Consider the following 231,942-nt stretch of genomic DNA (forward strand, 5'->3'; position numbering starts at 1 on the left):
AGCATAGCCATTCCACCAGGCTGTTCTGGTCCCTGATTTTGTCTGTGTTTGGCCAGATTAAAGGGATAGGTCAAACTGACTACATTGTTTTGATGTAAGAGTAAATTACAGGAGTAAATGGGAAATTCCCCAAAAATGTGGTATTAATGGATAATAACTGATTTTATATATTGCATTTTACTAATATCCACTCTAGATGAGCCAAGCTGACCAGCTGCTCACTTGATGCTACGGCATTCTTCTCCTTCTAAAATACTATCAGGTAGCCTTCATGTCCTTCACTTCTCTCCATAGACTTCAGTGTCTGCTTTACTCGCCCCTTTATTCCCCATACATCTGTTGCATTGCATAATATCCAGTGGTAGAGTTACCAGAACATTAGTCCAGTGACTGACAAGAAGGTAGAACTATGTTAAAATAAAAAGACACTTCCGAGAAAAGCACACAGCTCTACCCACAGTATTCATCCATAGAAAATGCTTTAAGAACTAAAGTCTAATAGGGGTCTTCCAAGGTGATCCCCATTTAAGATGGTTATTATCTCATATCCAATTTGTGTTCTTCTGAAATAATATCTAGTTTTCTTGACATTGACCTCCACTTTGTATTGTCCACTCTCTGGAGATTAATGACGGACCCATTTGGGCCTGTTTCTACAGTGATGGCTTCATAGTTTACAAATGGTATAAGTACAGTCGGACCAGAAATCATCCTCTTCCTAAGCACAAGCTCCCTTTAGAGGGGCTGGCATCTCCACTCTTTGTTCATCCAAGCGATTTCCCTGAACGCGGAATAAGATATCGAATAGATCTGATGCAGCCTGGGAGATCGGGGGGGAACTGCGCTGGTCGTTCATTCGCTCAGACTAAAAGAAAAAAAAATATAGATTGTAAAAATAAGTTACTCGGAGGGTGCATTGTTTTCTGAATTGTTGTCTCAATGAAAAAATGTATGTTATACTAAATTTTATACTTTTTATACTTTTATACTTTTATACTTAAATTTTATACTTTTATTTTTTTTTATATACAGGCATACCCCGCTTTTAAGTACACAATGGGACCAGAGCATGTATGTAAAACGAAAATGTACTTAAAGTGAAGCAATACCTTTTTCTTTTTTTTTAGGCAAGCTGGCTGGCCACAAATAGGATATGTTGTAGTCCTGGGTCCCCTCACATTGCTCACCAAGTTTGGTATCCCTGACACTTATGGTTTGGGAGTAGTGCCATGTCAAGCTGACCAAGATTTCCCATAGACGCCAATGTTAAAAACTGGGAGTAATGCCATGCCAAGCTGACCAGGCTGTGTCCGTACTCGCGAGTGTACGTAAAGTGAGTGTACTTAAAACGGGGTATGCCTGTATTTATATACTTGCATAACAACAGATATTTTCGAATGTTTTTGTTACGAGTGGGGGAGAAGGCTTTGTGTGTAGAAAGAGGTGGCCAACACGTAGAGAATATTTAGTAACATTCTGTAATGAATATTCTGTAAATAAAGGTACATTGAACTACTATGTATGGCCACTTTTGGGACCCCCCGTAGATCTGTAAATAGGTAGCCCGTGCTCTTTGTATGTGGGTGTAGCACCCTCTGCCACTAGATTAATGCAGGCGAATTTATGTTAAGACTCATGGTTAGTTTGTCAGCCTGGAATTGGGTCTGGGTTACTGCAGGTCAGGCTGGACGACTCACAGATGCAGGCCTCTGGTACCTCCCCCTGGATCTGGAAGTTTGGAAAAACTTCTAGAAGTTAGTAGGCGGAGGCCAGGAGAGCTGATCTGCATATTTGAGGAAACTTGGCCAATCCCAAGATGGAGTGCTGAGGAGACTCTTGGTGGCCTAGGAGGGGTCCCCTGAGTCTGGGGAGGGGAATGGGCAGGAGGGGGCTCTCCCAGTAGGAGCGCTGTATAAACTGTACATATTATAAGGCTGCTTTCACTGATGTGCTATTGGTATGTTTGTACTGTGCTAAAAGGTCAAGAAAAATGCAATAAAAATATTTCTCTGTCAATCCTATAGGACTCCATATGCCTCTGCGCTGAGGGTGCGGTGCGTTTTTAATAATCCTGCATGCTGCATCTTTGGTACGGTTTTCAAAACTGAACCAAAAACACAGGTCCCTATTGAAATGAATAGAAAACACGTAAAAAATGCACCTGCGTTGTGTTTTTTGGTGTGTTTTTTGAGTCACATGTCCACATTTCACAGGTGCATGCTGGGTAATGGGCACCTAGAAAACGCATGGGAAATGCAGCAAAAATGCTTTGCATTGGAGTAGCATGAAAGCAGCAGTATACAGCATTTAGTTCCATTAGCGGGCTGGGGAATTCCCATTATCCCAACATAGTTGAGTTGGGATAAGAACTACTCAGCCATTCACAGGAAGCTTTGAATTTTCTAAATAAGTACATGCCTTCCTCTGATTGGCTGAGGTGGAGATTGTGACATCATCCGCTCTCCTCTCCACCTCAGTTAACCAGAGAAAGCCTTCTATTAATTTGGAAAATATAAGGCTGCATGCATAAGGGTGCTTGTTTTGATGAAGAAAATAGTTTGTTTGGACCAGCTTGGTTGTAGCAGAAAACTGGAGTTCAGCTTTAAATCATTTTGCTTTATTATATTTGTTCACCCCTTGACAGATTCCTTATATACTCCGGTCTGAATAAATAATATGTGATCCCAAAAGTTCACATTCCTGATATGTGGCTCCTGTACCAAGTACTTGTATGAAAAAAGTATCCTGTTTTCTTTGTATTGCTCCTCTTATGCGAAATACCTGGTGTCCCCGCGAGTCCCTCTGCTTTCCTATTTAAAAACTGACCATACTAAGCATGAGAGTACAGCATGGTCAGTTTTCTGGCAGCGCTGGGAACTCAGTCTGCTCTCCTCCGCTGATTAAACACGTGCTCCCCCCCGCACAGCCATATACTGGGAAGATCGGACTGTTGTTTCTCCTCCCCCAGCTCTCCTTATGCAACTGAGAACACAGGAAATGTGATCACTTATAATAAAGGGGGAAAAAGGTATTTATGATTCAATCCTTGCAACTCTGTCAAAACGTTTTTTTGTTTTTATTTTGTATATAGCGACCAGTAACAGCTGTCTAAGACAAGATTTCCCCTCCTTTGGAGAGATGTCAAGTGCCTCAGGGGCCGGAAGAGAAGAGAAATCTTCTCAAAGGGACAGCAATAGCAAAAAAAAAGTTCTTGCTTCGGTTAAACCTTAATAAAACCGTCCTTTGCACATGTCTGCTCTTACCTGGTGCCCTAGGATAGTGTTGTAAAGCTCCTCCTGGGCGGGTATTTTTATGGAAGGAGGTTTTTTCCTCCGACTCCGCCCTGCCCAGGATCCTCCTCTCCTCCTCTGCAGTTCTGTAACAATCCCTTTGTCATCACAGGGAAGAGAAAACTGGCGGTAGTTGGGCATTGAAAAGTGTCGCTTTGGTTGGAGAACCCGTTCAGGCAGGAAGGCTCTTTGTTCATCTAGACGCCTGGTCTGTGCAGTCGAGAGGAGATCAAAAAATTCTTCAGTGTGTAGAGAGAGCATTGAGGCTGAAAGTCCTGAGAGAATAAAAAATATAGCAATTATAGCAATACTGAAGTACCTAGTCCCTGAAATATTGTACTGAACTACAGTTTTGAGGCACCTACAGTATACAGTATATATATCACTCTCCTAGTGTAGCTAGGTAAATTTAGCTCCTCTGTAATTAGAGGAGCAAAATGTTGATTGTTTAGGGTTGCTCAGTGTTTCACAGGCTGCTGCTCTGTTGCTTTTACCTGTCTCTAAGAGGATTCTATAGCCATAGTGGGAAGAAGAACAAGGCATGCAGCCTAAATATTCATTGCACTCCAGCCAATCCCTGGGGAGGTGGGCCCAGTAGGTGGTGAGAAAGCCTATAAATAATCTTAGTCCTGTGCAGCAAGGGGTAGCTTTTCTGGGTCCAGTCCTGCACAAGGAGACCCCCTGTGTAGGGGCTCTCTCCCTGGGGTGCACAACCTTAGAAGAGGCTTTTTAGGAAGACACCGAGGTCCCAGCCTGGCTTAGCGGGGGGGGAGGGGGGGCATTCGCAAGTTAACCACTTTAATACAAGGCACTTCCCTCCCTTCCTGCCCAGGCCAATTTTCCCCTTTTATCGCTGTTGCAATTTGAATGACAATTGCTCGGTCATGCAACACTGTACCTACACCAAATTTATGTCATTTTCCCCTCACAAATAGAGCTTTCTTTTGGTGGTATTTGATCACCTGTGCGATTTTTACTTTTTGCTAAATAAATAAAAAAAGACCGAAAAGTTTGAAAAAAAAGTTTTTTCCTGCACTGATGAGCACTGATGAGACTGCACTGACAGGCACTGATGAGAAGGCACTGATGGGGTGGCACTGATGGGGTGGCACTGATAGGCGGCACTGATAGACGGCACTGATAGGCACTGATATGCGGCACTGATAGGTAACACAGATATGCAGCATTGGTGGGCACTGATAGGCGGCACTGCTGGGTACTGATAGGCGGCATTGATGGACACTGATAGGTGGCACTGATGGGCACTGATAGGTGGCACTGACGGGCACTAATGGGCACTGATAGGCGGCACTGACGGGCACTAATGGGCACTGATGGGTGGCACTGTGGTGTGGTGGCACTGTGGTGGCATAGTGGGCATCCCTGGGGTCATAGTGGGCATCCCTGGTGGATCTAGTGGCATCCCCCCCCCCCGAGGGTCTGCACTGGTAATCAATGATCTGATTACCAGTGCCGACCCCCCCCCCCTGTCAGGGGAGCCGCCGATCGGCGCTCCTTTGCTCGTGCCTGTCAGGCACGAACTAAGGAAAGCCGATCAACGGCTGTTCCTATTTACTATGTGACCAGCCGTGATTGGACACGGCTGATCACATGGTAAAGAGCCTCCGTCAGAGGCTCTTTACCGAGATCGGAGATGTGGCCGCACAGCTCGCACACCCCAAAGGCCGGCCCTGGCCAGAACACTGCTTGCATCAGGGCTATTGGCTCTGGAGAGGAATGCTGAGGCAGGGTACTATGATGTTTTCAGCTACAGTATGTACAGCACCCTGTTGACCCCTCCCACCAGCCATGATCTGCCTGCATTCCATAGAGAGGCACAAAGACCCAGTGATGATGTCACTGGGTCTAAAAAAAAGTATGTGATAAAAACAAATTGATTTTATTAAAAAATATATATATTAGCATCTTGATGAAGGGGAAGGGGGGGATCTGCAGAGGCAGAATGTAAGTAGAATAAAATTGAGCTTTTTTGAAAGTAGAGCTGTTAATGATGAAGCGTGCCTGTTGATATTATAATGAATCCCAAACCCTGTCACTGTCACATTGGCTGAATAGCTTGGTCTACATGCAAATGAAGAGAAAAATATACAGTGCTTTGAAAAAGTATTCATACCCCTTGAGTTTTCCCACATTTTGTCATGTTACAACCAAAAACGTAAATGTATTTTATTATTATTTTATGTGATAGACCGACACAAAGTCGGAAGGAAAAGGATAAATGGTTTTCAACATTTTTTTACAAATAAATATGTGAAAAGTGCGGTGTACGTTGGTATTCAGCCTTTCGGAGTCAATACTTTGTAGAACCGCCTTTTGCTGCATTTACAGCTGCAGGTCTTTTTGGGGATGTCTCTACCAGCTTTGCACATCTAGAGAGTGACATTTTTGCCCATTCTTCTTTGCAAAATAGCTCAAGCTCTGTCAGATTGGATGGAGAGCGTCTTTGAACAGCAATTTTCAAGTCCTGCCACAGATTCTCAATTGGATTTAGGTCTGGACTTTGACTGGGCCATTCTAACACATGGATATGCTTTGATGTAAATCATTTTATTGTAGCCCTGGTTATATGTTTAGGGTTGTTGTCCTGCTGGAAGGTGAACCTCCATCCCAGTCTCAAGTCTCTAAAAATTTTGCAGACTCTAACAGGTTTTCTTCTAAGATTGCCCTGTATTTGGCTCCTTCTATCTTCCCATCAACTCTGACCCGCTTTCATGTCCCTGCTGAAGAAAAGCATCCCCACAACATGATGCAGCCACCGCCATGTTTCATGGTGGGGATTATGTGTTCAGGATGATGTGCGGTGTTAGTTTATGGAAAATTTCAAGGGTTATGAATACTTTTTTTAAGGCACTGTAAATAAAAATGATAAAGAAATAAAAAAATGGGATTTTTGACTTACTGTAAAATTCATTTCTCTGATGTTCATTGACGGACACCGCTCCTGATTCTTCTTAACCATTGGGTTATACTGCCTACTACAGGAGTAAGACCATAGGCAGGAAAAAGCTTGACTACGCCTATGGGGCAGTCCCAGGGGGTATTACTCCCTCTCTCAGCTATAGGCACTCAGTTTTGTTACAAGCAGTGTCAGAAGAAAGCCAACTCCACAGAGGCGCGGGTGCTGTGTCCGTCAATGAATATCAGAGAAATGGATTTTACGGTAAGCCAAAAGTCCCATTTTCTCTTTCGTTTATTGGGGGACACAGCTCCTGATTCTTTTTAACCATTGGGACGTCCCAAAGCAGTGTTAAACATGAGGGGTGGGAAAAACATCAGAAAAAAATTCCAAAGGCTAACCATAGCCAATCAGGTAACACAGAGCTGTAAATACACCCTAAAAGAGGACCGGACAGGGAAAGGAGGAACCTGAACCTTGATGGAATAGGCCTGAACCACCATCTGTCTGGTCCATGTGGAAATGGTCACAGAGCAAGTGGAGCACTATAGAGTCTGACTTCCTAAAAGACCCTGTAGCTGCCAGGTACACCCTAATTGCCCGGACCACATCCAAGACATTCAATGCAATTTCCTTCGGATGTTTAGGCCTGGAACACAGGGAAGGCAACACAATGTCTTCAGTCAAATTAAAGTCAGAGACCACCCTAGGAAGGAATAACGGACAGAAACAAAGCCTTATCCTTATTAATCACTATACAGTGAAAGACAGGATAACGCCGCCAGTTCCGACAACCCGCGTGCAGAGGTGAAAGCCACCAAAAAAGGCCACCTTCTAGGACAGCGAAAGCAGTAAAAGCTCCCGAATATTTTCAAAGAGAGGCTTCTGTAGAGCTAAAATGTCCCAAGGCGGCAACGGAGCCCGCACTGAAGGAACCAAATGTCGGACACCCTGAAGAAAGGTACGCACCAGGGAGTGTTTGGCCAAGGGTCGTTGGAAAAAAAACGCCAAAGCCGACACCTGCCCCTTGATGGTACTCAATGCCAATTTCTGTTCAACCCTCCGTTGAAGGAAGGTTAAGTTTCCCGAGGAGCGAGGATGAACCCCAAGAGACTCACACCAATCAATGTAGTTCTTCCAGGTGCAACGGTAGATCTTCCTAGAGGTAGATTTCCTAGCTTTCAACAGCGTAGGAATCACCGACTCCGACAAACCTCCATCCTTCAGCACCTGCCGTTTAACAGCCAAGCCGTCAACATCAGCGACTGTGAAGCAGGATGGAAGATTGGTCCTTGGGACAGCAGATCCCCCCTGAGAGGAAGTCCCCAAGGAGCAGCGGTGACCAGCTGTACTAGATAGGCGTACCAAGACCGGCGAGGCCTGGAGCCACTAGAATGACCGGAATCCTTTCTGCCAAGATCCTGCACAGGAGTTGTGGCAGGAGTTCGAGAGGACTGGAACAAATCGGCAGCCCACCTTACAATGCCGGCTACTTACCGAGCCGCCAGGACACTTCTTGTGCCCCCTTGGTGATTGACATAGACCACGGCCGTGACCTTGCCCGAATGAATTTGTACCGGACATCCCTGAAGACGAATTGTCCAATGAGCCAGTCAAGTCTGAGCGCTCAAAGTTCCAGTACCGTACATTAATTGTCAGACTCCAGACCCCCTGAGCAAATCTGTGCTGAGGATGCCTCAGCATCAGACAACCGTCCTATCCGTGGCGACAACCGTCCAGTACAGAGGGAGTAGGATTTTCCCTGTCAAAGTGATGGAGAATGAAGCCTCCTCTAGAGACCGTGGATCCTTGTCCTATTTCACCAGAATCTCTTTTGCAGAGATCTTGTGTGGAACTGTGCAAACAGAACGCCCCATCAGGCCCAGCATCCGCATGTAATCCGCTCTATTTTTAAAAATTGAATGCACTGACACACACACTGCATCACCAGCACCTTTTCATGCACAGGTATAGGAGCAGAGGAATCATCCTCGCTATCTGAGCACTATCTGGATGCAGACCCAGCAGGGTGACTCGTGTCTGCGGAGGTCGAAAAAATTTCAGGACCTGATTTAACAATCAGGGGAGGGCTGCTGACTGGGATCCGGCAGGGGGACGCCCACTGAGGCCCCATCACGGGACCAACTACTGGACCCCGCAAAAAGGGGACAAGGGGAGCCCCTCCACAGAGGCCCACCTAATAGGAAATAGCCCCCTTAAAAAGGGGGCCACCCGCCGTGACGCGGACGCGCAGGCAGGGCATCCTAATGGTCCTGTAGCACTAAAAAGGGGCAGGTGCCCCGCACAATAATAGCGGCAAGGCTGTCATCAAAAATATGACCCACCCCCCACAGTGCCACCCCTTCCAAGGGATGTGCCAAGGTGACTTCATAGCCTAGCAGGCTGCAAGCTGCGGCCTACATTTTCATGGAGGCTCAGGCACAAGTTCACAGATCCTAGTACGGCAGATGCCCAAGGGAAGAGTGGGGCTTCAGCCAAACTCACTGGGGCCGCCCACCAACAGAGGCGCCCAACTCGGCCGCACAGCTAGCAAGACGCTGCATAAAATTTTGTGGGTGCCCAGCTGCCTGGATGTGAGCCTCAGTGAAGCCAACCACCCAGGGGCAGCGGAGGGGAGGGCGGATGCCCAAACAGGAGGCAGTGGCTTCAGCCACCCTCACAGGGGCAGCCCCACATTGTTTCCGACCAGTGGGCCACAAAGCCACAGCCTTAATTTTTGGCCGAATCTGGCCGCGTGAGACGCGGATCCGCGGATGCTAAACCATCCACTCCTCCAGCCCAACAACCACCACAGGGAGCCCAGAGGATATCCCTGCCCTAGTCACCAACTCCCAGGGTGGCAGGGAACCCTGCTCAACCCCCCTGTTGCGCACCAGGAAAAACACAATCAGCAGCAACAAGCCCCCCTTTAGAGCATGTGGCAAAAGCCAACTCATAACCTCACCCAGGGAGGAGGGCCGAAAGACCCACAGTTACCACTGAAAGTTAAGAGGGGCTGGGGGGAAAGAGGGGAACCCGAGGGTCCCACCATCCCAGGAAGGGGCCCACGTCCACCCCAAAACCCTTAAGGAGTAGAGGGGGACAGCTACTTTCCATACCAGGAACAGAGTGGGCACCTCTCTGGACAGACCAACGCTCCATCGGAATGTGGAAAGAACGCTGCGTCTCAGACCGAGGCCAGGCCGTATGCGCCCTCGCGAGACGTTTGACTCGCAGGCCTACCCCCCCGTCCAGTGGGGTTATGTCGCGGCCAACCTAGCGTGGAGTGGAGGCTGGTTGCGCTCACTGGCCAGACTGGGGGGACCCTCTGGATCTAGATTATCCATCAACCAGTCTGGCAATTGATTGTAGATTCTCACAGGAACAAAATAAGAAAGATAGGAAAAAAATCAATTTAAAAATAAAAATTCGCCAGGACCAGAGATCCCAGCAAGGAACTAGGTCCTTACTCCTGACTAGGCAGAAAAAAAACTGAGTGCCTATAGCTGAGAGTGGGTGTATACCCCCCCTGGGACTGCCCATAGGCGTAGTCAACCTTTTCCCTGCCTAGTGTCCTACTCCTGTAGCAGTATAACTCAATGGTTAGGAAGAATCAAGAGCTGTGTCCATCAATGAACGAAAGAGAAAATAATATTAATATACCAAATACAGGCGGTCCTCGGGTTACAAACATCTGACTTACAAACAACTCCTACTTACAAACGGGGGGGAGACAACAGGAAGTGAGGAGAAATCTCCCCCTAGGAAAGGAAATTCACTCCTGTAGAGTTATCATGGGAAAAAGTTGTATCCACTGAAGCTTTATCACTAATCCTTGTTTCCACAACAACCCAAAATTTTCAAAATCCAGTTGTCATAGGGACAGAAAATGAGGTGAAATCTTCTGAACAGGGGCACAGACAGCAAAACAAATGTTACAGGGGTGTTACCCCTTCCCTAAGCTATCAAAAAAAACTTAAAAATGATTCTTTTGGCTGGAGGTAAACTTAAAAAATGTACCTGTTCCGACTTACAAATTCAACTTAAGAACAAACCTACAGTCCCTATCTTGTTCGTAACCCGGGGACCACCTGTACTGTGATTACATGTATTAACCACATACAATTACAAGAACACAATATTTTTTTTTGTTAGTGGTCGCTTGAGTCCTTAAGGGTCCTTTCACACAGGCGATCCGATCAGATCCGCCTGTCAGTTTTTCCATGCATACCTATGGGGCAGCAGATGTCAGGGGAGACATCTCTGCTGACACCCGCTGCTATCTGATTCCGATCCTGTCCCTTAAATCCGGACAGATGGAAACCCTATTTTCCATCCGTCTGGAGGATGGGATCGGATGAGAACGGACAGGCGGTCCATTCTCATCCGATCTGCCCATAGAGGACAGCGGGGATCTGAAAGCTCCGTCTCTGCACAAAAAGCGAAGACAGAGCTGTCATCTGCCTGATCAGTGGGGATCGGCGGATCGATCCCGCGCTGAGGAGAGAACGGACCTCGTCGGATTGCGCACCGTGTGAAAGGACCCTAACTGGGATGGCAAGGAGTGCATTTGGACACGACTTGCATTTACAAAAAAAAACATGCATTTAATGATGTACTGTATTGCCGAATACACAGCTGCATTATTTTAATCTAATTACATTGTATTTAATATCTATCAGGAGTTTAGCTTTAATGTTTTAAGTCTTTCACGGTCAATCCACAACTAAACAAATAAAAGAAAGACAAGAAATATAAAATCTTTGGAGGAGTTTCCGTTTTTGCTCTGGGCTCATACTGGTCATGTAGAAGAATCATACTGCAGTAAACTAACTACACCACAAGATGGCGCAGCAGTGCCACTAATATAATATGCTCCCTATAGACATGTTGTAAATAAATCTAATCAGGTAGCAGCAGCATTGACTCTATAAAAAGTTTATTTTGGGCCATGTGTACATTTACAGTTTCCAGAATTGTGCTCCTGTCCTTCCCACCACAGAGAAAGCTCATTCCTTGCCCAGGTCATTCATTATATAAATTCCAGCACACAATGGGAATTGAAAATGCAGAAAAAAAATTGTATGTAAATGGGTGCATATTGGTAACATATATTTGCATGCTGATGTGTTTTTAACAACTTAAGCCCCGGAAGATTTTACCCCCTTCCTGACCAGGGTTTTTTTGCGATTTTTTACTGCGTGAATTTAACGGACAATTGAGCGGTCGTGTGATGCTGTATCTAAACGAATTTGACGTCCTTTTTTTCCCACAAACAGAGCTTTCTTTTGGTGGTATTTGATCACCTGTGCGATTTTTACTTTTTGCGCTATAAACAAAAAAGTGCGTCAATTTTGCAAAAATAACAATATTTTTCACATTTTTTTATATGAATTCCCCCCAAAAAAATGTAAAAATCAAAATTTTTTAACATTTTTGGCCAATTTGTTTTCTGCTACATATGTTTGGTTAAAAAAAATTGCAAAAAGCGTATTTTGATTGGTTTGCGCAAAAGTTATTGCGTTTACTAACTAAGGGAAAGATTTCGGTCATTTTTGGTGGGTTTTTTTTAACGCGTAATGGCGGTGATCTGCATTTTTTTTTTGCGGTACTGCGACATTGCGGCGGACATATCGGACCCTTGACTGACATTTTTGACACTTTTGGGGTTACCAGTGACATTACTACAGTAATCAGTGCTATACATATGCACTGTTACTGCAAAATGACACTGGCAGGGAAGGGGTTAACTTTATTGGGGAGGGATGGGTTAAGTGTGTCCCTAGGGGCGTGCTTCTAACTGTGATTGGCTGTGGCTACTAGTGTAGGAACAGTGATCAACGGTCCTACATAGTAGAACCGTATGATCACTGTTTCTACACAGGGGAGAATGACAGGCGGCTTGTTTACATTAGCCGCCTGCCTTTCTCCCTCTCCCCCGACGATCGCCGAGTGACCGGCGGACATCGGGTCCGCCGGTCACACGCACTGACTTCCCTGTGAACGAGCCGCGGAGGGCGCACGCCTCCGTGGGCGCGAGCTCGCCCGCTATTGGCTCACAAGGAAGTCACAGGCAAGCGACGTAGATCTACGTCACTTTGCCTGGCCGGGGCTGACCGCCGCAGTAAATAGTCGTGCGGCGATCGGCAACCGGTTAACAAACCATTCTGCAATGTAAATGGAACCTGAAAAGAGCGTACAGTCAGTGAACTGCTAATAATATTCAGCTAACCCTGCAGCTGTGCTAAAGTCAGAAATCCCATTCTATATCCTATAATCTGACTCCAATATTATGTACCATGGCCAAAATCCAGAGAGCACCATACCCGTGGAGTGCAGGGGTATTCAGTCCAATATCTGTGCTGTGTATCTTCTGTTTTCTCTGTTATATGTATAGCCAATGAGATTCCAACTTCAAAGTCATGCTTACAGTGTTACTAAACCCACTAAAGTAAAATCAGTCTGTATATACAGCAAAGTATGCTTGTTATACTCACTGTGGAATCTAAGGGGTTATCCCTCTGCATTGTGTAAAATGGGTGTTTGATTCTGTCTTTTGTGATCCTCCCCTTCTTCAAATGTCCCCTATCCATCTGCTGAATGAACAGAGCCTTGGAAGAACTCAGAGCATGCTCAGTTTGGTGTGTATTGCTAGAGAGTTTTGGTTTTTTTTTTTTGGGGGGGGGGGGGGTTAAATGGAATTAGCGCAGGTCCAATCAGCACTGTCCAGACAGAGGGTCAGGGGTTATGCAGCTTAGACAAGTGCAATTCATTTTGTTCCAAATAAATATTCGGACATATTTTTTAAAATTCAGAGATTTGGATATATCCTAATCCCCGAATTATAGTCAAATTCTCTGAATATCAAAAAGAAATTTGTCTGAATTTCCAAAATTTGAATTGAAATTTCGACTTGAATTTTACATAGAATTCTATTCGAATTCGATCTGTAAAAATATTGCTGAAATCAAAGACCCATTTGGAAATAATTCTGTATTTGTTAAGCCAAAGATGATTTAAAGAGTCATTGTATTCATTTGATGAAGATTTTTCTTTTGTTCATTGACTTTGCAAGTGTAAAATTGATCAAAAGAAACCAGTAAAATATAAATCTTTGAAATCATTTGTACCTGACATTATTTTTTCTCAGCTGGCTAAAACTTCTGCACAGTATTGTACATGTAGTAAAATGATGAAAGTAAAGGCCCGTACACACGTACCGATTGTCGGCCGAAAATGTTCGGCCGCCGAACGATCGGCCGATTTTCGGCTTGTTAGTATGATGCTTCCGACAGCCGACAGCGCACTTTCGGCCGAACAGAATCTGTCGTGCAGGCATTAAAATTTTTGTATGCCGACACCAGAACGGCCGATTGTTCGCCAGTCAGTACAGATTTCGGCCGACAGACAGCAGATTTGTAAGACTGGGCATGCTCAGAAAAGAAAAAAGACAAGGAAAGTTAACCATCTATCTATATATCTATATCTATATCTATATTTTGAATAAATGTATTATTAACCACTTGCCGACCGGTCACGTTGACTGTACTGCGGCAAAGTGGCTCGTTCCCGTCCAGCAACGTAGACCTACGTCGCCGGACTCCTCTCCTTGTGGGAGGCGCGCGCGCCGCCGGAGGCTCGCTCCCACTGTATTCAGTCACAGCGGGAGTCGGGCCAGGGGAGGAGCGGCGGTGATCCCCACCGCTCTTCCCCGATCGTCGGGGAAATCGAGTCTGGAGATCCGCCCGCCTGTGTAAACAAAGCGGGCGGATCTCCTAAGTGATAGACAGGGTCAGATTGCAGGGTTCAGCATAGCTGAACATGCGATCTGTCCCTGTGTCACCTAGTCCCCTCCCCCCACACATGTCAGTAAGCACCAGGCATACATTAACCCCCCCCGCTCCAATAAAATTAACCCCTTCCCTGCCAGTGTCATTTTTACAGTAACAGTGCATATGTATAGCACTGATTACTGTAGTAATGTCACTGGTACCCCCAAAAGTGTAAAAAATGTCAGTCAAGGGTCCGATCTGTCCGCCGCAATATCGCAGTCCCGCAAAAAAAATCGCAGACAAAAAAAAATGACAGAAATCTTTCCCTTTGTTAGTAAACGCAATAACTTTTGCGCAAACCAATCAAAATACGCTTATTGTGATTTTTTTTACCAAACATAGGTAGCAGAAGACAAATTGGCCAAAAATTTAAAAAAATTTTGATTTTTACATTTTTTTTTGGGGGGGGGGGGGAATTTCATATAAAAAAATGGGAAAAATATTGTTATTTTTTCAAAATTTACGCTCTTTTTTCATTTATAGCACAAAAAGTAAAAATCGCACAGGTGATCAAATACCACCAAAAGAAAGCTCTGTTTGTGGGGAAAAAAGGACGTAAATTTCGTTTGGGTACGGTGTCGCACGACCGCGCAATTGTCAGTTAAAGTCACACAGTGCTGAATCGCAAAAAGTGGCCTGGACGTAAGACAGCAAAATCCTCCGGTGGTAAAGTGGTTAAAGCGGAGTTCCACCCTGAAAAATTTTTTTTAGATAAAAATACCCCTGGGACAGTGAGGGCTAGTGCATTTAACCACTTGCCGACCGCCGCAAGTACATTTACTGCGGCGGTCAGCCCCTCCTGGGCAAAGTGACGTAGTACTACTTCGCTCGCCCAGGAGCCTGTAGGGAGGCGCGCTCCCGCCCCCGCTCATTCACTGAGGTCCCCGCGCGAGTGACCGGCGGCTCCGATGTCCGCCGGCCACTCGCGATCTCCCGCTGGAGAGGAAGAAAGGCAGGCGGCAGATGTAAACAAAGCGGCCTGTCATTCTCCCTGGTGTAACAGCAGAGATCATACGATCCTACTATGTAGGATCGTATGTCTCTGTGCTTACATCAAAAGCCACGCCCCTCTACAGTTAGAATCACACCCCTAGGGACACACTTAACCCCTTGATCTCTAATAAAGTTAACCCCTTCACTGCCAGTGTCATTTTTACAGTAACAGTGCATATGTATAGCACTGATCACTGTAGTAATGTCACTGGTACCCCCAAAAGTGTCAAAAATGTCAGTCAGGGGTCCGATCTGTCCGCTGCAATGTCGCAGTCCCGCAAAAAAAAATCGCAGATCGCCGCCATTACTAGTTAAAAATAAAACAATAAAAATTACATAAATCGTTCCCTTAGTTAGTAAACGCAAAAACTTTTGCGCAAACCAATCAAAATACGCCCATTGTGATTTTTTTTTTACCAAAAATATGTAGCAGAAAACAAATTGGCCTAAAATGTTAAAAAAATTTGATTTTAAATTTTTTTGGGGGAATTTCATATAAAAAAATGTGAAAAATTTTGTTATTTTTTCAAAATTGATGCTCTTTTTTTGTTTATAGCGCAAAAAGTAAAAATCGCACAGGTGATCAAATACCACCAAAAGAAAGCCCCGTTTGTGGGAAAAAAAGGACGTCAATTTCATTTGGGTACAGCGTCGCACGACCGTGCGATTGTCCGTTAAAGTCACGCAGTGCCGAATCGCAAAATAGGCCCTGGTCTTTGAGCAGCCAAATCCTCCAGGGCTTAAGTGGTTAAGCAACTTTAGCCTCTGAACTGTCCCCTGTTTCACTTACCTGTAAGAAGAAATACTTACCTTGAAAATGTCCTGTCCAGCGCTGCCATCTCAGCTGTGGGCAGCTGAAGCCGGAGCGTCCTCTTCGGTGACGTCGGAGTCCCAGAATGCCCTGCTCGTCACTTCCGGTGCAGGCCCGTCATCCCTGCACAGCTTCTGGGCATGCCTGAGAAGTACCTGAATCTGGCCTTTTATCAGCCTCTTGGAGGAGCCAATCATTTCAGGTGCTGACAAGAAGCATGCTGATAGGAGGGGGGAGTAGAGTGACAGAAAGATGAGCTGCTTCTCCTTTCACTGTCAAGTCACAAGTTGGGGGCGGATCCAGGACGACCTGGGCTGAGGAAGTGGGAAGAATGATGCTGGCCACCAGACTGAGGACATCTAGTGGCAGAATAAAGTACTGCAGGAGAAATCTATAGAATTAAGGTGAGTATTACAACAAAAGCTGGTTTTGTGCCTTGCTCTTTCTGTCTTGTTATTTTTGGCTAAGGGAATGCTTTAAGCTTTAACCACTTCAATACCAGGCACTTTCACCCCCTTCCTGCCCAGGCCAATTTTCAACTTTTAGCGCTGTTGCATTTTGAATTACAATTGCGCAGTCATGCAACGCTGTACCTACACCAAATTTATGTAATTTTTTTCCCACATATAGAGCTTTCTTTTGGTGATATTTGATCACTGCAAGGTTTTTTATATTTTGCTAATGAAATAAGAAAAAGACCAAAAAGTTTGAAAGAAAAAAAAAGATTATGTTTATTTTATAAAATTTTGTAAATACATACATTTTTTCCTGCACTGATGAGCACTGATAAGGGCCGCACTGACAGGCACTGATGAGGAGGCACTGATATGCAGCACTGATGGGCACTGATAGGTAGCACTGATATGCAGCATTGGTGGGCACTGATAAGCGGCATGATGGGCACTGATAGGTCGGCACTGATGGGCACTGATAGGCAGCACTGATGGGCACTCATAGGCAGCACTGATGGGCACTAAAAGGGGGCACTGGTGGGCGTCACTGACAGATTGCAATGATGGGCACTGGTGGGCAGCACTGATAGATGGCAATGATGGGCAGCACCGATGAGGAGGGCACTGACAGGGTCCTTGAGCACTGATTAACATCCCTGGTGGCATGGATGGGCAATCCTTGGTGGCTCTAGTGGCATCCCCCAGGGGTCTGCACTGGTAATCAGTGCTCTGATTACCAGCACAGACCCCCCCCCCCCTCGTCAGGAGAGCCGCAAATCGGCTATCCTCCACTCGCGCCAGTCAGGCACGAACTGAGGAAATTTATCAACGGCACTTCCTATTTACTATGTGGCCAGCTGTGATTGGACACAACTGGTCACATGGTAAAGAGCCTACATCATACACCGCACCACCGATCCCCGCTCTGCACGCCCCCGGTCTATCCTGCTGGACGTCATATGATGCCCAGTCAGGATAGTGCAACCACTTTGCGGCTGTCATTTTGCTATATGACGATCGGGAAATGGTTAATTTTTCATTCTGTCTTGAATAAAGCTATTGTCTCTGATATACCTGTATACACCCGCTGTCAACTGCCAATCTGCAACAGCTGGAGGAATTAAGCCAGCAAGGAACAGATTGGACCTTATCATTTCTCACCAGCTGCCTAGCTCCCATGAAACACACCAGGAAATGTACTGAAACACGCTATTCAGAATGTGTTTGCTCCTACCCATCATTTATGGGAGCAGATCGGTCACCTGGGTTATTCTGTTATCAGTCTTTTATTTTTGTGTTTGTTTCTTGATAATCATTTTATTGCTTCTTCAAAAGAAGGATGTAAATCACAGATAACGATAACGGGTGGAGGAAAAGAGGAAGTAATAATATCTGATACAAGTTTATTCCTGAAGTCATAAAATATGTTGATATTACATGGAAATTCACTTGAAATGTAACTGCGTATTAGAGACAGCCACGCTAGTTATCAGAGGAGGGTCAGGCAGGGAGGCAGAGGGTCAGGCTGGGAGGCAGAGGGTCAGAATGGGAGGCAGAGGGTCAGACTGGGAGGCAGAGGGTCAGGCTGGGAGGCAGAGGGTCAGACTGGGAGGCAGAGGGTCAGGCAGAGAGGCAGAGGGTCAGGCTGGGAGGCAGAGGGTCAGGCTGGGAGTCAGAGGGTCAGACTGGGAGGCAGAGGGTCAGACTGGGAGGCACAGGGTCAGGCTGGGCGGCAGAGGGTCAGGCAGGGAGGCAGAGGGTCAACCAGAGAGGCAGAGGGTCAGGCTGGGAGTCAGAGGGTCAGACTGGGAGGCAGAGGGTTAGGCAGAGAGGCAGAGGGTCAGGCAGAGAGGCAGAGGGTCAGGCTGGGAGTCAGAGGGTCAGACTGGGAGGCAGAGGGTCAGGCAGAGAGGCAGAGGGTCAGGCAGAGGGTCAGGCTGGGAGGCAGAGGGTCAGGCTGGGAGTCAGAGGGTCAGACTGGGAGGCAGAGGGTCAGGCAGGAAGTCAGAGGGTCAGGCAGGAAGTCAGAGGGTCAGGCTGGGAGGCAGAGGGTCAGGGAGGGAGGCAGAGGGTCAGACTGGGAGGCAGAGGGTCAGGCAGGGAGGCAGAGGGTCAGACTGGGAGGCAGAGGGTCAGACTGGGAGGCACAGGGTCAGACTGGGAGGCAGAGGGTCAGGTTGGGAGGCACAGGGTCAGACTGGGAGGCACAGGGTCAGGCTTGGAGGCAGAGGGTCAGGCAGGGAGGCAGAGGGTCAGACTGGGAGGCAGAAGGTCAGACTGGGAGGCAGAGGGTCAGACTGGGAGGCACAGGGTCAGGCTGGGCGGCAGAGGGTCAGGCAGGGAGGCAGTGAGTCAGACTGGGAGGCAGAGGGTCAGACTGGGAGGCACAGGGTCAGGCTGGGCGGCAGAGGGTCAGGCAGGGAGGCAGAGAGTCATTTGCCCCCCCAGGTCAGTATTAACCACTTGACTTACGAAAGATTTACCCCCCCCCCCCCCTTCATGACCAGGCCATTTTTTGCGATGCGGCACTGTGTTATTATAACTGACAATCACACGGTCATGAAACGCTGTACCCAAATACAATTGATGTCCTTTTTTTATTTCCCACAAATAGAACTTTCTTTTGGTGGTATTTGATCACCTCTGCGGTTTTTATTTCTTGCGCTATAAACAAAAAAAGAGCAACAATTTTGAAAAAAAAAACACAATATTTTTTACTATCTGCTATACAATATATCCAATAAAAAAAATGTAAAACATCACATTTCTTCATGAATTTAGGCCAATATGTATTCTGCTACATATTTTTGGTAAAAAAAGAAAATCGCAATAAGCGTATATTGATTGGTTTGCGCAAACATTATAGCGTCTACAAACCATGGGATTTTTTTATTTTATTTATTTATTGTTTCTACTAGTAATGGCAGCGATCAGCAACTTCTGGTGGGACATCGACATTGCGGTGGACAAATTTGACATTAAGTGACACTTTTTTGGGGACCAGTGACACTAATACAGTGATCAGTGCTAAAAATATGCACTGTCACTGTAATAATGACAGTGGTTGGGAAGGGGTTAATATCAGGGCCGATCTAAGGGTTAAATGTTCTAGATTGTAAGCTCTAAAGATCAGGGCCCTCAAATTCTTCCTGCATTGAATTGTATTGTAACTGTATTGTCTTCTCTCATATTGTAAAGCACTGCGCAAACTGTTGGTGCTAAATAAATCCTGTATTATAATTATAATAATAATAAATGTGTGCCTAAAACGTGCTTGGTTACTGTGTAGGAGGAGCTTGTACTGGGGGAAGGCAGAGATCTGTGTCCATTCTTTGCTGAAACACAGGATCACCACCTTTCCTACTGACAGAATGGCAGCCTGCCTTGTTTACATAGGCAGACCACTGTTCTGCTTCTGTCCACAATGATCAGTGGGTCCTGGCAGACATTGAGTCCGTCGGACCTGCTGATTGGCTCCCGCTGTAATTGGAGCAGGTCGCCAGCAGCACACGTGCACGCCCCAGACCTAGCCACCTATATACAGTATACGGTCAGCAAGCAGTCAATAAGAAATGTTGGCTTGGTAGCCTTAAGTGGAGTGATGTCATCATTCAGACTTCAATGAGATCCCGACCCACAGTCAGTGTCAGCATGGGTGTATTTTGGTTTTGTGCTGCCCTAGGCAAGACTTAAAATTTTGCACGTTTGTGCAACAGTGACGAAATCCGTAAATTTACGTTTGTAAATACCGTAGGCGAAGATTTAAAAGCCTTTACCGTTTTACGGACACAGAGGAGGTTTGGTGCGAGAATTACTGTCCATGATCTTACGTACGTAGTGATACCTCCCATGTGTGCGACGATCGCTGCTTGTGTGCGTGCAGGACCGACATGCGTGTTCGCCTTTGTATGCGAGCATGGGAGGACGGGGGCACTTTACATTTTTTATTTAATACATTTTTTTTTATTTTGTTTATTTTTACACTGTTGCTTTATTTTTAATTATTTTTTCTATCATTTTCTAGGCAGTGACAGGTCTTCTTTATGGAGAGATCTGTCTATAAGACCCCAAATCCTTACTTTTGACTTAAAAGCATTCAAAACACCAAGACTGTTATTTCTGAATGCTTTACATTTTCAAAAACTGGCGCCAATGGTTTCTGAATAGACCGGGAAGTGATGTCATATTAATTATTAATGGCACCACCCTGCGGATTGTCAACTATGGCGTTTTTTTCACGTGTCAAACCACACCGTGCAGTTTGGTAAAGCCCCATATTTTTTTTAAAAAAAAGGTTGCGGACTGCTTCCACCCCCCTCTCATTTTAATGGGCTTCCGTACCAGCGACATGCATGCCTAAATACACATACACAGATGTTAAGAACGGCTTAGATTTTCCCTAAGTTAAGTGTTATTGCTTGCTCCTGGCTGTTGTCATGTGAGTCATGTCCCTGGCAATGGTATAAAAGACTCAATAACCTGAGTTATGAATAATTCTGTCCAATCACTAGGAGGTTTATTGCCAGTGGTGTATACTGCAGGAGTAGGGTGACCACATGTCCCGGGACAGTCCCACATTTAGCAGGTCTGTCCTGGGTCCTGGCACCTTCATTCTGGGACAATACAGTGGAATTGCCCTCTTGGCCGATCTGATGCCCCCTAAAAAGACTACCACATCGTTGCTGTCACTCACTGCCCTGGTGGACTCCTGACCGGCCGAGACCTGCTTTACATTATTTACTACTGGCCTCTGGCTCACTGCCTAAACTGGTTGCTAGCCATGGCCCTCCCGGTGTCTACCAACCAGTGATGTCACAACAAGGAGGAGAGTGAGGCCCCAGCATTCAGAGCGGAGAAGCATTTAACTTCCTCCTCCATGCCTAGTGGTTAGCTCCACCCGTCGCCCTCCTGTATCCTCTCTGGCAGCATAGATGCAGATGAAAGATCGTGACTGCAGAGAGGATGGTCGGCAGATGAGTATGTTGGCAGAAGACTAGGGGACAGATGAGTTGACACCCTCGGAGGGATGGAAGGAGGACACATCTTTAGATATCAGAGCAGGGTTCATGCTGGAACTTGTAATCCTTCACTTTTGAGGGATGTGACCCCCCAAAAGTGAAGGACTACAGGTCCCAGGATGAACCCCTAAGAGCATCTCCCAGCATGGGAGGAGTCAGATTGGCAGCCAGCGGCGAGAGGGGCGTTCACCTTCCCGGGGCTCCGGTGTGTCAGACTGGTGGCAGGTTGCGGGCGGCACTGGCAAGTGAAAGTGAATCTGGTTACAGGCTATGGGTGGCAAGTGGCACTGCATCTGGTGGCAGGCTACAGGTGGCAAGTAGCACACTGCTTCTGGTGGCAGCCTATGGGTGGCAAGTGGCACCGCATCTGGTGGCAGGCTATAAGTTGCAAGTAGCACACTGCATCTGGTGGCAGGCTATAGGTGGCAAGTGACAATGCATCTGGTGGCAGGTTATGGGTGTCAAGTGACATGGCTGCAGGTGGCAAGTGGCACACTGCATCTAGTGGCAGGCTATGGGTGGCAAGTGACACACCTGCAGGTGACAAGTGGCACACTGCATCAGGTGGCAGGCTATGGGTGGCAAGTAACACTGCATCTGGTGGCAGGCTATATGTGGCAAGTGGCACTGCATCTTGTGGCAGGCTATATGTGGCAAGTGGCACTGCATCTGGTGGCAGGCAATGGGTGGGAGGTAGCACTGCATCTGGTGGCAGGCTATGGGTGCAAGTGGCACTGCATCTGGTGGCAGGCTATGGGTGGCAAGTGGCACTGCATCTAATGGCAGGCTAAGGGTGAAAAGTGCCACACTGCATCTGGCAGCAGGTGACGGTGGCAAGTGACACACTGCATCTGGTGGCAGGCGATGGTGGCAAGTGACACACTGCATCTGGCGGCTGGCGACGGTGGCGACACGCTGCATCTGGCGGCAGGCAGGTGTGATAAGTGACAAGCTGCATCTGGCGGCCGGGGAGTGTGGCACACTGCATCTGGTGGCAAGTGAAAAGCTCAGGGTTTCCACTGATTCTGCATTATAGTGAGTTGAACTATTCCATTATATATTTCAATGTAGTAATAGAAATAATGGGATTTGATCCCGTAGGGTGTGCTCTACGTCAGAGAGGCCCCAGCCTGTGACCTGAAGCTTCCTGCCTGGGAAGTGGAACAGGAAGGCGATTACCTGCATTGGAGCACCAGGGGTAGATTTTGTCTTCTGAAAAGTGTCTGGAAAGCTTGGTAGGAGCTGCGGACATTGCAGGATATTCTGGTAGCCCATCCAAGAAGATTGTGTGCTGCATTTAAGCTGCTCCCTATTCAGAAGAATACAGAGTGCTGGTCTGGCTTAAAGGTCTTTTTTTCCTTTCTTACACCCCTAAAAGAGTCAAGAATTCTTCCCTGAGCTGAAATGTGAGCCCACTGAGCCACCAGGGGGTTCTCTAGCCTCTTTTAGGGGGTAGGGGGTACTACATTCATCAAAATAGACCATTATTTTCAGGAACACCCACCTTTCACCGTGCCAACTAAGCAATGAGGCACCATGGCATACTTTCTGTCCCTTCTATAAAAAGGCTAGTTGATTATGTTTGAACTCCTGGTCAAAGATTACCAGTCCTAACTTGGTATGAACCTATAGGACATCCATCAATATATCAGTAGTTATTATTATTAATGAATGGGGAGGTGTAGATGACTAAATGTTGAAAGCTGTTTCAGAAAACATATCAAACAGATGTGAAAGATAGACTCTTATTCCCTTGAGACTGCTATCTACTGCATTAACTCATTATAGCCCAACTCCAATCAAAGGTTTTTATTTAATTTAACTATAGTGAGGAAGAAATGGAGAGAAGTCTAGGCCCGATATGTACTGCCTAGGCTTAGGATCCAAGCAGGCTCCACATAGACCCGTGTAAAGATTAACGTGTATTTAAAGCCAAAACCTTTTTTTTTCTTTAGTTTTGGATAGAGTGGTGAGAGGTTAGAACCTCTGTCAGGTTTTTTATTTTTAGGTAAAGGAAGGGAGTGGGTGGTACATCATCTTGTTCAGGTATACTTTATATTCCGGTTGAATATTCAATCCGGTGTTGGGAAAATCCCTTTGAGCAGTTGGACAACAGCTGAAAATTGGCCCATGTTTCAGATGAACCAACAATGTGAGGAGGAAATGCAAGATAGGTTTTAGGAAGCCCATCTTCCTGGCTACAAAAAATTGCATAAAATACAAAAAATACTGGGGTAATAGAGGTGTCAAGGCCTGGATAGCCTGCTGGCTGCACTGTGGTTCCCTGGGCAGAGGGTTGTAATCCTGGTGTCCACCAGTGGGTGTCTTCCAGCAGCTAGCAGACCCCAGTAATCAATTTCCAATTGATTCTGGCTGCTGGGAGGGTATTTAGGTCCTCCCCTAATAAGTGCCCCTCGCCCCAGTGTTTTGCTTGCTGACAGATTTCTGTTCTTGCTCCTGCCCTGTTTGCATTACCTGTATCCTGCTGCCTTGTACTTGCTCCCCCCTTGTTCCTGATCCCAGTTTTGTTTCCTTCTTTACTGCTTCTCTGCTCCATGCACCTCCAGTTTTCCCATGCTTTTCAGGGTTCCCCATTTTGTATATATTGTATATAGTTAGTTGTTAGTTAGGCTTCTAATTGTTAGTTATTAGTCAGGTATTCTGTCACTGGATTTTTGGTTCCCCTATATTTTCATGATTACTGTGTGCTGGTGTTTGGAAGAATTTTGTTTCACTTGAAGTAAATTTCACTTAGAGCCGGTTCACACTTCTGCGTGTGCCGGGTTTGCATGTCATGTCGGAGCGCACTGCTCCGACATGACATGCGATCAGCTGTGCGGTGCGAGTTTAGCCATACAGTTTGTATGGCTAAATTCGCACCGCACCCGCAGCAAAGACGCACAGGAGGCATTTTTGCTGCCGCATCAGGATCGGATCGCACAGCGGTTCACACTTGTGCGATCCGATCCTGTGCGAACTGCACGATCGCACTGCGATATGCGATCAAACTGGGGGTGTCGTTAAGATTACATTGACACCCCCAGCGGATCGCATATGGCAGTGTGAACTGCCGGGGGTGCGTGTGCGATGCGGGAACAGGCTGCGAATTCGCAGCCTTCCCGCATCGCAATAGTGTGAACCGAGCCTTAAAGCATACACAGTCTGGTCCCAGTTTCCTAAGTGTAAACATAACACTGAAGGGAGAGAGACACTTAGTAGGGGAGCACCCAAATACCCTCCCAGCAGCCAGCATCAGGTGGAAACTGATTACTGGGGTCTGCTGGCTGCTGGTAGACATCCACTGGTGAACACTGGAATTACAAACCTCCGCCCAGGGAACCAGCAGGTAATCAAGGTCCTGACCAGAGTATTCATTTTATTTTCCATTTTATATATAGCAGATACATTGGTTTGTAATCCATCCCAATACCTGTAAAATTGGTTTACACAAGTCCAGTGTCATTAAACAAGGACTGGATCATCAAAAGTACAAAATTATGTCAATTGGGATGTGAGGTTGTCTTGTACAAGTTTTCATAACGAGATAACAGTCCTGGGTCCATGTTTTGTGAACAACCGTCACACTGATTGTATAGGTGTGTGCTGGGCTTTTTGTAGAGACCTGACCAGGTCTGGGCTCCACCCCAACAGACAGAGGAGGCTTTTGCCCTGGAGTTAGAAGGGCTCCACTTAGAAGACCAGCAAGGGCCTGCTAAGCATATGGTCCAAGCGTTTGTGGGAGGAGGGTCTGTAGGAGATAGACAAGGGTCTGAAGATCGGCAGTGATGTACAGTATATGTAAGCCAGGAGGCTATTGATCCATTGCTTTGCAAACCTCTGTGAGGGAAGTTCATTGATTTTAGATAGTTACATAGTTACATGATTGTTAAGGTTGAATGAAGACATCAGTCCATCCAGTTCAACCTGTGTGGGTGTGTGGGTGTGTGGGTGTGTGTGTGTGTGTGTGTGCGCAGCATCTCACAAAAGTGAGTGCACCCCTCAAATTTTTGTAAATATTTTATTATAAATTTTCATGTGACAACACTGAAGAAATGGCACTTTGCTACAATGTAGTGAGTATACAGCTTGTAAATTTGCTGTCCCCTCAAAATAACTCAACACACAGCCAATTTGATGCAGTGGGCGGCCTATGGTCTGAGCACTGACCAGCTGACCCCCCACCCCTTCAACCTCTGCAGCAATGCTGGCAGCACTCATGTGTCTATTTCCCAAAGACAACTTCTCGATATGACGTTGAGCATGTGCACTCAACTTCTTTGGTCGACCATGGTGAGGTCTGTTCTGATTGGAACCTGTCCTGATAAACCGCTGTATGGTCTTGGCCACCGTGCTGCAGCTCAGTTTCAGGGTCTTGGCATTATTCTTATAGCCTAGGCCATCTTTATGTAGAGCAACAATTCTTTTTTTCAGATTCTCAGAGAGTTCTTTGCCATGAGGTGTCATGTTTAACTTCCAGTGAACAGTATGAGAGAGTGAGAGCGATAACACTAAATTTAACACACCTGAGACCTTGTGACACGAACGAGTCACATGACACCGGGGAGAGGAAATGGCTAATTGGGCCCAATTTGGACATTTTTACTTATGGGTGTACTCACTTTTGTTGCCAGCGGTTTAGACATTAATGGATGTGTGTTGAGTTATTTTGAGGGGACAGCAAATTTACATGGTTATACAAGCTGTACACTCATTACTTTACATTGTAGCAAAGTGTCATTTCTTCATTGTTGTTACATGAAAAGATATAATAAAATATTTACAGAAATATGAGAGGTGTACTCACTTTTGTGAGATACTGTAAGTATTATGTGCCTACCATTTCCCATATCCCTGAATATTGTGTTCAGTAAGATGTCTATCAAAGGATTTTTTTTAATTAGCTATTTTCCGCTGCAACCACCAACTGTGGAAGGAAGTATCACATCCTTACCGCTGTAACAAATAAAAAAAACCCCTATGCAGTTTAAGATATTGTTTTATGAACTTTCTGTTAATGAAAACTGGGCAGGAAATGCACTTAAAAAAGAAGAAAGCAAGTAGCTGAGTCCTTAAAGAGGAAGTAAAGCTTCCTCTGTAACTTGTACCTATAGGTAAACCTATGATAAGGCTTACCTGTAGGTACTGTAAATATCTCCTAAATATGCACTGTTTAGGAGATATTTTCTTTGCATGCAATCAGTGACATCACTAGCGGCTCGCGTGCGCATGCGCGACATCATTGCGGCTCCGGCCAATCAGATGTGCAGAGGAAGCGAACCCGGAAGGAAGACGGATTAACATGTTGGCCGTGAAGGTGTTGTGCGGGCGGTGCTGCAGGGTCTTCGTTCTAAGGTAAGTATTTCATAATGAGCTAGCATGCGATGCATACTAGCTCATTACGCCTTTGCCTTTCAGGTTTTTCATTTTTAAACATTTTTTTGGGAGGTGTACAACCTCTTTAAAGCTTCATCACTTGAAGTTCCCACAGGGCTCTTTAATAGTGATTTGAGAATCTAAATAAGTAAATGAGCGGTCAATATAGGCATCCAATACTGAAGCAATAGGAGCTGGGAGTAGATGAGGGGGAGGGAAGGGGCAGGCTAAGACAAGGAGGAAAAATGAAAGGAGGGAGGAAGAGTAAAAAAAAGGAAGGGTGGACTTGTATAGGGAAGCGGGAAACAAAAAACAAGGAGGATGAGGTCTGGAGGGGAAGGTTAATGGGGTAGGTGGAGCTGGCAGTTGTAGGTGGGGGGGGGGGGGTAAAGATGGAATAAGGGGGCTGGGGTTTAGGGATCTGAGTCTTGAAATCCAAGATCATTCAATTTCCAGAGGATCAATATAAGGGATATTATGGCGCTTTTCCACTGCATGGAACCGAACGGATCGGCTCGCTTTTGTGCTTTTCCACTGCTGGTACTGCATGGTATGGTGTAGGAACGCTTCGGTACAGCACGGTACGGCGGTGCTTTTCCACTGCATGGAACTGAACGGTACAGCTCTCAAAAACAGTACCACCTCGGTTGTGGTTCCAAGAGGTACCATACCCGGTACCATATCCCTCAATCCTTTGCATGCAGTCACTACTAGCCACTGATTGGTCAGAGAATCCCAACCACCCCGTTGTTATCCCACTACTTTAGTGGAAAAGCAAATCATACTGTACCGTACCGTACCGTTCCAACACCGTACCATGCGGTACCAGCAGTGGAAAAGCAAACCGGGCCAAGCAGGGCCAAGTAGAGCCGAGCCGGTACTTGCAGTGGAAAAGTGCCATTAGAGTGGGATTGCTTAGGATTCTCAAAGTGGGTGGTGGAACTTTATTTCATTAAGAAACAGACTGGCTGTATTGAAGTCAAGTCATCCAGGTGAGTCTGTATCAGTTAAGTTAATCAGAATCGATGTCATGCCCATGATGCCCTCCATCTAGGAAATGGAGTCCACTCTGTGTTTCTGTTCCTAAAAGGCAAGAAGGGGAAGTGGACTTCCAGTGGAGAGGAATGAGTGTTTTAGTCCCAATAATCAAGTGTAAAGAAAGAGATATTTTGAAGGAGTAGATTGACTTATTGGGGGTATGGAGAAGGCAATGGCAAGGTTCCAAAAGGTGATTTGCCCCACTATGCATGGGGTCCAATGGTGGATTGTGACCTGTATCGTTGAATAATAGGGCAAGTCCTCCCAATATAAAAAATTAAGCCAACCTCCAAGTTACAAAGCTGTGATTATGGAAAGATCTAATGTAGTCTTTAAGGGGTCCTTTAACCATCTCGACAGGAGTTTGAAAGGGTGGCTACATTCCTACATACAATGGGACAATGGAGAATAAATGTAGACACCCTCTAACAGGCAATCAGATCACAGCAGTTAAAAAAAGAAAAGAAATTTGGAGATTGGAAAGAGACTAAGAGCAAAAGAAGGGACTTTTCTGAGTTAAGCCTTAATGGTTTTGATATGAAAAGCTCCTTCTCAGATATGTCCTCTGCCCATCCCCTTTTCACACTGAACTTTCCACCAACCAGGTGGGTTCAGTCTATCATTATAAATGGGAACACATTACCTCTCCGTTCACAGGACGGGGATGGAGGTGCTGACTTCCAGGCTCTCGGCTTGTCTCCAACACTCTCTCTAGATAAACTCCTATTGTCCAGGAAGACACTCTCGAGCTCCTCAGGCTGTGGAGAATCTGGAGGAGAAATTTCCTGCCGAAGACACAATAAAAAAAAATAAAAAATTAAAATAAAATCAGAGATATGTAATAGATGAGCCGTTTAAAGGCGAGGACTCTGATGAAGGGTCCCTGACACTTGTATACAATTTTGATTGGTGGTGCGCTTCAGAAGTGGACATAAAGTAAAATAAAGTGAATGTATGTATATACATTCACTTTATTTTACTTTATGTCCACTTCTGAAGCGCACCACCAATCAAAATTGTATACATTGTATTAACTGGTTCCTGGTACCAGTACTGTGGTGCAGCAGCAAGAAGGGAAACACATACATCCTCAGATAGCACAGGAACCACCCATACATATAAGAATATAAGTCCCTGACACTTGTTGCAATAAATCTGGTTTGAATGTGCGATCGGAAGCGGATTATGGTCCTTATATTGTTACATCTGTAGCTAGGGTGAAGTACCAAGAGTCGGAGTTTGTCTTGTGGTTCCCTCCTCTATCATATTATATTCTACAATTCTCAGAGCGCAGCTTTGCGACCTCCTGTGCCCTCTCCCCTCCCCAGCCTGCTTATTGGACTATGGATGAGCATAACATACCCCAAACTCTCCATTCTTTCAAGTCAGCCTTAAAGTAGTTTATCATTCTAATTGAATTTCAAAACGAAGCACTGTTCCTAATTTTGGTGTCCATATTTGCCTCCTTATGGTGGCACACATAAACCAAATTTTACAACACAAAGTGGCACATAATTGTGAAGTGGAAGGAAAATGATAAATGGTGTGTATTTTTATTCAGTCCCCCTGAGTCAATACTTTGTAGAACCGCCTTTCACTGCAATTACAGCTGCAAGTCTTTTTGGGGATGTCTCTACCAGCTTTGCACATCTAGAGAGTGACATTTTTTGCCCATTCTTCTTTGCAAAATAGTTCAAGCTCTGTCAGATTGGATGGAGAGCATCTGTGAACAGCAATTTTCAAGTCTTGCCCCAGATTCTCAATTGGATTTAGGTCTGAACTTTGACTGGGCCATTCTAACACATGAATATGCTTTGATCTAAACCAGGGGTCCTCAAACTACGTAAAAGAATGGACATGTAGATGGTCGCATGGGGCTGCTTTGGCTAGGCTGACGCGTTTCAGGGGCGAACCCCCTTCCTCAGAGCCAGAAAAAGTGCTGAAACGCGTCAGCCTAGCCACAGCAGCCCCATGCGACCATCTACATGTCCATTCGTCACATTTGGGACCTGGCTACCTTGGAGACTGTATATGCAATGTTGATGTGTGTTGTATCACACCAGTCTTGTGAGTACTTTGTACATTTTTTAATATTTTAAATAAATGGTTTTATGGTAATGCACTAGGTCGGTGCGCCCCTCTTTTTCTTTTTTGTCTTTTCAACCAGTTGGTTCTGGATACCCTTGATCCTGAAGGGGGCAGCAAGACCAATAGCTCTTTCCATATCTGAGTTTGTAGTGCACCTCTTTTTACTCCATCAGACAGCACTCGAGCGCAGGAGATTTTGTTTTACTACTTGAATGTCCTCAAACTACGGGCCGCATCCGGCCCACCAGGGTCCTGAACCCGGCCCGCAATTGCAGAACCCAGGGGCGGACTGGGCTGATGTCATGTCATCTGACCTAAAGCAGAGGGAGCCCGAGGCCTCAGCATTTAGAGTGGAGGAGGATTTAACCTCCGTCCGAGTGGTTTAGCTCCACCCACCTCCTCCATCATCTCAGGCGGCATGGTCAGAGGGGAAAGAACTGCCAAGACTCGAGAGCTATTGTCTGGTCTGAGGTGAGGCTGACTGAGCGCTGGGGATGGATCATGTGTGTCATGGGGAGCCAGGCACTGCAGAGAGCCATACAAAGAGGAGGGGTACATGCTGGCACTTGTAGTCCTTTACTTTTGGGGGATGTGACCCCCCCATAAGTGAAGGACTACAGGTCCCAGCATGAACCCCTCAGAGCTGAGGATGCGATACCCCCCCAACTAGTTAAGGACTACAGGCCCCAGCATGGACTCATGAGATCTAAGGGGAATAGCCCTTCATCTTTGGGGGGGTCTCACAGCTTTAGATATAAAGGGGTTCATGCTGGGACTTGTAGTCCTTCATTTTTGGGGAGGGGGGTGTCACAGCTTTAGATCTAAGGGGTTCATAATGGGACTAGTAGTCCTTCACTTTTTTTGGGGGGGGGTCACATCCTTAGATCTCAGGGGTTCATGCTGGGACTACTAGTCATTCACTTTTGGGAGGTATGAACTTCCTGAAAGTGAAGGACTACTAGTCCCAGCATGAACCCCTCAGAGCTGAAGACGTGACACCCCCTCCTAACTAGTGAAGGACTACAAGTCCCAACATGAGCCCCTGAAATCTAAGAATGTGACCCCTCCCCCCCAAAAGTGAAGGGCTACTTGTCCCAGCATGAACCCCTCAGAGCTGAAGACGTGACACCCCCTCCTAACTAGTGAAGGACTACAAGTCCCAACATGAGCCCCTGAAATCTAAGAATGTGACCCCTCCCCCCCAAAAGTGAAGGACTACTTGTTCCAGCATGAACCCCTCAGAGCTGAGGACATAACAGCCCCTGAACTAGTGAAGGACTATAAGTCCCAGAATGAGCCCCTGAGATCTAAGAATGTGACCCCCCTTCGATCTCACAGGTTCATGCTGGGACTTGTAGTCATTCAATAGTTGGGGGGTCAGGTCTTCAGCTCTGAGGGGTTCATACAGGGACTTGTCGGCACTGCTTACACTTTAGTTCCTGAAGCCATGGGTGGTACAAGTCCCCCAGGGGAAATGAATTGTTTACCAGAGCAAGCAGGTATTTAATGTGCATATCTGGTGTAAATAACAGAGCGAGCAGGTATATGTGCATAGGAATTTGTTCATATCTTTTTCGAACTATAGTCTGGCCCCCAACAGTGTCCGAGGGACAGTGAACTGGCCTACTGTTTAAAAAGTTTGAGGACCCCTGATTTAAACCATTCTTTTGTAGCTCTGGCTGTATGTTTAGGGTCGTTGTTCTGCTGGAAGGTGAACCTCCAACCCAGTCTCAAGTCTTTTGCAGACTCTAACAGGTTTTCCTCTAAAATTGCCCTGTATTTGTCTCCATCCATCTTCCCATCAACTCTGACCAGCTTCCCTGTCCCTGCTGAAGAAAAGCAACATGATGCAGCCACCACCATGTTTCACGGTGGGGATGGTGTGTTCAGGGTGATTTGCAGTGTGAGTTTTCCACCACCAGCGGCATACCGTGCCGTTCCTTCAGAGCCCTGTGCCGTGACGTCATCACGGCTCGTCCAATCAGATGACCAGGGCCCGCCAACCTGGAAGGAAGACCGGGTGAAGATGAAAGCCATGTCAGCGGTGACAACGCTCCGCTGGAGGGCTTCATTTTAAGTTTCACATAATGTGCTAGTATAGGATGCATACCAGCGCATTATACCTTTACCTTTCAGGTTTAAAAAAAAAAAAGCAGACGGTTTATTACCGCTTTAAATGGGTTGTAAGTGGTGGAAACACCACCTAGCGAACGCATCCTGTGCTACAAATTTTGTTGCACCCCACCGCGACAGTGTGTACTAACTAGCGTTGGCAGTATCACGTGATCTTAGTGGGTTCAATCGCCTATTTTTACCATCCATGTAAATAAAACCTTCAGCTCTCTGAGGACAGTAGGAGAAACAATTATATTTGTCAGCTTGCTTGATTTATCTGGATATATGAAGCTTTCCATTATTTGCCGTGGATCATTTTGGCTGCCACTAAGCCTTAGCACCATGGGTCTCTTATGGCAAATAAAGGCTGGAAGAGTACCATAGAGTCCCTGCTCACCTCGGTGTGGGAGTCACTCTCTCTGTGTTGCGCTGGGTCCATCCCGGCTGTTTTGGGGTCTTCATTGTCCCCTGAAGCACTCATGATCCACTGGCGGGTTGTTATCCTCTTCTCATCCACATAGATTTGCCTTCTTCGTGGAAGGATGAGGGCGCTCCTCTGTCTGTCTGGTCTTCCTCCCCCAGACTATCTGTAGAAGGAGAAGTCACAGGATTACATTGTGTATGTTCTGTACATGGACTCTGCCCCCACATCTTTGCATTAGTCCAATGTAAATATTGGAGAGTTACAACGCGCTAAATTAAAACCGGGCCGTTGTGTAGTAACAGAAATGAACGTGCCCTCGCCTTATCTCTCTCAATTTACTAAGGCAGAGGGATGTGACGTCACAATTTGTCCACAGCACCCCTGCAACAAGTCAGAGATACTGACAAACTTAAAGGGTAACTTCACCTTTATGAAAAAAAATAGCAAATAAAAAAAAAATATATTGTATAATATACAACTGCTACACATTTTTTTTGCTAACAAAATTACTTAGAACCCACATTATATATATTTTTTTAGAAAAGACTCTGGAGAATAAAATAGCGGATGTTGCAATATTTTTTGTCATGATGTATTTGCACAGCGGTCTTTCAAACGCAATTTTTTGAGAAAAAATACACTTCACTGAATTAAAAAAAAAAACAGTAAAGTTAGCCCAATGTTTGTATATTGTGAAAGATGATGTCACGCCGAGTAAATAGATACCCAACATGTTATGTTTTAAAATTGCACACACTCGTGGAATGGCGACAAACTACGGTACTTAACCACTTGCCGACTGCCGTCAGTAGATTTACTGCGGCAGTCAGCCCCTCACAGGCAAAGTGACGTTAATTAACGTCACTAACCTGTGAGGCTCTCGGGAGCGAGCGCGCGCCGCCGCCGGCGCGCTCCCGCGCGGTCACGGTCCCCCCCCCCCGCGCGTGTGACCGGCGGACCCGATGTCCGCCGGTCACTCGGCGATCGGCGGGGGAGAGGGAGAAAGGCAGGCAGCTTGTGTAAACAAGCTGCCTGTCAGTTCTCCCTGTGTAGAAACCCTGATCATACGGTTCTACTATGTAGGACTGTTGATCAGTGTCCCTACACCTCAAGCCACAGCCAATCACAGTTAGAATCACGCCCCTAGGGACACACACAGCCCCTCCCTCATAAATAAAGTTAACCCCTTCACTGACAGTGTATTTTTACAGTAACAGTGCATATATATAGCACTGATTACTGTAGAAATGTCACTGGTAGCCCCAAAAGTGTCAAAAATGTCAGTCAAGGGTCCGATCTGTCCGCCGCAATGTCGCAGTACCGCAAAAAAAATCGCAGATCGCCGCCATTACGCGTTAAAAAAAACAACAAAAATGACAAAAATCTTTCCCTTTGTTAGTAAACACAATAACTTTTGCGCAAACCAATCAAAATACGCTTTTTGCGATTTTCTTTACCAAACATATGTAGCATAAAACAAATTGGCCGAAAATGTTAACAAAATTTAGATTTTTACATTTTTTTGGGGGGAATTTCATATAAAAAAATGTGAAAAATATTGTTATTTTTGCAAAATTGTCGCTCTTTTTTTGTTTATAGCGCGTGATCAAAAAATCGCACAGGTGATCAAATACCACCAAAAGAAAGCTCTGTTTGTGGGAAAAAAAGGACGTCAAATTCGTTTAGGTACAGCGTCGCACGACCGCGCAATTGTCCGTTAAAGTCACGCAGTGCCGAATCGCAAAATACCCCCTGGTCTTTTAGCAGCCAAATCCTCCGGGGCTTAAGTGGTTAAAAATCTCCATAGGCGACGCTTTAAAAAATTTTTTAACGGTTACCAGTTTAGAGTTACAGAGGAGGCCTTTTTCTAGAACTATTGCTCTGACTCTAACAATCGCGGCGATACCTCACATGCATGATTTAAACACTGTTTCTATTTGCGGGTGCGACTTACGTATGTGTTTTCTTTCTTTCTCACAGAGAAAATGTTTTTTTTTTTTTTCAATTTTATTTTATTTTTTTATTTTTAACACAAAAATCTGATCGCTTTTATTGTTGCCACAAGGAATGTAAACATCCCTTGTGACAGTAATGGGCAATGACAGGTACTCTTTATGGAGGTATCTGGGGTCTAAAAGACCCCTCCACTGCACTTCAAAGTATTCAAAACGCCAAAATCTGCATTTTTAAATACCAATATTTTTTAAATTGGCGCCATTGGCAGCCGAGTAAACCAGAAGTGATGTCATGACGTCACTTCCGGGTTACATGATTGGAGACCCGAATTTTTGGGACTCCAACCAGCCGTAGGACATGCTGGCTGGTTCTTCGGGTCTCCCGGTGGGATAGGAGACCCAGGCAGAGCCACGGAAGGCGGCAGGAGGGGGGGGGGGGAGCAGGGCAATCTTACCGAATGGACACGCTGGGCAGTTGCCCGGGGGCCCCACCTGCCTAGCTTCCCAGCCCCAGCCAAGCATTAGTCCCAATTTCCGTGTGCATCCCGTCGCCAAACTTAGCAGGTGGCAAGCGCCTGTTGGCCCTGAGCTGCTGTCAGGCCACTTGGACCATGGAGGGGGACCCCACAACTGCAGGAATGCCTGTCCACCTCCACGGGAACAGGAACACACAGGACAGTCTAGTCTGACTCCCGTCTGTGTTTGTGTTCACCGAACCCAGCCGCCGAACTTGGAAGCTGTCATTAGCCTGGCACTGCTGTACCAATAAATATAGCCTTATCAATAATTTGCATTTTTATTCTCGTCGGTGACTGTGTAGGCGGGGCCCCAGTGCACTGCATTGCCCGGGGGCCTTTTATGCTCTTAAGATGGCACTGGGGGGGGGGGGGCGTACCCTTCCGCTCGCTGGGATGGCAAAGTGGCTGCTGAGTCGCATCGGTTGTTATCTCCTAAAAGCCTAAAAGCCCCCTCAGACTAGGGCGTGCCCTCAAGGGCAACCGACAGCCTCCTCAGCACTCCCATTTCCATCTTCCAGCCAACTTCCCTTACTGCCATGACTCATGAGTATTTAAGAGGTGCCCGCTCCCTGCCCGACCACTTTTATGGGGATTTTCTGGGGCCCTCATCAATACTCCAAGCAGCTCCTCCACTTATGGAAGCTTCTCCAAGGTTCCAGAGAGCAGGGGGAGTTACCAGAGGTGCTGCTTGATGAGTCATCCAGCCTCCCTGAATCATTCAGCCCTGACCCAGATTCAACTCAGGCCTCAAATTTTCTTACACTAAACAACTATATACACTAGCACCTAGCTAGAGGGTGCTACAGGATGCACTGGTGAAAGTGCACCTGGTGATTATAACGGACAAGACCCTCCCATTCAGAGTCAGCATGCAAAGGACATAAAATGAACACTAAGAAAATGTCAAAACAACAAAAAGTAGGACACTACAAAGTATTAACTTTTTTTTAGTGTGTGGGGAAGTTGGATAGTATGTGGCAGGGTTGGAACGTCCCATTTTTTTTTTTTTTTTTTTTGCTGTGGTGAAATTGACCCTCTATGTTCATTTTGGTGGCCACTGTAAAAAGGACAAAGTAATGGAAATCCAAAATGCTACAATTGTAAATCTTCACATTAGGCGTTGTATCTCCTCCTCACCACCTGCTTTAGCTCCTAGAACCATGCTAAGAGGGGATTTCCCTTCACTTGGGAGAGATTTCCTCTTACTTCCTGTGGTGCCCTCAGGACAGAAAGTGAAATCTCCCCAATGGCACTGATAAATATGTATGTTATACATAATATGAAATTATGGAATCAAATGAATCCCCCTTTTGAGGATAAATCACATCCCTAAATACACAGAACTTCAAACAACTGCCTATACAGAAGTTGAGATGTTTGGACCCATTGCAGCTGGACATTCTCTTGATTTATGATAGTGTGCCACTTACTGACAATATAAATAAAGGACTTGACAAACATTTCTGTGGGCCCGATGCACAGATCCTTATGTTGAATAATCATGGCTTTTATTTCTCAAAGAACAGATCCAGGTCTCTCTCCCTTAGCTCCTCCCTCCCCGAATCACCCTTGTCTACGCTCCCTACCCACCCAAGAACCATCTGTTGTCTCCACCCCCTACCCACAGCAACAATAGATCCTCCCCAACAACAATAGACACACCCCAGCAAGAAAAGATTTCCCCCAGCAAAAATAGATCCCATCAGTAAAAATAGTTACCCTCGGCAATAATAGATCCCATCAGCAAAAATAGCTTCCGCCAGCAACAATAGATTGCCCTAACATTAGACTCTACCCTTTGAAAACAGTAGATCCTCCCTAGCAACAATAGGTCCTCTCCATCAACAATAGATCCCACCAGCAACAATAGATATTCGCCACCAATAATAGATTCATCCAACAACAATAGAGTTCCTCAGCAACAAAAAATCCCCTAGCAGCAATAGTCGCCCTCCCTAGCAACAATAGACTCCCCAGGAAAAATTGATACCCCCAGCAACAATAAATCCTATCTGGCAATAATAAATACCCCAGCAGCCAGCAACATAAGACACCTCCAATTGGCAACAGTAGATCCTCCCAAGCAACAGTAGAGTTTCTCCAGCAACAATTGATTGACAGTAGATCCTCCCTAGCAACAATAGGGTCCCCTAGCAACAATAGATCCTCTCCATCAACAATAGATCCCACCAGCAACATAAGATATTTACCACCAATAATAGATTCATCCAACAACAACAGAGTTCCTCAGCAACAATAAATCCCCTGTGGGGTATGGGTTGGTTTCTCAGGCCATGAGGTGGGACTTTTACGGGCAAGTGAGGGATACACAGTTGTATAAAATTTATAATGATAATTTATTGTGGATAAATTTGTATATACAATAAAGATATTTAAAAGACATTAGTGGTGATGTTTGGTGTTTGGGTTACAGACCCAAGGTGCATGGAAAATGCTAGTTTTGGAAAAAGAGTTTCCGTGACAATGGTGCAGTATGTGTGACTTTTATTTTTGATGAAAAAGGACTCTGTTTCTCCAGGCTGGGTTGCTTGGATGCATCACAGAGATTTCATCAAAAATGTTGACCCGACGCGTTTCGGCTAACAGGGTAGCCTTTGTCAAGGGTTTAGTGTCACCAAGTCTGTAGAGATAGTGACTAGTGTTGAGCGAACACGGACTGTATTATTCGTGTTCGTACCGAATAATTGGATTTTTTGTACCCGAACACGGACACGGACACTTTACTGTATGTTCGGGTAAAAATCCGTGTTCGGTCGTTTTATTTCCGGGTTTTGCATGCTTTGGCGCTCTTTTCATGGCGGGCTTTCAACAGCCAATCAACAATCGTTTAACTGGTGTGCCTTAAGCCATCCCAGCCATGCCTGCAAATGTCTCAGTAGCTGTGATTGGCCGTCTGAAGCATGTGACCAAGTCTTTATAAGTTCGAGGCAGCCGCAGCGGCGTCATTATGCTGCTTAGATTCAGGGACAGAGAGCACACATCAACGTGCTGGCTGCTGATTAGGGAAAGATAGGCAGGAAAAAACCATTTGTGTCCGGATAGAATTGAGGGACAGGTCGGAGTGTTTAGGCAGGGCGAGTTGTAGGCATTTTAGGGATAGAGTCTGCTGAATTATATAGGGTCAGTGTCTTCTACAAACTACAATCGATATTGCTGTGTGGGGGGTGGGGTGAATCTGCACTCAATCCTGATCTACGATCTCTTCTCAATCCTGTTAGGGACAGAGTCTGCTGAATTTTAGGGAAACTGTGTTCTACAAACTACAATCGATATTGCTGTGTGGGGGGTGGGGTGAATCTGCACTCAATCCTGATCTACGATCTCTTCTCAATCCTGTTAGGGACAGAGTCTGCTGAATTTTAGGGAAACTGTGTTCTACAAACTACAATCGATATTGCTGTGTGGGGGGTGGGGTGAATCTGCACTCAATCCTGATCTACGATCTCTTCTCAATCCTGTTAGGGACAGAGTCTGCTGAATTTTAGGGAAACTGTGTTCTACAAACTACAATCGATATTGCTGTGTGGTGTGGGATTGGAGATAGGCAGGTGTCAGTGATCCACATCCATTTTTCTGTGTGTGAGCTGCAGTGAACACAATCTTTTTGGGCTGCAGTGAACACAATCTTTTTGGGCTGCAGTGAACACAATCTTTTTGGGCTGCAGTGAACACAATCTTTTTGGGCTGCAGTGAACACAATCTTTTTGGGGTGCAGTGAACAAAATCTTTTTGGGGTGCAGTGAACACAATCCTTTTTGGTGTGCAGTGAACACAATCTTTGTGGGGTGCAGTGAACAAAATCCTTTGTGGGGTGCAGTGAACACAATCTTTTTGGGGTGCAGTGAACAAAATCCTTTTTGGGGTGCAGTGAACAACATCCTTTTTGGGGTGCAGTGAACACAATCTTTTTGGGGTGCAGTGAACAAAATCCTTTGTGGGGTGCAGTGAACACAATCTTTTTGGGGTGCAGTGAACACAATCTTTTTGGGGTGGAGTGAACAACATCCTTTTTGGGGTGCAGTGAACAAAATCCTTTTTGGGGTGCAGTGAACAAAATCATTTTTGGGGTGCAGTGAACACAATCTTTTTGGGGTGCAGTGAACACAATCTTTGTGGGGTGCAGTGAACACAATCTTTTTGGGGTGGAGTGAACAACATCCTTTTTGGGGTGCAGTGAACAACATCCTTTTTGGGGTGCAGTGAACACAATCTTTTTGGGGTGCAGTGAACACAATCTTTGTGGGGTACAGTGAACAGAATCTTTGTGGGGTGCAGTGAACACAATCTTTGGGGGGTACAGTGAACACAATCTTTGTGAGGTGCAGTGAACACAATCTTTGTGGGGTGCAGTGAACACAATCATTGTGGGGTGCAGTGAACTCAATCTTTGTGGGGTACAGTGAACACAATCTCATACTGAAGGTTTGAGGGTGCTGCCTGTTCCATACTCCCCCTACTCCTCATCTAGCCTTTTAGGGGTACAAACAATAGTAATTGGGGCCTAGTGTGGTTGTGTACGTGTGATATACATACACTTTTTTGGATCATATTTTCTATTCCGCTATTTAATCAAAAACCTTTGGGGATCAGTTAAATTGGGGGATAGTCTGTGTTGGTACGTGTGAGAGAGATCCACCTTTCCAAGTTGTTGGGGTTCATCTCATACTTCTGAAGGTTTGAGGGTGCTGCCTGTTCCATACTCCCCCCTACTCCTAGCCTTTTAGGGGTACAAACAATAGTAATTGGGGCCTAGTGTGGTTGTGTACGTGTGATATACATACACTTTTTTGGGATCATATTTTCTATTCCGCTATTTAATCAAAAACCTTTGGGGATCAGTTAAATTGGGGGATAGTCTGTGTTGGTACGTGTGAGAGAGATCCACCTTTCCAAGTTGTTGAGGTTCATCTCATACTTCTGAAGGTTTGAGGGTGCTGCCTGTTCCATACTCCCCCTACTCCTAGCCTTTTAGGGGTACAAACAATAGTAATTGGGGCCTAGTGTGGTTGTGTACGTGTGATATACATACACTTTTTTGGGATCATATTTTCTATTCCGCTATTTAATCAAAAACCTTTGGGGATCAGTTAAATTGGGGGATAGTCTGTGTTGGTACGTGTGAGAGAGATCCACCTTTCCAAGTTGTTGGGGTTCATCTCATACTTCTGAAGGTTTGAGGGTGCTGCCTGTTCCATACTCCCCCTACTCCTAGCCTTTTAGGGGTACAAACAATAGTAATTGGGGCCTAGTGTGGTTGTGTACGTGTGATATACATACACTTTTTTGGGATCATATTTTCTATTCCGCTATTTAATCAAAAACCTCTGGGGATCAGTTAAATTGGGGGATAGTCTGTGTTGGTACGTGTGAGAGAGATCCACCTTTCCAAGTTGTTGGGGTTCATCTCATACTTCTGAAGGTTTGAGGGTGCTGCCTGTTCCATACTCCCCCTACTCCTAGCCTTTTAGGGGTACAAACAATAGTAATTGGGGCCTAGTGTGGTTGTGTACGTGTGATATACATACACTTTTTTGGGATCATATTTTCTATTCCGCTATTTAATCAAAAACCTTTGGGGATCAGTTAAATTGGGGGATAGTCTGTGTTGGTACGTGTGAGAGAGATCCACCTTTCCAAGTTGTTGGGGTTCATCTCATACTTCTGAAGGTTTGAGGGTGCTGCCTGTTCCATACTCCCCCTACTCCTAGCCTTTTAGGGGTACAAACAATAGTAATTGGGGCCTAGTGTGGTTGTGTACGTGTGATATACATACACTTTTTTGGGATCATATTTTCTATTCCGCTATTTAATCAAAAACCTCTGGGGATCAGTTAAATTGGGGGATAGTCTGTGTTGGTACGTGTGAGAGAGATCCACCTTTCCAAGTTGTTGGGGTTCATCTCATACTTCTGAAGGTTTGAGGGTGCTGCCTGTTCCATACTCCCCCTACTCCTAGCCTTTTAGGGGTACAAACAATAGTAATTGGGGCCTAGTGTGGTTGTGTACGTGTGATATACATACACTTTTTTGGGATCATATTTTCTATTCCGCTATTTAATCAAAAACCTTTGGGGATCAGTTAAATTGGGGGATAGTCTGTGTTGGTACGTGTGAGAGAGATCCACCTTTCCAAGTTGTTGGGGTTCATCTCATACTTCTGAAGGTTTGAGGGTGCTGCCTGTTCCATACTCCCCCCTACTCCTAGCCTTTTAGGGGTACAAACAATAGTAATTGGGGCCTAGTGTGGTTGTGTACGTGTGATATACATACACTTTTTTGGGATCATATTTTCTATTCCGCTATTTAATCAAAAACCTCTGGGGATCAGTTAAATTGGGGGATAGTCTGTGTTGGTACGTGTGAGAGAGATCCACCTTTCCAAGTTGTTGGGGTTCATCTCATACTTCTGAAGGTTTGAGGGTGCTGCCTGTTCCATACTCCCCCTACTCCTAGCCTTTTAGGGGTACAAACAATAGTAATTGGGGCCTAGTGTGGTTGTGTACGTGTGATATACATACACTTTTTTGGGATCATATTTTCTATTCCGCTATTTAATCAAAAACCTTTGGGGATCAGTTAAATTGGGGGATAGTCTGTGTTGGTACGTGTGAGAGAGATCCACCTTTCCAAGTTGTTGGGGTTCATCTCATACTTCTGAAGGTTTGAGGGTGCTGCCTGTTCCATACTCCCCCTACTCCTAGCCTTTTAGGGGTACAAACAATAGTAATTGGGGCCTAGTGTGGTTGTGTACGTGTGATATACATACACTTTTTTGGGATCATATTTTCTATTCCGCTATTTAATCAAAAACCTCTGGGGATCAGTTAAATTGGGGGATAGTCTGTGTTGGTACGTGTGAGAGAGATCCACCTTTCCAAGTTGTTGGGGTTCATCTCATACTTCTGAAGGTTTGAGGGTGCTGCCTGTTCCATACTCCCCCTACTCCTAGCCTTTTAGGGGTACAAACAATAGTAATTGGGGCCTAGTGTGGTTGTGTACGTGTGATATACATACACTTTTTTGGGATCATATTTTCTATTCCGCTATTTAATCAAAAACCTCTGGGGATCAGTTAAATTGGGGGATAGTCTGTGTTGGTACGTGTGAGAGAGATCCACCTTTCCAAGTTGTTGGGGTTCATCTCATACTTCTGAAGGTTTGAGGGTGCTGCCTGTTCCATACTCCCCCTACTCCTAGCCTTTTAGGGGTACAAACAATAGTAATTGGGGCCTAGTGTGGTTGTGTACGTGTGATATACATACACTTTTTTGGGATCATATTTTCTATTCCGCTATTTAATCAAAAACCTCTGGGGATCAGTTAAATTGGGGGATAGTCTGTGTTGGTACGTGTGAGAGAGATCCACCTTTCCAAGTTGTTGGGGTTCATCTCATACTTCTGAAGGTTTGAGGGTGCTGCCTGTTCCATACTCCCCCTACTCCTAGCCTTTTAGGGGTACAAACAATAGTAATTGGGGCCTAGTGTGGTTGTGTACGTGTGATATACATACACTTTTTTGGGATCATATTTTCTATTCCGCTATTTAATCAAAAACCTTTGGGGATCAGTTAAATTGGGGGATAGTCTGTGTTGGTACGTGTGAGAGAGATCCACCTTTCCAAGTTGTTGGGGTTCATCTCATACTTCTGAAGGTTTGAGGGTGCTGCCTGTTCCATACTCCCCCTACTCCTAGCCTTTTAGGGGTACAAACAATAGTAATTGGGGCCTAGTGTGGTTGTGTACGTGTGATATACATACACTTTTTTGGGATCATATTTTCTATTCCGCTATTTAATCAAAAACCTCTGGGGATCAGTTAAATTGGGGGATAGTCTGTGTTGGTACGTGTGAGAGAGATCCACCTTTCCAAGTTGTTGGGGTTCATCTCATACTTCTGAAGGTTTGAGGGTGCTGCCTGTTCCATACTCCCCCTACTCCTAGCCTTTTAGGGGTACAAACAATAGTAATTGGGGCCTAGTGTGGTTGTGTACGTGTGATATACATACACTTTTTTGGGATCATATTTTCTATTCCGCTATTTAATCAAAAACCTCTGGGGATCAGTTAAATTGGGGGATAGTCTGTGTTGGTACGTGTGAGAGAGATCCACCTTTCCAAGTTGTTGGGGTTCATCTCATACTTCTGAAGGTTTGAGGGTGCTGCCTGTTCCATACTCCCCCTACTCCTAGCCTTTTAGGGGTACAAACAATAGTAATTGGGGCCTAGTGTGGTTGTGTACGTGTGATATACATACACTTTTTTGGGATCATATTTTCTATTCCGCTATTTAATCAAAAACCTCTGGGGATCAGTTAAATTGGGGGATAGTCTGTGTTGGTACGTGTGAGAGAGATCCACCTTTCCAAGTTGTTGGGGTTCATCTCATACTTCTGAAGGTTTGAGGGTGCTGCCTGTTCCATACTCCCCCTACTCCTAGCCTTTTAGGGGTACAAACAATAGTAATTGGGGCCTAGTGTGGTTGTGTACGTGTGATATACATACACTTTTTTGGGATCATATTTTCTATTCCGCTATTTAATCAAAAACCTTTGGGGATCAGTTAAATTGGGGGATAGTCTGTGTTGGTACGTGTGAGAGAGATCCACCTTTCCAAGTTGTTGGGGTTCATCTCATACTTCTGAAGGTTTGAGGGTGCTGCCTGTTCCATACTCCCCCTACTCCTAGCCTTTTAGGGGTACAAACAATAGTAATTGGGGCCTAGTGTGGTTGTGTACGTGTGATATACATACACTTTTTTGGGATCATATTTTCTATTCCGCTATTTAATCAAAAACCTCTGGGGATCAGTTAAATTGGGGGATAGTCTGTGTTGGTACGTGTGAGAGAGATCCACCTTTCCAAGTTGTTGGGGTTCATCTCATACTTCTGAAGGTTTGAGGGTGCTGCCTGTTCCATACTCCCCCCTACTCCTAGCCTTTTAGGGGTACAAACAATAGTAATTGGGGCCTAGTGTGGTTGTGTACGTGTGATATACATACACTTTTTTGGGATCATATTTTCTATTCCGCTATTTAATCAAAAACCTTTGGGGATCAGTTAAATTGGGGGATAGTCTGTGTTGGTACGTGTGAGAGAGATCCACCTTTCCAAGTTGTTGGGGTTCATCTCATACTTCTGAAGGTTTGAGGGTGCTGCCTGTTCCATACCCCCCCTACTCCTCATCTAGCCTTTTAGGGGTACAAACAATAGTAATTGGGGCCTAGTGTGGTTGTGTACGTGCGAGATACATACACTTTTTTTGATCATATTTCCTATTCCGCTATTCAATAAAAACCTTTGAGGATCAATTGAATTGCGGGATAGTCTGTGTCGGTACGTGTGAGAGAGATCCACCTTTCCAAGTTGTTGGGGTTCATCTCATACTTCTGAAGGTTTGAGGGTGCTGCCTGTTCCATACCCCCCCTACTCCTCATCTAGCCTTTTAGGGGTACAAACAATAGTAATTGGGGCCTAGTGTGGTTGTGTACGTGCGAGATACATACACTTTTTTTGATCATATTTCCTATTCCGCTATTCAATAAAAACCTTTGGGGATCAATTAAATTGCGGGATAGTCTGTGTCGGTACGTGTGAGATCCACCTTTCCAAGTTTTTGGGGTTCATCTCATACTTCTGAAGCTTTGAGGGTGCTGCCTGTTCCATACTCCTCCTCCTCCTCATCCATCCTTTTAGGTGTACAAACAATAGTAATTGGGGCCTAGTGTGCTTCTGTACGTGTGAGATACATACACATTTTTTGATCATATTTCCTATTCCGCTATTCAATAAAAACCTTTGGGGATCAATTAAATTGCGGGATAGTCTGTGTCGGTACGTGTGAGATCCACCTTTCCAAGTTTTTGGGGTTCATCTCATACTTCTGAAGCTTTGAGGGTGCTGCCTGTTCCATACTCCTCCTCCTCCTCATCCATCCTTTTAGGTGTACAAACAATAGTAATTGGGGCCTAGTGTGCTTCTGTACGTGTGAGATACATACACATTTTTTGATCATATTTCCTATTCCGCTATTCAATAAAAACCTTTGGGGATCAATTAAATTGCGGAATAGTCTGTGTCGGTACGTGTGAGATCCACCTTTCCAAGTTTTTGGGGTTCATCTCATACTTCTGAAGCTTTGAGGGTGCTGCCTGTTCCATACTCCTCCTCCTCCTCATCCATCCTTTTAGGTGTACAAACAATAGTAATTGGGGCCTAGTGTGCTTCTGTACGTGTGAGATACATACACATTTTTTGATCATATTTCCTATTCCGCTATTCAATAAAAACCTTTGGGGATCAATTAAATTGCGGAATAGTCTGTGTCGGTACGTGTGAGATCCACCTTTCCAAGTTTTTGGGGTTCATCTCATACTTCTGAAGCTTTGAGGGTGCTGCCTGTTCCATACTCCTCCTCCTCCTCATCCATCCTTTTAGGTGTACAAACAATAGTAATTGGGGCCTAGTGTGTTTCTGTACGTGTGAGATACATACACTTTTTTTGATCATATTTCCTATTCCGCTATTCAATAAAAACCTTTGGGGATCAATTGAATTGCGGGATAGTCTGTGTCGGTACGTGTGAGAGAGATCCACCTTTCCAAGTTGTTGGGGTTCATCTCATACTTCTGAAGGTTTGAGGGTGCTGCCTGTTCCATACCCCCCCTACTCCTCATCTAGCCTTTTAGGGGTACAAACAATAGTAATTGGGGCCTAGTGTGGTTGTGTACGTGCGAGATACATACACTTTTTTTGATCATATTTCCTATTCCGCTATTCAATAAAAACCTTTGAGGATCAATTGAATTGCGGGATAGTCTGTGTCGGTACGTGTGAGAGAGATCCACCTTTCCAAGTTGTTGGGGTTCATCTCATACTTCTGAAGGTTTGAGGGTGCTGCCTGTTCCATACTCCCCCTACTCCTCATCTAGCCTTTTAGGGGTACATAGTAATTGGGGCCTAGTGTGGTTGTGTACGTGTGATATACATACACTTTTTTTGGATCATATTTTCTATTCCGCTATTCAATAAAAACCTTTCTAGGGCAAGATCTTAAATTACAGAAATATGAGGAGACCGTCAAATAAGGGCCGTGGCCTGGGTCGTGGTGCTGCTGGTAGAGCTCCTGTTGCAAGGAGAGGACATGGTCGATCTGTGCCAGCTACACGCACAAGTGAAACACCTTCCTCAAGTGTGAGTAGGCGACAGAACCTGCATCAGTATTTGGTAGGGCATCAAACGCCCCTAGAAGTGATGAGGCCAGAACAAGTTGAGGCGATAGTAGATTGGTTTGCTGCTGACAGTGCCTCCAGTTCCTTCACATTGTCTCCCACCCAGTCTACTGCAGAAAGGTCAGAGTTGGCACCTGCAGCCAATGTCCAACCGTCTTTCACCTCACCCCCTTGCAAATCAGGCCAGCAGTCTGAGCCCCAAGCCATACAGCAGTCTCTTATTCTTTTTGAGGACTCTGTCAGCAGGGTTTCCCAGGGCCATCCACCTAGCCCTGCCCCAGAAGTGGAAGAGATTGAGTGCAGCGATGCCCAACCACTTATTCCTCAAGATGAGTACATGCAAGGATCATCGCAGCACGTCTCCGATGATGACGAAACGCAGGTGCCAACTGCTGCGGCGTTCAGCATTGTGGAGACCGACAAGGAGGGCAGGGGTGAAGACTGGGTGGAAGATGATGTGGAGGACGATGAGGTCCTCGACCCCACATGGAATGAACGTCATGCAGGTGAACTGAGTAGTTTGGAGGAAGAGGCGGTGGTCGCACAGAGCCACCAGCACAGCAGAAGAGGGAGCAGGGTGCAGAAGCGGAGCGGCCGTGCCCTAGACACTACGCCCGCTACTGCCCAACGCAGCAAGGGAACGAGCGCACCAAAGTCAGCTCAAAGGAGTTCTCTAGCGTGGAAGTTCTTTAGAAAATGTGCTGATGACAGGACACGAGTGGTTTGCACCCTGTGCAATCAGAGCTTGAAGCGAGGCATGAACCTTCTCAACCTGAGCACAACCTGCATGATCAGGCATCTAAGTGCAAAGCACGAGCTGCAGTGGAGTACACACCTTCAAAACCAAGAAACGTCTCTGGCTCATCCTGCTTCCTCTTCTGCTGCAGTCTCGGCCGCTCCAGCCACATCTGTAGTGATACCGGCACCTGCCACCCCGCAAACAGACGATCTGTCAGCAACACCACCACCTGGGTCACCAACAACCATCTCCACAATGTCCCGTGGAAGCGTTCAGCTTTCCATCTCCCAAACACTTGAGAGGAAGAGGAAGTACCCCCCTACCCACCCGCGATCCCTGGCCCTGAATGCCAGCATTTCAAAATTATTGGCCTTTGAAATGCTGTCATTCCGTCTGGTGGAGACGCACAGTTTTAAAAACCTTATGTCGGTGGCTGTCCCACAGTACGTCGTGCCCAGCCGCCACTACTTTTCCAGGCAAGCCATCCCTTCCCTGCACAACCAAGTGGGGGAAAAAATCAGGTGTGCACTGCGCAACGCCATCTGTGCCAAGGTCCACCTAACTACGGATACGTGGACCAGTAAGCACGGTCAGGGGCGTTATATCTCCCTAACGGCACACTGGGTAAATGCAGTGGCGGATGGGCCTGAGGCGGATAGCAATTTGGCGCATGTCCTTCCACCACCGAGGATTGCAGGGCGCTTCAGTTTGCCTCCTGTTCCTAACTCCTCCTACTCCGCTTCCTCATCCTCTACCGCCTCCTCATCCGGACAGCGTAACACCTTCACCACCAACTTCAGCACGGCCAGGGGTAAACGACAGCAGGCAGTTTTACAACTTGCCTGTTTGGGGGACAAACCACACACCGCGCAGGAGTTGTGGAGGAGCATGGAACAGCAGACAAATGAGTGGTTGCTGCCAGCGAGCCTCAAGCCCGGCCTGGTGGTGTGCGATAACGGGCGAAATCTCATAGCAGCTCTGGGCCTAGCCGGTTTGACGCACATCCCTTGCCTGGCGCATGTGCTGAATTTGGTGGTGCAGAGGTTCCTTAAAAACTACCCCGATATGTCAGAGCTGCTGCAGAAAGTGCGGGCCGTTTGTGCGCACTTTCGGCGTTCTCACCCTGCTGCTGCTCGCCTGGCAGCGCTGCAGCGTAACTTCGGCCTTCCCGCTCACCGCCTCATATGTGACGTGCCCACAAGGTGGAACTCCACCTTGCACATGCTGGAAAGACTGTGCGAGCAGCAGCAGGCCATAGTGGAGTTTCAGCTGCAGCACGCACGCGTGAGTCGCTCTGCGGAACAGCACCACTTCACCACCAATAACTGGGCCTCCATGCGAGACCTGTGTGCCTTGTTGCGCTGTTTTGAGTACTCCACCAACATGGCCAGTGGCAATGACGCCGTTCTCAGCTTAACTATCCCACTTCTATGCCTCCTTGAAAAAACAATTCGGGCGATGATGGAAGAGGATGTGGCACAGGATGAGGAGGAGGAGGAGGATGAAGAGGTAACATTTCCAAGGCTTTCAGGGCAGTCATTCGCAAGGGGCTCCGAGGGTGGGTTCCTGCACACGCAAACGCCAGGGACGCAATTGTCCAGCAGGGGCACAGTTCTGGAGGATGAGGAGGATGAGGAGGAGGAGGAGCTGGAGGAGGAGATGGAACCATGTTCACAGCAGGGTGGCACCCAGGCCAGCTCATGGCCATCACTGGTGCGTGGCTGGGGGGATACAGAGGACACGGACCATACACCTCCCACAGAGGACAGCCTTTCGTTGCCTCTGGGCAGCCTGGCACACATGAGCGATTACATGCTGCAGTGTCTCCACAACGACCGCCGAGTTGCCCACATTCTAACTTGTGCTGATTACTGGGTGGCCACGCTGCTGGATCCCCGTTACAAGGACAACGTACAGTCCTTAATTCACTCACTGGAGCGCGATCGCAAGATGCGCGAGTACAAGCGCACGCTGGTAGACGCCATGCTGCTGGCATTCCCATCTGACAGCGGGGCCACAGTGGAAGCACAAGGCAGAGGAGGAGGAGGAGGAGGTCGCCAACGCAACCAGGGCACCGCCAGCACCTCAGAAGGCAGGGTTAGCATGGCCGAAATGTGGAAAAGCTTTGTCAGCACGCCACAACAAACAGCAGCACCAGCAGCTCAGATGGAACGTCTTAGCAGGAGGCAGCATTTTACCAACATGGTGGAGCAGTATGTGTGCACACGCCTACATGTAGTGAATGACGGGTCTGCCCCCTTCAACTTCTGGGTCTCCAAATTGGGCACATGGCCTGAGCTTGCCCTTTACGCCTTGGAGGTGCTGGCGTGCCCTGCAGCCAGTGTATTATCTGAACGGGTATTTAGCACGGCTGGGGGCGTTATAACAGACAAGCGCAGCCGCCTGTCCAGAGACAATGTGGACAAGCTCACGTTCATTAAAATGAACCAGGCATGGATCCCACGGGACTTTTCCGTACCTTATGCAGAATAGCAATGGATACCGACCTTACCCACCCATTGTTCCATTTTTGCTCTTTCTCACTCTTTTGGGGTGTACCCTCATTTAAAATTTGTGAAAAGAAGCAGTGTTGGCTACCTCGTCCTCCTCCTCAGGGCCAGATTAATGTAGGGTCTATTGGAGCTGCAGCTCCAGGCCCCTACCTTTTATATAGGCCCCGGGTTGGCCATATTCACTGTTACCGCTCTTCTGTCACTTGTAAACACAGAAGTCTGGCTTCTATGCTCGCTTCCCCAGGCAGCACCCTCAGAACCTCCCCACACAGCGTGAAGGCCGGACAAGGAGGGACAGTTGGCGATGCATGGATGTGTTTATGGGCTTCAGAGACAGCATCCCATGTTGAATTAGGCATGCATGGCTGCACCCTTCCTCCTCTGGGTGCATGGCAAGGCACGGCCCTAAGGCCCTTCAAAATCCTCAGCACCAAGCCCATGATGCTGTTAATCCGGCCCTGGTCCTCCTCCACCGCCGCTTCCACCTACACCGCCCATAGGTGTGCGCAGCCTATTGCATTAAGGTGTGCACCCCAAAGTTGAAATACACATGCATGTGTTTGCCAGCAGGGAGAGTAATGTATCGGGGCCATGTACCTGTAGGCAAGGAGAAATAGAGCAGAGCAGGTCCCAGGGAGATCTTTCCCATCTCCTCACTGGCAATGCTATGTGCCCTAGGTGATTAGGGTGTGCCCAGGCACACCCAGCACACCCTGTGCGCACGCCTATGTCACCGCCACATCCACCACCACCTCAACCTCCCTCCTACTCCATATGGGCCTCGTCCTTCAGAGATGAAGAAGAACATTGTTTTATTTTTCTGTTTTTTTTTGTTGTTTTAAGTTATTTCCCTATCCACATTTGTTTGCAGAGCACTTGCCATGCTCTTAATTACGTTTTGCTGCCATTTGCAGCACTCTAGCCCTTTCCTTTGGTGTTTTAGAGCCATTTTAGTGCCTTAAAGTTCGGGTCCCCATTGACTTCAATGGGGTTCGGTGTCCGGGAAAAGTTCGGTAAAAGTCCGGGACACGGACCCGGACTTTTTTTTAAAGTTCGGCCGAACCCGTCGAACACGGACATCTAGGTGTCCGCTCAACCCTAATAGTGACATATATATCAGGATTCTCATCATTTTCATATATTTTCATATAGTGGGTTATATAATGACGGTATAGTAAATACATACATTTTGACCCGTTTTTGGTGATGCTTATTCAAAATCTTAGAAGATCCGCAACGAGAACCAATGGTGAGCAACCTGCAGGTATTGTCAGTGGTAAATATTAAAGATACTGAATACAGCTGGATAAAGGTGCTAGCATACTTGATGGTGATATCAACTTACTAGATATTGCTTAGGTGTCCGTTTTGCCTGGGTTGGTCAATGAGATTTTGCAGCAAATAGAATATATACATATACACATATATACACGCATATATGCATAAACATACAGCGAGGTACACACATGCACATATATATATATCCGCATACACTCACATGTATATCTGAAGGCTTGGCCAATCTGTGGGTATATAATATATGGAGAAATTGGTATTTAAGATGTTTAAAGAAGGGAGGTACAAGGAAAATACATTTTCCACTACTTACAAGGTGTGTTACACAAACACGGTTCAGGATAAATTGTAAGTTATTTTTTGGTGCAAAAAAATGCAGCCGTCCTCAAAGTCCATGTCTTTTATACAGGTGTTTGATACTGGAATGACATTTAACTTGTTTTAGACACAGGCGAATGGCGCCAAGTATGGTGCTTTTCTTAGTTTTGCAAGGTGGGTAACACTTACGATTGTTTGTACAGGTTGTCTGCAAGTTGCGTCCGCTCTGTCTCCTCGCTTCCCTCGGTATGAGGGTGAAGTGAGGAGACGCTGATTCCCCGGCCTTTTTAAAGCCCTTCGCGCGTGCGCACTGTGTGCCGCACGTACGGAGCTTCCTGTGTGACTGACGTCATTCCCTTGTTGTGCGCACGCGCTAGTGGAGTGCGCGCGCATCAGGGGGACTGGTCGCACATTATTGGCCGCCGACACGGGAGGGAGGAACTAAAATCCCGGGAGGGGGATTTTGCGGAAGATGGTATATTCCGAGGTTCCAAGTTTAACCCCTGGTTTGCACAGGGGCTTTCCGTGCCGGGTGCGTTCTTCATGATTGAATAGTTTTATCATCAGGGGTCAATGAGTTATATCAAGCATATAATATACATATATTTGAAAGTTTACACAATAAATAAGACTAAATAGTATATTTGTGTATAATCTAGTATCATGAGTTTTAACAGCAGAAAAAATATATACAAAAGGAAGGGGGCCTCATTGTATTCTGGAGAACAAGAGTTTGGAGGTCCTGTGGGAAAGAAGGGGGGGGGGAGGGGAAAAAAGAGGGGGGGGGGGCAAGGGGAGAGAGAGAGGGGGGGGGGAAAACAAGGGGGGAAGGGGGGAAGAAAAAAAGGGTATTTATACATTTTTTAAGTTTTTTAAGTAATTTGGACCGTGAGGTGAGTTTGGCTTATTATTTGTTTTTGGGGGTTTTAGGGAGGTTTTGGTGTTTAATCAGTTTTTCCTGATACAAAACCTTCCAGAAAGGGGCGATAGCTTGCTATTTCGTTTAGACCCGGATGTACGGTGGCTTTTAGGCGCTGTATCCATCGTAGTTCTATTTGGAGGAGACGTTTGTTCCAATCCCCCCCTCTATGGGGGATATGGATTCTGTCTAGAGCCATAAAGTTTATTCTGGGCATTTTGTAGCCATGTTGATACGCTACATGTCTTCCTAGTGGAAGGTCGGGATTGCAAAGATCCATACTGTTTACATGTTTTCCAATTCTTTTTCCCATTTCTTGTTTTGTTTTCCCAACGTAGTATGCTCCGCATTCGCATGTCATCAAGTAGATCACTCCCTTTGTTTTGCAGTTTGCAAAGTGTCTTGGTATAAATTTTTCCCCATTTGGTAATGTGGTTTCCACGCATTTCTTAAACGTTGCATTGCGCGCATGATCCACAAGGATATGTTCCTTTAGTTTTGCATGGGTCTTTTTTGATGTTTTCTTTAAATTCACTGTGTATGAGGTTTTGTTGTAGGGAGCCTGCTTTGCGATATGTTATTGATGGATTCTCGGAGACCAGGTGTTTTATTTTGGGGTCCTCTTTAAGGATTGGCCAGTGTTTTTGGAGAATGTTTTTTATGGTGGGATATTCGTTGGTGTATCTTAGTATGATCCGTGTGTTGTCTTGTTCTTGTTTTTCTTTTTCTTTATATTTTTTGCCACTTATTTGTTTAGTTGGAAATAGGAGATGTTGTCTTTCTTGTTGATTTGCTTTATTGTAGGCTTTTCTTAGTGTGGTCTTTGTGTAGCCTCTTTTGAGTAGTCTGTTTGTTAAGAGTCTTGCTTCATCCTGGAAGTCTTTATCTAGGTTGCAGTTCCGTTTTAGTCGTAGGTATTGACTATACGGGATGGCTTTCTTGAGAGGTATCGGATGGAAACTGGTGGCATGTAAGATCGTGTTTCCTGCTGTCTCTTTTCTGTATAGAGTTGTTCGTATAGCGCCTTCTTTTTCTTTTATAATCCAGGTGTCCAAGAAGGGAACTTTATGATTACTGTAGTTGAGTGTGAGGAACATATTGTAGTTGTTTGTATTCATTGCTTTCAGGCATCCCTCAATTAGCTCTTCTGGTCCGTCCCATACTATCAGGATATCGTCTATATATCGTTGCCATAGTGTGATATGGTCGGTATATAGACTGTTTTCCTCTTTTGTTAGAAAGTCTCTTTCCCATGCTCCTAGGTATATGTTGGCGTAGGATGGGGCACAACTTGTGCCCATCGCTACGCCACATGTTTGTAGATAGTAGACTCCATCAAAGGTAAAGAAGTTATGGTGGAGAATGTATTAGAGCATTTGAATAATGAAGTTATTGAACTTTAAATCGCTGTTGCTTCCTTGACTTAATGTTTTTTTGATAACTTCTATGCCTTTTTTATGGGGGATGTTGCTATATAAGGATTCCACATCCACCGTGATTAGGAAAGCGTTTTTGGGTATGATTATGCCCTCTAATGTTTGTAGGAGGTGTACGGTGTCTTTGATGTATGAAGGTAGTGTTGTAACATAGGGCCTGAGGTGTGCATCGATGACCTGACTTGTGGCTTCTGTTATGTTGCCGTTTCCTGAGATAATGGGTCTTCCAGGTGGGTTTCGTTTGTTTTTGTGCACCTTTGGGAGTGCATAGAAGGTCGGTGTTCTAGGATGCTTGGTTCTCATAAAGGTCCAGAGTGTTTGTGTAATTGCCCCTTCTTGTAGGGCTCTATCTAGTTTTTGGTAGAAGTCTTCTTTGAAGGAGTTGATCATTACAGGAGATATTTGTTTGTAGCAGACAGGGTTATTCAGGATATTTAGACACATTTGTTTGTATTTTTCATTACTCATGAGTACGATGTTGCCTCCTTTGTCGGCTGGTTTTATTGTAATGCCTTCAAGGTTCTGTAGTTCTTTGATTGCTGCTTTTTGTCTTCTGGTAAGGTTATTTGTCTTGTAATCTTTTTTGGGTTTTAGTTTTTCTATGTCTTTGGTTGTTTCGCGAACAAATAGAGCAATCGCTGGATTCAAGTTAAGTGGAGGAAATTTTTGAGATCTTTTTTTAAAATCTGGTATTGTTTTTTCTTGAGTTGTATGATCCTCCTCTTCGTCTTCATCTCCTTCTGGTTGGTTGTCTTCGTCTGGCCAGTCCTCCAGGCCTCCTTCTTCCAGTAATATATTCAGGTCTCTGATTGCTCTGAGCTCGGCTGCCGTCAAGTTGGGTGGTTTTTCTGTCGTTGGTGTTTTTTGATACATTGTTTTGAAGAGCAATTTTCGGGCGAATAAATTGATATCTTTTATGATTTCAAACGTATCAGATGTTTTGTTGGGACAGAAGGATAAGCCTAATGTCAATACTTCTGTTTGATCTTTGGTTAGTGTGTGTGGAGATAGGTTTATGATGGTTACGCCTTCCATCTCTATGGTTTTGTCTGTTTTTGTGTTTTCGTCTGAGTTTTTGGGTCTGTTTGCCCTAAAAAACCTTTCTGTTTTTTTGGAGGGTTTTGCTTGGGTTTATATGATCTTGTGAACATTTGATGATTTTTCTGGGGTGCTGACGTTTCTTCTTCATTTGTTGAGGTAGGTTCGAGGGTGTAGGGTTCTTCTTCTCTATCTTCAGTTTCGTAATTTTGTGGGGGGATCTGTACATCTCTCCTTCTTATCATTCTTTGTTCAGCTCCTGATGCGTAGGAGGAGGAATCTGATGAGTATTGTTGTCCTGCATTTCTAGGTTGTCTGTAGTTTGTTCTTCTGCTTTGTCTGGGATTAGACCATTTGTAGGCTCGGTTTTGGCTGAATGCGTTTTTGTCCCTCCAGTATTTTTGCTCCTTCTTTTTTAGTATTTCCTTGCTGTACTCCTCAAGATGTTGTTTGAGTTTCTTTTCTTGTTCGCTGTAGAGAGTAATCTTTTTTAGTGGTGTTAGTTTCTCGTAGATAAGTTTGATATCGTTTTCTAAACTTTTTATTTGGCGTAGGTATTCCTCTTGAAGTAATATCATTAGATTCTTTGAACACTCGTTCAAGACGTTTTCCCAGTCTTTTTTCATCTGGTTGGTGATGTTGTCCATCGTTGGGAATATTTGTATCCTCAAACCAGCAGGGTTGATTTCCTCCGTTATGTACCTCTCAAAAGATCTTATGTGCCAATGTAGGGCTGCTTTTCTCTCAAGATGTTTTTTGAGATTGTTGAATAGTGATGTAATGTCTGAATCTTGTTGTTCATTTCCTTGGAAATTTTTCTGGATGGCTGACATTAGATTTTCCCATTCAGTTCCCATTAGGTCTCCGTCCTGCTTGTCCTCCATGATTATCAATGAGGGGGTTTTTTCCTTGAATCGACTATTGTTGAGACAATAGACGGTTTGGCTATGGAGATGCGATTTTCCTTTTCTCCAATAGGCTCTATGCCTTGGAGGGCGGAAGTTTATGGATCTCCTAGCTTGCTTATAGTGGATATTGTTAAGGTCCTGCTGAGCGACCTTATGGGGTATAAGAAAAAGTTTTTTGAAGATTTTTTACTTTCCAGGGATCGTGAGAAAAGTGGATGTGTTATCCATCCAATGGTCTATGGAGAGGTTTTTTTGTTGATCTCTGGAGAGTTTGTAGTTGTGTTTTGCCTCCGTCCCTATTAGAGTTTGGTGTGGGGTATGGGTTGGTTTCTCAGGCCATGAGGTGGGACTTTTACGGGCAAGTGAGGGATACACAGTTGTATAAAATTTATAATGATAATTTATTGTGGATAAATTAGTATATACAATAAAGATATTTAAAAGACATTAGTGGTGATGTTTGGTGTTTGGGTTACAGACCCAAGGTGCATGGAAAATGCTAGTTTTGGAAAAAGAGTTTCCGTGACAATGGTGCAGTATGTGTGACTTTTATTTTTGATGAAAAAGGACTCTGTTTCTCCAGGCTGGGTTGCTTGGATGCATCACAGAGATTTCATCAAAAATGTTGACCCGACGTGTTTCGGCTAACAGGGTAGCCTTTGTCAAGGGTTTAGTGTCACCAAGTCTGTAGAGATAGTGACATATATATCAGGATTCTCATCATTTTCATATATTTTCATATAGTGGGTTATATAATGACGGTATAGTAAATACATACATTTTGACCCGTTTTTGGTGATGCTTATTCAAAATCTTAGAAGATCCGCAACGAGAACCAATGGTGAGCAACCTGCAGGTATTGTCAGTGGTAAATATTAAAGATACTGAATACAGCTGGATAAAGGTGCTAGCATACTTGATGGTGACATCAACTTACTAGATATTGCTTAGGTGTCCGTTTTGCCTGGGTTGGTCAATGAGATTTTGCAGCAAATAGAATATATACATATACACATATATACACGCATATATGCATAAACATACAGCGAGGTACACACATGCACATATATATATATCCGCATACACTCACATGTATATCTGAAGGCTTGGCCAATCTGTGGGTATATAATATATGGAGAAATTGGTATTTAAGATGTTTAAAGAAGGGAGGTACAAGGAAAATACATTTTCCACTACTTACAAGGTGTGTTACACAAACACGGTTCAGGATAAATTGTAAGTTATTTTTTGGTGCAAAAAAATGCAGCCGTCCTCAAAGTCCATGTCTTTTATACAGGTGTTTGATACTGGAATGACATTTAACTTGTTTTAGACACAGGCGAATGGCGCCAAGTATGGTGCTTTTCTTAGTTTTGCAAGGTGGGTAACACTTACGATTGTTTGTACAGGTTGTCTGCAAGTTGCGTCCGCTCTGTCTCCTCGCTTCCCTCGGTATGAGGGTGAAGTGAGGAGACGCTGATTCCCCGGCCTTTTTAAAGCCCTTCGCGCGTGCGCACTGTGTGCCGCACGTACGGAGCTTCCTGTGTGACTGACGTCATTCCCTTGTTGTGCGCACGCGCTAGTGGAGTGCGCGCGCATCAGGGGGACTGGTCGCACATTATTGGCCGCCGACACGGGAGGGAGGAACTAAAATCCCGGGAGGGGGATTTTGCGGAAGATGGTATATTCCGAGGTTCCAAGTTTAACCCCTGGTTTGCACAGGGGCTTTCCGTGCCGGGTGCGTTCTTCATGATTGAATAGTTTTATCATCAGGGGTCAATGAGTTATATCAAGCATATAATATACATATATTTGAAAGTTTACACAATAAATAAGACTAAATAGTATATTTGTGTATAATCTAGTATCATGAGTTTTAACAGCAGAAAAAATATATACAAAAGGAAGGGGGCCTCATTGTATTCTGGAGAACAAGAGTTTGGAGGTCCTGTGGGAAAGAAGGGGGGGGGGGGGGGGAAAAAGAGGGGGGGGGGGGGGGGACAAGGGGAGAGAGAGAGGGGGGGGGGGGAAAACAAGGGGGGAAGGGGGGAAGAAAAAAAGGGTATTTATACATTTTTTAAGTTTTTTAAGTAATTTGGACCGTGAGGTGAGTTTGGCTTATTATTTGTTTTTGGGGGTTTTAGGGAGGTTTTGGTGTTTAATCAGTTTTTCCTGATACAAAACCTTCCAGAAAGGGGCGATAGCTTGCTATTTCGTTTAGACCCGGATGTACGGTGGCTTTTAGGCGCTGTATCCATCGTAGTTCTATTTGGAGGAGACGTTTGTTCCAATCCCCCCCTCTATGGGGGATATGGATTCTGTCTAGAGCCATAAAGTTTAATAAAGTTTATTCTGTTTAAGTAATGCGTGGAAACCACATTACCAAATGGGGAAAAATTTATACCAAGACACTTTGCAAACTGCAAAACAAAGGGAGTGATCTACTTGATGACATGCGAATGCGGAGCATACTACGTTGGGAAAACAAAACAAGAAATGGGAAAAAGAATTGGAAAACATGTAAACAGTATGGATCTTTGCAATCCCGACCTTCCACTAGGAAGACATGTAGCGTATCAACATGGCTACAAAATGCCCAGAATAAACTTTATGGCTCTAGACAGAATCCATATCCCCCATAGAGGGGGGGATTGGAACAAACGTCTCCTCCAAATAGAACTACGATGGATACAGCGCCTAAAAGCCACCGTACATCCGGGTCTAAACGAAATAGCAAGCTATCGCCCCTTTCTGGAAGGTTTTGTATCAGGAAAAACTGATTAAACACCAAAACCTCCCTAAAACCCCCAAAAACAAATAATAAGCCAAACTCACCTCACGGTCCAAATTACTTAAAAAACTTAAAAAATGTATAAATACCCTTTTTTTCTTCCCCCCTTCCCCCCTTGTTTTCCCCCCCCCCCTCTCTCTCTCCCCTTGTCCCCCCCCCCTCTTTTTTCCCCTCCCCCCCCCTTCTTTCCCACAGGACCTCCAAACTCTTGTTCTCCAGAATACAATGAGGCCCCCTTCCTTTTGTATATATTTTTTCTGCTGTTAAAACTCATGATACTAGATTATACACAAATATACTATTTAGTCTTATTTATTGTGTAAACTTTCAAATATATGTATATTATATGCTTGATATAACTCATTGACCCCTGATGATAAAACTATTCAATCATGAAGAACGCACCCGGCACGGAAAGCCCCTGTGCAAACCAGGGGTTAAACTTGGAACCTCGGAATATACCATCTTCCGCAAAATCCCCCTCCCGGGATTTTAGTTCCTCCCTCCCGTGTCGGCGGCCAATAATGTGCGACCAGTCCCCCTGATGCGCGCGCACTCCACTAGCGCGTGCGCACAACAAGGGAATGACGTCAGTCACACAGGAAGCTCCGTACGTGCGGCACACAGTGCGCACGCGCGAAGGGCTTTAAAAAGGCCGGGGAATCAGCGTCTCCTCACTTCACCCTCATACCGAGGGAAGCGAGGAGACAGAGCGGACGCAACTTGCAGACAACCTGTACAAACAATCGTAAGTGTTACCCACCTTGCAAAACTAAGAAAAGCACCATACTTGGCGCCATTCGCCTGTGTCTAAAACAAGTTAAATGTCATTCCAGTATCAAACACCTGTATAAAAGACATGGACTTTGAGGACGGCTGCATTTTTTTGCACCAAAAAATAACTTACAATTTATCCTGAACCGTGTTTGTGTAACACACCTTGTAAGTAGTGGAAAATGTATTTTCCTTGTACCTCCCTTCTTTAAACATCTTAAATACCAATTTCTCCATATATTATATACCCACAGATTGGCCAAGCCTTCAGATATACATGTGAGTGTATGCGGATATATATATATGTGCATGTGTGTACCTCGCTGTATGTTTATGCATATATGCGTGTATATATGTGTATATGTATATATTCTATTTGCTGCAAAATCTCATTGACCAACCCAGGCAAAACGGACACCTAAGCAATATCTAGTAAGTTGATGTCACCATCAAGTATGCTAGCACCTTTATCCAGCTGTATTCAGTATCTTTAATATTTACCACTGACAATACCTGCAGGTTGCTCACCATTGGTTCTCGTTGCGGATCTTCTAAGATTTTGAATAAGCATCACCAAAAACGGGTCAAAATGTATGTATTTACTATACCGTCATTATATAACCCACTATATGAAAATATATGAAAATGATGAGAATCCTGATATATATGTCACTATCTCTACAGACTTGGTGACACTAAACCCTTGACAAAGGCTACCCTGTTAGCCGAAACGCGTCGGGTCAACATTTTTGATGAAATCTCTGTGATGCATCCAAGCAACCCAGCCTGGAGAAACAGAGTCCTTTTTCATCAAAAATAAAAGTCACACATACTGCACCATTGTCACGGAAACTCTTTTTCCAAAACTAGCATTTTCCATGCACCTTGGGTCTGTAACCCAAACACCAAACATCACCACTAATGTCTTTTAAATATCTTTATTGTATATACTAATTTATCCACAATAAATTATCATTATAAATTTTATACAACTGTGTATCCCTCACTTGCCCGTAAAAGTCCCACCTCATGGCCTGAGAAACCAACCCATACCCCACACCAAACTCTAATAGGGACGGAGGCAAAACACAACTACAAACTCTCCAGAGATCAACAAAAAAACCTCACAATAAATCCCCTAGCAGCAATAGTCGCCCCTCCCCAGCAGCCAGCAAAATAAGACACCTCCAATTGGCAACAGTAGATCCTCCAAAGCAACAGTAGAGTTTCTCCAGCAACAATTGATTGACACCAGCAACAGTAGACCCAACCAACAAAAATAAGCCCCCCCCCCCCATAGACCCCCGTGCAAAAATACATATTCCCAGCAGCAATAGATCACCCAGCAGCTAGCAAAATTAGACTCCTCTACCTGGTAACAGTAGCTCTCCCAGGCAAAATTAGATCCTCTGCATCAACAATAGAATCCCCTTCCCAGCACTATATGTACATCCCCCAGCAACAATACAGTAGATCCCAGAGCAGCCAGCAACATTGGACTCCTCTCCCTGGCAACAGTAGATCCTCCCAGGCAACAATAGACACCCCAGCAACAATAGATCCCCCAGACACAACATTTCCCCTAGCAGCAGCCAGCATCAATAGATCCTCCAGCCCTTTGCCAGTACATATATTCAGTGCTGGAGGTGCTGGAACTGCGAACCGCTGTGTTCCTTCAGAGAAAACCTATGTGAATAATACCATGTACTGTACTATGTATGGTAACTTTTATTCCTTTTTAACCTTTGTAACAAATAAAATTACAATTGTTTTAACAGCATTTAAATCTCCAGACGATTTATAGTATTTTAAAAGTCCCGCTTTGGTTCCTTGTTAATACCTCTGTGATTATTTATTCTCATATAGAATTTATGGTATTGCTCATAGAATAATTAGATGTCCATGTCCAGCTCTGACTCTGTTACAAACCTGCCAACAAAATATAATATTCATACCAATAATGAAACAGGCTAAAATGAAAGTAATAATATGAAGACCTAAACGGGAAATGATCATGTGCGGGTTGTGTGTTATGACGCCTACGCTCCTACCGAGTCCCGGGCACCTGGCTGCCTCATTCATGGGGGTAGAGACACAAATTACTGTAGAAAATCACACCGCGGGAATTTCCAAGAGATATAAATAACAAGCAAGGGGTCCACCCTGAACCAAACTATCTGACTTCATCAAGATCTTGATGAAGGGGACATACCCCGAAAGCTTGTCCTGAAAAATTGTATGTTAGTGCAAATAAAAAAAGTATCACGGACAGTACTCAATTGTCTCTGTCGCAAGTGCACTAATACGGCTACAATGACCTCAAGCACAACTTTCTGCTATACAACATATCCAATAAAAAAATGTAAAACATCAAATGTCTTCATAAATTTAGGCCAATATGTATTCTGCTACATTTGGTAAAAAGGAAAATCCCAATAAGCATATATTGATTGGTTTGCACAAACTATGGGATATATACAGGGCTCGAGTCCTGCAGGAACGCATGGGAACGGCATTCCTGTACTTTTTCCACAGCAGGAAATGCGTTCCCATTAGCAGCCTGCAGGACCGGCCTTTTAAGTATGTGAACTGTGGCAGGCACTAACTGCGCATGCTCCGTTCTGAAGCCTTCCCGGGCTCAGCAAAGCTCGTACAGCTCGTCCATTTTCGGCCGGGCTGGCGCATGCGCATTGATGCAATGGTGCCATCTGGTGCCATTTTTAAATGGAAGGCAGTGGAACTCGGTCTCGGTGGCAGCGCCTCACCACATCTCCGCTGACCAGGGTGTCTTTAACACAGGGCAAAAGGGGCAACTGCCCTGGGCCCAGTCATTGCCCCTTGAGCCCCCACTGCCTGCAAATAGGTAATACGTGGATTTTGGAGGGCCCAAGACAATCTTTGCCCAGGGTCCAATCAATATAAAAGACGGCCCTGGCGCTGACACTCGCTGCTGTCCGATTCTGTCCATGAAATCCAGACGGATGGAAACCCTATTTTCCATCCGTCTGGAGGATCGGATGGGATTGGATGGATAATGGACAGGAGGTCCGTTCTTATCCGATCTCTCATAGAGGGCAGCGGGGATCTGACAGCTCTGTCTCTGCACACGGAGTAGAGACAGAGCTGTCATCCGCCTGCTCAGCGGGGACCGGCGGATCGATTTCCCACTGAGCAGAACGGACTCCGTCGGGCGGTGCGCCCGTGTGAAAATGGCCTTATAGCAGAAAGTAAAAAATGTTTTGTTTTTTTTTCAAAATTGTTGCTCTTTTTTTGTTTATAGTGCAAAAAATAAAAAGCACAGAGGTGATCAAATACCACCAAAAGAAAGCTCTATTTGTGGGGAAAAAAGAATGTAAATGTTATTTGGGTACAGCGTCGCATGACCACACAATTGTCAGTTAAATTAACGCAGTGCCGTATGGCAATAAATGGCCTGGTCATGAAGGGGGGTAAATCTTCCGGAGAGCAAGTGGTTAAAGAATGTGGAAAATGAACAAACCCACTGGCAGGATCAACAGAAATACAACAATGTTATAGGGGACTGAGAAAAACAAAAGCACCAAAGAAGCTCCTTCACCTTTTTCAGGGGGTGAACATCGCACGTTTTTACCCATGCGTTTTGGCATGCAACTGATAGCCAGGTTTGGGGTGCTTTCAACAAATAATGGCACCACAAGCGAGATTCGTGTTTGTAGTGCATTTGATCGTGGAACGCACAGGTGTGAATGGGGCCTTAGTGTTATAGATAACAAAAGATAAGCGAACGTTCATGAAGAGTATACTTACCCTGTAATGTTGGCTCTCTTCCTCTTCTACACTTCCCCGTAACACAAGCACAGCTGGCAGATGGCTGGTCTAAAATGATTTGCAGCGATGTGCTAACCCCAGACAGACGTTGTACAGGAACAGGATCTGAGTCTGCATTCCGAATTAAAGAAACTGACCGCCTCCTTGCCAAATCTGTCTCTGTTTTATACATTTTTTTATATAGTGTATACAAGTGTGATGCAATAACAAATTAAAAAAAAAAATAGACATCCCCTTTCTTTATAACAGAAAATGTTTTGTGTCAAACACAAGGTCGGCGGGCCGAGTCCAGCCCTCCAGGCCATTTAATGTGGCACTCGCACCCAGGGGAAGGGGTGAAAGTGAGATGTAAACAACATGTGAAAGAGAGCTGGTCCCTGCACACCCCTAGACCTTGCACTCTGTATATAGCGCACTTCTCAATACTGCACTCTGTACACAGCACACTGTATGTAGTGCACCCCTGGACTCTGAACTCTGTATGTGGGGCACTCCTGGACTCTGCACTCTCTATACATAGTGCACCCCTGGACTCTATACATAGTGCATCCCTGGAATCTGAACTCTGTACGTAGTACACCCCTGGACCCTGTACGTAGTACACCCTGGACGCTGCACCCTATACATAGTGCATTCCTGGACTTTGCACTCTGTACGTAGTGCATTCCTGGACTTTGCACTCTGTACGTAGTACATTCCTGGACTCTGCACTCTGTACATAGTACACCCCTGGACTCTGCACTCTGTACATAGTGCATCCCAGGACTCTGCACTCTGTACGTAGTGCACCCCTGGACTCTGCACCCTATACGTAGTGCATCCCAGGACTCTGCACTCTGTATGTAGTGCACCCCTGGACTCTGCACTCTGTACGTAGTGCACCCCTGGACTCTGAACTCTGTACATAGTACATCCCTGGACTCTGCACTCTGTACGTAGTGCAACCCCTGGACTTTGACCTCTGTACACTGTGCATAGCACACCCCTAAACCTTGCACTCTGTATATAGCGCACTCCTCAATACTGCACTCTGTACACAGCACACTGTATGTAGTGCACCCCTGGACTCTGAACTCTGTACGTGGGGCACTCCTGGACTCTGCACTCTCTATAAATAGTGCACCCCTGGACTCTATACATAGTGCATCCCTGGAATCTGAACTCTGTACGTAGTACACCCCTGGACTCTGTACGTAGTACACCCTGGACGCTGCACCCTATACATAGTGCATTCCTGGACTTTGCACTCTGTACGTAGTGCATTCCTGGACTTTGCACTCTGTACGTAGTACATTCCTGGACTCTGCACTCTGTACATAGTACACCCCTGGACTCTGCACTCTGTACATAGTGCATCCCAGGACTCTGCACTCTGTACGTAGTGCACCCCTGGACTCTGCACCCTATACGTAGTGCATCCCAGGACTCTGCACTCTGTATGTAGTGCACCCCTGGACTCTGCACTCTGTACGTAGTGCACCCCTGGACTCTGAACTCTGTACATAGTACATCCCTGGACTCTGCACTCTGTACGTAGTGCAACCCCTGGACTTTGACCTCTGTACACTGTGCATAGCACACCCCTAAACCTTGCACTCTGTATATAGCGCACTCCTCAATACTGCACTCTGTACACAGCACACTGTATGTAGTGCACCCCTGGACTCTGAACTCTGTACGTGGGGCACTCCTGGACTCTGCACTCTCTATAAATAGTGCACCCCTGGACTCTATACATAGTGCATCCCTGGAATCTGAACTCTGTACGTAGTACACCCCTGGACTCTGTACGTAGTACACCCTGGACGCTGCACCCTATACATAGTGCATTCCTGGACTTTGCACTCTGTACGTAGTGCATTCCTGGACTTTGCACTCTGTACGTAGTACATTCCTGGACTCTGCACTCTGTACATAGTACACCCCTGGACTCTGCACTCTGTACATAGTGCATCCCAGGACTCTGCACTCTGTACGTAGTGCACCCCTGGACTCTGCACTCTGTACGTAGTGCACCCCTGGACTCTGCACTCTGTACGTAGTGCACCCCTGGACTCTGCACTCTGTACGTAGTGCACCCCTGGCCTCTGAACGTAGTGCATCCCTGGACTCTGTACGTAGTGCATCCCTGGACTCTGTACGTAGTGCATCCCTGGACTCTTAACTCTGTACGTGGTGCACTCCTGGACTCTGCACTCTGTACGTAGTTCACCCCTGGACTCTTAACTCTGTACATAGTACATCCCTGGACTCTGCACTCTGTACGTAGTGCACCCCCTAGACTTTGACATCTGTACACTGTGCATAGCACACCCCTAAACCTTGCACTCTGTATATAGCGCACTCCTCAATACTGCACTCTGTACACAGCACACTGTATGTAGTGCACCCCTGGACTCTGAACTCTGTACGTGGGGCACTCCTGGACTCTGCACTCTCTATAAATAGTGCACCCCTGGACTCTATACATAGTGCATCCCTGGAATCTAAACTCTGTACGTATTACACCCCTGGACTCTGTACGTAGTACACCCTGGACGCTGCACCCTATACATAGTGCATCCCTGGAATCTGCACTCTGTACGTAGTGCATCCCTGGAATTTGCACTCTGTACGTAGTGCATTCCTGGACTCTGCACTCTGTACATAGTACACCCCTGGACTCTGCACTCTGTACATAGTACACCCCCGGACGCTGCACCCTATACATAGTGCATCCCAGGACTCTGCACTCTGTACGTAGTGCACCCCAGGACTCTGCACTCTGTACGTAGTGCACCCCTGGACTCTGCACTCTGTACGTAGTGCACCCCTGGCCTCTGAACATAGTGCATCCCTGGACTCTGTACGTAGTGCATCCCTGGACTCTTAACTCTGTACGTGGTGCACTCCTGGACTCTGCACTCTGTACGTAGTTCACCCCTGGACTCTGAACTCTGTACATAGTACATCCCTGGACTCTGCACTCTGTACGTAGTGCACCCCCTAGACTTTGACCTCTGTACACTGTGCATAGCACACCCCTAAACCTTGCACTCTGTATATAGCGCACTCCTCAATACTGCACTCTGTACACAGCACACTGTATGTAGTGCACCCCTGGACGCTGCACCCTATACGTAGTGCATTCCTGGACTCTGCACTCTGTACATAGTACAGCCCTGGACTCTGCACTCTGTACATAGTACACCCCTGGACGCTGCACCCTATACGTAGTGCATCCCAGGACTCTGCACTCTGTACGTAGTGCACCCCTGGACTCTGCACTCTGTACGTAGTGCACCCCTGGCCTCTGAACTCTGTACGTAGTGCACCCCCTGGACTGTGACCTCTGTACACTGTGCATAGCACACCCCTAAACCTTGCACTCTGTATATAGCGCACTCCTCAATACTGCACTCTTTACACAGCACACTGTATGTAGTGAACCCCTGGACTCTGAACTTTGTACGTGGGGCACTCCTGGACTCTGCACTCTCTATACATAGTGCACCCCTGGACTCTATACATAGTGCATCCCTGGAATCTGAACTCTGTACGTAGTACACCCCTGGACCCTGTACGTAGTACACCCCTGGACTCTGCACCCTATACATAGTGCATCCCTGGAATCTGCACTCTGTACGTAGTGCATCCTTGGACTTTGCACTCTGTACGTAGTGCATTCCTGGACTCTGCACTCTGTACGTAGTACACCCCTGGACTCTGCACTCTGTACATAGTACACCCCTGGACTCTGCACCCTATACGTAGTGCATGCCAGGACTCTGCACTCTGTACGTAGTGCACCCCAGGACTCTGCACTCTGTACGTAGTGCACCCCAGGACTCTGCACTCTGTACGTAGTGCACCCCTGGACTCTGCACTCTGAACGTAGTGCATCCCTGGACTCTGTACGTAGTGCATCCCTGGACTCTTAACTCTGTACGTGGTGCACTCCTGGACTCTGCACTCTGTACGTAATTCACCCCTGGACTCTGAACTCTGTACATAGAACATCCCTGGACTCTGCACTCTGTACGTAGTACACCCCTGGACTCTGCACTCTGTACATAGTACACCCCTGGACTCTGCACCCTATACGTAGTGCATCCCAGGACTCTGCACTCTGTACGTAGTGCACCCCAGGACTCTGCACTCTGTACGTAGTGCACCCCTGGACTCTGCACTCTGAACGTAGTGCACCCCTGGACTCTGCGCTCTGAACGTAGTGCATCCCTGGACTCTGTACGTAGTGCATCCCTGGACTCTTAACTCTGTATGTGGTGCACTCCTGGACTCTGCACTCTGTACGTAATTCACCCCTGGACTCTGAACTCTGTACATAGTGCATTCCTGGACTCTGCACTCTGTACGTAGTACACCCCTGGACTCTGCACTCTGTACATAGTACACCCCTGGACTCTGCACCCTATACGTAGTGCACCCCAGGACTCTGCACTCTGTACGTAGTGCACCCCAGGACTCTGCACTCTGTACGTAGTGCACCCCAGGACTCTGCACTCTGTACGTAGTGCACCCCTGGACTCTGCACTCTGAACGTAGTGCATCCCTGGACTCTGTACGTAGTGCATCCCTGGACTCTTAACTCTGTACGTGGTGCACTCCTGGACTCTGCACTCTGTACGTAATTTACCCCTGGACTCTGAACTCTGTACATAGAACATCCCTGGACTCTGCACTCTGTACGTAGTACACCCCTGGACTCTGCACCCTATACGTAGTGCATCCCAGGACTCTGCACTCTGTACGTAGTGCACCCCAGGACTCTGCACTCTGTACGTAGTGCACCCCTGGACTCTGCACTCTGAACGTAGTGCACCCCTGGACTCTGCGCTCTGAACGTAGTGCATCCCTGGACTCTGTACGTAGTGCATCCCTGGACTCTTAACTCTGTATGTGGTGCACTCCTGGACTCTGCACTCTGTACGTAATTCACCCCTGGACTCTGAACTCTGTACATAGTACATCCCTGGACTCTGCACTCTGTACATAGTGCACCCCCTGGACTTTGACCTCTGTATGTAGTGCACCCCTGGAATCTGAACTCTGTACGTAGTGCATCCCTGGACTTTGAACTCTGTACGTAGTGCATCCCTGGACTCTGCACTCTATAAGTAGTGCATCCCTGGAGTCTGCACTCTGTACATAGTGCACCCCTGGACTCTGAACCCTGTACGTAGTGCACTCCTGGACTCTGTACGTAGTGCATTCCTGGTATTTATAGCCTCTTTAAAGGGTTTGTAAAGTCAGAAGGTTTTTTTTATCTTAATGCATTCTATTCAGCCCCTAACACTTACCTGAGGTCCCTCTCTGTCCAGCGATGTCCATGACTGTCTCAGCTGTCCGAGATTCTTCCTCCTGATTGGCTGAGAAACAGCAGCAGCGCCATTGGCTCCAGCTGCTGTCAATCAAGGTCAGTTAGCCAATCAGGGGATAAAGGGGGCTTGGCCGGGTCGGGCTTCATTTCTGAATGGACATAAGGTGCCGTGACTCGGCTCGGATCCCCCATCGCAAGCTGCTCGCTGTGGGGGCACTTGACAGGGGGGAGGGGCCAGGAGCAGAAAAGAGGGACCCGAGAAGAGGAGAATCCGGGCTGCTCTGTGCAAAGCCAACTGCACAGAGAAGGTAAGTATAACATGTTTGTTATTTTTATCGGGGGAAAAAACTAGACTTTAAAATCGCTTTAAGATTCTCCCTCTGTTAGTGCATAACCCATAGTTCAATGCGGTTCAGTGGGGACGAAGTTGAGTTCCTGCACTTAAAAGCCCTGCATAAATGTATATAGTCTTACAGATACAACCAACCTTTTGAGTACAACCATAATGCTTGTTCGGCCAACAATGAAATTGAGAATTTGACACCCCTGCACTAGATCATGGGGACCCATAGCAAAACTTTGTTCCCTTCCCCGCCCCCAGGAAGCAATACAAAGAGAACAGGATACTTTTTCATACAAGTACATGGAACAGCAGACACATATCAGGAATATGAAACTTTGGGGTAACAAACGCTTTAACATAGACATCTGCTGCAGATCCCAACTGCAGTGCATTTTGAATGCGGTACGAGAAACGCGCACTAAACGCGGGTTTCCGAAATTTTCGTTCTGGTGTGAATGGGGCCTAAATCAAGGACAGGTAACAGCATAGCCATAGTCAGTACTAGTTATCAGAGCTGTGGACTGAGGTTGTCAGGGGAAGGGCGGGGGTATCAGTGCAAGAAAATAAATGTTAATATTAAGTATCCAGCCATCCTCAGTAGTTCACCGGCCTTTTTTCAGCACTTCAGATCTTAGGGCCCCAGTATAAATTTGAAGCCCTCCAATTTAATGGAGATTTAATCTCCAAATACAGAAAGGCTTCTGGCCAGCTCTGTAGATTGTTTTAAAAAGGGCCTGGATTATTTCCTAAATGTACATAATATAACTGGATACTAAAATGTATAGAAATGCAGAGGAATAGTGCTCTGTTATTTGTTTCAGTGGGAGGAATAGTGCCCCATTGTTGGTGCCAGTGGAAGAAATAATGCCCCATTATTGGTATCAATAGGAGCAATAGTGGCCCATCATTGGTATCAGTTGGAGGAATAGTGCCCCATCATTGGTATCAGTTGGAGGAATAGTGCCCCATCATTGGGGTCAATAGGAGGAATAGTGCCCCATCATTGGTATCAGTGTGAGGAATTGTGCCCTATCATTGGTGTCAGTAGGAGGTATAGTGCCCCATCATTGGTGCCAGGAGGAGGAATAGTGCCCCATCATTGGTATCAGTTGGAGGAATAGTGCCCCATCATTGGGGTCAATAGGAGGAATAGTGCCCCATCATTGGCATCAGTGGGAGGAATAGTGCCCCAACATTGGTGCCAGGAGGAGGAATAGTGCCCCATCATTGGTATCAGTTGGAGGAATGGTGCCCTATCATTGGTGTCAGTAGGAGGAATAGTACCCCATCATTGGCGCCAGGAGGAGGAATAGTGCCCCATCATTGGGGTCAGTAGGAGGAATAGTGCCCCATTATTGGTATCAGTGAGAGGAATAGTGCCCTATCATTGGTGTCGGTAGGAGGAATACTGCCCTATCATTGGTACCAGAAGGAGGAATAGTGCCCCATCATTGGTGTCAGTGGGAGGAATAGTGCCCCATCATTGGTGTCAGTGGGAGGAATAGTGTCCAATCATTGGTGTCAGTGGGAGGAATAGTGCCCCATCACTGGTATCAGTTGGAGGAATAGTGTCCAATCATTGGGATTGGTGGGAGGAATAGTGTCGCATTATTGGTGTCAGTAAGAGGAATAGTGCCCTATCATTGGTGTCAGTGGGAGGAATAATGTCCCATCACTGGTGTCAGTTGGAGGAATAGTGTCCCATCATTGGGATTAGTGGGAGGAATAGTGTCCCATTATTGGTGTCAGTAAGAGGAATAGTGCCCTAACATTGATGTCAGTGGGAGGAATAATGCCCCATCACTGGTGTCAGTTGGAGGAATAGTGTCCCATCATTGGGATTAGTGGGAGGAATAGTGTCCCATTATTGGTGTCAGTAAGAGGAATAGTGCCCTATCATTGGTGTCAGTTGGAGGAATAGTGCCCCATCATTGGTGTCAGTGGGAGGAATAGTGCCCCATCACTGGTGTCAGTTGGAGCAATAGTGTCCCATCATTGGGATTAGTGGGAGGAATAGTGTCCCATTATTAGTGTCAGCAAGAGGAATAGTGCCCTATCATTGATGTTAGTTAAAGAAATAGTGCCCCATCAATGGTGTCAGAGGAAGAATGTATGCTACATCATTGGTGTCAGAGGGAGGAATGGTGCTCCAAGGGCCGGATAGAGGGCTGCAGTTGGGAGACCACTGCTCTGGATCAACTGTGTATATAGGATTGTATGATATTATTATTATTTTTTTTTTCCCTTTTATTGGTTGAGCTGGATGGACTTGTGTGTTTTTTCAACCGAATGAACTATGCAACTAATCTGTGACTAATGAAGTTTCTTGTACACGACCAAGCTCAGCTGTTCTTCACTGGAAATAGCACAGGGTCAGGACTACAACTTCTGCATTCCAACTTCAGGCCCCATTGCCCATATGGACTACTATGGCTATTGTTTGCCAACTAGCATGGGCTCTTTCATTATAATGCCTTGAATCGCCTCAAGAGCCCGCCTGATAGGCAGAAAGACAAAAAACAAGCTCTATCGCAATTAACTGGTGCTCTGGCTCAAGTGCCTTTAAAGGGGAACTCAACTTTTAATGGGTAAAAAATATCAAACAAAAAAAAAATAAACAATATATCGTATATACAATTGCGACACAAGTCACATTGTAATTCAACGTTATTAAAATTGGATGACCAAATGAATGATAGAGCCTGCAACTCTGAAAATCCTTGCAAATGATTTATTAATTACATGAAACGAAGTAAAAACAGGAACTAATGCGTTTTGGCAGTTAGCCTTGGTCACAGCTTTGGTGCTGTGACCAAGGCTTCCTGTTGAAACGCGTTAGCCCTGTTTTTACTCACTGTCATGCAATTATTAAAGCATTTGCAAGGATTTTTAGAGTTGTCAGCTCTATGATTTATTTGGTTATCTGCCAAATGGTGGACGAGAGGACAGCTGAGCCTGAGCACCCGTTTGTGGATTCCATCACCCACACACTCAATGGCTCCACTGTTCTGAGCGGTGCATCTGTCTTACTTCCTGGTTATTAAAAATTACTTGTCCTTTTCAATCTGCAGCTCTGTCATTTTATGTAAAATGCAATGCAATATGGCCACCTGGAGGAGTGTGTACAGAGCGCCCCCTAGAAACATAATTTCCTGCTTGTTTCATTGGCTTACTGATTTTCCCAGAAGTCTGTACTAAGATACATGTCAGATTTCTGGCATCCCCTGCAACACAAATGTCATTTTTGGTGAGATACTCCCAATAGGAACACGTCTACTATGGCTATTGTTACACCAATGACGTGAGTTCTTTCATTTCAGAGTACTAAACTGCCTCAAGAGCCCCCCTAATGCGGCCCCTTTCACCTCCAGGCCCCATAGCAGCCAAGTGGGCCACTATGGCTATTGATTCGCCACTGGTGTGGGCAATTTACTGCTAGTGTCCTAAATTATCTCAACAGCCCTCCTAATGGGGCCCCTTTAACCTCCAGACCTCATAGCAGCCTGGAGGGCCGCTACGACTATTGTTAAGCCATTGGTGTGGGTGCTTTTATACCAGTGTCTTAAGCTGTCCCAAGAGCCCACATAATTGGGGCTTCTTTTACCTCCAGGCCCCAGAGCAGTCAGGTGGGCCGCCATGGGTATTGTTATACCACTGGTGTGGATGATTTCACGCCAAAGTCTTAAATGTCAAAGTGCTTTTGCAAGATCTGCAAATTAATTCAGCTTGCACATGAGGTTTGTTAAAAGCTTCTGTTGCTCATTTAAAGGTCAGATGTTTCGTGCCAAGCCCTGAAACCCAGCAAACAAGAAGTGTTCCAAATCAGGTTCTTAAATGAGAACTAGTCAAGACAAACAAATAGCCTTATAAGTATACAGCCGGTTAAAAAAACAAAAACAAAAGAAAAAAGACATATACTCATCCTTAGAATGTAGGAAAAGGCATTTTCCTCTAATTTAGTATAGGTTAGAGAAGGGTTAGACCCAGGAAGAGAATATTTGATTGCACTAGGGTTTCTAAGTTAATTCAAACAAACAGACACAGGAAGTTTTTATATAAGCTTGATATGTTATTGGTTAGACAGCTCCAAAAAAAACAAAAAAAAAAACTTAAAACCAGTACCAGAAAGTGTATTGGATGTACTGTAAGCATCCAAGAATATGTATTTATATATATTATGTATATATATATATATATATATATATATATATATATATATATATAAATATTTTATAATAATTCAATCATAAAAACACCCATAGCATTCCAGGCACAACAACTCCCTTCATCAGGGCTTGGGACAAGAGAATGGAGGCTCGAAAGGACTTCAAATTAAAGCGGTATTAGACCCAAAACCAACAATGTAATATATTGCAGCTTATGAATCATTAGCCTTCTTTTTTCACCTGGTGATCTTGCCAGCCAGTAACACACAGGTATTAGTGAGACACAACTCTGGAGGAATGAGCACAGTAGGCACAGCAGACAGCAGCATTGTCAGCCTTGGGAGGAGGGGAGTGTTGTATTAGCAGATTTAAATACACTAAATAATTGAAGCAAAAACTCCAGCTAATACTTTATAAGCAGTTACAGCAGTTGTTTTTCTTTTTGGGATAAAGGTTTTGCATGAAGAAATAAAAGCACCCCTGCCAGTGCTAAATGGTTTGTCTGATCCATGTAAACTGATACATTCAGCTGGAGAGCTTGAGCTTTTGAAAAACAACAGACTTGCTGGCTGGGTCACCAGATGAAAATAGAAGAAAGCAAGCCTAAAAAATAAAACTAATGCAGCCATCACATCTAAGAATTAGTAAACTGCAATTAAAATAAATGTTTGCTTTTGGCTTTAAAACCGCTTTCAGACCAGAAAGAACTGTTTTGTGAATCTGTATTTTAAAACTTTAGACATACACTGTGGACAGCAGAAGAAAGATCTCTCTGGTTTAAATTTAAAGTACTTACAAGTTTCCATTCTCTTGTCCTAAGCCCTGATGAAGGGGTTGTTGCCTCCGAAACGCGCTGTACCTTTTTTTAAGATCTAATTGTGAATTAATATTATTAATAATAAAAACAAATAAAAAAATGTTTCTGGATTGTTTTACCTCTTGGGTTAGTGCCCATTTGTGTAGACAAATTTAATTTTCTATTGCCACCTGTGTCCCCACTGGGACGATTTACTCCCTTTTCGTGCTGGTGATCATTGTCATTGAGATAGAATGTAAGCAGAAATCCTAACATTAAAGGTAGCAAATGTGGGGTAATCTTTCAAAAGGGACACCGGTTTTGGTGACAACTGTAAGAGGGGATCCCCCTCAGATTGGGAAGATTTCCTTTCACTTCCTGCTATGTTTTCAGGACAGGAAGTGAAGGGAAACCTCCCCAGCAAGACACAGATAAACTACTCTATCCAAAATTTAAAAAAGGAGGCATTATATACTATAATGATTTGCAGGGACAAGATGAAAGGTTTCCAGTGCGCTGCACAGTGTATTGCAAGTCCTGATTGGTTAAAACAATGAAGGCTTTACCCAATAAGGGCAAATAGCACTGTCAGAGTCACAGTAATGAGCCCAATCCTGGCTCATTGCTCTTAAACTCACCCCACACTATAAAAGGTTCCTTCCCAGAGCAGCCATTTGCAAGGTGATATTGGAGTGGAGATAGACAGAACAGGGTGCTACTAATGAGTTAGTGTGCTATAGTGTGCTATAGTGTGCTATTGTGATTCTATTGTGTAAAGTGTAGTGTAAAGTAACAGTGTGACTATAGTGATAGTGCAGCGTGAGTGTAGTGCTACCGTTAATTTTTACTGAAGTGTCAGTTTAGTGTTTCAGGGCAGGTTTTCTGCAGTGTATTGAAGTGTGTCAGGGCACTTTTACTGCATTATATTGAGGTCCGTCAGGGCACTTTTACTGCAGTATATTGAAGTGTGTTAGTGAAGTTTTACTTCAGTATATTGAAGTGTATTAGTGCAATTTTACTGCAGTATATTGAGGTGCATCAGGGCACTTTTACTGCAGTATATTGTAGTGCGTTAGTGCACTTTTACTGCAGTATATTGAACTGTGTCAGGTCACTTTTACTGCAGTATATTAAGGTGCGTGCACTTTTACTGCAGTATATTGAAGTGTGTCAGTGAAGTTTTACTGCAGTATATTGAAGTGCGTTAGTGCACTTTTACTGCGGTATATTAAAGTGCATTAGTGCACTTTTACTGCGCTCAGGGCTGTCAGCTTCCACATCCCATCAACAGTGACTGCATCATATGGTGGGAGATTATCTAGGGGTGAAACCAGTCATGGAGAGCTTTCCAGTTGACAATCCACTGGGTTACTGGGTCATGAGAATAGACCACTGGCCAGAACTTGCCCAGTATGCAATTGAGTTGCTGGGCCGCCCTGTATCCAGCGTGCTTTTCAAATGAGCATTCAGTGCTGCCGGAGGTTTTGTGACAGATAAAAGAGCATGTCTGTCCACAGACTCCGTTGACCGACTGACATTTATTAAAATTAATCATTCCTGGATTAGCATCAGCTATCAAGCCACTGATGCCAATGTCGCCAAATAAGTGTTTTCAGGATCTGGAATCTCTACAAGACTGTCTAGGCTGCCTAGCTTTGTGGGTGTTAAATTTTATCTGGGAGAAATCTTTTGGTGTAGGTTTCATAGGCACAATTAACACCAAGGACCAATTCATCTGCACCTTTTTGACAGGTGCATATAATTTAATTTTTTGACAGCAATGCCAATACTTTGGCCTTTCATCAAGAGCACCTCTATAGGGTTACGGTGTGAAGACACCACCAACACCCAAAGACCCATTTGTCCGCACCTGTTACTTTTATCCAAAGTCTGTGAAAGAGACACCAGAATTTATTCAATAAATCTCTAATGTTATCCTAAGTGCTCTAAATTGTGGCCTGTATGCAGACTGGCTCCCCAAGCCATTAAAAAATAAAGAAAGCTTGCAGGGAAAATTTCATTTTCTTTTTGTCAGTTATGCTGCAGCAGGTTAAAAACAGGGTACAGATGGGCCACTTTACAGGCAGACTAAGGGGACCCCCCGGGCACTATATTTAAAGGAATTTTTCATTGTTTCACTTTAAGCATCACTAAATCACTGCTCATTTAAAAATGATCTTTTTTACAAACTTTTTTTCAGTGATACATGTCCCCCAGGGCAGTACCCGGACCCCCATACCCTTTGTATGCTGAATAACTTGCATATGAGCTTTCAAAATGGGCACTTTAATGTTTTTCCAGTTCGGGTCCCATAAACTTCAATGGGGTTTGTTGCTCTGCTCCAAGTTTGTGCAATGCTCGAAAGTTCTGTCACAAACCGAACCGGGGGGGGGGGAGGAGGGGTGTTCAGCCCATCTCTAATCCTAAACAATTGAAGCATAAACGGTCCAGTAATGCAGGCATCCAAGATAAATATCACTATACAGATACAGCACTTAGGAAATAGAAGGGTCATCTAATAGTGAAATTTTATTATATTACAATATATTTTTAACATGTATGCTTGAATTGTTCAGGAAGATTGGATGTGATGTCAGCAGACTCAGAACTGTCACTCAAGTGCCGCTCTATAGCATTGCCCTTTGCTCCTCCCCCGGCAGCCACATAAAAGGTTATGCAGGGAGGTGTAGAGGAGGGAAAGAGGAGCTGGACCAGCACAGACAGTAATTAGACACTCCCAGAAGATGAGACATAATATGCAAAGAGGGAGGGGGGCTCTTCCTGGAGTAGTCACATATTCAAAGGCACATTGCAATTGCATAAAAATAGTTATGCAGAGAAATAAAACTGCAGACAATACAAATTTTAAAATAATAGACGTTTTATCAGTGCATGGAAAACTAACATCTAACTTTTTTTTTTTAAGTTCAGATTTCATTTTTATAACACATAAACGACAACAAAAAAAAAAAAAAAGAAAAAGTAGCACATACAAATCAAGGTCAAATTTCCTCGACAAACAGTTTTAGCACCCATACATTTGATAAATTGTCATCTAATTTCACAGGAATAGGAACTTTCAGGAAATTAAAAAAAAAATTCAAAAATTTTCCAGAGCACATTATGTATATGAAAACTTCCCTGTGACACGCCAACCCTCTCCACTAAGAGAACAACTAACTTATAGTATGTTCTGCATCCATTATGGAGACCCTGTTATCCACAGAAAAAAAAAACTGCAGGTAAATCAAATTTTCCTGTGATTTAGATTTTCAAGTCTATCTCCCATTGCAGAAAATAGCAGTTGTTTGAGAAAATAATGATCATTAAAGCTTAGTGAAATGAGTCATTTCTCTGTTCATCGCATCCTTTTTCCTGTCCTTTCATTTGCATCCAGTACGTTGATTACGCTTATGGAAATAAAAGAAATGTATGCATAGCATACATATGCATGCATAGAGGAGGAAAACAAAACAAAAAATTGTTGTTTTCAACTTTTTTTTTTTTTAACTTAGTTATATCTCAGTGTTGCTGCTCACCTGCAACCTCTTTGCAGTCACTTGCAGTCACTTGCAGTCACTTGCTGCAATCCAACAATGTTTGCATGGCATGTCTCAAGGCTAATTTTCTGTGGTAACAACAGTGGTTCATGCCTGTATACTGTGTGTTGAAACAATGACATGTAGTCTCCACCAGAAAGGTGACAACAGAGAAGAACATTTGGTATACAGGAAGAGAGTGTTGTCACCCTTTAAAGGGAAGTGCCTCAAAAAAGGTCTTCAGGCAGGATCAACAAGTATTATTTTAACCGCTTGCAGACCGCCCTATAGCAAATTTACTGCTACAGGGCGGCCTGTATATAGGTACTTCTGCATAGCTGGTGTGCCATTTCTGCTGTGATTAGTCACAGCCAGAACCACTGATAAGGCAGTACAACTGGTCCTCTAGTACTGGGGACAGGTCCCATCAGCTAAACAGGAGGGCCTGTTCATTTCTGCCTAAACAAATAAATAGATTTTACTAGACCACATCCCCTGCTCCTAACTGCTTGCCAGTGCCTAAACTACGTTACACTGGGCCCCATTGGGTCAACAGAGGAGGTGGATGCAAATGAGGGATTTTTTTTTCTTTCATTTTGGGAGCATAGGCGGATAAAGTCAGTGACGCTGTTTACTGCACCTTAGGGGGTGGTTAGCGTTTAGGCGGATATGGGGGGCCCCATCAGGAAGTCTGTATGGGGCCCCATGATTTCTAACAGCAGCCCTGGTCACAGCAGAAGCCGATAAATAGGGGCTGGCCAATGGATGTCCTCCGGCACCCGCTGATCGGCGAGGAGAGACACAGGACAGAGCTCTGCCTATGTAAACAATGCAGAGCTGCACCCCGTCAGTGGGGATGTGCTGGATTTTGTTGCCCTGCATAGCAAAGAATAAAATCCATCACTTCCCTGGGTAAAAGCAGCATACTGTGTACACATAAACACTGGTTAGGCACATTTAACGCTTTGATCACCCTAGATGTTTAACGCCTTCCCAGCCAGTGTCATTAGTACAGTGACAGTGCATATTTTTAGCACTGATCACTGTATTAGTGTCACTGGTTCCCACAAAGTATCAAAAGTGTCTGTTAGTGTCAGATTATCTGCCACAATATTGCAGTCCCACTATAATTCGCTCATCACTGCCATTACTAGTATAAAAAAAAAAAATCAATACAAATTCCAGTATATATCCTATAGTTTTATAGACGTTATAATTTTTGTTCAAATCAATTAATATACGCTTATTGGGATTGTTTTACCAAAAAAGTAGCAGAATACATATTGGCCTAAATGTATAAAGAAATTTTAATTTTTTTAATTTTTTCTATTGGATATGTTTTATAGCAAAAAGTAAAAAATATTATTTTCATTTTCAAAATTGTTGGTCTTTTTTTTTTTGTTTATAGCGCAAAAACATGTTGCCCCCTCCAGCTTGGTGCTAGTGTACATTGATGTTAGTGTAGGAAAATTTGGCCTGGCTAAGAGCCAGGCCTGGGTTGAATCTGGGTCAGGGCTGAGAGACTCAGGGAGGCTGGATGACTAAGCAAGCAGCATCTCTGGTGACACCCCCTGCTTTCTGCAACCTTGGAGAAGCTTCCAGATGCAGTAGGGTGGAGTCTATGAGGAGTTGCTTGGAGTATGGACGAGGGCCCCAGCCAATCCTAAGCAAAGTGGGCTAGAAGGGGGTAGGCACCTCATAAATACTCATGGGTCATGCCAGCAAGGGGCAGTCAGGTGGAAGATGGAGGACTGCTGAGGAGGAGATGGGTTCAGGCGTGTTAGGGATCGTAGTCCCAACCCACATGCCCGATCCTGCCAGGAAGCGGACACTGCACACCGCTAAACACAGGCAGTCAGATATTTCCCGGTCTGTGCAGCTGTGAACCAAGAAATGTCTCACTGCCTGTGATTAGCAGTGTGCAGTGTCGGCTTCCTGGGGGATTGGGAAAGTATTTGGGACTAGGATCCCAAACACGCCTGGGCCCATCTCTATGAGGAGGCTGTCTGTGGCCCTCGCAGGGCGCCCCCTAGTCTAGGGGGGGGGGTGACCTCGGGCCTGGGCTTGGGTGCTGGAGGGATCCTCTAAAACACATGGATAAAATCCTTCCTGGAGGTACGGGAGCAAGGAGAGGACAGCGGGAGCAGATCAGCACTTCCAGGAGTCTCCAGAGGAGTCCGCCAGGTGAGTGATCAGTCTGGGAGGACTGTGGGGTCAGCCTGAGAGGACTGTGGAGGGGTAGCCAGGAGGGCTGGAAAAGGGGGAATTTGCATCCAGGTGGGCTGGCAGTGCCTGATTAGGTGGTGCTGGGATCAGTAGCCACAGGGAAGTATGCTGGACACTGGACGTTTCTACACAACCAAAGGAGCCCGGGGTCCCTGCCTGTAAAGGGCTTTTGCTTTGGTCTAGTTGCCAGATTCACTAAAAGTCGCCCAGCTGAGTCTGCTTTTGCAAACAAATGTGCTGGATAGGGGTGCCACCTTTCCAGGATTCACCCAGACTGTCTGGGTTTTGAATCATGTGTCCGGGTTTCAGTCTGCCTTAAACCCGGACACAATATTCAGACAGGCATGTGGCTCGGAACTATGCCTGAAAGGAGGGTGAGGGAGCACTAAGCGCAGGGCTGTCTTTAACGCAGGGCAAAAGGGGCAGCTGCCCCGGGCCCAGTCAATGTTGTGGGGCCCAAAGCAACTGCGCTTTCAGCCTTTGCTGCCTAAAAATAGTTGATAAGTGTATTCCGGGGGGGCCCCAAGAAAATGTTTGCCCAGGGTCCAATCAACAATAATGACGGCCCTGACTATGCGTACCGCATTACTATTTTCTTTGGAGCGCCCAAAGGTGTTTCAGGTCTGTTACAATCCTATAGTGTTCGTTTTAGCACCACTAAAGTTTTTTTTTGGTTTGGCTTGAAGAGAAAGTGGCAACCATAGTGCTGGAGAAAGAAGAGGAGTGTACATAGAGACTGTAAATAGCTCTATATAGGAAGATACCCCTATCCCCATTCCAAGTTTTATCCCCTCAATAAAACAAATAAAACATCTTGGACTGTTTTCTGACTCTGGAAGACTGTGGAAATTTGTGTGCCTGGCTGTGCAGTGTGGGGGATCACATTTCTACTTGCGGCTCTTTAGGGGGTGCGCTATAAACGCAGTGGTGATCAAATACCACCAAAAGAAAGCTCTATTTGTGGGAAAAAAGTACATACATTTTATTGGGGTACAGCATTGCATGACCGCATTAAAGTAACGCAGTGCCCTATAGCAAAAAGTGGCCTGGTCAAGAAGGGGGGTAAATCTTCCGGAGGGCAAGTGGTTAACTACTTCATGCCCGCGCATGATAGTGCACTGAAGACGGCTACAGCGTGGATCTAAAATGCCGGGAGGACGTACCTGGATGTCCTCCTGTTCTCGCGTTTCCTAGTGCGCTCTGTGATCACCGAGTCCTTGGGCCCATAAGTGCCACCTATCAGAGCAGCCTCATCAGTGCCTCCTTATCAGTGCCCATCAGTGCCACCTATCAGTGCCCATCAATGCCACCTCTTAGTGCCAATAAGTGCCGCCTTATCAGTGCCCATCAGTGTAGCCTATCTGTACCCATCAGTGCAGCCTATCTGTGCCCATCAGTGCAGCCTCATCAGCGCACATCAGTGAAGGAGAAAAATTACCTGTTTGGAAAATTTTATAAAAATTTAAAAATAAAAACCCCAGTAGTAAATAAATAAGAAATGATAAAAATTTCATATGGGTATAGTGTTGCATGACCGCGCAATCGTCATTCAAAGAGTGACAGCTCTAAAAGGTGACAATTGGCCTGGGCAGGAAAGGGGATTAAGTGCCCAGTAAGCAAGCGGTTAAATAACTTTTACGGTATAAAAGAAAAATATTAAAAATGCCACGATCCACAGAATGCACTTATTTATGTATTAACACTGAGCACTCATGCCTTTCAGTCATTCACTTTATTTTCTGCATTCGATTATCTGCATGGAGTTTGTATGTCTTTCCTGTTTTTTGTTTGGGATTCCTCCAGATGTTTCGGTTTCCCCCCAGAGTCCAGTGACATACTGGAGGGTTGACTGTAGTCTGTCAGAACTGACCTTAGCGTATGTGTCTTTATTGTGGTGAGGACACGAGAACTCTACAAAGTGCCAAAGAAAACATCACATATCCTTCCTGATGATAGCTAGTGGCACTAAACCATATCCTATTCTCCAAAAAGAATTCATAGGCATCCCCTAATTCACCACTTGCTGACCCTGACTTTTTCTGACTTTGGTTTCTTACAAGTTGAAATCAGTATTTTTTTCTAGACAATTACTTAGAACTCCCAAACATTATATATATATATATATATATATATATATATACACAGTATTTTACAAAAGTGAGTACACCCCTCACATTTTTGTAAATATTTTATTATATCTTTTCATGTGACAACACTGAAGAAATGACACTTTGCTACAATGTAAAGTAGTGAGTGTACAGCTTGTATAAGTCCCCGTTCACACTAAGGCGACCTGTGAGGCGACCTGGTCGCCTCACAGGTCGCCATAGGTCGCCTTCCATAGGGAAGCTGCGGACCCGTTCTAATAGGAGCGACACAAGTCGCTCCGACTTAGAAAAAGGGTCCGGAGCTTCTTTGGGGCGACCCGGAGGCGACCACCATAGACTTCAATGTTATGAAGTCTGTGGCGGCCGCTCCGAGGTCGCGGCGCGCTGCTCGCACCGCGACCTCGGAGGTCGCCCCCCCAAGTCGGATCGCCCCTATGTGAACGGGGCCTCACAGTGTAAATTTGCTGTCCCCTCAAAATAACTCAACACACAGCCATTAACCACTTTGCCACTGCTCACTAGAGCTCTACTGCGGCAAAGTGGTTCGTTATTGTCTAGCGACGTAGACCTACGTCGCCAGACACTCCCCTGTATTCAGTCACAGCGGGAGTCAGGCCAGGGGAGGAGCGGTGGCGATCGCCGCTGCTCTTCCCCGATCGTCGGGGAATCGAGTCTGGAGATCCGCCCGCTTGTGTAAACAGAGCGGGCGGATCTCCTAAGTGACAAACAGTGACAGATTGCAGGGTTCAGCATATCTGAACCTGCGATCTGTCCCTGTGTCACTCAGTCACCTCCCCCCACACATGTCAGTAAGCACCAGGCATACATTAACCCCTCCCTCTACAATAAAATTAACCCCTTCACTGCCAGTGTCATTTTTACAGTAACAGTGCATATGTATAGCACTGATTACTGCAGTAATTTCACTGATACCCCCAAAAGTGTCAAAAATGTCAGTCAAGGGTTCGATCTGTCCGCCGCAATGTCGCAGTCCCGCAAAAAAAAAAAAGGTTCAGCTATGCTGAATCCTGTAATCTGTCACTTTTTTTCACTTAGGAGATCCGCCCGCTTTGTTTACACAAGCGGGCGGATTTCCACACTCGATCCCCGATGATCGGGGAAGAGCGGTGGTGATCACCGCCTCTCCTCCCCTGGCCTGACTTTCGCTGTGACTGAATACAGCAGGAGCGAGCCTACAAGGGGAGGAGTCCAGTGACGTAGGTCTACGTCGCTGGACGATATTGAGCCACTTTGCCGCAGTACAGTCAACGTGACCGGTCGGCAAGTGGTTAAAATTTTTACAGGTTACAAGTTTGGAGCTACAAAGAAGGTTTTGTGCTAGAATTATTTCTCTCGCTCTGAAGATCGCAGCGATACCTTGTGACCATGGGACATATTAGGACATATGAGGTATCTATTTACTCGGCGTAACATCATTTTTTACATTAACAAAAACAATTTGGCTTTTTTTTTTTTTTTAATTCATGAAAGTGTACTTTTTAAAAAAAATTGTGTTTAAAAGACCGCTGCACAAATACAGTCTGACATAAAATATTGCAACGGCCGCCATTTTTTTCTCTAGGGCCCCTGCTAAAAATCTATATATCTCATCGTTTGGGGGTTCTAAGTAATTTGCTAGCAAAAATACTGATTTGTAAGCAAAAAGTGTCAGAAAAAGGCTTAGTCATTAAGGGGTTAAAGCAAGACTTGTTTGGTATCTATTTACTCACAATAACATCATCTTTTATATTTTACCAAACAATTGGGTTTTATATTGTGTTTTTGCACATTAAAATTTATTAAATTTGCGCTTGAAAAACCGCTGTGCAAATATCGTGTGATATAAAAATATGCAACACCAACCATTTTATTTTCTAGGGCATTTTTTTGCTGAAAAAAAAAAAAAAATATATGTTTGGGCGTTCTAAGGCGTTATGTAGCAAAAAAATGTTTTTTACATGTAGGAGAGGAATGTCTGAATTGGCCTGGACTGGAAGTGGTTAAGCAGCCATGCTGTTGCACATTACACGGGTACAAGTCACCGCTGCCATCATCAGGAAATAACATGCAGCAGAGGCTGGTGTGAATGTAGACCGGAAATGGCTTCAAAGAGGCTGCAGGAAATCAGTAGCATTGAGAAGCATCAAAGAATGAAAAAGTGAAAGTAGTATTTTATTTTGTTAGAAATGATAATGGTTTATGATAAACAATGCTCTATCAAAGGAAATGGTTGTTTTCTTTTTTTTTTTTTTTTAGGATTTCCATTTACTATAACACTTGTATTATATTGGCCCTTCCATGTTTTCTTAGACCAGTTCCCTTATTCAAATATAGCCAATGAATTGACGGTCCAATATGGCAGGGCTGTTTCACATGATATAGCTTCCAGGATGGAAATGTACTGCCCCCTGCTGGACTACAAGAACACAGCCCGTCAACCAGTCTTCCTGGCCAATAACTGCTCTGGGTGACGAACTGTGGGGGGATTAAAAAAAAAAACAGCCCTACTAACCCCTATTGTTGGTATTCTTCTCCAATGTCAGCAAGAGCATACTGGTGTATTACCTCCCAAATTCCAGTGACAGCAAAGAGGAGCACTCTTCAGCACATACAGTAATCATAGGCGCTCAACCTATGGCCCTCCAGCTGTTATGGAACTACAAGTCCTATCATGCCTCTGCCTTTAGGAGTCATGCTTGTAACTGTCAGTGGCTTGCAATGCCTCATGGGACTTGACGTTCCGCAACAGCTGGAGGGCCACAGGTTGAGCACCCATACATAGCCTGTGCAGAGAGCGGAGCTATGGGAGGGATCCAGCAAGCCCCACCCACTACAGGCTGCCTGCAGAAAACTACAGAAGGGGGCGGAAACCAGACCAGTCACCCTGCACAAGGAGAGGGAGCAGCAGTGACCGGTCTTTAACCACTTAAGCCCCGGAAGATTTTACCCCCTTCCTGACCAGGGGGTTTTTTGCGATTTTTTACTGCGTGACTTTAACGGACAATTGCGCGGTCGTGCAACGCTGTACCTAAACGAATTTGGTGTCCTTTTTTTCCCACAAACAGAGCTTTCTTTTGGTGGTATTTGATCACCTGTGCGATTTTTTGATCATGCGCTATAAACAAAAAAAGAGCGTCAATTTTGCAAAAATAACAATATTTTTCACATTTTTTTATATGAAATTCCCCAAAAAAATGTAAAAATCAAAATTTTTCATTTTCGGCCAATTTGTTTTATGCTACATATGTTTGGTAAAAAAAAAATCGCAAAAAGCGTATTTTGGTGGGGTTTTTTTAACGAGTAATGGCGGCGATCTGCGATTTTTTTGCGGTACTGCGACATTGCGGTGGACAGATCGGACCCTTGACTGACATTTTTGACACTTTTGGGAGTACCAGTGACATTACTGCAGTAATCAGTGCTATACATATGCACTGTTACTGTAAAAATGACACTGGCAGGGAAGGGGTTAACTGTATTGGAGAGGGAGGGGTTAGGTGTGTCCTAGGGGCGTGCTTCTAACTGTGATTGGAAATGGCTACTACTGTAAAAACAGAGAACAACGGTTCTACATAGTAGAACCATCTGATCTCCATTTTTACACAGGGAAGAATGACAGGCGGCTTGTTTACATTAGCCGCCTGCCTTTCTCCCTTCCCGGCGAACATCGGGTCCGCCGGTCACACGCACTGACTTGTTAGTGAACGAGCCGGGACAGGCGCCCGCTATTGGCTCACAAGTCAGTGACAGGCTAGTGACGTACCGATACGTCACTTTGCCTGGCCGGGGCTGACCGCCGCAGTATATGTACTTGCGGCGGTCGGCAACCAGTTAATACAGGAAGTCAAAGTCTCACACTGGATAAGTGCACAGATCTGGAGGAAATACACAAAGTATAGTTCCCAACTGTCCCTGATTTGGAACAAAGTCCCTCTGTCCCTCTTTCCTCCTTATTTGTCCCTCATTTTGGTCTGATCTATATAGTTGTATAGTTTCAAAAAGTGTTTTCCAGAGCTAAACCTTTCATCCAATTTATAAATTGCTGAATTTTTAAATCTCAAAAGCCAATATAAAGGAATAGTAGTGGTAAAGAAAAAGCATGTGTGGGTTTAACTAATCATTTTTTTTATAATTCACCATTAATAGGGTGTTGCGTTTCAGGGGGTGTATCCTATGCCTACATACCTTTGCTAATAGGTGTCCCTCATTCTCATCTCAAAATGTTGGGAGGCATGCACAAAGCACACCAAGATTCCAGAAGAATACACATGACTCCTGCATTTAGACAAAATTTCTATATCCTGCAGTTTTAACCCCTTTAAGGCCAGGCCTTCTTCTAACAATTTTTGTTTGCAAGTTAGAATCAGTATTTTTTGCTAAAAAAAAAAAAAATTATTTAGAACCCCTAAACATATATTTTTTCTATAGCAGAGACCCTAAAGAATAAAATGGCAGTTTTTGCAATTTTTTATGTCACATGGTATTTGCACAGCGTTTTTTAAAACCCAACATTTGGGGGTAAAAAATATACTTTGGCTTCCTGCACACTAGCGTTTTTCAGAGTTGTATAAAGTACTCGAAACCCATACTTGAGTAAAAGTACAAGTGCTCGATCAAAAAGTGACTTGAGTAGAAGTGGAAGTGCTCGATCAAAAAGTGACTTGAGTAGAAGTACTAAAGTATTCAACATTTTTTGTACTTAGGTATTGCAAGTAGTTTTTTTTTTAAATTTGCTACTCAAGTACTGAAAGTAAAAGTACAAGTACTGTGTTATGTAGTTATTAAAAAAAGAAGTCAAAAGTTTGAACATCATATTGTTTTTTATTATTTCAAATGCAGCTTTTATTTATACATACAGTAGCATTTATTTTCGTATGCACTGATAATACACATGTTTTGAGCTTCATGAAACCTGCCATCTACTGTTCTGGCAGTGGTAATTTTTATAATTGTAACGAGTAACTATGCAGCACAAAAAAAAAATATCGGAGTAGAAGTATTGAAATCATCGAAAAAATGTAGTGAAGTAAAAGTGGAAGTAGGAGAAAAAAATTCTACTCTAGGAAAGTACAGATACCGCCTTTCGGTACTTAAGTACAGTAGTGAAGTAGTTCTACTTAGTTACTATACATCTCTGGCGTTTTTCATAAACTCAAAAACAGCTAGAAACAAATTCTGGATGAAAAATGCTGATAATAGCATTTTTGTGCCAGGTTCTAGCAGCATTTTAGTAGCTTTTAGAAGCATTTAGATTAGAAGCTTTTATGAGCATTTAGGAGTATTCAGCTTTTTTTTTTTTCCTGCTGGAAAAACGCTCCAAGAAGAGGAGAGGCTGAGCCGGGTGCTGGTCCAGGCATGTGGCAGATCCCAACTCTATGGTCATGATGACGTTCGAGCCTGGACAGACTCTGTGTCATCTTTGATGGGTCACAGGAGTGCAAAATGATTTGCACTCCTGTGATCTACAGGGGAAGTAGAGCCAAGCGAGCTTCTACAAACAATACCCTATAATGACAAAATGAAAGATGTTTGTTTGAAATCTTTACAAATTTATTAAAAATAAAAAAAGGAAAAAATTCCATGTACATAAGAATTCACAGCTTTTGTTATGACACTCAAAATTGAGCTCAGGTGCATTCTGTTTCCACTGATCATCCTTGAGATGTTTCTACAACTTGATTTGGGTCCACCTGTGGTAAATTCAGTTGATTGGACATGATTTGGAAAGGCACACACCTTTCTATAAAAGGTCCCACAGATAACAGTGCATGTCAGAGCAGAAACCAAGCCATGAAGTCCAAGGAATTGTCTGGAGACCTCAGAGACAGGATTGTATTGAGGCACAGTTATGGGGACGGGTACAGAAAGATTTCTGCAGCATTGAAGATCCAAATGAGCACAGTGGCCTGCCTCCATCATTCGTAATGGAAGAAGTTTGGAACTGCAAGGACTCTTCCTAGAGCGGGCCGCCTGACCAAACTGAGCGATCCGGAGAGAAGGGCCTTAGTCAGGGAGGAGACCAAGAACCTGATGGTCACTCTGACAGAGCTCCAGCTTTTCTCTGTGGAGATAGGAGAACCTTCCAAAAGAACAACCAACTCTGCAGCACTCCACCAATCAGACCTGTATGGTAGAGTGGCCAGATCGAAGCCACTGTTCAATAAAAGGAACATGACAGCCCACCCGAAGTTTGTCAAAAGGAACCTGAAGAACTCTCAGACCATGAGAAGCACAATTCTGGTCTAATGAAACAAAGATTGAACTCTTTGGCCTGAATGGCAAGCGTCATGTCTGGAGGAAACCAGGTACCGCTCATCACCTGGCCAATACCATCCCTGAAGTGAAGCATGGTGGTGGCAGCATCATGCTGTGGGGATGTTTTTTAGCGGCAGGAACTGGGAGACTAGCCAGGATCGAGGGAAAGATGCATGCAGCAATGTACAGAGACATCCTTGATGAAAACCTGCTCCAGAGCGCTCTGGACCTCAGACTGGGGCGAAGGTTCATCTTCCAACAGGACAACGACCCATAAAACACAGCCAAGACAACAAAGGAGTGGCTACAGGACAACTCTGTTAAGGTCCTTGAGTGGCCCAGTCAGAGCCCAGACTTGAACATCTCTGGAGGGATCTGAAAATGGCTGTGCACCGACACTCCCCATCCAACCTGATGGAGCTTGAGAGGTCCTGCAATGTAGAATGGGAGAAACTGCCCAAAAATAGGTGTGCCAAGCGTGTAGCATCATACTCAAAAAGACTTGAGGCTGTAATTGGTGCCAAAGGTATTGAGCAAAGGCTAAGATACTTATGTACATGAGATTTTTTCGTTTTTTATTTTTAAAAATTTTCAAAGATTTCAAACAAACGTCTTTCAGCTTGTCATTATGGGGTACTGTTTGTAGAACTTTGAAGAAAATAATGAATACAATCTATTTTGGAATAACCCAGATAGCAAGGATACCTTGCCACAAATTTGTGGCAGTGTAGAATTGTAAGTCTTGTTAACTTGATGCACATTCACTGGCATGTTGTACACTTGAGGAGCACTTGAAGCTCACGTTCTAGTTGACACTTTTCCAGGTTGTGGGAAATTTGCGTGGCAAGTCTCTAGCAAGAGCAAAGTTGCAGTGGTGAGTCTACAGCAAGAGCTGTGCAAGTCACAGTGACCCCTGTGGTGGGATGACTATTGTACAACATAACTGAACCAGAACTTGCGGCAGACTTGCAGAATGTTAGCAAAGAAAGTTGATCGGGAGTCATGAACTGTGGACTTGCTTTAACCACTTTTGGACCTGAAGGTTTTCCCTCTTAACACTGTATTATTTTAACTGACAATTGCACGGCCATGCAACGCTGTGCCCAAATAAATTTTTTTTTTTCACAAATAGAGCTTTCTTTTGGTTGCATTTAATCACCTGTGCAATTTTTATTTTTTGCGCTATAAACAAAAAAAAAAGAGCGACAATTCTGAAAAAAAAAAAAAAACAATATTTTTCACTTTCTGCTATAAAAACCTTACCAATAAAAAAAAAAATTAAAAAATCGAATTTTTTCATCATTTTAGGCCAGTATGTATTCTGCTACATATTTTTGGCAAAAAAAAATCCCAAAAAGGGTTTATTGATTGGTTTGCACAAAAGTTATCATGTCTACAAACTAGGGGAAAGATTTATGTCATTTTTTTTTACTAGTAATGGCGGCAATCAGCGATTTTTAGCAGGACTGCGACATTGCGGCGGACAGATCGGACACCTAACTGACATTTTTGACACTTTTGGGGGGACCAGTGACATTACTACAGTAATCAGTGCTAAAAAATGCACTTTTATGACAATGGCAGGGAGGGGGTTAACACAGTGGGGGATCAAGGGGTTAAATGTGTCCCTAGGGGGTGCTTTCTAACTGTGTGGAGGATGGGCTTATGGAATGAATACAGAGACCTGTGTTCATTACTGACAGAACAACGGTCTGCCATGTTTACAACAGCAGGCCACCGTTCTGTCTCCACGGGGAGCGATCGCGGGTACCCGGCGGCAATCGCGGCTCCTGGACCCCCTGATCAGCTTCCACTGTGGCGATTGAGCATGCGCCACCAGTCACGGACCCAAGAAGCGACGTACAGTTACATCGGTTCGCAGGACAGAGCCGACCTGCCGCAATATATGTACTGCTGACGGTCTGCAAGTGGTTAATTGTGCAACAAACTTGTGAAACCTGGAAAGCCTAGTAATAGTTCAGCAAGTCATTTTTAAATTTGCAGGTCAATTGCTTGCTATCTGGGAAGGCTACAAAATGTGGAAAAAGTGAAGCGCTGTGAATACTTTCCGGTTGCACTGTATGCGCATACCTCCTTAGTGTCAGACATGTCAGACGTAAATTTCAACCCATTTTTGGGCTGCCCATAAATGCCCATTACGGGCAGCAGCACCCGTAAAAATATGGCTGTGGGCTGACAATTATACTGCGCATTCGCCGTTCCGAAGCCTGCCGGGATCAGGAAAAGCTAGTACACACTCGGCCATTTTCCGCCATTTTTGAATGGATGGCACACTCAGTCTCGGCAGTACATCAGCAGGGCGGGCACGAGACCGGCCCCGGCCTGCCGCGCCATGGCTGGAGGGGCCTGTGGGGAATTGGGGACTCCGAACCACCACGGCACTGTACCTTTGCCTGCACCATTCATCCTTGGCTGCTGGAGTCTGTAGACTCCCACCACCAGACACCTGGCCTGCAATATCCATCCATCCATCTATTGCTTGGCTGGCTGCTATCTATTGTGATGTCCACAGGCAGGCACAGGCAGCAGTTACCAGACAAGAATGGCAGTAGTAAGATTGTACAGAATCACACATTTTTACAATCTCTGTCTTGCTATCTCCTGTACACATGCCCGCATCCTCGGACTACCTCCTGTACCATGTCCGCATCCTCTGACCACCTCCTGTACCATGTCCGCATCCTCTGACTACATCTTGTACCATGTCCGCATCCTCTGACCACCTCCTGTACCATGTCTGCATCCTCTGACCACCTCCTGTACCATGTCCGCATCCTCTGACCACCTCCTGTACCATGTCCGCATCCTCTGACCACCTCCTGTACCATGTCCGCATCCTCTGACTACCTCTTGTACCATGTCCGCATCCTCTGACCACCTCCTGTACCATGTCTGCATCCTCTGACCACCTCCTGTACCGTGTCCGCATCCTCTGACCACCTCCTGTACCGTGTCCACATCCTATGACCATCTCTTGTATCATGTCTGCAGCCTCTGACCACCTCCTGTGCCATGTCTGTACCCTCCAACTACCTCCTGTATCATGTCTGCAGCCTCTAACCATCTTTTGTATCATGTCTGTAATCTCTGACTATCTCTTGTCTTGTATCATGTCTGCAGTCTCTGAGGGGAAACCTGGAGAGAAATCAAGAGTAAGAGTGCCACTAGGATGGGGATCACAGGAGGAGTCAGACGTATGTGGACTGTGGAGAGGAGACTATAGGATAAAACCAGAGCCACCAACCTGAAGTCATGTGACTGAGCCCTGCACGGTGCACCTGAGAGGTGGTTAGTGACAGGCCTTTCCCAGAGGGGGGGTTACTGATGTAAGAGGGGAGTGAATACCATAATGTAAGGAGGCACCGATATAAAGGTTTCCCCTTCAATCCATAACCCCCCTTACCTTAGTGTATTCACTCTGCGGAAGGTGGTCTCTGGTCACCAGAGTCCCCCCCCCCACATCAGAGTTCCCAGGGTTCCCCCTTACATCAGAGTCTGCAGGATCGCCACCTTACAGTGCAAAGGGGAAATCTGCGGACCCTGATGTAAAGGGGAACTCTGATGTAAAGGGCAATGCTGCAGACCCTGATGTAAGTGGGAACTCTGATGTAAACAGGAATGACTGCTGATCTGTCCCTGCCTGTCTGACAGAAGATCCGCCTGCTTTGTTTACATAAGCAGGCGGGTCTTCTCTCGGTTTCCCGGACGATCGCGGGAGGGCAGCGGCGATCGCCACCGCTCCTCCTGCGGCCCGCCTCCCGCTGTGTCTAAACACAGAAACCACATGCACTCCAGTCACGTGGTACTAGTAATATTACGGCGGGCGGTCAGCAAGTGGTTAAAAAAAATAAATTTACACACATTGCAATTGAAGGTGGACATTAAAGAGGAGTTCCACTCATTTTTGTGTTTACTAAAAGTCATCAGCTACAAAAAGTGTACCAGCGATCCAGCTGTATCCAGCATTGCAGCCGCCCAAAGCCTCGCTTCTCTTCCTCTCCTCTCTGCGGCACCGGCATTACAAGTGTGGACACCCAGCTGTGACAACCGCACAGCCGGCACGCACTGCGCCTGCCATGCAGCACCTTTCCATTGGTCGAACAATCTTCTGGGACCTCTGACGTGTCCTGTCAAAATTAGGTACCTGTTCCCCCACCCCCCCCCCAAAAAAAAAATGGCATGCCAAACGTGGCATATTTGGGGGAGAGGAGTGCGTAAAGTGGAAATTCACCTTTTGGGTAGAGCTCCGCTTTAAGAACTTTTTTGTTTATTTTGATTTATGAATAATTATTATGGACATATTGTTTGTGAACTGAGCATTATCATTTTTAGGCTACGTTCACATCTAGGCGTTGCTATTTTTACAGGCATTTTACAGGCGATTTTCGGGCGTTTTACAGGCATTTTTGTGCAGGCGTATTTAGGTTGACAAGTGACCAATAAAAAAAAAATAAACACGCCTGTAATCTGCCAATAAAGAAGCTCATGTACTTTTTTGGTTGACGGGGGCCTTTGAAATGAATGGGATTTGTCTTGTTGAACGGTTTTAGAGCTGAGGTTTAGAGCAGAAAATCGCCCAAAAAAGCCTAGATGTGAACAGAGCCTTAAAAACAATATTTTTAAAAATGTATATTTTTTTAGGTACATTGTTACACAATGTCATTTATATCAGGGGACCCCAACCCCCGGGGCCATGGCCCATCAGATGCCGGGCCGCAGTGCGAATGGGAGGAGCTACATCGGCAACCAGTGGAGGGAGGGGCGTTCACCTTCCTGGGGCTCCGGTGTGTCGGACCATGTTGAGGAAAGGCAGCACGAGGCCGGCCTGCTCCAGCGCTGCTGTAAACAAAGGAAGAATAGAAGTCTCCTTGAGCAGGGACTGGGGGGGGAGCCGGAAGGAGGAGCAGGCACCTGGCCGCAAGCAAACAGCCAAGCGAGTCTATGGCAGGTTATGGCAGGCGGGTGGCAAGTGACAAGCTCAGGACTCCCACTGATTCTTTATTATGATGGGTTGAACTATTTCATTATATATTACAATGTAGTAAGGGAAATAATGTTATTCAATCATCTTGGCACCATATCAAGCATGGTTTCAGGAGGATTTAAGTGCTAACACCAACCATTCACCCGACAAATCACCCGTCGCCGAATTCCTTGTCAACCCCCCTTCCCGAAGGGAGGGGGAAAGAAAAACATCCAAGGGGAAGTGGGATTGGGTACCTGTCAAAACCATGTAACTGCTCCCCACCACAAAAAATAATTTGCTTGTTGAGGAGAGGGGGATGGAGGCCTTAAAACTTCCCCTTTTTGGTGGAGCCTCGCTTTAATATTTAAAGTGCGGTCACATGCATACTTATTTTGCCGAGTAAATAGATACCTAGCATGTCACGCTTTAAAATTGCGCATGCTTGCGGAAAAGCCACCAAATAGGATGCTTAAAAATCTCCATAGGCGCCACCTTAAACATTTTAACAGGTTACCAGTTTAGAGTTACAGAGAAAGTCTAGCACTAGAATTATTGCTCTCACTATAACCTTCGCAGCGATACATAACATTTTTTATTTATTTAAAAAAAAAAATGTTGTACACTGTCCCTTTAACTTTTTTTTTATCGTTTTTATTCCAGTAACAAGAAATATAAACATCCCTTGTGATAGAAATAAGGGATAACAGGTCCTCTTTGTGGAGACACCTGGGGTCTATGAAACCCCAGATCTCTCCTCTACCATTGAAAGCATCAAATCAAAAAAAAAACATTGATCTTATGCTTAAAAAACAATTGTTCTGCCCTAGACCGGAATGTTGATCCTGACCTCCTAGATCATAGAGGTGAGGAGAGACAATCTGTTTTTTTATGGATGTCTATACATCAGGCTACCAGATATGTACAACTGAGGATAAAAGAGAGATTTCGGTTTCAAAACAGTCCTTCCAAATCAGGAGCATTTGTGAGCTACTGTATGCATGCCAGCCTACAAGCAGGGCCGGTGCTAGACTATTTTATGCCCTAGGCAAGACCAACTACTTGTGCCCCCCCCCTTCCCCCAAAAAGGGAAGGGGTTAAAAACTCCTCTATGTCATACCCAGTGACCCTGATCTGATGGTTCCTCCATGTTATGCTGTCATACCCAGTGACCCCCATATTCCTCCATGTCACACCCTGGGACCTCAATATTACTCCATGTCATGCTGTCATACCCACTGACCCCGATGTACCTCTATGTCAGATCCTGATGTTTTTCCATGTCACACTTGGGGACCCTGATGTTCCTCCGTGTCACACCTGGGGATCCTGATGTTCCTCCGTGTCACACCTGGGGACCCCAATCCCCCATGGCACACCCAGGGACCCTAATTCCTCATGGCACACCTGGTGACCCCGAACCCCTGTTACACGCGGTGGCTCCTGGTGGAGGGAAAAGCAGCAGTCAGAGAGCTCCGCACGTCCTTCTTCACCAACCTCCACAGACCATTAAGGTGCCTCGTCGATTCTGCCCCAGTAAAGGTTCCGCCCTCCAGTGCCGAGCTCTGGCTCAGGTTCAGCTCTCCTCCGCTTCCTGCTTAATACCGACCCAGGGAAATAAACGGCTGCCCACCAGCTCAGTGTAGAGAGTCACTTCCTGCCTGGGGTTAAGGCCACTCAGCTCCAGCCGAAGAGGATCATCATGCAGGCAGCACTCTGGGGGGCTCCCTTCTTGCCTTTTGGGACCCCTCCAACAGTGGTGGAAAGCCAGGGCCTGGTAGTTCCGCCACTGCCCAAGACACCTGGCATCTTCCGCTGTCCCTTCTTTGCCCCCCCACCTCCGCCCCTCGCCTCAGCTCACAATAATCATTCATGATGGAGAATTCATGATGGAGAGAGAGTGCCGACTCCTGGCTGCGCCCCTAGGGGGCAATGCGCCCTAGGCGGCTGCCTAGTTTGCCTAGTGGAAGCACCGGCCCTGCCTACAAGGGGGCATTCCATTCACCAGTCTTCTTGCCCAACAAACACCATGGCTGAAGGACTGAAAGTCAAGGGGAACGCAAGGGGAAAGCATAATGCAACCATATAGATACTTGTGATATTCAAAACATGAACAACAACTAGTTGCATGGAACCATGTGGCCACCAAAAACGTTTGTCATGGCTAGCATAAAAATAGCCAGTGAAGTACGCAATCATTCCTATTTCTGGAATCCTTTGAAATTTCTGAGAAGTTTAAAAATGGCATTTTGCTAGCAGTTTGTGGTAACAACAGTGGCCTTTGGTTCCAAACCAGTCATTCCAAATCAGATTGACCTACAAACTGGCAGCCTGTTGACCAGTCTTCTTGCCCAATGACTGCCATGACTGAAGGACTGGTCAGAAGTACAAGACATCAAGAGAAAAGTACAGTACAGATATGCAATTACTTGTGTGCCCATGATTTAGCTTTAAATACTCTTAAAGCGCATGAAACAGGATGGCTACACAAAACTATTGTCAGTTTTGGCAACAAGAGGGAAGTACATCAACCAGACTTCTTGCTTAATGACCATCATATCTGATGGACTGATAAGCAGTATAGGCAATCAAGAGGAAAGTACTATGCAACCATACAGTTGTGTGCTCAGCTTTTCTCTTTAAATACTTAAATAACATTTGTGGTGCTTGGAACTGTGTGGCCACACAAAACTGTTGTAAGTTTTGGCCTACAAGGGGAAAATCCATTAACCAGCTTTCCTGCCTAATGACCAGAATATTGAAAGTAGATACATATTCACCAGCACACCAAGGATCTTGCAAAAGCAGTCCAAAAAAACTTTATTCAAGATAAGATCACATCAGAAAAATAAAGTGCAACGTTTCGGAGCCGCACAGAACCCCTTCGTCAGGCATGTGATATCACATGCCTGACGAAGGGGTCCTGTGCGGCTCCGAAATGTTGCACTTTATTTTTCTGATGTGATCTTATCTTGAATAAAAACATTTTGGACTGCTTTTGCAAGATCCTTGGTGTGCTGGCAAATATGTATCTACTTGTAACTAATCCAGTTGCCAACTGGTGATCGCTTCAGCACCCAGTACACACGAGCCTACAAACCAGGAAGGTGTGCGATAGGAATATGAACTATACATAATATTGAAAGGACTTATCAGCAGTAGAGGAAATCAAGAGGAAAGTACTATGCAGTTATATAGTGACTTGTGTGAACATAAATAGTTGTTACTTTTGGCCTACAACAGGGAAGTCCACTAACTTCTCTTCTTGCCCAATGACCACCAAAATGGCCATTCTAGTGGTTGGCAGTATAGGTAGTCAAAAGGAAAGTACAATGCAAGCATATAGTTACTTGTGCACACAAAATTTAGCTTAAAAACATAATTTAGGTTTGAGGTGTGTGGAACCCATGTGGCTCCCAAAAACTGTTGTCATGGGGCAGCATAATAAAATCCAGCCTTGGTAATCCCTATTACTGACATTTTCTGAAATCTTGGAGGGTTTTAATAGTGCAATTTTTCTAGTAGTTTGTGATAGAGGTAGAGGGTTTTGGTTCCAAAACCGCTACTTCAATTCAAGGACAGTTAAGAGCTATGCATGCTGGCTTACAAGTGGGCAGTTCCATGACCAGTGTTATTGACCGATGACCACCATGGCTGAAGGACTGGTCACCACTACTGGAGGTCAAAGGGAAAGTACTATGCAGCCAAATGTTGTCAGTTTTGGCCTACAAGGGGGAAATTTATTGACCTTAGCCAATGACCACCATTGTCTTCTTACCCAATGACCACCATTGTCTTCTTACCCAATGACCACCATATCTAAAGGATTGGTCAGCAGTGCAAAAAGTCAAGAGGAAAGTACTGTACAATTATATAGTTACTTGTGTGCCAAATGAATTAGCTTTAAATACTTATATAAACTTTGAAGTGCATGGAACCATGTGGCCACACAAAACTGTTGTCATTTATTGCCTACAAGGGGGGAGTTCGTTGACCAGTCTTCTTGCCCAATGACCACTAAATCTGATGGACTTACCAGCAGTAGTATAGGTAGTCAGGAGGAAAAACTAGCAACTTAAAGCGGAGTTCCAGCCTTTTCTGTGTTTATTAAAAGTCAGCAGCTACAAAAAGTGTAGCTGCTGACTTTTAATAAAACACACACTCACCTGTCCCATGGTCCAGTGGTGCGGCCGCCCAAAGCCTCGATCCTCTCCCTCTGGTATTGGCGGCGCCGCCATCACTGGTGTGGGCACCCGGCTGTGACAGTTTGCGGCTTCACAGCCGGGTACGCACTGCGCATGCACGAGTTGCGCTGCGCGTCTTGATTGGCCGGCAATCTTCTGGGACCGCTGACATGTCCCAGAAGATTGCAAGGAGGGAGGGGGAGAGGAGAACTTCCGCTCAGAGCGCCACGGCGCTCCGAGCAGAAGTGGGAGCGGGTGCCTGTCAAAACTAGGTACCCGCTCCCCTCCCACAAAAATGACATGCCAAATGCGGCATGTCAGGGGGGTTAGGGCTACCTAAAGCGGAGTTCCGCTTTTGGGTGGAACTCCGCTTTAATAAAAAATAATGTTCTTTAGCAAGGAACATACATTCCCTATTAATAATTATGCTGCCAAAATTAGTGTGCGTTGTAAATTGCCTCCAGCATTGCTTCTGTTTCATCTTGCTGGAGGTTGCCATTTTGCTGAAGCCCAAAGCCCCTGAGCAGAACTAATCATAAAGCGTAACTAAACACATTGATTTAACAGTTTCAAGAAAGTTACATTCCTTGAATGCCGGGATTGCTAACTGTCACATTTGCTTGTTTCCCCATCAAACGGCTGGTGTCATAACTGATCACATGTGCAGCACCATGGCAGTTACAGATGAAACAGAAGCAGCTTGCTTGGCTGTGAAGAATAGGAGGGTTTAATTCTGCAGATCCACCTCTAGAAATTCAGCAGTGCCTAAAAATTTGAGAGCAACTGAGAATACGCAGATGCAGAGCAGGGTGAGACAACAGTGTATTACTGGATTTTATACAGTACAGGCACATACTTTTAATGTTTTACATAGTTATCCCTGCAAAGGGGCCAGTCTGAATTGCTCTAGCAGGACTTTTCTGACTAAAGTTCCACTTTATATACTTAAATTACATAAATCAACCAGTCTTCTTGCTTAATGACCACCATATCTGATGAACTGGTAAGCAGTATAGGCAATCAAGAGGAAAGTACTGTGCAACCATACAGTTACTTGTGTGCTCAGGATTTCTCTTTAAATTCTTAACCACTTCAGCCCCGGAAGATTTGACCCCCTTCCTGACCAGGCCCTATTTTGCGATTCGGCACTGCGTGACTTTAACGGACAATTGCGCGGTCATGCGACGCTTTACCCAAATGAAATTGACGTCCTTTTTTTCCCACAAACAGAGCTTTCTTTTGATGGTATTTGATCACCTGTGCGATTTTTACTTTTTGCGCTATAAACAAAAAAAGATCGACAATTTTGAAAAAACAATATTTTTCTAATTTTTTTATATGAAATTCCCAAAAACAAAATGTAAAAAACAAAATTTTTTAACATTTTAGGCCAATTTGTTTTCTGCTACATATGTTTGGTAAAAAAATTGCAATAAGCGTATTTTGATTGGTTTGCGCAAAAGTTATAGCGTCTACTAACTAAGGGAAAGATTTTTGTCATTTTTATTTATTTATTTATTTTATTGTACGAGTAATGCGGCGATCTGCGATTTTTTTGGCGGGACTGCGACATTGCGGCGGACAGATCGGACCCTTGACTGACATTTTTGACACTCTTGGGGGTACCAGTGACATTACTACAGTAATCAGTGCTATACATATGCACTGTTACTGTAAAAATGACACTGGCTGCCCAGAATTTGTTTAGCAGGGAATGCGGCGCCGCACCGGAAGTGACGAGCGGGGCCAGTGCAGAGGCCGCAGAGGGAGGAAGTGGAAGAAAGGTGAGTATATTTTTCTTCAATAACAAGGTAAGTAAACAAAAAAAAATCGTAACTATCCATTTCTTTTTCAGGTGACCAAAAGCAAGCGGATGGCCCAAAATCGATTTTGTGGCCGGAACTCTGCTTTAAATAACATCTGAGGTGCATGGAACCATGTGATCATACAAAACAGTTGTTAGTTTTGGCCTATCGGAAGGATTGATTAGCAGTATAGGTTGGGAAGAGGAAAGTATCTGTACTATGCAACTTTATGTATAGTTATCGTGTGCTCAAGGTTTTTAATTTAAATACTTAAATAAGATTTGAGTTACTTGGAACAGGGTGGCCAAACAAAAACTGTGGTCAGTTTTGGCCTACAAGGGGGAAGTCCATCAACCAGCCTTTTTGCCCAATAACCACCACATCTGAAGGACTGGTCAGCAGTATAGCTAATCATGAGAAAAGCACTATATAAACATATAGTTACACGTGTGCCCAAGACTTAGCTTTAAATAAAATTTGAGTTCCGTGGAACCTTTTGGCCACACAAATAGGTTTGCAGTCTTGGCCTACAAGGGGGAAGTCCATTGACCAGTCTTCTTGCCCAATAACCACCACATCTGAAGGAGTGGTCAGCAGTATAGCTAATCATGAGAAAAGCACTATACAAACATATAGTTACCCGTGTGCCCATCACTAGCTTTAAATAACATTTGAGGTCCGTGGAACCTTGTGGCCACACAAATTGGTTTTCAGTCTTGGCCTACAAGTGGGAAGCTCATCGGGCAGTCTTCTGGCTCAATGACCGCCACATTGGAAGGACTGGTCAGCACAGCACACAGCAGTATAGGTAGTCATCAGAAAAGCACTATACAAACATATAGTTACCCATGTGCCCAAGACTTAGCTTTAAGCCCACGTTCACATTGGGCCGATTTGACATGCGATTTGACATGTCTAGACGCATGCCAAATGGGAGCCTATTGCTGGCAATGGCACTGTCCGAATTGGTGCGATGCCAACTTTGCGGCGCCGCACTAATTCCCAAAAGTCGTTTCTGCACTACATTTGGCGACTTCGGGGGGCAATTTCAATAGACATCTGTGCAGGAACCCGCACAGATGTCTGTCAAATTTCTCCCGAAGTTGGACTCAAATGCTGGTTTGAAACCTGCCCTCATTGTGAACCTAGGTTAAATAACATTTGAGGTCCGTGGAACCTTGTGGCCACACAAATCGGTTTGCAGTCTTGGCCTACAAGGGGGAAGTCCATTGACCAGTCTTCTTGCCCAATAACCACCACATCTGAAGGACTGGTCAGCAGTTTAGGTAATCATGAGAAAAGCACTATACAAACATATAGTTACCCGTGTGCCCAGGAATTAGCTTTAAATAACATTTAAGGTCTGTGGAACCTTGTGGCCACACAAATTGGTTTTCAGTCTTGGCCTACAAGTGGGAAGCTCATCGGGCAGTCTTCTTGCTCAATGACCGCCACAGCGGAAAAACTGGTCAGCAGTATAGGTAGTCATGAGAAAAGCTTTATACAAACATATAGTTACCCGTGTGCCCAAGACTTAACTTTAAGCCCACGTTCACATTGGGCCAATTTGACATGCGAATGACATGTCTAATTGCATGCCAAATTGGAGCCTATTGCCGGCAATGGCACTGTCCGTACTGGTGCGATGCCAACTTTGCAGCGCCACACCAATTCCCAAAAGTAGTTTCTACACTACATTTGGCGACTTTGGGGGGCAATTTCAATAGGCACGTGTGCAGGAAAAGATGTCTGTCAATTGCCCCCGAAGTTGGACTGAAATTCCAGTTTGAAATCGTGAGAGTTCAGCTGAATCCGCACAATTTCAAACCTGCCCTCAATGTGAACCTAGGCTAAATAACATTTGAGGTCCGTGGAACCTTGTGGCCACACAAATCGGTTTACAGTCTTGGCCTACACGTGGGAAGCTCATCGGTCTTCTTGCTCAATGACCCCCACATCTGAAGGACTGGTCAGCAGTATAGGTAGTCATGAGATAAGCACTATACAACCATATAGTTACCCGTGTGCCCAAGACTTAGCTTTAAATAACATTTGAGGTCCGTGGAACCTTGTGGCCACACAAATCGGTTTTCAGTCTTGGTCTACAAGTGGGAAGCTCATTGGCCAGTCTTCTTGCCCAGTGACCCCCAGATCTGATGGACTGGTCAGTAATTTAGGTAATCAAGAGGAAAGCACTATGCTATTTTATAAATACCTGTGGGACCAAAATTCAGCTTTAAAATCACAATGTTCAAGGTGTGTGACCACTAAAAACTGCTAGCACATTAAACTTTGTCCCTAGTAATCTCTATTTCTGACATCTTCTGACATCTTGGAGCGAGTAGACTTTTGCTGGCAGTTTGTGATAGAGAAAAGTTGTCTGGCAGGATCCCACTACCCTCACTGTCCATATAATTTTGGCCCTAGTTCTACAACTACAAAGAAGAAAGATTTTCCTCACTGATAAGTTGTGTATCCAGCCACGTAGCCTAGCTGCGGCTCTCATAGACGTGGCATTGTACAGACTGAGTGTACTCACCTTGTTTTGTGCATCGCTCGAGCTTACAGCCGTCTCTTTATGTTCTGTCCCTCTTGCTTACTAAGCTGTTACTTCCCTCTACGCCTCTTCTTCCGTTCACTCTCTTCCTCTTTTCTTCCTCTCTTCCTCTGTTTGCTTCTCTTTTGCCCCAGTAACCGGCAGGCGGCTGCCTCCCCCTCCCAACTTTTGTAGTCGAAACTTAAAAGTGAAGTTTTTTTTTTATCTGATGTCATTTCACGGGAGACACAAACTCTTCTCTCCTCTCTCATCTGAAAACAATCCTTCTGTTTCAGAGCTCTGAATTTGTGGCACGGTTCCAGCATTTAAAGATTTGTCATTGGAATCTCGGAAATGCCTTCAAATTCACAATTAGTCAAGATCAGAATTGTGGGCACAGAAGTGAGATGCACCGTAGGCATAACTTTTCCCGTACTGACTCTCTCATCATTTCATGCTACGACTCCATATTAGGACCCATTTATAGAGGTGCATTTCCTATGTGCATTGACATTGTTTAACCTCCTGCCTATGGGCATGAAAATATCCACATATGAAATTCAAAACAAGCTTTACTATACATCAAACAATAATATCACAAGTAAAAAGGAGAACCAGTGCGGCTACATCCCATATTGTACATAATTACATAAGAAAACCACAAAGTTCTGTCAACAATAACATGATGAAGACAGAAATACCCAGCACGTTTCGAAGTACATTCGTTTTTTGTTTTCTTCTTCAGGGGTAGGTGGTAATCAATTGAACTCATCGTCATGGGTGTAGCTCACGGCATGAGAAAGCCGCATCATTTAACCACTTTGCCACTGCTCACTAGAGCTCTACTGCGGCAAAGTGGTTCGTTATCGTCTGGCGACGTAGACCTACGTCGCCAGGCACTCCTCTTTCTCGGCGGCGCACGCGCGCCGCCAGAGGCTCGCTCCCGCGCGCCGCCAGAGGCTCGCTCCCGCTGTATTCAGTCACAGCGGGAGTCGGGCCAGGGGTGGAGCAGCGGCGATCGCCGCTGCTCTTCCCTGATCGTCGGGGAATCGAGTCTGGAGATCCACCCGCTTGTGTAAACAAAGCGGGCGAATCTCCTAAGTGACAGGCAGGGTCAGATTGCAGGGTTCAGCATAGCTGAACCTGCGATCTGTCCCTGTGTCACTCAGTCACCTCCCCCCACACATGTCAGTAAGCACCAGGCATACATTAACCCCTCCCTCTCCAATAAAATTAACCCCTTCCCTGCCAGTGTCGTTTTTACAGTAACAGTGCATATGTATAGCACTGATCACTGTAGTAATGTCACTGGTACCCCCAAAAGTGTCAAAAATGTCAGTCAAGGGTCCGATCTGTCCGCCGCAATGTGGCAGTCCCGCAAAAAAAAATCGCAGATCGCTGCCATTACTCGTTAAAAAAAAATAAAACACCAAAAATGACAAAAACCTTTCCCTTAGTTAGTAAACGCAATAACTTTTGCTTTGCGCAAACCAATCAAAATACGCTTATTGTGATTTTTTTTTTTACCAAAAATAGGTAGCAGAAAACAAATTGGCCAAAAATTTAAAAAAAAATTTTGATTTTTACATTTTTGGGGAGGGGGGGGGGGAATTCCATATAAAAAAATGTGAAAAATCTTGTTATTTTTCAAAATTTACGATCTTTTTTTGTTTATAGCGCAAAAAGTAAAAATCGCACAGGTGATCAAATACCACCAAAAGAAAATTCTGTTTGTGGGAAAAAAAGGACGTAAATTTCGTTTGGGTACAGCGTTGCATGACCGCGCAATTGTCAGTTAAAGTCGCACAGTGCCGAATCGCAAAAAGTGGCCCGGACGTAAGACAGCAAAATCCTCCGGTGGTAAAGTGGTTAAAATAAAAAAATAACTTTTGCTGCTGCATGTTACCCAGGGTCCACCAGGTAGGAATTAAGGAGGGAGTAACAGATGCCAAACAACCCCCACCACTGGGGGCGCTGAAGAGATCCACCCCAGAGCCACACCAGATCCGCAGATAGAGAAAAAGCTTTCTATGGGGCATTCAGTGGTCAGACTGTCCAGATGAGCCCAAGGATGGAAATATTGTTGCCTAAGCCCAAAGAGAAGAAACTGGTGAAGGAGAGGTTTTTAGTCGGCCTTCAAAGGGTAAGTATATGCTACTTGGAATGATGGTGGCTTTCAAAAGACTCTTAGACGTGCATCTCAAGGATCAGTAAATTAAGGGGTATGTGAGATGATTACAGCCACACACACCTACACAGGTTGAACTGGATGGACTATTGTCTTTATTCAACCTCACCTACTATGTAACTATGTAACTATGTATGGAAAATCCAAGGCTACCCACAACTAAGATAAAACAGTGGCTTGGAGGTCCCGGGGATAGCTGGAAGGGGATTTCTGTTCAACAGTCAAGACCTCCATCCAGGATATCTGTAATTTTTCAATTCAAATGTGTGGATGGTTTGGCTCCCAGCAAAGCCGACTAAGAACCCCCCACCCCCTTCACCGGTTTCTTCTCTTTGAGGCTTATACAACCATATTTACATATTTCCCTTGCGGAACCGTGCTGACCCGTGCTGTGTCCAATCAGAGTTTGGCAGCAGATTTCAGCCAATGGTGTGGGCTGAAACCTGCTGATCGGCTGTGGCTAATCATAACACAGAGTTCTGTGTTTACAAACACATAGAACTCTGTATACAGTGAACAGCGATCTGGCTGTATCTTCTCCCTGAAAAGCAGCTCACATTACACATGTTAGGGCTCTTTCACACGGAGCGGACCGCAATGCGATCCGCTCCGGCACTTTTTTTTTTTTTTCACGGAGCGGATGACACAAATCTGTTTGCGGATGATATACGGACATAATGTAAGTCTATGGGCATTGCGGATGTCAGCGGATGACACCGCTGACATCCGATTTTCCTTCCTTTCCATTTTTTGAACGGAGGAAAAATAGGGTTCTGTTCCATTCCAAAAAAGGAACAGAACTGAAAGGAAGAAAATCGGATGTCAGGGGATGGTATTCCGCTGACATCCACAATGCCATTCACTTACATTATGTCTGCAAATCATCCGCAAAAAAATAGGATGATTTGCGGACATACGGAGCGCCCGTGTGAAAGGGCCCTTACACATTGTTAGGCACAGAATTAACCCCTTGATCGTCCCTAGATGTTAACCCCTTCCCAACCAGTGTCATTGGTTTAGTGTCAATGCAGAGTATTATCACGGATCACTGTATTAGTGTCACTGGCAATGTCAGAGTCAGTGAGTGACCCTCCCAGTCAGTGTCTGTTAGCGTCAGATTTTCCGCCATCCTATCACAGTTTCGCTATAAGTCGCTGTTCACCGATATTGCAGTATAGCGACTATAGCTGCATTCCAGCATATATACAGTGCCATTATTTGTAGATGCTATAACTTTCACACAAACCAATTAATATACACTTATTAGGATTTTTTTGTTTTACAAAAGACATGTAGCAGAATATATTTTGACCAGAATGTTTTAAAAAAAAAAAATTAGATTCGATTTTTTTTTTTTTAATTGGATACGTTTTATAACAGAAAGTATAAAATACAGTTTTTTCAAAATGTTATTTTGTTTTTTATTTATGTAATAAAAAAATAAAAAACACAGTGGTGATCAAATACCACCAAAAGAAAGCTCTATTTGTGTGAATAAAAAATAATATAAATTTATGTACAGTGTTGCATGACCGTGCAATTGCCAGTTAAAATAGCACAGTGCTAAATAGCAAAAAATGCTCTGGTCATGAAGGGGGTAAAACCATCCGGAGGTCAACTGGTTCATGCAAGTTTTGATTGTTTTTTTTTATTTTATTATTAATTTTTTTGGATTAAATAGGGTTATCAGCCATTGATCAAGGCTTGTTAGGGCCTCATTCACACGGGAAATGAGGCCCATACACTATAAATGGGCCCTTTTTGCTCTGGGTGTCTAAACTCCAGGTCAAGCATGCGGAAGCCTATTGAAGTCTATTAGGACATAGAGGCTGCATGATCACAGGACATGCTGGTCTGCAAGGACGTTGTATGGATAGATCAGTCTTGTCTATTTTCCTAGCGCACACGTTCCTGGAAAACAAGGCTCATCAATGGTGGGTGCTGCAGCGATTACCAGCTGGATCCTGGAGACATCAAGAAAGTGTATATATTCGCCAGTACACCAAGGATCTACAATCACCATCCAAAGGCTTTTATTGCAGGGAGATCACATCCCAAAGACAAGTGCAATGTTTCGGAGTCGCGCAGGACCCCTTCGTCAGGCATGTGATCATCAACGTTGCACTTGTCTTTGGGATGTGATCTCTCTGCAATAAAAACCTTTGGATGGTGATTGTAGATCCTTGGTGTGCTGGTGAATATATACACTTACTTGTATGGATAGATCAGACAAGATGAGTGAGGATGTGCCAGCATTATTGGCTAGCAACATAATCACTGATCTTGTCCGATCTATCCATACAACCTCATTGCTTGTGGGCGAGGCCAGTTAGTTGGTACCCAATATGGAAAAAATGGCACACAGATACCAAGTGTAGTGGCACAATTACTAGTTGGCTGGATAAAAGCCACCAATTACACTTGGACAACAGCAGCTAAGTACTTGGCTCAACAGTTCCAACACTATGGAGTAACTAGCAAAAGCTTCAGATCCCCGCCTTGGCTTCTACAGCCATATCCGGTGAATTCCATCCAGGGTGAAGGTTGGGTAAAGAGTCTGTCTAAACTGCTTACAATGTCTGAGATCAAAAGTAGTGGAACTCCATGACCAAGACCAAGGGTGGGGGCGAAATGTGGCTGCTATCATCACTTTGATATATGGGATTGACTTGTGTGTGGTTTGTGGTTCACTATTTTTAATCTCAGGCTATGGAGTAGCATCACAGCAATACATTAAACACAGGAGCGGAAGCTTTCAGCAATGTTAGCAGCTCCCTGGAGTAATTCTAACACTCAGAGTTTTTGCTTACGTTACGAGAATATGGGTGGCCTTAGGTAGAGTAGTGGTGTAACTGCGCATGGAAGAACTAATCCAACTCTTATTACAGTTCCAAAGTCTAGGAGATATCAGAGCCGGCAGTGGTGTCCCCAGTCTATCCCTCCTCGTCAGGAACCTCTCCCTGGGGCTTAGTGATCTTTCCCCTATCCAGCGTGGATCCTGTCTCTTCTCTATCCACTTGCAACTGTGTGCCAAATGCAGTAGGACACTGCTATTTATTAGCATTGCCCACACTTAAGATGGCTGCTAAGGTCATTCAGTGTTGCAGTGTCCCATTGGACCACACCCATGGAGGCTGCAGAGGAACGTGCTTCCCCTCATCCTCCATTCTCTCTCTACAGCAGTCAGCAACACAGCGCTCCCTACAGAGGGGAGGGTAAACTGCCCCTTGCCTACAAGCTTTGAAATTTGTTATTAGGTCTTCTAAAGCTCTGACTTGATAGGAAGCCCTGATGAAGGAGGAGTAGTTTTGGCCCCTGAAACGCATTGACTCTTTTATTTGATGTCTTATGAATAATCATTAAAGTAATTTGGACTTTTCTATCATTTAGTTCTCTCTGTGTCTATGGATCTGCCCAGAACCTGCATCATGTTCTAGGTACACATTGGAGGGTTGCCTTGTTCCATGTGAGCTGCCTCATCAAAGCCAATACGCTTGCAATATGATTTTGTTCTCTTCGCTGCTCCTAAGTCCCAACGCCTCTTGGATCTTTGGATTCTTCTAATGCTCTTTTTGCATTCTCCATAATATAACACAAATGAAACCTCAATGTGGAGAGTGAGGCCCCTATGTGCTCACTGCCACAGATGTGCAGACCCGGGACCTCGAAAACCACCACAGTCCACAGGAGACAGTAGAAGCCGTTTGGTGGTTTACGCTCCAGCTACCAACTGGAAAACAGGTTTGTGTTGACAGAATCTTTCAGGGCTTGTTTACACCAGATGCAGTCAAAGATGATTTACTCTTTTACTGTCAACCCCGTATGTCTGTACAGTATGTCTGTACAGCTGCCCAATCCCTTCCATGGACCCCCCCCCCCCCCCATAACTGACAATTGCACGGTCATGCAACGCTGTACATAAATACATTTTATGTCTTTTTTTCCCCACAAATAGCGCTTTCTTTTGGTAGTATTTGATCACCACTGCGTTTTTTAGTTTTTGCATTATAAACAAAAAAAAACGACCCACAATTTAAAAAAAAAAACAATCATTTTTACTTTCTGCTAAAAAACATATTCAATAAAAAATTAAAATCAATTTGAGCCAAATAAGTGTGTAGCGGGGTTAAACATGCCTAAAGACACTGTTTGATATGTGGGAAGGAACTAGGCTCCCTCTAGTGGTAGCTGCATGGAATTTCCTGGGCTGTGACTTCATTTTCACAAGATGAAGAAACTACATCTCCCAGGCTGCTTTGCAAGATCCAGGAACTAGGCTCCCTCTAGTGGTAGCTGCATGGAATTTCCCGGGCTGTGACTTCCTTTTCACAAGATGAAGAAACTACATCTCCCAGGGTGCTTTGCAAGATCCAGGGTGCACGGCTGCACCGCACGGCACTATGGGGGAGGTTATTTAAAGGAAGAGAGAAGCGCGCGAAGGGGGGCCTTTCTGCGCTGGACTCTGAGGAACCAGCGAGCGAGAGTGAAGGACTGACACTGGATATTGGGCCAGAGCCTTTTAGCCTGGAGGGACGACGTGGAACCGTCCCATCTCAAGCACGAGGCACATTCCTGGAGGTCATACTGCTGTTTGCCGAGACCGGAAGTCATCCGCCAGAAGGACCCCGCGCGGCTGGCATATAGCCAAAGGACTGAGACCGCAGTGGAAGCGCGCGAAGGAGAAACTTCTGTTGGTGAGAGGGCACATGCCCAATAACTGACTTTATCTGCTGAAGAGACAGTTTTATCTACAGATAGCGGTAGCGCAGCAGGAGGTGATAAAACCCCGGGGTTTATCACCATACTCTCTCAGGAGACTCATAGACAAACAATAAGGTCTGTAAAGGAGTCGCCAGAGGCTTATCTCTCTCGCAGAAGTTATTGCTCAGTTACGCAGACACCCTGCGGTGACAACTAACAGCTCGTTGTTTTCTCTCTCTTGATCTTTATTCCTAATCTGGATTACAAATGAGCTCTATTCAATAACCTTGCTAGCGAAGATCAACAAGAAAGAAGAGAACTCTGGGGGAGGGACTCAGATAGGCCCACCTACCTGGTACTGTGTCTAGCCTTAATGCAGGAGGAGTGTGGGGGTATTCTTTTACCTTTTTAAAGCTGTTTTAAATAACCTTTTATGGACTTGTATTGTATTGTATTGTATCTCCCCTATTCAATTTGATATATAGTAAACTAAGTTTGGTTAATTACAATCTTGTGCGTTGTTCCATTGTGTCACCCAGAAGGACTACTATTCAAGAAGGTAACAAGGTATTGTTGCATAGTGAAGTATTGTATTCCAACCTGTGTATCTATTTGATAGTCCAGTCCTATTCTGGGTCAGTTGTGCCTGAGGAGGGATCGAGCCAATTTGATTGGGTTGTTAGGCAGGGTGTAGACCCAATAATATAATCAGCAGCTCCTGCGGGGGTGGTGCTACACGTGGGGGCTCGTCCGGGATTTCTACAGTCCTGCAACACAACCCTCTCAGCCCCAGAATCCCCTCCCACGCAGAAATGGATCCTGTCGCTGCTGCTGAGTGGTGCAAGGAAGAGAATGTCATAGTGGAAAATGGCCTGGTGGTTGAAATCAAGGGAGAAGCCTGGACTGAAGAAAAGCTCCTCCCTGTTTTAAGGGCACTATCCACAGACAGGAAATTCTGGGTGATTGACATAAAAACTGACACCACTGCCCCACACACGTATGCACTGTGTGAGTGGAGGAAAGGGGTCCCTGATTATTTCAATGGAAACAGTGTAAAAACTATTGACCAAACAGAACTTTTCCTGATACATCCAGGAGTTCCTACTGCGGGTCCCTCATCCACCACCCCTGGGGTATCCAGCCAAGAAAAAGGTGTCCAAGAAGGGCATCCTGAGTCATCACCTTTGTCGACTTTTAGCTCAGAACTGTGTGCTGTTCTTGGGGAGATTGTGGCAAAATGTAGCAGGGACTCCTCGAGCTATCTGATGACTGGATATAGGAAGCTCCGGACATTCTCTGGGAAACAGCCTGTGCCTTCAGCAGAAGATGGGTTCGAAGAGTGGCTAGATACCGCCACTCAGGCTTTGGAGGAATGGGAGGTACCAGAACAGCACAAGAAGCAGAGGATCACAGAGAGTTTAAGGGGACCTGCATTAGAGGCTGTACGTAATCTAAAGCTTAGCAAGAAGAACTGCACTGCACAGGATTATTTGGACATTCTGCAAGATGTGTTTGGTCGGACGGAGAACGCGGCTGAACTTCTCTACCAGTTGGACCACTGTTATCAAGAAGAGGGGGAGAAGTTGTCCGAATTCATTAAACGTCTGGATAGGATTATCCACCAGATTCTGTTAAAGAAAGGAATAGACCCCCGGAAAATAGATGAGACTCGTGCACGACAGGTTCTGAAAGGGGCTCAACCTTTAGATCCCATTGCCATACTGTTACGAACTCGTCGAGATGGCGGCATTCTAGAATACCCCGATCTGATTCGAATGGTCAGAGAGGAAGAGGTCATGTTGGACAACAAGAAGAAAAGTCGGCAGTTTGACTCAACTGCCCGGGTTGGAGTGATAAGTGTGGAAGAGGGTGACTCTCAAGTTGAACTCCTAAAGACCCAAGTGTCTCAGTTGATAGAAATGGTGTCCATCCTGACTGGTCAGGTATCCACTCTACCCAAGGGGAGTATATCGGAGAGGCCAGATGAACCTGTTAGTCTCAGCACAGATCCAGAGCCACGGCCTGCAAGATTGTTAACTTGTTTCAACTGCGGGGGAGTTGGGCATGTTAGAAGGGTATGTCCCAGCTCAGGAAATGCTGCCGCGAAACCTCGCGAGCCAGCGGGAAACTTCAGAGGACACCGGTGAAGGAGTCAACCGGGTGTCCGCCAGTCTTAAGGGACTCCAGAAGTGGTGCAGGATCAGGGAAACTGAGTCAGGGGGTCAGACCCAAATATAACACCCCCAGTTCTAGACTCCGGGTTACTGAGGGAAGGAAAGTCAATGCACACCGGATTCGGCGGGGGCCTAGATCAAGGAAGAAAAAGGAGAAGAGGGCCAGGGTACAGAGAACTGAATCAGATAACAAGGCTACATCAAGAGAATTCCCAACTAACTTGGTCGGGCCCTCCCCAGTGGTCTCGGTTCAGGTGGAAGGAATTTACACAAGAGCCCTCCTTGACACAGGGGCCCAGGTGACTCTTTTGTATAGAGACTTCTATGATAAATATCTTACCCATCTACCTTTGCAGAAGTTGGAAGATCTGGAGATATGGGGTATTGGGACCCAAAGTTTTCCCTATGACGGGTATCTGCCAATCAAGTTGACCTTTGATCCATCAGTGGCTGGTGAAGCGGAAACCTTCGACACCTTAGCGGTGGTCTGTCCTCGTCCACCAGGGGCCAACAAAAGCTCTCTCATCGTAGGAACAAACACTGACCTGGTAAGGCGCCTTCTGATACAACTGGTCCAGGGACAAGATGCTCAGGCGCCAAGGATCCATCCCATGCTACGGCAGGCCTACCAACGATTAGTGTTGGAGCAAGAGACCCCCGCAGAAGGAGTTGGACGACTCTGGAAGCTGGATAGAGCAGAAAAGGTCTTACAGCCAGGAGAGGTGGCCTGTTTTAAGGCTTCTGTTAAACTCACATGGCAACAGCCGGGTCCCTTCATTATCTTTGAATCAGGTCAAAAGGAGAGACAGAGAGGGATAGAAGTGATCCCTGAGGTGATCCCTTTGAAGGTGTTACAGGAAAACCGTGGAAGGGTTTTAGTGAGTGTCAGAAACACCTCTATTACACCAGTGAAGGTACCGGCCAGAGTCCTCCTGGGCCAAGTCAACCCGGCTACCCCAGTTGCCCCCATTGATTTCAAAGAAAAGGAACAGGGTGAAGCGGTTATAGAGGAGCTTTGCTCTGGAAACGCTGCCCTCCCACCGGAATGGGTGAAGAGGGCCAAGGCACAACTTGCTCGATGGAGGGAAATATTCTCTAAGGACGAGTTTGACGTGGGATGTGCCAGGAGCGCCACTCATAAGATCCGCCTGAGTGAGGACAAGCCTTTCAGGGAGAGAGTCCGGCGAGTCCCCTTAGGTGACTTAGAAGATCTACGTCAACAGCTGGCAGAGCTCAAAAAGATCGGGATTATCCGAGAATCCAGGAGCCCGTATGCTTCCCCGATAGTGGTAGTCCGGAAGAAAAATGGATCTTTGAGGCTTTGTATCGACTACCGAACGCTGAACAGAAGAACCATCCCAGACCAGTATACCACTCCTCGAATCGAAGATGCCCTACAGAGTCTGTCAGGGGCGAAGTGGTTCAGTGTGATGGACTTAAAGAGTGGGTATTATCAGATCCCCATGCACCCCGAAGATCGGGAGAAAACAGCCTTCATCACCCCTGTGGGGTTCTTTGAGTTCAATCGCATGCCTCAGGGGTTGTCCGGGGCCCCTGCTACCTTCCAAAGGCTGATGGAGAGGACCGTTGGAGATATGAATTTGATAGAGGTACTGGTATACTTGGATGATGTTATCGTGTTTGGCAGAACTTTAGAAGAACATGAGGAGAGGTTGGAAAAGGTCTTGAAGAGGCTACATGAAGAAGGTCTGAAACTTTCTCCTGAGAAGTGCCAATTCTATCAGTCCTCGGTCCATTACCTGGGCCATATCGTGTCTGAAGAAGGGGTGGCCACTGACCCGGACAAGCTGGATGCTGTTGCTTCCTGGCCGAGACCCACAAATGTGACCGAACTCCGGTCATTCTTGGGCTTTTGCTCCTATTACAGGAGGTTTGTGGAGGGGTTCGCCCAGATTGCCCGACCCCTAAATGAGCTCCTGAAGAATGAAGAAGATGATGTCCCTGAGTTGGTAAAGCCGGCGAAGTCCACTATAGGCCCCCGGAAGGCTAAGGAATCCATCCAGGATCAGTGGACCCCGGAATGCGAAGGGGCCTTTGTCCAGCTGAAGGAAACCCTAACCACTGCCCCTGTGTTGGCCTATGCGGACCCCACAAAACCATATGAACTGCATGTTGATGCCAGCCGAGATGGGCTGGGGGGGGTACTTTATCAGGAGCATGAGGGTCATCTGCGACCTGTTGCCTATGTGAGCAGAAGCCTACTGCCTGCTGAAAGGAATTATCCTACTCACAAACTTGAATTCTTGGCCTTGAAGTGGGCAGTGGTTGACAAATTGAAAGACTACCTGTACGGAGCTGAATTCATTGTCAAGACAGATAATAATCCCCTCACCTATCTGTTGACTACGGCCAAGCTGGATGCAACAGGACATCGATGGTTGGCTGCCCTCTCTAGCTTCAATTTTAGCCTGAAGTATCGGCCAGGAATCGGAAATAGGGATGCAGATGCCCTATCCAGAAGGTTGCATGTTCCACAGGAACCTGCGGAAGAATGGACTCATTTGGCTCCAGAAGGGGTGCGTGCCCTATATCAGGGAACTGAATTTCGATCCCGAGGAGGGTCAAGAGCAGAAGAGATTGGGGTTTCGGCTATCGGAGTACCCAAATGCTACTGCCAGGTGACCCAAGTTGAAGGGGAGGGTTTGCCCCGGCTGTCCAAAAGGGACTTGCGGAAGGAGCAGTTGGAAGACCCTTTGGGAAAACTTCTCTTGGAAGCCCTGGAGATCCAGAGCCCTGAGTTGCTTCTAACTGACTCCCCTCAGGGGGCCCGTCTGTTGCATAGAGAGTGGACCCGGTTACAGATCAGAGAAGGAGTGGCCTACCGGAGAGGTCCATCTGAAGATCTGGAGGAGAAGTGGCAACTGTTCTTACCAGCTAAATACAGAGAGGGAGTTCTGGCCGCTCTTCATGATAATCATGGCCATCTGGGGCCCGAAAGAACCTTTCAGCTTGTCAGGGACAGGTTCTACTGGCCTTGTATGAGGGCCGAAGTTGAAGGATACTGTCATTCTTGTGTCCGGTGTATACAGAGGAAGACTCTGCCACGTCAAGCAGCCCCAATGGGCCATCTACAAAGTCAGGGACCCATGGAGCTGGTGTGCATTGATTTCCTTTGCTTAGAGCCTGATCTGAGTGGCCAGGGGAATGTCCTTGTGGTAACAGACCATTTTACCAGATATGCTCAAGCATTCCCAACAAGGGATCAGAAGGCCTCAACGGTAGCCAAAGTTCTTGTAGAGAAGTTCTTTGTACATTATGGGTTACCACAGCGCCTCCATTCTGATCAGGGAAGGGACTTTGAAAGCAGACTGATCAAGAGACTGTTAGATATGTTAGGCATTCAAAAGACTAGAACCACTCCCTACCATCCACAGGGGGATGCCCAGCCTGAACGATTTAACAGGACTCTTTTGGATATGTTGGGGACTTTGAGCTCAGAGAAGAAACAGCATTGGGGCAGGCACGTAGCTGCCATTGTGCATGCCTACAACAGCACTGTCAGTGATGCTACTGGATATTCCCCTTATCGGCTGATGTTTGGAAGGGAGGCTCGGTTGCCAGTGGATTTGGCCTTTGGCATTTCGCCTGATCATACCTCTTCAGCATCGCATAGAGGATATGTGGACCGACTGCGGAAGAGTCTGAAAGCGGCCTATGACAAGGCTCAGGCCACATCTGATCAACGTGGACTGCGGAATAAAAAAAATTTCGACCTAAAAGTTCGGATCCATGACCTGCAACCAGGGGACAGGGTTTTGTTGAGAAACTTGGGTGTCCCGGGAAAACACAAGTTGGCAGACCGCTGGAAGTCCCAACCTTATGTTATCTGTAAGCAACTGCCAAACCTTCCTGTGTACCAAATTCGGCCTGAGGGAAGTGTGGGTCCATTGAAGGCTTGGCATCGGAACCATTTGCTGCCTCTCTCTGAAGCGGTTCGTATGCCCCCTGTGGAAGACTTGTCAGCGGCCCCTTCGACTTCTCGCCGGTCCAGACCAGTTACCAGATCTCAGACGATGCTCCCAGATGAGGGAGAGGGAAGTTCTCCATCTGAAGATTTGGAAGATGAAGAGGAGGTACCCGACTGCTTGTGGTCATCTCAGTTGCCAGAACCCACACCTGCCTCCCTGTCTTCGTCTGACTTGGCTGATAGAGGAGCCCTTCGGGCAGAAGTCCCTGAATTCATACCCTTTCATATGCTTCCAGAAGAAGCAGCTGAGGATGAAGATCCTGAGGAGGAGGTTGCACCCTTCTCTGAAGAAGAACTGACCTCTCTTGAACCATCAGGTGCCTCTGTGTTGGAACATGAGGAGGGGGACATGGAAGAATCCTCAGAAGTGCCTGATCCTAGTACCTCTGAGAGCATGCCTCCACGGGAACAGAGGGAAAGGAGAGTCATTCACCCACCTAAGAGACTGACCTATGATCAATTGGGTGAATGTTCGGAAGAAGCTGTTTTTATCTCCAAAAGGTCTCCTGACCAGCCTAGTTCCTCCACTGTAGATTTGGTGGGGGACAACCCTAGCTCACCCCCAGGCACAACTGTACAAGCCACCCAAGTTTTGGGGGGTCTGTGAGAGATCATGAGAACAAAGTATTGAAGTAGAAAACGTTTGCATTTAAGTTTGTACATAAGGATATTGGGTTTGGCTATTATAATAATTTGGTTTACTTTGTGAGTTAATGTTTGCGCACATTTTGTTGCTCTGACCTCACTATATGTTTTTTTCTCTTTCTCACCTTTTGATGTTTTTTTTTTCAACACAAACTTTAAGATGTAAGTGTTTAAGAAATTGCAAAGGCACAAGTGCTTTTTAAAGGAGCACTATATAAAAGCACTAGAAATCAGCACTATATTAACACTGTAGAAATCACTTATTTGCTTATTAATTGCACTTTATCGTTTTACTGTTGCACTGCTATTAGAATACAAAATTGGATATATTCAGATTGACTTATTTCAGCAAAATGTTAATGTTTTTGTTGTATAATGCCAACCTATGCACTAGGGTACATACTGTTGACCTCTTTGGGGACCAAAGTTTCTCAAGTGGGGGGAGTGTGTAGCGGGGTTAAACATGCCTAAAGACACTGTTTGATATGTGGGAAGGAACTAGGCTCCCTCTAGTGGTAGCTGCATGGAATTTCCTGGGCTGTGACTTCATTTTCACAAGATGAAGAAACTACATCTCCCAGGCTGCTTTGCAAGATCCAGGAACTAGGCTCCCTCTAGTGGTAGCTGCATGGAATTTCCCGGGCTGTGACTTCCTTTTCACAAGATGAAGAAACTACATCTCCCAGGGTGCTTTGCAAGATCCAGGGTGCACGGCTGCACCGCACGGCACTATGGGGGAGGTTATTTAAAGGAAGAGAGAAGCGCGCGAAGGGGGGCCTTTCTGCGCTGGACTCTGAGGAACCAGCGAGCGAGAGTGAAGGACTGACACTGGATATTGGGCCAGAGCCTTTTAGCCTGGAGGGACGACGTGGAACCGTCCCATCTCAAGCACGAGGCACATTCCTGGAGGTCATACTGCTGTTTGCCGAGACCGGAAGTCATCCGCCAGAAGGACCCCGCGCGGCTGGCATATAGCCAAAGGACTGAGACCGCAGTGGAAGCGCGCGAAGGAGAAACTTCTGTTGGTGAGAGGGCACATGCCCAATAACTGACTTTATCTGCTGAAGAGACAGTTTTATCTACAGATAGCGGTAGCGCAGCAGGAGGTGATAAAACCCCGGGGTTTATCACCATACTCTCTCAGGAGACTCATAGACAAACAATAAGGTCTGTAAAGGAGTCGCCAGAGGCTTATCTCTCTCGCAGAAGTTATTGCTCAGTTACGCAGACACCCTGCGGTGACAACTAACAGCTCGTTGTTTTCTCTCTCTTGATCTTTATTCCTAATCTGGATTACAAATGAGCTCTATTCAATAACCTTGCTAGCGAAGATCAACAAGAAAGAAGAGAACTCTGGGGGAGGGACTCAGATAGGCCCACCTACCTGGTACTGTGTCTAGCCTTAATGCAGGAGGAGTGTGGGGGTATTCTTTTACCTTTTTAAAGCTGTTTTAAATAACCTTTTATGGACTTGTATTGTATTGTATTGTATCTCCCCTATTCAATTTGATATATAGTAAACTAAGTTTGGTTAATTACAATCTTGTGCGTTGTTCCATTGTGTCACCCAGAAGGACTACTATTCAAGAAGGTAACAAGGTATTGTTGCATAGTGAAGTATTGTATTCCAACCTGTGTATCTATTTGATAGTCCAGTCCTATTCTGGGTCAGTTGTGCCTGAGGAGGGATCGAGCCAATTTGATTGGGTTGTTAGGCAGGGTGTAGACCCAATAATATAATCAGCAGCTCCTGCGGGGGTGGTGCTACAAGTGTATATTGATTGTTTTGCGCAAAAATTATAGCATCTACAAACTATGGGATATATACTGGAATTCTTTTGGTAGTAATTGATCACCTCTGCGTTTTTATTTTTTTGTGCTTTTTAAAAAAAAAAAAAAGACCGACATTTTTGAAAAAAAAAAACAATATTTTTTACTTTCTGCAATAAAACACATTCAATAAAAAAAAAAAAAAAAAATAAAAAAAATTCAAATCAAATTTCTTCATCAATTTAGGCCAATATGTATTCTACATATTTTTGTAAAAAAAAATCCCAATAAGCGTATATTGATTGGTTTGCACAAAAGTTATATCATCTACAAACAATGGGATATACAGTGGAATTACACTTATTACAGTATTACAGGGATATAGAGTGGCAGCGAAAAGGTTAAACAGAGTGCAAATGCATGTGCAAGAAAAATGAGCGTATTTGAATGAGTCAGTTGTAAACCACTGCGGTGGGTTTATGTGTGTTTAACCACTTAAGCCCCGGAAGATTTTACCCCCATTCCGACCAGGGGGTTTTTTGCGATTCAGCACTGCGTGAATTTAACGGACAACTGCGCGGTCGTGCAACACTGTACCTAAACAAATTTGACGTCCTTTTTTTCCCACAAACAGAGCTTTCTTTTGGTGGTATTTGATCACTTGTGCAATTTTTACTTTTTGCGCTATAAACAAAAAAAGAGCTTCAATTTTGCAAAAATAATATTTTTCACATTTTTTTATATGAAATTCCCCAAAAAAATTTAAAAAATCAAAATTTTTTAACATTTTAGGCCAATTTGTTTTATGCTACATATGTTTGGTAAAAAAAAAAATCGCAAAAAGTGTATTTTGATTGGTTTGCGCAAAAGTTATTGCGTTTACTAACTAAGGGAAAGATTTCTGTCATTTTTGGTGTTTTTTTTTTTTAACGCGTAATGGCGGCGATCTGCGATTTTTTTTTTGCGGGACTGCGACATTACGGCGGACAGGTCGGACCCTTGACTGACATTTTTGACACTTTTGGGGTTACCAGTGACATTACTGCAGTAATCAGTGCTATATATATGCACTGTTACTACAAAATGACACTGGCAGGGAAGGGGTTAACTTTATTGGGGAAGGAGGGGTTAAGGGTGTCCCTAGGGGCGTGCTTCTTACTGTCATTGGACATGGCTACTGGTGTAGGAACAGTGATCAACGGTCCTACATAGTAGAACCGTGTGATCACAGTTTCTACACAGGGGAGAATGACAGGCGGCTTGTTTACATTAGCCGCCTGCCTTTCTCCCTCTCCACCGACGATCGGCGAGTGACCGGCGGACATCGGGTCCGCCGGTCACACGCACAGACTTCCTAGGGAACGAGCCGGGGCGGGCGCGCACCTCAGCGGGCGCGCGCTCGCCCGCTATTGGCTCACAAGCAAGTGACAGGCGAGTGACATACCCATACGTCACTTTGCCTGGCTGGGGCTGACCGCCGCAGTATATGTACTTGCGGCTGTCGGCAACCGGTTAAAAATGTACAGCATGCTGAATTTTTTTTTTTTTTGGGCTGAACCGGATGGACTTGTCTTTTTTCAACCTGACTAACTATGTAACTATGTAACTATAAATTTTTCTGCTTGTGAACACACTGAAAATGCATGTCAGTAAACTCAGGAAAAAATAAATAAATAAATATTGCCCAAAAAATGCATCATACATGCATATAAGGCTGCATTCACATGTCAGCTTATAATCGCGGGCAGAACCGCCGCGGTTCCGACCCACGATTCGGAGATTTATTGCAAATCGCGGGACGCCTAGCGTTGCCCGTTGATTTGCAATAGCCCCCCAAACGCCGAGCGATGTTGCCGCGATTTACGCCCGCCGAATCGCGGCAACATCGCGCAAACAAAATCGCGGGACGCAATACGCTCCAAAGAAGCTCTTGTACTTTTTTGGAGTGTATTGCGTCCCGCGATTTTGTTTGCGCGATGTTGCCGCGATTCGGCGGGCGTAAATCGCGGCAACATCGCTCGGCGTTTGGGGGGCTATTGCCAATCAACGGGCAACGCTGGGCGTCCCGCGATTTGCAATAAATCTCCGAATCGTGGGCGGAACCGCGGTGGTTCTGCCCGCGATTATAAGCTGACATGTGAATGCAGCCTAAGCGTAGCTGCCATAACCCTTGTATTTTTTTTATACAGCTGGCGATCTGGAATCTGACAAAAGTAGTCCTGGTGGTGGATTCTCCACAGGATCAATTTTATGGGCAGCGGGAGAGAGATTCTGCCAATCCCCCCCCCCCCCCCCATTTCCCGGTTGTTTACACGCTTCTATCCAATCTGGTGTAGTGATGGTCAGGAAGTCGAGTGAGGGCAAGATGGCGTCCACTTGACTCTATGCCCTTGGAGGACCGGAGCAACGTCAAACATCACTTCCTATTTTTTATTTATTTTTATAGGCATATGTAAAATTAATTTTTTTTTTTTTTTTTTTGCTTTTAAGTGTAGATGTGAGATGTGAGGTCTTTTTGATCCAGATCTCACATTAAAGAGTTCCTGTCATGCTTATTTCTATCACAAGGGATGTTTACATTCCTTTTAATAGGAATAAAAGTGATCAAAAAAAATTAAAGGAACAGTGTAAAACTAAAAATGAAAATAAATAAGAAAAGAAATGTAAAGCGCCCCGTTACTCCGAGCTCGCACACAGAAGAGAACGCATACGCAAGCCGCGCCCACATATGTAAACAGTGTTCAACCTATACATGTGAGATATCACTGTGATCATTAGAGCGAGAGCAATCATTCTAGCACTAGACCTCCTCTAGAACTCTAAAAAGGTAACCTGTAAACATTTTTAAAACGTTGGCTATGGAGATTTTTAACTACCGAAGTTTGTCGCCATTCCACGAACGAGAGCAATTTTAAAAGAATGACATGTTAGGTATCAATTTACTCGGCATAACATCATCTTTTATGTTATATAAAAAAAAAAATTGCTAACTTTACTGTTTTCCTTTTTTTATTCAAAAAATTTTTGTTTGTTTTTTTCAAAAAAATTGCGTTTGAGCGCTGCGCAAATACAGTGTGACATAAAGTATTGCAACGATCTCCATTTTATTCTCTAGGGTCTCTGCTAAAATATATCTATATATATACACACACAGTATACTCACAAAAGTGAGTACACACCTAACATTTTTGTAAATATTTTATTCTATCTTTTCATGTGAAAACACTGAATAAATTACACTTTGCTACAATGTAAAGTAGTGATTGTACAGCTTGTATAAGGCTCCTTTCACTCAGGGGGGACCGTATTTTGGTCCGCTCCGGCACTTTTTTTTTTTTTTTATTTTACAGACACGGATGACACTTATGTCATCCGGTCCGTATGTCCGCATATCATCCCATCCGTTTGCGGATGATATACAGACATAATGCATGTCTATGGGATTGCGGATGTCAGCGGATGACACAGCTGACATCCGATTTTGCGTCCTTTCCGTTTTTTTAAACGGAAGAAAAATAGGGTTCTGTTCCGTTCCAAAAAACAGAACAGAACTGAAAGGACGCAAATCGGATGTCAGCGGATGGTCATCCGCTGACATCTGCAATCCCATTGACATGCATTATGTCCGTATATCACCCGCAAATGGATGGGGTGATATACGAACATACGGAACGCCCGTGTGAAAGAAGCCTAACAGTGTAAATTTGCTGTCCCCTCAAAATAACTCAACACACAGCCATTAATGTCTAAACCGCTGGCAACAAAAGTGAGTACACCCCTAAGTCAAAATGTCCAAATTGGGCCGAAAGTGTCAATATTTTGTGTGGCCACCATTATTTTCCAGCACTGCCTTAACCCTGTTGGGCATGGAGTTCACCAGAGCTTCACAGGTTACCACTGGAGTCCTCTTCCACTCCTCCATGACAACATCTCGGAGTGGGTGGATGTTAGAGACCTTGCGCTCCTCCACCTTCCGTTTGAGGATGCCCCACAGATGCCTAATAGGGTTTCGGTCTGGAGACATGCTTGGTCAGTCCATCACCTTTACCCTCAGCTTCTTTAGCAAGGCAGTAGTTATCTTGGAGGTGTGTTTGGGGTCGTTATGTTGGAATACTGCCCTGCGGCCCAGTCTCTGAAGGGAGGGGATCATGCTCTGCTTCAGTATGTCACAGTACATGTTGGCATTCATGGTTCCCTCAATGAACTGTAGCTCCCCAGTGCCAGTGTAACGTGAGAATTACCTACCCCGTGAGAAAAACCTACCCTCATCACTTCCGGCCAGGAACAGCTGAGCAGCGCAGCACTGCGCATGCTCACAGCCCCGGATACCTAATGAAAGAGCTGAGGACCCGACTAGTGCGCATGCGCACTAGTAGGAAATTATCACGGTGTCCGTGAAAATAAACCTACCCACGGCACGCTTACATTAAAACAAGTGTGCTGCAATATAATTCATCTCCGCTCCTGTCCTTGTCACTCTCCTGATCTTGGCTAGTAAATATAAAAGCGGGTCTCGGCTCCGTGATTTATGTTCTCATACACCCGCCGCCGCTTTTATATTTATTAGCCGAGATGAGGGAAGTGACCGGGATAGGAGTGGAGATCACTCGTATTGCAGCACAGCTGTTTTAATGTAAACGCCGAATTACATACAGTGCCGTGCAACCGGAAGTGACGAGGGTAGGTTTTTCTCACGGGTAGGTAATTCTCACGGAACACCGGCAGCACTCATGCAGCCCCAGACCATGACACTCCCACCACCATGCTTGACTGTAGGTAAGACACACTTGTCTTTGTACTCCTCACCTGGCTGCTGCCAAACACACTTGACACCATCTGAACCTAGCTGTGTGTTGCGTTATTTTGAGGGGACAGCAAATTTACACTGTTAACCACTTACCGCATACTAACGTATATCTACGTCGGCAAACTTTGCGGTAGTATACCGGGATGATGCCTCTAGCTAGAGACACCATCCTGGTACCGTGGTTAACAGCCGATGGTCGGCTTTCCGTTGGTAACGACCGATGCAGCTCGGAAACCACTCGATCGTTACCCGGGTGAGCGGGAGGGGACGTCCCCCCCTTCCGCGACTTTGCTCGGGGCTTCCGTCCCACCGGGAGACCCGAGCACCCAGCCAGCGCGTCCGCCGGCTGGATGGAGTCCCGATCAAGGCCAGAAATGGCTTTGATCGTGTCTCCGATGACGTAACCCGGAGGCGGCGTCCATGACGTCACTTCCGGGTTACTTTGCTGCAAAAGGCGGCAGTTTTAATAAAACGGCTGTATGCAAAAACGCCATTTTTGGCGTTTTGCATACATGAAAGTGTAGTGGAGGGGTTTGGGGTCTTTTAGACCCTCGATCCCTCCATAAAGAGTACCTGTCTCTGCATATTGCTGTCACAAGGGATGTTTACAGTGCTTGTGACAGCAATAAAAGTGATCAGATTTATTTATTTTTTTTAAAAAAACCTGTAATAAAGTTAAAAAAAAAATAAAATCAATAGGAAAAAAAAAAATTTTAGCCACCCCCGTCACCGTTAGCTCGCGCACAAAAAAAAAACGTATACGGAAGTCGAGCCGCGAATGAAATCGCTGTTCAAACCACACATGTGAGATATCGCTGCGATCGCCAGAGCGTGAGCAATAATTAAAAAAAAAGAGCTACACTCTAACTCTAAACTGCTAACCGTTAAAGAAATTTAAAGCGTCGCCTATTCAGATCTCTATCGACCGTAGTTTGTCGTCATCCCACGGGGGGGTGCAATTTTAAACCGTAACATGTTGGGTATCTATTTACTCGGCGTGACATCATCTTTCACAATATACAAAAAAAATGGGCTAACTTTACTGTTTAGTATTTTTTAAATGCAGTGAAATGTGATTTTTCAAACATTTTCCAAAAAAATGGCGTTTTAAAGACCGCTGCGCAAATACCGCTTGACAAAAAATATTGCAATGACCGACATTTTATTCTCCAGAGTCTTTGCTAAAAAAATATATATAATGTTTGGGGGTTCTAGGTAGTTTTCTAGTTAAAAATACTGGTTTTCACTTGTAAACAAAAAGTGTCCGAAATAGGGCTGGGGCTTAAGGCTCGGTTCACATATATGCGATGCGGGAAGGCTGCGAATTCGCAGCCTTTTCCCGCATCGCACACGCACCCCCGGCAGTTCACACTGCCATATGCGATACGCTGGGGGTGTCAATGTAATCTTAACGACACCCCCAGTTTGATCGCATATCGCAGTGCGATCGTGCAGTTCGCACAGGATCGGATCGCACAAGTGTGAACCGCTGTGCGATCCGATCCTGATGCGGCAGCAAAAATGCCTCCTGTGCGTGTTTGCTGCGGGTGCGATGCGAATTTAGCCATACAAACTGTATGGCTAAACTCGCACCGCACAGCTGATCGCATGTAATGTCGGAGCAGTGCGCTCCGACATTACATGCGAACCCCGCGCACGCAGAAGTGTGAACCGGGGCTTAGTGGTTATACAATCTGTACACTCACTACTTTACATTGTAGCAAAGTCTCATTTCTTCAGTGTTGTCACATGAAAAGATAGATATATATATATATAATATGTTTGGGGGTTCTAAGTAATTTTCTAGCAAAAAATACTGATTTTAACTTGTAAACAACAAATGCCAGAAATAGGCCTTAAGTGGTAATCTTTTTATAGAGTCGGGGAGAATTCAAAGTTCTCTCAGCATTATTTTCTTTCTGTGACCCCACCAGAGAGATTCCCCTTCACTTCCTGTCTCTGTGATACCTGTAGAAAAATGAAGGGAGTTGTCGCCAGAACAGGAAAGCCCAGACAAAGGTTTTACCCTTTCCCACAATAAAAATGTAGTTTTTTTTTTTGGAGAGTTTCACATTAATAGCACAGAAAGCAATCATATACTAAACCATCGCCAACCATGCTGTATACTAAATGCTCAACATGTAAACACAGGGGAGCATACAAAACAAACTATAACATTTTGCGGCTCTCCCTGTGACACCAGGCACTGAACTACAATATCATAACTATAGAGAGAGGAGCTGATGGACATGAAATAATTATTCAATCAATTAGAACAATTGAAATCCGTAAAAAAAGGAAAAAAAACAATACAGAGGGCCTAAAGGCAGAGTACGCTCATCACATTACAACAATACAGTGCCTTGAAAAAGTATTCATACCCCTTGAAATTTTTCACATTTTGTCATGTTACAACCAAAAAAACGTAAACATTTTATTGAGATTTTATGTGATAGATCAACACAAAGTGGCACATAATTGTGAAGTGGAAGGAAAATGATAAATGGTTTTCAACATTTATTACAAATAAATATGTGAAAAGTGTGGCGTGCGTTTGTATTCACCCCCCTGAGTCAATACTTTGTAGAACCACCTTACGCTGCAATTACAGCTGCAAGTCTTTTTGGGGATGTCTCTACCAGCTTTGCACTCTAGAGAGGGACATTTTTGCCATTTTTGACATTTTTGACATTTCTTTGCAAAATAGCTCAAGCTCTGTCAGATTGGATGGAGAGCGTCTGTGAACAGCAATTTTCAAACCTTGCCACAGATTCTCCTTTGGATTTAGGTCTGGACTTTGACTGGGCCATTCTCACACATGAATATGCTTTTATCTGAAGCAGGGGTCTCCAAACTTTCTAAACAAAGGGCCAGTTTCTTATCCTTCAGACTTTAGAGGGGCCGGACTGTGGACAGTGGGAGTAGAAAATGTACTGGCGTCAATAACAATTCCTGTTCATTGGTGTCCATGAGAAGAATAATACCCCATTATTAGTGTTAGTAGGAGAAATAGTGTCCCATCATAGGTATTAGTGGGAAAACTAGTGCCTCATCATTGGTGTTAGTGGGAGGAATAGTGCCCCATCATTGGTGTCAGTGGGAAGAATAGTGCCCCATCTTTGGTGTCAGTGGGAGGAATAGTGCCCCATCATTGATTTCAGTGGGAGGAATAGTGCCTCATCATTGGTGTCAGTGGGAAGAATAGTGCCCCATCATTGGTATCAGTGGGAAGAATAGTGCCCCATCATTGGTATCAGTGGGAGGAATAGTGCCCCATCATTGGTGTCAGTGGGAGGAATAGTGCCCCTTCATTGGTGTCAGTGGGAGGAATAGTGCCCCATCATTGGTATCAGTGGGAAGAATAGTGCCCCATCATTGGTATCAGTGGAATAGTGCCCCATCATTGGTATCAGTGGGAGTAATAGTGCCCCATCATTGGTGTCAGTGGGAGGAATAGTGCCCCATCATTGATTTCAGTGGGAGGAATAGTGCCTCATCATTGGTGTCAGTGGGAAGAATAGTGCCCCATCATTGGTATCAGTGGGAAGAATAGTGCCCCATCATTGGTGTCAGTGGGAGGAATAGTGCCCCTTCATTGGTGTCAGTGGGAGGAATAGTGCCCCATCATTGGTATCAGTGGGAGGAATAGTGCCCCATCATTGGTATCAGTGGAATAGTGCCCCATCATTGGTATCAGTGGGAGTAATAGTGCCCCATCATTGGTGTCAGTGGGAGGAATAGTGCCCCTTCATTGGTGTCAGTGGGAGGAATAGTGCCCCTTCATTGGTGTCAGTGGGAAGAATAGTGCCCCATCATTGGTATCAGTGGAAGGAATAGTGCACCATTATTGGTTTCAGTGGGAGGAATAGTGCCCCATCATTGGTGTCAGTGGGAAGAATAGTGCCCCATCATTGGTATCAGTGGAAGGAATAGTGCCCCAACATTGGTGTCAGTGGAAGGAATAGTGCACCATTATTGGTTTCAGTGGAAGGAATAGTGCCCCATCATTGGTGTCAGTGGGAGGAATAGTGCCCCTTCATTGGTGTCAGTGGGAAGAATAGTGCCCCATCATTGGTGTCAGTGGAAGGAATAGTGCACCATTATTGGTGTCAGTGAGAGGAATAGTGCCCCATCATTGGTTTCAGTGGGATGAATATTGCCCAACTTTTGGTGTCATTGGCAGGAATTTGCCCCACTGTTAATTTCAGCGGGAGGAATAGTGCCCCAAGGGCCAGATGAAGGCAAGAAAAGGGCCACATCCAGCCCCCAGGGTTGCAGTTTGGAAACCACTGATTGAAACCATTCCATTGTAGCTGTGGCTGTATGTTTAGGGTTGTTGCCCTGCTGGAAGGTGAACCTCCGCCCCAGTCTCAAGTCTTTTGCAGACTCTAACAGGTTTACTTCTAATATTGCCCTGTAATTGGCGCCATCCATCTTCCCATCAACTCTGACCAGCTTCCCTGTCCCTGTTAAGGAAAAGCATCCCCACAACATGATGCAGCCACCACCATGTTTACCGGTGGGGATGGTGTGTTCAGGGTGATGTGCAGTGTTAGTTTTCTGTCACACATAGTGTTTTGCTTTTAGGTCAAAAAGATCAATTTTGGTCTCATCTGAGCAGAGCACCTTCTTCCACATGTTTGCTGTGTCCCCCACATGACTTCTCACAAACTACAAATGGGACTTCTTATGGTTTTCTTTCACCAATGGCTTTCTTCTTGCCACTCTTCCATAAAGGTCAGATTTGTGGAGCGCACGACTAATAGTTGTCCTGTGGACAGATTCTCCCATCTGAGCTGTGGATCTCTGCAGCTCCTCCAGAGTTCCCATGGGCCTCTTGGCTGCTTCTCTGATTAATGCTCTCCTTGCCCGGCCTGTCAGTTTAGGTGGACGCCCGTGTCTTGGTAGGGTTACAGTTGTGCCATACTCTTTCCATTTTCGGACGATAGATTGAACAGTGCTCTGTGAGATGTTCAAAGCTTGGGATATTTTTTTTTTATAACCTAACCCAGCTTAAAAAAACTTCTCCACAACTTTATCCCTGACCTGCCTGGTGTGTTCCTTGGCCTTCATGATGCTGTTTGTTCATTAAGGTTCTCTAACAAACCTCTGAGGGCTTCACAGAACAGCTGTGTTTATACTGAGATTAAATTACACATGTGGATTCATTTTACTAATTAGGTGACTTCTGAAGACAATTGGTTCTACTATAATTTAGTTGGGGGTATCAGAGTAAAGGGGGCTGAATACAAATGCACTCCACACTTTTCACATATTTATTTATAAAAAAATGTTGAAAACCATTTATCATTTTCCCTCTACTTCACAATCATGTACATCAAATGATTGTAATGACTCCCACGCATGCACACGCACAACCAGCAGATCAAAGTGCTCAGGAAACCAACCACTGACTCCTTGTGAATTCAACACTCACCGGAACATAAGACTGTCATTACAACAGCAAAACCGCCTGTGACTCATACAAGTATCCTCTAGAACCAGTGCAGCGATCCACATTTCATGACACCTTCTGGTAAACTCCAACTGCGGACAGATAAAGCTCGACTCGAGCCAGAAATGATGTCCAATAGTGAAGTTGTTTTCTAAAACATTTTAAAACACAAGTAAACAAGCGCAATGGTAAAAACACTCGCTTAGAAAGCCTCTGCCGACTGGAAATTGTGCAGCGGCGTGACATCAGCACTAAAATCTCCTCCCGACGTGTTTCGTCCAATTCGGTATAGAAGTGATAAATCTGTGGAAAGTCCATTAAAGTTATTCATACATCAATAGTTGTATGAGAACTGATTGCACTGACACTCACATGCATTTGTTCTAGATAGCCTAAAGCCCCGTACACACGTACCGATCGTCGGCCTAACGATCGGCCTTCTTTTGTCCAGGGCTGTCGGTGTCTGTTGAAAAGTGCAAAAGACTGCACAAGAATTTTGTCCGCCGACTACAGCCGACTGCAGAAGTGATGTCATGTGATGGTTAACTTTCCTTGTCTTTTTTCTTTTCTGAGCATACCCAGTCTTGCAAATCTGCTGTCTGTCGGCCGAATTCTGTACTGACTGGCGAACAATCGGCCGTTCTGGTGTCGGCATACAAAAATTTTCATGCTTGCAAGACAGATTCTTTTCGGCCGAAAGTGCGCTGTCGGCTGTCGGAAGCATCATACTAACAAGCCGAAAATCGGCCGATCGTTCGGCGGCCGAACATTTTCGTCTGACAATCGGTACGTGTGTACGGGGCTTTACTGATAGCAAGAATACCTGTGGCAAGGGCATAACTACAGCCATAGCAGGCCATGCAGCTCCTACGGGACACGGGGGGCAGGAGGGGCCCCTTTCACATCCAAAAAAATGTGTAAAATAAATAAATTTGATCATTTATTTATATCCATCAGTTTGCCCACTTTGTTGAAGATTGGTGGCTTATGCTGGCCATACACATATAGATTTCTGGACAAGAATGGTGATAGAACATTCGTACAAAATTTCTTTAAACATTAGATGAATGGACAAATGTCATTCAAAAATTGTCATTTGCTTTAACATTCAATTGTAAAATGAATGTAATTTCTAAGTGATAATCACATACACGGCCCGAAAATTTGTTAGATTGAGAAAAGTTTTCCTTTCTGCCCCTTCAAATTTTCCCGTCACTGCAGTTGAAAACGGACATGGATTTGATCCCACTAACGATTAGAAAATCAAACAAATTTCTTAAAACGAGGACTTCGAAGTAACCCATTCAAAATGCCTGGGGGGGGCTATGTAATTATTAGTGCCCTCCATTGGTAAGGAGTAGAATGGGATTCCAGCAGGGGTGCAATATATGCTGGCCGCTTCTGATTTCCAGTTTTAAGGGGGTGCAATACAAGCCACCTGCCACTGGAGGGGGTTCTATGAATATTTTGCTATGTGGCCCTGTGATTTCTAGTTACATCCCTGGTCCGGTGTTCTGTCAGAATACCATACCCTATCAGAATTCCATACCTCTGTCATTTCCGGTTGCGGATCAGCTGTGGCTTCGTCATGAATCAGCTGTAGCCACGTCACAAGTCGTACTGCGCATGCGCACAATAGGTAGGGCATTTTGATAACATCTTAGGCTCCATGTACACGGAACGTTAGAAAAAACGTCCTGCAAAGCTATTTCTGACGCCAGGAAAAAGCAGCTGTTAAACGTGCTTTCAGTAGCTTTTTCCATTTGCGTTATTGCACGTTTGGCCACGTTGCTTTTAGCAGCGTTTTTCTGCCTCTATTCAAAATCAATGGTTCCCTATGGGAGTCTATTGATTTGAATGGAAGTCGCACCGCAAGTCGGACTTGCGGCGCGACCTGCACTGTGAGAATCTTGAGGGGGAACTCCACGCCAAAAATGGGAAAAGAACTGTGTGGGGGTCCCCCCCAGGTTCCAAACCAGGCCCTTCGGGTCCGGTATGGAATTTGAGGGTAGCCCCACGCCGAAAAAATGGCGTGGGGTCCCCCCCAAAATCCATACCAGACCCTTATCCGAGCATGCAGCCCAGCAGGCCAGGAAAGGGGAGGGGACGAGCGAGCGGCCCCACCCCCCCTGGACCACACCAGGCCACATGCCCTGGTTGTGGGGGTCTGCGGGCAGGGGGCTCATCGGAATCTGGGAGCCCCCTTTAACAAGGGGGCCCCCCAGATCCCGGACCCCCTCCCTATGTGAATGGGTATGGGGTACACTGTACCCCTACTCATTCACCACATAAAAGGCAGTGTATGGAAATAACGACAGGAGACGTTTTGGGAAGTTTATTAAAAATCTTCATCCGGCTCTTCTTGTCTTCTCCTCTCCGGGGGTCTTCTGCTCTTTTGCTGTCCACTCCTCTCCGGGGTCTTCTGCTCTTTTGCTGTCCGCCCTTCTGCTGTCCTCTCTTCTTTTCTTCTCCTCTCCGGTCTTCTGCTCTTTTGCTGTCGGCTCTTCTTCTTCCTCCGGTCCTCCTCTTCCGACGACGTCTCCGGTGATTATGCCGGTCTCCGATCTCTGCAGCTTATTATATAGCCATTAGGGGCGTGGCCCCCGATGACGTGCACCTCCAGCACTAAATGTATTTTATGGCAAGGTTTGCTGGAGCGAGCTGGAGGGTCTATTGATTAGGGATAGACCGATTATCAGCAAGGCCGATATATTGAGGGCCGATATGCACTTTCCCCAATATATCGCCCCCGGAACTCGCCGATATTGCCAATATTTTTGTGACGTCATTCTGCCTTCTTAGGCCGCCTCCCTCGCCATTGGACAGCCTCGTCTGGAATCTGGACTAGTCTCGCAGGAGTGTATCACAGCCATACACCCACCCACAGCAGCCCGGTGCCAGCCAGCCACCCACATCCACAGGCCCTGTACCAGCCAGCCAGCCACAGGCACTGTACCAGCAAGCCTGCCAGTCAGCCAGCCACCCACAGGCTCTGTATCAGCCAGCCACCCACAGCCCCTGTGCCAGCCACCCACCTACCACAGGGTGCCAGCCAGCCACCCGCCACAGGGTGCCAGATAGCCAGCCACCCACCACAGGGTGCTAGCCAGCCACCCACCCACCACAGGGTGCCAGACAGACACCCACCACAGGGTGCCAGGCAGCCACTCACCACAGGGTGCCAGACAGCCAGCCACCCACCACAGGGTGCCAGCCAGCCACCCACCCACCACAGGGTGCCAGACAGCCACCCACCACAGGGTGCCAGACAGCCACCCACCACAGGGTGCCAGACAGCCACCCACCCACCACAGGGTGCCAGACAGCCACCCACCACAGGGTGCCAGACAGCCAGCCACCCACCAAAGGGTGCCCGCCAGCCACTCACCACAGGGTGCCAGCCAGCCATTAAGCATTAAACAAAAATTAACACGTTCAGTACCAGATTTGTGTCAAAAATTTTCTTTATTTTTCAAAATTTTAAATGTACAAAATATCGGCCCGTATCGGCCGATACTGATACGTTGTGACCAAAATATCGGTATCGGCCCTGAAAAAACCATACCGGTCTATCCCTACTATTGATGCTGACTGCTCGGGGATCTATTGTCACTGGTGGGGGTCTATTTTCGTGTGGGAGTCTATTGCTGCTGGGTAGGTCTATTTTTGCTGGTGGGGGGGGGGGGTTGTGTTGCTGCGTAGGATCTACTGTTGAGGGAGAGGTCTATTGTTGCTGACTGCTGGAGGATCTATTGATGCTGGCTGCTAGGAGATCTGTTGTTGCTGGTGGGAGTCTTTTTTTGCTGTGGTGGTATTTTGTTGCAGGGGGTACATTGTTGCTGGGGGACTGGTCTGTTGTTGTGTGGGGGATCTATTGTTGCTGGGGTAGGGTCTATTGTTGCTGGTGGGGATCTACTGTTGCTGGGGTGGGGTCTATCAAATTCCATACAAATTACTTGGGAACACAAAATGATACTTGGTTCTGTATTCTCTAAAAGGGGCGGTACTGGGAGGTGGGTAGGGGGTGGAGCCAAGAGACAGTGCTCAGAGGTGGTAGGGGGCAGAGATGAGGGGAGGGGGGGGGGTTCCTGAACCTATTCTCTGAGAAAAAAAAGCCCTGTATATAATTTTATTTGTAAATGTATATGTAATGTATATGTATGTGGAATGTATATGTATGTGGAATGTATATGTATGTGGAATGTATATGTATATGGAATGTATATGTAATGTATATATATATGTATATGGAATGTATATGTAATGTATATGTATATTGTATATGTATATGTAATGTATATGTTATGTATATGTAATGTATGTATATGTAATGTATATGTATATGCAATGTAGATGTATAAGTAATGTATATGTATATGTAATGTATATGTATATGGAATGTATATGTAATGTAATGTATATGTAATGTATATGTAAATGTATATGGGATGTATAAGTAATGTATATGTATATGTAATGTAATGTATATGTAATGTCTATGTATATGTAATGTCATGTATATGTAATGTAGATGTATAAGTAATGTATATGTAATGTATATGTATATTGTATATGTATATGTAATGTATATGTATATGGAATGTATATGTAATGTATATGTATATGTTATGTATATGTTATGTATATGTATATGTAATGTATATGTAATGTATATGTTATGTATATGTTATGTATATGTATATGTAATGTATATGTATATGTTATGTATATGTATAAGTAATGTAATGTATATGTAATGTATATGTTATATATATATGTAATGTATATGTATATGTAATGTATATGTATATGTTATGTATATGTGTAAGTAATGTATATGTAATGTAGATGTATAAGTAATGTATATGTATATTGTATATGTATATGTTATGTATATGTAATGTATATGTAATGTAGATGTATATGTAATGTATATGTATATTGTATATGAATATTGTATATGTAATGTATATGTATATGTAATGTATATGTAATGTATATGTATATTGTATATGTAATGTATATGTATATGTTATGTATATGTATATGTATATGTATATGTAATGTATATGTTATGTATATGTTATGTATATGTATATGTAATGTATATGTATATGTTATGTATATGTATAAGTAATGTAATGTATATGTAATGTATATGTTATATATATGTAATGTATATGTATATGTAATGTATATGTATATGTTATGTATATGTGTAAGTAATGTATATGTAATGTAGATGTATAAGTAATGTATATGTATATTGTATATGTATATGTTATGTATATGTAATGTATATGTAATGTAGATGTATATGTAATGTATATGTATATTGTATATGAATATTGTATATGTAATGTATATGTATATGTAATGTATATGTAATGTATATTGTATATGTAATGTATATGTAATGTATATGTATATTGTATATGTATATGTAATGTATATGTATATGTTATGTATATGTAATGTATATGTATATTGTATATGTATATGTAATGTATATGTATATGTTATGTATATGTAATGTATATTGTATATGTAATGTATATGTAATGTATATGTATATTGTATATGTATATGTAATGTATATGTATATGTTATGTATATGTAATGTATATGTATATGTTATGTATATGTTATGTATATGTATATGTAATGTATATGTAATGTATATGTTATGTATATGTTATGTATATGTATATGTAATGTATATGTATATGTTATGTATATGTATAAGTAATGTAATGTATATGTAATGTATATGTTATATATATGTAATGTATATGTATATGTAATGTATATGTATATGTAATGTATATGTATATGTTATGTATATGTGTAAGTAATGTATATGTAATGTAGATGTATAAGTAATGTATATGTATATTGTATATGTATATGTTATGTATATGTAATGTATATGTAATGTAGATGTATATGTAATGTATATGTATATTGTATATGAATATTGTATATGTAATGTATATGTATATGTAATGTATATGTAATGTATATTGTATATGAATATTGTATATGTAATGTATATGTATATGTAATGTATATGTAATGTATATTGTATATGTAATGTATATGTAATGTATATGTAATGTATATTGTATATGTAATGTATATGTAATGTATATGTAATGTATATGCATTTATTTGAGCTTATTAGACATTCTGTTGCAAAACTTTGATTGTTTGGGCTTAGTCATATGTGCGACATCCCCCCCCCCCCCCCCCCTTCCACCCTGCAAAAAAAAAGATCTGCGATGGATCGATTTTTTAAAGGCATTTGACAGACAAGTTGTCACCTTTTAAACCTGAAATGCTGACCCACACAGTCGCAGGGCGGTTGCAGCATGGTGATATTTAAATCGGTCGCATTTTGGCAGCAGCACTGCAGAATACTAAAAAAACATTTCATTTTTGCTGTGGCTTAGAAGAAAAGCATCGCAGCCTTGGCATGTGTGCAGCTCTCAGTGACTGCATGTCCCTGTTTAGGTGGGCGGTAAAACCACCATCTGCTTTTACCACCCCCCGTGTGCATAACTAAACAAGCTCTTAAAAGGTATGTAAAGACACTCTATTTATCACAGAGACGCTTTTTGGATGTGCCAAAAAATAATAGTTTGATTTGAAGGATTTGAAATGAAAGATGTGCCTAGTACAGAGATTGTAAATAGAAATCCTAAGTGCAGCTTTTCACACACTTAGGGCCCTTTCACACGGCCGCTCCGTATGTCCGCAAATCATCCTATTTTTTTGCGGATGATTTGCGGACATAATGTAAGTCTATGACATTGCAGATGTCAGCGGAATACCATCCGCTGACATCCGATTTTCTTCCTGTCAGTTCTGTTCCGTTTTTTGGAATGGAACAGAACCCTATTTTTGTTCCGTTCAAAAAACGGAAAGGAAGGAAAATCGGATGTCAGCGGTGTCATCCGCTGACATCCGCAATGCCCATAGACTTACATTATGTCCGCATATCATCCGCAAACGGATGGGATGACAGAAATGTCATCCGCTCCGTGGAAAAAAAAAAGGACCGCAGCGGAGCTCTCACACGGAGCGGCCGTGTGAAAGAGCCCAAAGTCTCACAATCTGCACCAAATAAGTAACAGGACAGACAATGGGTTTGTCAATATTTGGCACAATAGAGAAATCGCAGTGGTGCACTAAAAGGATAATGATTCAAGACCCGTCCCACTATGTGCCAAATAAACCAGATCTGCTGCTAGCAAACTAAAACTAGAACAATTCAGATAATAAAATATGACTAAGACTAAAATGGCATTTTAGTCAAAAGACTTAGGGCAGTTCACACCACATGCAGTCCTGTGCGTTTTTTTTCTGCATGAAATATACATGCAAAGTAGGTTATATGGTTTCCAATGGCATAGTTCACACCAGTGCAGTCACTTCCAGTGCTTTCCTGCTCCAGAAAAAAAGTAGAACATGCTGCATTTTTCCTGTACTAGACTGTACTGAAAGGCAGTAAAAACGCATCACAAACGCACTGGAAGTTTTGCAAGTTCAGGAGTCACTTGCATAGACATCTGTGCATGAAGTCGCACAGATGTCTTCCAAGTCGCACCTGAAGTAGCACTGAAATGCTACTTTGAAATTGTGCTACTGCAAATGAAGTAGCACGATTTCAATGCCGCGATCAGGGTGACCGAGGTGTCATGCAACTTTTGAGGGCTAACATTGAAGTCTATGGCCCTCAAGTTGCATGAAAGTCAGACCAAAGTAGTGCATGAACTACTTTGAAGTCGCTGTGACTTTAAGTCGTACATATATGAATGGATATCATTGGAAAATATGGGGAACGACTTATCATGCGACTTTGATGTCCAAAGTTGCATGACGACAAGTCTCAAAAGTGTGAATGGAGTCTTATGCCTCGTACACACGTACCGATCAGCCGTCTTTTGTCCAGGGCTGTCCTGTCCACTGAAAAGTGCAAAACACTGCACACGAATTTTGTCCGCCGACTGCAGAAGTGATGTCATGTGATGGTTAACTTTCCCTGTGTTTTTTCTTTTCTGAGCATGCCCAGTCTTGCAAATCTGCTGATTGTCGGCCGAATTCTGTACTGACTGGCGAACAATCGGCCGTTCTGGTGACGGCCAAAAAAAATTTTAATGCTTGCACGACAGATTCTGTTCGGCCGAAAATGCGCTGTCGGAAGCATCATACTAACAAGCCTACAATCGGCCGATCGGTCGTCGGCCGAATATTTACGGCCGACAATCGGTACGTGTGTACGGGGCTTTAAAGTCCATTCTTGTTTAGCAGTGCGGAGATGTAGTTTAACAAAAGAAACAGAGCAGGGCTGACACCACAAAAGCTGGCCATACACTAGCCGAAAAATCGTTCAAACTCATTTTCGAAAAACTAAAAATTGTCCGTGAGAGCAGACGATCGTGCCATCATATAATGACCAAATTTCAAATGATAAATCGTTCAATGGACATAAATGAATCAGTTTTTTGTTCAGTTTGTCACATATGCCGAGTGCAAACAGTTCGGCCGAGAAACACATTAACCTTTCAATTTATCGTTCGTTCGGCAGAATTTTCCAATTTGTTCCTTCGATTTTTCGGCTCTGAAAAGTTAAAACCGATTTTCTATTTGTGCCCATTAACTGGACGAAAAACGAACGAACGGACCAAATGACAGATTTTCAAACGATTTTTCTGCTAGTGTATGGCCAGCATTTGTCCCCTGAGTTATCGGCCCACAATACAAAATTGAAGGCTAATTAAATCTCCCTAAACCATTTACGTGGATTTTAGGCAATAAATGCTGCGCTATGTGAATGCTAAATGACTCTACAATCAGAATATAATATTAAAATAATAATAAAAAGTGCATAAATAGAGTGAAAAATTGTCCAACATAAACGTGCAATCACCATATAACAATGAAAGAGTCCATGCACATGATTGCTTGCAACTAAAATATAAAGCAAAAATAAAGAAAAACGCACAGTGCTTGATCCACCGTGTGATTCCTTCTCAGTGCAAACAACCAATAGTGTGCCACCTCAATGTGCCCCCCCACCAGGAGTATTCTCACCTGGGGTAATGTGATCACCACGATTAGGCGTGATCCAAACCAGCTTTTTAGCCCGCTATTGGCTATATCCAACTTCTCCAACCTCCTTCTAGGCTCCTCTCATTACGGATTGTAGTATCCCGATATAATGAATGAAGGATAAGAAAAGCCAATAGTGCTTATACTCGTTTTCAAATTGCATTTATTAAAAAAAATCACAGGGTACTCACTCTTTACAGGTGCTTGCAGCTCACCAAACCAACACAAGCATTCACAATCCAAAGATACATCGTTTTTGGGACAATCCAGCAGCCTCCCAAACAGACCTAGCCTCCAGCTCCACGTTGGTTCCTAGGTGTTGTCACCGCCCTGGCCCCTCCCCTACGCGTATCGACACAGGATCACGTGTCTTCCTCAGGGGGAATTTTAATTGGACGGTAGGGCTGTCAGTCGATATATACCTGGGTCGGCGCCATACTCTTGAAGGTCACGGGCGCCACCATTTTTTTGTGGTCCTCAACTATTGTACAATATATATATATATATATATATATATATATATATATATATATATATATATATATATATAATAGTTGAGGACCACAAAAAAATTGGTGGTGCCCCTGTAGGAAATCGACCGATTATTGGCAATGCCGTTATATCAGGGGCCGATATGCACTTTCCCCAATATATCGGAATCGGCCCCTGAGGTTACCGATATTTCAGGAAAGTGCTTGTACCGGAGTGATGGCTGCAGCTAGAGGCATCACCCTGGTACCGGCGTCCATAGCCGACGGTCGGCTGTCTTGTAATGACAACCGATGCGAATTAGAAGCCACTCGGCTGTCATTACAAGGAGCAGGAGGGGACGTCCCCTCACTCCCGCTACCTTCCGCGGCTTGCCCGGGTCTCCCGTCCCACCAGGAGACCTGGGCAACTATCCTGCATGGCCACCAAAGACCCGATCAAAGCCGCATTCGGCTCTGATCGGGTCTCCATGTAAAAACCTGAAAGTGATGTCATGGTACTCGGCGCCAAATTTAAAAAAATTACAGCACTCAAAACAGCCAAACTTGGCGTTTTGAATGCTTTTAAGTGGAAAGGAAGGGTTTGGGGTCTTTTAGACCCCCAGATCCCTCCACAAGAGTACCTGTCAAGAAAAAAAAAAAATTTAAATGTACAAAAATATCAGCCAATATCGGCCGATACCGATATTCAATGGCCAAAATATCAGTATCGGCTTTAAAAAAACGATATCGGTCGATCACTACGCCCCCTGACCTTCAAGAGTATGGTGCCAACCCGGGTATGTATCGACTGACAGCCCTACCGTCCAATTAAAATTCCCCCTGAGGAAGACATGCGACCCTGTGTCGATACGCGTAGGGGAGGGGCCAGGACGGTGACGACACCTAGGGACCAATGTGGAGCTGGAGGCTAGGTCTGTTTGTGAGGCTGCTGGATTGTCCCAAAAGCGATGTATCTTTGGATTGTGAACGCTTGTGTTGGTTTGGTGCACTGCAAGCACCTTTAAAGAGTGAGTACCCTGTGATTTTTTTAATAAATGCAATTTTATAACGAGTATAAGCACTATTGGCTTTTCTTATCTTTCATTCAATATATCGGGATACTACAATCTGTAATAAGAGGAGCCTAGAAGGAGGTTGGAGAAGTTGGAAATAGCCAACAGTGGGCTAAAAATCTGGTTTGGATCACGTTTAATCGCGGTGATCACATGACTAAGGCACCCCAGATTTAATCCTCAACCTCATATACATCAAAACCAACCCCCACCCCTTTTACCCTAACTGCCTGCAGAAAAAATACAAAAACTCAATTGTTGGAGCAAAATTGGCCGTAACAGCCGTTTATTAAAACCTTTAACAAAATATAACATTCCTTAAAACAGGAACCAAAATAATAATACCAATAAACATAAGGTTGCCGATCTTTGGAGGCACCAAGTATCAATTATCCACTTAGTATCTACGTAACGGCTTACACGGTCCCCAGCCGCACCGCACCGGCTCGGGGACGACCTCAACATTCTGCAGATACCTCACAATTTGTAACCTACCAGTTAACCCACCATTAACTGGCATTCCACAGGTGAATCCATACCTTAGATGGATCCCTAAACAGATTTTTTTTCAAACGCCTCCAAAGACCCCAACCGCCAACATGAAGACCACGTACCGATGAACAAATCCAATGTAGGGGCGGGTAGGCGGGAATGATCTTCCTCCCATGTTCTGCCGACTGCTGGGAAGGTGGAAAAAGCTCTTCGATGACCCCCCCTTACAGCCCCGCCTTCCTGCTGGAACCACCAATTATATGAGACCCAGAACAAAATAATTAGTTAACCCTAACTCTCCCTGATTGCCCTGTCTGCCCAGTCATGCTAGCCCTACGCTTATTTCCTTTATTCTTTTGCTGCGGGCTGTACTTTACCCCATGTGAGAATACTCCTGGTGGGGGCTGTACTTTACCCCAGGTGAGAATACTCCTGGTGGGGGCTGTACTTTACCCCAGGTGAGAATACTCCTGGTGGGGGCTGTACTTTACCCCATGTGAGAATACTCCTGGTGGGGGCTGTACTTTACCCCAGGTGAGAATACTCCTGGTGGGGGCTGTACTTTACCCCATGTGAGAATATTCCTGGTAGGGGCTGTACTTTACCCCATGTGAGAATACTCCTGGTGGGGGCTGTACTTTACCCCAGGTGAGAATACTCCTGGTGGGGGCTGTACTTTACCCCAGGTGAGAATACTCCTGGTGGGGGCTGTACTTTACCCCATGTGAGAATACTCCTGGTGGGGGCTGTACTTTACCCCAGGTGAGAATACTCCTGGAGGGGGCTGTACTTTACCCCATGTGAGAATACTCCTGGTGGGGGCTGTACTTTACCCCAGGTGAGAATACTTCTGGTGGGGGCTATACTTTACCCCATGTGAGAATACACCTGGTGGGGGCTATACTTTACCCTATGTGAGAATACTCCTGGTGGGGGCTGTACTTTACCCCAGGTGAGAATACTCCTGGTGGGGGCTATACTTTACCCCAGGTGAGAATACTCCTGGTGGGGGCTATACTTTACCCCATGTGAGAATACTTCTGGTGGGGGCTGTACTTTACCCCATGTGAGAATACTCCTGGTGGGGGCTGTACTTTACCCCAGGTGAGAATACTCCTGGTGGGGGCTATACTTTACCCCATGTGAGAATACACCTGGTGGGGGCTGTACTTTACCCCAGGTGAGAATACTCCTGGTGGGGGCTATACTTTACCCCAGGTGAGAATACTCCTGGTGGGGGCTATACTTTACCCCATGTGAGAATACTTCTGGTGGGGGCTGTACTTTACCCCATGTGAGAATACTCCTGGTGGGGGCTGTACTTTACCCCAGGTGAGAATACTCCTGGTGGGGGCTGTACTTTACCCCATGTGAGAATACTCCTGGTGGGGGCTGTACTTTACCCCATGTGAGAATACTCCTGGTGGGGGCTGTACTTTACCCCATGTGAGAATACTCCTGGTGGGGGCTGTACTTTACCCCATGTGAGAATACTCCTGGTGGGGGCTGTACTTTACCCCATGTGAGAATACTCCTGGTGGGGGCTGTACTTTACCCCATGTGAGAATACTCCTGGTGGGGGCTGTACTTTACCCCAGGTGAGAATACTCCTGGTGGGGGGGGGGGGGGGCACATTGAGGTGGCACTTTTTTTTTGCACTGAGAAGGAATTGCACGGCGGATCAAGCACTGTGCGTTTTTCTTCACTTTTGCTTTATATTTTCGTTGCAAGCAATCATGTGCATGGACTCTTTTGTTGTTATATTGTGATTGCACGTTTATGTTGGACAATTTTTCACTATATTTATGTACCTTTTAATATTATTTTAATATTGTTATATTCTGATTGTAGAGTCATTTATCATTCACATAGTGCAGCATTTATTGTGTATTGATTTTAGTTAGCACATGAGTGGGATTGTAAATAATGCTAGCAGCTTAAATTCACTTCATTTCATAGATAGTAGCACGCAGGATCAATATAATTAACCTGGATTTTAGGGTTCCTTCCCCCCTTCCTTTTTCTTTTTTTAAATGTCACAGTTGCATCTGACTCCGCCCACTCAGCTGAGACATCCATTCACTGATCCATTCACAGGGTGCCACCAAGGTAGAGCTGATTCTGATAGGAGCACAGGTGTGGTGACGTCACTGAACTTGTATTGCATTGAACTTTCCTACAGCTCCAAAGCTGAAGGTGCCTACCTCTGTACGGACCCGGGGCAGGAGGAATAGTGTGCAGGAGCCTATGCACAATGCATTAATCATGGCTGCAATGCTCTGCAGGCTTCAATGCAAAAAAGTAATCAATGCACATGTTTTATTTTTTGCAAACTGGGTGCATTTATTAATTTTTTGCTTTAAAGCCTGCAGAGCATTGCAGCCATGATCAGTACATTGGGGGTGCAAAGCATTGGCTTAATATTGCGCACATTTCTGGCAGATGAGAAGATCTTTTTCTGCAATAAAGGGATAAAACACGGGGAAATGTGCATGCATTGCAGAGATATACTGGGTTTTTCGCTTCGACATACACGATAAAGCAAAATATGGGGGGCCGCCATCGCCCCTGGCTGTTATGCTGACCCCCCCCCCCCTCCTAACGACTTCATTATCTAGTCTGGAAAAAGTTTGCAAATCAGGAAATAGTTTGGGCAATACGTTATCTTCTGCAATACTTACAGCATCTCCAAAGTTGCATGACAAGTCGCATAAGTGTAAATGGAGCCTTAAGCCCCGTACACACGTACCGATGGTCGTCATACAAATGTTCCTCTTTTCTCCCCGGGATGTCGGTGTCTGCTGAAAAGTGCAAAGACAGCACAAGGACAGCACAAGAATTTTGTCCGCCGACTGCAGAAGTGATGTCATGTAATGGTTAACTTTCCCTGTGTTTTCTATTTTCTGAGCATGCCCAGTCTTGCAAATCTGCGGTCTGTCGGCCGAATTCTGTACTGACAGGCGAACAATCGTCCGTTCTGGTGTCGGCATACAAAAATTTTCATGTTTGCAAGAAAGACTTTTGTCCGCGGATTGTGCGCAGACATCTGTCGGAGGCACCATACTAACACGCGTACAATCGGCAGATCCTTCGTCCACCGACGTTTGTATGCCGACGATCGGTACGTGTGTACGGGCCTTTAGAGACAATTAGTGCCTAGCCGTTTGGAGATGCAGACAGTGGGATGGATTAGGTAGTTTAACAAAAAAAACAGAGCAGGGCTGACACCACTTAGTCCCCTGGGTTATCGTCCCACAATACAAAATTTAAGGGTAATTTAAACAGCCCCCCCCCCAAAACCAAGAAAATGGATTTTAGGGTTCCTTCACCCCACACTTTCCTTTAGTTTTTTTTTTTCAATTTGTCACAGCTGTTCCTGACTCCACCCACTCAGCTGCGACATCCATTCACTGATCCATTCACAGGGTGCCACCGAGGCAGAGCTGAATCTGATAGGAGCACAGGTGTGGTGACGTCACTAAACTTGTATTGCATTGAACTTTCCTACAGCTCCAAAGCTGAAAGTGCCTACCTCTGTACGGACCCGGGGCAGGAGGAATAGTGTGCAGGAGCCTATGCACAATGCACTAATCATGGCTGCAATGCTCTGCAGACTTCAGTGCAAAATAATAATCAATGCACATGTTTTATTTTTTGCAAGTGGGTGCACGTATTAATTTTTTGCTTTAAAGCCTGCAGAGCATTGCAGCCATGATCTGTACATCAGTGCCAGGACAAGGTCATCCAGCGCACAGGGAAAGGATGCCAAACTACACCCCCCCCCCTTCCCTTAGGGTTAGGATCAAGGCCCCCCCATCCCTGCAATAAACCATTGCGCCCAGGGCAAGCACCCCTCCTGCCCACCCCTTGCCATACATTGGGGGTGCAAAGCATTGGCTTCTAATTGCGCACATTTTTGGCAGATGAGAGGGTCTTTTTCTGCAAAAAAGGGATAAAACACGGGGAAATGTGCATGCATTGCAGAGATATACTGTTTTGTTTTTTTGTTGCCTTGACATATACAATAAAGTAAAATATGGGGGGACCGCCATCGCCCCTATTAAAAATGCAGTCGTCTGGCTGTTATGCTGTCCCCCCCCCACCGACTTCATTATCTAGCCTGAAAAAAGTTTGCAGATCAGGAAATAGTTTGGGCAATACGTTATCTTCTGCAATACTTACAGCATCCTAACCTTTAGGAGTCGTCTCCTCGCTCAGTCACGTCGCACGCTCTCCGCTCTCCGCTCTCTCTCTCTCCCATGCGGTCGTGCGGTCTCTGAGACTTACGGGGTCCGCGCCGTTTCTCGCAGCCGCCGAGCTTGCTGGCTCAGGCTGTGTCTGAGGCTGCGAGGGGGTTTTTGTCGCTCTTTTCTCATACAAAGAGTCAGCCACTTCCTGTGCAGTCTGCGCTCGGCACTACACAATAGGTGTGTGTATGTTTCTGTGTGTTCACACTGCAGCCCCAAACTCATGACATACACACAATGGCATGTCATTTTTTTTGTATTTTGCTCTAAAGTTGACAGCACTTTTTGGCAGGCGCATCAAAATATTGGTCTTTCTATGTCTACGCTATAGGATGACAGATGTGGGTTCATTTAGAGCAAGGGTTCTGCTTAAAGTATTTGTAAAGGAATGTTTTCTTCTTTTTTAGTAACAAACATGTTATACTTACCTGTTCTGTGCACAGAGAAGCCCCCATCCTCCTCTTTTTGGGTCCCCTCTGGCATTCCTGGCTCCTTCCTAGGGCCAGGACAAGGGGTGGGCAAGAGGAACGTCTGCCCTGGGCGCAATGGTTTACAGTAGGGATGGCTGCACCTTCCTTCTGTTCCAAGGGGTAGGGCCAGGACAAGGGGTGGGCAAGAGGAACGTCTGCCCTGGGCGCAATGGTTTACAGTAGGGATGGCTGCACCTTCCTTCTGTTCCAAGGGGTAGTGTCAGTGGTTTTAACAAGTGAGCGACTGCTGGGTGTAGGATCCTCTAAGCTTGCATAGAATGAATGGGGGAGTGGGCACTGGATGGCCTTGACCCGGCACTGCTCCTGCCCCCTGCCGAGCGCACCCAGAGCAAGCTGAAATAAGCAGGGCTGCTGATGGGGGGGGGGGGGGGGGGCCACCAGTCATCCTGTAGGGGGCCCAGGCACACAGGGGGTGCCCCAACAGGAAGGGGAGTCGGTGCGGTCGGGAGGAGGAGCAATTACAGGAAGAAGCCCTGTGTGACTCTCTGCAGCAGCTGAAAGCCTGTTTCCCCTCCTCCTGCTAGCTTTCAGCTGCTGCAGAGAGAGACACAGACACAGGGCATAATTTCCCGACATCGATCTCCCTCTCTGCTTCTGATCCCCCCCTCCCGGTGTGCCCTCCTTTCACTGTGCCCCCCTCCCCTCCTGCAGCGCTACAGGCTTCCCTGTCCTTTAAAAAGATAACAAATTGTAGGAAAAAATAATAATTAAACATAGTAATACATAATTAAAAAAATAGAAAAATAAAATAATAGTAAAAAATGTTAACATTTAAAAAAAAATTATACATTTTTTTTTAAATCTAAAAAGCAATAAAAAAAGGGCAAATTCAAACAGATTTTCTGTTATGTTTGTAACCACTAATAATGATTTTAGTGTATTTTTAGTAAAAATACTGTAATATACTGTATTATTAATATAGTACTGTATTAATGTATATATAATATAAATATATAAATATATATATATATATATATATATATATATATATATATATATATGTGTGTGTATTTATATATATATATATATATATATATATATATATATGTGTGTGTGTGTGTATTTATATATATATATATATATATATATATATTATATTATATTATTAATATATATAATATTGTAATATTATAAACACTACCATTTATTTTTTTGCTAGAAAGCCTGAGATTGATTTCTTTATCTGTTTTTTATTTCAGGCTTTCCAGCCTAGAGGAGAGATCTGGGGTCTTATAGACCCCCATCTCTCCATAAAGAGGACCTGTCATGCCCTATTCCTATTACAAGGGATGTTTACATTGCTTGTAATAGGAATAAAAGTGATCAAAAAGTAAAAAATTTAAGAGAAAGTATAAAAAAAATGTAAATAAAATAATAAAAAAAAAAGTGCCCCCGTCCCCGAACACAGAAGCGAATGCATGCGTAGGTCACGCCTGCATATGTAAACGACATTCAAACCACGCATGGGAGGTATCACAGTGATCGTTAGAATGGGAGAAATAATTCTTGCACTAGACCTCCTCTGTAACTCTAAACCTGTATAAAATGTTAAAGCGCAGCCTATGGAGACTTTTAGGTACCGAAGTTTGGCGCCATTCCACGAGTGTACCAAATTTTAAAGCATGACATGTTCGGTATTTATTTACTTGGCGTAACATCATCCTTCACATTTAACCACTTTAGCCCCGCTCACATTGCTGCTACTGCGGCAATGTGGCTCGTCATCGTCCAGCGACGTAGACCTATGTCGCTAGACTCCTCCCCATGTGGGCGGTGCGCGCGCGCCGCTGGAGGCTCGCTCCCGCTGTATTCAGTCACAGCGGGAGTTGGGCCAGGGGAGGAGTGGCGGTGATAACCGCCGATCTTCCCCAATCGTCGGGGATCGAGTGTGGAGATCCGCCCGCTTGTGTAAACAAAGCGGGCGGATCTCCTAAGTGACAGGCAGGGTCAGATTGCAGGGTTCAGCATAGCTGAACATGCGATCTGTCCCTGTGTCACTCAGTCACCTCCCCCCACACATGTCAGTAAGCACCAGGCATACATTAACCCCTTGATCACCAATAAAAATTAACCCCTTCCCCTCCAGTGTCATTTTTACAGTAACAGTGCATATTTATAGCACTGATTACTGCAGTAATGTCACTGGTACCCCCAAAAGTGTCAAAAATGTCAGTCAAGGGTCCAATCTGTCCGCCGCAATGTCGCAGTCCCGCAGAAAAAAAAAATCCCAGATCGCCGCCATTACTCGTTAAAAAAAAAAAACACCAAAAATTACAGAAATCTTACCCTTTGTTAGTAAACGCAATAACTTTTGCGCAAACCAATCAAAATACGCTTATTGCGATTTTTTTTTACCAAAAATATGTAGCAGAAAACAAATTGGCCTAAAATGATAAAAAATGTTGATTTTTACATTTTTTGGGGGGGAATTTCATATAAAAAAATGTGAAAAATATTGTTATTTTTTCAAAATTGTCGCTCTTTTTTTGTTTATAGCGCAAAAAGTAAAAATCGCACAGGTGATCAAATACCACCAAAAGAAAGCTCTGTTTGTGGGAAAAAAAGGATGTCAATTTCGTTTGGGTACGGAGTTGCATTACCGCGAAATTGTCAGTTAAATTAGCACAGTGCCGAATCGCAAAAAGTGGCCCAGACGTAAGACAGCAAAATCCTCCGGTGGTAAAGTGGTTAAAAGTGATTAAACACAAGTGTGTGATTGCTGCCATCCTCGTGGACCGTACCGGAGGACCATATTTTTTCATATGTTTTTTTCATGTGATATTTATCGCATAATTATATATTGCATACAAATATATTGCATAGAAAATGTATAGAAAAGTGAGGATGCGTAATACAAGTCATGGCCAGCAGGTAGCAGAAGAGAACATTGTTTTTTTTTTCCATATTAACTTTGATCGCAGAAATTTGTATCTACCAAAAACATTTTGCCTGCAATGTGGGGCATCAGATCTGCATTTCTATCAGTTGCTAGCCATCAGAATAAGGCTCATTTCCAACCGGTTATTGTGCTCTTTATCGCTCTGCATAGTGTTGTGACTTATTTATTGTTTGCTCCTTAAAAGTAACAAGACTTCAAACAATCGTTAATGTGGTTTCAACAACCACAAACACCTTTCACGAAGTTTGCACCTGCAGCGTATTGCAGTTAGTAAATATTACATTTGTAATTTCCGGAATTTAATTCCGGAAATTTTTTGTCCCCGATTACCAATAAATGCGTTTGCATCTAGGAAATAGCACAGAAATGCCACTTTAACCGCTTGAGCTCCGGAAGGTTTTACCCCCTTCGTGACCAGGCTATATTTTGCTACTGGCAATTGCACGGGTATGTAACACTATCTACATGAAATTTAGATAATTTTTTTCACACAAATAGAGCTTTCTTTGGTGGTATTTGATCACCACTGCGTTTTAATTTTTTATTACATAAATGAGAAAAGACCGAATTAAAAAAAAAAAAACAAATTTCTTCAAAAATTTAGGCCAAATTTCTGCTACATGTCTTTGGTTAAAAAAAAAAAACCCCAATAAGTGTATATTAATCGGTTTGTGTGGAAGTTATAGTGTCTACAAAGTATGGAATTTTTACTGGAATTCTTTTTTTATTCTAGTAATGTCGGTGATCAGCGACGTGCGGTGGACAATCTGACACTAACTGACACTGTAGGGGAACTGGCTAACTGCCACTGACATCTCCAGTGACACTAATACAGTGATCAGTGCTATTAATATGCCCTGGCTCTCACTACTAATGACACTAGCTGGGAAGGGATTAACATCTCAGGTGATCAAGGGGTTAAATGTGTACCTAGCAATGTGTGCTGCTTTTTACTAAATCGCTTTGTTTCTTATCGCTGATTGCAGGTACAGTCTACAGGTGGCTCTTATCCACAGCGGCACTGCAGTTATTTAGGAAATCAAGAGCAACTTGGCTCCTCTATGGTTTCCTGGGTCACTGAGGAAGCTATCCTATTGGGTGCTGCAGCCCCATGTGACTCCTGCAGCCATCTTGGGTCAGGCAGAGGCTTTTTAAGGCCCTGGCTCCTAGGTTTGGCTTGCATTTGTGAACTGGTAGAGTAGGAACAGGTACCGCACCTGGTATGGACAGAACTAGCTGCTGGCAAAAGTTCCTGATGAGGAGGGAAAGCGTAGGGTTTGCTGCTTCTCTGGACATCTGCATATCTGGGCGAAAGACGACCAAGCCGCATTCTGCCCCTCTCTACAGATGTGGTAAGTTTGGTTGAAATCTGCTCTCTACACACTATTGAACCTGTGAGTATTCCCGCCTGGTCTTCGTGAACTGACTTTGCATTGTTTCAAAACAAGTTCTTTCACTGCACTGGGACTGTGTGTCTTTTAGCCGCTGCACCCCACCTACACGCTCTCTGGGGAGAGTGCATTGCTCAAATTTTTTTCTTCCCAGGTCCGATTCCTGGGGAGGGCTTGATATTTAAGTCCTCTTTCTTCCGGGCCTGATGCCTGGGGAGAATGAGATGTTGGAGTTCTCTTCCTTTTAGGTCCAATGACTGGGAAAGGTATGTTGTTGGAGTTCCATTCGTCCCAAGCCTGATGCCCAGGGATAGTGAGTTGTTAACGTTCTCTTCCTACCGGGCCCGATACCTGGGGAGGGTGAGTTGTTGGAGTTCTTTTTCTCCCAGGCCCAATGCCTGGGGAGGGTGAGTTGTTGGGGTTCTCTTTCTCCCAGGCCCAATGCCTGGGGAAGGTGAGTTGTTAAAGCTTCCTTCCTACCAAGTCTTATGTCTGGGGAAGGTGTGTTGTTGGAGTTCTCTTTCTCCCAGGCCCAATGCCTGGGGAGGGTGAGTTGTTGGAGTTCTCTTTCTCCCAGGCCCAATGCCTGGGGAGGGTAAGTTGTTGGAGTTCTCTTTCTCCCAGGTCCAATGCCTGGGGAGGGTGAGTTGTTGGAGTTCTCTTTCTCCCAGGCCCAATGCCTGGGGAGGGTGAGTTGTTGGAGTTCTCTTCCTCCTGGGCCCGATACCTGGGGAGGGTGAGTTGTTGGAGTTCTCTTTCTCCCAGGCCCAATGCCTGGGGAAGGTGAGTTGTTGGAGTTCTCTTCCTCCCGGGCCCGATACCTGGGGAGGGTGAGTTGTTGGAGTTCTCTTTCTCCCAGGTCCAATGCCTGGGGAGGGTGAGTTGTTGGAGTTCTCTTTCTCCCAGGCCCAATGCCTGGGGAGGGTGAGTTGTTGGAGTTCTCTTCCTCCCGGGCCCGATACTTGGGGAGGGTGAGTTGTTGGAGTTCTCTTTCTCCCAGGCCCAATGCCTGGGGAGGGTGAGTTGTTGGAGTTCTCTTTCTCCCAGGCCCGATACCTGGGGAGGGTGAGTTGTTGGAGTTCTCTTTCTCCTAGGCCCAATGCCTGGGGAAGGTGAGTTGTTGGAGTTCTCTTCCTCCTGGGCCCGATACCTGGGGAGGGTGAGTTGTTGGAGTTCTCTTTCTCCCAGGCCCAATGCCTGGGGAAGGTGAGTTGTTGGAGTTCTCTTCCTCCCGGGCCCGATACCTGGGGAGGGTGAGTTTTTGGAGTTCTCTTTCTCCCAGGCCCAATGCCTTGGGAGGGTGAGTTGTTGGAGTTCTCTTCCTCCCGGGCCCGATACCTGGGGAGGGTGAGTTGTTGGAGTTCTCTTTCTCCCAGGCCCAATGCCTGGGGAGGGTGAGTTGTTGGAGTTCTCTTTCTCCCGGGCCTGATACGTGGGGAGGGTGAGTTGTTGGAGTTCTCTTTCTCCCAGGCCCAATACCTGGGGAGGGTGAGTTGTTGGAGTTCTCTTTCTCCCAGGCCCAATACCTGGGGAGGGTGAGTTGTTGGAGTTCTCTTCCTCCCGGGCCCGATACCTGGGGAGGGTGAGTTGTTGGAGTTCTCTGTCTCCCAGGCCCAATGCCTGGGGAGGGTGAGTTGTTGGAGTTCTCTTTCTCCCGGGCCCGATACGTGGGGAGGGTGAGTTGTTGGAGTTCTCTATCTCCCAGGCCCAATACCTGGGGAGGGTGAGTTGTTGGAGTTCTCTTTCTCCCAGGCCCGATACCTGGGGAGGGTGAGTTGTTGGCGTTCTCTTTCTCCCAGGCCCAATGCCTGGGGAAGGTGAGTTGTTGGAGTTCTCTTCCTCCCGGGCCTGATACCTGGGGAGGGTGAGTTGTTGGAGTTCTCTTTCTCCCAGGCTCGATACCTGGGGAGGGTGAGTTGTTGGAGTTCTCTTTCTCCCGGGCCCAATACCTGGGGAGGGTGAGTTGTTGGAGTTCTCTTTCTCCCAGGGCCAATGCCTGGGGAGGGTGAGTTGTTGGAGTTCTCTTTCTCCCAGGCCCGATACCTGGGGAGGGTGAGTTGTTGGAGTTCTCTTTCTCCCAGGCCCAATGCCTGGGGAAGGTGAGTTGTTGGAGTTCTCTTCCTCCCGGGCCCAATACCTGGGGAGGGTGAGTTGTTGGAGTTCTCTTTCTCCCAGGCCCGATACCTGGGGAGAGTGAGTTGTTGGAGTTCTCTTTCTCCCGGGCCCAATACCTGGGGAGGGTGAGTTGTTGGAGTTCTCTTTCTCCCAGGGCCAATACCTGGGGAGGGTGAGTTGTTGGTAAAGTTCTCTTCCTCCCAGGCCCAATGCCCCAATGCCATGAAAGGGTGTGTTGTTGGCGATTTCTTCCTCTTAGCCCCACTTCCTGGGAAGGGTGTGTTGTTGGAGTTCTCTTCCACCCATGCATGCTGCAGTTGACTGTCTAAGAATAGGCTTTAAGGTAGATGACCCCACCCTGTTTAGGGATAGTTATTCTAGCCATCTCTGTCAAATTGGAACAATTATCCGTGAACATGTGGTGGGGTCTTAGATAACGTGAGGTAATTTACTAAAACTGGAGAGTGCACAATCTGGTGACTTCAGGTTTTTTTTTGTCAAAACTTAACTGAACAAACTGAAGTTAGAAGCTACCATGCACAGTTGCACCAGATTTTGTACTCTCCAGGTATAGTAAATTAACCCCCATCTGTCTTCCACATATATTCCCATTTTACCACCTCTACCCTGGGAATCTGACAACATATCACACCTTCGACCATGTGAATAGAAGGATTAACACCCATGCAGACCCCATGGAATCAAAGATGGGATTATATAACTAGAACAGGGTGCGTCCACAACTTACACCTCCCATCCTGTTCTTGGACAGTCAGCATCTGCCTTGTTGATTGGCTTCAGCTGTCTTTGCTACCTGTGAGATTATAAATGTTGGGGTATCTCATCTTGTACCAATTTCTCTGGAACTGATAAAAAGAGGCTTAGACAAGCTATGAAACATCTTCAATATTACAGAACAAGTCCAGTTGAATGTCACTAACTACTACTAGCTACCCCTTTCCTCAGTTATAATACAAGTCAACCCCGAAGAGTGCGCCCCTTGTTTTGCATCAGAAGATCCAACCATTACTCTCTATGGTGCCTATACAAGTGGGACTGATCATCAATGGCACCACTGCCCAAATCCATAACATTGCAAGCTGTGTCTATTCAGCTGGCATGACCCTGTGTCCCTTTCTACCAGCTTTAGGGGCTTTCATATCATAAACACATCCCCTCACTTGTCATTTAAATGTGGTTAATATGCGTTTCCTTATCCGACATCCTTAGATAATTCAATGAATAAAATGAAGTGAAAGATAAAAGAAAATAAAAATGAACATGTTGGCAAATTGACAACAGTAAAGAAAATAACTAAGATGGTATAAAGCGGGCCCAGGGATTAAGCAAGGAGATCCAGATACAGAGCCAGCTCTGGATGGAGCTATAGAGGAAAGGATTGCCTCCATTTATCTTTGGATAATTAGCTCCTAATTACCCGCCTGCTCCGTTTAATTAGAGCCGCAGAGATGGAGTCCCTCCTCCCTTCTGCTAATTAATATCCATGCTTTAACGAGCTGCCTAATGAAGTGTACGAAGGAGAGAGAGAGAAGGGTTAATGGAGCAGAACCTGTGTGAGCCTGGCAAGAGGAAGGTTAATGGAACATGAGGGTGGCAAGGGCAAGCTGGACATCGAGGGGTTAATAGAGGGGACTGTGATGCCGGCTCCTTTATTTAGGGTGTCCTCAGATTTGCTGTGTCTTGTTAGGTAAATTTCGGCACATTTTTTGTGTATTTCTTCTACTTACTTACCCAGAATCCTTCAAGACAAGCAGTTAGGTCAAGGCCTTTCTTCCATAGTGCCCACCTATAGAAGGCCTTCACTCACCATAGATGGTCCTGTGTTGACTCCCAGTTTGGGTAATGTGCCGCACTTATCACTATTATTATCAGGGCTTTTTTTTCAGCGGGAACGTGGTGGAACGCAGTTCCGGCACCTCAAGCGCTGAATGTATATAATGGCAAGGGGTGCTGGGGTGTGCTGAAGGGTCATTGAAGCTGGCTGCTGGGGGATCTATTGTTCCTGAAGAAGACCTACTTTTGCACAGTGGTCTATTATTGATGGGCAGGTCAAATTTTGTTGCTGGTGGGGATCTATTATTGCTGGGGGGGGGGGGAGAGGCCTTATTTTGCTTGGGGGTCAATTGTTGCTGGAAGAGTGGTGTATTTGGTTTTGTGCTGCCCTAGGCAAGACTAAAATTGTGCGCCCCCCTTCCCCTCCTATTTAAATTTGCAAACCCCTTCCTGTGTGATGCACCTACCTCCAGCCCAGAGGCGTAACTAGAACCTTCAGGGCCCTGATGCAAGAAACCATGAAGGGCCCCCCAGACCCCTGGCCGGGGCCCTTACCTTCAAGCCCAGGGCTCTTCCCACTAATCCTGGGGCTCTTTACACTTGTTGCATGGCCTTTTATTACGGTCCCGCAGCAGGATTCTTTCACAAGTTCTGCAGTGGGCCCCCTTCCTGCAATCTTGTGGGCCCACTTCCTGCAATCTTGGGGCCTCCCCACAGTGGTGCAATGCCAGGGTCCGGTTGCAAGTGTGACCTTTGCGATCCTGGAAGTTCACCCACTGGTTTGCTACCGGGCCCCCTGGAGCATGGGGCCCGGTAGCGATTGCAACCCCTGCAACCCCTGTAGTTACGCCCCTGCTCCAGCCTGTCCTCATCTTTTGGGCCCTCGGTCAGCTTGTTGATGTCCCAGCTGGGAACAGAGAGGAGGTTTGAGAAGGAGTGTAGGCTCTGGGAGGCGCCAGGGATGCTGCACTAGCTGGGTAATGCCGTGGCAGTTGAGGTCTTCTCGCTCGCAGGCTCTCAGTTCTAGCCAGCTTCCAGGGTCGGCCGGCTGCCCGCTTGTTGTGTGAAGATGTCGCAGCTCAGCAGCAGCAGCTGCTGTCGGCGGTGGATTGGTGAATTTAGCTTTATTGCCCTGCACCCCACTGTCACTGGACCAGCAGGACTCTTTGGGCCCCACAAGCACTAGGTGCGGAGGGGGAGGAAGTTAAAACCTCCTCCACTTTGAATCATGGCCAGGGCCAGGGTGTCACGGCCGTGACATCACTGGTTGCTAGATTCCAGTCGGCTCTAGGAAATAGTGGCCAATAGACTCTCAGGTGGAGGTGGGGGCAGCTATTTCGCTGCCCCCCTGCAAAGTGCCGCCCTAGGCCTGGGCCTAGTTGGCCTAGGCCAAAATACAGCACTGAGTAGGGAGCTATTGTTGCTGGAGCGCATCTATTTTTGTGTGACAGTCTATTGTTGCTGGTGAGGAATCTGTTGTTGTTGGTTGGGCTTATTATGCTGGAAGGGATCTACTGTTGAGAGAGGGGGGTCTACTGTTGCTGGCTGCTGGAGAGTCTATTGATGATGGGCTGGCTGCTGGGAAATCTGTTGTTGCTGCCGGGATCTATTGTTGCTGAGGGGGGTCTATTGTTGCTCGCTGCGTAAGATCTATTTTACTGCTTCTTTTGTTTATAACAAATTCCATAAAAATTAATGATCACCACAAAATGAAACGTGGTTCTGTATTCTCTAAAAGGGGCAGTACTGGGAGGTGGGTGAGGGTGGAACCAAGGGATGGTAGGGTAGGGAGCGGAGACAAGACGTGACTCAGAAAGGGGGAGTTCCTGCACCTATGCCCTGATTTTTATAATACAGAATTTATATAGTGCCAACAGTTTGCCCAGCGCTTTACAAAATAAAGGAGGTGATACAATTACATTACAATTCAATACAAAAAGGTTAGGAGGGCCTGGCTCATAGGAGCTTGCAATCTAGCCGAGTCACAACAACACAAATGGACGATGGGCTGGCAACCAGAACAATGAAAGTGTTACTAAAGGTATTTTTTTTTAATTAAAATAACAAACATGTCATACTCACCTGCTCTGTGCAGTGGTATTGCACAGAGCGGCTCCAGTCCTCCTCTTCTTGGGTCACCCTGCCGGTGATCTTGGCTCCTCCTCTTCTTTGTGTGTCCCCATAGCAAGCCATTTGCTATGGGGGCACACAGTGTCTGCTCGCTCCCAAGCTGTTTGTGGCTATGGAGCCGCACTCCATAGATATACAAAGCTGGGCTTAGCCCCGCCCCCACTTCCTCCTCACTGCATTTGATTGACAGCAGCAGGAGCCAATAGCTCAAGTTCCTGCATAAAAAAGGAAGAGAGGGGAGAAGAGATGAAGCCGTGTACAGCCCTGGACCTCTTCTCCCCTCTCTTCCACTTTACACAGGGAAGGGGGAGCACAGAGAAATAGAAAACGTTCTTTACCTTCGGGTACTTTCACACTGCTCTGTAGCAAAATCGCTGTACAAACGCATATGCGTTTTTACCACAATTTTGCTGTGTTTCAGATGCATTTGCTGGACGTTTGTGGTGCATTTTTGGGTTGACTCAAAAACGCACCAAAACCGCGATTTATATTCATTTCAATGGGAAGATGCGTTTTTGGTGCGGTTTTCAAAGCCATATCAAAGATGCAGCATGCAGGACTTTTTAACACTACTGCGTTACGGGTGCAGTGCTTTTAGGATTGAGCCTAGGTTCACATTAGATGAGGTGCGAATTCACAGCGAATTGGCTGCAAACTCCACACCGCATCTAAATCGCAACCCGTCCATGCGAACTGATTTTGGAGTATGTTAAGTTAACAACACCACACAATCGGTTTGAAAAACGCAATGCGATTCGCAGAATCGGATCGCCTGGGTGATTCTGGTACGGACAAAGAAAGGGTCCTGCACCAGTTTGGTGCAAATGCGGTGCGATTTGAGCCATACAAATCCATGGCTCAAATCGCACCTCAGATACACCACATGTAATTCACATGTAATTCGCATGTAAAATACATGCGGTGCCTGCACTGCAGCAATGTAAACCCGGTCTTAAAGGGAAACATTTTTCTTGCAAGGAAAAAACACAGGGAAAATGTATCAGTGTGAAAGGGCCCTTAATGAAAAGAAAGCATTAAGGTAAAAAATAAACATTTAATACTTTAGTATCACTTTAACAGATATTTTTTTTCAATCAGTGAACTAGAAAAGTGTATAAAATATATTTATTTGCCAAAATTTAAGACAGATGAATCAAATCAGAAAATGTTTATCAAAGCTGAAACGTATCTGCTTATATATATATTTTTTCCCCCTGGCTTCTCCTTTCCCTTCTCATCAACAAGCTAATCAGATTTTTAAATAAAACCTTTCTGTTTATTTTACATACTTTTTAGACCTAGTAAAGTCACCACTGGGTCTCTGTGCTACTCTATGCAATGCAGGCAGAACCTGGCTGGTGGGAGAGGCCAGCAGGGTGTTGTACATAGCTTCCTGGTAACTCCTCTATAGAAATGGGGTGAACACCCCCCTGTTCGGTTTGCACCAGAACTCCTAAACAGAGAAAAAGTTCTGACCTGAACCGGGAGCCCTATTAAAGTCCATGGGACCCGAACTTAAAAATTTAGAAGTCCCCATTTTGAAGGTTTGTATGCAAGTTATTGGTCATAAAAAGAATATGGGGGTCCAGGTAATTCCCTGAGGGACATCAATCAATGCAAAAAAAAATGTTTTTTAAAAGATTGTTTTTTTAGGAGCAGTGGTTTTAATGATGCTTAAAGTGAAACAATAAAAATGAAAAGCTCCTTTAAATCTAGTGCTTGGGGGGGGGGGGTCCCCTTATTCTGCCTGTAAAGTGTGCATCTGTACCATGTATAGAACCTCCTGCAGCAAAACTTTCCTTTCTAAAGAAAAAAAAAAATATATGAAATTACTTTTAAATTGCAGAAAATACAATACCATTGCCAGCAATAGAAAAATGTTTTAAAAAAAAAAAAATGGCGTGGGGTTCCATGCCAAAAAGGTTTTTAAAAAACTTCATGGGGTCCCCTCCAAAATCCATACCAGACCTATATCCAAGCACGCAGCCTGGCAGGTCAGGAAAGGGGGAACGGGCGAGTGCACCCCCACTCCTGAACCATACCAGGCCACACGCATTCAACATGGGGGATGCTTGGATGCTTTTGGGGGGGGGGGGCTCTGCTCACTAGACAGACTGGATATGCACTGTCCAAGAGAACAGGAGGATGGTAGCAGAGGGGGCAGGGGAATAAAAGGGATCTTACTGAATAAATATTACAGAAGGGGCAGTCCTTTGAGATGTTCTTCTGCCGGCTATCGTTTGGGCCCTTTAAGAGCGTTGGTGCACCTAACACCAGTCCCTGTTAACCTGCATGCAGTATGGGTACAGTATAGTCTCAGCACAAGTGCAAGGTAGATGTGGTTCAGATGCGGTAAATGTTCAATATAAGGCAGTATAGGGTTGGTATAGGTGCAGTCTAGGTTTGGAATAAGTGCAGTATGGGTGTGTTATGGATTGGGCACACATGGTGTCATGCTCTCAGTTGCTTAGTCTCTGCTAGCAGTACCAGCAATGGGCAGATAGCCCTCTCACCAGTCCCCGGGCTCGCTGTAGAAGATGCCTCCCTCAGTCTCATCCTGAAAGCCTCCAGTGATCAGCGGTGGGAAGCAGAGGGTGAGTGGATGCTCTAACCTCTATGTGGCAATGGTGCAGAATCTGTGATGTGGGCAGTGCTGCGCTGGCCTCAGGTGTCCTCACTCCCAGTCTCAGGCTAAGATCCCTGCTGGTAGGTGAATACCCAGATAGAGGTGCTCTGTTCTCCCTCTCTCCTCGGCCCCGAGGGCACTCTACTATGTTACCATTATAGTGTAGCCAATATATGATTGCCATCTCAAACTACAACTCCCATGCTTCTCTTCATAGAAAATCAAATTGAAAAGAGTTGTGCTATAAATTAAATCAATATAAAAACAACATCTAAACACAGTGCACAAATTAAATGCAAAAGGTAAATAAAGGCCAGTGAAAAATGCTGTAAGGAAAATAAAGTCCAGTCAAAATACTTGTGAAAAATGTAAACTATAAAATAAAATAAAGTGAAGTCCTCTCCATATGTGACCGAGATATCAAAAATGTAGTCACCATCCGTCACCAAGATCTTGATTGGAGCACCACCACTTGTGAATGGTAAAAATGTACACTTACCAGCTCAAAGGGACCTTCTATGACGGAAGGTCGACAACACTTGTAGCTAAACACCCAGCCAGGGCCTTTCAATGCTGCTCCTAAGGATCCCCTAAGAGCCAAAGGTGAAGATTATCCAGATAATACCTCCATAATTTCATCCCCAGAAACACAAAAATGCTCCACAAAGTGTAAAATCCTAAGGTTGCACTTACATCAATGCAGCAGTAATAACGCCTTAATAACATTCTCACCGGCCCGCATAACACAAGCAACCTGCACTTACAGGAACCGAAGAATGCAATGACGTCAGCACGCCGCCCCCTTCCCACGCGTTTCATCACAAAATGACATTGTCTGGGGGACTTCTCTGCATAGAAGTATATGGGCTTGCTTGGCTTTAGCTTTCCCCCTGCTGGCCCGGAGGAGGATGGTGCAGCATAACATCAGTACCTCAGTAGAGAGAGAGAGAAGAATAAAGGGCAATGTCTCCTTCTCCACTTCTCCATATTGCTGTAGCCCAGCACCTGGCTACACATAGATAACACACACATGTAATACTGCGCAGTCATGATTGAAAAAACTAAAATTCAATGAATGAAAGGAGTATGGCAGGGACAGTCAGGCTAGAGAGGAAAGGTCTAGATGATGTTGGATGACCTTTAGCCAGAAAATGAGGCGAGCTGTGACTTACCTGCTGCAGCTTGTAATACACAGTGTGAGACACTCACAGTGTGCGGTGAAATCAGAGTAAGTAATTTTAGTGCAGCAGAGGAGCCGGTACAACTGTGCAAGGCTGAAGGTTAGGTTGGAGTTCTGCTTTACCATCGTCCTGTTCCTGTGTGTAACTGATGCTGGTAATTGACGCTCTCCAGCATATGGTTATAACGCTTGATAGGAATTTCACGCAGCCATCTGGCTGGCTCATAACAGTTATTCTTCCTCTTGAATGATTGCCTGTAGGATGTACGGACATGTGCGTTGGATGCAGACCCACATCCCATATTGTACCAGGTCACATTCCATAACAGGAGGATTAGTAGGGAACAGATCTGCAGCATCAGGAACGGCATAGATCATGCAGACAATAGACATGGGAACATGGCACAGCACAAAGCAACCACTTAAGGCTATTTATTTTGATTGGCTGCTAACGCACAGCAATGGACTAGTAGCATTTTTAACGCAATGTGCCCAAAACATACAGCCTGTGTGTATAACTCTCCCTTACTTTATCTAAAATGAAAAAAATATAGGAGAAATGCTTTGACCTGCTGCTGTGTAGAGCTGGGAAACGGCATACAGTCTCTGGGGCGGAGGACATGGGTCAGTACAGAATCATCATCTGCCTCCTTCTGATATGCTCTGGGCACTCCTTAGTGAGGGAGACGCAGACTCCCAATACCAACAACCACTGGACCCTCTTCCAGGGCCAGTCTTAGGTGTTCAGGTGCCCTGTGCGAGCTAATGTTGTGGTGTCCCCATCCTCACCCATCGCCCCCTGGTCACCTAAACATACACAAGGAGGAAAAACATATTTGTAACAAATAAGAGAGAGATGAAGGGGCTGTGGGCATGGTGCAGGAGATGCCAAGGCTGCGGGCATGATGCAGGGGCTGTGGGCATGGTGCAGGAGATGCAGAACCTGCGGGCATAATGCAGGGGCTGTGGGCATGGTACAGGAGATGCAGGGGCTGCGGGCAATGGTGCAGGAGATGCAGGGGCTGCAGGCAATGGTGCAGGAGATGCAGGGGGTGCGGGCATGGTGCAGGAGATGAAGGGGCTGCAGGCATGGTGCAGAAAATGCAGGAGCTGCGGGCATGGTGCAGGAAATGCAGGGCTGCAGGCATGGTGTAGGAGATGCAGGGCTGAAGGCATGATGCAGGGTTGTGGGCATGGTACATGCAGGGCTGTGGGCATGGTACAGGAGAGGCAGGGCTGTGGGCATAGTACAGAAGATGCAGAGGCTGCGGGCATGGTGCAGGAGATGCAGGGTCTTCGGGCATGGTACAGGAGATGCAGAGGCTGCGGGCATGGTGCAGGATATGCAGAGGCTGTGGGCATGGTGCAGGATATGCAGGGGCTGCGGGCATGGTGCAGGATATGCAGGGGCTGCGGGCATGGTGCAGGAGATGCAGGGGCTGTGGACATGGTACAGGAGATGCAAGGGCTGTGGGCTTGGTGCAGGAGATATAGAGGATGCGGGCATGATGCAGGAGCTGCGGGCATGGTGCATGCAGGGCTGTGGGCATGGTACAGGAGATTCTGCGGAGGGGGTCTTACTTACCGTTTGGTGAGGCGCCTTACATTTAAAAATAGCGCTGCCCGGCGCAAACACGTCATCGTGCATGCACCGTCTGCCCGAGAATAGCCGAGCATGTATACAGGCTTTCCCGAGCATGCGCAGTGTACATGTCGGGCCGGCCGTGGCCATTTTTTTTATTTTTAGGTGCATTGATCTTCAGCCAGCCCCATCTTCAGACAGTCCTGCTGTGACTCGTCCTGACTGTGAGTAACTGACTGCTGCAAGCTGTGATGGCCGCACTGTGCCCCTGTTGCTTATGGCGCCCTGTACGGCCGCACAGCTCGCACACCCAAAAGGCTGGCCCTGCATTCAGCCTCCCCATATCCTCCAGAGCAGTAGCTGAAAACCTTTCGGACCTCATGGACCACTAAATTCAGAATTTTGCATCCCACAGAAATTAATTTTAAATACCTTATACATACAATGCTCCGGCCCTCTGCCCCCCTCCCCTCAAGATCACACTGCTGCCGTATACACACAATACTCCGGCTCTCTGCCCCTCTTCCCCTGGGTCACACTGCTGTCTTATACACACAATGCGCTGGCTCTCTGCCCCCCTCCCCCGGATCACACTGCTGCCATTATACACACAATGCTCCAGCTCCTCTCCCCTCCCTCTGGATCACACTGCTCCCATTATACACACAATGCTCCAGCTCCTCCCCCCTCCCTCTGGATCACATTGCTGCCTTATACACACAATTCTCAGACTCTCTGCCCCCTCCCCCCGCTGACATTATTGTTGACAATAACACTTTAAACAACATTGGGTGGTATACAGCCTTCACAATATTGATTTGCGGCAGAACCCCTGGAGACCACCAACATTTTCTCCTAGGCCATCAGTGGTCCATGGACCACTGGTTGGTGACCGCTGCTCCAGAGTGTGCCAAAAGACCGAAGGAATAAACAGGAAACTAAGCTATGGCTTAGACCTCGATGATCTCACAGCAGCGTCTCAGCAAACTGCCCAGGCAGGGGACTCCTCTGGTATGGCTAACTCAGGATCCAAGACCTTCTGCTCTGAGCTTCAAGTTATTTGTGGGCTCCCCAACCACCTTCTGGATACACCTCTCCAGGGATTGTCTCCTTTGCCATGAATATTCAAGCTGCTCTCCCATTATTCCTCCCACTGTAATTCTAGAATATTCCAGGATGCAGAGGGAAGCAATCACACCCACAGCCTGTGTAACACTGAGCAGACAAGAACAATCAACACCTGCTCCATTGATTACAGAGAAACCTAAATTTACCTAGCAATCTACACTAGCTAGGAGGGTGCTATATGTTGTTAGTATTCTCAGTTTTATTTGTTGAGTGAGCAATAGCCAATGAAGAGATTGGCAGAGAGGGGCATAGCAGTACCGTCATGTATTTTAACCTGAACTACCGCAACTCACAATAACACACAAAACTATGTGCTGGGCGGTGCTGTTCATTTTAAATGGCACCTGAACATTTCTAGCCAATGCACAATGCTGCATGGCACCAATCTGAACCATTTGTGTGTTATGGGGTAAAATCAGCTTTGTGGCGTGTTGGTGCCTGGTGGCCCATTGTCAATGATTGGCTGCCTTACCACATCGCAGGTTAATGCTTGAAATACTTGGCATGCTCATGTGGCCTAAAAAAAAACGGAGTAAAAACAATCCTAGCAAATGTCAAAGAGTTTGGCAGAGGAAGAGTTAAATCAAGCAAACATTTGCAGAGACTGAACAGAGGTGCAAAGCTCTGCTGGACTTTGTGATAGTCTGCTGGATCTTGCTATTCCTGCCTATACAGGCCAAATTCTGATCCCTATCCCATCCCTCTGGCTGTTCCCATTGTTGCTGTGTCCCCCTATTACCTTATCCATATTAAATCTGGATGCGGAACCCACCCCTTCTCATTATCTCTTTGTATAGCCCTCTACCCCTCCCCCACTCCTTAGGGGACTCTCTCCCTCTAGGATAAGGGGGTCTTCCTATCTGCCGCTTCAGTGTACATCTATTTTATTTTTGCATTTCTTGGGTAATGGTCCATATATTGCCAGCTGTCCTTCATTTACCAGGTCTAGAAGATTGGTCCCTGGAAATGTTCCTGGGATTGAATAATGAGAAATATCCTTCTATTTATTCATAGGGTACATTTTTGTATTTCAATATGTATATATATTTATTATATGTAATTTATATTATATATTATATGATATTTATATTATACAGTATCTCACAAAAGTGAGTACACCCCTCCACATTTTTGTAAATATTTTATTATATCTTTCCATGTGACAACACTGAAGAAATGACACTTTGCTACAATGTAAAGTAGTGAGTGTACAGCTTGTATAACTGCCGGTTCACACTGATCCGACTTGTCAGGCGACTTAGTCATCTGACAAGTTGCTTCCAATGCTGTGCAATGGAACCGTTCTAATCGGAGTGACTCAAGTCGCTCCGACTTAGAAAAAGGTTCCTGGACTATTTTTTTGCAAAGTCGGAGCGACTTGCATTGCCTTCTATTATGAGAAGTCGTTGCAAGCCGCGCTGAAGTCGCGCTGCAAGGGTGACTTCATTAGTTGCCCGAAGTCAGGGCGACTTTGAGTCGAATTAGTGTGAACCGACTCTAACTTTGTAAATTTGCTGTCCCCTCAAAATAACTCAACACACAGCCATAAATGTTTAAACCGCTGGCAACAAAAGTGAGTACACCCCTAAGTAAAAAAGTCCAAATTGGGCCCAAAGTGTCAATATTTTGTGTGGCCACCATTATTTTCCAGCACTGCCTTAACCCTCTTGGTCATGGAGTTCACCAGAGCTTCACAGGTTGCCACTGGAGTCCTCTTCCACTCCTCCATGACGACATCACAGAGCTGGTGGATGTTAGAGACTTTTTGCTTCTCCACCTTCCATTTGAGGATGCCCCACAGATGTTCAATAGGGTTTAGATCTGGAGACATGCTTGGCCAGTCCATCACCTTTACCCTCAGATTCTTTAGTAAGGCAGTGGTCACCTTGGAGGTGTGTTTGGGGTTGTTATCATGTTGGAATACTGTCAGGCGGCCCAGTCTCTGAAGGTATGTCACAGTACATGTTGGCATTCATGGATCCCTCAATGAACTGTAGCTCCTCAGCGCCGGTAGCACTCATGCAGCCGCAGACAATGGCGTCCCATCACCATGCTTGACTGTAGGCAAGACACACTTGTCTTTGTACTCCCCACCTGGTTGCCGCCACACACGCTTGACACCATCTGAACCAAATAGGTTTATTTTGGTCTCATCAGATCACAGGACATGGTTCCAGTAATCCATGTCCTTAGTCTGCTTGTCTTCAGCAAACAGTTTGATGGCTTTCTTGTGCATCATCTTTAGAAGAGGCTTCCTTCTGGGATGACAGCCATGCAGACCAATTTGATGCAGTGTGCGACGTATGGTCTGAGCACTGACAGGCTGACCCCCCACCCCTTCAACCTCTGCAGCAATGCTGGCAGCACTCATACGTCTATTTCCCAAAGACAACCTCTGGATATGACGCAAAGCATGTGCACTCAACCTCTTTGGTCGACCATGGCGAGGCCTGTTTTGAGTGGAATCTGTAATGTTAAACCGCTGTATGGTCTTGGCCACCGTGCTGCAGCTCAGTTTCAGGGTCTCGCCAATCTTCTTATAGCCTAGGCCATCTTTATGTAGAGCATGGGTCTTCAAACTATGGCCCTCCAGTTGTTCAGGAACTACAATTCCCATCATGCCTAGTCATGTCTGTGAATGTCAGAGTTTTACAATGCCTTATGGGATGTGTAGTTCCACAACAGCTGGAGGGCCGTAGTTTGAGAATCCCTGATGTAGAGCAACAATTCTTTTTTTCAGATCCTCAGAGAGTTCTTTGCCATGAGGTGCCATTTTGAACTTCCAGTGACCAGTATGAGAGAGTGAGAGCGATAACACCAAATTTAACACACCTGCTCCCCATTCACACCTGAGACCTTGCAACACTAACGAGTCACATGACACCGGGGAGGGAAAATGGCTAATTGGCCCCAATTAGGAAATTTTCGCTTAGGGTTGTACTCACTTTTGTTTCCAGTGCTTTAGACATCATTGGCTGTGTGTTGAGTTATTTTGAGGAACAGCAAATTTACACTGTTAGTTCCCATTCACACTACCGCGACTTGTCAGGCGACTGGTCAGCCTGACAAGTCGCGGTCCATGCAGTGCTACGCGAACCGTTCTAATAGGAGCGACTCAAGTCACTCCGGCTTAGAAAATAGTTCCTGTACTACTTCGGGCGACATCGGAGCGACTTGCATTGAAATTCATTATATGAAGTCCGTGCAAGTCGCGCCGAAGTCGCGGTGCACGCGATTTCACAGGTCGCCCCCGAAGTCGTGCCGCGGTAGTGTGAACCGGCACTTATATAAGCTGTACACTCACTAATTTACATTGTAGCAAAGTGTCATTTCTTCAGTGTTGTCACATGAAAAGATAGAATAAAATAATTACAAAAATGTGAGAGGGTGTACTCACGCTTGTGAGATACTGGTTTTTTTTTTTTTTTTTAGCAGAGACCCTAGAGAATAAAATATTGTTGCAATTTTTCACGTGGTACTTGTGAAGCAATTTTTTAAACGCTTTTTTTTTTTTTTTTTAAATTTATCAATTAAAAAAAAAAAAAAAACGCCAAACTTCAGTACTTAAAAATCTCTATAGGTGGCGCTTTAAAAATGTTTACAGGTTACCTGTTTAGAGTTACAGATGAGGTCTAAGGCTAGAATTGTTATTCTTTAACGTTTGCGATGATACCTCACGTGTGGTTTAAACGCCCGTTTACATATGTGGGCGTGACGCACGTATGCATTCGCCTCTGCGTGCGAGGACATAGGCGCTTAATTTTTTATTTTTTATTGTATTGTTTATTTTATTTTTATTTTTACACTTTCCTTTTAAATATTTTTTTTTAATCACTTTTATTACTATTACAAGGAATGTAAAAATCCCTTGTAATAGGAATAGGGCATGACAGGTGGGGTAGAAGCGCCGGAGGACGGCGGGAGGGGACATCTGCTATGATTGTTTTTACGGAGCAGGGATTCGCCCAGCAGAAAATAATAATCTCTGAAGGATGCAGAGCTCTGTAGCTGCACCCATCATTCAGATATTTCCACCTAAAGTCCAGGATGTCACATGACGGCGTTGGGCTGGAAGTAGTTAATGTATTTTTTTCAACCCTTTAGCAGCCAGTTTATTCTTGTGCCATGATCTATAAGTAAGATCCTGCACATATGCGATTGTGACCTGGTGTGTACCGGGTCAAACAACTGAGGGACCTGGAAGAGACTGCATGTCTGTAATTTTGCAGAACCCTCCCACACACGCACAGACGTGCCTCATGTCTCTGTCAGATCTCATTGACCGACAAAGACCTGTCATGATCTGCGCATGCGCGGTGGAATCTTACGCATGTGCAGTAACTGTATCTCTGCCAGGTCTTTAGGGTCTGAAAGAGACCTTCAGCTTGTTTGAGCCATGCACTGAGACACCGAAACACTGCCCATGGGGATGTTAAATAGCGGCAAATAAAATGCGGTAAAATAACCGCATTCTTGTGGGTGTTCTGTGGGTGGAATTTGACTTTCTGAGGGTTTCAATAGGCCCTTCTTTCTCATATCACACCTGTTACCGCCACCAAAAGGGTGGTGTTAACCACTTAAGCCCCGGAAGATTTTACCCCCTTCCTGACCAGGGCCTATTTTGCAATTCGGCACTGCGTGAATTTAACGGACAATTGCGCGGTCGTGCCACGCTGTACCCAAATGAAATTGATGTCCTTTTTTTCCCACAAACAGAGCTTTCTTTTGATGGTATTTGATCCCCTGTACGATTTTTTGATCATGCGCTATAAACAAAAAATGCGACAATTATGCAAAAATAACAATATTTTTCACATTTTTTTTATATGAAATTCCCCCCCAAAAAAATGTAAAAATCAAAATTTTTTAACATTTTAGGCCAATTTGTTTTCTGCTTCATATGTTTGGTAAAAAAAATCGCAAAAAGCGCATTTTGATTTGTTTGCGCAAAAGTTATTGCGTTTACTAACTAAGGGATATTCAACATGAATAGGGATGGAGGCATCTTGCCCCTATTAGGTAGAGCCTCATTTAAAGTCCCACCCTCTGAACCTCGGTTCAATCCTTTGTTTAATGATTTAGGGATGGAAGTGTGTGGCTGCAGTTTGGCTGTAATGTCAGGCGGTTTGCCTGCATTGTATTCCCTATTGGCTTTACAGCTGGTCCAATCAATATGTGTACAGTGACATGTTCTGTTTTGCTACAATTTGGTCCCATCAGATAGGCATTGTTCCATGCCGGGAGCTGCGATGCGCTCTGGCGGCCCTCCTCCTCCCCCTTCGCCCTGGTTGGACGCGGGCGATGTGGGCGGTCCTATCACGGCGCATCGGCGTCACGCCATCACTGCCGCACGCGTGACGTCTGTTGATGCCACTGCGCTCGGCACGTGATTCCATCTCGCGCCCCTATATGGGGAGGATTGTTCGCCGCCTTCCGGGATGATGCATTGTCCGGGAGGCGGCGACTTCCTTCCCACTGCAAGCGTGGACGTGACGCTGGGAGCTCAACTATGACTGACTCGGGTACTTGATTTGGACACTCTCCCCCTTTTTGTTCACCAACTTTTCTGGTCTCACTCTCATTATTGGGTCTCTTGGCAGTGGTACTCTTTCTATGTCAATGCCTATTGGTTCCTATGGTACTCCATACCTATCTCCTCTATGTTCACTTTTTCCCCATGCTTATCACCATACCTTTCTGGCATAGGCCACTTACATCACTGTTTTGGTATTCTACCTTTTTGTAAGAAACCTTCTTTACCTATCATTCTTTAAGTCACACTACTATAAATGTCACCATTTTTTTGAATACTTATACACATTTTTGTACTCACCCCTACAGATTACTTTGGTGACTGCTAATTTGATACCGCCCCCTTGTTAATACCTTGGCTACACTTCCTCTCTATGAATGTCCTCTTGATGTGCCCCATGTGGCTGCTGGTTGGACTCCCTCAGCTCCCGGTGTGGACATGTTGCCCTCTTGACCCAAGCTACATGATGTTCTCTTAGTCTTGCATACTGATTCTACTGCTGTATATATATATATTTTATGATGCACCTGCTCTTGATAAAGTGGCTATGTCCACGAAACGCGTCGAGCTTTTTACCGATGCATCTACTCTACTACGATTTGGATTCTACAATATGTACCCATAGCTACCAAGGAACCTATGTACAAGTCTATTACATCATGTGTTTTCGACATTATGCTCTGTACTGTACCATGATCTGCCAATACTATATGCATGTACTATGCAATTGATGCAATGTTACACAAGTTTATATGTAATAATAAACCTGTTTTGTTTTTTATCAATGTTTTCTAAACAATTATTACCAACTGCATGTCCTCACACTTCATTTAAAGTCCCATTTTCCCCCCTTCTTTTACCGTCCCCCCATTTTTGTACCTTTTTGTAGGCAGTGGGCTCCAATGTACTGATGTACAATAATTACTGCTATATTACTATATTTCTACGTTATTATTGTCTCCGCACAAGCCCACTGCCTGATGTACTATATTTATTTATTGTTTTGTTATGATATTCCCCCCCATATTCAACATGAATAGGGATGGAGGCATCTTGCCCCTATTAGGTAGAGCCTCATTTAAAGTCCCACCCTCTGAACCTCGGTTCAATTCTTTGTTTAACTAAGGGAAAGATTTTTGTCATTTTTATTGGTTTTTTTTTAACGAGTAATGGCGGAGATCTGCGATTTTTTTTTCCGGGACTGCGACATTGCGGCGGACAGATCGGACCCTTGACTGACATTTTTGACACTTTTGGGGTTACCAGTGACATTATTACAGTAATCAGTGCTATACATATGCACTGTTACTGTAAAATGACACTGGCAGGGAAGGGGTTAACTTTATTGGAGAAGGAGTGTGTCCCTAGGGGTGTGCTTCTAACTGTGATTGGATGTGGCTTTTCATGTAACAGCAGAGATCTACGGTCCTACATAGCAGGATCGTATGATCTCTGCTGTTACACAGGGAAGAATGACAGGCAGCTTTGTTTACATCAGCCGCCTGCCTTTCTCCCGGTGTAACGGACGATCGCGAGTGAGCGGCGGACATCGGGTCCGCCGCTCACACGTGCGGGGGGGTCGGTGAGCGAGCGGAAGCAGGAGCGCTCCTCCGGCGGCACGCGCTTGTCCCCTAGAGCCTCACAGGCTAGCGACGTAGATCTACGTCACTTTGCCTGTGAGGGGCTGACTGCCGACGTAGATAGTTGTTAGGCAGTCGGCAAGTGGTTAAATATCGCACCTTTATTTTAGTTCCTGTTTCATTTTGTGAATTCGGACTTAACAGATTACCGCACTTTTTTTGCGATATTTACCGAAATATTTTTTTTTTTCGTTGTTTTCCGCAAAATCTTTATTTTTTTTATTGAATTGGACTTTATTTACAGCATGTGATAATTTATGCAAATGAGTAACATAATGCCCTTACCGCATGCGATAAAGCTTGGTGAATTGACCCCATACACATCCCAGAAGTCAGCGGTGGCTGGATCTACATCATCCCCACCTAAGCAGGGATTCAGGAAATGCAAAACTAAAAGGTAACAAAAATTTTAAAAAGGAGGAAATGCTATTCATGGGTGAGTGCCGATTCACATATATGCGATGCGGGAACCCTGCGAATCCACTGCGGGTTCCCGCATCGCATTCAACTTGCAGGCAGTTCACACTGCTATATGCGAATCGCTGGGGTGTCAATACATAGTTAACAACACCCCCAGATCAGTTCCCATATCGCAGTGCAAACTGTCAGTTCGGAGAGGAATCAGATCGCATAGGTGTGAGCACTCAAAAAAGGGTTCTGTGCGTGTTACGTCCGAATGTGACGCAAATTCATACAATCTGTATGGCTGAATTTGCATCGCACAGACATCGCATGTGATTTGCAGATGCAGATTTGCAGTGCACTGCGAATCACATGCAATGTCTGCCATTGCACATGTGAACCAGTGACTAAAGCCTCGTACACACGCACCGATTGTTGGCCGTGAATTTGTCGGCCAACGTCCGATCGGCCGATTGTCGGCTTGTTAGTATGATGCTTCAGACAACCGACTGCGACTTTTCAGCCGAACAAAATCTGGTGTGCATGCTATTAAATTTTTGTTGGCCGTCACCAGAACGGCCGATTGTTCCTCAGTCAGTACAGATTTCGCCAGACAAAAATGTAATGAGCAAGTCTGGGCATGCTCAGAGAAGAAAAAACACACGAAAAGTAGACCATAACATGACATCACTTCTGCAATTGGTTGTTGTTGGCCGACAAAATTTGTGTGCAGTCTAGAGCACATTTCAACCAACACAACAACACTGGACAAAAGACGGCCGATCGGTCGGCCAACAATCGCTGCGTGTGTACGAGGCTTAGAGCCGGTTCACATACAGGCGACCCGACTTCCCGGGGCGACCTGTGAAGTCGCGGTGCACAGCTCGCACCGCGACCTCGGAGCGGCATGCACAGACTTCATATCATTGAAGTCAATGCAGGTCGCTCCAGGTCGCCCCGAAGTAGTACAGGACCCTTTTTCTAAGTCGGAGCGACTTGTGTCGCTCCTATTAGAACGGGTCCTGTGCTACTCTATGGCAGGCGACCCACGGCGACTGGTCAGGCGACCAGGTCACCTGACAAGTCGCCCCAGTGTGAACAGGGTCTTAAAGGTCAATTTTAACCGGAAAAAAATGGCAGAATATTTAAGGGACACTATAAGAATTATAAAAAGGGATCCAATTGAAGATGCCTTTACTTGTCAGAATACGGATCTTAACCTAAAAACAAAAATGTATTACATTGCAGCTTACCAGTCCTTAGATGTGGTGGCTGCTTTAGTTTCCACTTTTCAAGCTAAGAACATTTTCTGCAATTACAGGACACACCTGCTGACCGTGCCAGAAATTCCATATCCTTGTCACTTCCTGAAAGCAAAAAAGACAGCAAAAACAATGTTATCTTTCTTGTGTAAACTAGTAATCCCATCAGCCTCCATATAATGGAGATGAACAAAGACAGACATCGATGAAGTCCAGTCTAGGTGACAACCATGGCTTTCTCTGTTGATAAAGTGAAGGAATGAGCAAAGCTATCCAAGGACAGGAAGTGTGTTATTTGCAAGATCACCAGGTGAAAATAAAGATAATAAAGCCTGAGACTGAAAACTAATGCAGCCACCACATCTAAGGACTGGTAGCTGCAATATATTACATTTTTGTTCTTCAGTTTAGATATAAACTTTTCCCAATTAGTATGTGTTGTTCCTCAGCAGCATCCGCACCCGGGTGGAACCTTCAAGTGGCCATGGTACCACACATTGTACAGTCATAGACCACTGTTGTCACTATTAGGAAGAGAGGCCAGAACAATAATGCAAGTCCAACGCTGGAGTAAGGGCATGTAGAGAGGAAGTGGCTGAAAGAGGCTAGAGGAGATCAGCATCACTCAGACGATTAAAATATAAAAAATTGGATTTTTGTCTTACCGTAAAAAATCCTTTTCTCTTAAGTTCATTGACGGACGCAGTCTTCTGATCTTCATATCAGTAGGGTTATGCTGCCCCCTACAGGAGTAGGACACTAGGCAGAAAAAAGTTATGGGCAGTCCCAGGGGGTATACTCTTTCTCTTCCTGCATAGGATGTCAGTTTTATATCAAAGCAGTGTCAGAGAAAATAATACCAACCCAACTCAAAATAGAGGAGTGGGTACTGCGTCCATCTATGATAAGGCTTACCTATAGGTACTGTAAATATCTCCTAAACATGTACCGTTTAGGAGATATTTACCTTTAATGCAGCCAGTGACGTCACTGGCGCATGCGCTCTGAAGGAACGGCTGATCGTGCCGTTCCTTCAGAGCCCCGTGCCGTGACCGCGGCTCCGGCCAATCAGATGACCGGATGCCGCGATCCCGGAAGACGAGCGACATGTCATGTCGCCCGTCATACAGGTAAGAGAGCGGCACGGCGGGGGCTCGTTCTAAGGTAAGTATTTCATAATGAGCTAGTATGCGATGCATACTAGCTCATTATGTCTTTCTCTTGCAGGTTGTAAAAAAAAAAAAAAATTTTTAAACAAGTTTACAACCTCTTTAAACGGCAGCCTGCAAAACTGCAGATGCCAGCACATCCACCTTATAAAATTAGGTAAAGGTGTGAACAGACGATCAGGTAGCCACCTTGCAAAGGCGAAGCACAGATGCCTGATGGCGAAAAGCCCAGGAAGCACTAAGCTCCCGAGTAGACTGCTCCCTAACAGGGAAAGGAGGAACCTGACCCTTAATTGAATAAGCCTGCACCACTGTCTGTCTGATCCATTTGGAAATAGTCGCAGCAGACACAGGCAGCCCTTTCTTAGGGCCATCCGTGAGTACAAAGATCGAATCTGACTTCCGAAAAGACTCAGTAGTCGCCAAGTACACCCTGATTGCCCGAACCCCATCCAGAGCATGCAGTGCAAATTCCTTAGGATGTTTTGGCTTAGGTCTCAAGGAGGGTAACATGATGTCCTCATTTAAGTAAAAACTGGAAACCACCTTTGGAAGAAAGGACGGATACGGACGAAGTACCACTTTATCCCTGTGAACCACCAGATAGGGAGAACGACAGGACAACGCCGCCAGTTCCGACACCCTGCATGCAGAATTAATAGCCACCAAGAAGGCTACCTTCTGGGATAAGGTAAGCAGAGGAATCTCCCGAATGCTTTCAAAGGGAGGTTTCTGGAGAACCGGAGGTGCCAAGTGTCGCACCCCCTAGATGAAGTTACGCACCAGGGAATGGGGGGCTAATGGCTTTTGGAAGAAAATTGCCAAGGCCACAAGGACACTTTTGGTGCCCCCTTGGTGATTGATATAAGCCATGGCCGTGGCATTGTCCGATTGAATGGACACTGGACAACCCTACAGGTGATCGGTCCAGTGGACTAGGCAAAGCCTGATCGCTCTTAGCTCCAGAACATTGATCAGTAACCTGGATTCTTCCAGGGACCAGGCTCCTTGGGCAGAGAACCCCTCCCCTCCCGGACAGACTTCCATCCGTGGTGACAATTGTCCAATATACAGGGAGGAAGGATTTCCCTTGCTTGAGCATTGGGGACCGAAGCCAGGGCCAGATTAACGTAGGGGCTATTGGAGCTGCAGCTCCAGGTCCCTACCTTTATATAGGCCCCGGGTTGGCCATATTCACTGTTACCGCTCTTCTGTCACTTGTAAACACAGAAGTCTGGCTTCTATGCTCGCTTCCCCAGGCAGCTCCCTCCGAACCTCCCCACACAGCACGAAGGCCGGACAAGGAGGGACAGTTGCCGATGCATGGATGTGTTTATGGGCTTCAGAGACAGCATCCCATATTGAATTAGGCATGCATGGCTGCACCCTTCCTCCTCTGGGTGCATGCCAAGGCACGGCCCTTAAGGCCCTTCAAAATCCTCAGCACCAAGCCCATGATGCTCTTAATCCGGCCCTGACCGAAGCCACCCTATCATGGACTCCCTGCACACCTGGCTCAGCTGGATCTGATTGTCCAGGAAATTTGGATTCTTGTTCCATTTGAGAAGGATTTCCCTCTGGAGGATCCTCTTGTGGAATTGAGCGAAGTGGACTGCCTCAAAGGACAACACCATCAGTCCAAAAACTTTCATACAGGTCCGAAGGAACGACTATTTGCTGGACAGCAACAGCTGAACCGCGGTCTGGAGTTTTTCTGGAGGAAGAAACACCCTGGCTGAGGATGAGTCCATAGTCAGGCCCAGGCAGTCCAGTCTCATGGAAGGGACCAAGGACGGCTTCTGAAGGTTCAGAATCCACCCGAACTCCTCCAGAGTTCTCATGGTGGTTTCCAAATTTGTTACCAGCCTTTGTGAAGACCCGAGGAGCAGAGGCGAGACCAAAGGGTAACGCCACAAACTGATAGTGATTCTCTCCCTTGGCAAAACGGAGAAACCGTTCCCACCACGCTACACCGCCCCCAAGAGGTGAAGCAGCATGCACTGGAGACCCCAAGCAGAGAGAGAGAGACTCACCACCCTACAGCAAAGATGCACCAAGAGGCCCAGAACGTCTGCACAGCAAGTGTCAGCAGCGATCTCGATCCAGAAAGAAAAATCTGAAGATCAGCACCAGGGTATAGGGAGGGACACTTCACCCACAAAAACGCCTCCAGGAACTCCCATTCAGCGATTCCTATGATAAATCCACCGGAAAAATGGCGCTGGGTGTACCAAGATGGCTGCCGCTGCCTGCAGCGCACATGCAGAGAACATGCAGAGCACATGGGCTATAAGAAAATGGTGGCACCCCTGGCCTGCGGAGCTACTGAGGACCCTCGTGGGGATCCCCAGCCTCCTGAACGGGATCAATTGGAAGGTGGGCCCTGGAGTGACAGGTAGAAACCCCCCCGCACGATCATTCGTCCGTCCGTCGCCGGCACTCCCACCTGTGGCCTGAAGCTCGGACTCACCCCCCCGGGAGTAGTCACCAACTCCTGAAAGAACCCCTCTCCGCTGAAGTGGGGGGCTTTCGGCCAAATAGGAATGCTGCAACTCTGACCTAGACCCTGTCGTATGCGACCTGGCGAGACGTTTAACTCGGGGGCCAGTCCCCGTCCAGTGGAACTATGCATGGAGCTAAGGTCTGCGCGTGCTCGTTGGCCAGCTGGGGTGACCACTGGATCTATACATCCAGCCTGTCGCCCAGACCCAGCATAGTTGCTTGTAGATCTCATAGGAAAAAAACGTGGAGAAAAAGCTAACTAAAAAAATATCTAGAAAAAACTTTGCCAGGACCAGAGATCCCAGCAAGGAACTAGGTCCTTACTCCAGACTAGGCAGATTAAAACTGAAATCCTATAGCAGGGAGAGAGAGGGTATACCCCCTGGGACTGCCCATAGGCGTAGCAAGAACATTTTTGCCTAGTGTCCTACTCCTGTAGGGGGCATCATAATAACCCTACTGATATGAAGATCAGAAGACTGCGTCTGTCAATGAACGATAGCGAAATAGTAATTTGTAAATAAGGCACAAAAGGTCTTATATTTATTGTACAAACTAATAATCCCATTAATCTTTAAAAAGCTCTCACTGGACCCCACCAATCTTCACAATCTACTCCCCATCTCCTTACTCCCCTTCTCCTCCAAACTCCTTGAATGACTGGTCTATAACCGACTGAGTGACCATCTGACTAAGAACAAGCTTCTTGATCCCCTTCAGTCCAGATTTCACCCTCAACACTCCACAGAAACTGCTCTTCTTAAACTCACAAACGACCTACTAACAGCAAACACCAACGGACACAATTCTGTACTACTCCTCCTGGACCTCTCTGATGCCTTTGACGCAGTGGCCCACCCCCTCCTCTTTAAAAAACTTCCACTCCCTTGGTCTCTGTGACTGTACTCTTCACTGGTTCTCATCATACCTATCCAAACACACCTTCAGTACTACTTACTATACTTCCTTCTCTCCCTTTCCTTTCTCCATTGGGGTCCCCCAAGGTTCTGTTCTTGGACCTCTCCTTTTCTCAATCTACACCTCCTCCCTGGGTCAGCTGATTGCCTCCCATGTGCAAACGTGAAAAAATCAGCGCAATTATCAACTCAATATATATAAAGTAACACAGTGCATGGACACGGTTCAAAAGTATGTGAAACGTGCAAATTTAGCAACAAACTGTGTAAATCATATACAGCTGCTATACAAAAAAAACTTCCTCACTGAAAGAAGTCAATCGATGTATAAAATATAAAAGTACAGCGCAATATAAAAGTATCAATATAAATTATAAACAATAAAGTGACCAAGTGCTTATTGTGATATACATAGAAATAATTATATATACATCTCACACTGTCCAAAGGTGTATAAATAAAAGAGGATTCTCAAAAAGGTGCATGAAAAGTATTCAAGGCCAATCCAAGAAAGTCCCAAGTGTAAATAAAGTGCTTGATAGGGTGTCTCTATACACAATGTGCTCAAAAACACCACCACCATTAGCCACAAGATGGCCTCTCACTTCAAATAAGTAAATAGGAAGCAATCAGTGTTGGGGTAGTTACTCATAAAATGTAACTAGTTACTAGTTACTTCTGTAAATTGTAACAAGATTACTTTACTAGTTACTGCATTTGAAAAGTAACTTCACAACTTATTACTTTACTTTCCTCTTTCTTAACCACTTAAGCCCCGGAAGATTTTACCCCCTTCCTGACCAGGGCCTATTTTGCGATTCGGCACTGCGTGACTTTAACGGACAATTGCGCGGCCGTGCGATGCTATACCTAAACAAATTTGACTTCTTTTTTTTCCCCACAAACAGAGCTTTCTTTTGGTGGTATTTGATCACCTGTGCGATTTTTTGATCATGCGCTATCAACAAAAAAAGAGCGTCAATTTTGCAAAAATAACAATATTTTTCAAATTTTTTTATATGAAATTCCCCCCAAAAAAATGTAAAAATCTAAATTTTTTAACATTTTAGGTCAATTTGTTTTATGCTACCTATGTTTGGTAAAAAAAATTGCAAAAAGCGTATTTTGATTGGTTTGCGCAAAAGTTATTGAGTTTACTAACTAAGGGAAAGGTTTTTGTCATTTTTGTTGTTTTTTTTTTTAACGAGTAATGGCGGCGATCTGCGATTTTACTTTGCGGGACTGCGACATTGCAGCGGACAGATCGGACCCTTGACTGACATTTTTGACACTTTTAGGGTTACCAGTGACACTACTGCAGTAATCAGTGCTATACATATGCACTGTTACTGTAAAAATGACACTGGCAGTGAAGGAGTTAACTTTATTGGAGAGGGAGATGTTAAGTGTGTCCCTAGGGGCGTGCTTCTAACTGTGATTGGCTGTGGCTACTAGTGTAAAAACAGAGATCAACGGTCATACATAGTAGAACCGTGTGTTCTCCATTCTTACACAGGGGAGAATGACATGCGGCTTTATTTACATTAGCCGCCTGCCTTTCTTCTTGTGTAACGGAAGATCACGAGTGCCTGGCGGACATCGGGTCCGCCGGGCACACGCGCGGGGGGGTCTGTGACCGCGCGGGAGCGCGCCTCCGACGGCGCGCGGGAGCTCCCTAGAGCCTCACAGGCTAGCGACGTAGCCCTACATCCCTTTGCCTGTGAGGGGCTGACCGCCGCAGTAAATAGTCGTGCGGCGGTCGCCAAGCGGAGTTTATTGTATAAACACAGGCTTTGGGATACATGAGAACAAAACCTGAAAAAACAGAATAAAACATAAAGTGCAACAAAAAAGTCATAAACTTCATCCCTCTCTATTCTTCGAAATAACGATTGTATTGCACGGCTTGGGTAACGCAGGAAAGCGCGTTCCTATAGCCTAGTAAAGTAGTGTAGTTACTTCCTATAGCCTAGTAAAGTAGTGTAGTTACCTCCTATAGCCTAGTAAAGTAGTGTAGTTACTTCCTATAGCCTAGTAAAGTAGTGTAGTTACCAATATTAGTATTGTAACTAGTTACGTTACTTAGTTACCAAAAAAAGTAATGTAGTTACTGTAATCCGTTACTTTGTAACTAGTTACCCCCAACACTGGAAGCAATAGATTCTTAATAGAGGTGATTCGGGACGACTGGATGCCAATTACTGGGCTGCTAATGTCTCGAGCTCAGCACCAACGGAGGACATGAAAAAAAGTTGCAAGAGATCTGAGTGCCCACTGCAATACAACCCTTTATTTAAATACAGTATATAAAATGTCACTCACATATTATGACACAATCGGGCTTGTGCGGACCGTACCGGCAATACAAAATTGCCTCCCATGGCTTCCAATATCATCTCTATGCTGATGACACCCAAATCTATCTCTCCACCCCTTAGCTCACTCCATCATTACCAACTTACTAACAGACATATCAGCCTGGATGTCACATCACTTCCTCAAACTCAACCTATCCAAAACCGAGCTCAAGATATTTCCTCCCCCGCGTTCCACTTCCCTGATTTCTCGGTCAAAATCAACGGCTCAACTATCAACCCGTCCCCCCATGCCAAGGTCCTAGGTGTAATCCTGGGCTCTAAGCTATCCTTTCAGCCACACATCCAATCACTGTCCAAAGCTTGTTGCCTCAACCTCTGCAACATCTCCAAGATACGTCCCTTCCTAACCAATGATGCCACAAAGCTTCTAATCCATTCCCTGATCTTCTCTTGTCTTGATTACTGCAACTACCTCCTCACTGGCTTACCTTTAAATAGTCTATCCCCCCTTCAGTCCATCATGAACGCTGCTGCCAGGCTCATCCACCTTACAAACCGCTCAATGTCTGCTACCCCTCTTTGCCAGTCCCTCCATTGGCTGCCACTCAACCAACAAATGAAATTCAAGTTACTAACCATAACTTATAAAGCCATCCATAAATTGGCCCCCCAGCTACATCACTAACCTGGTCTCAAAATACCAACTAAATCGTTCTCTTTGTTCATCCCAGGACCTTCTGCTCTCTAGCTCCCTTTTCACCTCTTCCAACGCTTGCCTCCAGGACTTCTCCTGAGCCTCTCCCATCCTCTGGAATGCTCTACCCCAATCTCTCCAACTAGCTCCTACTTTGTCCACTTTCAGATGATCCCTGAAAACACATCTCTTCAGAGAAGCCTATCTGGCCCTCACCTAACAACTGTACATTTATTAAGTTGTAAAGTGCTGCGTAAACTGTCGGCGCTATATAAATCCTATATAATAATAATAATTAATCCACCATATAATGGAAGACAGGTAGACATGTTTGAATTCCAGTTTGGGCAACAGCTGTGGTTACCACATACTGCAGATAGTGGTTAGTACATACTGTAGAAATTAGTGTAGCGATGAACGTGTTATTTGCAAGATTGCCTAAAAAAAGAAAAACAATGCAGCCATTACATCTAAGGACTGATAAAAAACATATATATAAATATATACACTACCATTCCAAAGGTTGGGTCACCCAGGCAATTTCATGTTTTCCATGAAAACTCACACTTTTATTCATCAAATGAGTTGCAAAATGAATAGAAAATATAGTCAAGACATTGACAAGGTTAGAAATAATGAAACTTTGCGTTTATCAAAGAATTCTGTATTTGCAGCATTTACAGCCTTGCAGACCTTCGGCATTCTAGCTTTCAATTTGTTGAGGTAATCTGAAGAAATTTCACCCCAGGCTTCTTAAAGTTGGATTGGTTTGATGGGCACTTCTTACGTACCAAACGGTCAAGCTGCTCCCACAACAGCTCAATAGGGATGAGATCTGGTGACTGCGCTGGCCACTTCATTACAGACAGAATACCAGCTGACTGCTTCCTCCCTAAATAGTTCTTGCATAGTTTGGAGGTGTGCTTTGGGTCATTGTCCTGTTGTACGAGGAAATTGGCTCCAATCAAGCACTGTCCACAGGGTATGGCATGGCGTTGCAAAATGGAGTGATAGCCTTCCTTATTCAAAATCCCTTTTACCTTGTACAAATCTCCCACTTTACCAGCACCAAAGCAGCCCCAGACCATCACATTACCTCCACCATGCTTGACAGATGGCGTCAGGCACTCCTCCAGCATTGTTCGTCTCACAAATGTTCTTCTGTGTGATCCAAACACCTAAAACTTAGATTTGTCTGTCCATAACACTTTTTGCCAATCTTCCTCTGTCCAATGTCTGTGTTCTTTTGCCCATCTTAACCACATACTGCCCACTCACTGTCAAATGACGGCGGAGCTGTGCAGCTATTGTTCTGGGACGCCATCATATGACGGCGCACCAGAACAGCCTCTCTCGAGTGCGCAGTGCGGCGATCGTTGCCATGCCGTGCTACTAGGACACCGACCCTGATTTTGGTAAAGAGCCAATGACATGTGATCGGCTGTGTCCAATCACAGCCACTCACATGTAAATGAGGAAGTGCAGTTTATCGGCTCTCCTCACCTCACACTGTCACTGTGTGGCGAGGAGATCCGATCAGCGGCTTCTCCTCACAAGGGAGACCAGGATAGGTAATCAGGGCACTGATCATCAGTGCCCTGATTACAAAAAAAGTGAAAAACAGTGCCAATCAGTGACCACCATCAGTGCCCACAATGCCCACCATCAGTACCCACCATCAGTGCCCATAGTGCTGCCAGTCAGTGCCCATCAGTGCCTGCTCATCTAGGCACTGACTGGCAGCACTATGGGCACTGATTAAGGGCACTGATGGTGCTGCCCATCACCATCAGTGTCCATCAATGCTGCCCATCAGTGCCACCTTTCAGTGCCCATGAGTCCGCCTATCAGTGCCACCTATTAGTGCCCATCAGTGTGGCATATTAGTACCTCCTCATCAGTGCCACCTCATCAGTGCCCATAAGTGACACCTCATCAGTGCAGCCTATCAGTGCCCATCAGTGCCGCCTCATCAGCGCACATCAGTGAAGGAGAAAAATTATTTATTTTCAAAATTTACTCACAGAAAATAAGAAAAATGTTTTTCTTTTTTTTTTTGTAACAAATAAAAAATCCAGCGGTGATTAAATACCACCAAAAGAAAGCTCTATTTGTGTGAACAAAAATGATAAAAATGTCATATGGGTATAGTGTAGCATGACCGCGCAATTGTCATTCAAAGTGTGACAGCGCCGAAAGCTGAAAATTGGCCTGGGCAGGAAGGGGCTGAAAGTGCACTGTATTCAAGCAGTTAATCTTTACCTTTCATTTGCCAGTCTCAGATATGGCTTTTTCTTTGTCACTCTGCCTAGAAAGCCAGCATCCCGGAGTCGCCTCTTCACTGTGGACGTTGAGACTGGCATTTTGCGGGTACCATTTAATGAAGCTGCCAGTTGAGGACCTGTGAGGCGTCTATTTCTCAAACTAGAGACTCTAATGTACTTGTCCTCTTGCTTAGTTGTGCACCGGGGCCTCCCACTTCTCTTTCTATTCTGGTTAGAGCACATTTGTGCTGTTCTCTGAAGGTAGTAGTACACATCGTTGTAGGAAATCTTCAGTGTCTTGGCCATTTCTCACATGGAATAGCCTTCATTTCTCAGAACAAGAATAGACTGTCCAGTTTCAGAAGAAAGTTCTTTTTTTCTGGCTATTTTGAGAGTTTAATCGAACCCAAAAATGCTGATGCTCCAGATACTCAACTATCTCAAAGGAAGGCCAGTTTTATAGCTTCTCTAATCAGCACAACAGTTTTCAGCTGTGCTAACATAATTGCACAAGGGTTTTGTAATCATCAATTAGCCTTTAACATGATTAGCTAACACAATGAACCATTAGAACACAGGAGCGATGGTTGCTGGAAATGGGCCTCTGTACACCTATGTAGATATTCCATTAAAAATCAGCCGTTTCCAGCTAGAATTGTCATTTACTACATCAGAAATGTCTAGACTGTATTTCTGATTCATTTAATGTTATCTTCATTGAAAAAAACTGCTTTTCTTTCAAAAACAAGGACATTTCTAAGTGACCCCAAAATTTTTAATGGTAGTGTGTATATATATATATATATATATATATATATATATATATATATATATATATATACACACACACAGTTGTGCTCATAAGTTTACATACCGTAGCAGAATTTATGATTTTATGGCCATTTTTCAGAGAATATGAATAACACAAACACTTTTCTTTCCCTCATGGTTAGTGTTTGGCTGAAGCCATTTATTATCAATCAACTGTGTTTACTCTTTTTAAATGATAATGATAACAGAAACTACCCAAATGACCCTGATCAAAAGTTTACATACCCCAGTTCTTACATAATACCGTGTATTGCCCCCTTTAACATCAATGACAGCTTGAAGTATTTTGTGGTATTTGTGGATGAGGCTCTTTATCTTCTCAGATGGTAAAGCTGCCCATTCTTCCTGGTAAAAAGCCTCCAGTTCCTGTAAATTCTTGGGCTGTCTTGCATGAACGGCACATTTGAGATCTCCCCAGAGTGGCTCAATGATATTGAGGTCAGGAGACTGCTATGGCCACTCCAAAACCTTCACTTTATTCTGCTGTAGCCAATGACAGGTCGACTTGGTGTCAGGGATCCACTGCTATACACAGGCGCACTGGTGCCGCAAACCGGAAAACGCCTATACGCATGCGTGTACGAAGAGGCGCCTTCAATAGCTAGAGGCTACCTTAGTATAGCTAGAGGCTACCTCAGTATAGCTCTAGGCTACCAAATTGGCCTATTTAAACACAGCTGTTACTACAGGAAGTTGCTGTGTTACCTTCAGCTCTCCCTTGTGATCCATGTTCCTGTGTACCTGTTGTTCCTGATTATTTGACCCGGCTTCCTCTTGTCTTTGCTACTTGCTGCCCGCCCTGACCTTTGGCTCGTCTGACTACTCTCTTGGTTAACCCTTGTCTGCTTCTCTGCTTCTGGACCAGAACCTGCGCTCTGCCTGGCTGGGTGATCCTGGGGACCGCGACCTGGTGCTAGCTTGCAGCGTAGTCCAACCCCACCATTAGGGGCCCTGGTGAAAACCAGCTAACACTTAGACTCCGCACCTCAGGTGAACCTGTGTCCTTATCAGAGTACTTACCTTGGTGTCCATACGGCATCCAGCTCTGCTACCACGGCCTTCTCATCACGTGAGAGTTCTCTCTATTAGTCAGGCTCCACCTGCCATCCTGACACTTGGCCTTGTGTTTAGGGTCATTGTCATGTTGGAATGTCCAAGTACGTCCGGGTTGTTGAATGTAAATTTTCCTCCAGTATTTTTTGATAACATACTGCATTCATCTTTCCATCATTTCTGACCAAATTTCCTGTGCCTTTGTAGCTCACACATCCCCAAAACATCAGCGATCCACCTCCGTGTTTCACAGTAGGAATGGTGTACCTTTCATCATAGGCGTTGTTGACTCCCCTCCAAATGTAGCATTTAGGATTGTGGCCAAAAAGCTCAATTATGGGCTCATCACTCCTTTGTGCCAGAAGGTTTGAGGCTTGTCTCTGTGCTGTTTGGCGTATTGTAAGTTGAATACTTTGTGGCATTTGCATAGTAATGACTTTCTTCTGGCAACTCGACCATGCAGCCCATCTTTCTTTAAGTGCCTCCTTATTGTGCATCTTGAAACAGCCACACCACGTGTTTTCAGAGAGTCCTGTATTTCACCTGAAGTTATTTCTTTGTGGGTTTTTCTTTGCATCCCGAACAATTTTCCTGGCAGTTGTGGCTGAGATTTTAGTTGGTCTACCTGACCGTGGTTTGGTTTCAACAGAACCCCTCATTTTGTACTTCTTGATTAGAGTTTGAACACTGCTGATTGGCATTCTCAGCTCCTTGGATATCATTTTATATCCCTTTCCTGTTTTATACAGTTCAACTACCTTTTCACACAGATCCTTTGACAATTATTTTGCTTTCCCCATGACTCAGAATTTCAGAAATGTCAGTGCAGCAATGGATGAAAGATGCAAGGGTCTATCAGGAGTCCAGAAACTCATTGACCTTTTATACACACACACTAATTACAAGTAAATAGATCACAGGTGAGGATGGTAGCCTTTACTACCCATTCAAACCCCTTTGTGTCAACTTGTGTGCATGTTATCAGGCCAAAATCACCAGGGTATGTAAACTTTTGATCAGGGTCATTTGGGTAGTTTCTGTTGTCATTATGATTTAAAAAGAGTAAACACAGTTGATTAATAAATGGCTTCAGCCAAACACTAACCATGAGTGAAAGAAAAGTTTTTGTGTTCTTATTCATATTCTCGGAAAAATGGCCAAGAAATCATAAATTCTGCCAGGGTATGTAAACTTATGAACATATATATATATATATATATATGAATATAAAATTATTGAAGAAAGACAAAATCAACTGGTCCCAAAATCCAGTCAGTGTCTTATGTGGTAGTGGGACTATGTAGGGGTGGATTCACTAGTAATGATTACTAGGGATAAAATCCAATAATCTATTATAAAGATCATCAAAAACATCACATTGACACACACAAAATAATATATACACATATATGATACATGGCGTGTAATCTCCAAAGATTGTCCAATATTCGACGCGTTTCGCAGGCTATTTTCTTTCTTTTCTTTCTTCAATAATTTCACATTACTTTAGGGATGTGGAGTGGATTCATTGGACTAACTCGGTCATACATATTTTCCATATATATAAATATAATGTATATAAATAATATATATATATATATATATATATATATATATATATATATATTATATATAATATATAATATATAAATATATATAAATATATATATAATATAATATATAATATATATATATATATATATATATATAATATATATATATATATATATATATACTGTATATATACTGTATATATATATATCGTATATAAACATAAATGTTTATATCATTTTTTTTAGATGTACTTTCATTGTATCCTGTGGACAATGGGGAATCAACTGAAAGGCAGGGAGAGGAGGAGAAGTCAGGGAAATCCTAGTAGCCAGGCTCTGGATTTCATAAAAGATAAGAATGGAGTCTGTCTGTCAAATATAAAACTACCAATGAGAATGTTCCAATAGTCAATGCAGCCTTGACCCGCCATGACCCAGCTGTATTAATTTCAGAAGGCCGCACATGCTCCAGGCCATCTCTGCTTATCACCTTCTAGCATTCTGTGGCTCTTAGCCTGTCTCCCTCTCCCAGAATCCTCTCTGCTTTCCATGTCCCACTCTTCTATCTTTAACAGACATCAAGGTAATATTCCTATAGAGCCGGTCCCCATGCATTGCATGGTTTGAATAAAAGAATAAAATAATTGTCATTTTGCAGGACCTGGGCCCAGCTGTTTATCTGCGGAATTCCCCGGATAATTCCGGAGCCTCTGTTCATATGTCCCCCCCACCCCCTCCAGGTTGTTTCAAATGTAAATGGCCAGCGGTGAGAGCTCTTCCCCCTTTCACACCAGCAATAATTAAACCAACAGCTTGAAAGGCAAAGGAAAATAAATGAGGAGATAATGGAAGTACAGGAGAGGAGGTGTATCCCAGGATGACCTCTCTGCTGCCTCTTCTAACATATCTCAGATAAGGAGGCCTCAGAGCCAGATCAACCGCAGATCCTTATCTCAAACCCTCCTACAGAAAAACCACAATATTCGCATTTCTCTCCCCAACCTAATCAAGTACAGTAATACCTTCCTAGAAGCGAAGTCCAAAACATAAATTCATTCATTAAACTAATGACACGGAAATTATTCTTATAGTCCAATCTTTTTGATACTGAAAATTGTATGTAGAGGAAACCTTGGGTGGCTCACAGGCACGTCTAGGGTCTGAATAATGGCCTGGGCTCTAGACTGTATTTTTTATTATAGGTATTTATATAGTGCTGACAATTTATGTAGCATGTATAATGACCAAGAAATTGTTAATAAAGTTCAACCTTTTCAATACCTAAAATGGAAATTGGAAGAAATCTTGGATGGCACACGAGGACGTCCATGACTACCTACCACACCTGAATAATGGCCTGGGCTCTAGACTATAGAATGTATGTATTTATTTATAAGTATTTATATATCGCCCGCAATTTATGTTGCATATGTAATGACCAAGAAATTGTTAATATAGTCTAACCTTTCCGGTATTCAAATTGGTATTTGGAGGAAACCATGGGTGGCACACTGGGACTCCTATGACTACCAACCACCTGAACAATGGCCTGAGATCTAGAATGTAGAGTTAATTTATTTATTTATTTATTAGAGGTATTTGTATTGCACCAACAATTTATGTAGCATGTATAATGACCAATAAATTGTGAATATAGTTAACCTTTTCGATACTCACAATGATGAGTGGAGGAAACCTTGGATGGCACACTGGGATATCAATGACTACCCACCACACAAATAATGGCCTAGGATCCAGACTGCAGAGTTTATTTCACTTGTATTTAATAGAGGTTTTATATAGCACCAACAATTTATGTAGAATCTATAATGACCAATAAATTGTTATTATACTTTAGTTCAAGTTTCTCAATACTCAAAATTGTATGTGGAGGAAATCTTGGGTGGCATACTGGGACATCTATGACTTCCCACCACACCTGAATAATTGTCTGGACTCTAGACTGTAGAATGTATGTATTTAGTTATTATAGGTATTTATATAGTGCTGACAATTTATGTAGCATGTATAATGACCAAGAAATTGTTAATAAAGTTCAACCTTTTTAATACTTAAAATGGAAATTGGAAGAAATCTTGGATGGCACACTAGGATGTCCATGACTACCTACCACCCCTGAATAATGGCCTGGGCTCTAGACTGTAGAATGTATGTATGTATTTATTTATAAGTATTTATATATCGCCCGCAATTTATGTTGCATATGTAATGACCAAGAAATTGTAAACATAGTCTAACGTGTTCGATATTCAAATTGGTATTTCGAGGAAACCATGGGTGGCACAATGGGACGCCTATGACTACCAACCACCTGAATATTGGCCTGAGATCTAGACTGTAAAGTTAATTTATTAATTTATTTATTTATTAGAGGTATTTGTATCGCACCAACAATTTATGTAGCATGTATATTGAACCAATAAATTGTGAATATAGTTAACCTTTTCGATACTCACAATGATGAGTGGAGGAAACCTTGGATGGCACACTGGGATATCAATGACTACCCACCACACAAATAATGGCCTAGGATCCAGACTGCAGAATTTATTTTATATGTATTTAATAGAGGTTTTTATATAGCACCAACAATTTATGTAGAATGTATAATGACCAATAAATTATTATTATACTTTAGTTCAAGTTTCTCAATACTCAAAATTGTATATGGAGGAAATCTTGGGTGGCACACTGGGGCATCTATAACTTCCCACCACACCTGAATAATTGTCTGGACTCTAGGCTGTAGAATGTATGTATTTAGTTATTATAGGTTTTCATATAGCACTGACAATTTATGTAGTATGTGTAATGACCAAGAAATTGTTAAAGCGTAACTCCACTTGAGTTGAGAAGAAAACATTCCCCTCTGGGTGATTTGTGTACATTGCAGGGATTTTAACAAACTTTGTTGCAGATTCCCACCTTTTGTTATTCTGAAGAAATCCCTGTTTGTTGCTCTGTGCACCTGTGCTGACTGAGTGAGTCTAATGGGAGTTATTTCCTAATTATCAATCACCTGTGCACCTTCAGGGCTCTAATGAGGAAAGCTGCTGGGCCTGCATCCCTTTAGACGTGTTCCTTTTGGGATTATCTCACCAAAAATGAAATTTTTGTTGCAGGGGATGCCAGAAATCTGACTTGTATCTTAGTGCAGACTTCTGGGAAAATCAGTGAGCCAATCACACAAGCAGGAAATTATGTTTCTGGGGTGTGGTCAGTATACATTCTGTGTACAGAACAGCTCCAGGCGGCCATATTGCATTGCATTTTCAGAAAATTACAGCGGCTACAGATTGAAAAGGAAGGTCATTTTTGATAAGATTCAATTACAATATGATTTCTGTCACAATTGTATACGCTATATATATATTTTTTTTATTTGCAATTTTTTTCCCCACATAAGTGAATTAACCCTTTAACCACTTGCCGACTGCCTAACGCCGATCTACGTCGGCAGTCAGCCCCTCACAGGCAAAGTGACGTAGGGCTACGTCACTAGCTTGTGAGGGTCTAGGGAGCGAGCGCGCGCCCCCGGAGGCGCGCTCCCGCTCCCGCGTGGTCACGGACCCCCCCGCGCGTGTGACCAGCGGACCCGATGTCCGCCGGTCACTCGGCGATCGGCGGGGGAGAGGGAGAATGTCAGGCAGCTTGTGTAAACAAGCTGCCTGTCATTCTCCTCGCTGTAAAGACACTGATAAAACGGATCTAGTATGTAGATCCGTTGATCAGTGTCCTTACAGCTGAAGCCACAGCCAATCACAGTAGAAAGCACGCCCCTAGGGACACACACAGCCCCTCCCTTCCAAATAAAGTTAACCCCTTCACAACCAGTGTATTTTTACAGTAACAGTGCATATGTATAGCACTGATTACTGTAGAAATGTCACTGGTAACCCCAAAAGTGTCACAAATGTCAGTCAAGGGTCCGATCTGTCCGCCCCAATGTCGCAGTACCGCAAAAAAATCGCAGATCGCCGCCATTACGCGTTAAAAAAAAAAACAACAAAAATGACAAAAATCTTTCCCTTTGTTAGTAAACGCGATAACTTTTGCGCAAACCAATCAAAATACACTTTTTGCGATTTTTTTTACCAAACATATGTAGCATAAAACAAATTGGCCGAAAATTTTAAAAAATTTTGATTTTTACTTTTTTTTGGGGGGGAATTTCATATAAAAAAATGTGAAAAATATTGTTATTTTTGCAAAATTGACGCTCTTTTTTTGTTTATAGCGCGTGATCAAAAAATCGCACAGGTGATCAAATACCACCAAAAGAAAGCTCTGTTTGTGGGAAAAAAAGGACGTCAAATTCGTTTAGGTACAGCGTCGCACGACCGCGCAATTGTCCGTTAAAGTCACGCAGTGCCGAATCGCAAAATACCCCCTGGTCAGGAAGGGGGTAAAATCTTCCGGGGCTTAAGTGGTTAATATAGTCCAAACTTTTCGATACTCAAAATGGTACGCAGAGGAAATTTTGGGTGGCTCACTGGGACATCTACAACTACCCACCACACCTGAATAATGTCCTGGGCTCTAGACTGTAGAATTTATGTATTTATTTATTATAAGTATTTATAGTGGGCTGCCAATTTATGTAGCATGTATGATGACCGAGAATTTTTTAATATAGTCCAAACTTTTTAAATACCTAAATTTGTGGAGGAAACCTTTGGTGGCCCACTGGGACTTCTACAACTACTCACAAAACTTGGATAATGGCCTGGGATCTAGACTGCAGTGGTATTTAAAGAGTCATGCTAATACTTTATGAAGCACTTTACATACTGTATATTTACATTGGTTACAGAGCTTACAATCTAACATCCCACATGCATACACATACTGGGGCCATTTTATACAGGAGCCAATCAACCTACCAGCATATCTTGGAGTGTGGGTGGAAGTACCCAGCAGTGATAATTTTGTCGACTAAACATTTTGGTTGACAAAATTAATAGTATTTTAGTCTACTAAAATACGACTAAAAGTAAAAGAATTGAGATGACTAAAATATGACTAAAACTAAAATGGCATTTTAGTCAAAAGACTGTGACTAAAACTAAATTGAAATTTTAGGTCAAAATTAACACAGCATTACCACATAAGTACGTAGTGGGCATCTACTTAGCTGCTAAAAGAAAAGAAAATTAAGAAAAAGGCTTTTCTTATTTATTTATTTTTAATATTCAGTGCCAGTTCACAATTCTGCGATGCGGGAACCCTGCGAATCCACTGCGGGTTCCCGCATCGCATTCAAATCGCAGGCAGTTCACACTGCCATATGCGAATCCCTGGGGGTGTCAATACAAAGATAACGACACCCCCAGATTAGTTCACATATTGCAGTGCCAACTGTCAGTTCGGACATGAATCAGATCTCATAGGCGTGAACCACCATGTGATCTGATTCTGGTGCAGACCCAAAAAAGGGTCCTGTGTGAGTTGTGTCCAAATCCGATGCAAATTCAGCCTTACAATCTGTATGGCTGAATTTACATCGCACAGACATTGCATGGGATTTTCAGAGCAGTGCGCTCCAAATTTCATGTGATGTTTGTCATCGCAATGATGTGAACCGGGGCTAATACCAGAAATAATAAACATGTTATTAGATTTTTACTCCAGGAGTATATAATGAGTTTGGCAATCCTAAAGAAATGCTTAAATAATGCATTCAAATTTAACTAAACCCATTAAAGTTTAGACGACTAAAATGTACTGGAGAATTTCGTTGACTAAAATACAACTAAAACTAAAACAATTCAGACGACTAATAGACAACTAAGTGCCGGTTCACATTTGTGTGATCACCGAGATCGCATGTAATTCAGAGCGCACTGCTCCTAAAATTGCATGCGATCTCTGTGCGTTGCAAAATCAGCCAGTTTGTATGGCTGAATTCGCACCACAATCGCACCCAACACGCACATGACCCTTTTTTTTATCCACAGCAGAATCGGATCGCATAGTGGTTCACACTAGTGCGTTCTGATTCTGTGCAAACTTGCAGATCGCACTGCGATATTCAATCGCAACTGGGGGTGTCGTTACCTTTTAATTGACACCCCCAGCGTATCGCATGTGGCAGTGTGAACTGCCAGGGGTGTGGATGCGATGCGGGAACACACTGTATATTTGCAGCGTTCCCGCATCGCACAAATGTGAACCCGGGACTAAAACTAAAATGGGATTTCAGTCAAAAGACTATAACTAAAACTAAATCGAAATTTGATGTATGATGTTTGTTTGATGACTGGTACCAAGAGCAAACCCTCCGCAGGACTTCTGCTTCTGTGTGTACTGTGTGGTGCACGTTATAGTATAAACCTGCCGGGGGACTGGATACTTTTTAACCACCACTTTAACTTCTCCAATTAAAGGTTAGTACAGCCAGGCAGCTAGCATTTTCAGAAGGAAAGGTCAGTTATGGCATCTTCAATGTTTTTTCTTATAGGTTTCGTTTTTTTAAAGAAGATAGATAGACAGACAGACAGACAGACAGACAGACAGATAGATAACAGACATATCAGCATGGATGTTGCACCATTGCATTAAAGCGGAACTACACTGGATCTGATCACCACAAACCAAAAATGCTATTTGAGCAAACTCCCCCATACATTTACATCTCAATGCTTTTTTGTTTCTGGGAAATCACTTTGAAAAACAGGATTTGACTCACCTGCACAGAGTCCTGACCTCTACCTGATAGAACACCTTTGGGATGAATTAGAGCAGAGACTGCATGCCAGGTCTTCTCATCCAACATCAGTGTTTGACCTCACAAATGTGCTGCTAGAAGAATGGTCAAACATTTCCATAGACACACTCCTAAACCTTGTGGACAACCTTCCCAGAAGAGTTGAAGCTGTTATAGCTGCAAAGGGTGGGCCAACTCAATATTGAACCCTACAGACTAAGACAGGGATGTCATTAAAGTTCATGTGCGTGCAAAGCAGGGCCGGAGTGGGACTCATTTTCAGCCCTGGAGTTTCATGCCACTTTAGTTCACAACTGACTATATTAAAAGAATGTAATTAAAACCTCAGAATATAAGTTTGCAATGGCTGCGGACATGGTACAGGAGAATGCAGGGCTGCGGACATGGTACAGGAGAATGCAGGGCTGAGGGCATGGTACAAGAGAATGCAGGGCTGCGGGCATGGTACAAGAGAATGCAGGGCTGCGGGCATGGTACAGGAGAATGCAGGGCTGAGGGCATGGTACAGGAGAATGCAGGGCTGCGGGCATGGTAGAGGAGAATGCAGAGCTGAGGGCATGGTACAGGAGAATGCGGGGCTGCGGGCATGGTACAGGAGAATGCGGGGCTGCGGGCATGGTACAGGAGAATGCGGGGCTGCAAACATGGTACAGGAGAATGCGGGGCTGCGGGGCTGCGGGCATGGTACAGGAGAATGCTGGGCTGCAGACATGGTACAGGAGAATGCGGGGCTGCAGACATGGTACAGGAGAATGCGGGGCTGCGGACATGGTACAGAAGAATGCAGGGCCACGGACATGGTACAGGAGAATGCGGGGTTGTGGGCATGGTACAGGAGAATGCAGGGCTGAGGGCATGGTAAAGGAGAATGTGGGGCTGCGGGCATTGTACAGGAGAATGGGGGGCTGCAGACATGGTACAGGAGAATGCGGGGTTGTGGGCATGGTACAGGAGAATGCAGGGCTGAGGGCATGGTAAAGGAGAATGTGGGGCTGCGGGCATTGTACAGGAGAATGGGGGGCTGCAGACATGGTACAGGAGAATGCGGGGCTGCGGGCATGGTATAGGAGAATGCGGGCCTGCAGGCATGGTACAGGAGAATGCATGGCTGCGGGCATGGTACAGGTGAATGCGGGGCTTTGGGCATGGTACAGGGGAATGCAGGGCTGTGGGCATGGTACGGGACAATTCAGGGCTGTGGGCATGGTACAGGGGAATGCAGGGCTGCGGGCATTGTACAGGAGAATGCCGAGCTGCAGGCATACTACAGGAGATGCAGTGCTGCAGGCATGGTACAGGTGTACCATGCCCGCAGCACTGCATCTCTTGTAGTATGCCTGCAGCCTCACATAATGGCAGGTAGTGCGGCTGTGGAGGAGTCTCACCTGTTCCTGAGGCACAAGGGCCGTTCCTCTGGGTTGCCTTAGATTTCAAAAATGGCGTAATTGCGCATGCGCCGCCGTTCGGGAAAGCTCTTATACGTTCGGCTATTCCCGGGAATAGCCAAACGTGTATGGCCATTCCCGAGTGGCGGCGGCGCATGCGCGGTGACATGTTGGCGCCGGGCGGTGACATGTTGGCGCCGGGCGGCGGCATTTTTAAATCTAAGGCAACCCAGAGGAACGGCCCTCGCACCGACCGGCCCATCGGGAGAAGTTCCGGTTCTCCCGATTAGCCAATCCAGGCCTGGTGTAAAGACAGGCATCCCAATACATTTGGTAATACAGTGATAGATGTTGGCCTGCTAAATGTAAATTGGCTATTCTCTTTGCAGGGGATTTCTCTTTAGCATAGTGAACGTGGTGGAAAAAAAAACGTAATCACATGCAAGGTAAATATAGGAAATACATTTAAAAAACAACATTGGAAGATGGAAGTGAGCAGAGCTTCACCTCATTCCCTCAGGTAAGGGAAATTCCCTTGTAGGGTGAACAGTCTATTTGCCTTTAGTAAATCAACCTCATAAATGGATAGAAAAAGTTCCGCTATTTGAAACAATTGCAAACTTTTTTTTTTTTCTTCTTCTCTGATGGCCTCCATTGTGTTGGTCCCTGTGCCTAAATAGTCCTAACCCCCTGTTATCAGTGATTTCCTCTGACTTATCTCCCACCCCATCCCTCATCCTCTATCTCCAATAACAAACATCCTCCCTGATAGCACGCCATGTTTATTGTTACTCTGACATTTCATTCCATTTTGTGTTCCAGGGTATCAGTGTGCCGCACATTCTGCAAACACAAGACTTCCCGCACGGCCAGCGCCATCCTTCAAAGGGCCCTTTCACACTGAGGAGTTTTTCAAGCGATTTTGCGTTAAATAAAAAGTGCCTGAAAGGCGCAAGAAAAACGCTTCCCTTTAAAACCAATGAGAGTTCACCCTGGGGCGGTGCGCTTTCCATCGCAGTAAAATAAAATCCTGCTTGCAACATGTTTGGAGAGTTAAAAACACAGCAACAAAAACTCACCTCCCCATTTAAAGCAATAGAAAACGCAACAAAAACGCACCCCCTGCATTTTTGGGGCAGTTTTTAAATCATATGTCAATGCGGTAAAATCGCTGTAAAATGGCGGCACAATTGTGGCAAAAATGCATTTTTGGAGAGGATCAGTGAGAGAGCAGCCTAAAGAGGACCATCCCCCATCAGCGGCTTGGTGTGGGAGTGCGTGCAAATGCACGTGTTTTCTCACAATGCATGGAAATGCCCAGCCTTCTGCAGATGCGCGCGGGTGCTATTAACCACTTGCTGACCGCCCCACATAGATATACTGCAGCAGGGCGGCTCGGCTGCGCATAATCACGTAGATCTAAGGGATTATGTGCACGCGATGCGCCCCCGAGCAGCGCTCCCACTGTGATAAGACCCAGAGGGAGGCAGACCGTGGGAGGAGCGGGCACAATCGCCACCGGCCTCCCACGATCTTCAGAGAAACTGACAGGAGAGCTGCCTGTCTATGTAAACAAAGCAGACGGCTCTCCTGTCAGACAGGCACAATACGATCGTGTGTCTCAGCTAAGCTGAATCATGGATCTCTGTGTGCCTGTCACAGAGCCCCCCCCCCCCCCCCACAGTTAGAAAGCACAATTTAGGCTTACATTTAACCACTTGATCACCCCCAGTGTTACCCCTTCCCTGCCAGTGTCATTCATACAGTAACAGTGCATATTATTTAGCACTGGTCTGTATTGGTGTCACTGGTCCCCAAAAAGTGTCAAAAATGTCAGTTAGGGGTTCGATCTGTCCGCCGCAATGTCGCAGTCCCGATAAAAATCATTGATTGCTGCCATTACTAGTAAAAACAAAAAAAAGTCCAAAAATCTATCCCATAGTTTGTAAACGCGATAACTTTTGCACAAACCAATTAAAATACGCTTTTGGGATTTTTATTTTTACCAAAATATGTAGCAGAATAAAAATTGTCCTAAACCGATAAAAAAAAAAATTAGATTTCTTTCATTTTTTTTATTTGGGAATGTTTTATAGTAGAAAGTTAAAAATATGGTGTTTTTTTTTTTTTTCAAAATTGTCGCTATTTTTTTGTTTATAGCGCAAAATGTAAAAACTACAGAGGTGATCAAATACCACCAAAAGAAAGCTCTGTTTGTGGGGGGAAAAGGAAATCAATTGTATTTGGGTACAGCATCGTGTGACCACGCAATTGTTAGTTAAAGAAACGTAGTGCCGAATCGCAAAAATGGGCCTGGTCATTAAGGGGGTAAAACCTTCCGGAGTTGAAGTGGTTAATCACAACAGAACCCCTATGCATCTAGCAAACGCAAGTGCGTTCATGGCTGCCGAAATGCACGGCACGGTAGAACCATGTGGTTTGGTATGCATGGCACCGTAGAACTATGTGGTTTGGTATGCGTGGCACGGTAGAACCATGTGGTTTGGTAGGCATGGCACCATAGAACTATGTGGTTTGGTATGCGTGGCACGGTAGAACCATGTGGTTTGGTAGGCATGGCACCATAGAACCATGTGGTTTGGTATGCATGGCACGATAGAACTATGTGGTATGGTATGCGTGGCACGGTAGAACCATGTGGTTTGGTAGGCATGGCACCATAGAACCATGTGGTTTGGTATGCATGGCACGATAGAACTATGTGGTATGGTATGCGTGGCACCGTAGAACTATGTGGTTTGGTATGCATGGCACGGTAGAACCATGTGGTTTGGTAGGCATGGCACCATAGAACCATGTGGTTTGGTATGCATGGCACGATAGAACTATGTGGTATGGTATGCGTGGCACGGTAGAACCATGTGGTTTGGTAGGCATGGCACCATAGAACCATGTGGTTTGGTATGCATGGCACGATAGAACTATGTGGTATGGTATGCGTGGCACCGTAGAACTATGTGGTTTGGTATGCATGGCACGGTAGAACCATGTGGTTTGGTATGCATGGCACGGTAGAACTATGTGGTTTGGTATGCATGGCACGATAGAACCATGTGGTTTGGTATGCATGGCACCGTAGAACTATGTGGTTTGGTACAATATTGAAAATCGTGGACACATCCCGAGCTCTCCAGTTGGAGAGGTATTTCATAGAGAGAGAATCGGCACCAGCGGGAGCAGTGGCTCCATACTCTATAGAAGTCATGATATGGGGAACCCCCAATTTATGAGAAACTACACATGATTTGTTGGATAGATACTTACCTACTATTTGCGGCAGCTCTTGAAGTGTATATGGCTCTGGGACAAGACTCCTATTGTTTCTGGCTGTAGAGTGTTTGGTATACATCCTTCTCTGGAACTGATGTGTGTGGGACCTTTCCTATCTTACCATATTGGTTAGGCGCTTCCTGTACCCTTTCTTTTACCTTTTGGGATTGGGTACCAATAAGATCTCTGTCAGGGTGCCAGGAAACCAGACCACACGAAGATGCAAGTAAAATAAAGCAGTTTATTAATGCAACAACAATAAACGCACAGCAAGAGAGAGGAGCGAAATCAGGAACAGCTGGGGTCAAGCTCAGAAGCCGTTAGTCATCCAAGCCCGGACTGAGTCCAGGAGCGGGTAGTTATCCAAGCCGGGATCGAGTCCAGGAGCAGGTAGTCATCCAAGCCAGGACCAATTCCAGGAGCAGGTAGTCATCCAAGCCGGGATTGAGTCCAGGAGCGGGTAGTCATCAAAGTCAGGATTGAGTCCAGGAGAGGGTAATCATACAAGCCAGGATCGAGTCCAGGAGCAGGTAGTCATCAGAGTCGGGATCGAGTCCAGGAGCGGATAGTCATCAAAGTCGGAATCGAGTCCAGGAGCAGATAGTCATCCAAGGCAGGATCAAGTCCAGGAGTGGGTAGTCATCCAAGCGGGGATCAAGTCCAGGTGTGGGTAGTCATCCAAGCCAGGATCAAGTCCAGGAGCGGGTAGTCATCCAAGCCGGGATTAAGTCAAAGAAAGGGTAGTTATCCAAGCCAGGACCTAGTCTAGGAGCGGGTAGTCATCCAAGCCGGGACCTTGTCCTGGAGCGGGTAGTCATCCAAGCCGGGATCGAGTCCAGGAGTGGGTAGTCATCCAAGCCGGGATCGAGTCCAGGAGCGGGTAGTCATCCAATCCGTGAAAAAGTCCAGGAGCGGGTAGTCATCCAAGCCAAGATCGAGTCCAGGAGCGAGTAGTCTGCCGATGCGGGGTCGTCTGCCAATGCAGAATTGAGAGCCAGGAAAGTCATCAGCCAAGCCAGGTCATGCACGGAGGATAGTCATCCAAGGCGGGACCTAGTCCTGGAGCGGGTAGTCATCCAAGCCGGGATCGAGTCCAGGAGTGGGTAGTCATCCAAGCCGGGATCGAGTCCAGGAGCGGGTAGTCATCCAATCCGTGAAAGAGTCCAGGAGCGGGTAGTCATCCAAGCCAAGATCGAGTCCAGGAGCGAGTAGTCTGCCAATGCAGAATTGAGAGCCAGGAAAGTCATCAGCCAAGCCAGGTCATGCACGGAGGATAGTCATCCAAGGCGGGACCTAGTCCTGGAGCGGGTAGTCATCCAAGCCGGGATCGAGTCCAGGAGTGGGTAGTCATCCAAGCCGGGATCGAGTCCAGGAGCGGGTAGTCATCCAATCCGTGAAAGAGTCCAGGAGCGGGTAGTCATCCAAGCCAAGATCGAGTCCAGGAGCGAGTCGTCTGCCAATGCAGAATTGAGAGCCAGGAAAGTCATCAGCCAAGCCAGGTCATGCACGGAGGAACACAGAGAACAGAAGAATGGTAGCAGTGATGCACCTTGGAGCACAAACACAAGGGCAAGGACTGAAAGCCAACAGGTGATATATATAGTCAGGTGTGCAACATCATCACTGAGCGACGCCCAGGCAGCAGACAAGTGATGATGCAAACAGAGTTTATAAGAGACAGCAGTCTGCACATGTCCAAGATGGCTGCCAACAGGAGGGCAAGGTAAGACCTTGACAATCTCCTGAGGAAGCTATATGTGAAATGCGTAGCGATCCATTGTTGTCTAATACTTGAGATCTTTTTGTTCGGCCCGGACTACCCAAGAGATCATCGCAGACCTAATGTGTTTTCCACCACACAGCAGATTATAGTCTGGTACGGGCTTGTAACAGGTTCTATGTTATGCATACCTACTTCATTTGGGAGATATTGTTTTTGTATCTATAATACACTTTTTTCATATGATACAATTTTAATACTTAACACGTTTACTATGTTGTCATAATAAATTTATATATATTTTTTTTTTATTTGTTGAGTATGTGAGTTTCCTAGTGGGATTACTGGTGGCAACCTTTAACCACTTGCCGACTGTCGCACGACTATTTACTGCGGCGGTCAGCCCTGTACAGGCAAAGTGTACTACGTCGCTCGCCTGAAAGCCTCTAAGGGGCGAGCGCGCGCCGCCGGAGGCGCGCTCCCGCCCCTGCTCATTCCCTGACATGTCCGCGCGTGTGACCGGCGGACCCGATGTCCGCCGGTCACTCGCGATCTCCCGGTACAGAGGGAGAAAGGCAGGCGGCTGATGTAAACAAAGCCGTCTGTCATTCTCCATTGTGTAACTGCAGAGATCATACGATCCTGCTATGTAGGATCGTATGTCTCTGTGGTTACATCACTAGCCACACCCCTTTACAGTTAGAAGCACGCCCCTAGGAACACACTTAACCCCTGCATCACCAATAAAGTTAACCCCTTCCCTGCCAGTGTCATTTTTACAGTAACAGTGCATATGTATAGCACTGATTACTGTAGTAATGTCACTGGTACCCCCAAAAGTGTCAAAAATGTCAGTCAAGGGTCCAATCTGTCCGCCGCAATGTAGCATTCCCGCAAAAAAATCGCAGATCACCGCCATTACTTGTTAAAAAAAACAATAAAAATGACAAAAATCTTTCTCTTAGTTAGTAAACGCAATAACTTTTGTGCAAACCAATCAAAATACGCTTATTGTGATTTTTTTTTACCAAACATATGTAGCAGAAAACAAATTGGCCTAAAATGTTAAAAAATTTTGATTTTTAAATTTTTTGGGGGTAATTTCATATAAAAAAATTTGAAAAATATTGTTGTTTTTTCAAAATTGTCGCTCTTTTTTTGTTTATAGCGCAAAAAGTAAAAATCGCACAGGTGATCAAATACCACCAAAAGAAATCTCTCTTTGTGGGGAAAAAAAGACGTCAATTTCATTTGGTTACAGCGTCGCACGACCGCACAATTGTCTGTTAAAATCACGCAGTGCCGAATCGCAAAATAGGGCCTGGTCTTTTTTGCAGCCAAATCCTCCGGGGCTTAAGTGGTTAAAGTCCTATTTCTTTCTGTTCCTCTTTTTTGTTGAGTACGAGTTATTATTATTTTTATTAGTCAGGATTTCTATAGCGCCAACAGTTTACGCAACACTTTACAATATAAAAGGGAGACAATGCAATTACATTACAATAGAATACAAGAGGAGTTGGATGTGGTGCCACATTTTCTGAGTCACGTCTCATAATTTTCGATATCTTAACAGCACCCCCACGCATCTAGCAAATGCAAGGGCGTTAATGGCTGCCAAAATGCATGGTACCCTAGAACTATGTGGTTTGGTACAATATTGAAAATCATGCCTGCACCCCCTTTTGCACTGAAATGAATGAGCTGCTCAAAAATGCACTGTGCGGAAAAAAAGTCACTCGCACTCCACACTATGGTGTGGACAGCATTTAAAGAGCTTTTGCTATTGTGGTTTCCCCCCATCCTTGCAAAATTGGAAATAACCCACATCACACATCCCAGGATGCAGTGTTTCACTGAGGTGCAGATGTGCGCATACGCAGACATGACATGCTTTAGGTTAGTTATTTGGGAACTGGCAGAGACCTGCTGCAGGGGATTCCCATGCATGAGCACACATGCTGCAGGTTTTCACAAGGCCTCAGATATCAGAAACCAATGAGACGTGTGTGCATGCACATGAATCACCCATGCATGCGCAGACAAGGTGCGGGTCTCAGCAAGGTCTCAAATGCCTGACAGAGACCTCCGGCACATCTGCACATGCATGGCATATTTGAGGATGGCAGTGAAGAAGAGGAGTGGCGGGTGGACAGTGGCGTCATTAGGGTTGGTGTCACCCGGTGCGGTAAAACATGGTGTCATCCCCCTCCACCAACTATTGCCCCCCCCCCAGTACAGACCCCACTCTCCACTATATATTGACCCCCCCCCCCTCCATCAGTACAGACCCCCCCTTCCTCAGGACAGACCCCCTCCCTCAGTATATAACCCCCTTTCCAGTAATTACAGACCCCCTCACTACAAACCCCCCTATCTCAGTACAGCCCAACCCCCAAATTTGCCCAGTCAGTGATGATTTGTGGAGCGATGTCATCTGCTGGTGTTGCTCCACTGTGTTTTATCAAGTCCAAAGTCAGTGCAGCCCTCTACCGGAAATTCTAAAATACTTCATGCTTCCCTCTGGTGACCAGCTTTATGGTGATCAGTGGCGGCCGATGTATTGAGGGCGCAGGTGCGCCCCCCCCCCAATCCATGCGTCCAGCCCCCTAATCTGCATGCAGGGCGCCGGACTCATGGAGCTTAATGGGTTTTTTTTTTTTAATCACCTGATTAGAGCCAGAGGCTCTAATAGGGTGATGGAAAGGGTGGAGCCGGGGCGCAGAGCAGTGCGCCCCGAGCCCACCCATTGTGTGACAATAGCGAATGAAAATTCACTATTGTCACACCGATCCTCCTCCTGGCCAATCAGGAAGCGCATCCAATACGCGCTTCCTGATTGGCCGCAAGGCAAACCCCATGCCATTGGCCGAGGAGGAGGCGGGAGCGGGAGGACTGGAGGAGACGCGCAGCCGGGGGACAGAGTGAGGAGAAGCCATGCCGGGACTGAAGAGAAGCCGCCGCCGCAGCTGCTCCAGGGCTCCAGGTAAGTGCACTGGTCTCGGGGGGGGGGCCCACACTGCATTGAAGGGGGCACGCACGCTGGTCTCTGCATTGATGGGGGCACGGCAAGCTGGTCACTGCATTGAAGGGGCCACGGCAAGCTGGTCACTGCGTTGATAGGGGCACGGCAAGCTGGTCACTGCATTGAAGGGGCAAGGCAGGCTGGTCACTGCATTGATGGGGGCACGGCAGGCTGGTCACTGCATTGATGGGGGCACGGCAAGCTGGTCACTGCATTGAAGGGGGCACGGTGCTGGTCACTGCATTGATGGGGGCATGGCACGCTGGTCACTGCATTGATGGGGGCATGGCAAGCTGGTCACTGCATTGAAGGGGCACGGTGCTGGTCACTGCATTGATGGGGACAGGGCAAGCTGGTCACTGCATTGAAGGGGCACGGCAAGCTGGTCATGGGGGCACGGCAAGCTGGTCACTGCATTGAGGGGGGCACAGCAAGCTGGTCACTGCATTGAAGGGGGCACGGTGCTGGTCACTGCAGTGATGGGGGCACGGCAAGCTGGTCACTGCATTGATGGGGGCACAGCAAGCTGGTCACTGCATTGAAGTGGGCACGGCAAGCTGGTCACTGCATTGATGGGGGCATGGCAAGCTGGTCACTGCATTGATGGGGACACGGCAAGCTGGTCACTGCATTGAAGGGGGCACGGTGCTGGTCACTGCATTGATGGGGGCAGGGCAAGCTGGTCACTGCATTGAAGGGGGCACGGCAAGCTGGTCACTGCATTGAAGGGGGCACGGCAAGCTGGTCACTGCATTGATGGGGGCACGGCAAGCTGGTCACTGCATTGATGGGGGCACGGCATGCTGGTCACTGCATTGAAGGGGGCACGGCAAGCTGGTCACTGCATTGATGGGGGCACGGCAAGCTGGTCACTGCATTGAAGGGGGCACGGAAAGCTGGTCACTGCATTGTAGGGGGCACGGCAAGCTGGTCACTGCATTGAAGGGAGCACGGCACGCTGGTCACTGTATTGAAGGGGGCACGGCACGCTGGTCACTGCATTGATGGGGGCACAGCACGCTGGTCACTGCATTGATGGGGGCACGGCAAGCTGGTCACTGCATTGATGGGGGCACGGCAAGCTGGTCACTGCATTGAAGGGGGCACGGCAAGCTGGTCACTGCATTGAAGGGGGCACAGCAAGCTGGTCACTGCATTGAAGGGGGCACGGAAAGCTGGTCACTGCATTGAAGGGGGCACGGCAAGCTGGTCATTGCATTGAAGGGGGCACGGCAAGCTGGTCACTGCATTGATGAGGGCATGGCAAGCTGGTCACTGCATTGAACGGGGCATGGCAAGCTGGTCACTGCATTGAAGGGGGCACGGCAAGCTGGTCACTGCATTGATGGGGGCACGGCACGCAGGTCACTGCATTGATGGGGGCACGGCACGCTGGTCACTGCATTGATGGGGGCACGGCACGCTGGTCACTGCATTGAATGGGGGCATGCTGTGGTAACTCTGCATTGAATGGAGGCAAGCTGTAGTAACTCTGCATTGATGGCGGCACACTATACTTTGATTACTGAAGGCCCCTTTCACACTTTTGTGACCTCCAAGTCATGCAATATTTTCCCGCTTTTTTTGCCGCAAAGCAATGCCTATTCGATTTTTTCTGTTTGCGCCCCCCCCCCCCCCCCCAAAAAAAAATTTGAGCACCAGCCGCCACTGATGGTGATGCTGATTTTATTTTCCAGCAGAACTTGGCACCTGCCCACACTGCCAAAACAACCAATACCTGGTCACATGATCATGGGATCACTGTGCTTGATTGGCCAGCAAACTCACCTGACCTAAACTCCATAGAGAATCTGTGGGGTATTGTCAAGAGGAAGATGAGAGACTCCAGACCCAACAATGAAGACGAGCTGAAGGCCGCTATCAAAGCAACCTGAGCTTCCATAACACATCATAACAATGATGCCCTCTGGGGGGGGGGGGGGTGTAGGTGGTCACATTGGTGCAGGGCCAGGACAAGGGGTGGGCAGGAGGGAGCGGCTGCCCTGGGCGCAATGGTTTATTGAAAGGATGGGGGCGCCCTGACCCTAACCCCTAGAGAAAGGGAGGGAGGGGGCAGTTTGGCATCTTTGTCCTGGCACTGCATTGATGCACCATGTAGCAGTACCTCCCAGACAGATGGCAGGGGTGAATCAGGGGACAATGCCCTCTAGGTGGAGGTAAGTGGTTACATTGCTACATTGTGTAGCATCTCATGAGGGAGATGGCACAGGATAGAACAGGGGGAAAATACCCCCTAGACCAGGCATGTCCAACCTGCGGCCCAGGGGCCACATGCGGCCCGGAACCCCAGGCAATGCGGCCCACTGCCCCCTGACAATTTTTTTTTTTTTTGCTGGGGAGGAAGGAAGTCAGGTCGGGGGCATGGCCACAGCGGCTTCCAACTAACGGTAGGCAGAGGCTGCCTCGGAGGGGGGGGGGGGGATGTGTGAGCGAGCATGTGCAGTGTTTCTGACTCCTACCACCATGACCACTTCAAATCACTGAAGTGGCCATGGTGGTTAGAGTGTTCCTTTATTATCTCTCAGAAGAAGTAAACCTCCGTATATTGATTCCATTTAATTTGATCATCCTCTAGTTGTGTTAAATTAGTGCGGGGGTGCAGCCGCGCGGGAAGGGCGCGGCGGCATTTTATTACTAATATACCTTAACTATAGTATATATTTTATATGCGGCCCGAGAAAATTTCTCTATACTCAATGTGGCCCAGAGAAGCCAAAAGGTTGGACACCCATGGTCTAGACAGATAAAGGTGGTCACATTGTTGGAGTGTCTAGTGGTTTCTCCTGGGAAAAGTGGCACATAATGGAGCAGGGGACAATACCCTCTGGGCAGATGTAGGTGGTTAGGCCCTTTTCACACGAACGATCCGATCAGATCCACCTGTCAGTTTTGTAGGTGCATCTGATCGGATCCTCCATGCATCCCTATGGGGCAGCGGATGTCAGCGAAGACATCTCCACTGACACCCGCTGCTATCTGATCCTGTCCGTGAAATCCGGATGGATGGAAACCCTATTTTCCATTCATCCAGCGGATCGGATCGGATGGGATCGGATAAGAACGGATAAGAACGGACAGGCGGTCCGTTCTCATCTGATCTCCCCATAGAGGAGAGCGGGGATCTGACACCTCCCTCTCTGCACACAGAGCGGAGACGGAGCTGTCATCCACCTGCTCAGCAGGGATCGGCGAAACGATCCCCCGCTGAGGAGCACGGAGTCCGCCGACGGAGGTGGACCGGGTGAAAGAGCCCTTACATTGTTCCAGTGAATAATGCCCTCCGGGTGAATGTGGGTGGTTACATTGTTGCAGTGTGTAGTATCTCCTGGCGAAGATGGAACAGAGAATAATAACCTCTGGGTGAATGTGGGTGGTTACATTGTTGCAGTGTGTAGTATCTCCTGGGGAAGATGGCAAAGAAGCGAACAGGTGACAATGCTCTTTAGGTGGATGTAGGTGGTTGCATTCATGCAGCATAATAGCATTTCCCAGGGCAATGGCACAGGATGGAGTAGGGTACAATGCTCTCATGTTGGATGTTAGTGGTTACATTGTTGCAGTGTGTGGTATCTCTTGGGGAGATGCCACAAGATAGAACAGGGGATAAAGCTCTCTGGGTGGATGGAGGTGGTTGTATCGTTGCAGTATGTAGTAGTAGCATTAGCTACATTGTTGCAGTGTAGTAGCAATAAACATAGTAGCAGTACTATAACTGGTGCAGTGTGTAGTAGTATCTACAGGGGTGGCAAAGATGAAGAAGGGGAAAATGCCCTCGGGCGATGTAGGAGGTCATATTGTTGTAAAGTGTAATAGTAAGTATCTCCTAGGAGAGATGGATAGGATGGAGCGGGGAATCTCCTGGGAGAGATGGATAGGATGGAGCAGGGAATCTCCTAGGAGAGATGGATAGGATGGAGCAGGGAATCTCCTGGGAGAGATGGATAGGATGGAGCGGGGAATCTCCTAGGAGAGATGGATAGGATGGAGCGGGGAATCTCCTAGGAGAGATGGATAGGATGGAGCGGGGAATCTCCTAGGAGAGATGGATAGGATGGAGCGGGGAATCTCCTGGAAGAGATGGATAGGATGGAGCGGGGAATCTCCTAGGAGAGATGGATAGGATGGAGCAGGGAATCTCCTAGGAGAGATGGATAGGATGGAGCGGGGAATCTCCTAGAAGAGATGGATAGGATGGAGCAGGGAATCTCCTAGGAGAGATGGATAGGATGGAGCGGGGAATCTCCTAGGAGAGATGGATAGGATGGAGCAGGGAATCTCCTAGGAGAGATGGATAGGATGGAGCGGGGAATCTCCTAGGAGAGATGGATAGGATGGAGCGGGGAATCTCCTGGGAGAGATGGATAGGATGGAGCGGGGAATCTCCTGGGAGAGATGGATAGGATGGAGCGGGGAATCTCCTAGGAGAGATGGATAGGAAAGAGCGGGGAATCTCCTGGGAGAGATGGATAGGATGGAGCGGGGAATCTCCTGGGAGAGATGGATAGGATGGAGCGGGAAATCTCCTGGGAGAGATGGATAGGATGGAGCGGGGAATCTCCTGGGAGAGATAAATAGGATGGAGCGGGGAATCTCCTGGGAGAGATGGATAGGATGGAGCGGGGAATCTCCTGGGAGAGATGGATAGGATGGAGCGAGGAATGTACTGGGAGAGATGGATAGGATGGAGCGGGGAATCTCCTGGGAGAGATGGATAGGATGGAGCGGGGAATCTCCTGGGAGAGATGGATAGGATGGAGCTGGGAATCTCCTAGGAGAGATGGATAGGATGGAGCGGGGAATCTCCTGGGAGAGATGGATAGGATGGAGCGGGGAATCTCCTAGGAGAGATGGATAGGATGGAGTGGGGAATCTCCTAGGAGAGATGGATAGGATGGAGCGGGGATTCTCCTGGGAGAGATGGATAGGATGGAGCGGGGAATCTCCTAGGAGAGATGGATAGGATGGAGCGGAGAATCTCCTAGGAGAGATGGATAGGATGGATCGGGGAATCTCCTCGGAGAGATGGATAGGATAGAGCGGGGAATCTCCTCGGAGAGATGGATAGGATGGAGCGGGGAATCTCCTGGGATAGATGGATAGGATGGAGCGGGGAATCTCCAGAGAGAGATGGATAGGATGGAACGGGGAATCTCCTAGGAGAGATGGATAGGATGGAGCGGGGAATCTCCTAGGAGAGATGGATAGGATGGATCGGGGAATCTCCTGGGAGAGATGGATAGGATGGAGTGGGGAATCTCCTAGGAGAGATGGATAGGATGGAGCGGGGATTCTCCTGGGAGAGATGGATAGGATGGGGAGGGGAATCTCCTGGGAGAGATGGATAGGATGGATCGGGGAATCTCCTGGGAGAGATGGATAGGATGGAGCGGGGAATCTCCTGGGAGAGATAGATAGGATGGAGCGGGGAATCTCCTGGGAGAGATGGATAGGATGGAGCGGGGAATCTCCTAGGAGAGATGGATAGGATGGAGCGGGGAATCTCCTGGGAGAGATGGGTAGGATGGAGCGGGGAATCTCCTTGGAGAGATGGATAGGATGGAGCGGGGAATCTCCTAGGAGAGATGGATAGGATGGAGCGGGGAATCTCCTGGGAGAGATGGATAGGATGGGGCGGGGAATCTCCTAGGAGAGATGCATAGGATGGAGCGGGGCATCTCCTGGGAGAGATGGATAGGATGGAGTGGGGAATCTCCTAGGAGAGATGGATAGGATGGAGCGGGGATTCTCCTGGGAGAGATGGATAGGATGGGGCGGGGAATCTCCTAGGAGAGATGGATAGGGTGGGGAGGGGAATCTCCTAGGAGAGATGGATAGGATGGAGCGGGGATTCTCCTGGGAGAGATGGATAGGATGGGGCGGGTAATCTCCTAGGAGAGATGGATAGGATGGGGAGGGGAATCTCCTGGGAGAGATGGATAGGATGGATCGGGGAATCTCCTGGGAGAGATGGATAGGATGGAGCGGGGAATCTCCTAGGAGAGATGGATAGGATGGAGCGGGGATTCTCCTGGGAGAGATGGATAGGATGGAGCGGGGAATCTCCTAGGAGAGATGGATAGGATGGAGCGGAGAATCTCCTGGGAGAGATGGATAGGATGGATCGGGGAATCTCCTCGGAGAGATGGATAGGATGGAGCGGGGAATCTCCTGGGAGAGATGGCTAGGATGGAGCGGGGAATCTCCTGGGAGAGATGGATAGGATGGAGCGGGGAATCTCCTAGGAGAGATGGATAGGATGGAACGGGGAATCTCCTAGGAGAGATGGATAGGATGGAGCGGGGAATCTCCTAGGAGAGATGGATAGGATGGATCGGGGAATCTCCTGGGAGAGATGGATAGGATGGAGTGGGGAATCTCCTAGGAGAGATGGATAGAATGGAGCGGGGATTCTCCTGGGAGAGATGGATAGGATGGGGCGGGGAATCTCCTAGGAGAGATGGATAGGATGGGGAGGAGAATCTCCTAGGAGAGATGGATAGGATGGATCGGGGATTCTCCTGGGAGAGATGGATAGGATGGAGCGGGGATTCTCCTGGGAGAGATGGATAGGATGGAGCGGGGAATCTCCTAGGAGAGATGGATAGGATGGGGAGGGGAATCTCCTGGGAGAGATGGATAAGATGGATCAGGGAATCTCCTAGGAGAGATGGATAGGATGGAGCGGGGAATCTCCTGGGAGAGATGGATAGGATGGAGCAGGGAATCTCCTAGGAGAGATGGAAAGGGTAGAGCGGGGAATCTCCTGGGAGAGATGGATAGGATGGAGCAGGGAATCTCCTAGGAGAGATGGAAAGGGTCGAGCGGGGAATCTCCTGGGAGAGATGGATAGGATGGAGCAGGGAATCTCCTAGGAGAGATGGAAAGGGTAGAGCGGGGAATCTCCTGGGAGAGATGGATAGGATGGAGCGGGGAATCACCTGGGAGAGATGGATAGGATGGTGCAGGGAATCTCCTGGGAGAGATGGATAGGATGGAGCAGGGAATCTCCTAGGAGAGATGGAAAGGGTGGAGCGGGGAATCTCCTGGGAGAGATGGATAGGATGGAGCGGGGAATCTCCTGGGAGAGATGGATAGGGTGGAGCGGGGAATCTCCTGGGAGAGATGGATAGGGTGGAGCGGGGAATCTCCTGGGAGAGATGGATAGGATGGAGCGGGGAATCTCCTGGGAGAGATGGATAGGATGGTGCAGGGAATCTCCTGGGAGAGATGGAAAGGGTGGAGCGGGGAACATGTGACGTTACTCTGGGTGGATGCCGGTGGACACACAGTTGCAGTATATATTGGTAGTTACATTGTTTAGTGTTTAGTAGCAGTGGTTACATTTTTCCAGTGTGTAAAGCTGGCTACACATTATATATATATATATATATTTTTTTTGTTCAATTTCCTTTCGATTCACCTTGAAATATGTAACACACGGCCCTCCTGATTACATAGGAAGGGAAATTGTACAATGTGTGGCCGGTGTAGTAGAAGTCACATTTCTGGGCGGGAGATTTACTAAAACTGGAGTACTGTGTGCTGCTTTTGTAGTAAATCTCCCCCAGTGTGTAGTAGTAGTGATTATAATGTTGCAGTGTGTAGTAGTAGTAGTGATTATAATGTTGCAGTGTATAGCAGTTGTGGTTACATTATTGTAGTGTGTAGTAGTAGTGGTGGTTGCAGTATGTGGTGGCAGTAGAAGTGGTTACATTGTTGCACTGTTTGGTTGTAGAAGTGGTTACATTGTTGCAGAGTGTAGTAGTAGTAGTAATTACATTGTTGCAGTGTGTACGGATAGGGGTAGTAGTGGTTACATTGTTGCAGTGTGTATGGATAGGGATAGTAGTGGTTACATTGTTGCAGTGTGTATGGATAGGGATAGTAGATGTTACATTGTTGCAGTGTGTATGGATAGTAGTGGTTACATTGTTGCAGTGTGTATGGATAGTAGTGGTTACATTGTTGCAGTGTGTACGGATAGTAGTGGTTACATTGTTGCAGTGTGCATGGAGAGGGGTGGTGGAGGTTACATTGTTGCAGTGTGTATGGATAGTAGAGGTTACATTGTTGCAGTGTGTATGGATAGTAGTGGTTACATTGTTGCAGTGTGTATGGATAGTAGAGGTTACATTGTTGCAGTGTGTATGGATAGTAGAGGTTATATTGTTGCAGTGTGTATGGATAGTAGAGGTTACATTGTTGCAGTGTGTATGGATAGTAGTGGTTACATTGTTGCAGTGTGTATGGATAGTAGAGGTTACATTGTTGCAGTGTGTATGGATAGTAGAGGTTACATTGTTGCAGTGTGTATGGATAGTAGTGGTTACATTGTTGCAGTGTGTATGGATAGTGGAGGTTACATTGTTGCAGTGTGTATGGATAGTGGAGGTTACATTATTGCAGTGTGTATGGATAGTAGAGGTTACATTGTTGCAGTGTGTATGGATAGTAGAAGTTACATTGTTGCAGTGTGTATGGATAGTAGTGGTTACATTGTTGCAGTGTGTATGGATAGTGGAAGTTACATTGTTGCAGTATGTATGGATAGTGGAAGTTACATTGTTGCAGTGTGTATGGATAGTGGAGGTTACATTGTTGCAGTGTATAGGGATAGTGGAGGTTACATTGTTGCAGTGTGTATGGATAGTAGTGGTTACATTGTTGCAGTGTGTATGGATAGTAGTGGTTACATTGCTGCAGTGTGTATGGATAGTGGAGGTTACATTGTTGCAGTGTGTATGGATAGTGGAGGTTACATTGTTGCAGTGTATAGGGATAGTGGAGGTTACATTGCTGCAGTGTGTATGGATAGTGGAGGTTACATTGTTGCAGTGTGTATGGATAGTAGTGGTTACATTGTTGCAGTGTGTATGGATAGTGGATGTTACATTGTTGCAGTATGTATGGATAGTGGAAGTTACATTGTTGCAGTGTGTATGGATAGTGGAGGTTACATTGTTGCAGTGTATAGGGATAGTGGAGGTTACATTGTTGCAGTGTGTATGGATAGTGGAGGTTACATTGTTGCAGTGCATATGGATAGTAGTGGTTACATTGTTGCAGTGTGTATGGATAGTAGTGGTTACATTGTTGCAGTGTGTATGGATAGTGGAGGTTACATTGTTGCAGTGTATAGGGATAGTAGAGATTACATTGTTGCAGTGTGTATGGATAGTGGAGGTTACATTGTTGCAGTATGTATGGATAGTGAAAGTTACATTGTTGCAGTGTGTATGGATAGTGGAGGTTACATTGTTGCAGTGTGTATGGATAGTAGTGGTTACATTGTTGCAGTGTGTATGGATAGTAGTGGTTACATTGTTGCAGTGTGTATGGATAGTGGAAGTTACATTGTTGCAGTATGTATGGATAGTGGAAGTTACATTGTTGCAGTGTGTATGGATAGTGGAGGTTACATTGTTGCAGTGTGTATGGATAGTGGAGGTTACATTGTTGCAGTGTATAGGGATAGTGGAGGTTACATTGTTGCAGTGTGTATGGATAGTGGAGGTTACATTGTTGCAGTGTGTATGGATAGTAGTGGTTACATTGTTGCAGTGTGTATGGATAGTAGTGGTTACATTGTTGCAGTGTGTATGGATAGTGGAGGTTACATTGTTGCAGTGTATAGGGATAGTAGATGTTACATTGTTGCAGTGTGTATGGATAGTGGAGGTTACATTGTTGCAGTATGTATGGATAGTGAAAGTTACATTGTTGCAGTGTGTATGGATAGTGGAAGTTACATTGTTGCAGTGTGTATGGATAGTGGAAGTTACATTGTTGCAGTGTGTATGGATAGTAGTGGTTACATTGTTGCAGTGTGTATGGATAGTGGTTACATTGTTGCAGTGTGTATGGATAGTGGTTACATTGTTGCAGTGTGTACGGATAGTAGTGGTTACATTGTTGCAGTGTGTATGGATAGTGGAGGTTACATTGTTGCAGTATGTATGGATAGTAGAGGTTACATTGTTGCAGTGTGTATGGATAGTAGTGGTTACATTGTTGCAGTATGTATGGAGTGTGGAGGTTACATTGTTGCAGTGTGTATGGATAGTAGTGGTTACATTGTTGCAGTGTGTATGGATAGTAGTGGTTACATTGTTGCAGTGTGTATGGATAGTGGAGGTTACATTGTTGCAGTATGTATGGATAGTGGAGGTTACATTGTTGCAGTATGTATGGAGTGTGGAGGTTACATTGTTGCAGTGTGTATGGATAGTAGTGGTTACATTGTTGCAGTGTGTATGGATAGTAGTGGTTACATTGTTGCAGTATGTATGGATAGTGGAGGTTACATTGGTGCAGTATGTATGGATAGTGGAGGTTACATTGTTGCAGTATGTATGGATAGTGGAGGTTACATTGTTGCAGTGTACAGGGATAGTAGTGGTTACATTGTTGCAGTGTGTATGGATAGTGGAGGTTACATTGTTGCAGTGTATAGGGATAGTAGTGGTTACATTGTTGCAGTGTGTATGGATAGTAGTGGTTACATTGTTGCAGTGTGTATGGATAGTGGAAGTTACATTGTTGCAGTGTGTATGGATAGTGGAGGTTACATTGTTGCAGTGTGTATGGATAGTGGAGGTTACATTGTTGCAGTGTATAGGGATAGTGGAGGTTACATTGTTGCAGTGTGTATGGATAGTGGAGGTTACATTGTTGCAGTGTGTATGGATAGTAGTGGTTACATTGTTGCAGTGTGTATGGATAGTAGTGGTTACATTGTTGCAGTGTGTATGGATAGTGGAGGTTACATTGTTGCAGTGTATAGGGATAGTAGAGGTTACATTGTTGCAGTGTGTATGGATAGTGGAGGTTACATTGTTGCAGTGTGTATGGATAGTAGAAGTTACATTGTTGCAGTATGTATGGATAGTGAAAGTTACATTGTTGCAGTGTGTATGGATAGTGGAAGTTACATTGTTGCAGTGTGTATGGATAGTGGAAGTTACATTGTTGCAGTGTGTATGGATAGTAGTGGTTACATTGTTGCAGTGTGTATGGATAATGGTTACATTGTTGCAGTGTGTATGGATAGTGGTTACATTGTTGCAGTGTGTATGGATAGTAGTGGTTACATTGTTGCAGTGTGTATGGATAGTGGAGGTTACATTGTTGCAGTATGTATGGATAGTAGAGGATACATTGTTGCAGTGTGTATGGATAGTAGTGGTTACATTGTTGCAGTGTGTATGGAGTGTGGAGGTTACATTGTTGCAGTGTGTATGGATAGTAGTGGTTACATTGTTGCAGTGTGTATGGATAGTAGTGGTTACATTGTTGCAGTATGTATGGATAGTGGAGGTTACATTGTTGCAGTATGTATGGATAGTGGAGGTTACATTGTTGCAGTATGTATGGAGTGTGGAGGTTACATTGTTGCAGTGTGTATGGATAGTAGTGGTTACATTGTTGCAGTGTGTATGGATAGTAGTGGTTACATTGTTGCAGCATGTATGGATAGTGGAGGTTACATTGATGCAGTATGTATGGATAGTGGAGGTTACATTGTTGCAGTATGTATGGATAGTGGAGGTTACATTGTTGCAGTGTATAGGGATAGTAGTGGTTACATTGTTGCAGTGTGTATGGATAGTGGAGGTTACATTGTTGCAGTGTATAGGGATAGTAGTGGTTACATTGTTGCAGTGTGTATGGATAGTAGAGGTTACATTGTTGCAGTGTGTATGGATAGTGGAAGTTACATTGTTGCAGTGTGTATGGATAGTGGAGCTTACATTGTTGCAGTATGTATGGATAGTAGAGGTTACATTGTTGCAGTGTGTATGGATAGTAGAGGTTACATTGTTGCAGTGTGTATGGATAGTGGAAGTTACATTGTTGCAGTGTGTATGGATAGTAGAGGTTACATTGTTGCAGTATGTATGGATAGTGGAAATTACATTGTTGCAGTATGTATGGAGTGTGGAGGTTACATTGTTGCAGTGTGTATGGAGTGTGGAGGTTACATTGTTGCAGTGTATAGGGATAGTAGTGGTTACATTGTTGCAGTGTGTATCAGGGGCGGACTGACCATTCGGGGATTAGGGCACTGCCCGAGGGCCCAGGGTCAGTAGGGGGCCCCATGAGAGGCTACACACTACAGAAAGAAGCCAGAAACTTCCATGCAGGCTATGCTGTGGTAGATATTTAAATGCCCACTCTATGTGGCTGAGCTGCAATTTGTTGGTGGGGCTTTGTGTGGCTTGAGTGTGGACACAGGGGGCCCCATGATCTCTGATTGCCCGGGGGCCCCATGAGTTGTCAGTCCACCCCTGGTGTGTATGGATAGTAGAGGTTACATTGTTGCAGTGTGTATGGATAGTAGAGTTTACATTGTTGCAGTGTATAGGGATAGTAGTGGTTACATTGTTGCAGTGTGTATGGATAGTAGAGGTTACATTGTTGCAGTGTGTATGGATAGTAGAGGTTACATTGTTGCAGTGTGTATGGATAGTAGAGGTTACATTGTTGCAGTGTGTATGGATAGTGGAGGTTACATTGTTGCAGTGTATAGGGATAGTAGTGGTTACATTGTTGCAGTGTGTATGGATAGTAGTGGTTACATTGTTGCAGTGTGTATGGATAGTGGAAGTTACATTGTTGCAGTGTGTATGGATATTGGAAGTTACATTGTTGCAGTATGTATGGATAGTAGTGGTTACATTGTTGCAGTGTGTATGGATAGTGGAAGTTACATTGTTGCAGTGTATGGATAGTGGAAGTTACATTGTTGCAGTGTATGGATAGTAGAGGTTACATTGTTGCAGTGTGTATGGATAGTAGAGGTTACATTGTTGCAGTGTATAGGGATAGTAGTGGTTACATTGTTGCAGTGTGTATGGATAGTAGTGGTTACATTGTTGCAGTGTGTATGGATAGTGGAAGTTACATTGTTGCAATGTATGGAGTGTGGAGGTTACATTGTTGCAGTGTGTATGGATAGTAGTGGTTACATTGTTGCAGTGTGTATGGATAGTGGAAGTTACATTGTTGCAGTGTGTATGGATAGTAGTGGTTACATTGTTGCAGTGTGTATGGATAGTAGAGGTTACATTGTTGCAGTGTGTATGGATAGTAGAGGTTACATTGTTGCAGTGTGTATGGATAGTAGAGGTTACATTGTTGCAGTGTGTATGGATAGTAGAGGTTACATTGTTGCAGTGTGTATGGATAGTGGAGGTTACATTGTTGCAGTGTATAGGGATAGTAGTGGTTACATTGTTGCAGTGTGTATGGATAGTAGTGGTTACATTGTTGCAGTGTGTATGGATAGTGGAAGTTACATTGTTGCAGTGTGTATGGATATTGGAAGTTACATTGTTGCAGTGTATGGAGTGTGGAGGTTACATTGTTGCAGTGTGTATGGATAGTAGAGGTTACATTGTTGCAGTGTGTATGGATAGTAGAGGTTACATTGTTGCAGTGTATAGGGATAGTAGTGGTTACATTGTTGCAGTGTGTATGGATAGTGGAAGTTACATTGTTGCAGTGTATGGAGTGTGGAGGTTACATTGTTGCAGTGTGTATGGATAGTAGAGGTTACATTGTTGCAGTGTGTATGGATAATAGAGGTTACATTGTTGCAGTGTGTATGGATAGTGGAAGTTACATTGTTGCAGTGTATGGAGTGTGGAGGTTACATTGTTGCAGTGTGTATGGATAGTGGGAGTTACATTGTTGCAGTGTATGGAGTGTGGAGGTTACATTGTTGCAGTGTATGGATAGTAGTGGTTACATTTTTGCAGTGTGTATGGATAGTGGAAGTTACATTGTTGCAGTGTATGGAGTGTGGAAGTTACATTGTTGCAGTGTGTATGGATAGTAGTGGTTACATTGTTGCAGTGTGTATGGATAGTAGAGGTTACATTGTTGCAGTGTGTATGGATAGTGGAGGTTACATTGTTGCAGTGTATGGAGTGTGGAGGTTACATTGTTGCAGTGTGTATGGATAGTGGAAGTTACATTGTTGCAGTGTGTATGGATATTGGAAGTTACATTGTTGCAGTGTGTATGGATAGTAGTGGTTACATTGTTGCAGTGTGTATGGATAGTAGAGGTTACATTGTTGCAGTGTGTATGGATAGTGGAGGTTACATTGTTGCAGTGTATAGGGATAGTAGTGGTTACATTGTTGCAGTGTGTATGGATAGTAGTGGTTACATTGTTGCAGTGTGTATGGATAGTAGTGGTTACATTGTTGCAGTGTGTATGGATAGTGGAAGTTACATTGTTGCAATGTGTATGGATATTGGAAGTTACATTGTTGCAGTATGTATGGATAGTAGTGGTTACATTGTTGCAGTGTGTATGGATAGTGGAAGTTACATTGTTGCAGTGTATGGATAGTGGAAGTTACATTGTTGCAGTGTATGGATAGTAGAGGTTACATTGTTGCAGTGTGTATGGATAGTAGAGGTTACATTGTTGCAGTGTATAGGGATAGTAGTGGTTACATTGTTGCAGTGTGTATGGATAGTAGTGGTTACATTGTTGCAGTGTGTATGGATAGTGGAAGTTACATTGTTGCAATGTATGGAGTGTGGAGGTTACATTGTTGCAGTGTGTATGGATAGTAGTGGTTACATTGTTGCAGTGTGTATGGAGTGTGGAGGTTACATTGTTGCAGTGTATAGGGATAGTAGTGGTTACATTGTTGCAGTGTGTATGGATAGTGGAAGTTACATTGTTGCAGTGTGTATGGATAGTAGTGGTTACATTGTTGCAGTGTGTATGGATAGTAGAGGTTACATTGTTGCAGTGTGTATGGATAGTAGAGGTTACATTGTTGCAGTGTGTATGGATAGTGGAGGTTACATTGTTGCAGTGTATAGGGATAGTAGTGGTTACATTGTTGCAGTGTGTATGGATAGTAGTGGTTACATTGTTGCAGTGTGTATGGATAGTGGAAGTTACATTGTTGCAGTGTGTATGGATATTGGAAGTTACATTGTTGCAGTGTATGGAGTGTGGAGGTTACATTGTTGCAGTGTGTATGGATAGTAGAGGTTACATTGTTGCAGTGTGTATGGATAGTAGAGGTTACATTGTTGCAGTGTATAGGGATAGTAGTGGTTACATTGTTGCAGTGTGTATGGATAGTGGAAGTTACATTGTTGCAGTGTATGGAGTGTGGAGGTTACATTGTTGCAGTGTGTATGGATAGTAGAGGTTACATTGTTGCAGTATGTATGGATAGTGGAGGTTACATTGTTGCAGTGTATAGGGATAGTAGTGGTTACATTGTTGCAGTGTGTATGGATAGTGGAGGTTACATTGTTGCAGTGTATAGGGATAGTAGTGGTTACATTGTTGCAGTGTGTATGGATAGTAGAGGTTACATTGTTGCAGTATGTATGGATAGTGGAGGTTACATTGTTGCAGTATGTATGGATAGTGGAGGTTACGTTGTTGCAGTGTACAGGGATAGTAGTGGTTACATTGTTGCAGTGTGTATGGATAGTGGAGGTTACATTGTTGCAGTGTATAGGGATAGTAGTGGTTACATTGTTGCAGTGTGTATGGATAGTAGTGGTTACATTGTTGCAGTGTGTATGGATAGTGGAAGTTACATTGTTGCAGTGTGTATGGATAGTGGAGGTTACATTGTTGCAGTGTGTATGGATAGTGGAGGTTACATTGTTGCAGTGTATAGGGATAGTGGAGGTTACATTGTTGCAGTGTGTATGGATAGTGGAGGTTACATTGTTGCAGTGTGTATGGATAGTAGTGGTTACATTGTTGCAGTGTGTATGGATAGTAGTGGTTACATTGTTGCAGTGTGTATGGATAGTGGAGGTTACATTGTTGCAGTGTATAGGGATAGTAGAGGTTACATTGTTGCAGTGTGTATGGATAGTGGAGGTTACATTGTTGCAGTGTGTATGGATAGTAGAAGTTACATTGTTGCAGTATGTATGGATAGTGAAAGTTACATTGTTGCAGTGTGTATGGATAGTGGAAGTTACATTGTTGCAGTGTGTATGGATAGTGGAAGTTACATTGTTGCAGTGTGTATGGATAGTAGTGGTTACATTGTTGCAGTGTGTATGGATAATGGTTACATTGTTGCAGTGTGTATGGATAGTGGTTACATTGTTGCAGTGTGTATGGATAGTAGTGGTTACATTGTTGCAGTGTGTATGGATAGTGGAGGTTACATTGTTGCAGTATGTATGGATAGTAGAGGTTACATTGTTGCAGTGTGTATGGATAGTAGTGGTTACATTGTTGCAGTGTGTATGGAGTGTGGAGGTTACATTGTTGCAGTGTGTATGGATAGTAGTGGTTACATTGTTGCAGTATGTATGGATAGTGGAGGTTACATTGATGCAGTATGTATGGATAGTGGAGGTTACATTGTTGCAGTATGTATGGATAGTGGAGGTTACATTGTTGCAGTGTATAGGGATAGTAGTGGTTACATTGTTGCAGTGTGTATGGATAGTGGAGGTTACATTGTTGCAGTGTATAGGGATAGTAGTGGTTACATTGTTGCAGTGTGTATGGATAGTAGAGGTTACATTGTGTCAGTGTGTATGGATAGTGGAAGTTACATTGTTGCAGTGTGTATGGATAGTGGAGCTTACATTGTTGCAGTATGTATGGATAGTAGAGGTTACATTGTTGCAGTGTGTATGGATAGTAGAGGTTACATTGTTGTAGTGTGTATGGATAGTGGAAGTTACATTGTTGCAGTGTGTATGGATAGTAGAGGTTACATTGTTGCAGTATGTATGGATAGTGGAAATTACATTGTTGCAGTATGTATGGAGTGTGGAGGTTACATTGTTGCAGTGTATAGGGATAGTAGTGGTTACATTGTTGCAGTGTGTATGGATAGTAGAGGTTACATTGTTGCAGTATGTATGGATAGTGGAAATTACATTGTTGCAGTATGTATGGAGTGTGGAGGTTACATTGTTGCAGTGTGTATGGATAGTAGAGGTTACATTGTTGCAGTGTGTATGAATAGTGGAAGTTACATTGTTGCAGTGTATGGAGTGTGGAGGTTACATTGTTGCAGTGTGTATGGATAGTAGTGGTTACATTGTTGCAGTGTGTATGGATAGTGGAGGTTACATTGTTGCAGTGTATGGAGTGTGGAGGTTACATTGTTGCAGTGTGTATGGATAGTAGTGGTTACATTGTTGCAGTGTATGGAGTGTGGAGGTTACATTGTTGCAGTGTATGGATAGTAGTGGTTACATTGTTGCAGTGTGTATGGATAGTAGAGGTTACATTGTTGCAGTGTATGGATAGTAGTGGTTACATTGTTGCAGTGTGTATGGATAGTAGTGGTTACATTGTTGCAGTGTGTATGGATAGTAGTGGTTACATTGTTGCAGTGTGTATGGATAGTAGTGGTTACATTGTTGCAGTGTATATGGATAGTAGAGGTTACATTGTTGCAGTGTATAGGGATAGTAGTGGTTACATTGTTGCAGTGTGTATGGATAGTAGTGGTTACATTGTTGCAGTGTGTATGGATAGTGGAGGTTACATTGTTGCAGTGTGTATGGATAGTAGTGGTTACATTGTTGCAGTGTGTATGGATAGTGGAGGTTACATTGTTGCAGTGTGTATGGATAGTGGAGGTTACATTGTTGCAGTGTATGGAGTGTGGAGGTTACATTGTTGCAGTGTGTATGGATAGTGGAGGTTACATTGTTGCAGTGTATGGAGTGTGGAGGTTACATTGTTGCAGTGTATGGATAGTGGAAGTTACATTGTTGCAGTATGTATGGATAGTGGAAGTTACATTGTTGCAGTGTGTATGGATAGTAGTGGTTATATTGTTGCAGTATGTATGGATAGTAGAGGTTACATTGTTGCAGTGTGTATGGATAGTAGTGGTTATATTGTTGCAGTATGTATGGATAGTAGAGGTTACATTGTTGCAGTGTGTATGGATAGTAGAGGTTACATTGTTGCAGTGTGTATGGATAGTAGAGGTTACATTGTTGCAGTGTGTATGGATAGTAGAGGTTACATTGTTGCAGTGTGTATGGATAGTAGAGGTTACATTGTTGCAGTGTGTATGGATAGTAGAGGTTACATTGTTGCAGTGTGTATGGATAGTGGAGGTTACATTGTTGCAGTGTGTATGGATAGTAGAGGTTACATTGTTGCAGTGTGTATGGATAGTGGAGGTTACATTGTTGCAGTGTGTATGGATAGTGGAGGTTACATTGTTGCAGTGTGTATGGATAGTAGTGGTTACATTGTTGCAGTATGTATGGATAGTAGTGGTTACATTGTTGCAGTATGTATGGATAGTAGTGGTTACATTGTTGCAGTGTGTATGGATAGTGGAAGTTACATTGTTGCAGTGTGTATGGATAGTAGTGGTTACATTGTTGCAGTGTATGGATAGTAGTGGTTACATTGTTGCAGTATGTATGGATAGTAGTGGTTACATTGTTGCAGTATGTATGGATAGTAGTGGTTACATTGTTGCAGTGTGTATGGATAGTGGAAGTTACATTGTTGCAGTGTGTATGGATAGTAGAGGTTACATTGTTGCAGTGTGTATGGATAGTGGAGGTTACATTGTTGCAGTGTGTATGGATAGTAGAGGTTACATTGTTGCAGTGTGTATGGATAGTGGAGGTTACATTGTTGCAGTGTGTATGGATAGTAGAGGTTACATTGTTGCAGTGTGTATGGATAGTGGAGGTTACATTGTTGCAGTGTGTATGGATAGTAGAGGTTACATTGTTGCAGTGTGTATGGATAGTAGAGGTTACATTGTTGCAGTGTGTATGGATAGTGGAGGTTACATTGTTGCAGTGTATGGATAGTAGAGGTTACATTGTTGCAGTATGTATGGATAGTAGTGGTTACATTGTTGCAGTATGTATGGATAGTAGTGGTTACATTGTTGCAGTGTGTATGGATAGTAGAGGTTACATTGTTGCAGTGTGTATGGATAGTAGTGGTTACATTGTTGCAGTATGTATGGATAGTAGTGGTTACATTGTTGCAGTGTGTATGGATAGTAGAGGTTACATTGTTGCAGTATGTATGGATAGTAGAGGTTACATTGTTGCAGTGTGTATGGATAGTAGAGGTTACATTGTTGCAGTGTATGGATAGTGGAGGTTACATTGTTGCAGTGTATGGATAGTAGAGGTTACATTGTTGCAGTGTATGGATAGTAGAGGTTACATTGTTGCAGTGTATGGATAGTAGAGGTTACATTGTTGCAGTGTATGGAGTGTGGCAGTGAGGAGGCAGTAGAGAGCTGTGATGATGAATCCCAGGGAGGGGAGAGTCAGGCGAGTCACATTCCTCCCCCTCCTCCTCCTCCTCTCCCCTCCCCCTCCACTCCCCTTTCTCCCCCCCAGCCTCTTCCACCATCGCCTCCGGAGTGAGGATCCCCAGAAAGCGGGGTCACCCCACCCCCACCATGATCGCACTGAGTTCAGGGACTGGCAGCACACACTGATCGATCCTCAGCAGATCCCAGGCGGATCACAGCCCGGACGGTGTGTGAAGGACTTGTGGAGGAAGGGATCCGGGGAGTAGAGCCAGGGAGGAGGAGGAGGAGGAAGGAGGAGGAGATCGGTGAGGGAGGAGGAGGAGGAGATCGGTGGAGTTGTTGGGATTGAAGGACAAGGCTGACTTGGAGATCAGAAAGGAAAACAGATCGAGAGAGATCAGCCCAGCATGGATGAGCAAGGCAGGCTGCTCCAGGCCAGGGGGGTTGGCATTCCAGGGCTCCCAATTCATGGGGGGCCCCAGACCCTCACCCCCCACCCCATGCATGACGCCCCTGCAGACAATGGGGAGCCCAGGAAGCAGGACATTGGAGATATTCTACAGCAGATCATGACCATCACTGACCAGAGCCTGGATGAAGCTCAAGCCAAGTGAGTACAGGGGGGAGGGGAGGGGGTGTATAAGGGAAGGGGGGGGGGGTGAGGCCTGTATATAATATACAACTGGATCTACAACATATTTATTGTGTGATCCCCTACAGAGCATCGCCTCCCTTCTCCTCTCATCTACCAGGAGAATTATTTTTAGATACATTTGTAAACTTTTGTACATTGTGTTTTCTTTTACTTCCTAAATAAGATCTGAACTTTGTAATGTCCATCCGAGTCCTGCATGCCTGGCAGAACTTCTGGGGCACTGAGAATCTTTATTATTATTATTTTATGAATTTACAAACAATCCGAAACCTGTGTGCCATGTTGTTGTTGTTGTTTTATTTTTACTTCCTAATCAGATCAAAACTTTAATGTTTGTAAAGCCATAAATACCTGCCAGGACTTTTGGGGTGATGGGAAATGTTCTCTTTCAAGAATAATCCAATATGATTAAAAAACAGTTTTTTGGTTTTATTTTTAATCTGACATAAAGGCATTAAATGTACAGATAAAAGAAAAGTCATAATACAATAAATAATACATTAAAAAGCAGCACAAGGCCAGAAATTGTGGAGAATGCTGGCCCAAATCACAGATATAACATCATCAATATATCAAAAGTCAAAAAAGCGCGTGTGTGTGTGTGTGTGTATATATATATATATATATATATATATATATATATATATATATATATATACACACAATTGCTATTGTGTAAAATAAAATAAAATGTTTATTATATTGACTTATCAATAATATATATTTCTCCGCATCCTTAAGTCCCAGCAAGTATTTTTTACTTTATCGATCAGTTGAATATTGGGACAGAGTGCTGGGATTTATCTATCAGACGAGCTCCGCTCATTGTGTTCTTCAAAACTTTTTAATGTGTAAAAAATATGATTAGTGTTTGTAGAAGTTGTTAGTGAAACAAAGGCTGATTGGGCAGACCAGTCCCCATTATAGGAAAGGTATATATTGAGGTCTGTATATTGTGCTCACCTATGGGACATTTCTTTTCCTGTACTGTGTGCTCACCTATAGAACATTGCTAGGCCTCCATTGTGTGCTCACCTATAGAACATTGCTTTTCCTGTACTGTGTTCTCACCTATAGAACATTGCCAGGCCTCCATTGTGCTTTCACCTATAGAACATTGCTTTTCCTGTACTGTGTTCTCACCTATAGAACATTGCCAGGCCTCCATTGTGCTTTCACCTATAGAGCATTGATTTCTCTTTATTAGGCGTTCACTTATAGAACATTGCTTTCCCTGTACTGTGTGTTCACCTATGGAACATTACTAGGCCTCCATTGTGTGCTCACCTATAGAACATTGCTTTTTCCTGTACTGCGTATTCACCTATGGAACATTGCAAGGCCTCCATTGTGCTTTCACCTATAGAGCATGGCTTTCTCTTTATTAGGCGTTCACCTATAGAACATTGCTTTCCCTGTACTGTGTGTTCACCTATGGAACATTGCTAGGCCTCCATTGTGTGCTCACCTATAGAACATTGCTTTCCCTGTACTATGTGTTCACCTATGGAACATCACTAGGCCTCCATTGTGTGCTCACCTATAGAACATTGCTTTCCCTGTACTGTGTGTTCACCTATGGAACATTACTAGGCCTCCATTGTGTGCTCACCTATAGAACATTGCTTTGCAAGAACAATCCCTGAGAGATCCTTGGCTGCTCACCCAACATAATTATTTATTACTACATTATGAACTTTTGTTGATTTTCTTTTTTACCTTCCTAGATAAGATCCAAACTTACTTTGTCTAAAAATAAGTAATTAGTGCCTGTTACAATTCAGTGACCCAATCATCTCTACAAACAAAGGCTGATTGGCCCATTTTTCTAGACAGCCCCCATTTATAAGAAAAGCATACATTGTGTTCTCATCTTGCTTTCCCTGTATTGTGTGCTCACCTATAGAACATTGCTTGTTCTGTATTGTGTGCTCCTCTATACAATGTTTCTTCCCATGTAATATGTACTCACCTATAGATCATTGCTTTTTCTGTATTGTGTGCTCACCTATAGAACATTGCTCCCCTATAGAACATTGCTTCCCCTGAATGATGTGCCCCTCTATACAATCTTTCTTTCCATGTAATATGTACTCACCTATAGATCATTGCTTTCCCTGTACTGTGTTCTCATCTATAGAATATTATTTGTTCTGTACTGTTTGCTCACGTATAGAACATTGCTTTCCCTGTATTGTGTGCTCACCTGTAGGATATTTCTAGGCCTGCATTGTGTGCTCACCTATAGAACATTGCTAGGTCTCCATCGTGTGCTCACCTATAGAGCATTGCTTATCATGTACTGTGTACTCACCTATAGAACATTGCTTTCCCCGTACTGTGTACTCACCTATAGAACATTGTTTTCCCGTACTGTGTACTCACCTATAGAATATTGCTTCCCCCGTACTGTGTACTCACCTATAGAACATTGTTTTCCCCGTACTGTGTACTCACCTATAGAACATTGCTTTCCCCATACTGTGTACTTACCTATAGAAGATTGCTTTCCCCATACTGTGTACTTACCTATAGAAGATTGCTTTCCCTGTACTGTGTGCTCACCTATAGAAGATTGCTTTCCCCGTACTGTGTGCTCACCTATAGAACATTGCTTTCCCCGTACTGTGTGCTCACCTATAGAACATTGCTTTCCCCGTACTGTGTACTTACCTATAGAAGATTGCTTTCCCTGTACTGTGTGCTCACCTATAGAAGATTGCTTTCCCCGTACTGTGTGCTCACCTATAGAACATTGCTTTCCCCGTACTGTGTGCTCACCTATAGAACATTGCTTTCCCCGTACTGTGTGCTCACCTATAGAACATTGCTTTCCCTGTACTGTGTGCTCACCTATAGAAGATTGCTTTCCCCGTACTGTGTGCTCACCTATAGAACATTGCTTTCCCCGTACTGTGTGCTCACCTATAGAACATTGCTTTCCCCGTACTGTGTGCTCACCTATAGAACATTGCTTTCCCTGTACTGTGTGCTCACCTATAGAACATTGCTTTCCCTGTACTGTGTGCTCACCTATAGAACATTGCTTTTCCTGTACTGTGTGCTCACCTATAGAACATTGCTAGGCCTGCATTGTGTGCCCCCTTTGGAATGTTGCTTTGCAATGCCCATCACCGGATGATCTGTGGATTCTCACCCAACAGAATTATTATTTATAAATCCATTATAAACATTTGCACATATTTTTTTTTTTTTTTTTTTTTTTACTTCCTAGAAAAATCAAAACTTTCTTTATTTGTAAATAAAGTATTCACTTTTGTGTTAATTCAGTGACCCAATCATCTCTACAAAGGCTGATTGGGCCAACATTGCTAGACAGAAAAACTTGTGAGCCCCCCCAATGTAGGAAGCACGTCCCTGTGTGCTATCACTGATGATAGAATTTCTATATGTGTATACACACAGGCACATGGTGACAGGAGGTGCGAGGTTTGGAGGGTATGTAATGTGCTGTACAGCCTATTGTTCTCTTCCCTGCCATTTTAGGCTATAGGAGGCTTAAAAGTGACAGTTGGCTGTTTTCCTTCTATGGGGTTACTGGACCGGAAGTGAGCTGTGTTTTGGAAAATATCACCCCCCCCCCCCCCCCCCCACTATACTGCCTGCATTTTCCGTCTTAGGCCGGGTTCACACTAGCTGCAGATGCGGCTCACAGCTGGGTTCCGGTGTGTCCTGTTCTCCATTTCTGGTGTGAATCCAGTCCGAATTTTTGCCTGAATTTGGACCTGAAACAGAGCCAAAGACGCACAGGACCCTTTTCCAGCGCGGGCTGCGGCCGTCCCCGCAGCTCTGTGAACCGACTCCATTCAGTGCCGGTCACAGCTTCATGTCATGCGAATTGGATGCAGGGAAACCCTCAACCAACTTGCATAACTGTGAACCCAGCATAAGCCCTCATTCACATTGAACACGGCTTCAAAATTGCGCAACTTCTTCTGAACTCGCACAATTTCAAAGCCCCACTTCAGTCCGACTTGAAAGATATCTGTGCGATGTCTATTGAAGTCGCCCCCGAAGTTGCCAAAAATAGTGCAGAAACTACTTTTTGGAAATCGGCGTGGCTCCGCACTGATTGTGAAGGTGCCATTGCCGGCGGTAGGCTGCGATTTGACCTGTCAAATCGCATGTCAAATCGTGCCTTTGTGAACGGGGGCTTAAGGTTCTTCAATTTTGTATTTATTTATTCATACATATATAGTCAGAGCTACACCTATTCAGATTAGAACACCATCAAATTTTGCTGTAAATGATGTGTATGTGTATATATATATATATACACACACACACATTATTATATATACATACACACATATATGTGTGTGTGTGTGTATATAGATATACATATACACACACATATCTATCTACGTATACTATATATATATATATATATATATATACACACATGCACATATCTATTATATTATATATATATATATATATATATATATATATATATATATATATATATATATATATATATATATATATATATATATATATTAGTGTGTGTGTGTGTGTATATATATATATTTTTTTTTTTTTTTTTTATTTGGGGTCTTTAACTGCCTGAGACACAAACTTCCTTCCCTCTTACATTGTTGAACTACAACTTCCAGCATGTTCCTTAGCATGTTGATACTTGTGTTTGCTGGAGGGGTCTTAAGTTACCACAAATTGTCATCCTTCAAACCATGTCATTAAATGGCCCTTATCACCCACCCACCTTTCTCCAGGCCATTACATGACACAATACCTCCTGATTTCACTTGCAGTAAAGGTCTAATTGCATTTAAAGGGCATTATTCAAATAGACTCCATTTGCCTGTAAATGCAGGGCATTGAGTGTTTTTTTTATTATGTTTATTTGCCCTTTAAATGTGCTGTTTACTTCACAAAAGTGCGAAAAAGTTTGGAACTTTGAACAAGGGGAAGTTTATCTTCACAGCAGTGTCATGTAATTATATCAATTAGCATTTTAAATGAATTTATATGGCTCTCAAAGGATATAATGAGATGTAAATGAGTGTGTTGTATTATGAATGGGTGTATGTCATGTACAGTATGTGCTGTGCTATATGTATGTGTGTGCATGTAAAATATATGAGTGTGTGTTTTAAATATTTTATTATATAATATTATATTCGTTTTTATATGCAGTATCTCACAAAAGTGAGTACACCCCTCATATTTTTGTAAATATTTTATTATACCTTTTCATGTGACAACACTGAAGAAATGACACTTTACTACAATGTAAAGTAGTGAGTGTACAGCTCGTATAACAGTGTAAATTTGCTGTCCCCTCAAAATAACTCAACACAGAGCCATTAATGTCTAAACTGCTGGCAACAAAAGTGAGTACACCCCTAAGTCAAAATGTCCAAATTGGGCCCAAAGTGTCAATATTTTGTGTGGCCACCGTTATTTTCCAGCACTGCCTTAACCCTCTTGGTCATGGAGTTCACCAGAGCTTCACAGGTTGCCACTGGAGTCCTCTTCCACTCCTCCATGATGATATCACAGAGCTGGTGGATGTTAGAGACCTTGCGCTCCTTCACCTTTCCTTTGAGGATGCCCCACAGATGCTCAATAGGGTTTAGGTCTGGAGACATGCTTGGCCAGTCCATCACCTTTACCCTCAGCTTCTTTATCAAGGCAGTGGTCATCTTGGAGGTGAGTTTGGGGTCGTTCTCATGTTGGAATACTGCCCTGCAGCCCAGTCTCTGAAGGGAGGGGATCATTCTCGGTTTCAGCGTGTCACAGCACATGTTGGCATTCATGGTTCCCTCAATGAACTGTAGCTCCCCAGTGCCGGCAACACTTATGCAGCCCCAGACCATGACACTCCCACCACCATGCTTGTCTGTAGGCAAAACACACTTGTCTTTGTACTCCTCACCTGGTTGCTGCCACACACGCTTGACACCATCTGAACCAAATAAGTTTATCTTGGTCTCATCAGACCACAGAACATGGTTCCAGTAATCCATGTCCTTTAGTCTGCTTGTCTTCAGCAAACTGTTTGCAGGCTTTCTTGTGCATCATCTTTAGAAGAGGCTTCCTTCTGGGACAACAACCATGCAGACTAATTTGATGCAGTGTGCGGTGTACGGTCTGAGCACTGACAGGCTGACCCCCCCACCCCTTCAACTCTGCAGCAATGCTGGCAGCACTCATACGTCTATTTCCCAAAGACAACCTCTGGATATGACTCTGAGCACATGCACTCAACTTCTTTGGTGGACCATGGTGAGGCTTGTTCTGAGTGGTATCTGTCCTGTTAAACCGCTGTATGGTCTTGGCCACCGTGCTGCACCTCAGTTTCAGGGTCTAGGCAATCTTCTTATAGACTAGGCCATCTTTATGTAGAGCAACAATTCTTTTTTTCAGATCCTCAGAGAGTTCTTTGCCATGAGGAGCCATGTTGAACTTCCAGTGACCAGTATGAGAGAGTGAGAGCGATAACACCAAATTTAACACACCTGCTCCCCATTCCCACCTGAGACCTTGTAACACTAACGGGTCACATGACATCGGGGAGGGAAAATGGCTTATTGGGCCCAATTTTGACATTTTCACTTAGGGGTGTACTCACTTTTGTTGTCAGCGGTTTAGACATTATTGGCTGTGTGTTGAGTTATTTTGAGGGGACAGCAAATTTACACTGTTATACAAGCTGTACACTCACTACTTTACATTGTAGCAAAGTGTCATTTCTTCAGTGTTGTCACATGAAAAGATAGAATAAAATATGTGAGGGGTGTACTCACTTTTGTGAGATACTGTGTGTGTGTGTATGTGTATGTATATATAATATAATATTTCTGACTAAACTCGAGTACACACAACCTCTTTGTGGCTTATCAGTACTACAGGCAACTTGGCAATTTGGAATTGCAGGCGAAAAACAGGCAATGCGATTTTGCCACGGGACAGAATTGCGCTGCAGTTGCGGCAAAACATGACTTTAAGTGTCGGTTCACACTATGACAACACGACTTCGGGGCGACTTAATGAAGTCGCTGTGCACCGCGACTTTGACGCGGCTTGCACCGACTTCAGGTAATGGAAGTCAATGCAAGTCGGTCCGACTTCACCCAAAAGTAGTGCAGGAACCTTTTTCTAAGTCGGAGCGAGTCGCTCCTATTAGAACGGTTCCAATAGCACAGAATGGAGCACGACTTGTCAGGCGACCAAGTCGCCTGACAAGTCGGAACAGTGTGAACCGGCACTAAAGATCACAAGAAGCTTGCCACTCAAATAGGAGCAGGAGCTTGTTTTGGGACAAACACACATAAATAGGGCAGCCCATTGAAGCGAATAGTGACACGTGGAATCGTGTAAAAATCGGCCATACAAAATCCCAAGCAGGAAAGTGAGTTCCCACTACATGAAGTATGGATGGGGTCTTATTGAAATCTCACTGTGCCGCATTTCAATAAAGTTTGTGTAAAAAAAAAAAAAAAATGCAACGCGATGCACCACGATTGGCGCATCGGCACTGCTGTGATCCTATCTCACACCAGCAGACATGTTTTAATGGTCGTTCTGCTAGGGCTCATTCATACTATGTGCGGCAATCTGAATTGTTTTCCCGCACTGGATAATAGTAGGCCCCCACTAGAGTACATAAGAAACAATTGTGTTCTATGGGTCTCATTCACAACACTGCATTGCTGTGCAGTGGCATGAATGAAATGTCACAAAGTGTTGGAAAACCAGTTGAAAAGGTGATAATTCGTTGGTTGATGAGTAGCGGTTCATCACACCGCCGTGCACATTTTTAACGCAATGCAACATATTGGTGTAAAATGTGCCTATGGATTTTGACTTGTCACAGTTGTTTTTCCTGTGTTGATCCGCAACGCCTAATGCACATGATGTGAATTGGCCCTAAATTATTCCCTTAACAAAAAAGTTAAGATAAGTGCCGGTTCACACTAATATGACTTGTTAGGTGACTTGGTCAGCCTGGCAAGTCGCGTACCGTCGCGGTCCATTGAGTAGTACAGGACCTGTTCTAATAGGAGCGACACAAGTCGCTCCGACTTAGAAAAAGGGTCCTGTACTACTTTGGGGCGACCTGGAACGACTTGCATAGACCTTCATTATATGAAGTCCGTGCAAGTCGCGCCGAAGTCGCGCTGTACGCGACTTCACAGGTCGCCACCTAAGTCGGAGCGACCTAATGTGAACCAAGCCTTAAAGGATTACTAAGACAATTCATGAATATTTGTCAAAAGATTCCATAAAGCCGGTCATAGACAGTTCAAATCTCAGCCGGTTCAGCAGGGATCAGCTGAGATTAAAGCCTTGTATGGGCAAGCTAAATGGACCCAAATTGATTACGTTGGGTACAACCAGCCTGTCGGATTTTACATGCGATTTATTGCTAGCAGCTATTATAGCCACTATCAGTAATCAATGTGCTCTCCCTGTGGAAACGCCTCTCCAGGAACCCCCGTGACAACACAATGGCTTCAGAAGAGGGATTCCCCATCAACACTAAAGCTGGCTATACATGGATAGAAAAGCGTTCGGGGGAAAAAAAAAATAGAATTTCGAAAAGATGTGTCGAACATGCATGTGATAACGCCATCATTGTTTCGATAATCAGCAACCTATTATCTATTGCTAACAAAAATGGTGCGTTTTTTGTCGATCGAAACTACCCGGCGATACATTTTAACATGCAATTGATCGATTCCACCACTAATGTTTGGAAGATCGATTGTTTAGGCTAAAATATTCATGTTGGTTCCTTTTTTGCCATCTAAATTAGCCCAAAGTCGGATTTTGTGGCATGTTTTTGAAGCAGCGCCATTCATTTTGAGTAGGCCTCCCTCCACTCCAGACATGTGGCAAAGGAGCTTATGTACCAAATTTTGGCCCTGAGCCAAGCACATTTGGTGCCTCATGTTTGGCCATGATTTTTGCGTTTTTTTTCACATGACAATCATGTTTGGGGTACCATTAAAAATAATGGCACTGCAAGCACATTGCAGGTTTCTGGAATTGCGTCCAGTCTGGCCTGGATGGGATAAGCAGGCTTTGGACACCCCAAGTCCATAGTTGCCAACATTTGAAAAAATTTTCCAGGGACACTTTTTGCAGTACAGCTATCAATTACTTACCACACCCACTTACCCGAAGCTCCGCCCACTCCACATAATTAATCTCTGCCTACTTATCATCAGATTATAGGGTCTACTCAATAAAGAGAGAATTACAGGAAATTGAAAAGGGAATTGAAAACTTGAGGTCAAAGTAGCAGAGTTGGAATAATTCTCCCATTCAGCTGCACTACTTCTGCCTAAAGTTTAAAATTCTCATCACAATTCCCTGCAATTCTAAAGTGTCAAATGTGCTCAGGTGTAACCATACAAATAAATGTAATATGGAAATATAAATAAAGTGTAAATAAGTACATTGCTGGGACAATGTAAATCACCCGGGACAGGCTCCTATTTGCCAGGACTGTCCCTGCAAAAACGGGACAGTTGGCAAGTATGCAAGTCCGCCTATCTTGGCAGAGGGATAAGATTTCACCTTAAGATAAGTCGCTATTGGAGGTTTCCATGATTCCCTCTTTTTATTGACCTAAACACGCTTGGTAAGTGGCCTCTAATGCCAACCTTAAAGTGAACCGGTCAGCTATTTTTACATTTTTAACAGTAGTCTCAAAAGATTTAGACCTAGAAGGTATCTACTATTAACTTTTATCTTCTAGAAAATGACCTCCTCTGAAACTATATATTCTTTTATTTACTAGGGAATGGTCTTCCCTAAATCAAATCTTCTCTCCACCAAGTGTCCTCTCCTTGTCCAAACAAAATGACTTTTAGGAGGTAATAGTGGAATGAGAGAATGAAAGCTGGTGCACTTTGTCCTGGTCATTCCCTCACCATGTCGGTTGCATACAAATTATATTGTACTAACCTCCATGGCGGCTCATGTCTCCTACCATCCTTCCCTTCCAGTGTTGCAACCCCATTCAGACTTCTGGAAGTTTTAGATGCTTGTGTCAGATGGCACACACTATGACTCCTTCCTTCGACCCCCTACATTACTACAGGACTCGGCAACGATGTAGGGTTCCTAGGATAGAAGTACAGCACACCATGGGGGATACCGGCATCCAGCACATTCGATAGTATGAATTCTGAAGGTTACAATGAACAGGAGTAAATCTGGCATTACATTATACAATTCTCTGTGCATGCATGCTGCTGCCTGTTCTTTCCTCTAGGGCAGTGATGGCGAACCTTGGCACCCCAGCTGTTTTGGAACTACATTTCCTATGATGCTCAACTACACTGCAGAGTACATGAGCATCATGGGAAATGCAGTTCCAAAACATCTGGGGTGCCAAGGTTCGCCATCACTGCTCTAGGGAAAGCCAGATTCTGAGATACCCTTAGAAACAAATGTGGCTGTGGTGCCCATGCACAGACTGAAGAGGGGATGGCATGATCCATGTCGGTGGAAGGATTGCTTGGCCAGGGCTAAAAGTTCAGGATGCCTCCACTGAAGGAATGAGAATAAGACTACAGAAGGATAAAGGTGTCCACACACATGACTTTATGGTTGGAAGGTCAGACCACCAAGCCAATCATTCCTTGGATTGATAATTGCATAAACATGCACACTCCCATTCGCTGACTGCGCACATTTTATGACCTGGGGCTCGGCTCAAAACAGTAGCTATCAATTGAAAAACACCACTATGGGATTCTTCTGACATCAATGAACCTTAGTGTCCTCAAAACTTATAAGCCAAGAAAGTCTTTCAACCTTTTACCCCTGAGGAAACATTTTAAATAGATTTCAGGTCTCAGGGAACCTCTGCTATAATCCACTCCTTAGAGGTCAGTAAGAAGAATGCAACTTAATTTTGTGACCAGTAGGAAGAATGCCCCCTACATTTGTGATCAGTAGGATGAATGCCCCTTGCGGTGGTGGCTGGTAGGATGAATGACCCCTATTGTGGTGGCCGGTAGGATGAATGCCCCCCTATGGTGGTGGCCGGTAGGATGAATGCCCCCCTATGGTGGTGGCCAGTAGGATGAATGCCCCCCTATGGTGGTGGCCGGTAGGATGAATGCCCCCTATGGTGGTGGCCGGTAGGATGAATGCCCCCTATGGTGGTGGCCGGTAGGATGAATGCCCCCTATGGTGGTGGCCGGTAGGATGAATACCCCCTATGGTGGTGGCCGGTAGGATGAATACCCCCTATGGTGGTGTCCGGTAGGATGAATGTCCCCTATGGTGGTGTCCGGTAGGATGAATGTCCCCTATGGTGGTGTCCGGTAGGATGAATGTCCCCTATGGTGGTGGCCAGTAGGATGAATGCCCCTTATGGTGGTGGCCGGTAGGATGAATGCTCCTTATGGTGGTGGCTGGTAGGATGAATGCTCCTTATGGCGGTGGCCGGTAGGATGAATGCCCCCTATAGTATGGTGGTGGCCGGTAGGATGAATGCCCCCAATGGTGGTGGCCGGTAGGATGAATGCCCCCAATGGTGGTGGCCGGTAGGATGAATGCCCCCAATGGTGGTGGCCGGTAGGATGAATGCCCCCTATGGTGGTGGCCGGTAGGATGAATGCCCCCTATGGTGGTGGCCGGTAGGATGAATGCCCCCTATGGTGGTGGCCGGTAGGATGAATGCCCCCTATGGTATGGTGGTGGCTGGTAGGATGAAGGCCCCCTATGCTATGGTGGTGGCCATTAGGATGAATGCCCCCCTATGGCGGTGTCCAGTAGAAAGAGTGCCCCCTTCGGAGGTGGTTGGTAGGTTGCATGCCCCCCTACGGTGGTGGCCGGTAGGATGCATGCCCCCTATGGTGGTGGCTGGTAGGCCCCCTACAGTGGTGGCCAGTACAGAGCAAGCCCCCTACGTTGGTGGGCGGTAGGATGAATGCCTCTATGGTGGTGGCTGGTAGGCCCCCTACAGAGGTGGCCAGTATGGAGCATAGACCCTACAGTGGTGGCCAGTAGGATGGAATGCCCCTACGATGGTGGCCCGTAGGGAGCATGCCCCCTACAGTGGTGGCCAGCAATCACAAGTAGCTATTTTCCTCTTTCAGTATGCAGACCCTGCTTGGTCTTTTCTGCTCCTCTAAATGCATGTATTATTTGTTGTGATTGGAAATATTCTACTCTGCGTCTGGCTTATCCTGAAGTTGATTTTATTTCAGATTTTTTTAGTAGAGCGATTAAATAAAGTGATCTACAGATAACCACTGGAGGGAGAATCAGAGGATCTTTGTATTAATAGGACAGACCTAGAAATCTAAACCAACAAGCATGTGAAAATATAAACCAGTCACATTCAAAAAAGACATTCAGGTAAAAGGTGCGGTGGAAACTCGACTGTGAGTAATCTTTGATGAGTCACTGTACTGGCCCTTTAAGAAGTCAGGTCACCCAGTGCTGTATTTTCTCCCGAGAACAATAGATCTTTTGTGCATTCTAATAAATCCTGCTAAAGAGCACGGCACTTGCTCCGGAATCGCTTATTATAGCCTTTGCTTCAGCCTGCTGGCTGCTCCAGGTATTCAGTTGCATAATTATTGACATTTAGCTCCCCCCCCCCTATAAAGGGCATGTTGATGACAACATTGCTAATCCCATAAAGCTGTGTTGTTGTACCAGGCTGGCAGAACGCACATCGCTGTCCTTGTAGAGCGGAGATATTCACTCCATAAACCTTAAGGAACACACCATGATCCTACAACATATCTAACATTACTTGTGCTTTGGCCTGGTGAAGGACGGGTAATTTAAAGCTGTAGTTTTAATTTGCCTTTTTTTGTCCCTCCCTTATCAACAGGCTGATGACATTTGTAATTAAAACCTTTCATTACATACCTTAGTCGTGTCATCACTGGGTCTCTGTACGTTCTATGCAATGCAAGCACATCAAGGCTGGTAGGAGGGGCCAGCAGAGTGCTGTACATAGCTTTCTAGAAACATGACATCATCAGTACTCTTCCTCATACATGTCAGCCTGGGCCACAGTACTGATCCACAAGACAGCACGGACAGTGAGCTGTTCTGTATATCAGTAACAATGACTGTCAATGGAGAAGAGAGGGGACTGGTGACACCACAATGCCAAGTCTGAATGTAAAGCTTCACTTTAGGTCTGGCTTGTTTTTTGCATAATGGCATTGATCCAGCTTGTATGTGCCCAGGGCCGGCCTTTGGGGTGTGCGAGTTGTGCGGCCAGACAGGGCGCCATGGGCAACAGGGGCGCCGTGCGGCCATCACAGCTCGCAGATGATCAGGCCGCACGGCTGGAGGTAAGCGGCGACCGCGGCCTGGAGGTTAAGTGTGGGGGGCTCTGTGTGGGGGTCTCTGATGTAAGGGGAGCTCTGTGTGGGGGTCTCTGATGTAAGGGGGGGCTCTGTGTGGGGGTCTCTGATGTAAGGGGGGGCTCTGTGTGGGGGGTCTCTGATGTAGGGGGGGCTCTGTGTGGGGGTCTCTGATGTAAGGGGAGCTCTGTGTGGGGGTCTCTGATGTAAGGGGGGCTCTGTGTGGGGGGTCTCTGATGTAAGGGGAGCTCTGTGTGGGGGTCTCTGATGTAAGGGGAGCTCTGTGTGGGGGGTCTCTGATGTAAGGGGGGCTCTGTGTGGGGGGTCTCTGATGTAAGGGGAGCTCTGTGTGGGGGGTCTCTGATGTAAGGGGAGCTCTGTGTGGGGGGTCTCTGATGTAAGGGGAGCTCTGTGTGGGGGGTCTCTGATGTAAGGAGAGCTCTGTGTGGGGGGTCTCTGATGTAAGGGGAGCTCTGTGTGGGGGTCTCTGATGTAAGGGGAGCTCTGTGTGGGGGTCTCTGATGTAAGGGAGGCTCTGTATGGGGAGTCTCTGATGTAAGGGGGGGCTCTGTGGGGATCTCTAATGTAAAGGGGTATTTGATGTAAGGGGGGCTCTGTGAGGGGTCTCTAATGTAAGGGGGGCTAAGTTATTAGTGATCATAAAAAAGAAAAGTCAAAGTGCAAGATATGTGCTGCCCTGTGGAGCTGGAAATCGCTGTAGTGGGTCCCGATATGACAGTGACTGCCGCTAGTTTCCATGTCCCAGGTGACACCATGGCAGTGATGGCGAACCTTGGCACCCCAGAAAGCGGTATTTATCGTACGATATTTTCCGATCGCACTAAAGCAGAACTAAGCGGAACCATTACAGCCTAGGGCAGTGATGGCGAACCCTGGCGCCCCAGAAGTTTTGGAACTACATTTCCCATGATGCTCATGCACTCTGCTGTGTAGGTGAGCTTAATGGGAAATGTAGTTCCAAAACATCTGGGGTGCCAAGGTTCACCATCACTGC

The 231,942-nt window shown here is 45.2% G+C and overlaps 2 protein-coding genes across 4 annotated transcripts in view; one reads left to right on the plus strand and one right to left on the minus strand.

Moving 5' to 3' along the window:
• Positions 1-514: 514 nt before the first annotated feature.
• Positions 515-142,074, minus strand: GPSM3 (G protein signaling modulator 3). 2 transcript variants are annotated; one of them, XM_082263885.1, is made up of 5 exons: positions 141,934-142,074; positions 32,325-32,514; positions 28,368-28,509; positions 3,264-3,565; positions 515-865 (listed from the first exon to the last, which is right to left on the minus strand). In XM_082263885.1, the coding sequence occupies exons 2-5, from the start codon at positions 32,406-32,408 to the stop codon at positions 719-721; spliced, it is 675 nt and encodes a 224-aa protein (XP_082120011.1). In that variant the 5' UTR covers positions 32,409-32,514; positions 141,934-142,074; the 3' UTR covers positions 515-718. The 2 variants fall into 2 exon arrangements, with proteins under 2 accessions (XP_082120011.1, XP_082120010.1); XM_082263884.1 differs by lacking the exon at positions 141,934-142,074 and adding an exon at positions 100,878-100,952.
• Positions 142,075-217,266: 75,192 nt separating this feature from the next.
• Positions 217,267-231,942, plus strand: part of PBX2 (PBX homeobox 2) — a 93,910-nt gene continuing 79,234 nt past the window's right edge. For both annotated transcript variants that reach the window (XM_082263868.1, XM_082263869.1), the window contains exon 1: positions 217,267-217,545. In XM_082263868.1, the coding sequence (XP_082119994.1) occupies positions 217,343-217,545 (203 nt within the window). In that variant the 5' untranslated portion in view covers positions 217,267-217,342. The remainder of the gene's footprint in view (positions 217,546-231,942) is intronic.

The sequence above is a fragment of the Pelophylax lessonae genome (assembly GCF_965119305.1).
Source record: "Pelophylax lessonae genome assembly, chromosome: 7".
NCBI lineage: Eukaryota > Metazoa > Chordata > Amphibia > Anura > Ranidae > Pelophylax > Pelophylax lessonae.

Excerpts from the sequence above, each read along its gene's own strand:
- GPSM3 (XM_082263885.1), bottom strand. The coding sequence starts at position 32,408 with ATGAGTGCTTCAGGGGACAATGAAGACCCCAAAACAGCCGGGATGGAC. Across the intron at positions 28,510-32,324 it reads AGAGTGACTCCCACACCGAG|GAAATTTCTCCTCCAGATTC; the intron begins GTGAGCAGGGAC and ends TGTCTTCGGCAG. Across the intron at positions 866-3,263 it reads ACACTATCCTAGGGCACCAG|TCTGAGCGAATGAACGACCA; the intron begins GTAAGAGCAGAC and ends TTTTTCTTTTAG.